At 50.5% G+C, this 283,549-nt stretch overlaps 7 protein-coding genes and 1 long non-coding RNA gene across 12 annotated transcripts; 3 read left to right on the top strand and 5 right to left on the bottom strand.

Moving 5' to 3' along the window:
- Positions 1–22,845: 22,845 nt before the first annotated feature.
- RPN1 (ribophorin I) lies at positions 22,846–36,224 on the bottom strand. Its single transcript, XM_067544265.1, has 10 exons — positions 35,975–36,224; positions 33,463–33,527; positions 31,246–31,552; positions 29,632–29,841; positions 27,294–27,486; positions 26,856–26,955; positions 26,422–26,560; positions 25,855–25,974; positions 25,088–25,333; positions 22,846–23,722 (listed from the first exon to the last, which is right to left on the bottom strand). Exons 1-10 carry the CDS (start codon positions 36,200–36,202, stop codon positions 23,540–23,542), a joined length of 1,791 nt encoding a protein of 596 aa, XP_067400366.1. The 5' UTR covers positions 36,203–36,224; the 3' UTR covers positions 22,846–23,539.
- On the top strand, positions 32,027–33,311 carry LOC137150368 (uncharacterized). The gene is made up of 3 exons (XR_010918958.1): positions 32,027–32,115; positions 32,236–32,545; positions 33,263–33,311. It is a non-coding gene; the product is annotated as an uncharacterized lncRNA (long non-coding RNA).
- Positions 36,225–62,995: 26,771 nt separating the features above from the next.
- On the top strand, positions 62,996–92,583 carry RAB7A (RAB7A, member RAS oncogene family). Its single transcript, XM_067544264.1, has 6 exons — positions 62,996–63,148; positions 84,443–84,503; positions 86,328–86,454; positions 89,294–89,512; positions 90,425–90,553; positions 90,951–92,583. Exons 2-6 carry the CDS (start codon positions 84,451–84,453, stop codon positions 91,044–91,046), a joined length of 624 nt encoding a protein of 207 aa, XP_067400365.1. The 5' UTR covers positions 62,996–63,148; positions 84,443–84,450; the 3' UTR covers positions 91,047–92,583.
- A 12,687-nt stretch (positions 92,584–105,270) lies between these two features.
- On the top strand, positions 105,271–107,041 carry H1-10 (H1.10 linker histone). The gene has a single exon (XM_067544260.1). It carries the CDS (start codon positions 105,480–105,482, stop codon positions 106,140–106,142), a length of 663 nt encoding a protein of 220 aa, XP_067400361.1. The 5' UTR covers positions 105,271–105,479; the 3' UTR covers positions 106,143–107,041.
- A 5,595-nt stretch (positions 107,042–112,636) lies between these two features.
- Positions 112,637–122,215, bottom strand: LOC137150365 (histone H2A type 2-B). 4 transcript variants are annotated; one of them, XM_067544263.1, is made up of 4 exons: positions 121,182–122,215; positions 120,622–120,706; positions 118,898–119,063; positions 114,700–117,585 (listed from the first exon to the last, which is right to left on the bottom strand). In XM_067544263.1, exon 4 carries the CDS (start codon positions 117,493–117,495, stop codon positions 117,115–117,117), a length of 381 nt encoding a protein of 126 aa, XP_067400364.1. In that variant the 5' UTR covers positions 117,496–117,585; positions 118,898–119,063; positions 120,622–120,706; positions 121,182–122,215; the 3' UTR covers positions 114,700–117,114. The 4 variants fall into 4 exon arrangements, 3 of the variants coding, with proteins under 3 accessions (XP_067400364.1, XP_067400363.1, XP_067400362.1); XR_010918957.1 differs by lacking the exons at positions 118,898–119,063; positions 120,622–120,706; positions 121,182–122,215 and adding exons at positions 112,637–112,813; positions 117,911–117,995 and having other exon boundaries at positions 116,916–117,585; XM_067544262.1 differs by lacking the exons at positions 118,898–119,063; positions 120,622–120,706; positions 121,182–122,215 and adding an exon at positions 117,870–118,012.
- A 52-nt stretch (positions 122,216–122,267) lies between these two features.
- On the bottom strand, positions 122,268–133,163 carry HMCES (5-hydroxymethylcytosine binding, ES cell specific). Of its 2 annotated transcripts, none has more exons than XM_067544257.1 (7): positions 132,655–133,163; positions 131,343–131,539; positions 128,328–128,471; positions 125,918–126,037; positions 124,825–124,985; positions 123,989–124,181; positions 122,268–123,234 (listed from the first exon to the last, which is right to left on the bottom strand). In XM_067544257.1, the coding sequence occupies exons 2-7, from the start codon at positions 131,523–131,525 to the stop codon at positions 123,031–123,033; spliced, it is 1,005 nt and encodes a 334-aa protein (XP_067400358.1). In that variant the 5' UTR covers positions 131,526–131,539; positions 132,655–133,163; the 3' UTR covers positions 122,268–123,030. The 2 variants fall into 2 exon arrangements, with proteins under 2 accessions (XP_067400358.1, XP_067400359.1); XM_067544258.1 differs by having other exon boundaries at positions 132,664–133,163.
- Positions 133,164–134,042: 879 nt separating this feature from the next.
- COPG1 (COPI coat complex subunit gamma 1) lies at positions 134,043–166,106 on the bottom strand. The gene is made up of 24 exons (XM_067544256.1): positions 165,914–166,106; positions 161,858–161,910; positions 160,866–160,946; positions 159,878–159,949; positions 158,111–158,190; positions 157,003–157,078; positions 156,704–156,796; positions 154,680–154,766; positions 154,366–154,523; positions 153,489–153,622; positions 152,498–152,565; positions 151,401–151,589; positions 150,805–150,900; positions 148,948–149,191; positions 145,144–145,219; positions 144,687–144,790; positions 143,995–144,120; positions 143,461–143,529; positions 142,418–142,560; positions 140,876–141,047; positions 139,365–139,462; positions 137,555–137,693; positions 135,900–135,998; positions 134,043–135,274 (listed from the first exon to the last, which is right to left on the bottom strand). Exons 1-24 carry the CDS (start codon positions 165,948–165,950, stop codon positions 135,144–135,146), a joined length of 2,625 nt encoding a protein of 874 aa, XP_067400357.1. The 5' UTR covers positions 165,951–166,106; the 3' UTR covers positions 134,043–135,143.
- An 18,612-nt stretch (positions 166,107–184,718) lies between these two features.
- Positions 184,719–277,209, bottom strand: COL7A1 (collagen type VII alpha 1 chain). Its single transcript, XM_067544413.1, has 122 exons — positions 277,047–277,209; positions 273,703–273,784; positions 270,627–270,807; positions 269,732–269,891; positions 269,160–269,253; positions 268,453–268,608; positions 267,668–267,831; positions 267,207–267,336; positions 266,255–266,374; positions 264,488–264,637; positions 263,358–263,477; positions 261,847–261,993; positions 258,853–258,969; positions 258,421–258,570; positions 257,707–257,835; positions 256,160–256,306; positions 255,497–255,619; positions 254,814–254,960; positions 254,433–254,558; positions 253,567–253,710; positions 253,194–253,462; positions 252,619–252,904; positions 252,041–252,172; positions 251,805–251,951; positions 251,296–251,415; positions 250,569–250,715; positions 250,023–250,159; positions 249,773–249,899; positions 249,216–249,359; positions 247,858–248,024; positions 247,532–247,561; positions 246,964–246,990; positions 246,714–246,758; positions 246,078–246,170; positions 245,377–245,439; positions 244,930–244,965; positions 244,796–244,849; positions 244,024–244,092; positions 243,246–243,350; positions 242,126–242,152; positions 241,727–241,780; positions 241,356–241,427; positions 240,618–240,677; positions 239,890–239,925; positions 239,141–239,185; positions 238,503–238,538; positions 237,932–237,976; positions 237,411–237,446; positions 235,974–236,009; positions 235,508–235,540; positions 234,336–234,407; positions 233,634–233,693; positions 233,037–233,072; positions 232,597–232,677; positions 231,969–232,004; positions 231,824–231,868; positions 231,202–231,273; positions 231,073–231,117; positions 230,084–230,110; positions 229,949–229,993; positions 229,588–229,668; positions 229,083–229,118; positions 228,143–228,178; positions 227,040–227,120; positions 226,147–226,182; positions 225,594–225,665; positions 224,943–224,987; positions 224,310–224,345; positions 223,844–223,879; positions 222,892–222,996; positions 222,240–222,275; positions 221,501–221,536; positions 220,320–220,367; positions 220,036–220,071; positions 219,113–219,244; positions 218,053–218,262; positions 217,595–217,630; positions 216,754–216,798; positions 215,604–215,666; positions 214,589–214,633; positions 213,706–213,768; positions 213,367–213,411; positions 212,310–212,345; positions 211,544–211,579; positions 208,506–208,550; positions 207,277–207,309; positions 206,956–207,018; positions 206,779–206,814; positions 206,368–206,448; positions 205,759–205,827; positions 205,030–205,065; positions 204,466–204,507; positions 204,334–204,378; positions 204,147–204,191; positions 203,708–203,743; positions 202,870–202,929; positions 201,473–201,598; positions 200,183–200,254; positions 199,222–199,257; positions 198,295–198,354; positions 197,712–197,756; positions 197,583–197,618; positions 197,013–197,048; positions 196,354–196,410; positions 195,869–195,940; positions 195,110–195,181; positions 194,874–194,909; positions 194,708–194,788; positions 194,206–194,259; positions 193,649–193,702; positions 193,501–193,563; positions 192,641–192,703; positions 191,961–192,077; positions 190,729–190,806; positions 190,468–190,521; positions 190,079–190,127; positions 189,648–189,680; positions 188,400–188,489; positions 187,346–187,441; positions 185,833–185,949; positions 185,340–185,519; positions 184,719–185,132 (listed from the first exon to the last, which is right to left on the bottom strand). Exons 2-122 carry the CDS (start codon positions 273,773–273,775, stop codon positions 185,083–185,085), a joined length of 9,624 nt encoding a protein of 3,207 aa, XP_067400514.1. The 5' UTR covers positions 273,776–273,784; positions 277,047–277,209; the 3' UTR covers positions 184,719–185,082.
- Positions 277,210–283,549: the final 6,340 nt, after the last annotated feature.

The following is a 283,549-nucleotide window of genomic DNA, read 5'->3' as shown; positions in this document are numbered from 1 at the left end:
TCTCATAAACCACGTCCTCCAACCCTCCAATTCAGCAGTCCCTCTCTGGTCTGAGGCTGCACTGAAGACAGTACATCAGAGCTGTCAGAGAGAGGATCTCAGTTCCCTGCTCCATTGACAGCAGCTCTACCAAATAAGGGGCATGGGAGTCTCTCCCCTGGTCAAGCCACGAGCTTCACACAGCTGAGAGCCGTTTGTTGATCTCACTTGGGGGTGCAGAGGCCAACATTTGAGGGACAGAGAACTGAACAAATAGGACACAGTGGAATTTGGACAGGAGGATTTTAGTATTCACCGAATGGAGTATGGGGGTCACACATGAACTCCCGCCTTAGACTCTGCATTCTACCAAGTTCTGTTTAGTTAAAGCACCATCACTCCTGTAACCCCAAGTGGGCAGGTGCAGGCTGGGAAATGTAGTCCTGAGAAAAATGTGCTCCAGGAAAGTGGTTAAAGGTGTGGAAGGTGGAATGATCCTAATCTCCCACTGCCCTTGTAAGAGAAAGGAGAACTCCCTGGCTCAGGGCAACAGCTCTTCCCCTAGAGGACATAGATCCCCAAGAGGAACTGGCTGTGCCTTCTTCATTGCAATAAAGTTTATCCTCCTGAACTCCCAATGATTCCCCGTCCCTCCGTGGACTAAAACCTGTTCATTATTACAGGGATCTCAGTCACTCACCAGGCAGTGAACCAGACCAGAGCCCTCCTGGCCCCTCGTGCTTCAGGGTACCAACAGCTGGTTGTTAGCTTGGGAGGTGAGTGGAAGGGGGGAGGAGGGGTCATTTTCCCGTTGTGGAATAGTAATGCAGATTTAGGGACATGATGAGTGTTGGGGAGATGTGGGAGTCATAGCTTCCTCTGAAGCACCTGGAATTGGCCCCTCTCAAAGATACACACTCCAGAAAGAGATCTTGGAGTCACTGTGGATAGTTCTCTGAAAACATTCACTCAATGTGCAACAGCAGCCCAAAAAGCTAACAGAACGTTGGGAATCATTAGGAAAAGGGGTAGATAAGAAGACAGAAAATACTGTATTGCCTCTTTATAAATCCATGCTACGCCCACATCTTGTCAAAATACATCTTGAATACTTCATGTCAAAAAAGATATATCAGAAGTGGAAAAGGTACAGAGAAGGGCAACTAAAATGATTATGGGTATGGAAAAGCTTCCATATGAGGAGAGATTAATTAGACTGGGACTTTTCAGCTTGGAAAAGAGACAACTAAGTGGGGATATGATAAGAGGTCTATAAAATCATGACTGGTGTGGAGAAGGTAAATAAGAAGGTCTTCTTTGCTCCTTCTCATAACACAAAAACTAGGGGTTGCCAGATTAAATTAATAGGCAGCAGATTTAAAATAAATGAAAGGAAGTATTTCTTCACACAATGCACAGTCAACCTGTGGAACTCCTTGCCAGAGGATGTTGTGAAGGCCAAGACTATAACCAGGTTCAAAAAAGAACTAGATAAGTTCATGGAGAATAGGCCCATCAATGGCTATTAGCCAGGACGGGCAGGAATTGCTGTTTGCCAGAGGCTGGGAATGGCTGACAGGATGGATCACTTGATGATTATCTGTTCTGTTCATTTCCTCCGAAGCACCTGGCATTGGCCACTGTCGGAAGACAGGACACTGGGTTAGATGGACCATCAGTCTGACCCAGTGTGGCCGTTCTTATGTTCTTATACAATGTGATCACTCACCTTCTCAAGGTACAGTGACTCCAGTGCTCCATTCTCCGTATGGAAACACAGCCTGAGCTGGCCCCACCGGCTGACCCTGAACCCAGCCACCTGCCACTTTATTTCCTCCTGATCCCAGCCAGTTACCCCTGCAAACTGCTAAATTTTTCCAGTCCCAGGGAAATGCCCCCCCTCAGCACTGTGCTGTGTCTGGGAGGTGGTGACAGCTCTGTTCCCAGGTCTCTGTCAGGTCACTGAGCTCAATCCAGAAGGAGTGGAGGTGGATCGGGGAGACAGGGGTCACTGTACAGATTCAGGTCCCACATGAGCACCTGGGTTCCTGCCCGGCATTAACGCTGCCTGGCACTACTACAGAGTGCTGCCCTCTAGATGAGCCATTAAAGAGGGATGTCTCCAGCCAGCCACCCCAGGGAATAGTGAACGGGCAGGGAATAGCCCAGGTGTTGTGGCCAGCAGCCCCTCTCTCAGTGAGATGTGCCAGGCTGGATGAGAGCTAATCCTGAGTGCAGAATGACACCTGTAATGGACCACTGGTCTTCTGGAAAGCCGTGGGGTTCACTGCGGTTGAAATGCACTATAGGAAAGCAAATGCTATTCTTGGGTTATTCTTTTGTCTGTTGATTTTTCTCCCTCCCACTGCTGCATGGATGAGGCAGCCACGGCCCCTGCCAGGGCCTGTCGTGAACAGTGCAGAAACATCCCACAGAGGTCTGCTGCGTGGGCAATTCAGTGCCATCATTCAGTGCTCTGCTGCCCGGGCGATGCAGACGTCCCAGGGAGCGTTGCTGCATGGGTGACTGAGCTGGGGGACAAGCGGGGCCAGATGGCCTCTTAGGGAAATGACATTTTCTAATGCGATCTGTTTCATCAAAGGTCCCACTGATGTGTCCATTCTCCACGACCTCTAACAGCTCCACAGCTGGCCTGGCCTGCCGTTCGAAGCCAGGCCTGGAACGTCACAATGCAGGGGTAACGTTTTGGCCAAACTAAAAGGCCTCTTTGTATAGGCTGATTCCTAGGCACTCAGGGGAAGGGACATTTATTATTCAAAGCATCACAAGTGCCTCTGAGTTACCGCAATGTCTCGAGTGCTATGCAGGCCCCCGCTGATGGGGGCCTAATACAAAATGGCAGCCATGCCTTGAAGAAGGTCACTGGCTGAAAGCCCCGGAGCCATATGGGCTACTGGTGCCCTGCGTGCCTGCCCCTCTCTGCAGTGACAGGGCCAGGAGCCCAGGGAACTCTCAGAGCCTCCAGGAAGTTTCCTGTCTGACATCCTAGCAGAAGCATTGGGTCTCCAACCGCTGCCAGTCCTAGGCTTCCGGCAGGGGCTCCTGCCCGGAGCCCCCCTCCGCTATCAGCTCACCAGATGCTTTTGCAGGATACTGTGGTAAAACTGTGCAGGGCACGAGCAGCAATTTGGGGTTTTCTCTGGTGTCAGCCTTGAAGACAAATTGGATGGGAAAAAAATGATGCCCCTGTCAATGCCCATTAGTCACTCTTGTTTTCCTCCTGTTTGTGCAGAGAAGAAGCAATGGGTCCCCCAAGCGGCCGAAAGCGAGTGGACTGTGGGAGGTTGAAGTTCGGCAGGAGCTTGGCCAACTGTTGCCCTGGCCTGAAAGGGGTAAGATGTTCCCAACCTGTTCTAATCATTCGCTTCTTGAGTCAGATCAATTGTGTTGCCCCCTAGTGGTAAAACAGGGTGCACTGCGCCTTCCGACTCCCATCTCAGACACATTTCAAGAGTATGGGAGAAAGAGGGTATGAGTCCCAACCGTCAGCAGGAGTCGGCCATGGTGTGCGTCACAGAGTGACTCCAGGGGGAGATGCACAGCACATCTCCCTGACCCCAGGTGAGAAAGTACCCCTACGCCAGTCCCTGGAGTGTGCCAGCGTCCACGGTAACAGAGTGGAGATGGGTAGGGCCCAGGCAGGAATTCAGTGCTCATTCAGTGTTAATGGCCACTTGTTGCAAAGAGCACGTGTGTTATTGGGAAGGCAGCGTTCGCCAGTAAACCTGCGTGTTTCTATAGCGCCTTCCATTGGGGAGCATCTTAAAAAGACAGGCCATGTCTACGCTGTGAGCGAGGGGTGTGATTCCCTGGTCGCACAGACACGCTCGCACTGGACAGGCGGTGATGAGAGGAGGCGTGAGCTAGGCACCTCGAGTGCAAACCCAGCAGGCCCCAGCGGTACGTAGTGGGGTACCTAGCCCGTGCTACCACTGCCTGCGCTACCCCGGCTGCCCTGCTATTTTTAGTGCACCAGCTCAATGAGCGCTAACGCCAGGATGTCTGTGAGAGCTGGGACTCGCGCACCCACCTCCAACCCTAGACGTAGCCTAAGATGTGTGGGTCATGTGACCTGTCCCTGCAATGCAGCCCCTCTGGGGCGGGATGTGGCCATACAGCAGTGTGAGGCAAGAAGGGAGAAAGAACCCAGTATCCATCTGCACTGGAGGGGCATGCAGGGCTGTGGAACAGGACTGCCCTGCTGGGAATGTCTGGCTGCTCTGAAGGCAGTCTCAGAGCAGCCGGCCCACCTCAGCCAATGAATGACACTGAATGCCCGGAGGCTGCTAAGCTGCTTGGGTTCCTTCCCATTCCTCACAGCTGGCCCAGGCAGTGGAGACATGGACAGGTCTATTGTCCTGCCCATATGCTGAGTCCCATTCCCATCCGTGGGAGCGCTGTGCCAGCTCCTGTGGATGGAGCTTGAGCCCTGTGAGTGCCGAATCCTGTCCACTGAGGAGCCAGAGGGAGCTGCTAACAAGTAGAAGCTGCGCCTTCACCCAGTGTCAACACATGCTGGGCTCGCCTGCCACCCAAGGAATACAAGCTCTCAGCTCACGGGCTGGCTGTTTCTCCTGTGGGTGGGACCGGTTTGGGAGGCAATTCGTGGCTCAGTTCTTTCTCTCTGCAACTTCAGCAGCTGGGGCCCTACAAATCACAAGGCTGGCCCTGAGGTCATGGAAGGTGCAGAATGACCGTTTGGGTAGAAAAGCTACTATCTTGGGTTCAGTGAGGAAGGGTGGGGGGGAGGAGAGCAGAGAGAGCTGGGGACCTACCCCAGACCTCAACACCCAGCTAACGATGTCCAAAATACAAACAGGAGAAAGTCTGAATGGCAGGAAACCCGAGCAGAGCTGAGGGCCCCAGCGTAGGGGCTGTTTTGCTCCATGTTGGGGCTTTCTGCAGGCACGGAGCTAGTTTGTGTTTGCTGTTTAACTCCTTGTTAGTCTGCGGGGGAGGAGGGGGGACACTCAGAGGAGTTCATGGTGACCTTTGAAAGAGGAGAGGAACTGACTTGGCGAGGAAGAGACCTAAATGTGCTGTAAGTGCAGTGGGGCAAAAGCAACTCAACAATGCCCTGTGCCTTCATCTGGCGAAGGTCTCTGGGTTACCTCTGGACCATCTGCATGTACAGCAGTGTGCTGCAAGCAGCATTCACCCGAGGGAGGAATGAACCCAGCCTGCCCCAGGGGTCTGGCTTGTGCACCCTGTGGACAGGGCATCTCCTTCAGCCGATGTCTCTCTCAAAACCAGTTGCTTGGAGGAAGGTCAGGGCGAGCGACAGGATGAGATGGCACTGGCAGGACTTTCTAAAATACTCCCTGAAACCTCTCCCACTCTCTCCCTGCCCAGCCATTCCGCCTTGTACTGGGAACCTGTCAAATCTGACAAACTGAGCTGGGTAGGCTTGAGTCAGCATGTAGATGAGAGACCACCCAGGAACCCCTACAGACGGTGCTGCAGTAAGTGATGCTGATAGTCAGCAGGCAGTAGTCTGAGACACTAGTTGTGCACTGGGAGGCTTTGTCATCTTTCAGAGATGTGAGACTGGGGCCCTAACCATTTGTGGTCATTAAAGATCCCCTGGGAATAGTAATCCTGCTATCCTGGCCAAACTCCAGCTTCAGTAACTCCTGCACATGCTAAGCAACTGAATTCCCCCTTGCAATTCCTAGTGGAAAATAGTGTTTTTCATTTTCTCTTCAGAACTGTTGTCCTAATGTTCCTGTGTGGTGTTAGACAGCTGCTGTGTTTGGCCCTAGAGATGGCTGCATGGGTTGGGTGAGTGATCCCTGTGCCTCGTTTGTGTGTCAAGTGAAGTTGGGGATGAAATGGCTCTACAAGGGTGAAATATTATGTGACGAAAGTTAGACTGTCTCACCAGCTCTGGAAAGGGAGTCGCAGGGACTACTGCTCCCCTATCTTCTAACAGCTAGCACTATCATGCCATGGACCAGCTCAGCTTCTAAAAGCCATCGACTCTGTGAAGTTGGAAACTGGAGCTGCTCTCCATCTCACTGCTATGGCTGCATTTGCTTGCTTTATGTTGAGAGCGGCACTAATTAATTATACTAAAAAAATTTTCTCTGCATCCATGTTACATGCAAGAGTCCCCTTAGTCCTGGTGAATAACGTAAAGGGAACCCACAGAATTATCCACCACCCAGCGTATTTTACTAATCAGTCATTTTCTGGCCACTAGATGGTGCCGTACAACTGTTCTTTACAGTTCCTGGCTGGAAAGGGAATTCAGTGGGAGGAACTGGTTAGTCTCAAACCACAAAGGTACCAGGACTCTGCACATCCATCACACACATGCTAAGTATCTGACACCAGAGGGTGGGAGAAAGTTATGCTGGCATCAGGGCTGACCAGATCTGGAATGTTGCCGATGATCTCTGGACAGACAATCTTTCTAACACCTAAATATTCTTTACCAGAGGTGTCTGCCTCATAGGGATACGAGAAGTGATCTTTATATCTAAATAGATACTACCAGAAAGGCATTAGAAGAACATTAATAAAGTTGCAAAATGTGGGTCCCCAATTTGAGACTTGATTTTTCAGAGAACTTAGCATTAGATAGCCCTTTATATGTTCAAAGCACCGCTACCATTGGCTTCAGAAAGTGACCAGCACTTCTGAACCCAGGATATCAAGTCAAGCACTCAGAAAATACGGCACACCAAAATTAGTGGCCACCTGTGAAAAGTTTGGTTTAAGTGACTTGCCCAGTATCACATAGGAACTCTGTGGCAGAGGCAAAGATAGAATCCAGTTCTCCAGGATGGCATTCAACTGCCTTAGGCATAAGGCCCTTCCTTCTCTTCCTGCTATCCCCTGCCTCATTCACTGCACACCTTCCAACTTCTGCAACAAATGAGTCAGGGGTCCTACAGACAACGGCCTCCTTCACTACATACACAGTCCTGACTCATCCCCAGAGCACTGTCCATCCTGTAGACTGACTGAGGCAGCGGTCTTGTGGGAAAGATAGTAGGTGTTCATGCAATTCAAGACTGTCTCATAAAGTATACACACAAAGGGTCCACATCCATTTTCCCTTTTCTCCCCGCCCTTAAATTTGCAACCTTAATACTGTTCTTTTCATAGAATCATAGAAGATTAGGGTTGGAAGGGACCTCAGGAGGTATCTAGTCCAACCTCCTGCTCAAAGCAGGATCAGCCCCAACTAAACCAATTTCCCATTGTTTTTGTGTAATTTGCTAGGTTCTTAAAAAAGCAAACTGGAAAACAGAAATTTTAGCATAAGCCTCACAGGAGATTTCAGAAACCTGTCCCTAGCATGGATTTAAAAATAAAAACAGGGAGAAAGCACTGAGCAGACTTTGCAAACAAATAGAAGAAGGCGGGGGGGAGAAAGCAGTCAAACTCTGAGCATCATCCAAGCGGTACAAGTAATGAAAGCTTTGCATGGATACGTATTTGTGTGTGTGCATGGCTCCCATCTCCATAGCATCTGAGTGCCTAGCCCTAGGTTTTGTGGTGCTTGTATAGCATTCTGTGTGTGCACATGCATGTGTGTTAGTGTTTCATCCCAGAAAAGCTATACAAAACGCTGGGGAGAGCTCTCAATTACTTCAGTAATTGGAGGGCTCTGTAAGGCCCTCGTTTAGTTTGTGTATCAGTGTTTAAAGGTTTTTCGGCTTGCCTTCAGAGTTGTCTGCACAACTTGCTCTAGGCAAACCCGTCATATTTTTATTTGCATTTTATCCTGAAATGCAGTAAATGGAATCCTGGGCATTGCCACGTCTAATCTAATCTAGCCGGGTATTTCCAATGTGCCTAGCACAGTATCTAGGCCCAGCACAGCCAGAACATCTTTCAGCGTGAGAAATTGGGCTTAAGCAAAGCCCTGTTTTGTTCACTTCCACAGGAGGCGTGCCAGGAAGAAGCCATGTCGGGGGGATAAGCGCATCCTTCCTAAAAGGCTGCTGGCACTGAGTTCCTTGGGAGCTGAGACCTGGGAGTCAGGAAGAGGGGAGAGGGGGTGGGTAGGGGTTGGCGTTTATGGTAGAATTATTTTGATATGGGTATTTGGCTTTATCAACCACCTTCCTCTCTCTGTCAGGGCCGCCAGGTCACCATCTTGTTGACTCTGAGCCATCAGCAATGTCAGCACATGTCCCTCATTTTAAAAGTAGCCAATGGTTTAAAGAGTCTGAGATCACGGAAAGGTCAAGATAGCTGGTGGAATCTGTGTTCCCATCCCCCCCAGACTCCTCTTAACCTCACCCTTTGCAGTCAGCTTGGGGCCAGAAGCTGAGTTCAGTGGAGGGAAGGAGGTTGCCTTCAGCATGTAGGATAAAGGGCAAGAAGCCACAATTATCACAGTGGTTGGCACAGGAATGGCAGCTGTGCTCTACATGGGATGGAAGCAGTGTCTGGCATGGGGATATCCATGCTACGCACTAAGCAGAAGCAGCGGCTGGCGCAGAAGCAACAGCTGTGCTCCACGCGGGATGGAAGCAGCGGCTGACACGGGAATGGCGGCTGTGCTCCATGTGGGAGGGAAGCAGCGGCTGACACGGGAATGGTGGTTGTAGTGGGAATGATGGCTGCACTGCTGGTGGGATGGAAGTCTTGCTCCTTGTGGTGTGGGTGGCCGTGCTGAGCCTGGGGTCAGAGTTGACTGTGGGAGATCACAGCTCCTCGTACTCAGGCAGCTGCTCTTGCATTTGAGTGCTTTCCTTTTTTCTTTACCATTGAGGCAAATTACAGCCCTTTCAAGTCAAGCCCTTGTGGTAGCGAAGTCTGGACTAGAGAAACACTAATCATGGAGTCCCACTGGGGTATGCGTTTAATTGCCCATGAGATGCTAATCTGCTGGAGGGTCTCTAGTGCTCCTTTATCTAAGACTTTCCTATCCCTCCCACTTTCCTACTGTCACTCTGCAATTCCCCCGGTGGATGCCTCCCAACTCCTCTTCATGCAATTTCTTTGAACCAGTCTGTAAATGGAATTGCCAGCCCACAACAGCTTGTGTTCAGAGAAGCAGAGGCAGAGGAACTCTGTTGCAGCTCCCCCGTCTCCTCCCTTGCAGGTGGTGCGTTTCTGGAGGCAACAACAGAAGCAGCAGGATGGAAATCTCTTTCCCCTCCAGCAAGTGCATACAGCTGGGCTTTCTCCTGCTGCTGTTGCTAGCACCAGGAAGATTGAGCTCAGACAGCCCCGGAGTGCAGCCGGAGGAAAGAAGGCCCCTCATTCTTGGAATCTCTGGTGGCCATGCCTCCTCCTCCCCCAGAAGTTGGCTGTGATGGACAGGGGAGCTGTCGGCTCTACTACCTTGTGAGCAGTTAGCCCTGGAAGAGGTTCATATGTCCCAGAGGAGCAGCAGATGGAGTTCTGACAGATCCTGAAGCAAACCAGAGACAGTCACAGGAAACCAAGCTCGTCCAGAGCTAGGAACCTGATAGACCGGCTTCACTTAGTGGAAAGCAGCGTGGTGTCCATTCAAGGCTGCAGGAGAAGAGCAGTTCAAACTGAGCCACATGGAGGAGAGACTCAATTCTTTGGCCATCCTGCTACTGGGCAGTCTGTCTGGCTGCAAGCTGCCTTGCAGTGGCTCTGTCCTGAAGATGTCCATCCAAGATGAGAACATTTGGGCTTTCCACTTCCCCATTAGCGAGCTGCTCTTGTGCAAATAAGAACGAGTTCCATCTTCAGTGGAATGATCAAGGAGCAAAGATATGGGCACTTTTGGGTCTAGTTCTACAAAGGCTCATTGGGTTGGTTTTGGTTTTGCAAAATCCAAACCAGGAGTGATTCAAATCTGAGTCCCATTTTTCCAAACCCACGAAAAGATCAGGGAAACGAAAAGCTGGAGAATTGATTCCAGCTTTGGTCCATCTCTCCCCAAAGCATCTCCAAGAAATTCTCACTCCAGCTGAAAAGGACATGAGGCCTCCTTCCCAGCCTTCCACTCACAAATAGATTGATTGGTAATGAGCGGTCCTCATGGTATCCCAACACAGAGCTCAGCTGCCAGGAGGTGCCCTCACAAAGGGGATTTGTAGGGGACAGGAAAGGGAAGGAAGCATGTGACTGGCCTGAGGAGGCAGGAATATTGGCATCAACCCCAAACGTGTCAGTAGCGTGTAACATTTTGGCCCTAGGTGCGGTGGGGCTGCACAGGGTCACTTGTGAGGAAAGATGAGAAGAGCTGACTATGACGGGTTTGGCTAAGTGACAACCAAGGCATGGGGGCATGGAACGTAACCGACAATGCGTATTTGAAAGAGTTAAATCCCAGGATGAAGAGGAATTGTTTAGGATGAGCCACAAAGCTATAACGAGCAGGAAATGGGATGAAACTCAGCAAAGGAAAATGTAAGTTGAATATGGGGGAAACGACCTACCCACAAAGTTTACTAGATTGTGTAATAGTCTCCCAAGGGAAGTGGTGGAAGCTGCTTCCCTGGAGACATTTACAGCTAGACTGCTTGTGGGACTGAAAAATGTACCACAGAGGATTGACTCTGCATTGGCCCCTGGGACTTAGTAGGGCTCTTCCACTATGAGTCATTTCTCAGTTTCTTTGTGGAGGCAGATGTGTGTGTCTCTCTCTAGACACAGATTTGCAGTCGCTCTCTATGTACATTACACAGACACCTCTTCCTTCACCACATACATGATGATGCTAAGTCATCAGGCTGGTTTGGTGCCATGGGATTGCTTTTGTTGTGACACACGATTAAAGTGCACAAATCAAAAATATGAGCAACTTAAAGTCCTGAGGTTCTTCATCCAACAAACGCTGTCCACTTCCCTCAGCTCAAGATGGGACACAGCATGCTGAGACGTGTCATCTCTGCGGACTGCACCTTTTACTAAAGAAGAGCAGTTGCAATTTGCCCATGCTAAGCCAGTTAAGTGTGGCCAGCCTGTGGGCATAGTTTGGTTACATCTTCTCTTGGGTATGGAAAATGAGCCTCTCACGAGGTATTTATACCATCCCAAGTTCTCAGATTCCCACCAGTGGCTGGTTTTAAATGGCAAGCAGCTCATCATCCTTGGACAGCAGGATGTTTACAAAAGCAGGATAAGGCTCTGAGCTGGGAAGCAGCGGGATGAGATCAGCGATCATGGGGAGCTGGATGGCATGGAGACCTGGAGATAAAATATGGAGCTTTTCAGCTCTAGGTCACGGGCGTGGATAGATTCCAGTTCAGGCCCAGCGGGGTAGTGACACGCGGCAACTCACTGGTGTGTAGCGTTTAACCGGTGAAGTTAACCACTGGCCTCAGCAACTAGGGGGAACTAAGAAGTGCCGCAAGGCTGGGCAGGCTTATCAAAAGCAGGGCGTCTGCATCCTGCATGAAGGAGCTCGCAGCACACTTGTAGCCAAAAGTGCTCATCCCCCCCGCCCCATCCCCAGGGAGCACAATGGAGATTTCCCCCAACCATCACCTCCCACTTCATCAGCCCCCTGGCAAATAAAGGGAGCGGACTGGTGCTGAGCACTTCTGTAAATCTGGTCACTTCATTAGGTGCCTAAATGGGAGCAGAGTTCTTGAAAATCTGGCCCTTGATGGTTCATGTGAAGCAAGTTAGAGGGCGAGCGTAGTCCAGTAATGGGCAAGAGTCCATACCCCCCTAACCACCATCCCAGCTGACATTAATTGGCAGTCCTAGGGGAGGCCAACAGTGGCATGGATCAAGGTCAGAGATGCTCTAGGCTAGGTCCCCATTGCAGGGGCCCATCCACCCCAGGGTACCCAGCTGGAAAGAATACAGCTGCTGCTGCTTCCCCTGCCACAATTCTGCAAGAGCCTCCAGCACCTGCCAACCCAGCCCCCTGAGGTAGCACGCCATTGGCTTTAGTGGGGAAAAACAGTGTCACAAACCAGCTTGGCTGGTGGCTGTTCAAAGCCCAGCCTGGCGGTGAGCTGCACTTGGACATATTCCCTCTGCCAGTGCAGCTCAGCCGGTGCTTCAGTCCTCTTTTGCTGAGGTTGAGGGATTTCTCCCTCCTCAGCCCTCACTCAGTGGCTCTTTGTTTCAGAAAGTAGACACTGCAAGACAGTGGAGACGAAGGAGAGCCACAGTTGGCACTAAAAGGGATGGGGCAGGTGGGAGCTCAAGGTAAGGAGATGATGTACAAAGTAAGTCCTACTGGGACGCTGCCAGTGAATACCTAAACTCCCCACCCCACCTCCGCATAACACCAGTTAGCTATGACATCCTCTGCTTCCTGCCTTAAATCACTGTGTAGTCTCCTGGGTGCTGTTAATCAGCTGCTTCATTCCACTCCAGAGGTGGCTGCATTTCAGTGGTGGATTAAATGATGCCTGTGAGTGCACAGCCCTTTGGGATAAAGTGGATCCTATTAATTAGCATTACAGAAAACTTTCTTTCCTGTGCAACCTGGAGAGATACACCCAGAGATGTTGCTGTCACACTGTGTAAACCTTCCCTTTTATCCCCCATAAGATACAGTACTTCAACTCCCCATTACTAAACCAGTGGGTTCAACATTTCATGAAGACTTCAGTCTGGGCATAGCAGACAATCCCCCTTCTTGGATACTCCATGCACCCCATCCAGTCAGGGTGGGAGGTGAATGAATGGGTGTAGTGACTCCAGTGCAAATACTAGTTCAGCCCATAAATTAAACTGAGTTTGGGGAGGCTTGTCCACAATACAAAGCCAGGGTGGCCCAACTCTTAGTGTCTCTGCAGGAGAGGGCCATGGGCTGGGAGAGCTGGGGCTACTGCAGACTGGAATCCAGGTGCATTGGTGGAGCTGTGTGAGGTCCCAGGATCAGAACAGCAAGGAGGGCTGCAGTTCAGGAGCAAGGTGCATCGGCAGGCCTGGAATAGCTCCTTCACTAAAGGGGGCAGGAGGGAACTTAGGAGCTTTCACAAGCTGGGAGAGGGGAGAAAGAACCCAGGGGAGTTTTACAGTAAGTCAATGAGTGCAATTGTTTCTGCTTTTGCAGATTTAGGAAGAGAACGCCAGGCTGAGGAGACACCAACCCCTCTCAGTAAATGTAGGGCCAGCCATTTTGTCCCTCCACCTTGTGTTGAGTGGGGTGGGGGACCCCCTCGCAGCACATGAGATTCATGTGTCTGTCAGAACTGGGAGCACTTAAACCCAGAAACTCTCTCCTATGGCTTCAGTCTGAATTGAGCTGAGCAGAGGCCAGGTCTGATGATCTGAGCACAGAACTGAAACCAGGAACTAATGGGTTCTAGTCTCAGCTTTGACACAGCCTCCCTTTGCAACATTAGGCAAGTCACTGCTCCACTCTGTGCTTCAGTTTCCCATGTATAAAGTGGGCGTGATAATGTTTTTGTGCCTCTCAGGGTGTGTGAAGGTAAATTAGTTAATATTTGCAGACCCCTGTGGGCCTGACCACCCTTTGCTGCAGAACTCACAAAGGGGAGGGGCAGTAGGGAGGAAATTTCCATAAGGTTTCTCTTGTGGTGTTACTGCTACATCATTCAGTCCGGTGAGTCTGCCCCCAGCCCCTGCAGAGTGGCTCCAGCTGTGCCCCTATGCCAGCTCTGGGGACTCTGTGTCCCTTTCTGCTCCCTGGCACCATGACTCTAACAGAACCATGTTTCCAGCCCTCCCTTGGCCCCACTTACTCAAAGGACCCCATAAAAACGCTCTGCCAAAAATGTAACACAGCCAGGTCCTTTAGCCTTTTCCCTGCCAGGCCTCTGAGTTATTGCTCTTTATGTTGGCTCCTCCTAGTGGAATCCACTAAGAAGCCAGAGCAGATGTTCCCCCGGGACTGTGTGAGATCCACAAGCAAGGGATCTAGGACAATGGGATCTACACCATTCAACCCATCCCACTCCAACATCCCTTCAAGGTAAGAGGCCAGTGGCTGGGCTGGGTCTCACTGGGTTATTGCAGTAGTGCCACACACCCAGGCCATGCCAGCTGTCCAAAAGCACCAGGCTCAGAGGACACAGGATGGATCCTATACACAGGGATGCTCCGTACTCACAGCTCTTCCTGCCTCTGCTCTTCAGGTGGGAGCATTTGGTTGTTTGCCCTGAGCTGGAATCCTGCACCCTCTGATTGATCTTTGTGGCCTCTCACACTTTGTGTTCAATCGTATTTCATTAAATGAGGCCTGCCCTGGAACCCCTTGCAGCTTGGCCCTCCAGAGAGCTGGGCTCCCCACATGGGGAGCAGCCCTACGGCTGCGGTGAGGGCCGTTCCTGGGGGAGAGTTTGGGGGTGCAGCATGCTGTGTGGAGAGAGTGAACCCACTTTAGGAGCAGCACCCAGGGAAGCGAGCTGCCTCCTGCCAGCCTTAGCCTCAAAGGGATTTCACGGTGTCCTGGGGCCGCTGTTCGGGGATAGAGATCCTAGAGGAAGTGCTTCCCTGTCTGCCTGTCATAGAAGGGCATTGGACTCCTGCTGCATAACCTGCTATCCCCTCCCCCTGCAGGCATACTGTGACATGATGACCAATGGAGGTGGCTGGACTGGATGGCTTCCTCCCTAGACTTTAACTGCACCTGGCAAGAGCATGGGCTGGGATTCAGTAGCCTACAGGGTTACTGGTACAGGGCTCAGTAGTCTGGCTGGGCAACGAGCAATTGCACAGCTGGACTCGGCTGGGTCAGCGTGTCCTGCGTATGCAGCTGGAGGACGTGACCTATCGTAAGCTCAGGATGGCCAGTGAGGGGAATACCAAGGCAACGCTCTGAGATACAACCATGACCACAAGTGTTTCACCACCTGGGATAGCGACAATGGCAACTACCCCATGGGCAACTGCAGCACCAACCTAGCAGCCAACCTCAATGGGAAGTACCTCTGGGGATGGTGCAGTGGGGTGACTAGCGGCATCTTTTGGGGCATATGGTATATTCTGACCAATAAGAGGACCCATCAGAAGTATTCATTCATGAAAGCAGAGATGAAAACGAGGCCAGTCAGCTTTTAAATGGCACCTACAGCTGGGACTTCTAGGGGAAGAGGAACTTTTAAATGGCACCTACAGAGTGAACTCCTGGGGGGAAGAGAGGAATTGCTGAGTTGGGATAGGCAGGAAACTAGGTGAATGGGATCAAACTGGCCAAAGGGAAATGTCAGAGATATCAGGGAATGTGGCTACTGCTGAAAACTATTGGATTCCATGGACAAGGGAAATGGTGGAAACCCTGTTGCTTACCTGATTTCAAGGAGGAGATGCCTTGGAGAATACATTTCTGGGAACTTTCCCATCCTAAGGCCAGGGCTTTTTCAGTTCTGAGAGACACTGATATACCCAACCCTTCTGCAAGCTTCCTTAGTGCCTATCCTGTCTTTGCTACCCTTCCCCCAGGCCAGGGCTGCCCTCTTATACAAACTTTTCCCCAGAATTCCTTTTTGGGGCTGGCCCTTTAAATTTGACAGCAACAGATGGCTGCAACCCTAAAGGAGCCATTTTGCAACAGAGGCTGTTTGCTGCATCTCTGTCTTCCAGCTAGTGAGGATCCTGAACTCCAGGTAGGTTTGTTTTCCTCTCCTCATTCCTGGCCAATTCTTACAAATAGATTTGGTGGGAGCCAGGAGCTGTATTGGACTCTGGAGGGTAAAGGGTTCCTTTGATGTATTGTGAAGCCTTTATTGCCATGCACTATTGTCAAAGGTCCAAGGAACCCAGTCACTGTCTTTCCTTGGGGCTTAGCAGAAAGGGCATTGAGTGTTGGGGTCATTCAAGACTCCTGCTTCTTTGAGAGTCACAGGCCTAGGGTGTCCAGCTGTGTCTACCCTGAGCCTGGATGAGACACTCTCTGTGAGGGTATGGCTTTATCGTCTATTTTATACCTGAATTAAAGATGTATTTTATATTAATAGCAGTGCTTGCATTAGCAGTGATTCAGCCTGACTCCTCCGAGAGCCAGGGCCAGGAGTGCCAGATGGAGCTGTAATGGGGTTCTTGTCTGCTCTGAGTGGGCATTAGAGGGCCCCAGGACTCTTTTCCTAAGAGTTGGGATTGCCCTGACCTGCCTCACCAAAGTTTTCTCCTCTCCCCACTCATGTGCTGTCCTCCACTCCTCAGGTGGCTGCACTTTGGGTGGGTGATGTGACTCGAAGGTGCTTAGATTGTAAAGTGCATTGGGGTTACAACCCGACTGGGGAGTGATTCTGGGTTGTAGGAAGGCAAAGAGGATACTGCTGTAGTTGCTTTAATCACCAGCCTGTGGAAATGGGTCTGCTCCTCCCAGGGGACTCTTAGTTATGTCCCATCCCCCTGCAGTCAGCTTGATACTCTGCAGCAGCAGCAGCCACCTGGCTGCCTGCAGTTCTGCTCCTATTTATAGCTGCCTGTTTGCAGCCAAGTTCTCCATTAAGGAGCAGGCTCTGCGAGCTGCCTACCAGCGAGTGTTGAGTGGTGGCACCAATTAAATGGTAACCCTGTGGGATGAGGAGAGAGAGACACAGCATGCACTGTCCCTACTGCACAGCTTTGGTCTCTTGGATACCGAGCATTCCACTGTACAAAAACAGTTGCCTCCTGAGAGGGATCCGAGACAGCTGGGGGGAAACAGCCCAGGGCACAGTCAGGGGGGCCATGGATTCCTTTAGGGATAGTCACTGCACAGGCAGCACAAAGCTGACCTCCCAGAAGCCCAAGAGACTGGGGGACCTCTCCAGGGAGCAGCATTACAAACCCTGTGCCTGAGGGGGGAAGTTTTCTCCATCTCAACATCTGCCTGCATTATATTATAGGGGAGAGTTCAGATCCCACACCCTGGCATTGGATGTCCCTCAGATCCAGTCCCTTTCCTTCTGCTACCCAGTGCCACTCAAAATCTGGTGCCCAATGTATCCTGAACCCTGGCACTAGATATGTCCTATCACCCTGCTTTCCTTCAAACCCCCCCTTGCCTGGGCGTGTTGGATACAGAATTCTATGCTGGAAATTTTGTAACTGTCTTGTACTTACTGTCTGTAACAGTCCTGTGTAGAATTCTCAGCAGAGGCTCCTAATAACATCTAACCTTGGCTAACTGGGGCCAGGTGCTCATATGGGTGCAGGGGGAGGGTTGGTCTCTCTCCCACTCAAGGTCTGGGCTTAGCAGGTATAGAAAGGAAGTCAGTCCTTGTGAGATGAGATAATGTGAATGAATGTTTTTTGTACTGGCCTGGGAGCCAAGCATCTCCTGGGTTACAGACCCAGCTCCCCCTCCCTGGATCTGTCCCCTCTCTGCAAAAGAAGAAGAGCTACCAGCCTGTGAGCAGTTTTTTTTAAAGACCAAGGTGGTGCTGTGTCATTTTGCACAGGCAAAGTAATAAGAGGCCATCACATTCAATTTACCGGGTCTCCTGCAACTTGTTATGATGGAAACAGCTGCTTGATTGAGTATGAAATCTTGTTTCCTTCCCCTGAGGGATTTTACATTCTCAGGACATAGCTGGAACATAAGGGCTCTTCTATTTCTCAGACCAGAGTCCAGCTAACAGCGGGAGTAGGAGCTTTTCATGGGCATCTTTCCTTCAGACACGGAGCTCTGTGTTAGCTGGCCTGATTCCCTCGGCCGGAGCCAGAAATACCACCTCCCCACACACATTGTGTTGCAGGCAGTCTGCCTGGCAGGAGATCTGACTCAGAGCAGGCTGCTGTATTTCACATCCTTGCCTGGTGTTTGAACTGACTGGGAGGGGGGTGATGCACTGCAGATCCTTCTGATAGATGGTGGTAGGTCTGGGAGATGGCCTAAATTGGCAGCCATTCCTCCTCTCCCCCACTCCAGTACTCTGGCTATGAGGAGGGGCTGAGCTGTGATTCTCTCTATTTTCCCCCTCTCTTATGCCTTCCCCGCCCCCCTCCACTCAGAAACTCCTTAATGAGAGAAAGAGATACCCTTCCTACAGCCAGTCCCCCTTCACGCCCAGGCCATTCCCCTGAGCTCTAGGACCCATGTCTGGGAGATGGTAACCTTATGGGGCCACAACTTCCTGGCCATGGGATGGAGTCACTGACTAGACACAGCCCCCAGGCACTGGCAGCTATGTGTGTGCCATGTTACAGCGTCATGCATGTGTGATGCTGCAGCCCCCTGCTGTGGAGTCTTTCTCCTGGCTGCGAGGAGGGAGAGGATTTCCCTCCCCTTCCTGGAGGGACAGCGTTTGCACACCACTCGGCTTGCCATGCATCCTGAAGAGGACTTCTGCAACTGGCATCACGCAGAGTGAGTGGAGCCCTGACCAGAATCAAGGAATCTGAGGAGAGGGGCTTTTGCATTGGGTCCCGGGACTGGAATAGCAGGTGGGCGGCTGTAGGTCAGGACTGAGATGCACTGACACAGCTGTGTGGGAAGGTGAGGACTGCAATAGCACTGCAGGTGTGGGAGCAGGGGTGCTGCTGGTCAGGACTGAGGGGTGTTCGTAGATGTGTGTGGAGTCATAGGATTGGAGTAGCAGATGGTTTGGCCCATCAGTGTTAATATGCCCTGATGGTGAGCGCTACAGCAAACCTTGAGAGAAGCTGATCATAAACCAGCCTGCCCCTTAGAGGAAAGGAGATAGCTATGGAGAAAGCTAGTGACAGGCTCTCCAGGGGGTAATAAACAACAGAGACTGAAGTGATTCAGATCCCTTGCCAACGCCCTGTTTAGACTAAGACAAGGGGTCTCGTACAGCACAGGGACTGCAGCTCCCGTCTGTGCAGGTGGGGAGTCAAGCTTCAGAGAAGAGATCTGACAATCTGCTGTGCAGTCTGCTTGTCCAGGGGTTTTTGGATACAGTTCCAGTTTGGGAAGCTGACAGGCTGAGGCAACACAAAGAGGTTTATTTGTGAGATTAGGCTCCTTGAGATGTGAATATATTGTAATTACGGAGATGATGAACAAGGACTTCAAAGGGAGGGGCAGTGGGGCTGGGCATGGGCTCTGGATAGTACATGCTGCAGGGCTGGCTTTCTTCAGGATGAGCTGTGGCCTTCCCTTGCCTGCCCAGCCCTACAGACCTCTCCCCCTTGATGAGGGCAATAGCTCTGTGCTGTCTAATTAGCACCTTGAGAAGCCGGCTGGCTGCACTGAAGTATAACCTGATAGGGTGGAGGAGCCAGGGCCCTAGCACCACACCTTCTGTTCCTGGTGCAGGTAGGAGAGAATCCTTGAGGAAGAACAAGCTATTGAAGTCCCAGCCTAAGGGGAGGAGCTATTGAACCCAGGGCTCAAGCAATTCCAGCGGACAACTAATGAAAACACAAGGAGGGGAGTGAGAGTTGCAGGTTCAAAACCTGAGGGAGAATGGCGAGCATAGCGTGGTGAGGCCTACAGCGTGACATGGAGGAGAGGGACAGAAGAGGACAAAGAGTTGCCTCCTCTGTCATACTAAATCCAGAAACTCTTGCCCAGTTTTAAAGCAGCCACCCCACTCTCCTTCCAAATGCTCTCTCTTCCACCTTCAGGAGACTGGGATACATTAGGGCTGATTTCAGGGAAGGGTGTAGGTGCAAGAATGTCTCCCTGCCTCAGCAGAATGTTCCTGGCCCAAGTCAGCCTTTCCCTGATCCAAAGTTGCAACATTACCTGTTTCCAAAGCAGCAGAAGGGGAGGGATTTTAGGGATGGTAGAGGGGTGAATAATACATTTTCTATGCAAATACTAGCCCTCTGTCCTTGTTAGACCCCTTTTATCTCAGGATCTCAGTGTTTTATTTAAAAAAAATTAAGCCTCACCCTATGTCTGTAAAGTAGGTAAGGGATATATAGGGTTTGCTGCAGCCACTTCTAGGGTGCAACACAGCAGCTATGTAACAGCACACTTACAACAGTTGAGGACCAGAAGTGCAGAAAAATCTCCCAACTGCAACTGCCAAGGAATTCTAGGTCGGTTGAATAGATTGTCATTGGGCACTTACTATAATGCCATGGGATCTTTATTGACTAGGACCTTAGTTTTATGTCTCACTTTTCAGTACCAACTCAGACAGAAGAATTCCAGCTGCGTCAAAACCATCCTTATCCACAGGGTTTTCTTTAAAATTCTCCTGTCCAGGTATTGACTGACACACCCTTCACCTACTTAGCTTGGGATTGCCGCACACAGCTGGGGACCACTTCAGAACTCCTGTAAGAATATAATGTACTCTGTGCTTCTAGGGCAGACATCTTGAAGATCCATTGGCAGTTGATTACTCCTTTGCATTTGGTGGAGGGGGATGTCAGACTAAATGATCAATGGTTCCTTCTGGCTTTATAATCTATGAATCAATAAACTCAAACTTGACATGGCTCATTTCCCCAATCTGTTGTCACTCATTAACCCCTTTCCACCCTACTAGGGAGCCTGTTTAAAAGCTAATTTCTGTATGATGCAGTATTAAATCTTCAGATACCTTTAAGTATTTATCACTCTTAAAGTTGGATTTGGATTCTCTCTTGTGTACAACAGTCCCTGGCCCAGGAAAACGGGGAGTAGGGTGGAGGGCAAAGACCCAACTTTTGGGGCAGCAGGGGCTGGGAATGCTACACAATGATAACCCACAGTCTCTGGAGGGACACAGGTTTTCTCTTTGCACAGTGCTGTCTATCTCCCCTCATGGTGACAGGCTCCAGAGGGAACTGGAGGAAAGAGGGCCTAGGGGAACAATGCAGAATACCAGACCTGAGAAGATTATTGCAGCATCCTTAATTTGCAACAAGGGAGATTTAGGCTAGACATTAGGAAAAACTTCCGAACTGTAAGGGTAGTTAAGCACTGGAACAAATTACTTTACCTGAAGAGTTTATTAAGAACAGTTTAGGGGATGGTCTGTAGATAATACTTAGTCCTGCCTCACTGCAGGAGAGTGGACTAAATTATCTTGCTCTATCAAGGCCCCTTCCAATTCTACAGTTCTGTGATGGATCATTGCTGATCTGCAATGACCACTGATGGGTTGGCAGAGAGAGGAAAGGTGTAGTTGTCAGTCCCGTTGCTTTATAAATCTGTAGAAAGTTTCTATCTCCTTCACTTTAATAAGTGGACAAATGATTGCACAGAAACACATATCCAGTTACTCAGTATTGTAAATGAATAGAGCTCTCTGGCTTCTGGGGCTTTCAGTACGTGTGCAGACAGGCGGACAGTGTGGCACCAGCAACCTTGAGCGCATTTTGTTATGGCACTGGCCCAGCAAATTGTCTGCAGACCACACTTAAGTGGCTTCCACTGCTGGCTTGTTGTCTGGAACAAAAGAAAATGCACACAAAATAGGGTCTCAGTGCAACTTATGAGCCATGTCTGGAGAAAGGATGAGACCTAGACTTGGTCTACACTGCCAGAGAAATTCAGCGGCAGTCGACAGGAGAGACGCAAGCTACAGAGTAGCTTGCGTTTCTCCCATTGACTTCCTAACTTCTACCTACTTCCATGTCCCCACTACACTATGCTGATGGGAAACATCCTCCCGTTGACGTGGCGTTCCTCTTTTTGCAGGGGTGGATTAATGGTGTTGACTTCCAGATCGATTGAGCGGGTCTCCACTGCTCCTCAATCGATCCTGCAGAATCAATCCAGCAGTGCCAAGAGTGTTGCCGTCAATATAGACATACCCCTAGGAACCAGGACAGGAGCTGGAGTAAGTGCAAGGTGCACAGAGCACGTTTTTCATCTACAGAAGCTGGCCAGCATGGGGAGGGAGAGTATGTTTAAGGGGGACACTCAGGCAATTTACATCTCCCCCACCTGTATTCCTTTCTTAAGGGAAAGCACATGACTGGTGGGGAAATTTAAAAGCAGACAGGAGCCAACATGCTTTCATAGATTCTATCTTTGCTGGGTGCTAGGTGAGAGTCAACATGGAAATGAACCAACTGGACAGAGGCTCTGGAAGACAGGAACCTGTCTTTGGGTGCTAGAGTATTAGAATTAACTGGATGGGCAACTAGCCTCCCTGAGCCCATCTCCCTGTTCCAACTGAAACAGGCTCAGTGGTGATAGGCATGGCCACAATTTCTATAGTGGGGCTGCTGAGAGCCATTGAACTGAGCTGTAAACTTATATAATGGAAACCATTTCAAGCCAGGGAGTGCAGTAGCACCCCCATTTCTCATGCCTCTGAATGTTGATTTTGGGCAGGGTGAGAGCCTGGGGACCTCCTGAACCCTGGCCTTGGGTTCTAGGCAAGCTGAGTTAGTGTTTGAACCAAAACAATGGCTCCCCAAGAGTAGCTCAAACCATGGTCTGCCCCATCCCTTTGCATCCCAACCTCCCAGCGCCCCCCAACCCAGAGCCCTGCATACGCACGTTGGCCCTAAGGAGGCTCCGCAGACAGGTGGAATAATAGCACCTAGCTCCTCCCCCAACCGGGGCAGGGGGCCAATGGACCCCCTACCACTCCCTTGAAACTCCCCTGCAGAGAATGACTGGGTTAGTCTGCTCTCATACTGTTCCCCCGCAAACAGAGGCCATTGCAGACCGGTTCCAGGTGAGGTAGGCAGGACAGACTATAGCCCGCTCTTTACAGCTGGTGCAGCATCTCCCAGCAGCAGTGAGCCAAGTCTGACAGGGGAAGCAGAACAGTTTAGGGGCATCAGGGCTGGAGCTGGAACCTGGCCTGGATGGGGGGCTATGCTAGGACTGAGTTTGGTCTCCTACTATGGGGGAGAAAGTGCTGGCCAATCAGGGGGCATTGCTCCTGAGGGCTCCTCCTTCCGCAGAGAGCAGGGCTACATTTACTTCCACCTCCTGACCTGCCGTTGCCCCAGTTAACTTCTCCCCTGCACAACGGCTCTTCCTCTTGAGTCTATCTCACTGAGTCGCCCCTAGTGCTCCGAGGGTGGGGCATGAGAAAAAACCTCTTTGTATATTAGCTGTGCAGTCCCATAGGTTACTGCAGGAGCCAGCAAGCTCCCTCAGAAATAAAGAGAAAGCGCTTAACATCCATTCTCCCTTGTTTATTTCAATTGGGTCTTGTCTACACATTTAAAAAAAAACAAACACATAACTCATGAACAAGCACAGCCTTCCAGGGGCTGAAACCCTCTCAGCTGTACTGGGCTCCAGCCACTACTTTATTTTAAACAGGCTCAGAACATTGCCAGTTTGAAAAACCTTACTTTGTGTGACAAAAAACAGTACAAAACCACTTTGCTCGACTTCCTTATTCCCAAAAATATAAAAGTATAAATTCAAGGGGGAATTTAGTGAATTTATTTTAAAGCTTTAGAAGAACAAAGATGCCTTTATTCTCTTGCCACAATATTCAAGTCTGCCATGAGATGTCTGCACCCAGGCTGTCTGGCTAAATTGTACAGGGACAGTAAGAGCCATTCTAGAGTCAGAGACTATTTTTATAACCTGGTCTTGCCTTGCCAATGGTGTGGAAGGAATCCTGTTACAACCAAGTCCAAATCTTGTTATACCATGGTCCCTTCCACAGCAGATGCTGATAGGCCAGCAAACCCTAAAAAAGACTCAGCCAAAAAAATTTGCAGGCATTTCCATTTCAAATTTTCTCCCTTCCCTGATTTTGCTGCCCAAAGAGCATCACTGGTTTGGCTCAGTGCATGTCCACTCAATGACCTTTAATCACAACTCACTCCTCTCCCCCCTCCTGCCACTTTAACTCTGAAGTTATAGTGCATCGAGGATGTTGTCAATTTTGGTGACCAGCTCCTGGCGTTTGTTGGAATGCAGCTTCTCATTCTCAATGTACGTGTCCTTCTTAAGTTTGCCGGCCACCAGCCGCTCTGCCTCAACAGATGATTTCAGAACCAGCTCCTTGACCTGGCTGTCGAGCTTCTGAATCTCACTCACCTGGTGGGAGTTTAGAATAAAGGATTATTAAAGAGGACTGAACACAAATGGCCCTATGACACGGCTAAGCAGAAAAGTTGGTAGAGCTGGGACCAAGGAAGGCAAAGCACAGAATATAGAACAGCCTCTCTGGCTGGCATGGCTATACTGTAAGTGAACATGGCATTTGGAGGATCCCTCTCGGAATGGGGGGAGGCATAATTAACAGAGCAGGTTTAAAGGGAGCCTCAGAAGCCAAATACTAGCATTGAGATAGGTGTAATTTTTGTTTTCAGTAATAAGGTTTAATGATAAATTAGAGACTTTCAATCTAGGTCACCAGAATAAATCCAACTCAGGGCCATGGTGGCCAAAAGTAGTAGTTTTCCGATAACTATTGTGGTTGCCTATGTGAAGTGAGTTTGGTGGGTCTCAGTCCAGTTCACAGTGGGATCAGTACTCACAGCACAAAAACGATTACTATAATTGGTACTAATTAGGCCCCTTTCTCAGCAGGCCAAGTGCTGAAAGGGCCATGGACTCAACTGATCTCTCCCCACCTCAAGGTGGATGGCTGCTTCAGGACAGAGTTGAGGCACAAAGGTTGGGAACGGTGTTGTGTGCATCCTGTGCTGCCATGTTGTTGCAGAGAAAGGAATTTACACATGCACAGAAATAAGATTAACAAGTAAATATTTTCAACTTTCTTGGTTTCATTTTAAATGAAAAAAAATGAAGCAATGTAATGAGGCACCTTCTAGGCAAAAATCAAGAGTCCCAGACATGTTCAGCCAAGACAGCAGCTGGATTAGCAGAACAGCTGTAAGTGCTGTTCTCTGGTTATCCTGAAGAAGCCATGTAATGTGAAGCAACACTTCCCAGCTGGGTTCTGGCAACAAACCCAGAAAAAGCCCAGAACTCCAAAAATAACTTGTGTTACTGGCATGGATAGTTTGATAACATACAATGTGTTGGTATGTTTCAATTTAGAACATCCAAGTTTTCATTCCATTTGTCATTACTAGGAGTGTAATGATAAGATAGAAGTAGGACTGTATGTTATGAATGCATTAATAATGTATGCCCATTCAGCTGGTCTAGGGGATCTTTCAGAGACGGTGAGTGCTAGTGGACCAAGCAGCTTTTCACCGCCACACATTTTATAAAGCTATAAAAGCAAGGGTAAAAATACAGCAGAACAAAAATATGAAACAATGAGCTCTATCTCCTACACCTTTTTGACAAGCAGCAAGTAATTTTGGAGTGGGATGAAAGAGAAAACAGGAGGCAGCAGTAAAGCTAAGCACCAGAGGATATCTAGAATGGAGGCAGAGTAGCTTACAAGGCCAGCAAAACAGTACAGCTAAGATAGGAGAGAGTTCTTACCTTATCACACAGGTCAGAGCCTTCTGTCTTCAACTTGGACTGCAGAGAGGCTACTTCATTGGTTAGGGCCTTGTGCTCCGTCTCTAAGGTCTTCTTGCCACTGTTCAGGGTGGAGATGTCCCGTGACTGCTTGTACTTATTCACTGCTTCATCAAAGTGGCGGTACAGGCCCAGTCTCTTGTTCACCAAGGTGAGAACCTGCTCTGTTATGCAGGCAACCTTCATCCTAGCTTCAGCAGCTGGATCCTGCAAGGGGTGATAAGATACGTAGAAAAAAGCATATACAAAAAACCTAGACTGAGCCAATGCCTTTCTAGCCACATGTGCTATACAAAAGCATCACACATCTCACACTTTACAATTTAAAACTGGCAGCTGTCAAAAGAATGCCAAAATTAATGTGGTCCAAGCATAGAAACCTCTGGCTGCCTCTAATCAGCCAGCCTTGCGTCTGGTTAATAAAAACCAAGGGAAAACATGAAGAAAGGGATTCCCACAAGAGAGTCACAAACCAATTAGATTCAGATAGGCTGAAATATTGTACATGGAGGCTAAAGTATGGAGTATCCATCGCATACTAAGTCAAAACCAATAGGGTATTAGATGCTTAGATGCTATGGTAATAAGGGACCATGTAAGTACCTAACTAGGAATATTCCAATGGAAAGAACATTTAGTGAGGGCAGCTATTTCTACAGGCAATTTCCAATTATCGGGGGAAATAAAATCTCCCCTCAGTCACATGGCTGCATCTTGCCATATAGTACCTTGGTGATAGAAAAGTCAAGCCTCACATAGAAGATCACTGTGAAGAACAAGATGTAAAAGGCGCCAACCACTAACAGCGGCTCCTGCAGCATCAGGATCTTGTTGAAGGTGTAGTGCACCTGAAAAACAGGATTCAGAGAATGAGCAATGACTTGCCATTAGTCAAGGGAGAAACCTCAAACACCTGCATGTTCCTAAAAACCCACGAAGAATAGTTATGGCACACACACAACGGATCCAGCTCAGATAATGCAAACTGTATTGTCAAGAACATGGCCCCACACCTGATTTTCTACATCTCTTGAGCAACAATTGCCTCAGGCTTCCCCAAGAGGACTTTCCATGGCTTTCCTTAAGGGCTGCAACCCTGTGTCTGCATTACAGATTCTCACATCTTCCAGCAGAGAGAACTTCACATAGTAACAGAAAAGCAAAGCCACACAATTTGCATGTCATTTTTCAGGAACTCCTCAGCCCTAGACCACACATTGTTATGACTACAAATATGAGTGTGGAGGAGGCATGGCTGCTCATTTAAGCTATCCAAACAAAGGGGCCAAGCCTACCACAATGTCCTGGATGTGCTGCTCTACCAGATTGTTCTTGTGCGCCACAATAACCGGACGTCCAAACGTGTCCAAGTAGGTGTAGTGGAGCTCATCAGTGGCTCGGTTGATTTCATATGGGCTGTCCACATGAATATTCCTGCAGAAATAAACAGACACTCCCACAATTCTAATCTGTCTGAGATAGCATGATTTAAGATTTTGTTGGCCAGTTGTGGCCCCATGAACATTACTCAATTACACACAAAACAAGTTCATTGCAGTTTAAGAAGCAATTTATAATATGTGAGGTTGTGTTCCCAGGTGTTTTCTGTGCTCGTGTCAGCCATTGTGTTTTCATGGTGCTCAGACCTCAAGAGCAGACAGGAGACTTGGCCGTCAATGCATAGGCGCAGCATTTTCAGCAGTAACAGCACAAGAGCCACATCACTTACTTGGCACCTTCTGGCAGGATTATCTTTATAGTCAGAGCGTCTGCAACTTGCTCATCAAACACATGGTCAATGAACCTCATCTTCAGGGCATATTGGTCACCTGAGAGAAGGAAGAAAGGACAGAAAATTTTCCAGGTAGTTTAACAAGACAGGCTTCCCTGGAAAGGTTTCTCCCATGTCTTTGAATCTCAGCATGCTGAAGGACTGGAGCTATATGCACTCCTCAGCAGGGTATCATTTGGCTCCGCTGAAAAATGACAATTTTTAACAAGAGGTCCAAAGATACAGGAGGAGGCATATGCAACCAGGAGACTTAAGTTATAGAAGTAACAGCTAGCAATAAATGCTAAAAAGTTACAAGGGTCCTGTATTGTAAAAATGTCAGATTTTCAATACAGTAAACCTGGTCTTTTGCTTCCCTAACATTGCGACACCCACCAAGGTTATAGAGGTATTCATAGCTCGGCAGGTTGTAGCCTATGATGTAATGGGTCTTCCAACCCCCAAAGAGCGGGAAGCGGGGGCGGATCTCCATCTCCACAGAGTCATCCAGGATGAGAAGGTGGCTGGTAGAGATGTTTCCAATTTCATCTCGGTAATATACATCCTGAGCCGCAGCAGGAAGAATGGTCTGCATGGGAGAGGGAAGCAGAACTCAGTGCATTTGCTAGATACACAATTTCCAGTAGAATAGGCAAAGCAGCCACTGATGACACTTGGTTAAGCTTCAGTCCGGAATAGCACTACATCTTGCAGAAGCAACAAAATGACTGCCATGCTGCACTATGTGACAAAATGGCATTAATATTAAGTGATCAACCACAATGTGCTCAGTAGAAGCTATTGTCTCTGAATATAGGCGTTATAGATGAGGAAGCCCTATAGGATCATCCAGTCTACAGTCTTGAAGTCAATGTAGCGTTGTTCCCCACAGAATAGTCAGTAGTACTTTATCCAGTCCAGTTTTACATGTCCCAAGCAATGAGGGACATGCCTACCACAATGTCCTGGATGTGCTGCTCCACCACTTCCTTCAGGATACTATTTCACATCGTATCTGATCAGCCTAAATTCCCATTTCTTCCCATCTCATTGCGCCTAGTGGGCTGAGTTTGCACGTTCGTACACTCAACTCAATAACATTTCTCTGCCTGTCTTGATGTAACGTGAATTTTTTAACACTGCATTTAATCAATTCCAAAATTTCAGGGAACATTCTAGGCATCAATGGGCAGAACTCCACTGCTTCTGGTAAAAAAATCTGAAAATCAGAAAAGGAAATGAGGTACAGAGCTCCTGGCATCTGATTAAAAAAGCTAACAGCTTCAACCAAATCTGTAATTGTCTACAGATCAAAGAACCAGTTGATGGCAGTCATTAACACCTTGCAGCATAACAATAGGGACAACAACTTGGGGGTGATGCATGGAGCCCTTGCCATGGTGGTGGTGGTGGTGAAAATGTGTGGCAGGGCAGCACAGAGAACCCCTTTCATGAAAAGGGGGTGAGGTGAGTTATCGGGAATCCCTGAAATAGGAGGAGGTGGGAGGGTCGTTTGATGATTTGGGAAATCGGTCTGTATAATTTGAGTTCTGGTTGATGATGTGCAGTTTTTACTATAAAAACTGCTGTACCACTGAATGCCTCTTTGTAAATGTGGAATTCGCCATTTCTGACAGGGCTGAAAGCATGTCTCCAGACAATGGTTGGTCACTAGTTCTTCAGTGGTCACCTATTCAGATGGAAAAGCCTGAAGGACAAGGGGTTGGCTGAGGCTAGGAGAATCAATTTTCTCCAACCCCTCAACAAGGTGTTTGGAGAGTGGAAAATTCCCATTCAAGTCAAAGAGACAAAGGTGGCAAAGCAGGAGTCTAAAAGGACTCAAAGTGGGGAAGGGGTGGGCCAGTTTGGCAGTGGGATCAATCAAAGTCAGAGAAAGGAAGTTGACCCTGGGGGAAAGGGGCTCCATGTTCAGAAATCAAGCCATAAGCTGTAGCAGAGGATCCTGGACACCCCAAGATGACCTTGACCCCAGTCCAAAGAATGCTCCAGAGTTGTGAGGAAACTGAGGCAAAGAAGTGCATGTAATGTTTATTTTTTTTTATACCTCTGCATATTTCTTGTGCTATCAAGTAAAGAGCAATGGTGTTTTACAAATCTGTGCAAAGTCTGTGTATGTTATGTGACATACCTATGATGTGTCCCTGAAGAGTTAACCTGTGAAGCCAGAACATCCACATGGTAGGAGTTCTGGGAGAGGGTGTGTTCAAGCTACAGGGGAGTCTGGGAGGTTAGCACTAGTCCTAGGGGCTGGGTAGTTGGACCATAGGATTACAGCTCTCAGGAGGGGTACTAGACAGAGACTCTGCACCCCAAAAGTGTGCCTAGGGACCCCAAGCTACAGGCACTTAATGGACTGTTCAGACTCTGGAGGCTTAAGCCACACAGGGATTTGAATTTGGATCCCTTCACAGCAGTCTGGTGTGTGCCCAAGAGGAGGCATTCAACTGGATCTGACAGGTAGCACAAAGACAGCTTGTGGGAAGAACACAGGATGCAAGGAGCCTACAGAAGCTACCAAGTGTGTGACCCTCTAGTTATACCCCTCTGTGCCATCCTGAGTAACTCCTCTTTGGTAATGACATCTTGTAAATATTTGAAAGCTTTTTATGTTTCCCTCTTATCACTTGTGTACTGTTGCCAAATAAGGGGCAAAGGAAAGGGCAACAGGATTTTCTATAGGGAGGGGGTAAGAAAGAGAGCACAAAATGCAAACCTTAAAAGATTTGACAGAAGATATTCCACTGTCCGGCTGCCTTTGGTAGTCGTATCTGGAGAAAGGCCCTCTGAGTACAGCTCCTGTGTGCTTTAAGTCTACAGTCTCTTCTACAGCGATATTCCCCCAGTGAGACACTTCAATGACCCGTATCATACTGGTGATGGTCAGGAACGGGCTGTTATTTTCATAGTGTACCTTAAGGATGTCCTGACAAGGTAAGAAAATAAGATATAAACCTCAGACAAGGAAGTAACTGAAGGCCAGAGGGAGGAGGGGGAAAAAACGGATTGCCCCTCCAGCAAATCTGAGAGAAAATCATTCCATTATAGTGAAGCCCATTAGTAATTGCCATCCACACACCCCCTTTTTGGTTTATAACAGTTGGTCTCACAATACTGCTCAAAATGCACACACCTAAGCTAAAGCTCAGCTCTGGAACTTCGGAGACATCAATTAAAGCACTTTAGCACAGTTTCAGCATCTGTTCTGGCTGTTTTAACTGACTAAATGGAAGCAGCTGAATGGATATGCTAGGTTTTAAAAGTGACTGCTCACAACAAGGCAAGTTAGCATGGGCAGATAGGAAGCCCCATAGATATTGAGATTTCTCCTGCCATTAATACAACTGACTGCAGATAGCAGGATTCACTGAGCTAATTTGGATGCTTCGTTTAGATTGGAAAGAATCAGGGTCCCAGAGCAAAGGAGTTATCATACAGACCAGTAACAATTATATCCCCTCCCATCCAAGTTGTTTATCTCCTGCTATCAATACCCCAAGACCATCTGACCCATATGTTCCAGGTGCCAGTCCCTTTGAGCCCACACCTGCACTATCATGATAGTTCCTGATATAAATCCCACTGGAACAACTGGTAATGGGTGGGTGAAAAGAGGAAAAGCAGCCAGATGTTCAGGTGCTTGGCTGAACACTTTAGTGGTGCTAAGTTAAACTGGGAAACTTGCAGCAAGAATGCTGATATTGCATATTAAGGACAATATGTACAAAATAATTAAATTGTGGATCAACAGAAAGTCTCTTGTCCATATTATCCCACAAGCTTCCTTAAATATTATAGACTCAGAGCAGCAGGTGTTTGTCCCTTAGCATATTACCATAACTATTTCTTTTTAAAATTTTTTGAGTGAATTTAGTGTTGCTGAATTGACAGCCTCAGACTGAAGTCCTTTCGGTGTACTCAGAGCAGGTATAGCAAAGGCAGCTGCAATTCAAGCTTTCCTCATACCATCCCATGACATCCGTGCCCTGGAGGGAGACCCCTCCCTCCAAGGGTTTCTCAATGGCAGTCTCAGCAGAGAGGCCAAGTCCAGAGGTAATTAATGCCAGCGGAGGTGGCTTTATGCTACAGACACTTACCCATTAGGAACTGGATTGAGAAATACCAACTCAAGTCACATCGGGCACCAATTTTCAGACAGTTGCCACCATCCTAATTCAGAGTGAATCTGTGACTGAAAGGCAAATGCCTCTATATCCCATTCTCAACTTCTTGAAACAAATTTATGTGGTGTACTTTACCGGAAAACAAGAGGCTACAATTTATTTTCAAGAGCATTTCAGCCAGTGTTTCACTAGCCACAAGAGTTTACCTGGCTGTATGGTGGGATGTCCTTGAAGGGTCCATATTCAATCACGTCCTCAGACCGGGTGGGATTGCCCAGCTTGGTGTAGCTCTCTACATTCCTGGAGGCCAATTTCACACGAGTAGTTTGGGTCTTGGTTGGGTATGGCGAGTAGAAATAATGATTCCCCTCAAAGACCACAAACTGTTTCTCTGCCTGTGTGATGTGCGTGGGATACGGCTGCAGGACATGCGTGAAAACCGTTTCTATGGATAAACGGATCTTGGCACCTGGCGCCAGAGGAGATGGCAACTTCACAGTGAAGAATTTGCCACTGAAAGGGAGAATAGCAGGAAAGCTATAAACACCAAGATCTCCATTGGCCTAACACACACACGCAAGTCCCTGAAACACTGGTGAAGAGGGGAACCTGGAAGTTTTCTATTTGTTCTTAAAGGGCTCTCTCCTTGCAGGATCAAGCCCAAAGTAGATTTTCCCAGTGGCCAGGTACTTGTTCCTCAGGAGATTTCTGTTCCACTGAGTGAGTACATTTACATTTAAATGGTAACAGGCAGCCTATAATTAGGGATCATTTGGCACCAGCTTGAATGGATGCTCAAAGGGATTCAAGCCATCAAGTTTAAAATACCATCTGTGTGATGTTTTTGGGGTGGAGATACTGGTGCGTTCCTTTCACCATTTCTATACTTCAGACATCATGAGACAGGTGAATTTCACTGTGGATTTTCCATTATTCTCTAGGTGGAGAGAATAAATTAAAATAGAGGGAGCATGGGCAATCGTCTGACAGGAAAACAAACACCCTAAACTCCTGCTCCCAACAGTCAGTCACCTCTCAGGTTGGCACTTCTTGATCTCCCATTGGACTGAAGCTGAGTAAGTATGTCCATGGGTGGGCCGGGGCCTAGTGGGAGTACCCTACAGAAAGTGGATTTTGGAGCTGTGGTACTACAGAAAACAACTTTTCACTTAATACACAGCACATTTCTCTTGTAGCTTTCAAAGAAACAGATACTTCCACAGCAACCATGCTCCACTAGCAAGAGCTGCTGCCCAGACAGTGGAAGGAGAACAGCTAACAGCCCCGTTGAATGAACCAGGACAGTTGGAAGAAGGGAGCAGTCTCTAACTCACTGGTGATGCAGTCCACCACCTGGATCAGTTGGGGCACCTTCAGCCAGTAACAGCTATGAAGGGGGCACGGTTCTGCCTTGATAATTCAGTGTTTCACTCCACAGCTACCATCCTCTTGAGATCACCAACAATTAGTGCTGAACCAGTTTAAAAAAGATCATCTCATTAATAGGTAACATGCAAGAGCCTTGCACTAAAAATTTCTGCTCACCCAAGCATGCTGCAAATATGAGATACTTCCCCAAGTGTGGCAGACGTGGAGCCTATGGCTAGAGAGAGTGCTTTCTCTCTGGATTAGGGGCTACATACCCATTTTATGCTGCAGAATCTAACAACGTGGTACTCCTTGCAGCAAAAATATAGCTAAATATTGCAGCGTAAACGGATCCAAATCAAATTTTTACCTGTATGTGATGGGCAGTACAGACCCTTAAGGGGCCTGTGTGGTTCTAGTGCATCTCCACCCCAGTCTGCCTAATACAGGGAGGTGACAGCAGATGTTGTCACAAGAGGGTTCCATAAGATGCTAGGACCCAGCAGTTCCCCACATAGTGCAGGGGAGCTGAGGAAAACACCTCTACTGCATCCCTAATAGAGCAACTTATAAAGAGAGAGCAGTCTCTAGCGGAAGAGGCTGCCAGACAGAATTCTCCATTTTCCCAGGAAACTCAGGGCATCTACTTGTGCTGAACTGGGAATAAGGCCCACTGTAAGATATCTGGTTCATTTGAGTAGCCAGCACGGAGACTTAGAACTACAAGCAGGGCCTCCCAAATGAGGAGGGATTTTTTGTTTTGTTTAAGCAGAGGAGCTTCTGGGGCCTGTGGGGGAGGATTGGAACTGGGGCTCTGCCACTATGTGTTAACAATGTTCTCAAATTATGTTACAGCTGTGGTGTGAAACATATGCTGAGTCTCTGTAAGAATAAAGGACACCAGACCACCATCAAGTTTGTTATAGGGGCTGCATGATGAAATATTTAAGTCTGCTTTTGCTCTACTGGGGAGATCCAATCTGAATGGGTAAGTTACAAGTATTGGTCCCTAACAGAATTGCTCCCTGGTATTTGACATTACAGGTAAGACTCACCTTTTACCTTTCACCTTAGTCTCCCGCACCTCCAAGGTGTTCTCCTCCTCTTCCTCACCTTTCACCTGTTCCAAAACAAAACATTACAGCCCGATCAACATGGCTTCCCAGGTGAAGTAGCATAATTTATCAGGTCAAATACTACATAATTCCTATTCATTTCTTATTGGAGGACAACACATACTAGTTGACACCCCAAAAAATTATTAAAAAACCCAATATCTATTAGTTTCACAATCATTAATACTGGCCAATTCAACAAATTGTGGTCTATATCCAAGAACAGAAACCAGAGGCTCCTGTTAAACTTTTTGAAGCTTTTACCAGTGTCCTAAGTCTATTTATTCCCAAGCTAGCAAAGGTGTGGAACTGAGTCTCTCTGTCAACAGCTGACCCTACTCTTCCAGCAGGTCCTTTTACAGGAGCTCCAATGAGAAAAGCTCTAAGAGAGTGGCTATGATGTGAAAAAGCAAAGATTAGCACAACAGTCTCATTCTGTTGTCATCAGAACGCACCCCCTGGAGAGCTACATTCTCAAACCTCTTGAGGAAAAGAGTTCTGGATTGATAGCCCTAGAATTAGAGACTCAAGTCTTCTAAGCATCCACAGGACAAGTGCAGCATGGAAGATGTAAGCTTTCCCCATGCATCTCTGGGTCCTGCTCCAACATGCATCCATACTGCTGTGGAAGGACCACATCTAGATGTGGTAAATGACACACACTGCTTAGAATCATTCTCCATGTCTCATTCCCTTTTGAGACACTGCAAGCAAGGTTACCCAGTCTCTTTGTTTCACAGTCATAATAATGGCATTTTAGGGTTAGTAGCCTAATTTTTTGTAGAGCACCAACAGCATGCTAGGAACTTTATGGACATCTGACCATGAAAACCCTCAGTCACTACCAACCTGAGCTGGCTTTGAATAGGGGACCTAGAAGTGAAAATGTCTGTATCCTACCAAAGAAGCACACAGAATACATGTGCAAAAGCCTTTGTTTCAGTACCACATTAACACACTGTGGAGCAGTCTGTTCTGTTACCCCAATGTAAGCTTGGAGTAATCCTTCTTAAGTTAATGGCATTGATCTAGATTTACACTGGCATAGGATAATGATTTATTCTTAGTATTGCTGTGGTGCTTAAAGTGTGCTAAGCATTAGTCACAGAAGCACAATTGCTGTCCAAGTGTGTACAATCAAGAAACTAAAAGCAAAATTTATATCAAAGCAGCACTTGGCCATTTTTCATTCATGATCTCTATTACTTTAAATCCCAAATGCATTTTTAAAACAGTAAACTATTCTAATATTTTGCATTTTTATAATATACAGCAGGGAATTTCAAAGGCTTGAGACTTACATCTCAAGCTCTGAGGTAGCGCAGCATTATTTATCTGTTGGGGGGGGGGAATGAGGCACAGGGTGGTTAAGTGACTTTGCCCATGGTCATGCAGTAAGTCAGTTGAAGAGTTGGAATCAAAACCCAAGACTCCTGACTCCCAGCTCCTTGCACTAATAGCTGCTTTTCAGAATAATTCACCACTAAATAGTGTAAGGGTTCAAGTGCTTCCAGAAAGTTATAATTGGATGAAAGGAGTAGGCAGCCATCTGACAGCTGCCCATTCAGACTCGGGGCCCAGCTCCTATATACACCTTTCACTCTCTCGTGGAGATGCAGCAAGCCAGGCAGAGCTGAATTCAAACAACTGCAGTAACAGGCATATTACCTGTCCAATCACTAACAGCGCTACCCCCAGCCTAACACCACCACCCTCTGCCCAGACCAACAACAACAACTGAACTCTACGGTGTAAGAGCAGGCAGGGCTCCTGCTAGTAAAGGCGGGGGAAGTTCAGCGAGCTGACGGGTGAAGATGTTGGTGGGCTCTCAAGCCCGTGGCCGGGAGCTGCAGCATGCCTTGGGGAGCCTCTGGGCTAACGTCTGCGCGCACCCGCCCCGCAGCACGGCGTGGTTAGTGGTTGCACTGCCAGGACTGACGGAGACACTTGACTTCTGCTTACGTGTCAGTATCCGCCCGGCAGGGAAGCGGCGGCGGCTGCTGCCACAAGCAGGGGAAGCAACGGCCGCCAGAGGGAAAGAGAGAGAGAAAGAAAGCAAGCAGCGCGCTGGGGAGGGGAGGGATGCCCAGGCACTGGCAGGCCGGGCAGCGAGCTCGACCCGCAGGGCCGCCGGCCCGCCACGGAAGCCTCCATTCCCGCGATGACCTTTAGGCTGCGCCCCATCCGCCGCCGCTCCCCAGTACCCAGCCGCCCACCGGGAGGGAGGGGGAGGGGTTCAACTCGCCCCCAGCCGCAGGGGCAGCAGCTCGCGGGAGCGCGCGCGCGCGCCGCAGGGGCTCGAATCGGTGCCGTGCGGAGGGGGGAAAGTCATCGCCAGGCAGAGGCCGCGCGCCGCCGAGCGGGCCAGGCAGCGGGTCACTGGTGGGAGAGCCGCGTCAAGGGGGGGAGTCATACGGCGGGAAGGAGCTGGGGGCGCGCGCCACACACTCACCTGCACCCCCAGGTAGGCCAGGTGGCTCTCCAGGCCGGGGTCCAGCGCCAGCAGGAAGGAGCTGGCGCCCCCGGAGCTCCCCGCTGGGTTGGCCAGGCTCAGCTCGGCCGTCACCTTGGCCAGGTGGGTGCTGAGATCCACCGTCCTCTTCACCTCCTCATTGAGCAGCTCCGGGGCCGCCAGGGCGCAGCCCAGGCAGAGAAGCAGGCGCCAGGCGAGGCCCTCCATGGCCGGCCAGTCAGCGGATGAAACCAACCGGATGGACTCAGTCAGTCAGCGGCGGGGGCCCGTCATCCATCGGGAGGGCACAAGATGGCGGCGCCCAGATCGAGGGAGGGACAAGATGGCGGCGCCCAAATGGAGCAGAGCACAAGATGGCCGCGCATAAGGCAGGACCCCGTCAGCCTCCGCGACCAAGGCGGCTACGCGGATGCCTAACTAAAAATGCTATGGCCAAGGGCAGCCCTGTTGGATCAGCCAGTTAATTAGTGAGAGAGCTCAGTGAGACTCAGGCACCATTGCAGAGATCCAATTGTCCCGGTATTAGGCAAGGAGTGCAGGGCCCCCCACCCACCAACAAACCACAATCCCTCATCCCATACAGACAATCTCTTGAGCCATGAAACAAGTTGGAATTCTGAAATGGGGGTTGCAGCCTGGACTGGGCCCCCCAGGACCTCTGGGCCCTGGTAAAATGTCCTCTTTCCCGCGCCCACCCCCCATGTGGGGGCCTTGTGGGGGTGGATCGATACTGAATTCTTCACAGCCTTCCGCCTCCATAAATCTGGGCAGAGCTGACACTAGCAGTGTGACACCAACCTTGCTCAGAAACCGTGGGATAAGCTGCAGAGTCTCATGAGATTTCATTAAAACAATAAATTTGGGTATTTCCTCCTTTACTGTCTAGTTTCTCAGCCATTAAGGTGCACTGGAGTCATGTTTTCAAGCTTTTCTTTTCAACTGTGAGGTCTAGAAAAAAATTAAAATGGAAAGATGAGCTTCTCATGACTCCAAGAGCTGGGGTTTTAAGAAAACCTCTAAATATCATAGGAATCATGATAAAATCACGAGACCTGGCAACCTATCGCCAACACTTAGCTTCAAATTAATGAGTTGGGCCCAAAAATCGTAAGATTGGCTTAAAAGTAATGAGATTTTTAATAATTTCAGGTTCTTTATATTTGCCTTCTGGTTTCTGAGCTTTTTTTGGGTGCAATTGGATCACGTTTTCAAGCTTTTTTCTCTGTGATCATGGGAGCTAGAAACTTAGAAGAACAAGAAGAAAAAGAAAGCTGAGGATGTAATGACAGGATTCCAGGAGCTGGGGCTTTAAGAAAAACACTAAATAATGCAGGCCTTGTAATAATACCGTGAAAGCTGGCAACATAATAAACACTATAGAAAAAGCTAAAATAGATAGAGCACCTCAGCACAAACTGATGAGCCCATCTGGAGAGCTGAGACAACTCAAGGGCAGGCCTTAGCAAGATTTTGGGTGGAAACCATCCACATAGAGTTAACCCTAAACCAGCCATAAAGCAGTAAGTATTATGTTTGGGGGCTGAAGAGGGAGATGGGCTATTATGTTTTCCAGGAGTCAAGGAAAATGTGTTTTGGGACTGCTGCAGGAAATAATGTGTTGAATTTTGTGGTTATCAGGGAGGGCAGGGAATGGAGGAGGGGTGTTGTTTTGAGGTGTATTAGGTTTTATTTGTTGGGTATGGATATGATTATGATGCTTTTTCTGCGGGGTTCTGGTGCTTGTTTCATTGTCTCTTCTGTTATGAATTTCTGAGAGGTACATGTTGAGAGTTGCCTCATTTGTTTGGCATCTGACATTTTGTTTATCCAGAAGAAGGAGTGTTGCATAAGGAAAGTTTAAACGGAATCAAAATATGATGTTCTTTAAAAGGAGTGAAATCACCTAGTGCTAGTGCTTAAAAAACAACAGACAATAACTCAATTAATGGTGAAACGAAGCCAGAGTTTGAAACATCTAAGACAGTCAAAGACACAATAACCACAACTGAACTAACCTGGGCAAAGCTAACAAGAAAAGTTTACTGCTTTAACAGATGACAGTGCACTCAAATGACTGGCATCCACATAATTAGCACCTAAAAGAGGTAATAGCAAAAGACTGAGTTTTTTTACTGTGTTTGCGGGATTGGGCCTTCAGACTGTAAACTCTTTGGAGGAACAATCATCTTTTTTGTTCCGTGTATGTACAGCACCTGACACAGTGGGGCCCTACATGCTACTATAATACAAATAATAAAATCATAACTTCTCTGAGCTGAGACTTCAAAATATGAGAAGGGCATTAGCTAAAGATGGCCCTAACTTGCAATGTTTGGCTCTGGAGGCAAACTTTCCCAAAATCTGGGGGAGATTAGATCAGCTCCAGGATTCCAGGTAATTATTACCTCTACAGAATATTTCCTATGAATATCTACTAGTATTACCTCTACAGAATATGAGGGAGAGCCTTTTCAAATTATTCTCCTTTCCCTCTCCTATCCTTTTGACCCCTGAAAAATATTTTTTCTTGCCAAACAAGCTACTTCAATATTTTAATTTTATTTTGATTATATTAGTGCTGTTGAAACTTGTAAGATTGACAGTCTTGGATGTTGAACACATTGAACATCAGAACAAGTATAGGATGGGCCAGCTTTCCTCAGCCAGCGCTGCCAATGTGCTTCAGACATTGCAGCCTGGACAGACTGCCCCTGCTGCCTCACTGTGTCTGTGGTGGCATTTCTGGACAATCCACCAGCAACAAAACCATGTGACATGGTTTACGATGGTCCCTTGTGCAGAAGTCAGGCTCCCTCTCTTGTGCTCTGGGAAGCAGGCAAGATAAGAAAATACACAAGGTTCCCAAAATAATTCAAATGAGTTATGTTTACCATGCCCCTGTTCTTCAGAGCCATCCAAGAGCAGTAATTTTGTAAATGGGAACATCCTTCCTGCTCTGAGAAAGAGAACAGAGCAGGTGGATGAGGGAGTATAGAAATGTGATGTATGGATCCAAAACAAAGTTGATGGGTTTAATTTAAGGTCTGCCAGCCTTGCTGATGTTCTTGGGAGTTGTGACTGATTTATGCTGGTATTGGATGCATGCAGTTTATTTTCCTTGCAAAGTTAATCTGCTCAAGATGCTGGTTTAACCTTTCTGTCCCTCAGCCTGGATCTCTGTTTTGCCTCCATTTCAACTGCAATAAATCAGCTTTTAACTGATGCTTCAGTGACTACTCAGACACCCAGCTCCAATCACTGTCCCATCCAGCTTCCCAGGAACAATTCATCTTTCCAGCATAGGACCTTAACTATTACAAAAGCAAATGAAATTTCTGTTTATATTAGACATGGTCCAAACAAAACCCCATATTTGATCTTCTGATCCAGAGCCAAAGTTCTCTCTCTTAAATGGGCACAATCCAAACCCCAAATCTACTCTACTGAATTTGGAGATTCAAATTCTGAATCCAAATTTAAACTGCCCCGAAGTCTGGTGTGTTCAGAATCAGATTAAGTACCATAGCTTCAAGATGCAACTCAGATCTGACTCCATAGCTGAGATATATGCCTTTGGCCCATCTCTAATTTAAATCACTGACTCACACTTAATATTAGTATTAATGTTGCCTCTGATGCAAGTTAAAAAAATTTAAATCCTGCCATATGGGCCTAATTCATTCTTGGTGTGACTCTCTTGTTTTCAGGGACCTTGCCCTCTAAGCCCAATTCACCATTGTCCTGCACTTTGTGTAGTCATTTACACCTGTGCAAAGTGGACTTAAAATGCCACCATTCTGGCATTGCATGCCTTTTGCACATATGTAAATTAATACCCAAGGTGCCGGGCATCAGAGAAAGCAGCCCTCCATGTTTACTCACGGTGTCTGTGAGTAGACAGGAAGGAAGAGGCTGGTTTTTAAAAATGAAAAAAATTACAGGTCATGTGCCAGACAGTGCTTGATATAATCCTTCCTTATTCTCGCATGTTTACCTTACTATCCCTGACCAGACACTGCCCTGCCCTGCCTCTCCTTCTTTCTTTCTTGTACTATGGGAGTCACCTTAAAACCATCTGTTTTGGATTAATATTTATGAAATAAAGCCAAGGAGCAAAGAAAGGCATCCCAGCAGCTGTGCTGATAATGCACGGAGTAGGAGGTTAGTTGCTTGTTAAAGTGCTTTGAAAATCAGATGTCTGATGTCAAAGCATTATAGAAAGGCCAGACGCAGGCCAGCATCATCAGTGCTGCCCTCTTGCTTGAGTGATTTTAGATTTATAAGGGGGTTTTGGCTGTGCTTCTGCATGGTCTTAGGCCCCAAGTCTTCCCCCAAGGGACTTGAATGGAAGCAGGATTAATCCCTGGGAGTACATCTCCTATGTGTTACCATAGCAAAAATTCCAAGTATATTCATGGACTAGCGACAGCAGCTGTACCAGGGGGTCACGAGGGAGCCTTTCTGAAGCCTGTGTGCTACACGCGGCCCATGGCCAGAATTACAAATCCTGCATACAGCAGAAGAGCTCCAGAGTTTAGCAAACAACCCCAGAGTCCACACATCAGAATCAGGAGGATGAGACGCTACCTCCTTGTTGTGGGTGTCACATCATAATCCCCTTTGAGCTCCTCACTGGCCTCTCTGTGGCCAGACCAATGCCCAGTGGCAAGGCATCACTACCCTTTAAATGCTGAATGTGCTCTGTCCCTCTCATCTCCTCAGATGTGGCAACTGTATGCGTAGCCTGGATCATTCTGGACTTCCCACCTGTCCTGGAATGATTTCAGTTAATTGTTTTTTAAGCTCTTGTTTCATTCAAAATAGGAGCTGGATTTTGTAAAAACAATGCGGCACATAAGAAGTGTCTTTTCCAAAATCCCCAAAACTGATGACAATGTAGTGATGCTAATACTCTGCCCTTCTCTGACATCTTTTAGCCTAGGCTCTCAAACTGCTTTGCAATAACTAAGCTTAGCAATACCACCTAGGTGATCCAATTGATCTCCACATGCTATTGAAATAAAGGCAAGCCTAGGGTTGAATAAGGCTCTTGTTTAACAGCCACCTAAGAGTGCTACAAAGGTTTTGGACAGGAAGTGAAGAAAAATGCTGTATCCTGAGGAAACTGCAGGGGGAATTTTGGTCAGCCAATAATTACCTGAGATGGACTATGATTAGAATGCATAATAGTACAACTACTCCTTAGCACTTCTAGATCAGTAACATTTTACAACTGCATAAATGAATTCTCACAATGCTCTTCTGAGGTAGGTAGGGATCCCTTCTTTTACAGAATTTGGTTTGAAGCAATGCAGTGACTCGGTCAAAGTCATAGAGGAAGGGAGTGGCAGCCAGATTAGACCCTGGATATCCAGAGTTATAACAGTTAATACTAACAAAGTTGTGGCAGGCAGATAAAACTTCCTATTTCAGGACTTCAATCAGACTGTTAGAGATTAGGAAGAGACCTTGTGAGGGTCAGAAACCCCACAGCTGCCTATGGTGGGTTTCTTGCAACTTCCTTTGAAGACTCTGATGCTGCCCATTATCAGAGACAGGTCACGGGATGGACTATGCGTCTGATTGAGCATGGCAGTTCCTGTGTTCAGGTAGCTTCTTTATAGTTAACATCCAGATTTTGGTGCAAAATGACACGAGAGCTTTAGTGACCAATAAGACTTGTCATTTCTAAGCTTCAAAAGTCAGTACAAACATTATCTTATTAATCCTCCCAATGCCACTGTGAGAGAGAGAAGGCTTAGAGAATAAGTGGTCAGGCTTCTCTTTCATATTGTATTTGAATAGATTGCCAATCTTGCAACACAGCCATCCCTTACACCTTGCTGGGGCATCAGTTCCTTGCAGAGATGGAAGAGCACCACCTACTGTGTTACGCATATTACTTCACAATGCACCTAGGCTATCCTTGGAAACCTCCAATCTCAGTGATAAAATTTCTTAGATTGTGGCATGTGGGTTCTGGGGCACAGGTGCTGTGATATACTGAGAAAAAAATGTATTGATAGACTTAGCACCATTACGAGCCTCATTCTTTCCATTTGAGACAAATAATCCTGCTGGTGATAAAATTGGACTAAGTACTACCCCATCCAGAATATTAAAGCACCAAAATCTTACTGCATTTCCAGAGTAACTGTGCCCTTTACCCTTTTAAGAGAAATTACTGAAAAACTGGAGGACTGTGTTAAATTCTGCCAACATTAAACATACAGGACCAAATTTGTCCCTGGCGTAATCCCACTGACTGCAGTGAAGTTACACCAGAAATACACGTGGCTCATTGCATACTGTTTTGTTCTTTGAAGAGTCTAGGTAAGGAGGACACTCTAAATAGTAGCAGAGCATATTGGATCAGTGGTGATAAACATTTTAAAACTGGGCCCAATCCTGCACCTAGTAAGTCATTGGGAATGTTGCTGTTCGTTTGCTACTTGTGAATGTCGCTTTGAAATATGTTTTACTCTGTGATGTTGGCAGTACTAGCAAACATGTTGCTCTCAGAGTTAATAATATAGTCATCTTTAGTTTACTGTATATTCAGTGTTATACTGTAATAATCTAAGCAGCCTTTGGGCTCTGTTAGTAGCAGTTAGCAAGGAACACCTCCCTGCTTCTAGCCTATATTAGAGCCTGCTGAGGTTTTGAATATCCACCAATGAGAATGTAGGTAAGACTTGGTCAACCAATGGCAAAGTTTGTTTGGTAACTCACTAAAAATCAACAGGAAGATAAGGCCCTTGAAAAGCTGCTGAAAATCTCAGTCTCTGAGTTTCATTATTTTCACAGCCTGAGTTTTTCAGCCAGTCAGCAAAACCAGTTGTTGAGCCTTAGCCAATCAAAACATCATGTGGTATTTTTTGATTTTTTTTTTGGTTTGGTTTGGCTTAGTCACTGATTTTCATGAGAAATGCACAGGAGTGGCAGGCTTGGAGTGTGATTGTCAGGATTTCATACAATGCTTTCTAAAAATTCATGCTGCTGTCATACAAGGATATTGTTAAAGGGATAGCATCAGCTTGAGATCTAGTCAGTTTCAAGGGGAGAAAAGGTAAAGTTGCTTCATGTACCAACTCCTGGGTCTCCCTGACAATTTTTGTAGTTTTAAAAGCACATTTTCCTGGAGTGTTTAAAAATGTTTTTCCCTCCCCTGTTGCTATGTGAAAGATCCAAACACACAAAAAAACCCAGAGATATTATTTTTCTCTAATCTTTTTCAGTCACAGTAATATTACTAGGCACAAGCAGTATTTTACAGGGACTATAACAATAGAGGGTAAAAACTTACAAGAAGTGTGGGTTTTATGTTGACGATATCCTTCTAACTCACTGAATAGACTAGAGCTCAGGGAACTGACGTTAATGCAGTGGAAAGCAGCATTATATATATTATACACACACACACAGTTAAAACACTGGCCCCAATCCTGCAGTTTGATCTGCATAGCATTGCACGTGCAAGGAGCCCCCCTTAAGTTAAAACTAGGATGGATCCAATTGTAGAATCTGGCCAAAGTTTATTTTTGCTGGGTGGAGGGGACTGAACTGAGTTCTGATTGTGTCAGGGGATTACAAAGGCTGTAGAGCTGAGGGGAAGGGACCTGGACCATGGTAGGACCACTTTTTGGCCAGGCCATACCAGAGTAGTGCAGCAACCCTGTGCACCAGGTTGCAACACCACTCACTCAAATTTGGAAGGGATGTGTATAGGGGCTCATGGGCTGGGGGGGGGGGTTAGACTGCTACTATGTGGGTGTTGGGGGAGATGCCTGAGAAAGGAAGAGTAGGGTCAGGTGTGTGTGTGTGTGGGGGGGGTCAAATCTTTGGCCACCTCACTCTATAGCGCTCCACAGCCCCTGCTCATGTAGTGTGAATAGAGAGGGTACAGAAAGGAGACAGTAATCATTACTGGCACTTACATACCTGAAAATACTTTACCAACAGTAACTCACATCACACCTGTGTGGTGGTGAAGTATTTATTCCATTTTTACAGAAGAGGAAACTGAAGCAGAGAGAGATGCAGAGCAGGGTCATCGGATGGGTCTGGGTGGGTCAAATTAGCACCCAGGCCCACCTAAATCCAAGCCTGAGAGTATGGCAGAGAGATACTTGCACTAGTCACTAAAGATAGAATGTGGCTTTGGCAGTGCCAGTGGTGGGAGGGGTTAGCTGCCCAAAGTGCATGCCCAGCAGAGACGCTAGGTGTGTACTCAGGGCAGCTAGTCCCTCCTGCTCCTCGTGCTGCCACATCTACAATTCTGACTTCAGGCACTAGCTTGAGCAGAACTAGCATGGGTATGTTTACACAAGCTGGGAATCACATCCTTGCAGCTCAAATGTGAACACACCTAAAGGTATGTCTACACTGCACCAAGGAGTGTGCTTCCCAAGCTTAGGTAGACAGACATAGCTTTGTTGGAGCTAGCCTGCCTGGGGTTGGCATGGGCAGCGGTTCTGGGCTAGCCACCTGAGTACATACCCAGAGGTACTCAGAAGGCTGCCCAAGCCACCATCAGTGCTAGCTGGAGCAGAGCTAGTGTGTCCGTTTACTCACACGGGGAAGCAGAAGCACACTCCCAGCTACAGTGTAAACGTACCCAAGGGCTCCCATCCCATCCCAGTGCCCAGACTTTCCCTTGGCAGATGTGCCTGCCCAGCTCTGGAGTGTGGCTGGCAGGGAAGATGTGCAAGGACAGGAAGGAGAGTCTGTTCGACTCCTGGGACCTGGCAGGATCCTAAGACCAGCTCCCGGGTGAGTCCTGCCCATGAGTGTGGGAGTGGAAGGAAGAGAGCAACATCTGCTTAGCAGCAAAGTGCAGCCTGGCCAGGGCTTCAGTCTGCAACTCCCCAGACTTGTTCTGGGGACAGGGCAGGGATTTACCCTAGCATAGATGCTTCCCAGCCATCTTCAGAAACAGCAATGCAGCCCAGAACATATCCCTTCCCCATCCCCATCCAAAACACCCTCCACTTCCCACCAAGACCCACCCCCTCTTGCAGGAGTGGTTCGGCCTCCATGCTCTCTGCGGACACGTCATTGCCCCTTCACCATAAGTTGGGGCCCACCCACAGTTCCACCTCTCTGCCCCTGCTGCAGAGTCTTGCCAAAGGCCCACAGGGCTAGGGCTGGAGCAGGAGTGTGCCTGGCTCCCCTGAGTGCTCAGTGCTCCCCCTCCAGCACAGCAGACACAGTCCTGCATCCCCTGCCCATGGGGCTGTGTGCCACGTGCCTTTGCCCCACAGACCATGGGGCTGCTGAGCTGCCGAGTGTTGCTACGAGGGGGAGCCAGGCTCCCTCATAGCCAGAATGGCAGCTGCCGCCTGGCCCAGCCCCTTGCCCAGGAGGACAGAGAGAAGCTGTGGTACCTGACCCCGACATACACCCGCCCCAAGCTAGCCTCTTGGGCCCCCTCCCTGCCAGGAGTTGGGTGGCCCCAGGCTGGCTCCCCTGCCCTGGGTAGTGACACTCAGGTTGCCCTTGGCATTGTACCACCCTCCGGGTCATGCTAAGTAGTAACTCACCCCCACTCCTGTGAGATAACAAGCCCTGGAGGCCAGGGCACCAGCCCCATCTCTGCTGGAGGCCAGGCTCCAATTTGCCAGGAGACTAAACTTAAACTGTGGGTCCAAGTTGGCCTGGCAAACTCACCTCTGTGATGAGCCCAGCCCAAACCCTGTGCGCTCCAGGTTGGGGCTGGTTTTGGAGCCAGTTCCAATGATCCCAGTTCAGTGCCAAGTTTCAGTTTGGGCTTCTCTGCAGCTCAGATCCTCACTAAAGCTGTAAGTGAAAATGTGTCAGGGATGCATTGCTAAAGCACTGCACGGGTAGCCCAGTACTGGTAGCTGGGGGGCTGCAAGTCAGGATTGTGGGGCATCCACAGAACTGACTGAGGGTCCCTCCCAAGACTGGCACAGCAGGGAGCGCTGCAGGTCTGGCCAAAGGTGCATTGGCTGAGCTGGGGTCTTGGAGTGGAATAATCAGAGATGATGCAGATCAGGATTGTGTTGAAGGTAGGAAAGCTTGCTCATTACCAGGCCAGTCCACTGCTATTTAGTCCTTCATTTTTATAAATTCTAAATTCATGCATAAAAAAGAAATTTTCCAGCATGGTTCACTTCTAATATCGGGCTACAGTCTCATCCTCTTTTTGTCAGATCTATAAATATCAGGAGCTGAAGATTGACTAGGTGGACGAGGGAAAACCTTTTATTGGACCAACTTCTGTTGGTGAAAGAGACAAGCTTTAGTGTAGACACTACTTGTGCCAACGGGAGGGGTTCTCCCATTGGCGTAGGTAACCCACCGTCCCAAGAGGCAGTAGGTAGGTCGACGGAAGAATTCTTTCCCTGACCTAGCACTTTCTACACCCAGGGTTAGGTCTACATAGCTGTCTTTTTCAGGGATGGGGTTTTTCACACCTCTGATGGATTTAGCTCTGCTGATATAAATTCTCGGTATAGACCAGCCATTAGTTTCCTAAAGTTGATTCCCCTCCCAATCCTAATGGTTTGCAAATGTCAGTATAATTTAACCCTCAATTGCCCACTTAATTTTAAGTGGTCTCCTACAACATGTCTGAACGCTTTTATGCTTAACAATCTATCCCAATATGTAGTCATCTAAAGCCTTGTCTACACTAGAACTTATGCCGGCAAAACTTTTGTCGCTCAGCGGTGTGAAAAAAACCACCTGCACGACATAAATTTTGCCGGCATAAGCACTTGTGTGGATAGCACTATGTCAGCAGGAGAGCTCTCTCCCACCAACATTATGCGGCTACCCAAACACTCTTACAGCAGCACAGCTGTACTGATACAGCTGTGCCGCTGTAAATTTTAAGTGTAGACTAGCTCTCAGACACTCTGGTTAGTGGTTATCTACCTCCCCCAGACCTAAAGAAGAGGTCTGTGAAGCTTGAAAGTTTCTCCCTTCCACTAACAGAAGTTGGTCCAATAAAAGACATTGCCTCACCCACCTTGTCTTTTTCATGTCCTGGGACCAACATGGCTACAATACTGCAAACACTAATTACTACTATGCTTTTGAAAAGTTGAGGTGAACTGCATTTATTTTGTTCTAAACAGGTGTGTTATGTGAATTAAGTTTTCACTGAACTCACTCATAAATTATAATATGTAAATATACACACAACTTCCCACTACACATACAAAACAGGAGCAGGAAATCGGGCTGGGCAAGGGGGCTCCCTAATTACACAGCCATTACTCATTAAATGGTTCAAATTTTGTGTCTTATACCTTTCTGAAGTTTGCAAGGCAGTTCTGGTCTGTCAGAGCAGCCAGACTTTCAGGATGGTTGGAGAGCCCAGTGTTACTTCAGGTTAGATTTAAAGTCGTCATGTTACGTTGCAAAGAAAAGATTTTGGCTCAGATCCTTAAAGGTATTTAGGCTCCTAACTTCCACTGAAACCAATCACAGTTAGATGGCCAAATACCTGTGAGGATTTGGGCCCTTGTCTGTGAGAGAAAGGTCAGAGCAAAAATGCCTGGAATGTACTAAGGGGAGAAGTAAGGAAGGTTGCCACCTTTCCCTGCTTGATGGAGACAAATTCCTGTATATCAACATGGCAACTTAGTGTCAGAATGTGATGCAACAAAACATTGCTGTGCTTATGTTGCTTATGGCTCAAATTGGTTATTTTTTATCCTTTAACATCCTGCAATTTAGGATGCCAGATCACCATTCAGAGCTGGTGCAGTCACAGAAATCCTTGTTATTAGTAAAGCCTGTGGAACAATTACTACACACTATTCTGCTTTTGTGTGGAATATGTGAGTTTCCATCTTTTGATGGCATCTTTTTCATTGAGAGAACAACTCATCTTTCATAGTTTTACATTTGTGGAAGGAAAAGAGATTACTGTTGTATTTACCTCGGAACACAGCCTATACAAAGAGTGTGGCAAACCTGTGCTATTAATGAACAATAGTAGGCTGTAGTTGTTGGCAGGGTCTGTGCTTAGCTAGGATGTTATCAAGGATGCTCAAGCTATACTATTGCAAAACCTACTCTGTACTGCATAGAAAGTTGTGGGTTTCTTTCCAGAAGGAAAGCGAGGGTGTAGTTAACTGGCTTACAGTTATTGACTTGCTTTGGGTCTCATTAAGGAAAGTTGTGGCTGTGCAGTTTTCAGTATGAGATAGTGTGAAATTCATGCCAGATTATTAAATAGTGTGTTGTTCATTATTTGGAAGCAACAAACAGTGGATTTGATTGGATAATACGATTCAAATGATTTATTTTTCTCTAGGAAAGGAAGGCCTAGTCCCTATGAAGGTATGCAATTAAAATCTCTGGGCTGAGCTTGGCAATTTGCCAGTAACACCTCTTCATGGTCCTGTCAATATATTTGTCCTTCCTGATCTGAAACAACCCTTCTCCTGGGGTACACCTGGCTGTGTCATGTCAAATGTCTGATAAGGATTCCATAGAGACTATCAAACCGGGAAAGCATTAACTCTCTGTGTACGCAAGCCATCCTTCAACGTTGTCTGGCACTTGTATACCATTTCCTCATAACAGAAGCTGCTGCACATCTGTGAAAATCAAAACTGAGTGCCAGAAAAAAGTCATTTTTTTCTGTGCAGGTGTGGAGATTCTCATGGGCAACTCACGTACACCACTGCCAAATTGATGACAGATGTACTTTGTGAAGTGTGTGTTGCCCTTTTCTGAAGTATTTGGTATTGGTCAGTGGACTGATCCAATGTAGCAGAAGGGCTGTTAGGTTAACCCTGCTGTTTGCAGCAATGTGACAGAAGGCAGGACTCCAGAGCAGACGGTCCAGTGTGACATGTCCCCCATATTCTGCATTCTGAACCCCTATCTCTGGCCTTTGGGCTGATGTGGGCTGGATGTGACATTTTTCAGAGTCTAATTGCTCTTGGATTGACAGCAGGAAGGGAAAAGAAAACAAGAAGAAAATCCCAGGGGACATCTCTCCACCCAAACAAACAGGGAGAACAAAGAAGTATAATTTTCAATGAACACATTGATTTTGTCAGCAATTTGGAACCATAAATGAGTTTTGACATGTAATAACTGAAGCTTTACAGTTCACCGTTAACAGATTTGTTTTAATAAGTCAGCAGCTTTTCGAAAAGCATCACTTCAGCTTGGTAGATCGGTGTTTCTGAAGCAGGGGGTCATGATCCCGGGGATGGACACAAAAAGGAGGAAGAAGGCACTGGAAAATGTATCACAAACTAAAGCAAAGACAATCTCTCTCAGACCCCCAGTTCCCGCACTCTCTTACCTTTCAAGGTCAAGTAATCTCTTTCAACCTTTTGAAACACACACACACACACAAATAAATGGCACAAGCTTATCATTATTACCACTGATACATTATTTGCTCTTACTTTTACAGTAAATGTAAGGGGGTTGGGAACATTTCTGACTTTGAATAAGTGGTCACCCACTTGAAAAGGTGTTGAGAAATCCTGGAGTATATCAATGGCAGATAGGTCTTGGGCAGGGATGCATGGCCAAATGGCATGTAACTGCAGCCTCTCTCTCCTTGCTGAACCTGTTGGAAAGGCAGCTTGAGTAAGGGAGGTTAAATTGTGCCTTTAGATATGCTAGCAATTCCCATTGACTTCTACAGAAATTGCATGAGCGTATCTAAGGACGGAGTTTGTTCCTAAGTGTAATGATTTAAAAACTGGGACCAATGGATCTTGGAAAATATGACTGTTAGTCCCTGCTGACAGTTGGTATCATACACCCATATAGTCCACCTCTGGGAATCTTCAAAGTACCTTCTTTCAACTAGTAGCCCCTAAAAAGATGCCTTTCAGCTCTGAGACTGTGATCTCACGCTACTCTGCAAAACCAATACTGTTATTAAGAAATAAGCAACATGACACAATCCACCTGTCCCATGAAACATTCCAATTACAATGGTCACATGACTAATCCACCAGCCACACAAAACATTTTGGGTGTAATAGCAACATGACACAATCTACCCACCACGCACAGCATTTCAGTTACAATGGCCACATGCCTTTCTGTTTTCCAGTATTGTACCCACTTGAGCTGTTGGATTGCAAGTTCTTCGGGAGCAAGGATTTGGCACATTCTCTCTGTGTTATCTATCTACTTATCTGGCCCCCATCATGTAGAATCTGAACAACTATGTGCACTCATACCTAGTAAAGATCATGTCTGCTCACAGTGCTATATAAATAATAGCAGGCAGAGTCTACTGCATAGGTTACCTGCTGCAATAGCAAACACTTTACTGTAAAAGAATGCCCTTTACTATGTTTATAAAAGCATCACCTACTTAAATGTTTATTGCATACACATTTTGTAATAATCTCTACAAATACACCATATCAAATACCTCCTTGTGTACTTATCTGGATGACTTCCTGTATTCATGTACAGTTTTTCAAAGTGTCTATATTTAGATAGATGTGGCTTAATGTAGTGAGGTGGTGTGACTTCCCTCTAAGCCACCTTCATGCCCAGGAGGAGGAGCCACCCTTCATGCCCAGGTGGGAGGAGCTGTACCAACCTCACCCCTCCCCCTGGAAGTGGGTAGGCGGGACAGGAAGTTTAAAAGACACAGCCTCCAGCTCAGTTATGGCCATCTGGATGAGGCAGCGAGGAAGAGAGATGCATCGTGCTTGCTCCAGGTTGCTGACTCTGCTACCAAACCCAGAGACACCCTGCCTGCCAGAGAACCTGTGCCCACAAGGTAACCACCAGGACTGCCATTGACCATTTACGTTGGGGAGACTGAAGATACCCCGTGGACCCAGGTACACCCCGAGTGGTGGGTAGGAAGTAGCCCAGGGGTAGCTGACTGCAGTCAGGCTATAGTGCTGCCGGAGGCACAGTCAGCGCGTTGCAGCTGGATTCCCCGCTGACCCAGTGGCAGAACACTCCACCACTGGTAGGGCCCTGGGCTGGGAAGTGGTGGAGTTGGGTAGGCCCACATCTCCCTTGGAGTGGCAGCTCCCCCTCTACCTACAGCTCTAGACTGCTGAGGTGCTCAGCCCCTACCTGAGCTCCTACGCTGCTTTGGTGCTCAGCTCTATAGACTACAGTTTGGCTCTGCTACTGCCTGTGGGCCCAGAGGTTATATACTGCATACTTGCCCTGCTCTGCCTGAGGACCAGGGGTGATTGACTGTTTATTGGCTAAGTCCCCCTGTCAGTAGATGGTGATTGAGTGAGGTGATGTGGCCTCCCGCCAACCCAGAGGAGGAGTGACTGGCACCCCTCTACACTTGGTGGAGAATGCGGGTAGCGGCCCGACCACTGCAGTGAGGGGCCCAGCACAAGCACTGCTCAAGTATCCCTGATGGGAGTGATGGAACCAGATAAGTGTGTTAGATTTCTGGCCGAGAACCAGCAGTAGCAGCAACAGCTGGCCTGGGAGCTGCGGGTCTAGCTATGCAAACAGCAGAAACAGCATGCCCAGCAGGTTGCTGCCTTGCTGTTCTGTAGCCCTGCTCCCTGCCACTGGTGACACAGCAATGTAGATGGACCCCACTGAGACTGGACCCAGTTTGCAGATGCCCTATTTGGAGGACTCCAGTGCCAGAGCCCGATCCTGGACAGTTCCCTCTGCCAGGCCTACATGGGTGAGTCCCGGGCCTGCCATCTGGCTTCCACAAAGTTTACAATCTCCATGGAGCTGGAGCAGACTCAGGATGCGGACAGACCCCCGTCCATAGGGAGCTCATCTCTGGCACCGAACCAGTGCTTGGGGAAATAAGGATCCCGTGCATCCACAAGGACATGAAACCATACCCCATCACCCGTGTCCCCTAACTGTGAGTGGGGTGACCCACATGATGACAGTGGGACTAGTCCCTAGGCTTGTCTACCCATGGTCCTGGTGTTGGAGAAAATAAAAGGGATTCTATGGGAGACACCTAACCCTCCCGCCAACAATTAAAAAAGGAAGTGTCTAGGTCCCCCTTCTGTGTCTATCGTTGGAGTAGTCAGGTGGGTAAATACCAAAACTCAGACTAAAGCAGAACAAGGAACAATTTATTCGGGGGCAAATAACAAATGAGGGGTCACTCGGGGATTTAACAAGGTGGCGCTTAACTCCAGATTCTTTCCCAACTTAAACCTAAACTACCCAGGCCCAAGTTAATAAGAACTACTTAAGGTCTTTTTTCACCCTCCTGGAGCACTGTTCATGACTCCCAGGATGATGAGCCAGGAACTCAGGATCTGATGGTGGACTCAGGAACCACTGCAGGTAGGCATGCTGATCTTCTTGTGTGGGGGCTATCCGTGATGTTCTTCCTAGAGGCTTCTCTTCTTCTCTAAGCGACTCCTGCGCATGATGACACCTGGCTGCCTCTAAGGCGGACAGCCCCGAGTGACTGGCTCACTACAATTTATAGAGTCCTGTTGCCAGGCGGATCACACTCCTTTCCACCTTACCTTTTCTGCCTTTTTCCCAGAAAGGGCGGGAAATACTGGGGAAGAAAACCTCCAAGATGGAGTCCTAGTTGTTCTTTCGCCATTTCAAAATGGCAATCAGCTTAAACATTTCATTTAATTAACATAATAAATCCCCATAAGGAATAGGGAACATAACATGAGGATATTCTCAACCCAACACTGGGATGGGACTGGCCAGAGTTTGTGGAGGTCTTGGACACTGCAAACCTGGGGGCCCCCTGGTCCCGATGATCCTTGAAGCAGAGAGTCCTGAAGATGGATCGGACTTGGAGGAATACACAGACAGTGGCAGCTCTGGGGAAGAGCTAGGGATCCCCCAGCAGAGCACACAGAGGACTCCACCTCAACAGTTGACTTAGCCAGGGTCAGAGAGCGGATCCCACACTTAGCTGAGCGTATGAGCAGCTGGCAGCAGTCGATAGAGAAATAATGGATCCTCAATGTGCAAACCAGTAGATCCATTTTGAATTAACTAACAGACCAAACCCCCCGGAACCAAAGAACCTCGGACCCAGCTGGAAGTGCCCAGGAGTCATCATCGGGCTGTGGTGAAACTGGTCCATGATATGCCTGCTGCTGGCCACTTGGGGCACAAGAAGACCCTAGCACAAATCTTGATATGATTCTTTTGGCCCAGAGTACACATCAGGAGGTCAGGAATTACTGCAACTCCTGCCTGGAGTGCCAACTGGTAGCCTTATAACGAGTACCCTAGCTGGTGATGGAAGTTCCTTTTGAGCAGGTCGCAATGGATCTTGTGGGATCTCCCAAAAAGTACCACTGGATTCCAGTACATACTCATGATCATAGACTATGCTACCAGGTTCCCGAGGTGGTCCCGTTGCAGAGCATCACGGCCTGGACAATCGCAGGGGAACTCCTAAAGGTCTTTACCCAGGTTGGTCTGCCACGAGAAATACTCACTGACCAGGGCACCAACTTTACCCCCTGGCTGCTCCGGCAGGTATGTGGACTCCTGGCAAACAATTGCACGTTTGCCCCAGACTGATGGAGAAGTCGAATGCTATAACCGGACTCTGAAGGTGATGCGGCGCAAATTCTCCCTGGGGGAGATGCACCAATGGGGCCAACTAATTCTGCCCCTGTTGCTGGAAATCAGAGAGGTGCCCCAGTACTCCATGAAATTCTCCCCATTTGAATTACTGTATGGGCACTGGCCGTGAGGGTTGCTGGACCTGATGCAGGAGACCTGGAACACTGGCTATCACCAGGCCTGTGACTCATAAAGTATGTGTTATAACTCCAGGAGCGGTTGACCCAGGCAGGAACCTTAGCAAGGAAGAACCTGAATGCTGACCCGGAGGTTCAAGAGCAGAGCTATAACCAGGAAACACAGTCCTGAACCTTTGAACCAGGCGACCGGGTCCTACTCCTGTTACCCTCCACTGAGTCCAAACTACTGACCTTCAGGCAAAGGCCATACAAGGTCATTCAGAGAGTGGGACCGCTAACGTACAAGATTCACCAGCCAGACCAGCGGAAGAAAAAGCAACGGTACCATGTCAACTTTCTGAAGCTATGGTGAGAAAGGGAGGGTCTACTGATCACCCTTTGCCCCCCTGAACCAGATCTGGGATCCTGGATCTCAGTGGCCAAGAACCCTGAGGAACCAAAGCTCGGAAACACCCTCAGTGAGGAACAGCTGACACAGACCTGTGCCTACTGCAGGCCTTCTCAAAGACCTTCATGGCCCGGCTAGGCCAAACCACTTTGGTCCACCACACCATCCAAACTGACCCAGAGGTGATAGTCAGGGAGACGACATGGCCCCTACCACGGCAGAAGCAGGACGTCATCAAGGAGAAGGTGCAGGCCATGCTGGAATTGGGAGTCATTGAGCCATCACAAAGCAAGTGGCTCAGCCCCGTGGTAGTAGTACCTAAACCCGACGGGACACGGTGTTTTTGCATCGACTTCCAATGGGTAAACGCAATCTCCAAGTTCAAAGCCTACCCAATGCCCCACGTCGATGAGCTGCTCGACTGCTTGGGGGAAGCCTGCTTTATCACCATCCTCAAACTCATCAAGGGGTTTTGGCAAATCCCCCTCCAGCCAGCCTTGAGGGAAAAGATGGCCTTTGCCACTCACACCAGGCTCTCAGTTCACCCAGATGCCTTTTGGCCTACATGGGGCCCCCGTGACGTTCCAGAGGCTGATGGACCACATCCTGCTGGATCACACCACATATGCTGCTGCATACTTTGATGATGTGGTGATATACAGCCAGCACTGGGAAGACTATCTCAACTGGATGGCCGCTGTGTTGTGGACCTTGTGAGGGACTGGCCTAACCGCCAACCCCAAGGAGTGTCGGGTAGGTCGTCTCTTGCCATCCTATCTGAGGTACACATTGGGTTGGTGGCAGGTACACTTGCTTATTGGGAAAGTTCAGGCCTTGAAAGCCTTGACCATCACCCCATGAAACAATGGGTATGCCAGTTTTTGGGTCTAGCCGGCTACTAGTAGGGTGGTTCACCCTGCTGTTGCTGCTGTTTTGGCCTCCCTAACTGACCTCCTAATTAAAGACTGTCCACAATGTATACACTGGACCACAGAGTGCGAGGAGGCCTTCCAGACCCTTAAGACTTGCCTCTGCCAGGAGCCAGTGCTGTACAGTCTGGACTTCACATGGGACTTTGTCCTTCAGACCAATACCTCAGAGACAGGACTCAGGGCTGTCCTTTCTCAGCAAACTGATAGGGAAGACCATCCCATCTTCAATATCAGCAGGAAGCTATTCCCTTGCCAGTGACATTACTCTGTCATCGAGAAAGAGGCCCTCGCTGTCAAATGGGCCTCCGATGCTCTCAGATATTTCCTCCTCAGTGTCCCCTTCCTGCTGGTTACGACCATGCCCCTCTGATATGACTAAACTCAATGAAGAATACCAACACCTGATTCGTGCGTTGGTACCTGGCCTTACAATTCTACGCCATCACCTTCTGTCACCAAGCAGGCAAAGACCACACCAATGCAGACTTTCTGCTTTCTGTCTCACTTAGGAGAACTGGAAGATGCCCACCTCCAGGACTGGGGGCCGGACTTGAGGGGTGCGTGTGTGTAGTGAGGCGGTGTGGCCGCCCTCTGAGTCAGAGGGGGAGGAGCCACCCTTCATGCCCAGGTAAGAGGAGCCAGACCAACCTTGCCCCTCTCTCTGGAAGTGGGTAGGCAGGACAAGTATAAAAGACAGGGCCTCTAGTGGAACATTACCCCACTGGTTGGGCCCTGGGTTGGGACGCAGTGGAGTTGGGAGGGCCCACATCCCCCTGCCACCCCACCCCTGTGGTGGCAGCTCCCCCTCTACCTGAGTCCCTAGACTGCTTTGATGTGTAGCCTATACATTACTGTTTGGCTCTCCCTAAAGGCCTAGCACTCACAGACTGCGTACTTGCCCTGCCCTGCCTGAGGGCCAGGGGCAATTGACTGTTTATTGGCTAATTCCCCCTGTCAGTAGATGGTGATTGAGTGAGGCGGTGTGGCTTCCCTCTGACCCAGAGGAGGAGGTAGAGTAACTGGCACCCACCTACACTTAGGAACGTCAAAGTTCTAATTCTGACTTTGCCACTGAGTCACTGTGTGACCTCAGGCAAGTTACTTCACCTCTCTGTGTCTCTTTTTCCCCTTTTGTAAAGTAGCTCCTAGGCAGCTGTAAAGATTAATTATCTAATATTCAGTATGACGTGTAAGGGAAGGGTGTAATTCTTTCACCCTAATTTGCTTTATTACTAAAACCTGTAGCACACAAGATAGTGTAAGACAGGAAATCATCATAGAATGTGTTGCACTGTGAAATATAAATCACATAATTTCCTTATATGTTGATGACAGATTCTTATATGTTAAATGCTCTCTCTTAGGGCTAGTCTACACTTAAAACTTACAGCAGCACAGCTGTATCAGTACAATTGTACCACTGTAAGAGCTCTCCCACAGCCATAATAAAACCACCTAAATGAGCAACAGTAGCTGTGTTGGCAAGAGAGCATCTCCTGCCAACAAGCGCTTAAGCCAGCAAAATTTATATCGTTCAGGGGTGTGTTTTCACATCTCTGAGCAACAAGATTTTTGCCAGCGTAAGTGTTCATGTTCAAGTGTTCAAGGCCTTACATACTATGCAGATTCCTTAAAACCAATTATTCCAGCCACTGGGGACTCTTCTGTGTAAATGTGTCTCAAAAACGTTTGGAGAGACTTCCACTGAGATGGATGTCAGATAAGTATAAATGTTTGGCTGTTTAGTTGGCTCAAAGAAATTTAGATTTGACGGGCAAGATCTTCAGAAACAGGAGCCTAAATGTAGGTTTCTAAATCCATATTTAGGCACCTGAATAAGTGGCCTGATTTTGATATACTGAGCAGCCAGCAGCTCCCACTAGGAAAGTATACCCTTTCCTCTATCAGTTAATAATCCCTTCCTCATCCTATCATACTCCCTCTACATTGACAGAAACATGAATCCAAGATCTGACATGAGATAAGGTGATTGTTACTGCTTCCAGTATTTGGTGTCAAGTGCTCAAGCACTATACATTATTAATAATATAATCAGATTTTCCAGGGACTCTTTTTTTAGCCAATGGAAAGATCTTAGGATTCAAACTTTGTCAAATGTAATGCCATTTGGAGTAGATACTATCCAGAGTAATCATCACCCAGACAGTAAATCATTTCTTATACCGAAACATTAAGGATTAGGATGAAAAATATTAAGTGACTGGAGAACAGAATATACTTATGACAAGTGGTCAGATACCCGTGGACAAGTCCCGAGAGTTTACATGAATAAAGGATAAGTGTATTAACAGAACATATGACACGAGCAATGAAGACCACAGTAAGAAATGTAACAAGTGTCAAACTGAGTCCAGAATGCTTGGTATATACAGCACAGAGGGGTTTCAGTATGGAGGATATGCTGTTATTATTAGTATCCCTGCAGATAGATGGTCATGACTTTTACAGAAAAATCAAGAAGACAGGAGCTGAGGAGTACAGGTTATAAGCACCTCCTCTGAGGTACTCAGAACTCTCACTGCCACAGAAGTCAGTGGGAGTTGTGAGCGTTGTGCACCTTGCAATAAGTATCAAAACCACACTAGTTCAGCCCCTAAAGCCTTGGTTACCCAGGCATTTCACTTAAATCTGCCATTGTTGCTGTAGCACCAGTGTAGATCCACTGATGGTAGCCACAGTGGAAGCACTAGTGCTGACCATTAGCTCAGTATTCATTCTGCAAGCAGGGGTTAGACAATAAGGTGGTCAGCCTGCAGTAGCTCCCACAAGTGGAATTGCATAAGTGGTAATGCAACAGTGGAAGATTTTTAAGAAAAATGGTAGTGAAGTCACAACCTCGGTTAGACAAAGTGAATCAAAGGATGACAAATAAAGGGTTGTGTCGAGAGAAAACTAGACTACTCTAGAGTTACAAAAGTAAGAGATCTTGAGTTCATGTCTTGTTGGTTCCTCTTCTTATTTTAGTGAGTTAAAATATTATAATGATAGTTTGAGGAAGTCTGTCAAGCGGGTAGAGGTGGTGGAGTTGAGATAAGCATTGGAAAGCTAGGCAAGAGAAGTGAGTCTTAAGGAGGGATTTGAAGGAGGGGAGTGAGATTGCAATGAGAAAAGTTAAATCTTTTTATAGCTGGTGCTGAATATTCCCAGTATTCACAATCCACAAGTCTGCCTCTTCCTTCTCAGTGGGTCAAGCTAAGCATCAAGGGAAGTTCTTGAGGGAGCTGTTCAATTGCTGGAGCAAAGGACTGCAACCAAAAGGGGATGGATTAGAGGGCTCTGGAGAAACAAAATGAAAATGAGCAGAATCACCCCTGTCTTTTGATAAAATATGTAGAATGTGCCCAGACATGGGCTAACTGAAGGCCAGCATTTTTGTAATTCTCTAAACTTTGACTATTCAGACTGCATTATAGAACTAGGGTCCAGTGCTGCTTCTGTTGAAGGCGATAGGTGTTTTATGATTGACTTCAATGAGAGCAGAATTAGTCCCTTAACACGCACTCACTGTTTAGGGCCAGATCTTAACTGTGGAATGCACCTGAACTATAGCGTCATGCTGTCCAGCATTGTCTGAGTGTCTTCTTCTAGCTTTTTTTAGAGATCTGTTTTAAAGTTAATAGACAATTTATACAAATAATAATTAGTTAATATTTCTAAAGTGCATATGAAGATGAAAAGTGCATTATAAATGCAGGCATCATTGAGAATGTAAGACATTTACAGCCAAAAGCACCAATTGAAGGTTCAATACCATGTCATGAGTTGGAATTCAAGATACTACAGGGACTGGATCCATTATATCCAGATTAGATTAGATCAAATGGACTTTTCTGCTGATTCTTCTATTAAAACGTTTCATATGTTCTAACACGCTGTGACATTCCAGGGTGCAATCCAGATCCGTGAGGGCTGTCACCACCTGCCCTGCAACCCGGGGCACTCACAAATAGCCTGCTAGCATGCAGGTAACACCCTGAATGTCTGTGTATAACCACAGTCTACCAGCACACTTCAGTCACACTCTGACTTCCACCAGTTTTGGTTACCACCTGTAGGGTGACCCGAACACACTCCCAGTCCTGGATTTCCCCCCAAAAAGCATGTGTTCTGCACCTTCCAGACCTATCCTGAACATTCCAGATATATTTGGTCTGTTACCCCTCTAAGGGGATCAAGATACAACAACTTGCTCCTTTTAAATGGAGTTACCCCTCAGTTCACAACACTGGCTTTGTTTTGATTAAAAATAAAATACGTTTATTTAACAAAAGAAGATAGGATTGTGAGTGCAAGTAATGAGGTATTAAAGTCAGAAATGGTTAAAAAAAAAAAAGTGCTTCCTAGTACTAGACTTGGTTCAAGGTGAAATTCTTACCATAGTTTTTCAGTAGCATTGCTGACCAAGTTTTAGGTCCGGATCTGCTCCCAAGGTCCAATGGCTGTTTCTTTTATCTTCTTAGGTACAAAAAGAGAGATGGACAGAGAGGGAGAACTCAGAATGTTTTTGCCCCTCACTTTTATAGTTCATTGACCCTTTGAAATGCATTTTTCCTGAGAGTGACCCCTAGATAAAATTCTTTCCAGCTGAGAGCAAGAAGACATGGAATCTGATGGGGAAGAGGTGTTATGCAATTGCTGTTCACCTCTGTTTGCTAAGATGCAGATCTGTTTGTCTCTTGCCTTTCTCCCTCTTCCATGCCAAAGAATGGCCACTTAATAGTGACAGCCGATCAACTTTGATGACACCTGAGTCGGAAATCTTTAGATAAGTGGGCAGAGCAGCATCATATAGCATGTCAGTAATGTCTGTTCTTTGTCCACTTAGAATTTGATGGTCTTTTTTCAGGAAATAAACAGGTGGAAAAGTTGAATGCTGTGCCCCAGTTTGATGCTATAGCCACTGCATGTCTGGATTCTGTAGTAAATAGGCTGCACAGAGAGGATGTCACAAGCACCACATCCAAAGCAGTGATGCACCTTCACGAGTTCTGTCCTTTGGTTTTTCCCTCAGTCTTTCTTCTTTTGTTCAGTGAAGCATCAGCATAATAATTAACACCTTGTCCTCCACTTTCCAGCCAATAATCTCAAAGCATTTTATAACCATTAATAAATTAAACAACCCCTATGAGATGGGTCAGTATAATTAACACCATTCAATAGATGGGGAAGTTGAAGCACAGAGGAGGTAAAGATCTTGCCCAGTGTCACACGGATCAGGAATAGAACCCAGCAGTCCTGACTCCCCATCCTCTGCTCTAAAAATCTGATCCAGCTCCTACTGCAATCAACATTAAGACTCGTATGAACTGCGTTGGGCTAGATCAGGCTGTAAGATCCCATTCTCACATAAACCTTTGTTGTTTGATTCTCTCTAAAGTAATATAATATAAATATTATGTGATGTATTGTCTGCAATGGACTGTATTCTAGACAGGAATATAATATACAGTAGGTCTCAACAGATTGTAACAATTTTAATAGTAACTTCTATCTACCACACTCTAAATGCTTTACAAACATTAAGGAATAAACCTTACAAAACCACTGTGAAGCAGGCATTATTATCTCCAAGTGACACATGGAGAAACTGAGTTACGCTGCAGAGATGGCAAGCGTCTTGCCCAAAGTTACAAGGAAAATCTGTGTAGGCGCAGGGAAAAGAATCCAGGTCTGCTCATTTCTGCACATTCCACAAGCCACTCCCCTTCTTTCCCTGATCTGAAAATTCAAGTTTGGGCTAACACTAGGGTTTTGGTTTTTTAATGTGTTTGTAAACAACTTCATTAATCCTATCTCCTTAATGATCTAAAAAAATCCCATTTTTCTGTGGTCATTTTTTTTTCCAGGCCCACAAGCTAGCTAGACCTGCACTGATGATGTGATTTGCATGTCTGCAACAATATATTAAAGTAAATGCAGAATAATAAAGCTGCCAAGATGCAGAGCAGCATACAGCTTAAGTCTCTAATACATAACCTGAATGCCAGAGATCTTACAGAACCCCCATTCCAGCTGCTCCAATGGTTGGCTTTTACATAGACATTCTTTAACAAATGTATCTGGATATGATTCTTAAATTGCCATTTTTAATGCATGAACAAATTTTTTTGTATAACATATTCTTGTTTCCAAAGTGTTATGGTCACAATAGCAATTAAAGGGAACCTGAAGAGAAATAAGAATTAGGTTTGTGCTTTTTTGTCCTAGTCTTTAAATCTGAAAGTTTGCAAGAGGAAATTTTGTTTAATCATTTCAGTTCCTTCATTTCCTTATAAATTTTAGGAATGGCAAGTTGTTGATCCATGACTAGGTCTTCCAGGCACTATACAATAAAAATAATAATTTATATATAAATATTGTGTACTATTAGTGATTATTTAAAATATATAGTAATTATATACACTACTTATATATAATATATATACTATTATGTTACTTAGTATTAGTAGTACCCAGGTTCTCTTAAATCACAGAGCTGACTCTCAGATGGATTAGTGTATCCTGTCATTCTTACCAAATAGATAATTATCTTTAAATTTTATGTCCTCATCAGTGTTCTAGACGTTTTACACACTGGTCTGGAGATCAGTTCTCTGCCCTGATGAGTCTGCAAACACTTATGCATGTACTGAACTTTAAACATGAGTAATTCCATTGATTTGTGAATATTCACATGCTTAAAAGTAAGTGCATGTAAGAGTTTACAGGATCCAAGCCATACAACCACATACAAATGATGAAAGATAGGATGTAATGAAAAGCAAGTGATCAAACAATGACATTTTGCACCTATCTTGTTGTTAGGTTTATGATTTTTGTTTGGATGAGATTTTGAGGGAGATGATTCTCAATCACCCAACTTGTTCACACTTCACTGAGGAGAGGACTAGGAATTTTAGACTTTTTGAAAAAAGTGAGATTTAGGACAGGATGGAATGTGGCTGCATGCATGCCTGGAGAAGTTTCAGTAGGAGGGGGCCTGGTGGAAGAAAGCCTAGAGCAGAGAGGGGAAGACAGTCCCGTGGCTTGGATGGAATGATACGGGTAAAAAGGGAGCAAAAAGAGCAAGCAGTGAGTGCCATGCAACATATTATTGGAGAATATATGTAATTAATATTGCTAATGCATACATGACACTTTCAAAGTGCTGTATAAACATCAGCTAATTAACACAGGTGTGGATTTATCTATTTTATTCATCATAATATGTCCTTGCCCATCCTTCTTTTCTAGACGGCTTATCTGCCAGGCCACCCATCTACCCATGGCATTTCTGTCCTCACCCATCTACCCATGATATTTCTAATGTGCCCTTAACCACAATGACCAAATGATTGTCTACATGGGGAAGTTCACCAGCATGCTGATACTGCCCTAGTTCTGCTGGTGTAGGTTACTCCCCGTGGAGGAGGGACGCACTCACACCTTGCAGAGTAAGTCCACAGGGGCAGGGATACCGCTGTAGTATGGTGGTGTGACTGCCCCCTCCCCCACTGTGCTGCACCCGAAATTTCCCCCAGGCCCTAAGCCCTGACAAACACTCCAGTGTCCCGGCTCTGTCTGCTCTTCCTACAGAGCTAAAATCCATCCCGGCCGCCCCAGGAGAGCCCAGAACTGGAGCCCTGTGCATAGCTGCCCCGCAGCGGGCAAACTGTAGCCACTGGGCCGGAGCCATCCTCTCACGGGCGGGCGGCCACAGGGCACCGGGGGGGGGGGGGGGGGCTGCACGTGCCCCGCACCAGAGGCTCTGGGGAGAGGGCGTGGCTGGAGCCTGTAGAGTGAGGGAGATGCTTGGTGACTCGAACGGGACGCCCAGCCCAGTCCAGCACAAGGCCGGGAATCCAAAATGGCTGCCCAGACGCAGGCATTGGACACGCCACCGACTGGCCAAGGCGAGCGTGCTTGGACACGTGACGCGGGCCCGGCCCCGCTGGCGCCCGCCCCACGCCCCCGGCCGCCTATCCAGTGCGTGCTGACGTCGAAATGCCGGAAGGTCCCGTGACCGGAAGCTGGCGAGGGAGAGGCGGAAGTGAAAGCGGGGAGGCTGTTGTTTGGCCCTATTAAAGCGGAGCCGAGGCTGCCGAAGGGCGCAGAGAAGGCAGCGCGGCTTGGAGTGGGTGTCGTAGGGCTGTCGAGTGCGGTGAGTGGGCGCGGCGCGGCGCGGCGCGGCTCTCGCCTTTCTCGGGTAGGGGGGGCCGTGGCCTGTTCCCCCTCCCTCGCGCTCCTACTGGGCCCTTGTGGGGGGATGGGGCTGTGGAGTCTCCGGGAAGGGTTGTGGGGGGTACCCAGCTTGGGTGGCTGTGACAGGCCGGAGGCAGCGGGCTCTTGCCGGGGTGTCCGTTGGGGGCAGCTCTTTGCTGGGGCCGGGAGCATGGGCTCGCGGCTGGGAAGGAGGCAGCGGCGTTCGCTATCCCTAGTTGGAGCCTGGTGCGGGGGCAGCTGCTCCCGCAAGTCTCCAGAGCCTGGCGGGAGGCAGTGGTCCCGGTCCCTAGGGCTAAAGCGAGAGGAGGGGTTCCGCCTCTGAGGAGGCGGCGGCGGGGCTCCTCCCTTGATGGAGTGGGGTGGGGGGGGCTTCTCTTCCCAGCTGCAGGGACTAAATGGAGGTGGAGTTTATTCCTTTGTTTCTCCCCTTGTTTGTGGCAGAGACCGGGACTGATGGTGGGATTCTCCTGATTGAGATCTCCTTGACCTAGGTGTTATGGGGCTGACAGAGGGGAAGCGTATAAGGACTGGGACAGGCTTAGGAATCTTTCTTTTTCTCTGCCCTCTTGTGTAACAGTGAAGCTTTCTTAATGCTTCAGAATAACTAGTAAGATGTTTTTGATCAGGCAAGGTTTTTGTCCATGTGGGTGCTGTAGCTAAATAACTCCTTTCTTTCCTGGGGAAGAAGCCTCCAGCTATCTGTATTGTGAAGGTGCGTTGTGGTCTATGAAAATAAGTAAGCTCAAGTAGGAGTGAGGATGAAATTTCTGATGGGAAAGAATTGTTTTTGTGGGGGGGGGGGGGTGTCACATGTAGCTGCCATCTTTTGTGCTCTGATTCTTTGCAAGAATCTGTGGGGGGGGGAGCTAGAGGCTAGAGATATCCCTAAGTATTCTTGTTCAGAAATAAATACTATAATTATCTGCTTGAAATACCATTCAATGTAATCAGTGGACATAATTATCTTACTAGCAGACTGCCCTTAGTACAATTAATAACAGGACAGCATAAGCTGCTGAAAAGACTGGCAGTTATTGTGCAAGTAACTTCTTTGCATGTGTAAGGGCTGAGTCAGTGATGGAAAGAATTAAAGTAGGTGTTAAAGTGCTGAATGAAGGTTGTGATTGTATCTTATGGGGTAAATTAAGTATGTTGGCAATATTTGCTAACTTTAAAACATACAGCAGGCCCTCATTAGCTTAGCTTCTATTTGATATTCATATTTAACTACTTGCATGGATGGTGTTTTGGTTTAGCTATATCTTAAAACAGTTCTGATCATACTGACTTGTAACAAGCCTAGTTGGGGGGGGGAGGGTGTTTGTGTACCTAAGGTCTTAAAGAGTCTTAGAGTTAAAGTGGCTAGGTAAGATCCAAAAACTTGAGTCAAACAAGCCAGCATGTTTAACTTTATCCCTTGCATAATTCATCTAAAACTTGCTCTAGTGGAACAGAGCTGTTTATGACATAAGGAACTCTGCCTGCAAACACACAAACTGAAAATACAAGGTGGCACAAACTCCTCCCAAATGAGAAGTTGACTTTTTTAACCCTTCTTCTTTTAGAAGACTTAAATATATTTGTAATGGCATCAGTTTTTCATGTCACTAACCACTTTACTGCAATAACATGTCTAGTAGTAACCTGCTACCAAACACCACCCAAATCTTCTGTGCTATGTGAATTGCAAGTCAGTCTTGCACCTAGTAAAGAAAAACAAATGGATTATAAAAATTAAGTACATAACCCACTCAGCTCTGTTAGAATGCCTGAATTCATCTGTCAAACTATGACATTAAATAACTCAGAACTCTTATTTATGGCCAGTATGTCATAAAATTGCTCTACACCTGAGCTTGGCCTCTGCACTTTTAATAAGTGTGGCTGTTTGGAGTGTACTAATGGCTGTTCATAATCTGTTGGAGTGAGATTTGATTAAAGTTAAGTAAACTACTGTGTATTCACTGTTTAAATCAGTAGTTCTATGCCATGCCCTCCTAGTCAGGAAGAAGGCACATTCTGTGTCTTTCCCTTGTGATTTCAGCAGCTGACTAAACACATGACTTGCTACCCAGAAACTAATACTTTGTCTAGATTTGGTGGATGAAGTTCAGAATGCAGAGTATTAACTGTTTTCCTAATGTTAAAGTATTATGCTTAGGAACTTTAAAATGTAATCCCAAACTTCTCCATGCGCTGTTATACTGTAATGCTATTCCAGACTTCTGGTGAAGGAAAGTATAGTATGGGTTTAAGCTATAACCACTGCTTTCAAGAAGCCATACAACAGTCTAGCTTTCTCAACAAGTAATCTGTAGCAATTGCAGAATCTAATAAGAAGATCTTCAGAAATTGTAATTGATTAGTAAGGTCAAGAAACACTTCTCAGAGTCTTAAAGTACAATATAACTTAAGTAGCTTAAGGCAGAACACTGCATATTGTGAAGCATAGCTTAAAATACTCAGACTCTAGTGTAATTGCTCACACCTGAGGCAGCTCTAAAGTAGTAATGTAACAAGCTTCTCCATAGCTGTCTTTTTTGGTAAGTCAAACTGGCTTTCTGTAGCTTAATGCTTATTTGCTTTTGGACCATACTCAAATGTCCAAGGACGAGTGTTTTTGGACTCTGAACTTCAGTAGCAGTATTACAAGTTTCAGGCTGTAAGATCACATCTTATGTGACTTACTGTCAGGGGAACAAATTCAAGGACAAGTTTGCCCATAGGGAAATAGTAAAACCCATTGCTGTGCAAAACTGTAGATAGCTTTCAGTTTCTAACTTGTATTAAACTGTCTTTGGGTAAGAGGAGAATGGCTTTTCCTAGAAAATTGAACAGTTGCTTCAGAATATTTGCAAGTGGTTTTAATATCATGCTGTAAAACTTTACTTTGTCCTACCTCCGGACTGGTATAAAATGCCATCAAATAAGACTTGCATAATAAGACTGTTGGAGGCAGTTGATCTGACAACCCTAACTTTTGAAGTCTGTGGCCTACAAATCCTGGCCTAAAGGTTAAGGAATAGTAGTATGGTGGCATTCTTTGCTCTAAGATGCATCAAGGAGCTACTGATCTTCTAAACTGGTAGTGGATCACTGCGTAGCAGCATGCCAAAAAATGTTAGTCAGATAATGCCCAATCAATACAAAAATTGCACCAATTTAACTGTTTCAAAATCCATTTTGTTAAACTGGTGCAGTTTTTGTTGAGAGAACCTAAAAGAACACAGGCCTGGTCTTAAGTCCACATAGCTATGTCGGCCAAGGTTGGTTGGGGATAGGAGAGAATAAACCCCTGGCTGATATAGCTATGCTGACCTAACCTCCAGGATAAATACACCTAAGTATGCTTCCACCGACCTAGCTACTTTCACTCAGGGATGGGGTCTTGCATCAACTGGGGTGGGGGACCCCTTCCATCAGCATAGATTGTGGCTATACTATGGTGTAGTTATGATGGCATAGACTCAGTAGGGCAGACACACCTTTATACTAGAACACATAATATAGCCCATGTTTTAGCTGTCAGTCTACTTCAAGCTTTTTTGCCAAAACTTGTCCTCTTATCACTGGGTCACAGTTTCCCCGGTAGGATTGCCTTTCCTAGGGTCCAAAATCTCAGGGCTGTGACTTGTAGAAGTAACTCTTCCCACCCCTCCCTAAAAAGCTTGCTTTCATTATGCATCCAAAGTAGGAAACTTCAAGTGCAGTTTAACTTCAGTATTCTATTCTCTGTGAAAGCAGGGTGCAGAGACACACTGGGGCTACTGCAGTTTGGGTACAAGACTCTGAATTGACATGACTGTCAGAAGCCATAGAGCATTAATGGCTGTGCACAATAGACAACATAGCACTGAAATGCATGCTAGTATTGACATCTTCAAACACTGGCTTTACAGTTTTTAAACTGCCCCAATCTAGCTCTCTGAAAGCTGTTTCATGAGGAACAGGCACTTAGAATGTTTTTACATCTAGCATATGAAGATTATGCCGATTTCTATTTTAACACAACATTGTATTGGTAACCACTATTGTCAGCTTGCTCTACCATCTGCAGTTTTCTAAAACAATGATCTCAACGATCTGCCTCTATTCTCTTAAAAAAAGGAGGGGAAATTAAATTTAGCCTTGAGAATATGCTCACTAATATTTTGTTAGCCTGGTCAACTTAAAGACCATGTCTCTAGCTCATTTTGTTAATTGCCATAGTTAAAACTGACACTTGGTGATAAAACACTACTTTCCTGCAGCTAAATGCTGGAATAGGTCATCTTTAATCAGCTGGAAGCATGACTTGGAAGCACAGAAAAACAAGTCAGTTCTAAATAATGTCTAAGAGAACCTGGTCAAGACAATGTACAAGCACAGTAACTCGTTGCTTCTTAGAAAATAGACAGTATAGCGATCTTTTTATCACACGTTGGATTCTCTTCCCTGATGTTCCCTAATTCAGACATCTTTGCTGATCTTGTACTCCTTTCTTGAGCAAACAGCTCTCAAGGTTCAGTTTGCTGCTGCATTTTCTGCTCAGTACAGATCTGCTGTGGTGATGTCATTGTTGCTGTTAGCTCAGTGTTCCTGTGAGACTGCTCTATTGCTTCTACTGCCAGGAATGAGAAGTTCCATGCATGAGGCAAGCTGTTTCTCAAACAGGGCTTTTGCTAATGTATACTTGCAGTGATGGTGAGGAAAGCAAGATTTGTCAGGGCTACAGAAATGTGTCAATTTATAGCTCATCTCATGACCTTGGATTTTGTCGCTGGGGAACCTGTTTTTGGGGAGCACTAGCTATTGGTGTAATAAACTTCATAAATGCAGTTGTCATTGAGACAGTTAAAGTAAATCTTGTACAAAACTACAACATGAATCCCTCCTATAGGCTACTTGGGATGGTAAATGAGTGACTTTTTTGCCTGTACACTTACAAGAGCGATTTGTATATTGATCACCTTTTTATGGCAACAGTTTGCTTCCAAGACAATGGTGTAAGCATCAAAGTAGTTGAGTTACTGTCTCAACCCACTGGCAATTCTGTGGTGTAAGTCACTTCTCAAGTAAATCCTCCCCACGGATAATGGAGGCAGAAGGCACGATGCCAGAAGATGAAACTGGCACACTACTAGCACTTGATGCCTGCTGCACTTGGTGCAGCACAGCCCTCCGTTTAGCCCATTAGTGGCATTTTACCAGATTATGGTACTGATGTTTGTTTGAGGGTTTGAGTCATTCTTGCAAATGTTGTTTGTTTGAACCAGAGCCAAGTCAGCCCAGTGACCTTGGAGCATCCACAGGTCTCCATGCAGAAGATCCTTTGGAGTGACTAACTCAACATGCTATGTAATGACACTTGTAGCTCTCTAGGATTTAGATTATATGCCCTATATTTCTTTGGGTATTAATAGTAAAAGCTGAAATACTACTTTTGCATCACTGACACATGGTGGCCGTGCTTTCCCAGGAGAATATTACCAACTCCTAATGGTACCAGATTCAAGTGAATAAACTTAAGGAGGTGGGGGAGCAGATTTGGACCTGCAAATATAAGTGGTAAGAAACTAAACAGATTGCAACATTGAGGTTTAATTTGGCTGATTTAAAATTCTATTCCTTCTATTCTGTAATAGAAGCTTCGTTAAACACAGGCTGCATGTTGCCACACAGCAGAAGATCTTAGAATTTTAAAGCAGCACACTTTGTATTGTGTACTAGGCTCTAGACAGGTTTACTTATTTGGCTTTGGAGGGGACCAGATAACAGTGTCTTCATTCTTATCAGTGTTATCTATTGTAAAAGTTCTCAGATGCAGTTAATAAACAATAGGATATCTCTGTACTGCTTAAGAGTTTGACTTGTAAGAGAACAAATCGCATATGAAGAGAAATGAGTAGCTGCTAGTTCTTATTGAAGAACAAGATGCCTTGTGTTATGGCTGTCAGTCATTCTCATGTAGCTGAATATAATGTTTGGCTTAGGATTTTTGCCAGAAGGTGTCTTGCATTGGAGCATACTACTACTGTAGCTGAGCTAGTAGGGTGAGACTAGTAAAGCTATATAGAATTGTACTCTGATGTACCAAGTAAATGACTCTGAAGCTGAAGATGTCTCTTCAGTAAGAAGTTACAATCCATCCTTGTTTTGAGCTATTTAACATGAAATGGTCAAGTGGCATAAGATTGTCTTGGCTTGCTCCAAACTTGAAAGTTTTTGGGACAAATAAGTAGGACACAACCTCAAACTGTCAGCATAGTAACTGGTCCTGAAACAATGTTATGCTCCATGAATTTGTTTCTCATGCAACTGCAGGTTCAGTTTTATGCAGTTGGCCTCCAAATCCCTTGAAGAATACAAGATTATTCTTCTGGAACAACTGTAGTGTCCTAGCCTTCCTCTGTGGCTTCATACTCCTGGGTCACTTGAACCAGGGGAGTTCCTGAACAGGGCTTCCCTAGAATATATACACACACTGCAGTGAGGAGACACAAAATTGAATATCAGTGTGGTACCTACTTCTGATTCTACCATTCTGTGGAGTAAGATACCGAAGTAGAGGACACAGCAGGAAAAGAATCACTACTGCTTAATTATACATTTGATATCTAGACAAACTCCTTCCTCCTGTAATTAAGAGGGGTTAGAGCAGTGGTTTGTGGCCCAATCAGCATACAACTGCTGCCCATGTGAGATCCTTAGGGCCACTCAGGGGGTCTGTTCAGCTATCCCCCCCATAACACTTACAACCACATGTGGCCCACAAAATAGATTGAAAACCAGTGGATTAGAGGGAGAAGAAGAACAGTGAGTAACTTAAAGGTAACAGAAAGAGGAGAGGAGGCAGTGCCCTCACTTCTGTTTAGGTGTACGATGTTCATCACTGGATCTGGGCACCTTATTTTCTTTGGAAACCATGTTCAGTCCTTCCTGATTTCACACTTCTGCTTCTAGTTTCTACCATTAGAAACAGATTGTAATATGGTTTTTGAGGCTTTCTTGGAAAAGCCAGATGTTTGGCACTGTCTCAGCCCTTGAAGACGCCATGGGTCTGCCTTTACTAACCATAGCTTGCTTAATGCAAGGGCCTGAGTCATAAACTGAAAGAATAACTCCTCCTCCCCCACCAATCAGATTTCATCCATAGTTGGATACTAGTCTTTAGAGAGGTAGACAACCCATGTATGCATGTCATTGGTAGGCAAGCAGAGTTTGCTGGGTCTACTCTCCAAAGCATAGAAATTAAACAGAACTTTCCTCTGTCATGCTTCTGTTCTTAAGGTACTGTGCTATGCTAGAAACCCAGGAAATTCAGAGGCTAAACTTGAAAGAAATCCAAGCCCTTTGCAGTAGATAGACACACATTAAACATCTAGACAACTATAATTGTCTCTGTAGAGTCAGCCTTCAACTCATAAAATTTTCCCAATATTGCAACCAGTTAATATCTACTAGTGGGGAAACTAGTATTGATATGGCTTAAAAATGGCAGCTGGTGTTGTGCTTTCTATTGTCTAACTCACCTCTGTTTAGGTAGAGGGTTAAAACCTGGTGTCCTCCTGCAGCCTTCCTTAATCTAGAAAGGGATATGGGGATAGTCCATTTTCAGTGGTAGCCATTACTAAAAGTATGGCAAGATCCTAGTGATGCTCTGAGACCAACTCTGATCCAGCCTTAAAGATGGGTAAGGTCTCAGTCTTGGAGAAGTCATTTTAATTTGTGATCCTGATTAAGCCTTCTCTAGGGCTCACCCATCTGGACAAGTGATACTAGTATAAGCTAAGGTGTGAATGTAAACCAATATAGCTTTACCAGCATAACACCCAAGTGGGCACTTACTCCAGTCTGAATGACATTTTGTTTCTCTGGGGAAGGAGCTTAAGCTGAACCAAAAAGCACCACTCTTACACTGGCATACATGTCCACACAGGAGTTTGGTTGGTAAACCTCTGCTTAGAGAACACCTTTAACAGTAAACTTGGCTCACTGCTTGAAGTCTCCCAGGATCTAGAAATGCTTTCAGGAAACATTTTTCTCCCACATCTTGTAAGACTTGACTTGTCCAGGGCAAAACAAAGGGAAGTTGTCCCCTCAGGTACTAAGGGTATTGTATAATATCTGTTGAAGCAAAAAGCCGGTATTGGGTGCATGGTGACTGGAAGATTCCACTAGTACCTGATTTCTTTAAGCCTTTGGGGGAGAAGGGAGGAGGAAAATAGAGAATGCCACCTACTGGTGGTATGGCAGGGTACGGGACAAGAACATTGTCAGTGAGGATGCCACTGACACTTAAACCTATAACTTCCCACCAGTTTATTTTGAGAAACAATTTCCAATAAGTCTCCAACCCTATTCTTATCTCCCCACTAGTTTGGAATCTACAGAGTGGGTAAGGTAACTCCTTCTCCTAGCAACTTAAGGGTGTTTGCGATTGCTTCTCACTAGAGGTTATCCAGGAGAAGGAGTTGCAAGCAAGGACTAGGGAGAACCTCTAGGGGACAGGGCATCCCAGAACCTCAGCCCTTAGCTGCTTTGAAGGAAGAGGTTCTCATTGGGTGTTCCTCATGGGGGAAGATAGGTGTAGCAGCCCTTATCTAATACCTGAGTAGTATGGGTGTAGCATGCTCTTAATGCCTTGCTTAAATTGCTCATTCTATGCTCCTAAAATGGCAATGGACTTCCCTTCTCCCTAATGGGAGGAAATTTATAGGGTATGTCTACACTGCAATAGAAAACCCACAGCACTAAGTCTGAGCCCAGGTGAACTGGCTCAGGCTGCAGGGCTAAAAATTGCAGTGTAGACATTTGGGCTCAAGCTGGAACCTCCCCTTTGCAGGGTCTCAGTCTGGGCTTCAGCCCAAGTCCAAACCTCTACACTTCATTGCTTAGCCCCAGGAGCATGAGCCAGCTGCATCTGGGCCCTGGGTCTCTTATTGCAGTGTAGATGTATGTATCTTTTGTCTGCGCCATACTCCATCTTGTGGTCTCTGAGATCTTTGAAATCTTGCCTGAACACTGCCTGTGACAGCTGTGCTGAAGATCTTGTATTGTAGTTCTCTTCAAAAGGAGTAGCTTTTGTTCGGTATTAAAAACAAACTTAAGAATGGTAGTTGTAAATCTTTTGGCTATCAGGTAAGGCTGACTTACAGATTTTTGCTTCCACAGTTGAGGGACTTTAGGTAACTAAACATGCTGAGCCCTCATATGATGCGGTCCTCTCAGGCTTTGCAACAAAGTACTGTTCCTATGGACACCGAAGGGATGGAGCAATGGGAGTAGGGGAAACAAGGCCAGGAGGAAATAAAAACATAGTTAGCAATCTGACTCCACTTGTGCAGAAACAAATCTCTTCCTGACAAAGGGATGCCAACCTACATTATGCTGTAAAGAAGTTTGCCCATTTACATGTTTAACTCAGTTTTTAATCTCACTATTTAGTTTCTTGGGGTGGACAAATATATCTAGTCAGGTTCAATGTTGCAGTGTTGATGATATCTGCAATCCAGAAGGACAGGAAAATCTTGACTGGAAACACTTATTCGACTTGAACTTTGGGCTTAACTTCGGCTGTTTGAGAGACATTCATCTAAATGCTTAATTCAAGCTTTCACTCCCACGCTTGTCCATAATCCACAATTTTAACAAACTAGCTCTATAGTGCAGTTTTATCTGACTTAAAATAACTTAGATGTGTTTATACACCGCTAATGTTGACCCACTCAAGCTGTATTTGAAGGGTAGCAGAAGGTATAATTGAGCCATGGTACAATTTAGAATGTAAGTCTTCTTTCATGGCTTTGAAACTGACTAATCACATGCACTGGGTCCTCAGGAATTCTGTAAACTTCAAATCCTAGGTGTCAGTTATTGGGCTAACTGCACCTCTGATCCCCCTTAGGCCTCACACCAGTGCTTCTCTTGGTATAGGATCTCCTCATTCCCTCACCAGGACGCAGCTGCTGTCCCCTGTGCATCAATGATTTTATCTTGGCAGGTCTGACTGGTGTCTAGTACCTGGGATTCTAGTTGCCCTTTAACAGTGATATCTAGTAATCAAACAGCCTTCTTAAAGCGTATAGTATTTAGAAGCAAAGCATTTTGGAGAAAGTGGATCTTAAAGTAGCTCTGCATACAGACTGGCTTACTGCTTACCTTCTCCTTGATGTTAGGCTGAAGTCAGGTCTATCAGCCTATCTGGCTATCTCTGGACAGCCTCTGACAAGTGATGCTCTTCTCCTGAGATGTCTGTCTTGCAGCTTTGTCCTCTTGATCTCTAGTCTCCCAGCTTGGCAAAACAGTCTTGCAACTTCAGACTGGAACCTGGAAGCAAGTCATTGTCTTGTAGTTCCTCCAGTGTGTAGATGCAACACAATAGTGATAGAAAAGCTTTCCTGCTTGTTTTTTCTCAGTTCCTCCCCTTTGCTCCACTCCCACCCACATTAAACTAGTTTAATGTTGGTACAGGAAAGTCTTAACAATATACAAATAGTATTCATAACAGTTCCAGCTATGTAACAGTTTTATCTGATTTAGCAATGACTTAAATGTTTGTGTACAATCTGCTGTGTACCAGATAACTATTGAGTCACTACTGTGAATTAATCTTTCTGGTAAAGCAGGAAACTAAACTTTAAATATGATCAGCTTTGTAGATAAGGCTCCCTGCCACAAGGAGTCTACTAGATACTTGCAAGTGAGTCTCTTGGGACCCTTGAAAATGCTAAGCTTTAGCATGTCTCATCCATGACATACAGACAAAGGTGTCCAACATTTAAATTGTAGTCCTGGCTCCCAATCCAATCCTCCTAACTACTGGACTACATGCCCTCTTCAGCATTTAATGTACTGAGAAAATATCTTAAAGGAATGTTGTAGTCATGTTGAAAACTTGTCCCTTCTGTCTACAGAAGTTGGCCCAATAAAAGATACTTGCTTAGTCAGCTTGTCTATCATAAAGGAATGTCCCCTTAATGTCTACAAGAAATTGGCCACTGGACTGAATTCAGCCAGACTCCTCTTAAATGATGCCTAAATCATAGGTTACAATAGCAATTGTCTTGTTGCATCTTTTCTGAGTGTTAGCTTCTGAAACCTGGCTAGTGGAACACTGCAGGATGCAGTTCCATTTGTAAAAAGAGAGCACTGCAACAGCATGTCTTGCCACCAGCATTTCAAAAGCTGATTGGGAACTGGGAGGCTCTAGACTCGACAATGTTTTCAGTTAAAGTAGTTTTAACATCTCATTCCCAGAAAGTCCACAGATTTGCTTGTTGACCCATGAGGGGCTGACTAGTCACATGGCACTTGCTGCTCATTTGCAGCTGGATCTATGGGTGTCTAATCTCAAATGGAAACAAGGAGAAGCCAGCCTAGCAATGCCTCTGGGTGCCTGCTATTTCCTCTCTTGGGACTGGAGCTGCCAGCTACCAATGGGGTGAAGGGACAGAATGTTAAAGGGGACAAGACAGGTGGGTGGTAAAAGGTATTCAGTGAAACACTCAGTTAAAATGTGGCCCATATGGAATCTTAAATCCAACTTGGTGAAGCTCCTCAAATTATCTCATATGCTTCTCAAAATATGCTTGATTCATACTTAGGCCTCCTGATAGGAAGTAGCACAATCTTTGAAGTCTTAATTGGCAAGAGGGCATTGAATTCCACAGGATCACAGTCTACTTAAAATGCTATACGCTTCCTGCAATTGGGGAGAGTTAATTACTTGCTCATGCATATGAATGTACCACTAACAGACTGGCAAGATGGCAGTTTCCTGTCCCATGTATTTATATAGTAGAAGCACCATGCGAACTGCTGTACAAACCTAGTGAGTGCCTCAAGGATGGTAATAGGTACTCTAAATTTGTGTGTGTTGGGGGGGAGGGTGTTGACAAGAAGCTTAAACTAGCAGGTCTCATATAGGCACCTGGAGGATGTTTCTCGTATCTTGGTTGACCCCAGGGAGGTGGTGGCTGTGTAACCATAACACAACACGAATGGTACAGTAGTAATGACAGGCAAATTGTATGAGTTTAAGGATCACTTCAGCATCTCAACAGTAACTCTTGTTAATTGACTTCAATGTAAAGAACTCAGAAGCCTCCTAAAGTGAGAAGTCTCCATCTTTTGGCTCTTTAGTTAAATTACTCGTCTTTCTTATGGTGCCGTTGCACTTATGGAAAGTTAAATCTAACTGTAAGTGGTGCCTGAAGGGTACTTACAGATGAACTAGGAAGTGTGTCCTTAACATGCCAGCAAGAAGTGTCTTTGCTCTGTGGACCTCTGAACACAGTTCTCAAGGTAGCTTATAATCCATTTAAAAGGATTCAGTATCCGCAGTAACACTATAGGGTCAAGGAATGTTTGCCTGACCAGATATCTCTAATGTCTGAGTCATAACAGAATAAGCAAGGCTGTACCTAATGCTTAACTGGCATGCCATTCTGAGCTGCCACTCAACTGCATCACTTACTGCATCAGATCATATCACATGGATCTGCTCATTCACTTAGACTTGTATTGGGCTCTCTACTTAATGGCATCAAAACCAGATTGGTCACTTAAGGATCACATCCTTGCCAACCTCTAAATGCATGGGTCAGACTAAACTGCTTTAACAGTTAATGAGCAACTAGTTAATGTGTTCAACCACTAAACTTGCTTCATCTCTAAAGTACCTCTGGTTTAGATGGTTAGTGTGACCTAACATGGCTGAATCCTGCTGGGACAATGTGTGGTGTCCAAGATTGTCCTTTGGCTGAACAGCTACCATCAAATCTAGTTCAATCTCTAGTGTCAAATGAGCAGCTAACCTTCAGATGTGAACAAAATTACAATTTGCAAAGGGCAGTATATATTTAACCCATGGGGGACTTTACTTCTGACCAAGTCAGACTAGAGAAAAGCACTTCAGTTAAGCCATCTGTTTTGAAGTATTAAATTCCTGAGAAATTACTTTCTCAGCTGCCCAATTAGCAGCATAATGTTGCTGCTATCTGGTTAAGTACTATAAATATTCATCCTTCATGGGAGATGACAAGGCCTCTGGATAACATGCCACTTCCAGGAAGGAGTGGTGGGCAATTAGTCATATTGGAAGCTGGAAGAAAGATTCAAGATCATGGGTGTCTGCTTAACTTAAACAATAATATAGATTAAAAGATGCAATAGTTTTTTGAAGAAAAATCCACTCTTCCACTCTAATGTCTCAAACTACCTCCCCTCATGCAGAATGTCTTGAGAATAGTAAGCAATAGAAATCTCTTGTAGAGGGGCCCAATCCTCTGAAGTTTAACTCCATTTGAGATTTAGCATGTATAGGGAAACTTTAGTTTTCCCTACATTAGTCTTGTAGTGGAGGAGTTGCAGCATAAGCCTTGACAATAAGCAAACAGTTGCATGTTGAGCTTCATTGTAATGCTTCCTGAAATAAAAACTTCCAATAACCTGGTATGATTTTCACTTCCTTTGCTACGGAGACATCCACTTGGTCAAAGATCTCATAGTACTCCTCTGCAAAAGCAGAGAGGCTTGCCCTTCTGTCCTGGCCACATCAGCCAGGATGGATACCTGTACCACTGTGCTCTCTACATTTTTTAAGACTTAACAGTGCACTGATTAGTATAATTGACTGAAGAAATACTGCCTGTTTCCTTTTCCCATGCTGTGCCCATCCTTTTACCCACATGGGAGCAAGATAAGGATTCCCTCTGGTGCCTCCATCTCTTCCTCTGTTCCACACATTCAGTAATGGTCCTTTCTCTCTGCTGTTTAACACTTGCTTCCCCATTATTTTGTGTATCCTGGCTACTTGTATAGAACTTAAATTTTACCAGAAGATTAATGGTCAGATGGCTAAACGTTTTTTGTCAAATACAGGTGTGAAAGGGCATACTCCAATGAGAAGCAACTCCCTTTCTTCTTTCAGTTTGCTGGCAAAGGGAGGAGGTAAGGGTTCTAACTCTAGTATGGGCCTCTTACTAGTAAAGGCTATAAACCCAAGGCTACCTTACCCACACTCTGCAGAAGGGACAAACTCTGTTCTGGCTTCCTGGCTGTTGTAATGAGTATCTCTGCTCTCCATTTTAGCCTGTTCTTGGCAGTGTTTTCAGTTTCACCAAGCTTCTGCTGCTTGGAGTGGGAAAATTGACAAACTGGTAACTCTGAAGTTGGCAATGCTAAGAATGACGACAATCACTGGGACTCTTCAGACAAGAGCACTGCATTACTTACACAGGGCCCACTTGAAAACTTAGACTTTGCAGGAGCTGATGGCAGGACTTTGAGTGCTTATTCCCTTAGAGGTGAATTTTTCAAGCACCCTCCTCTTCTAGAGAAGCAGAGCCTCCTCACAATAGTAGAAGGCAGAATTATCAAACATCAGTGTGCAGTACACCTGTTAGCTTTACAGTAGCTTGCTGTCCAACTGATGAGGTGTTTTGGGCACTGGCTTGTCTCTGCTTGTGCATCCATCCAGTTGATCTATCCAATAACTTTCACAAGTGTTATGTGAGCATCTCAAGAGTCTTTTTTTAAACATGCATCTTTACATTGTTAACAGCTGTTCCTATCCCTGGGGACAGGATACAAGAGGGCACAATCACAATGGTATCCTCTCATGCTGCTGCTTGACAATTGCAGAGGAATTTCTAATGAGTTAAAATCTCCAGACTTGCACTTAAGTGTTTATGTTCCTCTAATGATCATGTCACCATTCTGTAGTATGCCGGTTGGGGGAAACAGAACTACACTTTCTTAGGTAACATCTGGCTCTCTTCTTTGGCACTGTCTGACAGTTTCAGCTATGAAGCTCATCAGACTTAACTGAAATCAGAACTAGTAGAGAGAGACAACTCTACTTCTAACCTACTACCCAGGCAAGAGCTATGGGTTTTTTGTGGATTTTTGGGGGGGGGGCTGAGGGAGAATTGAGCAGGGGAATGCCAAGACTGATTGATTGTAGAATGTAGCTGTGTGGATTAGTCTGCAGACTTCAGTATGGCTGTCAGCCTTGTCCTTCAAGGCTGCTAGAGCAACCTGTCCTCTTGGAAGAAGGGAGAATTTCCTAAGTCCTGAACAGGAAACAGGCCTTTCCAGCATTCAGAGACTACCTCATTCCCCTAGTACTGATAGCAGAAAAGAATGCTGCTTAGTGACTGACAGGAGTTTTCAGATGGTCTCCAAGAATGGCTGGCTAGAGTCGGTCTTGCAGGAAATATGAACATGTTCTCCTACAAGATAGTATCACTATTAGACTGCTCTAATGAGGAGTCATTCAGTACTAATTCCTCACTAGGAGGGTCCACTACACACTTGGTATAAAACAAAAATGATATTTCAGCTCAACTTTTCACAACTGAACACTTCTATTTCTAGTCTATGTAGACTGTGTGAATACTAGTCCTGTGATCAATGTAAGAATCTCTTCTTTAGGCCTGCATAGGTATGATGTGCTGATAACTTGATTATCCAGGTGAACCCAGTCTTTTCTGAAACTACATTAGCTCTTCCATTTCTACTATAAAGATATGGCAAACTGTCTTGTATGCTCTGCTTCTCTAACAGGTTCCAGAAACCCAATACCACTCACTAGTTTGATTGTAAATTTGATTAAAATTTAAACCAGTTCAGATTAGGTGTATTGGGTTTACTTCAGTAAAGAGCAGTTCATACCAGGCTAACTTCTTTTGTTTTGACTAAACTAACACTGATTCCATCTGACTAAACTGTGGCAAACAAAATGAAGCACAGACTGCAATAAGCTGGAGAGGAAGAGAATCATTAAGGATTTGCCAGTATAGCTGTACTGGCACTCCCTCCTTAAGCAGTTTATGCTGGCTTTTACTGGCATAGATATACCAGTTCCCCAAACAAAATAGGCTCATACCAGTATAAGCACTCTTGCTTGTATAACTGCACCTCCATCAGGGCTCTTCCCAGCATAGCTGTGTCAAGTAGGGGTGAGCCTTCACAAAGGAGAACACTCTCCTTCTCTTCCCCTACCTGTGCCACACATGCTGAACCAGCAAAACTAGCTTAGACCAGACCTAAACCAGAGCAGGTCTGAGAAATTGCTCTTCAAGTGGACATGCTCTTGTCATTACTCTAACCTCAGTTTTGGTCTTCAAAAATGCAGAAAAACAGTCTGGCTTAATGTGTGTGTTTGGGGAGCTGGGGGGGGGAGTTTTTTTTTTTTTTTTTTTTTTTTAAAGCTTTGTTTCTGGGGCTGTCTCCATGACTGACAGTGAAATATGTTTGAACAAAAGTGAGGTGGCTTTTGAAGTTGCAACTTCCTTTAACTAAAATACATTCACAAAATCATCCCCCACTAATTTAAGATGACACGGATAGCCTAAATCCATATGTAGATATTAAAGGCACAATATCAAACTTAGCTTGAAATAGCCTTTGTAAACTCTTTTTCAAATCTGTTGGAAGAGTAAAAGTCCTATGGAAAGCTTTCCATTACAGCACTGGTGTATAAGAACCTGCATAAGCATGTAACTCCTTCCATAGAAGGATCTGTTTTGTCTGCAATGGGACTGAAATCTGAAACAAGACCTGGAGAAGAGAACTGAGGTGATCAAGGCCTGGCTCACTCAATGTTGAGCTGTAGCCCAGACTACTGCTGTCTGTCTAGCCTGCTGGGAGAGTGGGGTGCCCCTCCAGCAACACCACAGGAAACACCACATTGTCACTAGTCAGCGTAATAGCAATCACCACTGCCACTCGAAATACAGAATTGTGGGAATGGAAGGGACCTTGAAGTCAACAAGTCCTTCCCCTGCACTCATGGCAGGACTAAATATGATCTAGACAACCCCTGAGAGGTTGATCTAACCTGCTCTTAAAAAAAATCTCCAATAACTGATTCTGCAACCTCACCAGGCAAATTACTTCAATGCTTAACTACACTGACTGGAAAAAACTTCCTAATGTCCAACCTAAACCACCCTTGCTATAATTCAAGTCTATTGCTGCTTGTTCTATCCTCAAAGGTCAATGAGAACAATTTACCTCCCTCCTCCTTGTAATGATCTTTGATGTACTTGAAAACTGCTATTGTCTACCCTAGTCTTCTCTTCTCCTAACTGGAAGAATTGGGTTTATTTCATCTTCCTTCAAGTCACTGTTTTCTAGACCTTTAATCACTTTTGTTGCTGTACTCTGGACTTTCTCCAGTTTGTCTACATATTTCCTGAAATATGGTACCCAAGACACACTATTCCAGTTGAGGCCTCATCAGCGCCGATTAGAGCAGAATTACATGAGTAGGTATGTGAGGAGGGGCCCTGCCCCTGTGGGGAATTAAGGTGGGGAGATGGATCCTGGTGGTCTTACCTTCCCAACTGATGCAGCAGTGTCTTCCTGGATGTGACCGGGGTGGGGGCAGCAACTTCTAGCAGTCATTGTCAGTGCTGCTGGATGGCACCATGTGGTGAGATGCCCCCCTGGCCTGCCATCTCTACTTCCCAGGATAGGACCAACACACCACTTGACCAGCCTACTAATCCATTCCTCTCCCCCTTCCCCACAAGTACCTGGGGCCTCAATGGGGAGGTGGGCAGGGATGCTAGCTTCAATCTCCTTGCCTCTGGGGAAAATCACTATTGAGCTAACATCACAATTTTCTTGTGGTCCCTAAAATTGTTACTTACACAGGGGTTAAGGCATAAAAATCTGACTTAGTATAGCACTGCTGAGTGGAGTCAGTGAGAGTAAATAGCCAACATGTCTCTTGCCAAGATAGTATTGAACAGCTGACACTGCTGGTCAATGGCAAATGGTATCAGTGACACTTACTAGAATGATTTGATGCAAGCAGTAGCCCTAGTAGAACATCCTTGCCCAGGAAAGGGCCCCATTGGAAAGGGGAGGAGAGGGGCGGAGTGCTAAAACTGGATGAAACAGCAAGATGAGTGTAACCAACTTTAAAGTTTGTTTAAATGCTACTGCTTTTAAATATTTAAAATATTCCTGAGTCTTTCTAGAAAACCTACTGAGATGTATAGGCCTCCGCAAACTGGTAAACTAGTGAATTATGGGGTGCCCTCTCTCTGTGGAACCAATAGATTATTCTGCAGTAGCTAAACTTTGTATAAGCACAAAGCAGTACTGAATCTACATAAACTGAAGTATTCCTACAGGGTTTTAAACTGGTTTAACCCTGACTTATCTCGATTGTGGAAGTGCCTAGGAGCACAAGCCTTGGTGTAGGACCACATTGTGCTAGGCACTGTACGAACAGAATAATAGTCCCATGCTCTACAAAGTACATAATCTAAGATGAGATGGCAGGTGGATATAGACAGATGGAGAGCATAAGGAAACTATTTATGCAGACAAGCTCAGAATGGCAATAGAGTATGAGAACTACCCATCTATGCTGTGCTGAGAGTAACACTTAAAATGCCATTATGGCTCCTAAACTAAATATATAGTAGAATCCCATCTATGCTGGCCAGCCAAATGCTTTAGAGAACAATATCTGAACTTGGGTCCTTCTGCTTCTAGCCTAGTGAAGAGGACCTCCAAAGTAGAAACTGTCAACTGTTCAGCCCAACAATCAGTGACTCCAAGTACCTACCAGTGTTTTCAAAAATCTGCTGATGGCACATCTGACTCTTTTTAGAAGCTTACAGTGCGGAAAGGTCCTGTCAAATAATTGACTGAAGACCCATACATCATACACTAATCTAAATATGACTTCCCTATTTACCTCCAAACTGCCTCAGTACAAGCTTGAGTCCTAATTCTTTGGGGGAAATAATGGTGTGACATCCAGGACAGTTTGGCATATTTTCATATACTTCTAGTTGCCTCAGTTTGCTAGCTGAGATACTCCTTCTAGTCAAGTGCATTCAAACTGGAATGAGGAGACCAACTTCTGACACTAGGCCTGACTGCTAAAATGGCACAGGATTTGCTAACAGGCTTATTCCAAATGTAACTTCCTGTATATATTGTGTACAAGAACTAGTGTAGCATTGCAATCTCTGTAAAGGGATCTTATTGACCCCTCTGGGGAGTGGAGGAGCCTTCCCCATCTCCTCTGACTGTATAGGACAAGGACTTTGTATCCCCTTTGAAGTGTGCCATGCTTCCTACAGCACATTAAGGTAAGCTGACAAATTGTGTGCATAACGGAACAAATCACTTGAAATGGTAGGAGAGAGAACAGGTAGTTTCTAGAGAACTCTAGATGGGCACACTATAGGTGATGCCTCTCTCAAGTAATGCTGAAGTAGTTTGTCCCTTAAACCCACAGTAGTAGGTTAGTTTTGGGGTTTTTTGGTTTTTCCTCTTGCAATACTCTGGAAAAGCAGCTTTCTCCATGTCTACTGGCTGCCATGCAAGCGATCCCTTGCAGCTGTTCCTAATTTTGTTTTTTTTATTTAGAGCATCAGCTAGGATAAACTGATTTGCAGCAGTTGAATGAACTGGAGTAGCACTGAAGTGATAGACCTTAGGAGGAGATGATAGTAGCACAAAGGCACTTAGACCTCATATGAGGTAAAGTGCAATTTACCAGTAAAAACCTCTCCACTTCTGCCCCCATAAAAGGTGTCAAGAACTCTTGTCCTCCTTACACTTCACTATCCAGAATTAATCTTGGAAGGGGCCAAATTCCTGCAGCACTCTGTGAAATCATGCCAAGACACACATTAAACAGCTGCTAGCCTGGTTCTGCTAGTGCAGATACTTTTTTCTAAACCCTGCTTGAGATTCGCCTTTAGATTAGCTCTTCGTTCTCCAATCCTTGTCTCCACAGTCAGTTTACTGGCATGGTTTTTGATCCACATGGAGTAATACAACACAACTGTCCATGGAAAAATAGAAAGCTCTTAACTGTTTTTCTGCATCTTGTGCAACACAAGAATTAAAACAAAACTCTTCCTGACTCGTAGAGCCTTGGCAACCATTTCTGCTAAAACTGTCTCTTCAAATTTAATGTGAAATTGGGACTTGCATGCAAGGATTCCAGTTTAATTCCATTGGATCCTCTTTGGAGGGGATGTGTTTGCAGAGCAGTCAGTAACCACTTTTTCTAGTCTGAGCAGCTATGCTAAGTTTCATGGCTTAGTGCCTCTGCACATACCATCGTGATCTAGACTCCAGTTGAAAACTAATGTGACAGATCCTTATAGGAATGGTACTAGTAAAGCTTCCTGTCATGATGGTTCTCTTGCTTTTGCATAGTGTCCTCCTCATTACTCTAGAGCAGTGGTTCTCAACCGGTGGTACGCGCACCACTGGTCGTACTTACGAGAAGGCTGGGTGGTACGTGAGCTGTACTGTGCTGCCGAATCTGCTGCCGGAAGTGCCTTCCCACCCGCCCTTGCGAAACCTTGCTGCTGAAAATGGGCAAATGGCAGAAGGGTTTCGGTGGCAGGCATCATTTCCCCCATGTAAGCAGCCACAAATCCCTCCCCGCCGCTGCTGCAAGTCCCCTCTTTTTCCCCAAGTGGTACAGGGGGGAGGGGGTGAGAACCGTTGCTCTAGAGCACCTAATACTTCCCTCTTAGCGTGACTAATTTACCTAGCAGTAGAACTCTAATCTGAGCTTCGTGCTCTCAAGGAGACTTGATAGGGACAAGAAGCCTTCCTCTAATGTAGTGTGGCTTATTGGTGTGATTTAGACTACACTAGCTAAGCTTAACATTAAACTTTCCTGTCCATCTGTGTGGCTCCCCATTGCTAGACATAGGACACCCAGAAAGTAGTGTGCTAACTCACTCTGTTCTAAGCATAGATAAACTGATTTCCTTTGTCCATCTGAGGTTGGGCTAAAAGTAGCTAAATGCCCCTTCAGTGGTCAGTTTGGGCCAACATGTCCAGAAAGCAGCCAGACAGACCAACCCTGTAGATAACTTTGTTTGTTCAGTGGGGGCTGTAGGTCAGCCTTCAGTAGCAGAGGTGGGCAAATTAAATCTATGCCATAAAGTTGGTATAAATAGTGTGAGGCACTCGAAGCATAAACCAATGAGCAACCATTAATTAGTAACTTGGTGAGTCAATACTAATTGCACTCTAAACCTCCTGAAATGTCTTTGATTGCATTTAAAACTTTCAGGTATACAGGATCAATCCCCTCTAATGTGTTGCTTTCTGAGCAAATGTGAGCGGCTGGATTTCTGTGAGCTGTTTCTATCCCAAATTAACTACTTTGTCTTGTAGATTCCTGACTTATTTTGATCATGTGCAGTCAATTCCTCATCAGTGATGGAACTAATTTCTTTCCTTTTAGTTTGAAAGATGACTTCTAGGAAGAAAGTGTTACTGAAAGTCATCATCCTTGGAGACTCTGGGTAAGTGCAGGAGCCTTTATTGACTTAACATAAACTCATGTGCAGCTGAAGTGGCCCTTAATGTGGCTTGCAAATGCTTGTGTCCTACTCTGGGTAGGACAAGAAGTATTGGAGTGAGATGGATATTTGGGTTGTGGAAGGCAGCTGACAACTCTGCTGCCTTTATGGGTTTAAAGACACTTGACTGCCCCTTGTTTCGTCCCCCAGGCCAGTATCTGGAAGTACTGATGAGGATTACAGTATTGCCAAATCTAAGGTATATAAATTTGGTAAAAATGGTTCTAAAGCTGCATGTAGCATTTAGCAGTCTGAAATCTTCTTCCTAGGATATCTCCTCATTCTCCACAGAGAAGATAAAGCTTTAGGTCCTAAAACAACTCTAATACTAAATATACCATGCTAGCCACACACTTGGTCTAGGTAAATGTGATCTGGTAATACTGAACACTACACTTGAGCAATACTACCTCGAGCAAAGCTGTGACACTTACAGTTCCTGTTAATCAATGAATCAGACACTTGGTTTTTGTTCCTAGATTTACTGCACAAAGCTGTAATTTCTGATTCTGATCCGATAAACAAATCTGTCATACCACAGCATCCAGCAAGCTTCTGATCAGAGAATACTTGGCAGCCTTGAGGGAGTGCATGTGACCTCTAAGCTAGTATCTAGGTGGAGAATCTCCACTCCCCAGGCTACTTCACTAAGCAAAGTATGTTTGGCTCTTAGGCCTCCACTGAACATGAAGGAGTTGTCTGGCTAATATTGCAATGCCCCTGAAACTGCTTTGTTAGTTGTTGGCTTTCATAGCTGTTTTCACTAGCTGTGGCAAGGGTCATTTCATAGCCTGAAGGGACTTGAGGTGTGAGCAGTATAGCGAACTTCTTTGGGAAGTCAGTCTCTTCCCTTGTCTGAAGGCCTACATAATGTTCAGGGTCCCTTTTGTGCTGAGTGCTATCTCAACACTAATATACTCCTGTCTGAGGACTAGAATCTTCTACAGCATTGTTCTCAAATGGTGCATGCATTCTTCCCACCCCCCCCAACCCACCACCCATCAGAGGGGGGGGGGAAGTGCAACAAGGCTATGGGGGGAAGGCATGGCGCTGTCTAGGCCAGGGCAGCAGTGAGGATCATGCTCAGGGAGACCCCAGTGCTCAGAGATGGGGAAAGAGCTGCCCTGCCCCAGCTGCAGTCTGCTGGCCTCTGCTCTCCCTGCTGCTGCCCTGGCCCAGTCTGACCAGAGCCCTGTATGTTTCCCTCCAGAACTTGCTGGAAGGACTGGCTGTAGGCAGGGGGAGGGAGGGCAAAGAACCCTGGTCAGCACCATAGGATTCTTTGGGGATGGGAGCCAGCCAAGTCTTGCTGCTGCTTCAGGCATGAGCCACCGACTCTGCCAGTGTCTCTGTCCCTTGTATGCCCTCCCCATGGAGGGGATGGTGCAGCCAAAGATTGGGAACCTGTCTTAAAGCAACACTTCCAAAAGTGCTTGCTAAAACTCCCTTTCCTGGCCATAACAAATGGGCTAGTTGAGCTTGCACAGCCCCCAAAACTGCAACTGTATTATGCAGCCTGAACACCTCTCTAACTCAGAGCTTTGTAGTCCCTTCTCCCCTTCAGGGGTAATGCAAGTATGTTCTAAGTGGCCAGCTTGCTGTGAGATCAGGTCTTGTCAACATACTACTTCAGAGTGAAGGTCCTGGTGCCTTCATGATATTAATCAGAGGGAAAATCATTCCAACTGGATCGGCCAGGGGTATCAAAATGCTGTCTGCTGAAACTACTTCCTGATCAGTTTTTGCTTTATTTGTCTCTTCATACAGAGTGGGGAAGACATCGCTCATGAATCAGTATGTAAACAAGAAATTCAGTAACCAGTACAAAGCTACAATAGGAGCTGACTTCCTGACAAAGGAGGTGATGGTGGATGACCGATTAGTCACAATGCAGGTAAGGGTAGCAACAGAGCTGCTAGCTCCTTGTCTCTTGTTTACTTGCCTACCTTGAGGTTTTCGTGGCTCAGAAGTGATGTGCTTGGCTGTGCAGCAGAACACATTCATGCCAAATGTATGCCTCTGAGATCATTTGTGCTCCACTCCATAGTAATGCAATTCCCTGCATGTTGGCTCAGGATTGGATTAACTGCAGGTGACCCTGAGCCATAATCCTACAAATATCTGTGCTGACTCCTTGGATCTTGCATTTCTTAGCTACTCTCCTCCATTTGGCAATCCAATTTCTAACCACCTCGGATATTAAATGCAGCTCCTCCAAATTCTGTCTTAAGGCAAGGGTCCCCAAACTATGACCCACAGGCTGGATGCAGTCCACTGACTCACTACCCTCTCCCAGCCCCAAGCAGCACCAGGTGGTGGCGGCTGCTCCCCCCTCCCAGCCCTGCCTCTCCCATGTGGGCCTAGCAGCACCCTGGCCAGAGCCACACCACTCCTGGCCCCACGCAGTGTCATGTGGCAGCTGCTCCCCCCTCCCAGCCTCGCCCCTTCCCCTGCCCTTCTCCCACATGATGTGGGCCCAGCAACTCTGGCCCACCATAAGCAAGACTGAGTGCTGTGGCCCTTGCAGCTAAAAGTTTGGGGACCCCTACCTGGCTTAAGGGAAGGAGGGTGAAGCCTTTCTCAAGGGGGCAAGAAGTAGAGAGCAGAAGAAGGCCTTTGAAGTTGAGGCTGTTGCATTGTGTGGAGTTCTGAAGGCTGGCTGTAACCTGTCAGAAGAGAGACTTATAGTGGCCAAACAGAGTATAAGGGTGGCACAAGGAAGATGGTATCCTGGGCTAAGATGCAAGAACTCTAGTTTATGCTACAGTTACCACTTCAAATGGGAAGAATCCTCAGCTTACCTAGGTATCAACTGAATAAATCTTCCTCTCATTGGAGGGAGGAGAAGGCTGAGTACTTGGTGGAATCAGGCACTGGTGAAAGGCCCTTTAAAGGAATTGCCTCTTTTGGTAGCAGACTGCAGATTAGTCATACACAAGTCTAACCTTCTGCTTGTAAAGCTGTCTTCAGTGGCCTAGAAAGTAAGTTGGGGAGCCTTGTTACCAACAGTTCCAGCCAAAATGGCTTCCCAGCCCTGTTTAGACTGCTCCTCCAAATAGGATATCTATGCAGCTTAACACCAGTGCTGAATTGCTTTTAGTGTTCTAACACTGCTTTGTGTATGTGGGACACTTATACAGCTGTGGGATAGTGTTCCAGCCTGGGACCTGGTGGTAATACTACTGGACTTGACTCCTTAAATGCACTGGTACACATGCCCCAAGAGTGTGACAGCATGTCTAGACTTCTAGTATATGCAGACTGTTAATGTTCTAGGTTAGAACCCTAGCCATGGCCAGAGTGGCTGGCCATAACACATTCAGTTTGCAGATTGCTTTTTCATATACACAACCTAGGCTGGGGGGGATCCTAGCAGGGCACATTGTGCCGGGTGGTAGGTGGACTCTCTAGAGAAAATAGAACACAACTGGCTTATGTCTTGTGTCCACTGATCAGGAATATTGACACTTGATAACAGAACTGCCAGACCTCTAATCCAGTATCTAGTACTGGCAAAAGAATTGGATCCTTTGTAGGAAGACACAAGAAACTCCCCCATTGAATAGACTGCTGAGGGAAACCCTTCCCTAGTGCCATCAGCAAGTGGCTGGCTAACCCTCAGACATGAAGATTTATATCCCTCAACTTCCCAATCTGATGCTCATTGGGTTTTTTTTTTGGATACTCTTAAATCCTAATATTTCAGATTATAAAATGCTATAGAAGAGAAATATCTACTAGAAACTCTTGTGTTCCATTGAAATACTCCAGGGTGTAGCCCTCTAGTATGGGCTGTCCAGCCCATCTTTAAATGGGCTCAAGCACAGAATTGCAGCCAGGCTTGACTTTTCCCAACTTTGCAGCATCTTGCTCTTTCTTAAACAAAAGGGATTGAGACTAGGCAGGGAGAAGTCTTCACAGGACTCATCTTAACCTGCTGTTGAACTTCCATCTTGCAATCAAACTCTAACCAGCCACAGGCACGTTTTCTAAACTATTAGAACTGCTAGCTGTCTTGAGGAAACAAGAAATCACTCTGGGAGTAGGGGGAAGGAATTGCAGAGCATTAGTGCATGTAATTGCTGACCAAGCCACACTGACTGGTAGAACAACTAGCTTGTAGAGTTCTTCGCTTGCTTCCAGTGGCTGCTTGGCTGTTAGTGGGGTTGGGACATGTATAGAACTGTGCCTGGTGAAACTTGTAAAATCTCCAGTTTATTAACAAATGTGTCAAAACTCAAGGGGAACTTGCCTTCTGAATATGACTCAATGTTGCTCAGATCTAGACTCCTGTGGCTGACCTCTCCTCCTGTATCTCTTAGAACAGTGCTATATAGACTGCTGCTGAAAACCAGCATGTGCAACTTCTGAACCATCAAATCCCAAGACGCTGCTTATTTAAAAACCTCTTTCTTGATACACGGTTGTAAATTGACACAACTGCAATAGTCTTGCCTCATCCAAGAAGCAGAGGCCTTTAGAAAAGGTCCCTTTAGCTCAGAAGCCTGTAATGACTTTCTGGACACCATATGTGTGTGGGAGACGTAGGAAAGTCCTTAACTTCAGTCAACACTGCCATGAGGCTGGTTGAGGGTTGCACAATTCCAAGGAGCCTTGAATGAACAAACATGCTAGATCCCTCAATTTAAACAATGGCATGATAGCTGGCCCAAGACCCACGTCTGAACTAGTAAGTAAATCTGTACTAACCTGTCCCTCTGCTTTCTCTACAGATATGGGATACAGCAGGACAAGAACGGTTTCAGTCTCTGGGTGTGGCCTTCTACAGAGGAGCAGACTGCTGCGTGCTGGTATTCGATGTGACTGCTCCAAATACATTTAAAACCCTAGACAGCTGGAGGGACGAGTTTCTCATTCAGGCCAGTCCAAGAGATCCTGAGAATTTTCCTTTTGTTGTGCTGGGAAACAAGATTGACCTAGAAAACAGACAAGTAAGTTGCACTATCCCTTCTAGAAAGCTACCAACTCCAAGAGCTTGTCAGGACAATTTCAAGAGGCTGCTTAGTCTTGCCCAAAACATCAAGGCAGTTTACAGGGCCACAGTTAAGCCAGTTCAACCTGAGTCCTTGTGGAGAGAGCTACCTACACGGCCTCTAAAGAGGCATACATTCCCTCAGAGAAGGGGCATAACATTAGAGGAAACATGAGGCGGGGTTCAGGACATGCAGCACAAATGTTAATTTAGTCTTTCTTGGCTGCTTCAAGCAAATCTAAGATTCTTATTCCATGAAGTTTCTGGCCACCCCTGACTTGAAGAAAATATTGCTGGTCTGTCTTGCACACTGGGTGGAGGAGAGGCATGTCCATTGTGACAGTAGGACTTGCAATATACATAAAGGGAAAGATTCCTGTCAGGAGTGGGATGGGTGAAAATCCTTCAGAATACCCTCGAGACTCAACCTTTGCTTAACACTAAAATCCCAACCATTTATCAAATGAGTGGGGGTTTTGCTAAAGTAGTTCTTTCACGTTGCCCGTACAGTGAAAGTTAGGAAATACAATTGGTATATCCAGCATGTACCTGATCCTTCACATCCACCAAGGGTTGGGAGTTTTGGTATCCACTCTCAAACTATTGTCATCTGCATGATCAAGAGGCTAGGCAGTGGAGTTTGCATTCTAGACAAAGAATCTGAGTTTGTCAACACTTGCACTGTAGCTAGGGTTTAAACCATACCATGCTGGCCCACTCAAGGCAGAAGCTTTGGCTGATCAAACTGGTTGCTAACTTTCTGCCCGTAGTCTTAAAAAACCCACACCTGATCCCCACTTGGCAATCAATACCAGCACTGAGTGCCCTTTGCGTCACTAAAGGTGGTGATTCTTCCCTGTTCCTCATACAGGTTACCACAAAACGAGCACAGGCCTGGTGCTACAGCAAAAACAACATCCCTTACTTCGAAACCAGTGCCAAGGAGGCTATTAACGTGGAACAAGCTTTCCAGACAATTGCACGAAATGCACTTAAACAGGTATGACCTGAAGAAATATCTAGTGCCCTCTAGTGGCTGTCCTGTCAATTCTTCATGCAGAATCTAAGCAATTCATGTTGCATTTAAACTAATGCCACTGGCAAGAGAAACGCTAAATTTGACTTCCATGTATCCATATCTGCCCCTTCCCAAAGATGGTGTCACGTGCTGACTTGGTACACTCTAAGTCTGGAAGACACCAAAGGTAACATTCCCTACTCCCTCTTCAGGCAAACTTCTGCCTAGGGAACACAATCCCCTTTCCAGCATTGAGCCTCCTTCCCCACACAACAGCCATCTGTAACAGTCCACACTACCTCCTTGCCTTCAGTGTTGCAGATCTAGCTGAGATCAAGGAGTACAATCTATAGTTGATGACTCTCTTCTCTCCTTTTAGGAAACAGAGGTGGAGCTTTACAACGAATTCCCTGAACCCATCAAACTAGACAAGAATGACCGAGCAAAGGCCACTGCAGAGACCTGCAGCTGCTGAGATGGAGATGGAGGGGTTGAGCACAGTCCTTCACAAACAGATCACACTTAGGCCTTCAAACACACAGCCCCTCTTCTGTGTAAAAACAAACAAAATAAACTCCCATCTCCAACTGCCAAAAGTAAGCCCATTTCTCTACCCAGAGCTCATCCATGTCCCTACATCCTTCCACATCACACCACTTCATGGTAACAGACCTTTTCTCTTAGTTTAAATGGAAACTCTTATGTATGTTTGGAACTTAAGCTAATTTCAGGTGTCCAATGGAAAAACTGTTTACAGGTAATCTGTGTAACAATTGACATACATTTTTAACTGTCTTGTGTTCCCCTGTGAAGGCTGCAACTGGAAAGGCTGATTACCCATAGTTCATTGCAAGCTCAGCACTCAGTCCAATTAGGTTTGAGTTTTGTATGTATCTCTGTTAATGCTTGTTACTTTTAACTAATCAGATCTTTTTACAGTATCCATGTATTATGTAATGCTTCTTTAGGAAAAAAAAATCTTATAGTACATGTTAATATATGCAACCAATTAAAAATGTATAAATTAGTGTAAAATTCTTGAATTACATGTTTAAATACTGAAACACAGATTCACTAGGAAGTGAGGAGGACACTGAAATGCAGTGTGCTAGCAATGAAGTCCAGATAGAGGCAGTATTCTGTATAGTAAAAGCAAGGATTATGTAAACCTTTTTATTGACTTTAAGAGCTGAAAAGCTTCATCTCCTGGAAAATGTCTGGCTTCTTTGTATCTAAATTTTCAAAAGCTGATTTGCGTAACAGTGATATGCACACTGGCTTATTGGATTCAAAAATTAAATACAGCTATCAAATGATCATCTTGTTTGTTCACCTTCCCCACCCACTTTTTTTTTTTAATATCCCACAAAGAATGCAAAAAGGAGTCTGATGTGAGGTGTTCCACTGACTTACCTGTGTAGAAGGAGCTCATCTTTCCCTTTGCTGGGTTGAGGTAGTCATCCCTTGACAAATGACTTGGACTATAAATCTTTCCTTCCCTCCTCCTGACCACTCATCTGGAATTTTTGGTAGCAAAAACTTGGTAGTCCCCTCCCTTTCCTCTTCTTTTCCCTGGTCCATGTTCTTGCATTTGTAGCTTGCTTAAATGGAGCACTTCTACCTGTTTTCCAGGGGTCTACAGTCTAGTACGTAGGCTGAGCTCTTCTGTAAAGAGACAAACATGATGCCAATAAACTTAACAAGAACAAAACTTCTGTTTTTTCTCCTTGTTTCTGATTGTCTTCTCTACTACTAAACTGTCCCCACCCTCTGTATGGTAACTCTGGTAACTAAGTTAAAATGAGCTCTTGCTAAATGGAGTGTGTAGTAGCTTCATAAATTCTTTGCTCTGTAGAAAACAGCACTGATCTTTGTGTAGCTTTAATTAAACTTGTGAATAATAGAAATGAGCAGGCCTTTTACCTGCTTGCTGAAACTCCTCAAGCTTTTTCCTTGGAGACTCCAGCAGAAGCTGGAACAGATTATGGGGAAGCTGGAGCACTAATAGTCCACTCACTCTATAACAGAGTTGGCTTTGGTGTACTTCTGGTCTCTGATCCTCTTGAGGAGCCCTAGGCTATGCCTGTAAGACCACCTTGTTAACATAATGTGGCTGATATATCCACCCTGCATGGTGGTCCTTGTGCTCTGCAGAACAGGTGGTCTCTAACCCATACAACCAGCTGCTCTTCTGTCTGTTGCAGAAGTATTGCATTAACACTTCAGTGCTGTGGAATCTTTCAGTCCCCTCTCCCTCTGTCTTTGCACAAACTTAACCCCAACCCTGCCTGCTGCTAAAGACAAATGCACCAAGTCAAGGAGGTGGGGCAGGGAAGGAAAAGGCAACCCAGCTCCAACTTTTCTTTTTGTTTGTTGCAGTACCTACAAAGACCTGAATTCTATCACTAGCTTTTTATACTAAACCTAGTACTGGTTTCCTTGTTAGACCATGCTCTTTGACTATGGTGTGGCAGCCAGTCACAGGACTCAAGCTGCAGGGGCAGAAAAAGTGCTTAATACAGCAAGCACATGTAGGGGGATGGAAGAACTCCTAGCTGCTGAGGGGGGGAAGGCTATCCCTGTTCCCCCTGCTTTACAGCTAAAGTCTGGACTAAGTAAAACTTAGGTTGTATTGTGGGAAGGGAGGTTGCTGCCTGGGCCCTATGCTCTATTATGAGCAGGCCCCTATCTCCTATAGCCCTCAGCCTTAAAGTCAAACTCCCACCTGGAACTCTGTTCTAGCACAGCAAGCCTCTCAACCCTACAATCAACTCATCCTCCAAGAGGAAACACTCCCAATCCTGCAAACTTTTGCCTGGAGGTGTGCTGAGTGACCTGCACTTACAGGCTGAAAGCATCCTCCCCTTCTTAATTTGGAGAGCGGGGGTTTCCTTCAGCACTCTAAGCATCTTCTTCGTGGGCTGGCTCTATGGTGCAGCAGGCCCCGTTACAAGTCCTGTGACTTCATTAAAGCTGTACTTATATTCCTGGGGAGGCTGTGATGGTGCACTGTTCTTTCTCCTGCTGTCCCTTCCCCTGGCGTTGAGTGCTGACCCTGCAGCACTGAGAGCCCCCTGCATGGCAGCATAGACGCCTAGCTATTTACTAGGATTGTTGGTTCTCTTTCCCCTATGGCAGGCAGCAATTAGACGTAACAGAGACTGCAAGATAGCTTGAGTAGCCTTCAGGTGGCCATAGACCAAGGTGTCCTGGGCTTAGGACACAACCTCTTGTTCAGCAAAGTCAAAAGGCATAAGAGTGACATTTTAGGCTGGTCTGATGGCTTTCAAAACACAGGCCCTGCCTGGCCAAGAGATGCTGCTGCTCATAAATAAAAGCAGTAACTATCACCTGTTCCTTTCTGAAATCTTCCCAATTCTCTTGCACAGTCTGCTGCCAGGCCCAGCCTTCGTGCATCTCTGCAAATCCCACTTCAAAACATGTCAATTTCTTTCCTCTCAGTTCTACTTTTGTTTTAATTTAATCTCTCAAATTAATCAGATAAATTGACAAGTAAGCCTGCGGGTAGAGCCAGGCTCCAGGGCTGGGCAAGCCCTGGGTTCTCTGCCTGGCTTTCTGGGAACCGGGCTTTGAGCCTGGGAGGGGAGCTGCCACCTGGGCAAGTTACAGGGGGCTGCTGCCTAGCTGCCAGCCCGGGAGGTGGGCGACTGCCACCCAATCCGAGCTGGGGCGGAGGAGGCTTCCAGGCAGGCTGGGCCCCGGGGATGTGGTCAGGCAGCTGCTGCTTATCTTCTTGGCTCAGAGCCAGGGCACGGGTGGCAGCTACCCAGCTGCGAGTCCAGCTCGCAGACACAGGAGGCTGCTGCCGCCGGGCTCCCACCTGGGAGCTGGGACTGGTTGGGATGTGGGCGGCTGCCACCTGGCTTCCTGAAAAGATGGCAGCTGCTGCCTGGTGTCCCAAGAAGCTGATGGCTGCCGCCTAGCTTCCCAGGACTGGGACGGCTGCTGTCTAGTTCCCAGCTAGGAGGTGGGACCAGGCGGGAAGCCAGTGCCTGCCTCTCCCAGAAGCTGGCGGCTGCTGTCTGCCTCCCCTCAATGGGTTTTTTGCTGCATGCCCTCTGCCTGTGTCTCGCATACCCCCAGGGGTATGTGTACCACAGGTTGAGAAACTATATTCTAAAGAAACAAAAACTGACCCTGCAGATTAGCCAAACGCAGCTGGAGCCTAATGAGTCTTCAGACATTGAGGTGGCTCAGTTTCTGGTCCCACAGTTGTTTTGAGGCACAGGAAGCGGGGCTGACACTGCTTGGCCTGACCTCACCTGCTTGTCTGCTGGCTAAGAATGAGATGTGAGACGGCAGGGGTGCTTGGCAAATAGCATTAGCAGGCTGATGTGCTGACTCACTTTTCCTGATCAGCATCTAGCATCAGCATCCAACCAGCATCTACCTGGCACAAAAGCAGATAAAGGAAAAGGCTCAGTCAGTACGGGGAGGGGGGGCAGACGAGTACATCACCCCTGGGCTCTCACATGCACCAATATGGCCTGTGCAGTGAAGTGGGAGCCAGGGCTGCAATTCCTAGCTTGGGTAAGTCTCTGTGCTTCAGTGACCGACATGGCACCCCCCCTCCACCCCCCAAGGGACCGGGGTGTGAGGCTGAATTCATCAATGGGTGAAGTGCTTTGAAGACGGTTGTGTTACACTAACCAGTGCTAGGAGCGCCCCGCCCCGCACCTCTCAAACACGCGGGTATGACTCCACCGGGCTGCGAGTCTGGGGATCTCAGCCCAGCACAGGGCTCCCGTCCCAGCATCCCTCACCGCTGTGCGGAGCGGCCTCAGCGGCCGGCAGGCGGCTCAGAAAACGACCCACAAGAAAAGCCTGGCTGCCGCCCGCCTGGCGGGGTGGTTAAAGCGCAGGGCTCACGCAGCAGCCTGGCTTGTGCACGGGTGGGAGAAGCTGTAGGGGGAGCGCAGGGCCGGGCCAGGGCAGGGCGGTAATGGCTGGGAGCGGGCAATGGGCGGGGTGAGAGGGGCAGGACGGAGCAAAAGGAGAAGCCAAAGGGCCCTGGCTGGGCGGAAGAGGCTACGGCGGCTCCTGTCCCTCTGGCTCCTCTCCACCGAGCAGGTCAGTGCAGCTCCGGGCCGGGGGAGCGGAACTGCTGCTGCGCCCGCTGCGCCCGGCCCGACCCGACCCTGTAACCCTAAAACTCCCGCCTCGGCTCAGCCCCGGGCGGCGCAGTCCCTCCCCTCAGGGCAAGGGGGGAGGGGCGTGAGGCCAGCCCCGAGCGGGGCGGGGGGCGCGGCGCTGCTCTGGAGGCAGGTGTGTGAGCCGAGGCCGGGCCGCAAGCAGCCGCCCTGGGTGGGCCTCGTCTGCTCCTCGCAGCTCCGGGGGCATCTCCCCAGTGCCCCCTGCTCCCTGCCGGCCTCTCGGCTGAGCCAGCGGGGCCCGGCGGCCGTGCAGGAGCACGGCGCCATGGGGGGGTTGGCATTCCGGCCCTCTAAGCGCCCGCAGCCTGCTGGGGGTGATCATCGCGCCAGCGCCCTCCTACCCCTGCCTCTGCGGCTTCCCGCCGCGAGCTGAGCTCAGCTGCTCCCGCGCCGCCTAGCAGCCGCCAGCCCCCCCATTCACCAATGAAGTGTTCTGCCGTCATGGAGACGGTGACGTCACAATGCCTGGGGCTCCGGGTGTATGTGTGTGGGGGGGCAGTGTGCAGAACGGTCCAGCCGCCGCATCTGTGGTCCGTGTCAGCGGAGGGGCATAGGGATAGCGGGATGGGTTGGGGCACGGGATATTCCCCAGCTCAGCCCTGGGTGTATCTGGAGAAGGGAGTTTTTAAGGGGCGCCCAAGGTGGGAGGGAGAATCCAGCCTATGACTGGCTTTTGCTGCTTATTTGGATCTGTAGGACGATCAATCCCTAGAATCTCCCTGCTCAGTATCTCAAAGAAAGGGCTTTTCAAACCGTTATTTAAGTCTCATGGGCTCCTGGGAGGTGGGTAAATATCAACCCCCCCATTTTCCAGATGGGGCTCTTGAGGCACAGAGAAGCGGAGTGATGTGCCCACAGAGAGTTAGTCAGTAACAGAGCTCAAAATATAACTAAGCACTCCTGGCTCTCAGGCCCTTGCTCTAACACCTGATGATGGCTGCACCATGATACTGTGAGTGAGTGAATCCCAAGAAGTTCACACAGTCAACTCAACCTGCATTACAACATCTGTGGTGCAGGGATTGGAAGCTAGTGTTCCTGAACTCCATCACCTGAGTAGCGGTAACAGGAAAGGGTCAGCTGTCTGGGGAAGTAGCTGGCTCAAAAGAGCCCTTTGCTCTGGGAACCCATTCCCAGAGTGCAGGGTGAAGAGAGACTCACATATTTCCATCCAGTGCTGCAGGCGTGCAGGCTTTTCCTGCAGACAATATCCTATTGCCACGGCTGTGGGATCAGACTCCATGTCTGAGTTCAGTCTGATGGAATCCAGTGTAACTACCTCTACCAGGCTGGGACTTTTTTGCAAAGCTTCCAGCCAGCCCCTCCCAAATTAGCTTTTCTCCTCTAGCCTTTTCTTTGGCATGGAGCTTGAGCTGGCTCCACACTGATCTTTTTAGGATATTGTCTCACCAGCCAGCCAATTATTATTTATGTTCCAGTAGAGTTTAGATGCTCCAGCTGAGAGCAGTTCCCCATGCGCACACGCACACACACAGAGCAAGGGCTTGTCTACATTGGCACTTATGCCGACAAAATTTTTGTCACTTTGGGGTGTGGAAAAAAACCACCCCGCTAAGTGACATAAGTTTTGCCAGCATAAACGCTAGTGTGGACAGTGCTATGTTGGTGGGCAAGCTCTCCCGCTGACATACTACAGCCCCTCGTTTAGGTGGTTTTATTATGGCGGTGGGAGAGCTCTCTCCCGCCAACATAACGCGGCTACACTGGTGCTTATGCAGGCAAAACTTTTGTCGCACACCCGTGAGCAACAAAAGTTTTGCCAGCATAAGCGCCAGTGTAGACAAGCCCTTGACAGTCCCTGCCCCAAAGAGCTAACTATCTCAGGAGACAAGGTGGAAAAAGGAAGGTTTATGATGGAGGGAAACTGAAGCATAGAGAAGCTAAGGTCCAGGTCCACAAAATGGCATACTTAGGCATCGCAACACTAGGCACTTTTAGGCACCTAGAAAATCACTGGAACAACAGTGGGATCCACAAACCCTGGTTAGGCACCTGGGCTCCCCATACAATGAATGGGGAGTGATAAGTGTCTTAGCATGTGATCCACACAGCCAGCACACTAGGCAGGGCTGCCTAAATTAGCCACTGCGAGATACTGACAAGAGGGGTGTGTCCTAAGCCCCTCACTGGTGCTTCTGTGCTTAAATCTGGGCTTCAGGGAGGTGCCCTGTGCTTGTGACTCACAGCCGGGAACCCCTCTCCTGCATCAGGAGGTTTACAAACCTTAGCCATTTGTTGCAAACATAAATGAGGGACCTCTCACTCCACACAAAGTGGCCAGGGGGAGGAAGACCTCCCTTATAATTTTTATCTCAGTGGTTAGGGGACTCAGATGAGATGTGGGAAACCTCCAGTTCAGATCCCCTTTCTGCCTAATGAGAAGGGATCCTCCACCTCTTGGGTGAATGCACTGGGCTATGAAGGATTCTCACTCTCTCTGGCCCAATAATATTTAATTATTTAATTTGACTAAAGAGGAATAACTCCAGTAGTAGAGAAGAGGGAGACCCACATCAAGACTATTCCATAGCCCAGTGGCTAGGTCACTCACCTGAAAGATGGCAGAGCCCTATTCAAATCCCTTCTCCTCAGCAGGCAGAGTGGGGGCTTCCCACACATTTGGGTGGTGCTCAAACCACTGGTGTTCAAGTTATAAGGGAGGTCATTGCCATTCACCTCCTCTCCCCACACCCAGGGCTGTTTTGTGTGGAGTTAGGTGGCTTCTGAACATGCCTACTGGCTCAGGCCCAACAGACAAGATAGGTGCTCCTCTGCCAATCTTCCCCTGTTTGTGGGCCTAAGGTAGGAGATAGGCACCCAGATGCCTAGAGGGAGGCAGCAGTGTGCATAGCCAAATGCAGAAAGGTAGATGCCTAGAGAACTTTTACAGTAGAAAGGTGCCTACAGGGTTAGGTGGCGGCCATGGGATGGCGGGCGGTTTGTAGTTTGCAGTAGTGTCTAAAACTGGGACTTAGGCCCAGATCCACAAAGGGACATAGGTGCCTAAGTAACTTGCATTCAGCAGGTCGGTAGCAGAGTCAGGAGCTGAACCCAAAGCTCTTGAGTCCTAGTCTAAAGCCTGAACTGCAAAAGCCATCATTCTTCTCTTGTGGCCTTTGATGATTTATTATTGTTGATGCAACCTGGATGGAGCAAGCTGAGGTGCTGCTAATCATTTCAGTACTGGCTCCCCTCTCAGGTTACCACTGTCCATGCAGAATGGCTGCAGAGCAAAACACAGCAGCATTGGATTGCTCCCTTTTTCTTCTCTGTCCCCACTGCTACTGCCATCAACAAGGGGCTGTGTTAGCATAGACCAGCCACTGGCATTTTTACCTCCATGTCTTCTAACCTGCACAGATATATCTAGACAACAGGATGATGCTGTTCAGACAAAGCCTAGCTGTCTACAGGTGCCTGGGGCTGTCTCTTGACTTGGATAACCCCATAATTACATAAATAATCTAAATATAAATTGACTTGCTAAGATTTCACCATAGTCAATTCCATTGTTACTGAGAGTCTGTGCTAACTGCTGTTTGGGGGCATTGAAGTGGGAGTTGGATTTACTGACTGATAGAGCATTTATTTCCTACTTTCTAGCTGGGCTCAAAGGGTAATTGAGAGGGCTGGTGTGGTGCCCGGTATAGAGGTCTTGGTGTGTGTGTGTACAGGATACAGCTATGCTGCCTTCAGCTGATAATGGTGGTTTTGGCACATGCCCATTTTTAAGTATCTCTGTGTGTGCTGGGCTGTGGAGGAAAAGAGCTCATTAATGTGCAGTTTCTCCATACATGAAGAAAATGGATAGACAGCTCAGGAGTTTGTCAGATGTAGCACTAGAATCTGGGAAGGAAAATTGAAGGGTCTTGATATCTCACAACCCATATTCCTGGCCTGTCTGAAAGAAATGGGTCTTTATACATGCAAAACATGCAGGCAGAAATGCTGCTCTCTGTAGAGCCCTGGTTTCTGCCATGATAACAGATGATGCTCCCAATCCTGCAAGATGCAGAGCCAATGTACTTCAATGCAAGTAGGATTGTGACAGTGACTTATGAGAGCTGAGTGCTCAGCATCACAGGATGAGATTGAAAACAGCCATGCCAAATGTTGGAACAATTTGCTGTGATCTCCCCCTGGATTGCCAGGAGTTGAAGGTTGGGTTGTAGGTCACTGGAAAAGGTATTTTCCACAGATTTGCAGTAAGGTCTGAGATTTGCTCTGTGATCCTAATGTAACAATATTCTGACAAGCTCCCAGGCAAACGTGATTTTTCTGTAGAATTCCTGAAATGTTAGTAATTGGAGCTCAGTTATTAGTAATATTTTGCTTTTCTCTAGTGGCCTCCACTAGAAACAGTCAAAGTATGTCACAAACATGTAATAATAATAATATTTAGCCTCTTACATAGCAGTTTTCATGAGTAGATCTCCAAGTGCTTTACATCCTTATCCTCACATTACAGATGGGGAAACTAAGGCAAAAGGAGGCAAAGGGACTTGCCCACGGTCACCAACAAATGAGTGGCAGAATCCCTGAATCTTGGGTTCATGTGCTATCCACACTGCCTCCCCTGTATGTATGATTTCAACCACCAATGAACTATTTTTAATCCCCTGTGTACAAACAGGGAAACTGAGGCACAGAGATTAAGGGTTACATTTTCAGAGCCACTGAGCACCACAGCTCCAAATGGAATCAATGGGAGCTGCAGCTTCTTAGATGCAAGTTGAGTACCTAGAAATCAAGGCACTCAAAATTAATGGCTGCTTTGAAGTGTTGGCCCCATATTTTCAGAGGGATATGACTCCGTTAAATAAACTCTGCTAGGGACCAGATGGAACTTGATGTACAAAAGTTTAACTGATGCTCACCAATTCCCAGGGATTCTGTGAGGTTTACTTGATTAGTGTCTGTAAAGGAAGAGATCCTGCACTGATTGGCTAGAGAATGTATTTAGCATTATTAGCCCAGCAACAGATATCTTAGGGACATTTCCCACTAGCTTACTTTTGCCTCATCTTCCCCATATTTCTTCAGCCATATCTGAGATGGGGTCTAAGAAGACCTAATGCCAAGGGGCACAGGTTGTAAGGTGGCCCTTCTCTAATGCCCCTGCCCATAGGGCTTACAGATCTCTGACATGGGGGAAGGGGAGAAGGACCTCAGCTCTCACACACAAACTCACAGGTTGTCCCCCACAAGCTGTGTCAGATTAAGCACAGATTCATTGATCCCTAAACTGTTGTGGGATGCAGAGCCCAACAAAACTTAGATTTATCTGGACACAAGCAAGGGTAGAAGGTAGGGAGACCAGCAGGGGCTGGGCCGCGTTGCTCTCCTACTTTTTGTGTTTCACTTTGGACCAGTACCATTCTGTGTATTATGGTGGCATCATTTGAGCCCTGATGCATCATACAGTAGTGTGCTAAATTCAGTCACGGAGAGGACAAAGGCAGAAGAGCAGCCCATACAGCAGACCAAGCCCTGAGATAGCTGAGTCCATCCGAGAACTACAACCCCCTTATCTGAGGAGAAAAGACATCCCCATCCACCTAGGCCCTAGAAGCAGTAGTGGATTGTAGACACAGTCGGCCTGATTCTTCATCCCCTTACATAGGATTGTCACCAGTGAACTCCTGATTTATAATGAGGGAAAAGTAGCAGCCACTAAGCACATGTGTGTGTGTGTGTGTGTGTGTAATGGAGGACAGCACAAGGCATCTCTGTAAGTGACTGTGTGAGTGGGATAGGAGGTGCGTGTGTGAACAGGTTGCAGTCATAACATTACTGGTTTGGGAGTCGTGAAGATGGCAAGCAGCATGTGTTGTATGAATGAGTGGTGGGGGCAAGGATGAATGAGACAGAGAGTGGAGGGACAGATTAAGGAAATGGAGTTAAGGAGCCTCTTGACTGTGGAAGTTAGAAGAAAGTTGGGTCAAGACCCTCCATCATCCAATCCATGATGCCCTTGGGGGGAGAGGGGGTTGCTTCTGGGGAAAGATGACTGTCATTTATTTATTTAAAAAAGTCTTACAGGTGCTTTGGAACCATCAAACTGCAATAATTTTGTATGGAATCTGTTTTTTGTGCCTGTCTCCTCCCCCCCCTCTGCCCCCGTTACACTGGCAAATACAACGTCTACCTGTGTCTTTACAGTGCCTATCACAACAGGGCCCCAGTCCACATAGTCTTTTTTAAGTGCTCCCACCTTACAAATGATAAACGCTAATAATCAGCAGAGAGCAAGCTGTGTTATGCGAACAACACTGAATATACTTATTCAAGGGCTGATCCCTAAAGAAAACAAGGATGTCCTTATGGTTGAGGCTTGGGACTAAGACTCAGGAGATCTAGATTCGGTTTCCTGACCTACTGCAGTCTTTGTGTGTGACTGGGCGAGTCATTTAATCTCCCTGTGCCTTAGCTCCCTGTCTGTAAAATGGGGATAATAGCACGGCCCATCTTAAATCTGTAATACTTGAGGAGAAGAACTCAAATGGGCCAAAAATACCTAGATATTACCTGCCTGCATGGAGAAAACAATAGTATCAACTTTAAACATCACCAAGACAATGGGAGCAGCTTCAGAGGCATGAAGCCTGAAATCTTGTGCCCTCCAGGTTTTCAGAACTTTCCATGGGCTTACTCCACTTGCTCCCCACATTCACGCACTGCTCCTCCACGCTGCCTCTCAGGCCTCCTCTGGGCTTGCTCTTTGACCTAGTTAACAACCCCATATGTACAGAAATGGAGTCCTGTCCCCATCTTTGCTGGCGTCTGGGATAGATCTGGGAAGGGTTATATGGCCCCCTTTCCTTTCCTTGTTTCCCCTTTGTCTGATGGGCAGTGACTGTGGAAAGCAGAGTTGGGGATGGAGGCATGGCATGAAGGGCTGGGACAGACTCCCAGCTTCTGAGACACCTTTTCTGGACCTAAGGCAACAAGATACAGTTTGTTGTGAGATACTCTAGAAAGGTTACAAAATTACCATAAGAGGGCATGCACTACTTCTAGAGTCAGTGGCAAGTAGCAAGGCATGTTGTGTGTGTGGGGGGAAGCTGGTGACCTAATCTGGGATCCCTTCTCCCCTCCCAGAGAGCATGGCACCTTCCAGGGAGCCATCTGAATCCCACTGTGCTATTCAAAGAGAGGAAAAGTGCAATGGGTGCAGGAGGAAAGAAGAGAAAATATGGAAGAGGGGGTGTTTCTATGCACAGAGGGGAGTAGAGCAGAGTGGAGGCCCGTGTTGGGGGGACAGATGAGGGAAGGAGAGAGAGGATGTGGGGGCAGATAGGAGCAGGGGCGCAAAAGGGAACAGAAGGAGTGGGGAGAGATGGAAGTGGAGGGAGGTGAGGGTAGATAGGAACAGAACTGGAGAAGGCAGAAGGGAACAGAAGGGGTGTGGGCAGATAGAGGCTGAAGGGAGCGGAGGAGTGGGGCAGGAATAGAAGGGGTGGGACGTGGGGGCAGAAACAAAGGTAGGGAAGGTGCAGGGCAGACAGATGAAGGCAGAAGGGAGCTGGGGAGTGGGGGGCAGACGAGTGGAGGGGACGGGGTAGACAGGAAGGGGGAGGGGAAGGAAGGCGGTGGGGAGAGGGGAGGGAGGATGTGGCGGGGCAGAGGGGAAGCGGAAGAGAGGTGGTGGGGCAGACGAGGCGGGAAAGAGGCAGTGGGGGGCAGACGGAAAGGGGGGGGTTGCTAAATTTCCCCCGGCGCCGGCGTGGCGGAATTTGGGGCGGGGGGGGGACGCTGCTCCTCACGCAGGCGGGGCCGGGGGGTGCAGTGGAGGGGCGAGCGAAGCTGCTTTCCTTTCGCCCCTGACTGCGGGGGAGGTTGCGGCGGGTCCCGCCCTCACCCCTTGTGGCGGGGAGTCGCCGCTTTCCCCGCTCAAGCTCTGTGCCGCGCGAGCCCCGCAGCGCCCCCGCCCCTCCCTGTCCGCGAGCAGCGCCCGACGCCCACCTGCAGGGGCCGCAGCAGCTCCCGCTGCGCCCCGCTCGTGGCGGTGGGGTGGGTGTGGGGCATGACCCAGCTCAGCGCGCGCCGGGTGACAGCTGGCAGGTCACCGCCGTATCCTCCCCTCCCAGGTGGCTCGAGGCAGAGCGGGGGCGGGCCGCCTCGCTGCACACCCCACACGCGCCTTCCTGGGGGGAGGGGCGGTGGAAGCGGCTGAGAAGGCTAGTGATTTTTCTGCCCGCACGGCCCATGCCCTCTGCATCACCCCGGCCCGGCCCCCTGCCTGGGCAGTGCCTGCCTTCCCCAGGCGGAGCGCGTCGGAGGGGACCGAGTCCCCCGGTCCCCTCAGGAGCTGCAGTGTGCCCCGCGCCCCACAAGCCGGGGGGAGGAGGGGGGCGCCGCCGACCCCTGCCAGCATCACGTGCGGGGAGATGGGGAAAGTGCCCGCCCGCCTGAAACAAAAGGCTCAGCTCCGCCGTGTCCCAAATTGTCCTAAATTCACCCGCCCCCCCCCCCCCCCAATGGGACGCGCCGGGGGGAGGTGGGACACGATCTTTCCCCTTCCCCCGGCAGCCCCATAGGGCAGCCCGCATCACTCTGTCCGTCCCTCACTGCCGATAGAGCAGGTAGCGCGCCCCGTCCCGTGGGCATGGCGCAGGAGTGCCCAGACACCCACGCGGGAGGGGGAGTAGCCCCGCTTTGCAGAGCGACGCACCAGACAGCTCTACCCCTCGCAGCATGGTCCCGGCCATACACCCCCCCGCCTCGCTCCCCCACAGATGCCCTGGGACTCCCCCAGTCTGCAGCCCGCAGCCCTGCACCCTCCCTCGACCGCGACGGTCCGGGGCTCCTGCCTCCCCAGACCCCTGTATTTTAATGTAGGCGCCAGCAGCGCCTCCGCAGGGGGAGAGGGCGGCTAACCATCCCCAGACACACATGGGGTGAGGCCGCTCAGCTGCCCGGTGGGGGGTCCCTATAGCAGCAGGGTCCTGGGCGCGGAGACCCCAATGGCTTCTGCGAACCTCGGCCCCTCCATATCGGGCGGGGACCCCCATGGAAGCGTCTCGCCCGCTCAGTGCTGCTGCTGTCGACCACGTGAGGGCGTCCAGTGTGTTAGTTACAACAAATTAACCCCGGGCCAGCGCAGCCGCCGGGGAACCCCGCCGCCCGCAGAGGGGACCCAGCCCAGGTCCCCCCTCTTCGCTACCCAGCACGTGGGGTGGTGGGGCCGGGTGCCTCCGCCTGGGCAGTCCAGACCCCCCTATTCGGGGCGCCCCCCTCCTCTCTCTCTCCCCAGCATAGGGTGCGCCCTTTAAATCGCCTCTGGGGGACCTTTTTCGGGCCCAGGGCGCCCCGGCTGCAGGACAGCGGGATCAAGCACCGTCAGGAGCAGAGTTCTGCGGGGCCGCCTCGGCTCTGGGCTGTCGGGCCTGGGCACTAGAGCCCCGCAAAGGGGCTCCAAAAAGCACAAGTTGGAGCTGGCCCTGGCCCAGGCTGTTGTTGTTCTCAACGTGGTCCGCTCATTGTGCATATAAAGAGCTGCCTCGGAGCCCGCCCGCCCAGGCAGCAGGCGGATCGCATCATCTCCGCGCGGGAGCGGAGCGAGCGGCTTCGGGTTCTCTGCTCGCAGCACCAGCCGCTCTCGTCTGCTCGAGCCCAAAGCAGGAACCGCGGCTCCGGCGCGTGTCCCTCGCTGCCCCGCTTTTGCCGCGGCCCCCTTTCCCTGCAGACGCTCCCCGCCCCTCCCAGCCAGCATGTCGGTGGAGCTGGAAGAAGCCGACCTGCCTCTGACCGAGGCGGAGGAAGCGCCCCTGGCCCCGGAGAAGAAAGGGGCCGCCAAAAAAGCCAAGAGCGGGGGCTCGTCCCTGTCGCCCTCCAAGAAGAAGAAGAACAACAAGAAGAAGAACCAGCCGGGCAAGTACAGCCAGCTGGTGGTGGAGACCATCCGCAAGCTGGGCGAGCGCAACGGCTCCTCGCTGGCCAAGATCTACAATGAGGCCAAGAAGGTGGCCTGGTTCGACCAGCAGAACGGGCGGACCTACCTGAAGTACTCCATCAAGGCGCTGGTGCAGAACGACACCCTGCTGCAGGTCAAGGGCACCGGCGCCAACGGCTCCTTCAAGCTGAATCGGAAGAAGCTGGAAGGGGGCGGCGAGGGGGCCGCCGGCAGCAGCGCCCCGAAGTCCCACAAGAAGGTGGCGGCCTCCACCTCCCGCCGGGCGGAGAAGAAGCCGGCCGCCAAGAGCAAGAAGCCCGAGAAGAAGTCGCACAAGAAAGGCGCCGGCAGCAGCAGCAGCGGCCCCGCCAGGAAAGACAAGGGCAAAGCCAAGAAGCCGACCAAGAAAGCCGCCTCGCCGGGGGGCAAGAAGGTGAAGAAGTCTGCAAAGCCCAAGGCGCTGAAGAGCAGGAAGGCGTGAGACAAGCGGGGGGAGCAGGGCGCCCCGCCACGTCGGTTGGGGCGGGGAGAGAGAGAGACCCTTTCCCGTCCCTTCCCCCCTCCCCAGCCGCCCAGGGCTTTGCGCCCCGAGACACGGACTCTGCTCTGCGGACAGCCCCGGGTTGTCCGCGTTGTGTGTGTATTGCTGGCCTCGCTCTGTAGCTGACGACGCGCGCAGGGACACGGGGTTTGCTGCCCCCCCCCCCAGCCGCGCAGCCCATCCCGGCGGTTTTCGGAGCTGGACGGAGCGAGCCACCCCCGCCCCGCCGCAGCCCCAGATGTGCCGGGCTGGGCCCCGCCCGTCTTGTTTCCATGGTAGCGGTGCCTGTTTTTCGAAGCCGCCTCTTCGCTTGTTTTTCTCCTGCTCCGCCCCCGGCAGGACGGGGGGGGGGCGTGCCCCCCACGTGGCCGCGCAGCGCCCGCCGCCGGTACCCCGACCGTGGCTGCTCTGCAGCGGGGTGGGGGGGAGCGGCGGGGTGTTTTTGTGTGTGGCTACTCCAGAATGTTTCGAACTGGGCGGACGCCCTCCATTGGGTCTCGCTCCGGCGTCATGGAAACGAGCAGTGAGGCGCCAGTTTGCTACAGTGGCGTCTGGGGCCACCCGGGGCGACTCCCCGGCTGCCTCCCCTCCCCCACCCCCGGTGAGCCCGTGCCGCGGAGCACGCAGACGGGCAGGGCTCGGCGTTCTGCGCGCGGGCCCACGCGACCCGAGCAGCAGTTCGACTGCCGCCGCCGTGCGAGTCCTGTCCCGCCGTTGCGGGGCTGACGCCGGTTGGGCTCGTGCCGGGGTTACCCGCCCCCGACGCGCTCGTACCACGTGTTCAGGATGCAGCGTTAATTGCCTTTTCTGTTGTTCAATAAATCGTTTAAACCTTTGAATTGAGATTGGCTCTTCCTTGGTGTGGGGGCGGGGGGAGGGGCTGAGCGCGCGCGGGCGGGTCCATATCGTCGGGGGGGGGGGGAATGTGCTTGGCGCGTGAACGGAGACGGTGGGCGGGGAGGGTAACAGTCCCGTTCCCCGCAGCGATGGGGGGGGGGGGGGGGGGGGGAGCGGCTCCTCCAGCCCGGCCCGAGGGAGGCGGGGCGTGTCTCCCCTCCAACCACTTGGATTTCGAGACCTTTCCCCCCTCGTCCCGCGCGTCTCTCGGGAGCGGAGCGCGTTGTCTCCCCGCCCCCTCCTGCGTGACCGTCCCTCTCTCCCCTTCCGTCCAGTAAAGCGGAGCCGCTGCGGGAGGAGAGCGAGCGCCAGAGCCGGGCCCGCCGCGGTTTCATCTCCCCCGCCGGGCCCCGTCCCAGCCTCTCCCCTCCCCCACCAGGCTCCAGCTTGTGAGGGGAACGAGCGAGCCCCCTCCCGCACCCTTCGCGGGGCTGTGGAGCCGCTGCCCGGGCCCGGCCCTGCTTGGACCGTTCTTGGCAGGCACGTTATCGGGCTGCGACTGCGGCGGTGATGGCGCCTGGACGCTGTTGGGGAAAGGCCCTGGGGCTACTGGCTGGGAGAGCCCCGCTGTGCAGCAGGAAGGCGCCCCGCCCCCTTAGGGGCATTAGTTCAATTTAATGACAGCAGGAGGGTAGAGCAGCATCACCCTCCCCGGGCAGTTCTCCCCCCCCCACTTGCTCTCCCGTCCCCCATACCTCTTCCAGGCATGCCCCTACGCCCCCTTTGTGGTACGTATCCCTGCCCCACCGGTTACCCCACCCCGCTGAAGCAGAGTCTCATGGTTATATTCACCTCTCCTTTAATTAGAGAAGTCAGAGGAGGGGTTGCTTTACCTCGCTAGTGGAGAATTCAGCAGCCCCCCTCCAGCCATCTTCACCTTACCCTGGGGGGCTGCTTCCTGGTGTGCACTAGTCAGAAGCTGGAGGCAACACTTTACTAATCACTGCTTCATCTTCACTTTAGGAAGGTAGTCACAGCCCCACTGCCTTTCCACCACAGCCTCAGAAGCGGATGTGACAGTAAGTGTAACTGCATAGTTTGAGCAGGATGCATGCTTTACCACAGCAGGTGTTCGAGTGAAGGCAGAATTGCACCACCATTCAGACTCCCCAGGGGTTGTGTCCACCCCCCTCCTACTTGAGGCTGCAGGGAGGGAGTTTACCACAGTAGTAGCACTAGGACTGATCAAATTTAGGCTTATCCTAGTAAAGAGCTGAGGCAGCCATGTCCCCCCCCCTCTGAAGGAGGCTCCAGTCACCAACATGGCCATGGAGATGGTTATTATCTTTTCCTGAAAGAAAAAGGCAGGAGGTCAGTGTTTTTTGACTATTCCCCCACCGGTGAACCTGATGCCTTTCCTCATTACTTTCAAGGAGGATTTTACAACTGTAACATTACCAGGGACTTGCTCTCCACTCTACCTTAAGCAAATACTGTGCCTAATCACATTGAATGGCATTGGTTGTACCTTGACTGTACTACTTCTATAGAATTGTGTCTTCCCAGGCTGTGCTTTAAAACTTAGCCCACAACTACCCACGCTTCTTAGGCCATGTCTCTATGTACGGCATTGCAGCGTGTAAAACAAAAATAAGACCAACACTTCCCTGAGCAGGAGAAGCTCTGTGCACACAAGCACTTACATGGTGTAACTCTGTCACTCGGGCTGGAATATTCACACCCCTTCCCAACCTAAATTTTGCCAATGTAGGCTGTAGTGTAGACCACCTTACTCTCAGCCCTCTTGCACTAAACCATTTATCAGTAACAGACTGTGCACATTATTCCTCACACAACATCAGGGACATGCATGCGCGGTTTTCCTTAGTTTGGCACCCAGGAATAATACAAAATGGTTTTACTATGCATTGTTTTTTGGTAAAGTACAGGCAACTTGACATTTATCTACAGCTGCCCATTTACAGCCTACATCAGTAAAGTTGCTTAAATGTGAAGTTCTCAGAAAGAAGCCAGTTGCTTCAACCTCAAAAATTAAGAGTGGGTGGGAGATGTCTACGAAATAGAAAAGAAGAGGAGTGCAGGACACCTACCTCTCAAATCCTATGTCCAATTCCCAGGCTTATGTGACCTCTGCCACCTGAAGACTATACTTCAACAAGCAACCACCCTCTATGCTGTATGATGGACAGCTATGGACTATTACAATAGAATACTACTTTACATACAAAAGTAAGCTCTAGTCAGAACAGGAAAGGAGTATGAGCAGAGGAAAAAAAAAAAAAAAAAAAAAAGAAACCTACTAAAGAGGATAGCAGAAGGAAAGTTTCTTTATACATATCAATGGTCTCTTGTAAATAAGTAAGTGTCACCCTACTATAGGCTCCAGGCAAAAAAAAAAAAAAAAAAAAAAGAGGCCAGTTGGTGAGCTAGGATAGTATTTCTTAAATAATCATTAAGTGAAGGGAAAAATCAGTGTTAGGAGTCAGAGCTAGTACTTTCAGTCCAGTTCATGGTTTATTATTTATATGACAGATATGGACAGCCACCAGGAAAGCAGAGCTCGCTAGATATACAGTATAATTCCTTCACATAATGACCGTGCCAATCTCCCTAGCGTCATAATGCCTATGATTAAAGCCACATAGAAATCAGCAGAAAGACATCCCGATCCCTCTGATTGGCATCAACAAGCTTTGGATCAAGACCTAGGAGCTTACTTCACAAGAGCAACCCCCAGTTAGCACCGTTGCTGTCATCTCAACAGAGACTGCACTCCCCCTCTCACCTGCAGGCAAGGACAGGCCCATTGATAGGACCGCACAGGGAAGACATTACTACAGCCATACATGGAAACCCAAGTCAGGGGCCAGGATATCACTGGGCTAGGCACTGTCCAACAGAACAAATCGATTATCCCTGCCTCAAAGAGACAGCAGCTGGAGAGAGAGGGAAAGCAAAAAGAAACAATGATAGAAGACTTGCGCTGTCACTGGCCATGGTGTATATAATCTGTGAACAGACAGGACTGTAATCTGCTAGACAATCCCACACAACAGCACAGATGCCAAGAAAGTGACTAGGTGAAATTGGTCCTTCCTTACTCGTCATAGCTTCTCCTGTTGTGGCCCTCTGCCACAACTTGTACTCTTTGTGGTACAACTACACGGAACGGAGGGTGAATTCTATTCTGCCTCATCAATGAAGTCATCAGCTAAATACTAATTACAGAATCTTTGTAACTGATACTCAGAAGAACATAGCTTGATTTTCCAGTCTCAGGTGGAGTTGTAGAGCTAGTGGATATAAACCTGCAATGATGGAGAGGACAAGACACAAAAGATTTACTAGTTTAAGTCAGTCACTTCAGTCCATTCTCCTAATGCAGCCTTCAGTTTTATCTACCAGCTACCAAGTTTTAGTATGGTGCTATAAAAGCACCAGTCTTAGAAGCAGATCTGGGTAGTTTCCTTAATAGGGCCCAAATCCTCAAAGGTGTTTGGGCACCCATCTCCCACTGAAATCAATGGGAGTTCAGCACCTAAATACCCTTGAGGATCTCAGCCTGACAATCAGCTGACCACCAGTCATTTGACCATGGTCAAATACAGTCAAGTATTCCAGCAAGAATGCCCTGATGTAGGGAGCAGCCTCCCTTTTTGATTGCATCATAGTGCTAATTCTTTCATTTTTAGAATGTAATTGTTTTGCATTTTTCTGAGTTAAAATAACTCACTTAACTTACTAGGCATAACTATTAAGGCTAAGTCTTCTGGAGACCATAGACGCTTACTCTTATTTGTTACCATTTTAATATATTAGTGCTTTAAAATATTTGACCAACATTTGACTTGTCAAATGCCCAACCCTAATCTGGCCCCAGATGACAATGCAAATTTTTGCAGTATTAAAAGGTCACCATTAATCTGAAATCTAATCAATTTTAGAAGTAGTTTCAGGTGTCAGACCTGTCCAATCTCTGCTTTTCCTGTTAATGGAACTTTTTTCCTCCCATGTTGCTCTGTGAGATCCCCACAAATAGGCAGGAAACTAACTGTGATCATAAAACACTGCCAACTGCACAAGACAGACTAGAGGAAATGGGGGGGAATTCTCTCTCCTCTTTGAATGATTAAAAATAAATCTTACCAGTTACTTATATGATTATGTAGAGTTCATAGATTCCAAGGCCAGAAGTGACCACTGCGATCATCTATTCCCACATCCTGTATCAAAAACTCAGAACTTCCCCACAATACTTCCTAGAGCAGATCTTTTACGGAAGGAGCCAATCTTAATTTAAAAATTTTAGTGATGGAGACTCCACCACAACCCATCTGCAAATTGTTCCAATGGATAAATTACTCTCACCTTTACAAATTACACCTTGTTTCCAGTCTGAATTTGTCTACCTTCAATTTCCAACTAATGGATTGTGTAATAGCTTTCTCTGTTACACTGAAGAGCCCATTATTAAATATTTGTGCCTTGTGTAGGTAATTTAGACTGTAATCAAGTCACCCCTTAACCTTCTTTTGTTAAACTAAATAGATTGAGCTCTTTGAATCTGTCACTATAAGGCATGTTTTTAATCCTTCACTCAATCTTGTAGCTCTTCTCTGAACCTTCTCCAATCTGTCAACATCCTTCTTCAGTTGTGGATACCAGAACTGGACATGGTATTACAGTAGCCGTCATAATATAGACATGTAAAATAACCTCTCCACTCCTACTCAAGATTCCCGTTTTTGCATCCCAGGACCGCATTAGCTGCTTTGGCCACAGCATCGCACTGGAAGGTCACATTCGGATGATTATGCACCAGGACCCCCAAATCTTTTTCAATCACTGTTTTCCTGGAGAGTGTCTGCTCCCCCATCCTGTGAGTATGGCCTACATTCTTTGTTTTTAGCAGTGTAAAAACATTGTTTGCTGCACCCAGTTTATAAAGTGATCTAAAGCCTTTTGTCCTTTGTTATTTACCACTTCCCCAATTTTTGGGTCCTCTGCAAACTTAATCAGTGAAGATGGTGTTTTTTTCCAGTTCATTGATAAAGATGTTAAGTAGCATAGGGCCAAGAACCAATCCCTGTGGGACCCCTCTCAAAACACCCCCCTAAAGTACAGAAAAGCAATTAAGTTGATGTGTTTTTAAGTGGTTATTGGCAAGCGAGGGAGATGGCTAGAAGGAAATCAGTCCCTTGCTGATAAGGTTTGCAGTATCAAACAGCATCCATCATGGAGATGATTGGAAGGGGAAGCAATTGGGCAAGACCAGCCTAAACTACTTCATCCAAGGAGAGAAAAATACTACTGTGCCCTATAATTGGCTGAGGCCCATAAAGAGATGGTGCCACAACTAACGTAGTCACAGATGCATTTAGTACCCTTGCCCTTTTGAAATCCTATTTTCATTAAAAGAATTTACATTTGGTCCAAGCTTTTATGTAGCACAGGCCCTAGAAGTGCTCTGGAGCACTTGAAACCCGCACACTGCAACACTAAGAAGGTCAAAGTGAAACCGACTCCCCTGATCTTCACTATCATTGCCCAATCTGAGAGAAATGCAGCAAGTCACTAGTCCCCCTCTGTAGAGTCTTCGCTTTTAATAATTTAAGGAGCCTACACAGACAGTTCAGTTTAGTGTTAGAAAGGTCTTCCTTTAAGTGCAGGCAGCATCTTGCTGCTTCAGCTCCTTTAATAAGAAGTTCCCTGATAAGAAGTGCTGGGTTGACAGTCCTGTAGCCTGAAGTCCACTGCACAGAAGAGAGAACAGTGGTTAGGTCTCTTTGTACCAGGGGGCTTCAACAGCCCCCCCCCCCCCCTCGAGGGACACTCTAAAAGAGCTAGATCTCTACAGCCTGCTTAGACCTTGGGAAGTTTACTGAGATCAACCACAAAGTTTGCATTAGCAAAAGGACAGAGACCAGCAATTTGGTTCACAGAAGCCATTAAAGAGATGTTGGTTACAAGCTTTCACCACCACCAGGCTTGCAATCCATAGGTTGAAGGTTCTGCTGTATTACTAATCCCCAGAACTACCTGTATCGAGTCCACCACTCTAGCTATTGTTTTTGGCTAGGAAGACAGGCTGGTGGGTTGTTGCAAATGAAACCTCAAAAGTTAGACTATCAAGACTGATTTGATACATTTCTTATACTCAGTGCATGAGTAAGCATTAGTTTTATAAGGGGGTGGTTTCCATTATAAAGATATTCATATGTGCCGTAAGATTTATACACTGCTCATAAAACGACATTTCACTACTGGTAAATTAATTAGCATTTGGTGCACCTTAGAGACTTCCTTGGCCAAGACTGAGTGGATTTCACTTGTTATTTTGTGATAGTCTTCCATGGTACTTGGACTACCAGTTGAAGTCACTCAACTATAAAAATCTGGCAGTTAAAAAAAAAAAAAAAGTTTTTTAAAGTAGATTTGGAATGATGTTTGTAATCCAAAATTGCATAGAAGTTACTGGACTAGTGAGGACTGGGATGGAGGGTTTAAATAGCCACAAGTGTACCTATACTAAAACCAAAACCCAGCTAATAAAATAAAAAAAACCAATCACCCGCTCTTATCAAACTCTAATATGTCTGTTAAGAACACATGAGCCTGCCTTCTACTGGACACAGGACACAAGAGAAACCAAGACTTCTCTAAAATGAAGCAGCTAAGTAGGTGGCTAGTAAGGCACTTCTGACATTTACCTAGAATTTAAGTGACTCAAGTTTTCATTATTGCCCCCCTCCCTCCATTCCCAGGTTTCCAATGCTCATTCCTTCAATTGTTTGTTACACACATTTGTGGCATCCTGTCCTAAACTGTCAGTTCTTTACAGCAGGGATTGTCTTATTTGTGTTTGTATAATGCCCAGAGCAATGGCACCCCATCCTGACTGATGCTAGTGGAATACAAATAAATAAGTTGCTTGATATCTGCTATTCACAGGCTCTTTAAAGACAGCCAGCATTTTTTCAAGCTTGCCTGTGTCATCCTCCCCCCACATCCCTTCCTTTGTTTTCAATTTCCACCCTTTCCCTGCCCAATGGAAGAGAGAGTCAGGGTTACAAGTTTTACCTTTCGTGGCTTTGCAAAATTACATCCTAGATGTCTCGGTATACATAGTCAGCTCTCCGTAGAAGTACAAGGGGAAAAGGTATATGAAACTTAAGTCTGCACAGGAGCTGAATTTCACTGGGGGGAATGGATCAAAATCAAAACCATATCAGGCCTCTTATCAAACAACCAATTACGCGTCCAGTCCAGCTTTGCTTTTCCTTTGCAGGTCACACCATCTGAGGGAAATTCAAGTTCTTTGTATTTGCCTAGCTGGCTGGGTCATCATGTTGTCAACAATGGGGAGAAAAATCTGGAAGACTATCATGTTCGTTCACACAGACAGGTGAGGGGATCAATCGGGGTGAAAGGGTAAATATAACTCCCATTGCAACTGAATGGGATTGCTGGACTAAGTCAGACATCTCCCCCAGTCCCTTCCCATCTCTTCCAGGAAGACAGAAGCCCAAATACAAAGTTACTGTAATAAGAAGAGATCCACATGTTTTCACAGATAAAACAATTCCAATGCAAGCAAGTTAATTGATGTGGTGATAACAGACAGCAAGTTTGACATGCATTCAATACTGAAGCAGTTTAATCAGATTTTGGGTTTGCATTGTTCTTTATCACAAGTTCTGCATTTTCTAAGAAATACAAAGCAATCTCCTTTAATTTGTACAGAATGCTGTTCCTAGAGAAACAAAAGAACACAAGACACTAAGATACAGAGACATTTTATAATCTCCACTCTTTAAACAGTGGTTTGTATGTAAAGAAAAACACCTAACTCCCTCCTCCATCCACCCCAGTATGGCTTAATGCTCAGTTTACAGAAGGAAAAAAATCCAAGTTGGTCCAGTGCAACCGCAGTAAGATACAGCTGCCCAGAAACAAGGTTTTTCCCCAGGCCTGCACCGAGGAGCCGTAAGGGAGGGGGGAGAGGAAGAAGGACCACAGAATTGCCAAGACAGTCAATGACATATCAAGTTCTACTTCTCCATTATCGCTAGTCTAGTAACACATCTTTTCCACATTCTACAATGGAGTGAAAAGACCCTTCATAAAACCACTTACAGGCATCCAAATTCATCTACTCTAGATAATAATATAACTGAGTCAGAGCCAGCAAGTTACTTCAGCCACAAAATTAAGAGCTGATTTGATAGGTGGACCACATGCTACTTACAGCACAGCACAGTTGCCCATTGTACTTTAATAAGATTATGAAGTTCTACTGTCCAACAGCCCAGACACTGCTGCATGCACATGATTCTATCAACCTTCCACATAAACAAGCTGCCCTCACAATAGGGAACAAGGTGGCTCTTTATACCAATTTCTATAAGATCACAGCTACTGTGTGTCACAGGGACTGCTAGGCTTACTTTCATGCTCATACATTATCCAAATAGCCATTTAACAAACACCACTATATATTAACTATATTTGCTTCATATAAATTAAAAAAAATAATAATCCATTAAGGAGGATTACAGTTAACAGATGTATAATTAGCACTTTATTTTAAGAACCAGAAGTAGTGAACAAAAACACTGCATGTTATTATAAAGTGCAATTAGGGTACAAGCTCTAAATCTCAATAAAATAAGAGGTTCTGCAACATAAAACTATTACTCTGACCAGAGGAGGAGGAGGGGGAGGGGGGGGAAAAAGGGAAAAGAAAACAATGGCAGCTTCCATTCCCTGTCAATGGTAAACTCCTGACCTTGTAATGCTCTTTTAGAGTATTTTCAAGTGCACTCTTTGCCCCAAACCATACAGGACCCACACTGATGAGAAAACTAAATCAGACTAGCCCACTGAGTGTGTGAGCTCAGCCAAATAGCTACAATAAGGTGACTTTGCACGATAATATTTAAAATGTAACAGGAGAACAAAGTTAGGGCTCTTTTACAGTTGATGACGTCTTAGCTTATACCACTGGAGAAAACAAGACTTAGTATCTGAAATACTAGTTTCTCCCAGAAACAGATACTTCTTTTTCACATTTGGAAAGTCTCCTGGCCTCTCCACCCTCTTTGCATTTAGTAACTCCATTTGTGATCACATTATGGGGATGTACAGCAACAGCAGGTAAAATTATCCTCCTCCTGAACTTCCCTAGCTCTTGCATGGAGCCAGGTGAGAAAGTAAGGTAGAGCATTCATGCAAAAAGTTAGGCAACAAGGAGAGATCACCCTCCATGACTCTTCCACCCCACCCCCAAATAGCCAAGTGCATTACAGAGGGTCCCTCCCAAAGAGGGGAGGCATGGGATCTTCAGTTATATCCACAAACACAACATAAATAAAAGGAGCACTGACTGAGGCCAGTCTCTTCCTGCTCCAGGCTGGAGCTTTCACTACGCAAAACGTTTTCCTTTGCAGTTAGTTGCATCTTCTGGGGGCGGGGAAAAGAAAAAGAAAAAAACCCAACCATTCTTCCTTCTCCAGAATGTTTCTTCCAAAGGAATGTGAGCAGGTCCACAAAACAATCCACTCCAATACCCAGATGCTGCTCTAAAAACAGAGTTGTTGGCCAGCAACCCTGGAAGGACAGCTTTGCAGCCAAACAGTCCAGAACGCAATCTAGGGGCACCAGGCAGGTGCTGGCAGCCAGGCAAGTGGCGCTTTTTTTTTTTTTTTTTTTTTTTTTTTTAATTATTAAAAATTCAAATTCAAATTGCACCCTTCCTTCTATGCCTCCCCCTCCTCACCCCTCCCCCCAATGGAGAGGAGAGGAAGGGAAAGAATCACAGGCTCAATCATTCTGAAGTAAGAGCTACAACCTCACCTTCTGCAGGACTGCAAAGCTGGCACGGGAGGGGAGGGGGGCAGGAGGGCAAAGGGGAACGCCCCCGGGGAGCAATGGAGGAAATGTGGGGGCCAGGGTAGCAGAGCGGGCACATGGAGAGGACAAGAGGGGAATGCCAATGTTGGCTGCACCGCATCGCCGATCAATTGAATTCCTGGGAATGCCAGTAGCTTGGGGCTCATTTCTTCGAGCTCTGGGTCTTCTTGGGCAGCAGCACGGCCTGGATGTTGGGCAAGACGCCGCCCTGGGCGATGGTCACCCCGCCCAGCAGCTTGTTGAGCTCCTCGTCATTGCGAATGGCGAGCTGCAGGTGCCGGGGGATGATCCGCGTCTTCTTGTTGTCCCGGGCGGCGTTGCCGGCCAGCTCCAGGATCTCAGCCGAGAGGTACTCGAGCACGGCGGCCAGGTAGACGGGAGCCCCGGCCCCAACCCGCTCCGCGTAGTTGCCCTTCCTCAAGAGCCGGTGCACCCGGCCCACCGGGAACTGCAGGCCGGCCCGGGAGGAGCGCGACTTGGCTTTGGCTCGCGCTTTGCCTCCGGATTTCCCTCGGCCGGACATCGCGGAGCCGAGCCGAGCCGGGTTACGCGGGGAGAAGGGGGCCGATCTCGGCAGAGGCCGGGAGGAGAGACGCTGAGCCGGTCCCGGGGCCTGCGGAGGACACAACAGCGTTATAACGCGCAGCCCTAGCGCTAGGGGCCCTCGCTGCGCCGTGCGGCGCGGCGCCACCAGCCCCGCTCCCTCGGAACCGCACACGAAGCCGCGCGCCAGGGCTACACCGTCCCCAGGCTGCAGCGCCAGGAGGCCCGGCAACGCCGGGACCTGCGCCCAGCCCAGCGGGTTAGGTGACCCACCCCACAGCAGCAGCCCCGCCCGGACGAAGAGCACGCGACCCGTGCAGAGAGGGATGCACATGCAATTACAATAGCTCCCACCGAAACTAAACCCCGAGATTTGGCTCAGTCCGGGCCCTCACCGCCGTACAGAGCCCAATCCGCCTTGCCCGCCAGACACCCGCAGCTGCAATGATGATAATGCTAGTCGCGCAGCAGCTAGCGGATATAAATCCACGCCCAGCCCGCCGGCCGCTCCCCATTGGCGGCGGTGTGAACAGACCAGGCTCCCATTGGCGAGTATTCCGATCCCTGATTTGCATAGGACTCGCAACGCCCTACGTTCAGGTTCGGATGGAGCTGGAGTGGCTGCCGAGACGCTGGCTGGGCCGCCTGCAAAGGGAGCTGCGGTGAAGCATATTAATGTGCAGCAACAGCAGCTGTAGGAGACTGGATCTTTGGCTGCCTCACAAAGCGACGAGGCACCAGGGAGGGATGTTTCTCTCCCTGCTTCGGCTGTACAGCTTTAAGCAGTCACGCCTAGGTATCTTTGATTTGGTTCTTTAGCCCATCACCTGTTCCGTACCAGGCTCAGGGAAAACCCTCCACGCTTGAGTTCACCTTTCATTCTCGCTGTACCCACCACTTCCTTGCACTGCACACCGCCCAAATGGCTCTGTGACTCACCTCCCTCTTTACATACAACATTCCCCTCTTGTCCATGTACACGAGCCAAGTCACTTTGCAATTGGAGCAGGTTGTGTATTTTTTTCATTGTTATGACAAAAGTGGGCAGGCAGATTTTTGTGCCAGGGCAAACTACTGCTCCTGATTTTCAGAACTGGGGCACCCTAGCTGTTTAAGCAGGGAACTAAGGAGGAGGAAGCCCCAAAGTCTCATTGCAAATCTGATACTGCCCCCCTCTAGCCTTTGGCACCATTTTACCTCTCTGAGCATCAGCTTCCGCAGCTTTAAGAGGCAGATAAGACTTTCCCCAGGGCTGCCCTAAAGGTTAATTATAGACATAAGGACCACATATACACATACAGACCACTTTTTAAAGGGTTATAAAACAGGTGGAAGAGCTGTATCAGTTTTAAGTGCTCTAGGAATAAACATCAGACCCAAACCTGGCTGTAGGATCCAGTGCTTGCCCCTCTTGTTCAACTTTGCTCTTTTGACCCACCATGACTTTTGGGTCACTCCAAACTTCAGGCTTGTGCTCATGAGCAATGTAAGTGCTAAAGTGAGTTGAAACACACCCAATGGAAGGTAAGGCAATCGGTCATCAGGCTCCTTTATTAAAGTAAAAAGAGGAATGCTTAATTACCAGTCTTAACAGCTTTAAGTACCACCACTGGTACCTGTCCTGTTCATACTGGGGGATGAAGAGCTTTTGCATGCAAATCTGCAGGATTCTTAAATTAAATGTGAAGTTTTTGGTTTTTTTTTAAAAGGTCTGCCAACATAGTGACCCTGCAGACCACAAGTAGAAGGGCAGCTAGTAGATCACCATCTGCTGACTTTCAGAAAGCTGTGAACAGGCTGTATTTCCCCCAGGGGTGGGCCAAGAAAGTCTCACTTTCTCAAGTATTCTCAATAAAATAAAGGACAATCAGCAAAATACAGGGGACCCCCCAGCTCTCTTGTGGGAGACCTCAATTTTGGTAGGGCAGATCTGCTATCCAATCATTCTTAGGCTGTGTTTACACTAGCCCTTTTTATGTAAATAAATCCCCCCATTTCTAACACTGGTGTAATTGCATCACTGGGAGCCTTAGTGTACAGCAGCTGTATCATCATATAAATCTACATGACAGTGGTTAGAACCCTGGTTGCTGCTGCTGCCTTTTTCTATATTAGGGCTCCCATGTTGCTACCACCAGTGGGGGGATGTCAAACTTTTCAGAAAAAAGGCTAGTGTAGACCTGGCCATACCGTCCATCTCTGATAAAACCCATAATGCCACTGGCTGCCCTTTTAGAAAAAAGCTTATTGTCTCACTGTGCAAACACCTAAAGAAAAATCTCATTTCATTTCAGTCTCCTGCTACCTTAACAAGGTGGTCTTTCTCCTTTCCCAAAACGAATAAACTTCCTTGGGTTGCAAGCTCCTAGTTTAGTGCTAGCTTTTTACTCACATATAAAAAAAAATCTCTGATTCCCAAGAGACCAAACACTAATAAAAACAGTACACTTGTTTTCTGAGATTACTGGCTCAGTTCTTGGCATAACGGGGAGTAGGGGACAGCAGAATTTAGGCCTGTAGAACTGGCACTCAACTTTCAACAGAAGGGCTTCATTTGAAGCAAGTACATGGGTTTCCAGATAAGATCATGGTACTAAGCACCATCATTTTCCAAAAAAAATTAGTTACAGTGTCTGAATGGAAACACACATTTGACGTGGAAACAGACTTATGTTTAAATGTGTTATTTAGAAATAACACTTAGTATATAAATCTAAAGATAGTTATTTAGTGTTAACACTTCCAATGCTTTCTGTTCTACATATAATCAGCCCTTATGAGTGTTAGCGGAAGGATTATTCCCCATTTTACAGATGTGAAAATTGAGGCAGAGAAGGATTATGACTGGCCAAGGCCATAAAAAGTAAGTATTAGGATGAGGATTATAGTTCAGGAACTCCTGATTGCCAGGTCTGTATTCACCTCATGCATCCATTAGTAGCAACAGTGAATTTTAAAACAATTATTAAATGCATGCTTGTGATCTTTTGTAGAGTCTGTTCTATAATGATTGCTGTTTACAACCAAAGCACTGAAGCGGGGGAGTGCAGCAAAGTCGTTCTGCCTAGAGAATAAATTACTTGGCGGGGGAGAATCTATTTCTCACCTTCTGCATGTTACTTGCTGAAGCCCATAGATGGTGCTGAGGCAACAGTTCCAGGGCTACAAATCAAGCCCTCTTCTGCCAGAGTCTGGAATGGGATTGAAATTAGACAATAAATTCTTTTGTTTTGAGAGATTAATGATGGAGGTGATAGGAAATAGGCTGCAAAACTGCTCTTGGCTAGTTTACATTAACCATAGACAAGGGGAAACCTTAAATCCACCTTTGCTCCTCAAAGTTGTCAGAAATGGGGCTCAATAGAGCATTTTCCCAATTGATGTAGCGTAATGGGTTACCATAAGATTCTGATACATCTTGGATCCAATGTGATACTTTTAACAGAACTCATTTCACTGCAGTATGGATTTGGTTCTCCCCCTTTTAATGGCATCTCACCAACACTCCTATTTGTCACTCCATGGGCTGCTCCTTAACCATCCGTCCCCACAGACTCTCCACAGCAGTTACGAAGCATCTGTAGAGCTCCCTTAGAACAAGGCAGTTCTGACTGAAGCCATCAAGCTGCCTTCTGAGAATATTTTAATTTGCAAATAAACTCCTACCTCTTAAGAAACTTTATCCAGCCAAAAGTCTTAGAGCTCACTATGCTCTATGAAGTCTCTTTTCCCCAGGGTAAGGAAGACACGCTATTCACATTGCTTGTGGAGTAGATGATTTTGGATTGACAACTGGCACAGGGAGACAGACACACACAAGGACACATCACAACAAGCCAAATGATTGCTTTTTATTTTCTACAAACTACAATTTCAAACACAAATAAATGATGCTCTCCAGAGAGGCTCTCACATGCCTTAGTCTTTGCTCTAACCTTTGACTCTCACTGTTTGTTCAAGTCCCAGACCAAAGACAAAAATTACTTTAGTACTTTAGAAACACGTTAGTGACACTCCAGTGATCTACCAACTCAAAAGAGTGATTCTCTGGATCAAGGATTTAGAAAACACTCTAAATCTTAAAATCCTATTAACAAAAAGATTGCACAAACATGATGGCCAAGACAAGTTTTCTCACACCACTCCCCACAAAAAATAATAAAGCTAGTAGTTATAGCTGCCATAGGAGACAGATTAAACCCAGTAATTCCCAGGAAACTGCTCTCTAAAGGTCATGCCAACACACTAAAGCTTGTTTTTCAGTGACACTGTGCACCTGCAGCTCTCATTGACTTCATCAGGACTACAGGCACTCAGCACTTCTGAACATCAGGACTTTTTCTCTTTAAATTTACCAGTGTTGCTCCGGTCAGTGAGAGCTCTAGTATAGACAATGTGCTGCCATTTTTACCACTGTGTCATCTAACCTCGCTCAGAGCAAGGTTAGATAACACTGGTTAAAATGCTGATTCATGCCTACATTAGAACTTCCATTGCTTTTACCAGTGGTAATAACAGTGGGAAATTTGAGAGGGGCACATCTAGTGGCTTCAACAATATTACAATACCACTGGGGAACAGTTTTCAAAGGCACCCTTGACAATAGCACACAGACTCCGTAAAGGCAGGTCCACCTGTCTGAAATGGGACAGTCAATAAGCATGCAAAAGGATTTAAAGGTAAGGCCACTCTTTTCTCTCTCTCTCTCTCTCTCTCTCTCACACACACACACACACACACACACCTCTCTCTCTCTCTCTCTCTCTCTCAGTAGATTGCTTCCTCAGTTTTAAAAGGCACCTGTTCTCATAGCATTTACTTCAAGAATTCTGAACATCTTTCCACATATGACATCAGGATCCCACTGTTCTGGAATCCTTATACAGAGGCCCATATATGTTGCAGTGCTGACACAAAGCAAGGCAGTGTTAGCATAGAATTTCCTGGCTTTGGGAAAAGGGGTTATGGCTGATTTAAATACTAGTTTAACACAGGTTCTTTTGTTCATTTTTCAGCTGCAGAAGTCCTCAAGCATCAAAAGTATCCAAAATAATCTGCACAGAACAGACACTATCTAGGAGAATTAACACAAAGGAGAACCAGCTGAATTCCACTGCAGGAAAGAATTCCATGCAGATTTTCTGTTCATCACTCAATGAGAAGAGCATGATTGGGTTTAAGTGCCTCTCTCATATGTATTTGGTCCATACATGTTCCCAAGGCAGGTCAGTGCCAACCACTGGGTGCAGTGAAAAAGCTGGTGGGAGGTGAGCAGCACATTAAATCCATGTCCCAGCTAGTAAAAGACAAGAATGGTTTTTAAAACCTAACACCACTCTTCTGAATCAGTAAACAATCAGCACAAGAAAGACAACAAGCTACAAAATAACATCAGTGCTAGAGATCAAATTTAAATGTTCAGTGCAGCAAGGTCACAGGAGTCTGAGTACCAATCTGCAGGATCTAACAAGCTAACACTGCATCTGCTTAGGAACTCAAAACTGAAACTATCGGTTCACTGAGTTTTGGGCCTCTTTGAACAAGGATCCCCCTCTTCTTTCTTCAGCCACTGATGCATTAAGCCTGCACTGGTTCTTTTTGGTGTAGCAATTTGGATGAACTGGCTGGACCATCTGGGCAAATCATCGTCTTCTTTCTTGGAAGACTTGTTTTTTAACCAGTCCAGCATTGTTTTGCTGCTAGTGTTGTCTTTGGTCTCCTGGGAGGACAAATTATAATAAGAGAAAAATAAGAACCACAGAAAGAGCTGTTCATATGCCAGGCACATCAGAAAATGCCCACATGGGTACCAATTCAATGAGCTGGGTCCAGATTCAGAATGGGAAAGGTGCAGCAGCATCACTACAGTAACACACAGCCTTGCAGAAGGTTCCCATGGAAGTTCCAGTCAAATTAATCCTAAATACCATTCAGTAGAGAATATACCTTATTAAGCAGAGTGCTCCTGACACTTTGCAACAAGGTTTATTTCTGGAAGAGTAGGAAAAGGAACTGGAATCCTTGAGAAGCCTTCACTCTAAAACATCAAACACTGTAGTGACCCTCTCTCCAATTGATGGCTGCCTGCAGCCCCTTTTGGAGCCTCTCAGAGCCATCCCAAATCAGCCAGAAGAGGTAGCTCAAGTATCTTGTAAGGCATAATCTCCCTCTCATCCTCAGGTGCTGAATGAACTGCCAACCCCAGATGAATAGCTAGACAAAACATGATTTATTCTCTTATTGTCTATGGCCTCTACTTTCTCCTCTGTAAAAGGTCCTTCTGCCCTGAACAATTTATGAAAATGGGGATAAGTTATCTACCTCACAGGCAGGCTTAATTCATTAATGTTTGGAAAGAGCAATGAAACCCTCATCTAGAAGGCTAGACAGAGGACAAAGTATTTTATTTATTTATTATTATTAAACAGTATTATGATAAGGAAGTCTGATTTGTGTCAGCCACCAGATCTCACCTTCTTCAGTCCCAACTGAATGGGAGCAAGGCATTCTGGTGTATTGTTTCTGGAGTTGTTTACTATGGTGGAAACTGGGTGGAAAGCAATGTTCTCTGTGGAGTGGATGAGTCTAAGAGCTTCCTGTGTTGATACCTCTGCAAAATCCAGCCATTTCCTGATGGCCTCATCCCCATCCAGGATAGCTGGCATTCTAAACATGGGAGAAGATGCAGAAATCTTAAGACCACAGAGACACACAACTTATCCACCATGTGGCAGGACTGAATGACTTGGGTGCAAGCCAAACTAAAATCCAGAATTAACATAATTCAGACTCCAGGTACCTGGGAATTAAATGTGTTGGCAATAACTATTAGCATGTTAAGAACTGGCTAGAAGGCACACAGACCTCATTTCTGAAGCCATGGGGAAAGGACTAAGCAATACAATTTTTCTGAGGCAAACAGTATGTTAACTTCATCAAAGCAGCCTGCTTCCCTGGGGAAGGCAAAGGGTTATAACTGTCAGTCACTCAGCAGGCCTATGAGCAGCTTAATACTTTTTGCTACCAGCAAGGGGGCAAATACAGTGATTTATGGCAAGGGCAAGATTCAGTGACCTGAAACAAGTCAGTACTGTTCTAATGTGTTTCTCTAGGGGTATCAGGTAGAAAGACAAGGGAAGAGTTACTGGCCTGTGTGTTGTTGGCCACCAGGGCTATGTATTTAGGGGAATACAGTCACACTACCTGCTCCACACAGCACAGGAGTAAAGGGAAGGTTTTCTGCTCAATACTGCCCACTAATCTCTGCCACCCTGAACTCTACAATCCACAGTCAGTCATTCTCACTTGCCTATTATGGATGGAACTTAAACTTTTAGAAGCATCCACTGTGATGATGGTGTAGGTGTACAATGCATCCCCTCCATCAGGGGGCTCCCAGCAATCAAAAATCCCAGCCATGGTGAGTAACTTCCAGCCTTTCCACTCTTCATCATCATCCTTCCCATCTGCCTGAAAAAGGAAGATACAGAATTATCACAGTGTTTACTAACCTCCTTCCCATGCTAGGTAATTTCAATAGAAAGATATTTAAAGGCTATCTGATGCCTCATAGAAAACACTGAAAACCAGCTTAGGTCAGATACCCATGCCTCATTTGCTATTTTAATTACTCTTCTATTTCTAGGAATGTTTACACAAAAACTTTATTAGAAGCTTCATCTGGTATTGCTACTTTTTCCCCTCTCAAAGTCAATATCCTCCACCTGTGCATTGTAAACTGTTACTTTGGAAATTATTGTGAGATCACTGGAGAGGTGAAAGGATAAGCAACAGTAGCAGATAAGATCTCCCACGTAACAGACTGCATTTCCATGCTAAAATAAATAACAGGGGAAAAGCACAACAGGCAGAACGTTCATGAGATTATTCAGAAGTGTTCTGTGAAATTTCAGCAAGGGCCATTGACTTCAATGGCAGCTTTGTGTGCTCAGCACTTCCCAGGATCAAGCCTTCCATTAGAAGAGTGATGGGAAACATATTGTAGATCAAAAGGCCATGCACAGACTGCAGCTTTGGGTGCACCATTACTCAATACAGTAACAGTTTGAAACATAAGACAGGCTAATCTTTCTGCATTTCATGACTTTAATATATAGAGGATGACTAGATGACAATGGGACATCCTCCATCACCTCCAAGGCCCTCCTTTCACCTGTCTAGAAGTTAGGCCTCAACACACATTCAAAAATCACTGTCTACAATATCCTATGCCTGAACCTCAAACATGAACACAGCTGGAGTGAGCAGGAATTCATAAAATAAATATGTTTTCCTTCAGGATAAGTAACAACTAGTTAATATTTTAAAAACCTTTTCAAGCCAAGAAGTACTATATTTCATTGCTGAGTATTAAAACAACATTGTTGCTGAGAATCCAGTACCATTTCTTGTTTGGGCTGTGGGAAGTAAATGAAATAGGGCTGCTTCTCTCCATTGTGCTGCTGCCATTCATAGAATCCATCCGCCAAAACTACACAGCGTCTGCCCTTTATCAGAGGTCCCTTTGGGGAGAGAAGATTTGACCATGTCACAAATAAAAGGAGATGGAAGGAATTAAAATAAAAGAAACATGTTTGTTGGGGTGGGAGCAGGAGGAGAGGACAAGGCCATGGTTGAAGTATAGGGAACACTTTTCTTTATAATGCTTTTTGCATTCTATAACTGATCCTCAAATGCATAGATATTAAAGCTGTATGACCACATTGGGCTTCTGTTCACATAAAATTATGCTCTGCTCTCAGGATTTATGCCATCATCAAATGCTCTTGATGAAGAAAGAGCCTTATTACCTAGTTAATTACTGTATATGTTGCATTTATACATAGTAATCTGATAGTTTCCCCTAACCACCTTAGAATTAAAATGCATTAATACATGGTGATAGCAGCCTGAGAGTTCTGCACTAGCACAAGATGGAAATCTGGTCATTCCATTCCATTCAGGAAATTTCATTTAGTTTAAAATGTGGCAACTGGCACTCTGTCTATTTCCTTTCATGAATATCTATGGGAGATAGGTACCTGAATCCCACACCACACCAGAATTAAGTTGGAGGTGTTCTGCAAGTAATATTCACAGGGTAATTCTGAGAGACTCTTTCATTGAAGGTTATGAGCAGTAAAACAAAATAATCCCTCAAGTTCTCACCTTCCATCCCTTGCATGCTCTAGACCAGTGTTTCTCAACCTTTTAAATAGCAAGTACCCCCTAACCTCTGAAAATTTTAATAGGTACCCCAACACTCAATATTCCACGGGATTTTATATTTACAGACTAATGGGAGCCATATGTTGGAAGAAGGACTGAGTATATAAGGCCGTGATATGATAGATAGATCTAGTATGGGTAGGGTTACCACCTTTACACCAGGGCTGCACAACTCAAGTATGTACCTAGGCTAGAGGTGATGTTGGCCAAATCTAGGAGGCTTTGAGTGGCATGTCAATGCTGGGTAATATAAAGTGCCACACCAAATTTTTTGCCATAGATTTGAGAGGAGGAAGGGGTGAGAGAGAGACAGGGAAGGAGAGCGAGAGAGAGATGAAGGAAAAGAGGGTAACTGGTAAAATCTGGGGCTGTCATAGTTGTCAATTTCACTGCTCAGCTAGAGCAGTGAAATTGACAATTTTTCTGGTCACTGAGCTTTGAGCCAGGGAGGGGGGCTGCCACCTGGGCAAGTTGCAGGCAGCTGCCACCCAATCCGAACTGGGGCAAAGGAGGCTTCCGCGCCAGTTGGGACCCAGGGATGTGAGCAGGGGGCTGCTGCCCGTCTTCAAGCTGGGGGTGCTAGAGGCTGTCCCTTGGCTCGGAGCTGGGGCACGGGTGGCTGTCACCCAGCTCGCGAGACTCAGGAGGCTGCCACTGGGCTCCCACCTGGGAGCTGGGACCTGGCGGGAAGCGGGGGGCTGCTGCCCGCCTCCCCCAGAAGCTAGTGTCTGCTGCCTGCCTCCCAGCTGGGAGCTGTGACTGGGTGGGAAGCAGGGGGCTGCAGCCCACCTTCCCCAGAAGCTGGGAGCTGCTGCCCGCCTCCTCCAAGAGCCTGCAGCTGCCGCTCACTTCCCAGCTGGGAGATGTGACAGGGCAGGAAGGGACCGGCTGCAGCCTGGCTTCCCGGGACTGTGGCAGCTGACGCCCTGCTCCTAGCTGGGACTGGGTGGGAAGCAGGCTGCTGCCGCCCAGCTTCCCCGGAAGTCGGCAGCTGCTGCCCACCTCCCCTTCACTCAGTTTTCCTCTGGGTACCCCCTGCCTGTGTCTCCCCAGGGGTATGCATACCACAGGTTGAGAAACTATGCTCTAGACCATGACAGAACCCCCATTCTCCTCTTATAGATCCCCTCTAAACAGTACGCCCATCTTCTGGCTGAGGGGGGCAAGACAAGTCTACCTACGGAGCTCTTTGCGCTGCTGCTCAATTGGCTTAACAGACAAGCTTTTATTCATTTCAAGTAGTATTTTATTCCCAAAGCTTTCTTTCTTTAGAACCAATGCAACCTTTGTTTTCTCCAACCTGAAACGTACTTGAACCAAACTGCAGGTTACCTTAAGACCATCTGGTCAAATACAGCATATGAAAAGCCATCACCTGTTGGGTTCTTCTATTTCAATGAAACTAAGATGTATAATGTGTCATTCAGAAGGATTTTATTTTCTGTGCAACGGGGCGCAGTGGTCAGTTCTTGTTAGGAAGAGGCTTAGATCTATGGTTCACAAGTCATTAGTAGCACTGTTAGGAGTTGATGATTATAAAAACTTCTCTCAGACTCATTAAATGCACGGATATTGTAAACTCACCTTGTAGGAGAGTTTCTCCATCATGGTATCGCTGCGACAGTTGGATGTTTTATACTGCATTTTGGAAGGATCAGCTTCTCTGAACCAGGCCGGGACCAGTCCCCAACGCATAGCCGCAAGGACACGCTCAGAAGAGTCAGCATCCTTTCACATAAAATAGAAAAGCACCTCATGCCAGTATACACAGGATAGGAGAAGACAGCAAATTACAGAGTAACCAATGCATCTTGTAGTTCTTTGCCTTCTCCATTATATAATGGACACTACAAACAGACCACAACAAACTCACTCATTACAACCACTGACAGAGAGCCTAACAAGAAAAAAGAAGCATACAGATAACTTTTAAAGTTAACACCTTACATTTTAAGAAGAAAGGTTACTTTCTTGTTTAAAAAAAAAAAAAAAAAGTAACTGTTGGTTACTGTTCTGCTAGTTATTTTTCTTGGAAATTCTTTCACTTCTGTTTTGCATGGGTGTGAGGATATACTACTCAGTACAGATTCGTGACTGTAACCCACAAATGATTCAAAAGTAATCAGTAATTACTATTCCTCTGAGAAAGTCATTGAAAATATGCAAGGAATTAATTTTCAGACCCAGCAATATGCAATAAGGCTATTTTAAAAAAAATAAATATAAACACCACTGGTTATAAGAAACATTCACTATATAATACAGTATTTGTATATAATAGTAAAGTTGACATTTTTACTTAGCTAATACTATTCAGGGATCTTCCACTTTAAGTATATTACACATGCTGTCCTACCATAAAAAGTCTCAGCATCATCATCATTTTAGGCTCTTCCCCAGTGCAGTGAATAATTATAAAAGGACACTGTTAAGTTTCTTAATTCTTTTATTTTTAAGAAAGTCCTTATAAATGTTACAAACAATAACTTTGTTTTAATAAGCTAAGCATTTTTATAATCTAATTTACTTTCACTGTTCACATTTTTGCATTTTTTCTCAGTTTGGACAATGGAAACAGACTGTGGGTTTCACTTCTGCTTCTTATCAGCTTCTAGTCAAATTCACTTTCTGATTCTCAGGTGCTAACCAAAAGCTGCAATATTTGGGTGGCTAACACCACAGGGAAATGATTTGTTAAAAAAAAAGTTCCTAATGAACAAAAATACACAGAAACATTTCTATTGGCCTTCAGTTTTGTAAAATCTTTCAGGCCTACAAGCAGAACAGAAAGTAGCAAAGAAAAGCACAAAGCCAATTGTTTCTGCTTCAACACTGTAAATAAAATTTGTCACACTGTCCCCAAATAATGAATAAGCATGGGAACTAGTAATAATAAAGATGACTGGATGATCAGATGTTTGCCTGTGTTCATAGTTAGGCTGCTGGTATCCTTGAAACCCCTACCTATCATACTGACCAAGACTGTCTTATTGTTTCTTGTACTCTTCCATTAGTCTTCCTATATCCATTTGTTGTTTCTGGTCTTATACATTGATTGTAAAGCACCTTGGAACAGAAACCACCATTTTTGCTCTATGTTTGTACGGCGCCAAACACAATGGGATCCTGATTCATAAATGGGGCTTATAGGCACTATAGTAATACGAATAATAAATATGTATGTTTCAAGCACCATCTTTTTCTGCTTTGTGATCTCACCAGCTATTGCAGGAGAACTGTGGAATTCTGAATAGGGTATTTAAGCAGGAAAATAAAGGAGGAAGTAGTTTTCAAATGCTGTGTTTTCAAATGCGAATAGGCTTGTAGTTTTTGAATTTGTGCAGATGCATTGGTTTAGGATGACAAAGTGTTAATATTTTTAAATTTCACCTTTAAACATTTCTGGTTCTACAAATCTAAGCACTTATAACAAATAACAAATTCCTGACATTTCAGCAGGAACTTAAAACACATTTTTACAGTAGAAACAGGAACACATCCAGTACTAGTCATATGGCATGTGTACTGAACAGCCTGAAGTGTCAGTATGAATTCCTGCAAAGCACACACTAATAGGAGTCTGAAGATACAGAACTAAAACTAAACTACTAACGCTCGGCGAGACTGCAAACTGTAATGCTCCAAAATGAATGTAAAGATGTTTATATCAGATTTGTCAAGAACAGTTGTGAAACATACAGTTATCCTCCTTCAAACTATTAGTTATTATATATGATACACCAGAAGAGCTAAAGAAAATAAATCAAGTATTTTATTTCCATGCTTTCAACATGGGTAGCCTCTTATACCGAAACTGAACAAGATGTATGCACAATTTTATTTAATATTCAAGTACATACACAGAAGATCAAGTGCAGGTAAAAGTAGCCAAGATAATGGTGATTACAAATGTAATTAATACTACTAAGCTTTAAAAATAAGATTTTTCTCTACACATCCTATACTGGAGGTGGCATAAATAGTAGCAAAAATATTACTAAAATGGAAAAGATACATTCCCAGGAAAAGCAAGGTTTTCACATATCCTGGGACCCCTAAGGATTTTCAAAATAAAATTGGACAAAAATAAGTATAGTCAAAAACTATATTAGTGAAGGATCACTTTGAAATGCATGGAAAATATCTTAAATATGAACCAAAATGCTGATGCTAGTGCATTATATTTTTCTATGGAAATTGCATCTTGATATAGATTTTACCCTTTTTATGTAATTTCTATATTCAGGTAAACAACATATGTGGATGTACTAGTGAAAGGTGATGGCTTGACAACCAAAGAGACTCAGTTGCCCTGCTTGCAATTGAACACCCAGCGGCAAGGCCAGCTTTCTAAACTCTTACCTGGAGAGACCACCTGCAGGAGGCGGCAGGACTCAGTTTCTATGACCCAGTCAATCCCAACTTTTTCCTGAGACTACCAACAAATCATACATTAAGTTTTGGGATAAGGCATTGAAAGATAAATACCAAGGTGTTACACACTGGCAGGAGCCATGAACCAAGGGAACTGTCCCTATCTTTAAACAAATAAAAAGACTCAAAATGTACGCTGAATATTTTGTTTTGCTTGAAAGTTACCTTCTCGAAGTGCTGTCTGGAAAGCAGCACAGGGCTGTTGGATTGGGGACTCTTGTTGTAGGAGGGGCTGTATTTACCAGCATCTTTCCATTCAGGGTGTCTTGTTCTGCCCTGGTTATCACGGTACACACAGGCCCGGCGGATGCCATCTGCTCCCAAAGCGCAGGCCGTGCGCCCACACATTCTTCACAAGTTTCCTAAAGGAAAAGGGCATTATATTCTGTAGAACAATAGCCTCAAATCTCACTTCAGGTAACAAAGCATGATCACATTTCTCCTTCGCATTGGATACAAAAAGAGCAATTTACTACATACATGTCTTCCTCTACAACTCAGCCCCTTGTCCACTCTATGGCAAAGTGTTGGGGCATTATTATTTACAGAGCCCAGAAGCCTGTTGGATATTGTATAGACAGAGCCCCTAAGGCTTTAATAATCTAAGTAAACATGCAATGAACAGATGATCGAACAAGAGACAAGTGACAAACATGTCATATTTAATGCACGCCACATGCTTCCATGGGCCTTTTTATGCTTGATTCCCCATACCTGTCCCCCTAGCTATTATGTTAACATGTCTTTCAGTGGGATGACTAAGGATTGCAGCTGAATGACATTTAGTGGAGCAAGGAGGACACATGCTCCATCATATCTTTAATTGTTACAGGGTGCTCAGATAGCAGGAACAGGTGCCCTGAAAAAAAACAAGATGGATTGGTAACGCTGCCCACTATTACCCACTGATATAGCCCCCTGGGGGGAGCCCTTTATTCCCGTTTTCACTTTAAGCATGCATTTAAATCTACAGGAATCAGTAAGTCCGTAGAGGCCTCAAGAAGCACAGCCGTGGGAAAGCATTGGGGAGTGGGGATTACTGGGTCACTGGACTGTTGAACTGGGGTCTCTCACTACAAGAGGGACTTGAGGGCCTGCCCGGTGGTGGATGGACAAGGGGACAGAGATGGGCTTAAGGGGTCCCTGGCCAAGGCAGGTCAGGGGGCTGGGAAGGGGTATTAGTGGGGCGGGGGGAGGGGAGAATGTGGGGGGTTCCTGGCAGGGAAGGGGGCTTAGGGGCTCCTTGCCCGGGAGCTGAGGGGTTCCTCCCAGGGGAAAGGGGCTGCGTGCAGAGCTCCCCGCCTGGGGGCTGTCGGGCTCCCCGCCCGACGGAGGGGGGATCCCGCTGGGCAGAGGAGAGCTGCCGGGCCCCGTCCCTGCCCCGGGACTGAGGCAGGCTGAGGAGAAGTTCCTGCCCGGGGCCCCCGGGGGGAGAAAAGGCTGGGGCGGGGGGGCTGCCCCCACGGTGGATTTCTACCGGGCTCGCCTCTGTCTCCCGCAGGCCGCTCCGCCGCCCAGGCGCGCTCGAGTCCCGCTCTCCTGTCACCGACCTCAGCCCTCAGCTCCTGCTGCCGCCAACGGCTCGGGGGGCGCGAGGCGCGGCCCAGCCCGCCGCCGCCTGTGAGTGGGCGGCGATGGGCACGTGACTGGAGGCTGCGGGCACGCGCGGCCCGGCCCGGCCCGGCCCGGCCCGCCCGTCGCTAGTCGCTCTCTGCCTGCCCCACGGAGACTGGCGGGGGGCGCGCGCCTCTGCGCCCGGCCGGGGGTGGGTGAGGGGCAGCCGCTCACAGTCTCTCTCTGTCCACCCGGAGTCAGACCCGCCAGGCTTCCCCGCGAGCCGCGCCGCAGAGGGGGCTGAGCCCGGGGCTTTGCCGGGCTGGCCCCGCTCCCTGCCCCTCAGCTCACCGCCGCCGGCCCCGCGCTGGGCTGTCACTGCCGGGGCAGGGGAGGGGAGGGGAGGGAAGGGAAGGGCCGCGTTTGGGAGCTGTCTAGCCCGGCGGTGGAGGGAGAGCCGGGCGCCTCCGCTCCCCGCCGTCTCTCGCTCGGGCTGCGCTGCTCGCCGCTGCGGGACGCAGCTCGGCTGCACACAGTAGCCATGAACCTGCCCGCGGAGTCACCCGTGCAGAGGACCTGGAAAATCCTGCCAGTCCTAGGGGGTGGGGCCGTATCGCCATCGCCCCGTAGCCCAGGCCCCCCTCCCCCCCCCGAGTTGCTGGCATGAGCGTTCCTGTCTCTCAGCCATGCTGCCGGCTACACACCTCTGGCAAAGACCTGCCCGCGCCCCTCCCCTGTGCGGCCAGGCTCTGTGCCCACAGGACGCGCGGCCAGCTGGCACAGCCCCTCAGCCTTGTGTTTTGCTACAATTCCCATAGCGCTGCTGCTGCAGGTGCAGCAAAGGGGGAAATAGGATCACTCTGGTAAAGCAAACCACGGAGTTCATTCTTCCAGCAGATAGACCGCCGCAGAAGCCTCCGGCTAGCACCAGTGATTGCACACATGCTTATGTTGCCTTACAGTGGCCAAAGTGTCAGGGCCAAGAGCCAACATTTGCTTTTTTTAAAAAACACAGGAAGACAACCGAAGTGGGAGGCTCATGCAGAAGGTGACGAGTAATGGGAACTCCTTGAGTAGTAGCAAGGGATACGGTGAGCCCTACTACAAAGTGCAAGATGTGACCAGAAGGGACAATGACAAAAACTGGTGCTGCCCTACATAATCCTTATGCTTCCTCTATAAACCATGCAAGACCTGCATGGTCTATGAATCTCCCCTCCAGTTGTACACATCTTGTCAGTCTTGCAGCAGTGAGTTGCTGCAATGTCTTTGGCTACACCTTTGGGCCAATAATAAATGATGTAAATTCAATCAGGATCTTAATATTTTGTTTAATGTTACATTACATGGTGACAAGTTGCATAAAAATACAGGCAGAATAGAACAAAGATCAATTACAGGTGCTAGAAGCAGACATCTCTCCAGGATTCCCCTCATCTGGCATACACTCACGTTAATCAAAATGATGGTTCCAACAGAGGAATGACAACAGCGCTGGTTGATATATTACACACTGTCTGATATTATACCAATCACTATATTGCTTCTTTCATACCCAAAAATCTAATTGGTCACTTTTCTCAGGAAACTACACCACACCAAAATTACATAATCCTCCACTGCTTACACAGTAGGCTTTCAATGCTGGATCTAAGTACAAGAGAGAAACCAGTTACCAGTAACAAGGGGAATGTGAACAGCCTGACCAATTATACAGACAGTATGTTCAACTGATCTGCACTTTCTAGAGACTATTTCCATCTGACATGGTTGTGCAAAGCTAGAGCTAGGCACTCATTTCCCGTTCTTTGACTGACTGAATATAACTGCAAGCCAGCCATTTCAAACCTACTGTGTTGAAGGATTAGTATTCTGGGAGAAGATCAGCCTCTCATTTTCATTCAAGATACCAGAGGAAGGCAGCCAAGTTCTGTAGCTTGCTGGAGAGGGAATTTTATTCTTTTATTTATTTACCATCTCCTGTTTTTAAGGGTCTTTTAAAGATATAAAAATACTAGCAAAATTAGTGTAATTAAAAACACACTAATTTCAGATTCCAAGTGACCATTTAGTGAGTTTGATACACTGTTACCATGATAGGAATTGTTAGAAAAGCCTTCATTGGAAACACAGGACCCCTATGCTGCAGAGTCCAGCAACTTGGTATTAAATGGGCTGATTCAGAGGGGTTCATAGATTTAAGTAAAACTGAATGCTTCCTAAAACCTCCTATCAGGGCTTAAAACACCATGATTTTATTTAGAAAAACCCATATAACTGCCCTAGTTTTACTAATGATAAAAAGCTGCTGTACTGACTGTGATTCCAATTCAGTGTCCAAAACAGAGGGGAGCAGACCACAAGAACATTCTCCCTGTATGGGCCTTATGTCAAAGTGCAGTCTCAGAAAGTTTAGCCCACTGAGGCCATGATTATGTCCACAGGAAGTTCTTCTCCACCGCGGGCTGTGACCTGCATTGTTACAGTGTCTGTCAGGACGAGACGAGCACGCACCAAGAGGTCATGGCCGCCCCGAAACACTCCTGGAACAGAGAAGGGAAGAGGGAAGAAAATACGGTGTTTGAATGCCACTAGCTCATGCATCAAATTCTAAGGATATTCATCTGGCTGAAACAAGATCCACTCTCTTATACTTGAGACTCAAATGGGGAGAAGATCAAGACATTGCTGATATCACCATCAGTTGTTCACCTAGCGTGCATCTTAGTTTAGAATTACATTTAGTTTGTTGCTCAAGGCCTCCTTACGTCTCCCATAGGATACCTCAGTTCACCTTATTCTCCAAATCCAGGGACTCCCACACAAGTTGGAGTGACAGCGCTCTGAAGATCATGCAGGACAGGTCTGAACTCAATTCAAACTATCCCAAAGGATTGGGCTTACCCCCGTCCCTACTCTCAAGTAATTCTTCTGATCCCAACAATATCAGCTGCCTGGAACGTGGAGGGATGGGGAGAAAAACGGGCAGGCCAATGAATCTTACATGTGGCTGTGGCAACTGAGCGATACGCTGTGCACTAGCTGGGCTAACATCCTGAGCATTACGGGTCAGTCTCAAAACAGAGAAATCCATGTGTATCTCAAGAGTGGCCAAGAATGACACACAAGGTAGGGCAGAGATCCCTACAGAGAATCCCAACAGCTTACCTGCCAAGTACAATGTGTGTGAGTTCTTGTTGTCTGGCACTTTATCCGATCGCTCACAGGGCTGCATCCCCAGGAACTTCACAATATTACTGACCGCCTCTGTTCAAAGAAATAACAGAGGGTCAGTTTCATGGGTTTAACAGTGTCCAAATGTATAGTAAGGCCCTCCCAATACAAAGAAGAGATGTGGTCTCTGCCCCAAGTGGCTTACAAAGTAGCTCTTCAGGGCAGAGACTGTGCCTCCATATGGGTTCAATGGGGCCCTAATCCAGAGAGAGATCTTTGGGACACTAATGCAATACAAATTATAAATAATAATTCTGGACATGACACAGCAAGGGTGCAGGGTAACATGAAGGAGGACATGGACAGCATCAAGATGACTGCACAGTAATTCAGCGAGGCTAGTTCACGCACAGTAGCACAACTTAACTATTTGAGGAGGTAAGTGGATAAAATGAAGAAGGAGACAATGAGCTTCTTTTAGGCCTTGCAGGAGACATAGGTCTTCAGGAGGGATTTAAAAGAAGAATGGGTTGTAGCTTTGATGACCAGCTCAGGAAGGGCATTCCACGCACCAGGTGACATGGAAGAAACCATGGAGACAGCCAAAGAGAAGAGATGAAGGACAGCAAACTAAGGACTAATCTCCATCAGACATTGACCATTAAAGGGAGCAACACAAAACTGTATGATGAGAGCCCAATATAAAAGTACCCAGACTTCAATGGGCTTTGGAAGAGGCCCAGATAGTGTCTTTAAAATAAATAAATAAATAGATGGTGAGAACAAGAGGGGTCACTTCACGATCCCTCCTCTCCAGCTTCGTATTACCTCTATGATTTACTCCTCCTTCCAACCTTGGGCCCCAGTACAGCCTCTCTCCTTCTGTATGAGGAGGGCTAAAGTTAAGGCTGAATCATGTTCCAGCTTCTTGAAAAGGATGTTGTTGAAGACCAGTGTGAGATGCTCCCTTTCTTCCTCACCACATGACACTCCCAGTCCCAAAAAGCTCAGGTTACTCAGAATTTAGGATTTGTTTCCACCCCTTTTTGTCATGAAAGCCCAATACTATGCATAATGGACCAAATCCTCCACTGGTATAAATCCAATTGCTTCTATGAAGTTACACCAGGGATGAATTTTGCCAATCATAATCTTACTCAGGAGGAGATCTGTATTGGACCTTAGATCTCAACTGAGACTCCAATTTCAAAGTGTAGAACTAGAGGTCCAAGGGAGCCTCCAGCAGACCAAAGGGAACCACAGCTCTAAGGGTATGTCTACACTGCAGCTGGGAGGTGTGATTCCCAGCGTGGATAGACAGACTCATGCTAGCTCAGCTCAAGCTAGTGCACACAAAATAGCAGTATGGATGTTGCCGTAGTGGCAGTGGCTTGGACTAGCCTCCCAAGCTCAGATCCATGGGGGCGGTGGGCCTGGACTTGGGCAGCTAGCCCAAGCCACTGCCAGTGCCAGTGCCCCATAATCCACACTGCTAGTTTTAGCATGCTAGCCTGAATCTGTTTACCCAGGCTGGAAATCACACCTCCCAGCTGTAGTGCAGGCATACTCTAAAAAAGCCAGAATTCAGACTCTGCCACTTGCAAACAGGGAAACACTAGGAGTTCTGTGCACGTCAGAGACTTCCTTACCTTCCAATGTTTTAATGGTGGATAAAGTGAAGGTCTCTTCCTTTTCAAACTCATCACCCACCTCATCCCAGGCTGCTCCAAAGTTTGGCTTCAGAACCCTCTGGATGTGATCAGCTACTGTTACCTCGATGTCTTCAAGCTGATAGGGAAAAGAAGTTTGACAGACATAGGATTGTTCTTGCTAGGGGAAGCATTAGACTTGACTCATTAAAATCAAGTAAAGATTCATGTTTGATCATGGATTTTCTCAGAATTAGCTCCCTGTCCCCTTTCTGATTTACTTGAGCAATGATATTTTGATACAATCTGTTTGGATTGGGTATTGCAGTTGGAAGAGCCATCATTTCTGTGGTCAATATTGTACAGTGAGAATGCCAGGTCCAAGAAGGACTGAAGTCGTTGGAGTCCATAATGGAGAAGGGTACATGCCTGCATTTGAGACTTTCTTGGGATATTTAATAGCCGACACCATCCACCACTGCATGTTAGGTCAGCTGAGCTGTTGCTGTGGCCACGTTTATGGGAGGTGGAACTTGTCTCACTGGATAAGCCCCTCTCTTTAGTGCATATACATCTGGAAACACTCCTCTACAGGGGTATAATCAAAATCTCCTCATAATTCTAGTTTAATTAATGGAGTGTGATTGTTATTTAAAATTGCTCAAGTGCCATAGCAGAGAGGGATAAGTGTCTCTTATAACCTGGCATAGAGGAGGGTCTGCTTGCAGTGTCCTTTGGAAACTCCTCTCTATTCCCTCTGCTTGGATACAGCTCCACCAGCTCTTTCTACAGCTCATGCTGACCTACTGACCAGTAGTTTCTACAATCAGACACTAAACTGTCTGGTGAGGAAGGGGCAGGGAAAGACAGGAGCCAGCAGAACAGGTCAAGATTGAGACACATCACATCTCCTCCTCCAAAGGACAAACTGCCACCCTGTGTAAAGTGACCAAAGCTTTTGGCTAAGCTCAAGGTAACTTTTCCCTCCCAAAGAGCAAGAGACACCCTCAGCACGAAGTTTGGTTTTGTGCACAAAAGCTCTGTCTGGCTATAGCAGCAGACTCCAACAGAAACCCTTACACAGAACGTTAATACAGGGCACCCTTCCAAAAGTTCAGGGACCAGCAATGGAATTTCCTTGGTACTAGAGTCAGGCTTTGGCCTATGAAGTGAAACCCATTCAGTGCAAGAGCTGGCCAAACACAGTGTCCTCCATTCATTATGCCAGCTCCTGTGTTGGTGGAGCCCACTGTCCTGTTTTGAGCACCGACAGGTTATTTTTAAAGTAAAAAACACTTGTTCAAGAACAGAAGGAGCTTTATTTACCCTCCAGCAGAGAGTTCTAGTGCACAGGAGGACTGCCCATGCTGCCCAAAGTGTAGGTAGGAATAGCTTTGCCAACATCCCTCATTCCTGACCTGTGACACACCCTGCTAACCCAGGGTGAACCAACCTGAGGGAGACACCACAGCCTCCATAAAGACAAATGTCCAATGTATCCAAGTATGTGCATGGAAAGTACTCACAGGAAGGAACTCCAGGTGAGGTAGAGTAAACCATCTGTCCATGCTGAGATTTTACAGCTTGTTAAGCTCAGAGCTTCTTTAAATTTGTGTCTTGGCCCCAGCAATCAGAAGAGCATATGCAGAGATGGGGAAACTCATTACAAGGAACCCCACATCCCTCTCCACAGACGGTGCCCAAACCATCTGTGGCCAGATTACGTTTAAGAGGAACAGGCCACTGGTACACAGAAAATAAAAGGGAAACAAAAGCCCCTTAACCTACTGATGCTCTATCAGATCCTTACCACATACTCATCCTCATAGCCCTCATCGTCCGCTTCGCCAGTGTTTGGGTCACAATCCTTGACGGTGAATTTCATCATGCAGCTGAATGTACAGGCCACTGGGGAGGAGGGTGGCAAAGGAAAGGTTCACATTACGATCTGACAAGCCTTTCTTTTCATGAGCAGGAGCCTCATTTAGTGTTTAAAATAGGGGACTGGAAGAGTCCTAGGTTCTATCCCCAATTCTGCCACTGACTTGCTGTGTGAACTTGGGCAAATCACTTGGCCTCTTTGTGCTTCCGTCTCCCAAATATGAAATGTATACATTCTATTTATTTAGATTTACTAAATGATTATCGATTCAGGGGTTGTGAGAATTTGTTAAACACTGAGACTTTCATATTAAATTATATTATTCTTCATGGCAGGATCTCAAATAACTTTAGAAATGCTCATTAAATAAGCCTCACCAGCCCCCTGTGAAATATTGAAGATATTATCTAGGAGACACTTCACCTGCCACTGAAGTCAGCCACCTCTGCATTGCAACACAGCAGCCAATTAATACTTCACTACAAATTAAGATAGGCAGTAACGAACCACCCCAGATGACAAAGAAAAGAGGTACAGTAGTTGTCACTTGAGTTACTATAAAGAAAACCAAATGAGACTGAATCATGGAGAGAAGCCATTTCGCTGTCTGCTTGGTGAGGGCATAAGTGAGCTGTACCCATGCTAGTAGGCACACTGAGTTCTATCTACCTACTGTAGGGACTTATATGACCCCTCATTACCACAGTATCTGGGTGCATCACAAACATCTCAAAGCATCGTGAGGTAGAGCAGGGTTATTATCCCTGTTTCACACTTGAAGAACTGAAACACAGGGTCACTAAGTGATTTGCCAAGGTCACATTAGAAGTCTGTGGCACAACAGGGAACTAGATCTGTCGTCTGAGTCCAGGGCTAGTGCCCTCACCACCAGACCATCCTTCCTCTCTTTATAAGTTACCCAAGCTCTCCCATCTTTCATTCATAAAATTCAGTAGGGTAGTGGTAAGGGCATTTCCAGTGCAACAGGTGACCCAGGCCTATGCTGGCAGGGGAAAGATGGCCACTTTTAAGAGGTTAGATTAGACGAGAAAGGAATTTAAGATCTGTTCATTGACGTGAGAACCTCCAAATGCAGTTCCCACCCCATAGACTTTGTCAGTAGCCAGCATCACGTTAACTGTTACATTCACGCCAAGGAGTCTTTCTAGCATCTGAGAAGAAGGAAGACAAAGAGCTGTGCACAGCCTTGCTCTGAACTGCTCTGGAGAAAGTTAACTTAGGAGACAAAGCGGGAAGAATCATTCAGGAGGGGAGCCTTGAGAGCTATATTGCACAGAGTAGTGAAGAGCAATCGTACTTGGTGCTGTTGGATGGTGCAGTCACTTACCAGCTATAGCAAATGGCTTGGACACGGGGCAGAGTGAATACATTATGGTTTATTTGAGGGGAATGGGAATCTATGAGGACAAGCCGCTTACCTGCCGTCGGGTCCTCTTCAGACAGTGCCACCAGTGTGTAGCAGATACCAGGCTGGTTATACAGTAGGCTTTTGGCAGGTATGTAGCCAATGACCTCATACCCCTCTGTCGGCTCCATCTGCACCGTGACGTTCTCCAGGATCTGATCATTCAGTGTATTTGTACAATCAAACTACACAGGGAAGGAAAGAGAAGCAACAGCTTGAAGCCATTAACAATGGACATAACAGAAGATTGTGTTTCAGGCAGAGCACTTACTCAATCTGAGTTTTAACCCTGACCCCTTTTGCAATATCTGCTGCCTAAATACAAACTCTGTTCTGCTGGATGTTGACTTGTGTAGTTAAAGGCCCTTCCCGTGAAGGTTTAGTTAGAGACATGTGCCACAGAGAAGCTGGCATTTTTAGATTTTCAGCTGAGGTTAAAAACCCCAATGGTTTACAGAGCCCTCTGTGTCATTTCATAGGAAAAGAAATTTAAAATAAGTAAGACACAAGGGCCCAGAGGTTCAGTCTTAGCCTCCCACCTGAGACATCAAAAATGGAAGAGACTCATTAGGTCACATTTAGATCATTTCTTTCATGTAGTATTGTGTCTTAGTGCTTTGTGCAGTGCGGTTTTAAGTGTCTCCAGAAAGACAGCTTTCCACCAATTCCCCTGGGAAAGTGTTTGAAGATCTTCACTATAAAGTTAAATTGATATATATAGCCTACATTTTCCTTCCTCAATTTCATACAAGTGCAGTATCCCAGAGCTGAGTTGGAGGTGGCCCTTCTGATGGCTAGAGTAGAGGACGGGGAATCAGGACACCTGGCTTCTATTTAGGCTCTGCCACTGACTCATTATGTGACCTCAGGCAAGTCACTTCACCTGGGTGTAAAATGGATGAAGATAATGCATGTATGTCTCTGTAAAGAGTTTTGACAGCCTCTGTAAAAGGAGTTAGGTAAGCATAAAATATTCCTACTCTTCATAAACTAGCTGCAAAACTCCTCATGCATTGGGCTGATGGACACTGGGAGTCTCAGATGAAAAGTTGCACATGCATTTTAAAAAATGCATCCTAGATATAGCAGGAGTGTGTTGGGGGCATGACCAAGCAATACAGAAGGGTGTATATAAAGGAGTATAAGTAGATGAAAAGTCTTCTCTCCTCTTGGCCTGTCTTTCTAGTGTAACCTTCTCACACTGTCAAATTAAGGAAGCTCCACCCTTTTCTGACCCTGACACTGAGACCTCTGGTTGAGGAACCTTTCCCTCCCACCCCATAAACAAAGAAGCCCTCCCCCACCCACCCACACTACGAATAAGAACAGCACCACCTAGTAATTGTGTATACGTTTGTCACTTTAGCTGTACAATGCGCACATGCTTAGATTAAATTCAGATTACTTGGGTCCAGATTTGTGGAAGAAGTGGTCTCAAAAACCATTCACCTCTGCTGCATATTGTGAACTAAGCAAGATTCACCACTGGGAAGAAACAGCCCTAATTAACAATTAGGAGATTATTTTTACAACCCTGTAGCAGCAGCCTACGCACCTGGAACACCATGTGGTTGACAAACATATGCTTGGTGCAACGGATCACATACTCCGTCTCAGATTCTGTAAGAGCCACAGGCTCTGGAGAGGACTTGAAGAGCGGTCCCAGCCCTCGGAACTCTGGGATAGCTGCCAGTTGCTCTAAAACAGAGGTAACAGAAAGAAACATTTCTTTTTCAGAACTCACAGGTGTCAGGTAGCAGGTCTCATTCAGAGGCTATCTGAAGCACTTGTTAAGTAACCAGAAAGTGTGAGCTACCAGCAATTTAATATGTTTTTTCAATTACGGCTTTAAAAACTAGCACCAAATTCTCTCTTTGGACATGTCTGCCATTTACCTAAGCAGGAATCACACACGAGCATGCCCTGAAGGTAGAACTGAGCCCCAAATATCATATAAATGAAAGTACCCAGACCAGAGAGAGATTTCAAAGCTCAATTAACTCCTGCTCATCTCTGTAATAAATCACTGTGCACAGGGATAGATTCAGGGTAAATGTGGCCAAACTGACATGAGCAGTGTGGGGCACCAGACCTGGTCCCATGGTGTGCATGAGCAGGGGGAACATGAAAGAAAGCAAAACACCACACATGCAGGAATTAGGGGACTAGATCAGCCAATCTCCCGGGCCTGGCACTGATCGGTCACAGTGAATTCACCATTCCTGAGGCATTTATAATCTGCAAAATCAGAAAGAGCATTGTTGGCCCTTCAAGTTTTGAATCCCCTCCAGATGAGGAACATAGGAATTGCCATATTGGTTAAATCTAGTGGTACAACTAGTCCTGTATCCAATCAGTGGCTAGTACAAGAAAATTCAGCGGATATGAAAGAAAACCTGCTTTGGGCACTTATTCCTGCCCTCAGGAGAAGATCCCCTAACCATAACTCCACTAGTTAGAAGCTGGCTTGAACCACAATGGTCTATCTCCTTTCCTTGAGGGTCAGAATTTAGGCAGGCCCAACAAATCACATGACCACTACATCCGCACTCTTCCCCCTACACCGGGTTAATGGGAAAGACCCCACATTCTGCTTACCTTGGAATATTTCTTGCCTTGTCGCTGCCACTTTCTCTGGCTGTTTGACCACAGTGATAGGAGTACTTTCTGCAGGGGCAGAAGCAAAACAGGGCAGAAAAATTAACAGAGAAGATCACTAGTTCACATGCATAAGACAGCATCTTGATAGGGACTCCTTTACAATATGAAGAAAGCCCAATTTTTGTCTATGGACTCCATTACTCTCACCCCAAGTACTACATCATATTGTACTCAAAATCCTAACCTTCACTTCCAAACCAGTAGTTCCAGTGATGATTATGAGTGATTACTATTATTAGCAGGAGGATTACAACAAAATCCTAACCTGTGAGCAACTGAATTTACCAGCATGGACTTTACAGAAAATAAACCCACAAAATTCAAACAAGATAGAGCTTAACAATTCATAGCATCACACAAGCTGGAGATAAAGAGGCCCATGAGATCTCATCAAGTTCATCTTCTGAGGGGATGTTACAAGCAAAAAGGCTTAACCCTGGAGGGGAGTGTCCCCCATTATTCCATGGGTACCTATTCTTTGTTCTGTGATGGGAGCAGTTGCCAAAGGAACAGATTTCAAATCAAAGGGTTTCTCAGAGGGCTCCAGGGTATACTGTTGCAGCGCCCTCTCCAGGCCAGGGATGGATACAGTCAAGCCTGAGGAAAGAAAGGAGTTATCACTGAAGTCACAGCAAACACCAACTCTCTGTTAGCTATTGAGTCTGAGTACAACTAAAATCTCCAACGCTGCTCTTCTTTATTGGCTTGTACAGTACAAAACACAAGTACCCAGTCTCCACGCAGTGGACACACTGAATATAGTATTTTCAGAAATGCAGGCCTATGAGGACATTTATGCAAATGATCATCATCCCAGAGCAAAACAGTAAGTTGCAAACATCTGGAATGCATTTGGCGGCTCTATTGTAGGGCTTGAACATGGGTCTCTGATGCACAGCCATCACTGCACTATAGCCTAAGAAGTTGGCCACTTTACTGCATACATGTGAGCGTACTTGGAAAGGATGTCTGAAATGCATGTGTCCTTCACATCAAGAGGTAACCTACAAAACATCTTTACCTGCCCTTACCATTCATGCAATTACAGGCCAATTGACAGATTTATGACAGTCTGAAGGATGTTCAAGCTCTCTAGAACCAGTCTGTTCCCTAGAGACATTGAGTAATAAATGCAGTTTTGTTCCAAAAAGCTTCTACATTACCATTCAGAATGTAGCCAGCATTGAGAGCTTTCTGCTTCTGCTCCAAGACACTTAGGTAGAATGTGGCTCTGTCTCTCACTTCATTATCATCATCCATCACACACCTGAAGGCAAGCAAAACCCAGCTGAGAGATGTGAACATATGCAGATGGCTGATCTACCATGGTGGCCTAAAGAAACTGAAAACATGAACTGTAGAATGGGGTTAGTTGTGGCACTTGTGATCATACTAATAGGGCAATAAATAAATCAATAGTTCATCTTCCTCCGACAGCTATTCTGGGCCTCTAAGATTAATTCTGTGGAACTGAATGCAACAGCAATATTAGAATATGTAATGGCAGGCAGTGTTCTTTCTATATACTCACTACTGGCTCTAGATTTGTCCAAACATTTAAAGTTCTTTGGAAGAATCTCTAAATGTCTGTTGGGACAGAGACTAGAATATGTAGCTCACCTTTTCAATAACACTAAGATGCTGGGTAACACATCCTCGTTCTGGGCTCCAAATTTAGCCAGAGCACTTACTGCACCTGTAGCAACAGCAAGGAAAACAGGATCAGCTGGCAAAGAAAACAACTGAAAGTTCCCTCTGTTTTGTGATCTTATTTTACAGTTTTAGAGACAAAAGACAAAACTAACTGCAAAACTTTTTTTAAGTTAATCAGAAGCAGGAAGCCTGACAAACAATTAGTGGGGCCACTGAATGATTGAGGTGCTAAAGGAGCACTCAAGGAAGACAAAGCTGTTGTGGAAAAGCTAAATAAATTATCTGCATTGATCTTCACTGCAGAGGATGTGAGGGAGATTCCCACATCTGAGCCATTCCTTTTAGCTGACAAATCTAAGGAACTGTCCCAGATTGAGGTGGCAACAGAGATTTTGGAATAAACTGATAAATTTAACAGTAATAAGTCCCCAGGACCAGATGGTATTCACCCAAGAATTCTGAAGGAACTCATATATGAAATTGCAGACCTACTATGTAACCTATCATTTAAATCAGCCTCTGTACCAGATGACTGGAGGATCGCTAATGTGATGCTGTGACACACTGTACCCCAAAGCAGCACTCTGTAAACACCATATTCATCATTTCTGTACGATAGTAATAATTCATATTAAGCATGCCACATAAGATACCTAATGAAAGGTCATAATCTGCTAAAACCCATAGCTCTGTCAAAATATGTATGTCACTAATATGTACCATGTTATAAGATTTTGCTGTTATTACAATATGTTATAAGTTTGCTAGTAACAGCAAAGGAGGCACCCACACCCAGAAGGGGCTCAGCAGCCATCAGCCTGCAAAGGAGTTATAAACAAAGGATTTACAATAAAATGACAGTTGCACAAGACTACACAATAGAGATTGCTCAACTCTGATTCACTTGTGAGGCGGGGGGGCGGGATTGAGCAACCCTGTCACTCAGCAGAGCCCATCTGGACATGCCTGTACTACTGTCTACTGGCCAAATGGTCAAAAGTTATAAAATAAGGAACAAAGGCTACATGCCTTTGTCCTTTCTCCTCCCCCTACCTACGCTGAAAGCAACAGGAACCCTGGAAAACCTGGCTCTGTGGATGTGGGGAAGGCGGTGGATGTGATATACCTTGACTTTAGCAAAGCTTTTGATACGGTTTCTCACAGTATTCTTATCAGCAAGTTAAAGAAGTATGGGTTGGATGAATGGACTATAAAATGGATAGTGAACTGGCTAGAGCATAGGGCTCAACGAGTAGTGATCAATGGCTCCATGTCTAGCTGGCAACCGGTCACAAGCGGAGTTCCCCAGGGGTCGGTCCTGGGGCCGGTTTTGTTCAACATCTTTATTAATGATCTGGAGGATGGGGTAGATTGCACCCTCAGCAAGTTTGCGGACGACACTAAGCTGGGGGGAGTGGTAGATACCCTGCAAGGTAGGGATAGGATACAGAGTGACCTAAACAAACTGGAGGATTGGGCCAAAAGAAATCTAATGAGGTTCAACAAGGACAAGTGCAGAGTCCTCCACTTAGGAAGGAAGAATCCCATGCACAGCTATAGACTGGGGACCGACGAGCTGGGCAGCAGCTCTGCAGAAAAGGACCTGGGGGTAATGGTGGATAAAAAGCTGGATATGAGTCAGCAGTGTGCCCTGGTTGTCAAGAAGGCTAATGGAATATTGGGCTGCATTAGGAGGGGCATTGCCAGCAGGTCACGGGAAGTGATTATTCCCCTCTATTCGGCATTGGTGAGGCCGCATTTAGAATACTGTGTCCAGTTTTGGGCCCCCCACTACAAAAAAGATGTGGACAATTTGGAGAGAGTGCAGCGGAGGGCAACCAAAATGATTAGGGGGCTGGAGCACAGGACTTATGAGGAGAGGCTGAGGGAACTGGGCTTGTTTAGTCTGCAAAAGAGAAGAGTGAGGGGGGATTTGATAGCGGCTTTTAACTACCTGAAAGGGGGTTCTAGGGAGGATGGGGCTAGGCTGTTCTCGGTGGTGGCAGATGACAGAACAAGGAGCAACGGTCTCAAGTTGCAGGGGGGAGGTCTAGGTTGGACATTAGGAAAAAGTTTTTTACTAGGAGGGTGGTGAAGCATTGGAATGGGTTACCTAGGGAGGTGGTGGAATCTCCATCCTTACAGGTTTTTAAGCTGAGGCTTGACAAAGCCCTGGTTGGGATGATATAGCTGAGGTTAGTCCTGCTTTGAGCAGGGGGTTGGACTAGATGACCTCCTGAGGTCCCTTCCAACTCTAATATTCTATGATTCTATGATTCTATGAAAACTAAGAGACTGGATCCAAGCTTGGGAGAGAAGCCTGTATATTGAGAACTGGAACATCCAAATTTGGCGAGAAAACGGCCTAATCTAGATACTGCCTAGTGTTAGAGGTTTTTAACTGTCCCCCAGGGATCTGTATTGGGAGCAATGCTGTTCAACATATTTATAAATGATCTGCAAAAAGGGGTAAACCGCAAGGTGGTAAAGTTTGCAAATGATACAAAATTACTCAAGATAGTTAAGTCCAAAACAGACTGAAGAGTTACAAAGGGATCTCACAAAACTGGGCAAGGGCAACAAAATTCAGTGTTGATAAATGCAAAGTAATGCACGTTGGAAAACATAATCCCAACTATACATACAAAATTATGGGATCTAAGTTAGCTGTTTCATTCAAGAAAGATCTTGGAGTCATCATGGATAGTTCTCTGAAAACATCTGCTCAGTGTGCAGCAGTAGTAAAAAAAGCTAACAGAATGTTATAAACCATTAGGAAAGAGATAGATAATAACAGAGAAAATATCATAATGCCACTATATAAAGCTATGGTATGCCCACACCTTGAATACTGCATGCAGTTCTGGTCTCCCCATCTCAAAAAAGATATATTAGAATTGGAAAAAGTACAGAGAAGGGCAACAAAAATGATTATATGAGGAGAAATTAAAAAAAGGAGGGACTCTTCAGCTTGCAGAAGAGCTGACTGAGGGGTGATATGATAAAGGTCTATACAGTCATGAATGGTGTGGAGAAAGTGAATAGGGAAATGTTATTTACCCCTTCATGTAACACAAGAACCAGTTGTCACCCAGTGAAATTAAAAGACAGGAGGTTTAATAAACATAAGGAAGTACTTCCTCACACAATGCACAGTCAACCTTTGCCAGAGGATGTTGTATAAGCCAAAAATATAACTGGCTAAAAAAAAATTTAAGTAAGTTCATGGAGGACAGGTCTATCAATGGCTATTAGCCAAGATGCTCAAGGATGTAACCCCAGGCTCTGGGTGTCCCTAAACCCCCGAAACTAGGACTGGACAACAGGGGATGGATCACTCGATAAACTGCCCTGTTCTGCTCATGCCCTCTGAAGCATCTGGCACCAGCCATTTTCGGAAGACAGGATACTGGGCCAGATGGACCATTGATCTGACCCACTGTGGCCATTCTTATGTAGAACACAGAGCCAGGCATAGTGCTGCAAAGCGCTGACGAACCTTCCTCCACCCACCTTCACCAAAACGTCACAACCTGTCCCCTGTGTATTCCTCTACGTGGAGACTAGCACTCCTGCCAAGGGATGTTGGATTTTTCTTACTATGGATACGGGGTTGTTAGGGGCCAAGCAGACTGCTAAATCATATTTGAACACCATCCACAGAAGGTAAAAAGCAAGTGCATTAGCCCACTGAGACCCCTTTACTTGAAGCTCAGTCACAGGAATTTACTTAACCTTGAAGGAATGTAGCTTCCTAAGCCTGCACCTTACCTGCCCTGACTTCCTCGTGCTCCAAGACGACTCTGTTGTAAATGAAGCGAATGTATTTTGAGGGGTTATTGGTCTTGGGCCCCTCCTGCCCCAGCAGGTGGAGGATACGGGTGGCCAGGACAGTGAACTCGCAGTCCTCAATGAACTCGCACAGGTGAGACAGGCCAGTCTCTTTGCTCTCAGAGTTCTCCTCAATGATGCTGATGATGCAGTCCACGATGGCTCGTTTGTACTCAAAACCGCCCTATGCAGCAAAGGCCAGTGAGAAAATTCAAAGGAGGCCAGAAGTTCTAACTGGGAATGTTAACCAGCCAGGGAGGGATTTAGTTAGAAAGAGACACCCACTACTACTGACTTTTAACCTGTGTTTGAAAGGAACTGGGTAGCAATACTGCCCACTCTGTCAGGTCTGTGCAGGGCACTGGGCCACTGCCAGCTACTTCCATATGTGTACTGCACCTTGAAAAAATTGCACTGACAGAACCATACTGGGTCCAGCTCTTATAAACATGATGGGGATTGCTGGCACACCACAACCCTTAGTTTTTCAGTGGGACTTTGGAGTTACTTCTGTGCTTACTTAGGAGCTGCTAATATTCAAGGTCTCTGTACTGCTCACTTCAAACAGAGTACAATTAAAAACACACCAATTAAAAAGCAAGCCTTAAAGAAGGGGCTGCAGACATTAGCCTGAAGGGTTTAAATCTCTTAAGAGAGGCTCCATTTTGAGCTACTCTGCTATTAGAATCATTACATGAAACAACCATATGGGAGAAAAAAACACTTCCTCCTCCCACACCAGATATCCAAATATGAATCACAAAAGCAATACATTAGGTATGAAATCAACCACTGCAAGGCCAATCAAATACAGTACGTTAAGGTGGGAAAATGAAAGATCAATATCTCCCCAGCGTACTCTGCAATTGGCTACACTAAATGCACATCAGATTATCTTCAGATGTTATTTACTCATGTTCATGCTGAATTCCAGTGCCTTAAACAGAGCAATGCCCTCTTCTAATTTATGTGCACAATTGTCAGTGCTCTGAATATCTTAGGAGCTATGTTGGATGAAAGAGCCATAAAACGGAGTGGTCTGAATGCAGATAACATATTTCAAAATCATACCACCCACCCATACAGAATCTGTGAAAATGGAACATTCTATTTTCAAGGTACAAGATAAGAGGTCTTGGTATGATCCAAAATGAGAAGCTTTAATAGGCGGATTGTGATGTCATAACTGAGAATGTTAATGCCAGCTGGGTAGCAGGCATATGTGGAGTCCTGAATGTTATAGGAGATCTTTTAGAAAGGGTTTTAGCAAGTCTTTGTAACAGTGCCTTTATGATATTCTACATCTGAAGGTACACAGATAATGGCTTCAGCTATTGATAATCCCTCATTGGCAGCAACAGGGGGAGCCAAATGAAAATAGTTTTAGGTCATCTGATGATGGATTTTTGGCATAAGACTGGGCTTAGAATTTAATGTCAAAATATAATGGGCAGCAACGGAAGCTGGTTCAATGTTATGCAGACATATAATGCTAGTGGATCTCCGGTTACGTGTATTTGCTTTGAAAGTTAATAAAGCTCAGCAGCAGAATCCCACACTCGTGCTGCAAATCACATCATGGAAACACATTTATAAATACTTTTGATGTCACTTTGCAGACAATTGTCACATATCAAGCTTGTCATTTCTACTAACCATGCTTGCATTTGGATTGCAAGCTTTTCACTTGCTATACAGTACTTAGCACTACTGGGCCTCATTCTGACTGAAGCCTCTAAGTGCTACTGCAATACAAATAAACAATAATAATACAAAGTAACTGGCCAGTAGCCTTACCTCTTCCCGAAGCATAGTGAAGAGGAAATTCATGAGGACTGCATGCTTACGTGGGTACTTCTGACACAAGGCACTGATAGCCTGCACCACCACAACCTGAATATGTTTAGAAACAGTGCATTTAACAAGGAGAATTCAGTCTTATTTCAATTTGTTTTTTTCTCCCCTCCACATGAATTTTAAACTGGTGAAAGACGCTGAATTGAGAATCCCAGGAGACCATAGTTCTCCCTTCAACTACAAGGCTGGTAGCATGCACTGGAGAAGCAGCCATAGGGATAAGAGGAGACTCCTATCTCCATGCAATAGTTAGTCCATGGAGAAGGTCAGTGATCGGGCCACCTGTAATAGGGATTTAATTACAAAGGGTAGTCTCCAGAACAGAGTCTATTAGTGGTGGCAAGTTATAAAGACTGTGGGATAGTTTGGTGACAGGTCAATACCATCATCCCCTTTCAGATCTGCTGGAGACATGAGTGAAGTCCAGTCTCCAGAAGTGAAAGAGTGATACAACCTGACCCTGACTTCAGAAGGCAAGTGTACACAGAGAAAGACAAAGGCCCAGTATAGTCCTCACCAGGGAACTCACTCCATACCTTGAACTCATCTGAGATTTCTGACATGAAGGAGGAGATCTGCTTCATGAGCCGGTCAATGCTGCTCTCACTGCCGGTTTTCAGCAGCGTGGTGATAGCCAGCGTAGCGATGCTGCGGTTGGAATCAGTCACTAAGTTCTCCAGGTCCAGGTTACAGGCAGTCACAGCAGATGGGTGCTTCATGGCAACCTAGTGAGGAGAAATAGTGGAATTCACTGAGTACGTGGAAAGGGCCCAACTGACAGAACCAAATGTTATACAGACCCTACACAGCACTCAACCCTGTCTACCAAACCAAATACAACAGGTTCTAAGAGGCCATCCCAGATAAATAATTCAACTGAGGGTAAAAATAACTGTTCTGTTCTCCTGAAGAAATATACACCCACTCCCACCCCCACTGAAAGAAAGACATCAGTAACATGGCCTTTAAATGTTGCATGTCTGTTTTCCCACCATCCATTTATTAATGCTCAGACCCTACACCCATTTGCCACATAAGAAACCAGAAGTCCATGCAGGGGGTCTGAACTCCAGTTCTCCATGGACCTCGGCTCTGCAGAGCCTTAGGAGGTAGGCCCAGACCAGTCTATAGCTCTTCCCTTTGGAACTGAAGGGAGCAAGGTAAGGCTATGAAAGGCTGTGCCTGCCTTGCACTGGAGCAAAAGTTGCTACAGGTATGGGGTGAGGAGCATAAGGATTTGGTCCCACTGCTTAATAGGAAGCTGCTTCATCATAAAAAGAGGGAGGCTTTGAGGGAAACACAGTACTACACAACCCCCGAGATTTATTGTCACTAGAGACCCACGAGTCAGTGTGAATTGTTTTCCTCTTCTGATGTGTTTCTGGATGTTTTATTCTGCACAGAAAGCAATGAAATAGAAACTCTAGTTTTCTGATTTCAAAATACACAGGAACTGTGAGGGGGGCAGGGAGGTAGGAGGGGAAGAGTGATAGAAATCAAATCTTTAAACAGCCTTGTCCCCTTTTTATTGTCTGGATCCTGGATCTGGGGGAGGAGGGGTGGTTTGGACCTCACTATCCGGGTCAAGGTGGGAAGCAAAAGCTATTCAAACTCCTAGAACACTGAGTCTTACCTTGTTGAGAGTGCGGACAGCTGCATATCTAAGAGCCGCTTTTGGGGAGCTGCAGAACAACTGTAACACTGGAAGACAGCACCAGATGCAGACATTTAGCAATCAATGAAAAAGGAGTGCCCCACAACCCAAGTACAAGATTCTGGTTCACTGTAAGAGTAACAGTGAGCAGGCAATAATTGGAAGGTATGTAAGAGGGAGTTCTCTGGATTTACCCTCTCAGAATCATAGGAACCCATGGAAGGTTAGCTAGTCCAATGGTTTTCAACCTGTGGTCAGTGGGGGTCAACAGACTGTGTCAAAGATTTCCTCCTTTTAAAATTTTTAAGGGGTCCACAAATGAAAAAAGGTTGAAAACCACTAAGCTAGTCCATCTGCCTCCTTCCCTAACATCACTAAAATGTGATTTGGAAATTTCTATCTTTTGCTTATTTTGGAAGTTATCTCCACCCCCTAGTCAATCTTACCATTGAAGCTTTATTTCCACTGCTACTTAAACCAATTTTTATCTGTTTCAATTTAAATCCCATACTATTCCATGTGTTGGCTAACAGAGGGCACTCTTATTGCAGATGGAGGTCACCTACACACACTAATGTTCAAATGCACCACCTCAGTGAGCATCTGAACTCCACAGGCTGGGGAGCTAAAGCCCCCAGGTTGCTTCAGAATCCTGGTCTGTCACAGATCTACTGGCATGTCACAAAGCAAAAGGATTTTTGCTGTTATTGTTAATTAAATGAGACTGCATTACACAGACACAGACCATACGACAATCCACACTGAACACAGCAGGCAAATACCTTCTACCATCAGCCAAGACATATATATATGCAATAATGACATCTCATCAGTAGGGCAAACCAACAGGTGACATGTCAGCATCACAAGCCTGAGTACTGATAAGGGCCCTGCATCACAGGGCAGTAAGCAAATGCAATTGTCAGAGGCCCACAATCCCAGTTACACCCTTAAATAGCACTAGAATTACCAGACACGGCAGGTGCCAGCTCCTTGGCAGTGCAGCTAGGCAGGTTAACAATGGCAGAAGCAGCTTCATAGACCACCATCTCGTGTTTGTTTCTTAAGCAGCTCTCAATGAAATCGAACAAGGGGCTGTCACGGCTAGGAGACAAAGTCAAGTGATTAAAAGGAGCTTTAGGCACTGGGAGGACAGACTGGTCTGGCAGAGAAGGAATGGTTCTTAGAGCTACTGGAAGTCACACTTTATGAAAAAGATTTATGATTGTTCAGCTTTCAGATTTCAGATTTATGTGTTCAGATTTTCTGTGTTTATGTGTTTATGTGTTCAGCTTTCAGATTTATGGTTGTCATTAGGCTGCACTTATTTCCACTTATTTCCACTGCAGGGATAGAACTGAGACACTCCTGCTCCAAAAGCATAGACCCCCTTCCTGATGAACTAAAGAGAAATTTCCATTAGTTGTTAGACAGAGGGCTCATGACGATCAATAGTGCAGTTCTGGTGCTATCCAGCAGAAGGCAATGGTATACATACTCTAGACACTTAATTACAATAGGATATGGAAAATCAAATGAAAGATTTCAATGAAGTGTGAAAACCGTATACAAGAGGACAGCATAAACATGGAAGCAAAGTGCCGTGCCAGATCACCAAATACCTGGATAAGACACACAGATTGTCCAGTTACAAAATAGAAGTGTCAGGGAAATCACCTCCCACTCCTTTTTCTGTGCTATGTTTTAACTATTAATAAAAGGAAAGGGGTTTTATCACGTTACATGTTATTTCTTAAAGGTTTAAACAAAAACAGATGACAGGACAAGCCTATAAGAGGAGAATCCTCAGATTACAGTCTTCCAATGTGACAAAACAACTTTCTCACCTTCCAGCCTCTTCCTCAAGCAATTTGCTAGCCACTCGGATCATCATGCAGTAGGCAAAGGGCGACTTCAGGCCATGACGCATGAACTTGCTGAGCATCTTGTTGACTGCCAGACGGTCATTCTTACGCACGTGGTATAGTAAGCCAAGGGCATGATACTGCACAGAAGAGGAAAGAATGGAATTCACAAACCACACGCTATGTTATTTATGCATTTACTCATCTATGGCCCAGAGATGTACAACTGAGCTTGGAGAATGCCGAAAACCCTGACATGCTCTTTGATCTGCTGCATGCACTTGGGGATTTCTTACCTGCACCATAATATTGTCACTGGAAGCTGCCTCCTGAGCCTCATTCACCCAGCGTTTTACCACGTCGAAACTGGTCTTCAGCAGGTGCTGTGGGTACAACATAAATCATGGAATAACCCATAAGAAAAGAGCCCATCAAGGTCCAGGATAAACTTTGGGTCTCACTGATTCATACTAAACAGCAACAACCCCCATCTTCCCCAGCCTAGTTTCTGGGCAAGAACACCCTATGAAACAGCTAAGTAGAGGTGCAAGGTCTAGTGGGGTGAGTGTGGAATCATGAGCCAGGAGATCAAAGTTCTTGTTGTGGTTCTGGCTCAGAGCTGTTAAATGACTTTCCTAAGATTGGTGCTAATGTTTCTCAAGTTATGAAAATGGGGACAAAGTTTTGGACCTCTCTTGTACAGGTGGTGTGAGGATTATTCGTTAACATTAGTAGATGGAGGAGCAAGGAAGAATCTTGATAATGATGGATTTATATTCCAGTAAACCCTGAGACACTAATCAGGATTGAAACCCCACTGTGCTGAATGACTGTGACATGCTGTACCTCAAAGGAACACCTTAGAACCCCCATATTCATCACTGTCACATAATTTCGATATGTTTTGTGCAAAGTATACCTTGTGAGGTATCATTTTAAAAGTCTTAATCTGCTGAACATTAATATCCTGTTGGACTGTGCGTGCTATCATTATATGCGGCGTTATGAAGTATTGCTCTATGTGTTACTGAAATATGTTGTGAGGTTGGGAAAACCCACAACCAACTTTTCAGTTACAAAGAAGTAGCCTCAGCCTGTGTATTGAAGAACTGTAACCTGCTTGTATCATTTGTCAGGGTGAGACATTGCTTGATTTAAATCTTGCTTAGTGTGTTAAATTAGAATTAGACTGTGAATTTATTTTTGTTTCTTAGGTACCCAAATTTGATCTCTATGCCTGCTATTTACAATCATTTAAAATCTATCTTTCTGTAGTTAATAAATCTGTTTTATATTTTACCTAAAACTGTGTTCTAGCTAAAGTGCTTGGGGAATCTCAGTTCAGGTTAACAAGGGCTATGGTACGTCTACTATCCTTTTGTCAGAGTGGCAAACAAGGTAATGAGCTTACACTAGCCAGGCTTCTGAACAGTGCAAGACGGTACAGTTCTGGGGTGCAAAACTGGGGAGCTGCGGCAAATTGGCACTGCACTTACATAGACATCCGCAGGCAGGGACACACCCAACTGATCTGCATGAATGATCTCCCAACCTCTCATGAACCACCAACAGAGAGGCTCCAGCCAACTTCTCCCTGCTCCCCAGTCCACAGATTCAGTCCCTGCCCAGAAGAGCTTGCAATCTAATTCCAACAGTGTCTGAGTTAAGCAATTTCAAATTTACTTGTACAGAAACACCAATCACCAGACCAGAAGGGGTTTCTGGTTTACCCTGGCTCCAGTTTCATAGCACTCATTAATGAGAGGAGGAAGCATACATACACCACTATGGGAGAAAGGCCCTGTGTCTGATGTCATGACACCTCCACAAAGCACTATGTAAATTTCCTGCCAGAGTGATCACAAATGGGAGATTTTCCGGCAGCCAGGCTGTTCCTGCACAAATGCTACTTCTCTTCAGGTTCTGATCGAAGTCCAGTTTTAAATCCAAGACTAAATTCTGCAGCCTGACATTCAGGGTAAATGCAGTCCATCGGAAATGTAAGCATTACAAAGAAACATGGGTCAAAAAGCTAGTCCAGCACGGGTAGGCCCTGTAAGCCCCCTCCTCATATCATGCCTATTTCCCAAATGGACCAGTGTAGGCTAACAAAGGATGCGACTTCCCCCAGTGTTGTCAAGCGTGTCCTAGTCAATTATACTTCATATTTAAAGAAAAATTTTCTCTACCGAAAAGACAGCTCATACTTTAATATGTGAAAATACTGGAGAGTGGAGAATGTGTTGCTCAGCTCCCAACACAGATATTTGCTTCCTGGTTTAATTGGCCCTCACACAAATCCCTGCAGGTACATACATACCAATGACGAAACCAGGGCAGAGCTGGATACACTGGGCACCTTGTCCACAATCGCCTGCTTCATGTAGCGCTCAATGGCCTGCAGCATGGTACTCTGCAGAGAGAGGGGAAAACGAAAATCAACTCCTTTAAGGGGATACAGGGAAAGTTGACAAGATTGCAAGAGAAGCAGAGAGAAGGGGAGAAACAGGAAAAGCAGGGCCAGAGATGGGATACAAGGGCAGGGGAGGTGCAAATAGACAAGGCAAGAAGACAAGGGCCCAGCAACAAGCAATCTCCTGAGAGGAAGGTGGCACTTACATCAGTGATTTGGCAGAGTGCTCTCACGGCTGGGCCTCGGTAATTGTCATCCTTCCCAGTCATGTCTTTGGTTAAACTGGATAAATGTGAAGGACGTTTTTAGTATTGCATATTTTACCCATCAGCACTATAAAAAGCACATGTACAGTGTGACCATATCAACACATGGGCACTGGATTTCACAGCCAAAAACCACAATAGGAGAGCAAGAGGATACAACAATGCTGCCTTCAGCCTAGTCCTGCTTCGGTAGGGAAAGCTTGGTCACAGAAAGAATGACAGGAGCCCTTATGCCATTCAGAGCACCCCAAGAGACCAAAAAGGAAATACAGCTACTTAGAGTTACAGACTAGAGTAATGAAGCATCTGGATTCCTTCCCTGGACATCCTGCCCTTGCCCAAGGTAACAGGCTGTGTTTGGTGCAAGACTACCCGTGGGGGGGTGTGTGTGGGGGTGTGTGTGTGACTGACACTGTCACCATATCAACACATGGGGGCTGATTTCTAAATGCTGCCTGGGGGATGTACCTTTGCAATTCCCAACAATCCTGTCATTGCCGTCTCCCACTGCAGCAGCCTCCTTTTAGGTCAGGACTTTCCATTAGAAGATCAGTGATCCAGAGATGATGTGTTAGAGAAGGCTTGTCCCCCAGTAGTGGGGTATGTTAAGCAGCACCCAGTGAGATTAAAACAATAGAAGTCACATGGCTAAATTCCTGCCTACTTCCTTGGCAATGTACACCTCACAAAACACTTCAAGAACCCTGTGAAACCTCAACATGCTCAGACAGAAGAGCAAGAGTTAAAAAATAGCCTTTTACAAAAGATGGTGGCCAGATACCATGGTGCTGGGCACAGCATGGGAATCCAGACAGACAAACCAAACACACAGGGGTCAGGCATATGGCATGTGCTGCACTGTACAGCTCACATATATTGTTAGGATTTCAGTGCCTGTATTTCACTGGCCCCCTTTAAACAAGAGCATTTCCTCAGCATCATACCTCCCTGCAGGGGTCACTGTTATCTCTAGGTGGCCGGAGAAGACTTGTTGGAAGGAATGTACAAATGGCAGTGAAAGGGAAGGGACACCCCTGCTAGGACTTACCTACTGGTCACAATGATGACATCCTCAGCGATGCAGGACATCTCCTTGATGGTTAGGTAACACATCCTGCGAAGAGTGGGCTGGCAGGGAAAAGAGGCAACACAAGCATTAGCTGGCAGCACACCAATCCTGGCAGGGTGTTGCCAACTCTCATGATTTTATTGCAAAGCTGATGATATTTGTCGTTTTCCTCTAAGTCCCAGCTCCTGGAGCCAAGTAATTATGTGAGAATCTCAGCTTTCATCTAAAAAAATAAAAGGAAGGGTGAAATCCTAGCCGCAGTGAAATCAATGGAAATTTTGACATTGACTTCAATGGCCAGGATTTCACTCTGTGTTTTGTAGTGCTCCTGGTTACATAGAAAAGCTTGAAAGCATGACCTGAGGGAACTCTCAAGGCTCAGAAACCAGAAGATGCATAACAAGAACCGAACATTTTTTTTTAATCATCATATTTTTAAGCCGATTTCATGATTTTGAGGCCTGACTCATGATTTTTGAACACACGGGGCTGACAACACTATAATCTGCTGCTGAATATATTCTTTGGGGGAGGCATCAATAGTGTTTGCTGCTGGACTGCTTGGAACTGCAGCACCACTTGTCTAGTTGGCGAAGAACTAGCATCACACCAATAGCCTTCTTCAGATACTGCTATGGGCTGACTTTCCTTAGCAGGGAGGAAGGTCGCTTTATCACAGGGTGCACAGCAAGGCATACCATAATCTGTTACATATTTGTAGAGCCCTGTGCAGATACAAAATTTGTATCCTCATCCGATCTGCAATAATAATCCATCGATACAAAGTTGGTATCCGTGGATTTGCAGGGCTTTAGATATAAAATTTGGATCCGCATCCACCTGCGATCTGCAAAAATGGTCTGCGGATGCAGATCTCCGTGGATTTGCAGGGCTCTACGTATTCGTACAGTGCTTAGCACAATGGCGCCCAAGCTGGTCAAAACTTTTAGGTGCTCCCATACTATAAATGTTAAATAATAAAGGCAGTTAAAACGGAAGAACCCAGATGGATGGTGAAATCTGATGAGTCTGTCTTATCAGACCGTTTGGTTATGCAGATAGCACGTATTTCATAAGGAAGCATTGGGAATGAAGGGATGGTCCAGAAAGCCATCTGCACATGGTGACTCTCTGAATACTTTATGTGATAGCACCAACCATTATAAATTTAATTTGCTTTTTTTTTTTTTTTTTTAAATGGGAAGCTTCCCTGCCAGGAAATAAAGTCACCCTTCCCTTCAATATATTTTTCTATAGATTAAATCAGCATTAGCTGAAGTGCTATCTACCTTCATCTGCAGTCTCAAAACCTTTGTGCAGGTTCCCTCCCTGTGTAGGAATCTCCCAAAGAAGTGTTTGTCTAAACATACACTTTGTGCACATCAAAGCGCACGACAGAACTTTTAATACACAGGAGCAGGGGCCACAGGGCAGTTAGTGCATTGGAAGCTAGTATGCTCTAGATTCACACCCCATTTTGCCATGCACAAAGTTTTCATGTAACCAACCTCCAAGTCACCAAAGAGCAACAGGGAAAAACAAGACAGCGCTGAGATGTCAGTAACTAGGAATAGATGCACTTCATAGTAATCATGTGCATGTGCGGGGCATGGATCAGGTAGTTCTACCCTGGGGAGAGCAGCTTGCTGCATAAAGAGATAGCTCAGGGCTGAATGTGAGGCTCTCACCACCAGCACATTCCTGCTAGACAGATGTACACACAAAATGCATAAGTACAGGACTTACATCATTGGACTGGAACAGCTTGGTCATGGCAAAGAAGGATTCTGTAGCTTCCATCACACCCAAATGCTCCCCCTGGAATGGGCAAAAGGGGACAGAAATTCTTATTTACAAATAAGCAGGTTTTGTGCAGGTCAAAAGTGCCAGGACAACAGACTATTTATCCATAAAACAGGTACAGCTTGAGTCATGACAGAGGTTCCCCCCACCCAGTGTGCCTCAACACTGACAGGGAGGGACCACCACCATTGACACTAGAAATTGGCCTGCACAGCTTCCTGATGTGGCTGTGAAAGTGGTTTAACTGCTGGCGTAGGAGAAAGAAAACCTTACTCAGCACTGTTTCAGAGGCATGACAACTATCAGCATCAAGCCAATTTCCTGACGAGTGAGAGGGGAATTCAGATTCCATAGCCCATTCCATACTCCACCTCAGCTGAGATGGCTAATAAGGGGCCAGTTAGATCCAGATTTTTAAGACTAGGTAGGCACCTAAAGATGCAGATAAGACACTTAGTACCTACCTTCTTCTTTAAGTGCCTAAATACCTTTAAAAGTCCAGTCATTAGTAACCACTGCTATATTGATACTTGACCATTAGGAATTGGATTTAGAACCAAGATAGTCATCAAACAGCTATAAGACAGTAACTTCCAGTAGCTACCAATCTGTGCATTTGTTTTTTTTATATTGCCCATTCTATCACTCCAGAACTCTTTGGGCATGGAAAAAGTGGTAATTTACTGGAACAGCTGTTTAAGAGGTTTTTAAGCTGAGGCTTGACAAAGCCCTGGTTGGGATGATATAGTTGAGGTTAGTCCTGCTTTGAGCAGGGGGTTGGACTAGATGACCTCCTGAGGTCCCTTCCAACTCTAATATTCTATGATTCTATAATTCATAAGGCATTAGTTAAAATTAGCAGGCCAGACTAGTTTATAAAAGAAAAACATTTAAATTCTAAAGAACTCCTAGCTCATGTTCTCTCCATTACCTGGTTTATGAGATACAGGATCTTAGTGAGGATGTGAGCACATTTCCGAGGGTTTATGGGGGTCTCATTAAACATCCGAGCCTAGAAACAAACCAAAGCATTAATAAGAGCGTAGGCAGACATTCTCTGTGGTTTACCTATCACGTAACACATTGTGTGAACTGAGCCACTGATACAAGTTACAGACTGGATATTTTAGAATTCTCTCAATGACTTCAGATCAGATTTTCTCACTTTACAACAAAAGAGATGCCACCACCTTCCCAACAACCATCCCTACTAACTCACCCTGGAATCTGAAACCCAAGCTGTGATAAAGTTTCTATAGGCCAAATTTACATCTCAGTTACTCTCATGCAACACCATTGTAAGAGGAACAACAACAATTCTGTTGATTCACAAGCCAGAATAGAATCCAGCTCCCTCTCCCAGAGCGGAGCTGATTTTGCAAGGCTAACGAGCAAACAGTAGTCAAAATGTTATTTTTGTCACAGAAGTGAACAGATATAACTCTGAATATTCAAGGAGCAGGTCTGCAGACTAAGAGGAGGCTTTTTAAAAAAAAAAAAAAAGAAAACAAACAGTTCTTTTTCAGAACAGAACCACACTTTAAAGGCAAAGATTGTCCGATAGCCAACCATATCCTGTTTTTTAATTTCCCTATCCTACCAGAATTTTAGGCACCCAAGGCAGATTCCACCTTAGTAAGAAGAGCTAGGAAAAACTGGGAAAATGTATTCTTCCCACAGACAAAAATACATCCATTTACGGACATTTATAGTTTATTAACTCTTTTCATTGTTATACAAACAGTATCCAATTGTTCTTCCCCCACAAAAAAATATTCAATGGGAGCTTTACCATTGATTTCAATGCAAGTAGGACTGGGACACAAGTGTAGTTATTTTCTAAAGATCTCTAACTTCCTATCCCAGAGAGGAGACTGTACCACTGAGGATATCCATAAAAGACACAGGATTTTAATGATTTACCTCTTGCAGCACTGCACTCTTCTCCAGGTGCTGGAATGGATTGGAACCCCCACCTGTAAAATAAGATAATCAACAATGGTGATCCCAGGAATTGTGCTATGTGGAAAGACACTGGAAAACCTCCCTTTCAATTATACCTTTCATGCATACAGCTTAAAACATGAACTCACTTTTCGAATAATTTTCCAAAAACATCAAGTGATTGTTGTTGTTCTTAGCATTACTAATTGGTAAACCTTATCCCCACACCTCCTCATTGGGGGCTTCTTATAGCTTCTCCCCACCCTGCAGCAATTGTCCATCAGTTGAGGAAGACTGTATGCGACTTTCTTCAGAGCTAATCAATGTTACTCCTAGATGGGCCAGAAGGGGTTCTTGAATATAAAGAGCTCCCTCTTTTAACCCCCGGGTCTGAGGGCACTGCCAGCTATGGGAGCAAATGATAAGGCCCAGACAGTCAATCCAGTGTAGCAACTGCCATAGAAAACACTAAACACCAGACTGGGAGAATCTGGAATACTTTATACTTTGCATTATAAAACGGTGACACTGTCTGAAATATGAGTGACCATTTATAATATTATTAATAGCAATATGACAAAATTGCAATGATTCTTACAAGATATGCCATGTAAGGTATCGTTGGAAAAGTTATAATTTGCTAAGTATGATAATATTGTTTGTGTGTTTGTATCATCTTTGTATTGTGAGTTATATCTCAAACTGGTGCTGTGTTTCTGGGTGACGCCCCCAGACAAATTGGAAGCAGCCACTACCCATCCAGTGTGATGACTCATCAAGGGCAATCAGCTAAACAATGGCCCAGGGAGAGAAGCCAGGGGCTATGCCTAGTCATCAAGATATGTAGGGACATGCCCACAGTCAAGGGAACTGCAAGTGCTTTTCCTTGCCCATGTGCTATGAGCTTGTGTATGAAACACAGGATGTACAAGACACATGGCAGAGACTATAAAATGCAGCTGCACCATCTCTATCCCATCTTGTCTTCATACCTGCTTCTTTCCTCTGGATCAACTTCTCTACATCTGAAGCTTTGCACAAAGGACTGACAGATCCATTCAGGTACTGGATGTGATCCAGAGAAACTGTACAAGCCAGCAAACACACCAATATTGCTAAGAACCAGATATATAGACTTTAAAGTCTTATGTATATATCTGATTGTTTTGATCATTTAACATCTTGTTTGTTTGTTTGTTTCGTTTCTTTTATAATAAACCTTTAGTTTTAGATACTAAAGGATTGGCTAGCAGCGTGGTATTTTTGGATAAGATACAAACCAATATTGATCTGGTAATGTGTCTGACCCTTTGGAGGATCAGGAGAATATTTTATACAGAGAGCAGAGTTTTAAATAACTTCTCACTTTATTGGACCTAGTTGCCGACTGGGAGCCAGAGACTGAAATGCAATAAAGAAGGCTGTGTATTTCTTTTTGGGAGCTTCTTGATAACCAGTGTGGGGAATCAGAAGCATTGCTTGTGACTGGTTGTTGAATCTAACTTCAGTGTTAGCCACCAGTTAAGGGATACATTTTCAAACATGGCCTCTGTTTTTGGGTGACCAACTTGATATGCCTTGGGTTTGATTTTCAGATGTGCTCTCATTTACTTCAATTTGTGTTGTAGGTACTCAGAACCTTTACCTGTCTAAAGTTGGGCACCCAAAATTAGAGGCCACTTTTGAAAATATGTGCTTAAATCACTTAACCCAGGGATCCCAAGTACCCTGAATCCCAGCCCCAGGCCTGAATCATAAGAACATCTTTTTTTGTGGTTTCAGGATTCCACATAAAAGATTAATCTACTGGGTCAGTAAATCAAGGGATGAGCAATTGAATTTAAGATTGAAAATGGCAAGAGTACAGGATAGAAAAATGTGCTCAGTAGAGTGTCACAATGATTAGCTTTTGGACTGTCCCTTTGTGCATATGTACATAACCTGGATGCAGGAAGAAATGTGCAGGGATGCTACGAATGTGCATTCAACACAGAAAAAGGGGAGGGGAAATGACCACAGAGGAGAAGAACAAAATAATTCAGAAGGCCTTGGAAACTTTCCAAGCAGTGAAGACGGGTGGGTAAATGAGGGCTTCTATAAATCAGTGGGGAGCAAGGTGAGATGATAGAGCCAAGAAAATAAAGGACCACATCTTTGACTGACTTCCTCAACTGTGTTTGCAAAGTTTGCATGGGCAACCAGATACACTGACAAATGTTGCAGATGCAGTTAAGGAGACCCCCTGAAAACATGACCAAAAAGAGATTCCCTCCTAAATGGTCATACCTTACAAAGTAGTGAGCTCAAGAAAAGATGCAGAGGAAGCCTGGGATAAGGCCAAAACCTGAGCAAAAGGTTTAACATACATTAAAATAAAAAGCAAAGACAATCCAGGGAGCCACAGATATGCAGAGATACATCGCTGAGACCAATTACTGAGATTATTTTATAATTAAATTACTGAAATTACTAGAGGAGCAACTTATTACATGAACCGCTCAGAAAAAAAAAGGTTCATATGAACCATGAGGTACAAGTGAAAACTCAAACACCTCTCTGGATAGACCTCCTGTCCACCACTTTCATACCCAGCACTGATTCTGTGTGGATCATGCAGCCAAGATGATATAGCCCTCTCCCTTTATCCAGACACTGCTCCTCTGTTGAAGAGCAGCAGAGGGAGAAGCAAGGAAATGATTTGGCAAAGCTACCCCAAAATACCTAGAAGCTGCACCTGTGCTGCTCAGTACAATGTTTTGAAAGGTCCTGCAGCATATCCATGAAGAGAATATTTTTAAGCACTTTGGGCATTTCAGAGCCATTACTTGCTAAAAAGAGACAACACATGTGACACAAATACCACAGGAGCCTAATGTAAGAGACTATAAGACAGTTTCTAGGGTGCTTTAACATCTGGTTTGACAATCAGGAGGAGAATTTCTCTCATATATATGTTATATATTCTGACTGTAAGTCCTGTATTAATGCGCAGAACAACTCAGGTTGCTGTGTTGAGTGCAGTTTGCGCAGCTCCCTGGACTACTTCACCATCCTGTACTGGCACGAGATGAGAACTTAACAGAGCTTTTCCATTTCCAGAGTCTATGCTACAGTCCCCTAGGCTGTGTGGCACTCAAACACTGTGTAAATGATATAGATCAGGTTTGCCCAATATTCATCTCCACAATGCTTACCAGCCCCACCTTTCTTTTTATATTGTGCTCATCTCTATGCCATCTGAGTCCCAACCCCAATTTTTGTATCAGTGTATCAATATTTTACTCTATAGCAAATATCAGGACATCAATATTTTACACTGCAGCAAACACTGTCTCCTGAAATAATCATCTGCTTCACATTTATAGAAAACAGCTTAACGGCAACTCACACACGCATAAAGCAAACGTAGCTCTAGGCAAAGATACTGCCACAAAAAAGAGACCGAGGTTGCTTTACAAACTTGCAATTGGCTACATCAGAATATCAGCCAAATACTTTTTAAAGCTCTCCATCCATATGCCAGGTGGGCCAGTGACTGGTGTGGGGAACACAGAGCCAGGAGACGGGAGGGAGGAAGGCAGAGCCTGAAGGGGCAGGAACCAGGGCAGTCAGGGTTTTTTCAGGGGCAGCGCTGTGCCGCCGGCTTTGGGGCACAGCTGGCTTTGGGGCATCACTGCACTGCGATGAAGCCGGGGGTGGGTAAATAACGGTCTCTAGACATCCGGGGGAGCAGGGGGAGGGGATCAGGCCAGCGGACAAAGGACCACAACTTCAGCTGGGCTCCTGAACCATCCTGCGCAACCAGCTCCGCGGGGCAGGGGCAGGCTCAGGCAAGGGGACCCCCCCCAGGAATGTGACCCCACAGGGAGGCCACCCAGCGAACGGCGGGGAGGCTCCCGCACAGCTCGGCCCGGGCCGGGGGTGGGGGCCCCGCCGGGGGGAGGCAGGCAGGGCTCTCCAGACGGGGGGAGCAGGGTCCCCGCTCTGCCCTGCCCCCGCAGGAGGGTCCCCGCGGGAAGGGCCCGTCGCACTCACCGGGCTCCTCATCCTTCTTATCGAACTTCTTCAGCATCCTGCCCTGCCCGGCTGGGGGCGCGCGGGGCCTGGCGGGCGGAGCGGGGCCGGGCGGGGACGGAGCTGTCCCGTCTCTCGCTAGCCCACCCTGCACCTCCTCACAGCCACTTCCGGGCCCGCGCCCGCCGCTTCCTGCCAGCCTGTCACTGGGACAGCTCAGCAGCCGGCCAGCGCCGCGCACGCGCACTGGCGCTTGGAAGGGGAGGGGGGCCCTGGTCTGGCTGACGTCAGTGACGTGACGTGGAGGGCTGCCGCCTGGCCCGGGAAGGGGGGGAGGCCGTGGCGCCATGCGTGGGGGGTGGGGCAGTGACTTAGGGGGGTACGGAGACTGTGAGGCGGTGACGGGGCAGTGACTTAGGGGGGTACGGAGCCTGTGGGGCAGTGATTGAGCGGGGTACAGAGCCTGTGGGGGGCACAGCCTGTGGGGCAGTGACAGGGGCGGAGCAGTGACTGAGCGGGGTACAGCACCTGTGGGGCAGTGACTGAGCGGGGTACAAAGCCTGTGGGGGGCACAGCCTGTGGGGCAGTGACAGGGGCGGGGCAGTGACTGAGGGGTACAGCCCCTGTGGGGAGCACAGCCTGTGGGGCAGTGACAGGGGTGGAGCAGTGACTGAGGGGTACAGCCCCTGTGGGGAGCACAGCCTGTGGGGCAGTGACAGGGGCGGAGCAGTGACTGAGTGGGGTACAGCACCTGTGGGGCAGTGACTGAGCGTGGTACAGAGCCTGTGGGGCAGTGACCTGGGTAGTTAAGGATTCTCTGGCCATAGGTTATTTCAGATGCTCTCTTTGTTAATCCCCAGCTCCTCTCTGAGTGGTGGGTTTCCCCCACTATTTCCTGGGGAAGCTCAGTGCTATTAGAAGGAGAATAACTCCTGCCAAATGTGAGACCTGGCAACAATATACTTGATCGGGTTGGGCCAAAGTATCTCCTTTATCCTACTGCACAGTGGTGTGCCCCACGTTCCCTGAGGCCTTCCATTGGAAGCAGGGCTCAAAGCAGGGTGATATTTCCACCCGATAGCAAAGAATGTGAAAGACCTTTAAGGTGTATGTTGAACCTAAGGCTTTTGTGAAATGTTAAACCAAAGCCTTTCTGCCCATATCTGGAAGGGGTCTGTTGGAGGAGAGTATTAAAAATCACAGGATGCTCTTTGTAAATCTGATGGGGTTAACACAGATGTCTTGAATATGTCTCCTTCTGTAGTAATAAACCGTGGGCTGTCTGCTGTCAGGTGAGCTATCACTGAGGACAGGGTGGCTGTTGGGGTCATTTCTGCACTCCCATTGTGGCCATTTCCTATTTTCTTTATAGGCCACTGGGACACCGTGGGTGGTCTTTACAATCATACTCTGTTCTGTTACTCCAAGCTTAAAAGCCAGCTGCTGATTCACAGGGTTTGTTTATGTTTAAAGGCATCGTGGCAGGGCATGCAGTTCCCCTCTGAATAGAGTTTGCATTCCCAATCTACACTTAAAGGAGGAAAAATAAATGTTTCCCAGTATTGATGTGTATTTTTTTTAAATTAATTACTTCCCTCGTATTGAAAGTTGTAGCCCAGTGCATGAGCCACACCAAAGCAGTAAAGGGTTCCTGCCCTGTAGAGCTCACAGTAACAGTGTGAGTGAATATAATATGGAATACCCACCAAATTGGAGCTCATAGCTGGAATATTTTAGTTAGACACTCCAAACTGGAAATAAAGTGCAAATTTTTAAAAGAGAGGGTAACTAGCTACTGGAAGAGTATATCATGGGATGTGGTGAATTCTCCATCATTTGAAATCTTTTAATCAGATCTGGATGTCTTTCTAAAATCTATGCTCTAGTTCAGCCCCAACTAAGAGCTTTTCCGTTCCCGTCTTGCCAACAGAAATACCACTACTAGTCCCTGGTATCATGAACCCATATACTGTCCACCCCCCAAAACAGCGGTAATGCACTTCCTAGAAGGCTTTGCTCCTCTTATCTACTTCCCGAAGAGCTCTTACAGTCTTCTGGGCTGTGGCAAACAAGCAAGGAATAACTAGTAATATCTCACAGTTCGTTATATAGCTCCTTTCCCCCAAAGCAGTTTACTAGGTCATATACTTGGATTAACTATCTCATCCACCACTAGGGTGTAACATGGCAGCTGTTGAAGAGAGCACAGTAGCACTAAACAACAATTTAGGACTATGAGAAAGCATACTCTATTCAACATAAACTACAGGGGAAATTAAGGAAAGCAGAATGGAATTAATCAAGTGCAGTTTGGACAGGACAATGGGGTTAGCACACTGATTTGTAAAAAAACATCAGGGGATCTTTAATGACCAAATGAAATCAGGCCTTAAATTGTACATCTCATTCTAACAGTTGGCACTGCCAGCCACAAAGAACAGCACAGCACCCCCTAACAGCATGATGGCACATTTGTTCAGTACTGATTCATAGAGAAGGGCATTACTTACCAAACAACTGAAACACTACACTACCTTCCGCAGGTGAGCCGTCAAGGACAAGTTCTGATCTAGCCCAGCTCTGTTTAAACTGTGAGATTCAAGATTTGACTGGGTCACAACACTCGCTGGTATGGCTGTAAGTCAGACAGTGCTGTGTAGGATCATTTAGTCCTTTTAACAAATGGGGTGGTCAGACTGTACTGAGACTCAGCTGTGGATTGCTTCCTCATCTGCAGTTATCCAAACTTGGATTCAAAGTGCTTGCAAAAAGAAACCTGATACATTATAACAACGAGAGTCCTGTAGCACTTTACAGACTAACAAATTTTTGCAGGCATAAGCTTTCATGGGCTGCAACCCACTTCGTCAGATGAATGAAATAGAAATCAGATAGGAGGTGTGTGTGTATATATATATATATATATATATATATATATATATACACACACACACACATCCAAGGGTAAGAACCAACAATGGGGAGGGTAAGCGTAAATAAAGTCCATTCAGTTAGAGTAGGTGAGGCCTATTCACAACCATTGATTAGACGGTGAGAATGTGTGAACAGTGACAATTACTTCTTGTAGGACTCTCGTTGTTTTTGCTGTATACAGACTAATTCGGCTACCCCTCTGGAACTGATATGGTATGAGTTTCCCTACAGATCTTTTTATTGTCTAGGTTAGGGTGTGCTACCTAAAGTTGCCTGCTAGTGGTGTACTGTTTTGTTCACCTGCCCACTCCCCTAAATCAAGAAGTGCATACAGGTCTATTCAAAGGTATGTAGCCTGACAGTGTAGCTCTGCTTTAATGCTGGCTGGGAAAATATGTAATAAGAAATGTACTTACTGTAGAGTAAGTAGTCCTCAGAGAACATGGTAACATCTGGGCTAAACTCCAGCTACTTTGAGAACGGCTTCTCTTTCCGATCTGTCCTTTACTTGTTCTATGTAAATGGCGAGTGTACTTTGTACTAGTGTATCAGCCCCTGCTCTCTGCTGTTATCTCAAAACCTCACTGAAGACGTTGGAATCAGAGTCCAGCAGGGAAACCTGACACTTCACACTCACACACAACTGCATTCATGCTTGTAAAAGCCAGCAGTCTGCTAGGTCCCCACTTGCTGAGGGGAACCAGTCAAGATCCTAGAGGCAGAGAGTCAGATCCATTGCTGATGTAAACTAGTGCAACATCATTCCTTTAAGTCGACCAGTGTTTAGTTGTATCATTTTTGAGATGATCCCCCTCTGTGAATTACCCTGCCTTTCGTTTTTATTTCCCTACACAGAACCCTGAATCGGGTCAAGGAAGGCTGGGCATAGCTGCTTCTAAAGCCCATCAGTGCTGTCCCTGGGTTAGGGTTTAGCACATTTTATCCATCTGATGGGGAAACAAATTCCTGGCCCTCTTCCTTTCTCACCTCATCCCTGGTCCAGCAGTAAAACACAAGGGCCATTTTCCCTCTCCAGGTGGTTGACTTCAGGGGTGACGTTGGGTCAACTTTATTTTTTTAGGGTCCTATAAATGGTAAGGTGTTCTGTGTTTAGAAGGGTCAACTTCCTTGTACCCCTGACTCTAGAGATGCATGGCCCCTTAAGGGATAAGGGTCTTCCAGCATATTAAAGATGTTGTGAGATGTGCTGTAACAGGATAGTCCAAATTGTTGTAAAGAAATCAGAGTGTATTTGAAAATGCCACTTTTTATTTTACATATCATATGTCTTTCTGCACATTCGCTGCAGGATTGTTCAGGGTGGTAAATAAAACTTTATTTAAAGAAAAATGATTGTATTTAACAGACACACAAATCGCGAGGGAAAGGGAAATACATTCATGAAGTTTCATTTCAAATTTCTTGAAGATGTTACCTTTAAAACTTAGCAGCAGTTTGCTGTACTGGCCTTTTCTAGACAGATGTAGTTGTCACATGAAACCATGCTATTGCTGGAGCATAAAGGTTCACTGTAAAGAAAAAACTCTATGGACCTGTTTCTGATATAACACTGATGAAATCAGGAGTAATTCCACTCAAGTCCACTCAAGTCAAGAGACACACCAATATAAAATGAGACAAATCAGGCCCCCTCTATTTAAAACCAAATACTTCTTTTCCCATGGTCCTAATAACATCAAAGATTATTAAAACAAATAATTCCATTGTTTCTGTTCACTAACATTTCACCTTTCACTTAGACTGGCACAGTAAAACTCACCTGAGCAGTTTCACTTTCTGGTTCTCCAATCCCCTGCACTAGCCTGGATGGCTGGAGTTTGTCTTTCCAAAACCATGGGGGAGAATATTTAAATATAAATATAATTTGTTCTAATTGAAATGAAGAAATCAGGACATTTCTGTGCATACTAGGTTGTGTGAAATTCATAATTTTTTTGGTAGGGAGACCAAACTACCTTCCGGTGATCTTTATACACATAAAACTATTGTTTTGTTGACTGGAAGAGACAGAGGGGTACTATTTATTTAATTTTACCTCTTTGGCTGTTCTGCATCATCCAGTAACACTGATGCATCCCACGTGTCAAGTTCTAACAAAAGCCAAAATAATCATACGGAAGAGACACCTGCTAGAGGTTTCAGATTTGAAAAATGCTCTGTAAGGCACCAACAAAAACTACTCCAGAGACCCAGTTCCTCTTTTCACTCTTTTATTTCTAGGCTTTTCTTTGGCCCTCCTCACTGTAGTACAGGGGTTCTCAAACTTTTTTTGCTGTGACCACCTTTGAAGATTTTTCAGGCTGTGATGACCCCCCCCATGCCATTCCACCCCCCTCCTATATCATGCCACCCTTACTTCTGCGCTGCTGCTGGGGGCAGTGCTGCCTTTAGAGCACCCAGTCAGCAGCTGCTGCTCTCCAGCCATCCAGCTCTGATGGGCTCTGGCTATCAGCCATGCACGGGGCTGACAGCCAGAGCCACGACATGTCCAGGGTGACAGCTCACAACCACCCCATAATAACCTCACAACCCTTTCAGGGGTCCCGACCCCCAGTTTGAGAACCCCTGCTGTAGTATGTGAACGCATCAAACATTAATAATGTTATCCTCACAACAACCTTGTGAGGTAGGGAAGTATTATTAGCCCCATTTTACAGGTGGGGGTTGAGATGCAAAGAAAGGGATTTAGAGTCTTTCCCAAGGTTGGTAGGGAAGCTGTAGAACAGCTGGAAAGAGACACCAGGTCTCCTGAATTCCAGTGCAGAGCCTCAATTACAAGACCATTCTGCCTCTGGATACAGAGAACTCAGATGCCAACTCGCTCAGCACAATAAAATGCCATCACTAGTATATAGTAAAATAATAATAAAAAAGTCAAATTCTGAGACCCTTACACAGTTTTTACTGGCTTTTCCTGAACAAGGACTGAATAAAAGCCTCAGGATTTGGCACGTTAATAATATGGAATTACAGACAGGATTTCATCCATATACCAGCAGAGCACTTTATAAAGGTGGGTCAGCAGCATTATCCCCATATTACAGATGTAGAACTGAGGCACAGAGGGGACCTGACTTGACCAAGATCACACCGTGAGTCAATGGCAATTACTTGCATGGACAAGTAAAATTAGGAAAGTATTTATATATTTTTAAGAGTTCTGCTTGTGGCTTCAGTTCTTGAAAATGACTCCCATTTCCTTGTATCTTCCTCCTCCTCCTCCTCTATAGTAGTGGCTGCAGGTAGCGGTAACTAACCAAGTTCCTCTTGGGTTCCAGCTGTGCTTACAGGCAGGCAGGCTCTTTTGTGCACTAAAGAGCCTGAGCATCTGTAGAAGTGGCTGAACTCAAAGAGGTGGAGCTGGTTCCATATGGAGAGTCAGCTTTCCGTGGACCACAGACCACAACTAGAGACCCAGCACACTAGACCACATCTGCTCCATTGTGCTACAGAAATTTCCAAAGTTCAGATGAATTTGACTGCGATAACTTTTCTGAATTGAAATTAGATTTATTTTCTGCGTCCAATTTGTGCCATGAGCTCTGCATTGGCTGCTGCTTTGGCCTGCATCTGCTTTGCTTTGGCCATGTCGATCAGGATTTTCAGGATATGGATGGGCACGTCAAGTGATAGGAAGAACTTGGTCCCATGGCTGCTCTTTTTGACAACAGTGGCTTTCTTTTGGCTGAGTGAAGGCAGCAAGGGAAGTGTCCTCTTTGCTGACTCCTCCAGTAATGACCAGCGTGTTTCTTTGTGGCTAGACCCAGCCTCATCACCACTGCTATGGCGACTCCCATTTGGTGCTGAGAGACCCTTAGCAGCCAGCAGGTTCAGGATCTTGCTGTTTTCCAGGGTTTCTCTGCTCACTGGGTTGTTTCTCTCCTCATGGTCAGTTTGGTGAAAGTATGCTTCAGCATCATAGATATTCTGAAGCCTCTGACTCATTTCGTTAGAGGGTCTTGCTGGAGTCCAGGACAGAATCAGGAAGTTCAATAACACTAAGATTCTGTGGCAGGGCATCATGTAGGAAATCTGCAAATGAACATGCAGTGCACTTTCAGGAATGAGCAGGGGCCATTCCATGGAAAATCAACAGGCTGTTTACCGACAGAAAAGAGTCTTTACACATGTTATAGCCCCAAAGGTCCCATATCAGCCACATAACATTTTTTAAAAATGGAGGATTTTCTTTTAACCGCATTAACTTGTGTTGATGCCAACTATGGAAATCCTGGGATGCACAGCAGTCACGTTCTACCTGCATGCAACTGGCAGGTTCAACAGCATCGCAGGCGCATACTGTCTGGATGTACCTCACGGATGCCTACGTGTTAGTGGTGCGTGAAGTGATGTCTATGTGTTTTGTAGCGTGCGTTGGGAACTTTGGAATAAAGGCACTAAAGCAATGGAAGATACCATGTACGTATGTAAGATATAGATAGCTAAGGATCTGGTGGAGCATCACACACCCCGTCCCTTCCCCACTCCTTCCCATCCCTCATGAGCCCGCTGCTCCCCCGCTATACATGGGGATTCCTCTCAGTTATGGAGGAAATCTTGGGGGGCACTTTAAGGCAGCTTTATAGCTATTTTGTGCTGCCTCACCAGTGCAAGGCAGCTGGAGCCAAGGGTCTGGCCCATTACCTACAAATTACATAGCTTCTTTTATAGTATGGAGAAAGGGACGGCAAGCACCTTAGATAAATAGAGGGCCAGAAACTCATTTTTTTGGGAATGACACTGCCCGCATGCTTAGGGCTGCAAATGAGACCTTTGAGCCAGTGAGGAGTGCCAGGTGCCCTGCAGCAGGAGGTGCAAAATCCTCAGAGTTTGAGGGACACCTTTGGCTAAGTGGCTGGGGTTTTAAAAATAGATTATTTCAAGTCTTTCTTCAAAATAAAGATTTGCCCTTTTTGTGTCAAGGAGTTTGATTGAGCTCATCTTTGTAGAAAGCTTGCCAAGCATTTAAGGGAGTTTGAGGGACATTGATGGGGTGGAGGCAAATCCCTTTCAGTTTGCTGCCTTCTAGGAGGCAGGAATTAGCCTGTCTGCTTTAATTTATGTCACTGGGAGTGCACTGATCTTCCTTCCCAGGTGGAAATGTTAGCAATGCCTAGGTCTGTCTGCATGGGCGTTGCCCACCACTGTTCTGGGTCTATCCAGGCAAAATACCCCTGCTTTGCTACAAGTCATGTTAGGTACGTTCCAGGTAGAACACATATACTATGCTGCCCAATGTACCAGGAACATCCAAGTAAAAGACGTCTGCTGTGCTGGCAAACATACCAGGGACACATACAGCTGGGATTTAGTCTGTTCATGGACTAGGTCAAAAGTGAAATAACCTGGGACTATCCTCTTAAACACAAATCTTATGGGTGACTATTCCATCACCTACCCCAGGCCCAAAGGACAAGCATTTTGCCCATTTAACACTATTCTTTTACCACTTGTATATTTTCACCACAATCTTTTTAAAGGTTATTGGCTTGTTAATGAAAGAGACGGTTTCCTATTGTTTTTGTCCAGGTCATTTAGGCAGTTAGTTCCTTTACCCACTACAGATGCTTCCTCTTCTGACAGAGAACACTCTCCTTCCCCAAACAGCCCTTTGGGACGTTGTTTTCTAGGCAGCTTCAGAGAATTTGCCTGAAGTTATTTGCAAGGATTTATTTCTAGGGGGAAAGGCAGAAAAACCCCTCACCACTTCCAAACTGCCGCCTCATTCTAAATGTTCTGTAGCCACCTCCCCCCACCAGGGAACGTCCTCTTCCCTTCCCTGCAGTTGACATTTGACTTTGTAATTATTGTACAAGATGCTATTTAGCCCAGTCTGCCTCCAGCCCTTTATGACCGCCTCCCATCAGCAATTTCACAGAGACCCTCCTTGGTATTTCTAGCCAAAAAGGGTTAGAAAATTGATTTTAGGGGGGACATTAGAGGGGAGAGCATTGGAAGGTTCGTTGGTGAGGCATAGGCCAGAACTTTACCTTTGGGCCCTAAATTCTGAGGAGTGTAATTAGTTTGGGCAGGACTTCTGGCACGAATGGGGATTTGGGAGGCAATGGGTAGTAAGGTAACATGTGCATAGACTGAGACATTCTGGTGACCTTGACTTTTCTTTGTGATGTTGTTAGCTGATCTTCATACTTTTAGCATTTCTTTTTCTGGTTAAAATGTTGATTTTCTCTTCCTTTCATGTCTTTTATCTATTTTGTTACCCAAGGAGATAAGCTCAAAAAACTTTTTCAGATTGGATCATGTTAGTTTAGGGAATTTATTTCATGCTGAATGAACTATTAGATCTTTCCCATGACTAAAAACTTACCATCTTTCCTTTGAACATTAAATTGGAAATTAAAAATGTAAAACTAAAGCTTTTATTAGGCCCCCCTCATGCAATCCATTCTTGATACACATTTCCCTAAGATGCCGTAACATTTTACTTTATTCTTCTATGTTTTCTGGGGCAAAAGCTAGCAGATTAGTAAACTAAGGCACCAAGAGATTAAGTAACTTGCCTAAACTCATACAAGTCAGGGGCAGAGGTGGGAATAGAACTCAAGTGCTGACTTCTAGGTACCTGCTGTAACCCCTAGACCTCAGTGTTTCCTATAGCCAAGTGCTTTAACCACCAAATTCCACTCCCTACATATAGCCACTTGTGTCTCACACGAAGGAGCTTAAGTTGATCCTCCACAAACGACAACCCTCACCCTGAGCTTCTTAGCCTTAGCCCAGAACTACTCGTGGCAGCTGCCACACATCCCCAAACTCATGTGTCAGCCCCCCAAGTCTGAAGAATCAAAGAGACTTTGCACTATTGCTGCAGCCCTGGACACAGATATCATTGCATAAGTGATGGGATCAGGAAAGATTCCAGAAAAGGTGTTTGCCTTGGAAGCACCTCATTAGGGAAAGGTCCCCTCTCAGACTGGCCTTCCCATCAAGACCTTTCCCTAATATCCAGGTTGCATTTTTTCTTCTTTTAACTCTAGCTCCTGATTCTTCATTTTAGCACCAGGGTCCCGAGGGATTAAATATCCCTTGTGCTAAGATTCTCTGCCTGCAGGCATTTTTGTAGCACATTTTGCATCACTGGTTGTGCAGATTGAGTTCCCTCAATGTCTCCTTCTCAGTCAGAGACTCAAGACCCAGCACTGTTTTACTGAAGCTAAATGACTTGCTCACCTGATAATTACAATAATTCCTAGAGGCCGATCTCCAGGACAGGTTTGAACAAGTGGTTAGATTTCTGATTTCCATTTTCTTTATGGTCTCACGGGTATTTGCCCAAGACAGAGGGGAAGGAGCTAAAATCATATTTGCAGATTGCATAAAGCCAATTTCTTATAATTGCTCTCTCTCAATTCAATCTTAAGCATTTTAAATGCACTGGAGGAGCTAGGTGCCATAGACACAAATTAAAAGCATAGATTATGATCCTCTGGGAAAGAATGTATCACTTAAATTAGACCCTTAGTTATTAGTTATTGTAAAGTTTGAAATCTCACCTTTCCCAGTAGAACCAGAACTGTCTCCTGCCAGCCGTCTCCCCTTCAAATACAACTTTGTATAACTTCAAAGCACTAGTCAAACTCCTCTGAAGTTAGCAGAGAGAATGGATGAGTTAGGAGCCTCTTGCAACGGCTGCCTCTGTTGTGTCCTGGGTAAGGGTGGCACTCTCTCTTCATTCAGCCCAAGGCTCCTGGCTTCTTAGTGTCACCCCAGTGCCTCCTCCTCCACCCGCCCTGAGGCTGGGTGTGACACAGGGTGAAGAGCGTGTTAATGAAAATTTTGCCTCAGCACAGATGAGCTCATCTCAGGAGGGGGTTGCTTGCCCCCCAGCAGCATAATTAGAGTGTTTCAGGGTATTCGGGGAATGTGATGCAGCAGAGTATTAATTATTTCACGTTTGACTATCAAGATGATTTTTCCATTTAACTGAGCATTCCTGCTCCTGTCACCCTTGTTTAACCATCTAAGGAGGGGGAAAAACACATTCTAAAGCTGCAGGGAAGTATCAGTGACACTTCTGGATGAGTGTCAGTCTCAGACATCTAATATATCATGCTGTAAAAGGTTTTTCTAACTTTTAAACATGCTGCTTTGGAGTCAGCAGCCTGGATCCTTCTGGCTGGGGTGATGTTACTATGATAATACATCACTTCCCAGTATATCACATCTCTGGGTGCTTATCCCTTCTAAGTAACAGTACTTCGCATGGCTAGAGCCCCTTTCATCACAGCATCTCAAAGCACTGTACAAATATGAATTCCATTTAATCACACAACCTTCCCCACCCCTATTAAATGTGTATCTTCTTCATTTGCTGATGGGGAAACGGAGGCTCAGAGAGGTGAAGTGGCTTGTTGAGTGGGGCATAAAGACTCAGGATTTTTGAGTCCCAGTTCCCTGGATTAATAATTATCAAGTCAAATCATTACCGCATTGGGCTGGACCTGGACTGGATAACCCAATGGGATTTTTCTAGCTCTTCTATGGTTATTTGCACATTTCTAAGACACCTCTCACTCTAATATCTCAGCACCGTGATGTACATTTAGAACAACAACAGAGCCTTTGAGGAAGGTAATCAAATTCCTGTCCCCCGGCCCCAGATTGCATCTGCTGGCTCCTGCGATGTTCAGCTGGTGGTTAATTGCACCAGCGATATTGCTTGGGCCCGTCCACAGCTCATTTGTCAGGCTGAGGCCTTCAGAAAGAGATGAGTCTCCATGATAGTTGGAAGACTCATGCTTAGGTTGATCACCGGTGATGCAGCATTTCATAGATGAGGGCCTCTATTAAAAACGCCGAGCTCCCATGAGGTGAGGCTTGCACTTGGTCATCCCCAGAGACTGAAGCTGTCATGGTTGGCTAGGCAGCGAGAGGTGGTCTCTGAGTCAGGGAACAGCCCTTCAGGGCTTCATAGAGAAGGACCAGGAGCTTGGAGCAGACAGAATTGACTTGGAAGCCAACACAGAGCCTGGGTCTCATATACCCTCATCTAGGCCTTACACCTAGTAGGAGGATGCTGTGTGCCCCAGGCAGCCTTCTGGGTCAGCCCAAATTCAAGTTGAGTTCTTCAGCCCCTAAACAGCCCTCTCTTCTTCAGCTTTAGTGAGGAGGAAGGCTCAGACCAGCCTCTTTCACTGCTGACCTTTGGCTGGGGGGAATACCTGGGATCTCCCCACTAGTCACTGGATGAGCTTTAGGAGGGTAGTTTACAAAAAATACCACCACAGTCTGGCAGTGAGAGAAAGTGGCTGGATGCCAGTCCGTGGCTGCTTATGTGAAAGGTGGGGGTGGGTCTTCAGACCAGTGTGGACTGATGTCACAGAACCACCATCACCAGCTTGGCATTAATTGGTATCTCCATTAGCAGTCTCAGCCACCATCACACCCCAAAAGCCACTGTGACTGACCTCCCCTCTCACCACTAGACATGGCCTGTTACGGTTAGGGCTGAAACCTACAGACAGTGGTGGCAGATGTGGGAAGCTTGCCCTGCTGCTGCCCAGGCATGTAAGCTGTTCTTTTGATACACGGGACCAAGTCTCTATCTCCATCAAGCCAGCACCTTCCACCAGCAGAAATTCACATTTTACCAAAACAAAAATTAACCAAATTCCCCAGCCCCCAACCAGTTTCAGCCTCCAGCCCTGGTTCCGCTGGAGTCAGACTGTGCACCCCAAGCACATCAGTAGCCCACCCGTGGGTGGATCCAGCTCCAGGGCATCAGTTATGGGATGAGGCTGGTGACAGCAGGCACAGTCAGACCCAGGCACAGTGGAACAAAGCCAGTTTGAGTGAATGGCTCAGCTTTGCCTGACCAGTTATTCCTGCCGCGCTCACACTGGGGGATCTTTGTCTGATGCTATTAATACCCATGTTCTGAGGTTTAGGCCTGGAGGGCTTCTGCATGCATTAAGGAAGCATTGAATGCCCCCTTAGCTCCCCACTCAGAGCCTGATTGAAAGTTGAGTTGACATGGTTGCAATGACGCATGCATTAAGATACCCTGTGCCATGCCAACTCTCCTCCAGGACAGGCTGGAACTGGGCTGGGCTCCGATTTCCAGGAGCCAAAGTGACACACTAGGCCACACTGGGCAGAGATGGGTTATTTTTAAACATTTTTGGTTGAGCTCCTGCTTTGTTGAGTGGGAGCTGCGCCCGGCACTGGAGTGGATCAGGGAGATGGCAGCTGCTACAATGAGCACAGTGCAGCTAGCAGCTGGAGGCTGTATAGGACAGACAGGCCCTTGGGCTCAACGGGTGCTAAAGCAGCAGGATCTGAATCTCTATTCCTGTGGAGTCACCCTTTACTGGTAAACAAGCACAAAGTGCTCTGAGCACAGGACAGGGAGCAAGGGACTCCTGTGTTGTACTGCCAGCTCTGACATTACCTCCTTCTGTGGCTTTGGCCAAGTCACTTTCCCTGTGTATGTCTGTTTCCTCTTCTGTAGCAAGGGGACCGCAGATACCTGCGGATGCCTCACAGATGCGCGTTAGGAGCAATTTGTTCATGTCTGTAAAGTGCTCTGAAGATGAATTCTATTGTTAGACTCAACCATTTGGTTACAGAGTAAGCACTGCACAGAGGCCAAGGAGCGGCTGGGCTGGGCAGGGGGAATTGTAGGGGTAAGAGGCCAGAACCTCACTCTGCTCCCATCTGGGTTAAAGGTTCTGCTGGAAGTACAGGACAATGGATGGATTCTTCTTTGTTTTATTCCAGGATCTGTTCGGGACCCTGCTCCATCCTTGGCTTAGGAGGAGCTGAGTGTACAGTCTGCCTTCCACCAGAAACCTGCCCAGTTGATGCCTCTCATCTCTGCAGATAATAGAGAATCTTGCATTGCTGCTTCCAGGGTCTGTCATGGTCCCGTCACTTCCATTGTTGGAAACACGGCCTTCCGCAGAGGCTGGGTTCATTTATTTGCCAGCAACTGTCTGTCCTGCTTTACTAACTGAAGCCACAAAGAGGACAGGAGAAAGAGAATGCAGGGAACAGAGGCCTTCCTTATTGACTGAAATTTGCCTGCCAGCTTGTCAGAGCAGCTGAAATTAGACTGAAGGCGCTGATTCACATAAGGCATCGGAACTGTTATACAGAGCCAGAATCATAGTGACTCAGGGTGTGCTGAACTCATTAGCATTATAGCTCTCATGGCCTCGCCCTTGCTGATGACTAAGTCACTGATGTGGGCAGAGTGTCACCCAAGAAGTCACACGTGAGGTGGTCAGCACTGATGAGTGGGGCCAGACTGCAATACTAACCTTAGTGGGCTAGTTTCTGTCATTAGCTGGCAGCTACTGTAAAGATACTCCCAATGTGCAGAAATGACTGCCATGCACTCTACAGGGTGCTGGGTGAATTTCAGCTGGGGTGGCACCTGCTTGGGATTTCTCAGCAAGAAACCCCAAATGACAAGGGTCGTGTCCTTCCAGCCAAAGTGCGTGCCCCAGGGGAGGAGGCTACCAAGTGCAGGCTTTTTGGAGGGGCAAGGGAGGTCCCTGCTTTTGCTCAGAAGAGAAGACTGCTCCAGGCTGACTACGGACTGCATCTTGAGCACCAGGAGATGAGAAGTGGGAGCTGGCACATTTCTTTGTTATTAGAGGGTGGCTCCCAAATGCTAGACTGCATTTACTGGCTACTTACTGAAGGGCAAATTACTATGATGATCCAACATGTGCAGAGTTGCATGTGAGGACCAGGCACTCCCATCAGTTTGCTAGCATAAGGTCACTCACGAGCCAAAGTTTTTTATATGATAAAGAAAAAAACAAAATTTAAGTTTGTGTTTTTCAAAGAAATAAAAACAGAACAAGAAAGATTTCGATGAACGTTGTAAGCAGACTTAAGAAAAAAGATTAGTTGTATTTTGGGCCAACAACCTTCAACGGTTGCCTTTTCAAAAGTCATTATTGCAACCTAGTTGAAAAGCCTTGAATGAAAGCAGATCCTCTCCCATTTAGTTAGCTTAAAATGGGGCTGCTCACCAGCGAAAGTGGCAACTGGCATTTGATTTTGCTGCTGTAATGCCCACGCCCTGGCCTAGGCACACACCATTGAACGCTGAGGGATGTCAGGCCATGTCAGTCATTTCACTGCAGCTGACTGAGGTCAAGTCTATGTCCCTGACCTCCGACAGCTGCTTTGGCTACTTTTCAGCCAGTGGCAGAAGCAAGTTTAGGTCTGTGCATTCAAGTGGGAACATTCCTCCTGAACTCTCGGGGAGGGCGGGGGGCTCTTTAATGGCAGCTGTGTTGGCACCAGCTTGCTCCTATCTATTACAGGCCAAAAAACAAAGGGGCTGGGTAAAGTGACAGCGACACGCACACATTTCTGACAACCCCAGCATTTCAGCAAGTGAAGACCGAGGGTGCATGGTGGCATAGCGAGGAGCAAGGGGACTTGCGGAGGGCAGGGAGAGGCATGGCATTAACAGACAGACCGGTAAGCCCAACAGAAATGAGATACCACAAAAACTTTTATTTGCCAGATTATGAGGTTTTGCACCGTACGCCATGAGAGGTGCTTGACAGAAAAAAGGAACAACACGACTTACACCTAGATTCTGCAGGAGCAGTTCAACATCTGGAGCAGTAACAAGCCTCCTACCTAAGCAACCGGACTGACACAAAGTCACACACTCTGGAGGGTGCTGCCCAACTGCAGGCTTTGCTTTCCTTGAAAGCAGATTGAGCAGCTACAAAAGCAACAGAGGGCAAGAAGGCTGGGAGTGTAGTGACCCTTCTCTACATCTATCCAGACAGCCAGGTGATGTTGAAGTGAAACTCACCCTTGGGTGCTGACAAACACTTCCCCCAAAAGATGCAGGGGACATGCTGATGAGTCAGGTTTATTTTTAGTAATGATCTACAGCAAGGTTACATGGGCCCAGAGGTAAGGAGGATGGTGTTCTCCATTTCTAGGGAACTTTTACAGAAAAGCTGAAAGATTGTGCAAGAATGACAATGGAAACTTCCCACAATGCTGGATACATGAGAAAGGACTGGACATTAACCCAGGCATCCCACGGGAGCAATCCATGTAAGCTAGGAGATGGTCTGTCCTCAACTGAGTCAGATGGGGAGGGAAGAAGGTCTGTTTCACGAGGTTTTTGTATTTTGTCCATCACTGTAACAGGGGGCATCTCACTCATAGCCATTCTTTGAAGATCTAAGCCTGACAAAATCAGAGGAGGCTGCTGAAAGCCTCAAAACACAATTCAGGCCAGCTGGGCATGTGACATGTCAGCAACTCTAAGATATTGCTGGTTACTTAGAGCTGTGTTAGGAGCAAAGACCTCAGAATTGTGCTTTCTAATTAAAAGAATATCACAGTAATGCCCTCACAAACCCACTTGGCATTAGCGTTTAGAGAGTACATGGGCCATTACCAGACACACAGCAGCAGTAGTCTTTAGTAAAGGTCTGAATTGTAATCAAAATGGAGATCCAGAAGTAAATGCAGTGAGATCACAACAGTGCTGCGTATGCAGGTCACTTTCCAGGCATAGTTCTGACTTTGTACTGTTCAGCCAGGTGGTCTTCTAAGAGCAAGTCTGCCCAGCCACACGAAGCCAGACACTTTGTACCTGGACTGGAAACACCAGTCACATTTCCCTCAGTTACACCTGTTGCAAGCTACCCCACAGGAGCGTGACCAGGTAATTACAGAAACAATCTTTTAGAGTCACACCGTGTCTTGTTAATTTCTGTCCAGCCAGTGAAATCTGTCTGTGCCTGTGTCTTAGCACAGGGTATTCCCTCATTAATGATCATTACAGTAACTGCAGCTTTAAATGACACCCCCCTCACATTCAGACACATACACACATGTTGTACACACACACACACACACACACACACACACACACACACACAGTGCAACAGTACATAGATATCATATATACACCCCCCCACTGGCATGGTTTCAGATGTGACTGTTACCTTGTTTCCCTGTTCAGAACAGCTGTGTAAAGGAGATAGGGGTGGTTGTATTAACACTTTACAGAACTGAAAGAGACAATGAACACATCCAACAGTGGGCACAGTGAGTTGGATGGGAAAAGGGTGATGGTATAAACTGCGATTGCAAACAAACAGTCTTTATAAAGCTTTTTAAAATGCCGTACAATGGCAGGAACTTACAATAGCATAGCACCATCCTCATTGTTTCCCTGATTATTCTTATAACATGATTCAGCACCACTAGGTTAAAGAAAAGCATGGTTAAAAGGGGTGTGGATCAATGTGCATCATAGACAAATCCACACGCACGCACACAGGCGCACACATACACACGTGCACTTAAACATGCTCTGGCCTTTGTTTGGGTTTCTTCCAATGCTATCACTCTTGCTTGAGAATATTGGTTACTGTTCAGGATCAAGGTGAAACTTCTTCAAATGACATTTATTTTGGGGGCAAGTGGGGAATGTTTCCCTTAACAGATTTGTTGCTCTTTCACAGTTGCGCATGGCTCACCTAGTGGCATAACAAGCACAGCTGGTACAGCCGTACCTCAGTGAAGCTCCCGGCCTGGAATTTGAGAGGTTAATTCAATTAGTAATTAAATGGAAATCATGGTTTTCCAGATTCCAAGGCTCTAACTGATGTGACATTTACAAATGGTCCTGACTAGAGTTTGTCTGGAATCCAAAATTATTTTTTACAACACCCTGATTTCTTTTCTTTAACTGGAGATCCTGGATATTCTTAGAGATCTCGGTAAAATCACCTTTCCCTGGGCACAAAATTGCACTGGGGATCCAGGGGCTGGGTGTGAATTGAGTTTCCCGGCTGTTTTGTACCAACTGAATGTTTGCAGACGTCAAGCAGCACATGGGAGATGTAGCTAACACCCAGGATTTAGTGCAGGCCAGTGGAAAAGTGCCTTTAACAAGCTCCACCCACCACCCTTAGTTCTATAAAATGGTTTGTTTGAAAAGAGGCAGAGATGATGGTGCATGGAGTGTGCAAACAGTCTGATCCGACTGGAGCTTGGCGTTTTAAGATACTAACCAGGTCTTTTCATATGGTAAATGCTGTTTTGGAGCAGAACAGATTTCCTGGGGATCCAGAGGGAGAGGGCTTGTGCATGGACCCTGAGAGAGACAGACTGATCTCCGCTGCCAAGCAGTAAACCATATTTTGCTGTTTGCCACGTGCTTGTCTATGAGGGCTTCCGAGCATGAAGCTAAGAGAAGAGTTAGGCTGAGAATGGTGGAATTTCTTAAAGAGAACAGAGGGTCTCTTCTGGCTCTGGCTCTCACGTCGGCTTGAGGAGAACCGACACCTGGCCAGTCTCTTCCAAGCTGTGAGATCGCCTCTCTAAGATTCAAGAACTGACCAAGTGGGCCTGTGTTTCCTCATCTCTGATACAGTCCAAAAGCCTGAGGTATGCAAGGAGAGGAGGGCAGCTTGTATGTTCTATTCCTTTGGCAGCCCCTAGGGCAGAACTGCCAACAGCCTAATGAGTACCCCCAAAAGACCAGAAAGCACAGTGTTACAAGCCACGAAGGAACATTTCCAATGCCTGGGGGCGGGCAGCTTCCACACAGGAGCCAAGATTTTCCCCTTTGGAGAATTAACATCGTGCAAGCTTTGGCATTGAATCCATGGTCTCTGTGCATGCATGCTGCCATTCCCAGCTCTGCTCACTGAGTGAGTGAGTTGCCAATTCCACAGAAGCAGTTTGGTTAGGAGACATTCAGGCTGGCTAGTCCATTTCACAGGCAGTGGCCCACAGGCCTGTGAACCAGAAACAAAGCGAGTGGCAATCAGAATTGGTCTGGTCCGGCTAATACATTCTGTGTGTTACTAGTCAGCGTCAAATAAGTTAAAGAGCTCAAATTCAAAACTGTTGGCTTTTTAAAGAGGTTACAGATATTTTTTTCCCATTTGATAAAAATTTCACCTTAATTTAAAAATAATAATAAAAAATAAAAAAACCCAAGAGCAACAAAAATAGTCATTACAAAATAGCACCATGTCTCTGTTCCGGGCAAGCTGGCACGTGAGGCAGCGCTGCAGGAAGCAGAGATGGCAATGAGCAGAGCCTCAGACCAAACACACCATGTGTGGCCGGGACCTGGGGCAGGCCTAGGATAGGTTTCCCTGTAGGAGCCTGTAAGGGTCTTTCACTCAAAGGGCATGTGTGGTCTTCTCTCCCTTTGGTCAATTCCGCCTCCGCCGGGGGAAACCCCACTAAAATAGGGCAGTTTACGCATTTTTCTTCCCATCTGATGTGTTGCCAGCTGCAATTTGGACATCTGCAGAGGGAGAGAGGACAGAGTGGTGAAAGAAGAAGACTGGGAGTCAGGATCCTTGTATCCCAGCATCTAACTACACTGGGGTGTGCAGCCTGCCCCTGTTTTCACCTACATTCTGGGCTGAATCAGCACAAAGGGACATTTACTGTCCTATGTCTATTGGCCATGGAGCAGCAACAGCCTGGAGTTGCACTGCTGGTCCCCTACCTGAATCTGGCTGGTGCCTGCATTGGAGATCACAGTCCTCCTTGGTGTAGAAACGGTTGAGGTTTCCTCGACAGCCACTGTAGATGAAAGGCCGGCACTCTGCCACTTTCTGGTTATAATACCACCTAAGTGTGTACCTGCTGCAGTCTCCTTCGTCCAAGGGTGAGCTGCAGGGGTCAGCTGGGAGAAAAAAAGTGAACAGACTTGCTGGTTAGCTTCCCTGAGCCCGAGAGAGAAAAGAGATCAATGCTTTGAAATCTGCTCTGACCTCATACCTAGCAACACATCAGCAGAGACATTAGGATGCCTCTTGCCGTTCAGAAGCCAAGGAAAACCCCCCGTAAGGTAGAGCTAGAGAGAGATGGAAAGGAGCCAGGCGGGGATGGTAGTTTATATGTGAATGGAAGACATTTACGAACATTTGACATTGGTCATACCTATGTAGAAGGGGAAACTGAGGCATGTCAGCTGTCAGAAGGTTACGGAAACTCACCATCTCTTAGCATGATGCTCTCTGTCCCATCAACTTCCAGGCCCTCTTCGTAGTCCTCCGCTGTGTAGACGTGCTCATACTCAGGGTCATTGGTATTCACAACTTGCATCTCATGCCCTGGAAAATAACCCAGCCACATGAGAAGGGCCACAGGAAAGGCCAGTGCAGGGTAATAAGAGCAGGTGGATGGGCTCACGGGGCTTTCAGGCAGAACAGTGGGATCTGTCCCTCATCATTTCTAGGATGACGACAATGGACTTCAGCTTTGACTCGGAAAGCGGCTGATGAAAATGGCAGATTCCATAACAGGCCTGGCAAACATGCCGCCGAGCTGCCCGGCTGGCACATTGGCTTGTTTGCACAAAGGAAGCCAGGGGGGAGAGGATTTGGCTGCACCACCCAGTGTCTCTCTGTACCACAGGAGTCACTTGCCAGAAGGTGCAGTGCCACAGCACAGGGACCTGGGTGGCTGTAGCCACACTAGAACCTGCTGTGGTCATTTTGCTGGAATGGATATTGTTGCTGGAGAACAGATACAAAATGTTCTAAAGCAGACAAAGGGAGTATGGCGGCAGGGCAGAGGAGAGGCAAAGGAGCTGTCACCAAAAATGCTAACAATTAAATAAATGGGGAACGAACATATTCTCTTGAGACTTCTCTCTACAAATCTCTCTGTGCCCTACCTTATTGGGACAACAGAGAAGCCGGAAAAGGAGCAAGAGGGAGGGTTTGAGCCACCTTCACTTACTATTGGATGCAATTCAAGTTTAGATGTTTATCCACCAACCTATGCTGCTTTACAGTTTACTTTAAACCAGCCATCCTGTAGCATCCAGCCAATCAATGCTTCCACTCATTCTACACATTCCCATCATTCTTCAGACACAAATGCCCTCTTCTCGTACCTTTCAATCCATCCCTTCATTTACTCTCTATCCACAGTCACTCACCCATGCACTGGTCATCCTGGACATTCACACATCCAATACATTCACGTACCCTTCCATAAACCATTTGACCATCCTGTAGTATCTATCCAAGCCACACACTTACTCATCCAATTATCCACTCAGTCACAGTTTATCTTTCCGTATACCTACCCACACATCGTGAACACCTTGCCCACTCCACCTGTTAGATAAACATCACTTTCACACACCTGTCCCTCTCTAATCAGTCTGATCAAAAGTGTTTGGGGTTTGACAACATAGCAAAGACATCCCCATCTTTTCTGTGTCATTGCAAGAATGCAGATGATTTTTATTAACTCATAATACAATGGTCCATACCTAGGTGCATCTTAGCATTACGACAGTAATAAACAGCTAGAACTCTACTTTTAAATGGGCGGCAGCTTCCATAAGTTCTCTGAGTTACTGTTACAGAGGGCGGGCATTGCAATTGTTTGGTACCCTCAAGCGAAGGACACTGATGGCAGAGCTTCCATGCAGGACTCACAAAGACAGTGCTGGAGAATGACTATTATGACAAGGCACAAAGAGACAAGACTCACCCTCCTCTTCTTCAGTGTGTGACAACTTAAGCACAGGGACTAGATGAGCATTAACAGATGGGAACGGTTGGGTGGATGGATAGTTGGGGAGAAGACCTAAGAGGCAAGGACACAGCACAGACATCAAACAACATGAGAATGACTGACATGGCTCCTCTCTGACAAGTCACAGGCTAATGTTCAAGAGCAGCATCCGCACTGTCCCCTTACAAGGCTGCTAACAGCCAGCCAGAGATGGTGCAAAACTAGCATTGCAGACCTAAGGGAGGAAACAGCCATGAAGGAGAGAAGCACCATATATGGACAGGTCTGGACCTCCTCTTGGTGCCCACCATTGGACACTGAACAACAGCACTTTGTCTGCATCAGCCCTATCCTGTGGCATAATCAATGTAGTTGTAGCCTCCAGCCTCTGGTGGGATAAGGACCTCCCAGGACACAGGCTATACAGAAAAATTCACCTTACCTACTCCACTGCAAAGGGATGGCAATATAGTTGCTGGAAATACCAGCAGAGAGAGACCCCCAGGCAGGGTGTGTGCACAAAGGGAGACATATTCTCTTCAGATTCCCTTCATCCTAATCCACCCCATTCCCTCAGTAGATCTGGGCTTCTTGCAGTGCACAGATATGCTCTTGAATACAGCCTGTGGTTGGCACGCTTCGGTGGGTTAGAGTTTGAGCACTATACAGAATCAATGAGGCAGCTGCTAGTCAAACACCAATGGAGGACAAGACAGGACACAGACGTGCACAGCACGGGTCTTCCCAGATATGAGGCAGGCTCACTCTCAGCTCTGGATGAGTTCACAGATTCTACACAAACAGGAAGGCACTACACGAATGTTGAGAAGCCTCTGAACACTGTGCTGTATGAAACGATGCCTCTGATACTAAACTCAGCCTTTTCCTGCTGGGTCTGGCTGGAAACTGTGGAATTATCTACTAGAAGATAATCTCTCTCTCTCGCCACTCAGGGACAGTGCCTGCCTGGCTCTGCTCTGGGTGGGTTTAGTGTGGGTGGTTTTGAAAGATGCTTTGCTTTCTCGATCACCTGTTCTGCCGTGATCCTGATTTCCTCTGGTATTTCTTCCTCCTCTCCTGGAAGATCTATGTCTGTTCCTTGCATGTGTCTCCCATCCTCCTTTGAGAACAATCAGGCAAATAATTCATTTCATGTTTGCTCCAGCACTACCTATCTCCCCCTTGTCAGGCTTACACTGCTGGCTGTTCTGCTGGTCTCCTCTTCCCTACAAATGTCAGCTCTTTCTGGGAACCTGCCATGCTTCTTCCCCTTTGCTTTCCTTACCAGCCCTCTCTTCCCTTCCCCTCAGATTCACACCAGTCTTAGCCCTTGTGCAGGAATGGGTCTCACCCTGGATGAGTTTGTCAGCTTCCTTGTGCCATTTTATTCTCCTTCCTCCAGAGTATTTCCGACAGTAATTCCTGAGCCCTGGGCTGCATGGTCATCCATCTTTTGTATTTGGTGCCTCGGTATCACAAGTATTGGCTTCTCTGGGCACGACTTCCCACTGGGCAGGCTGTTTGAAGTGAGTAGGGGAGAGCCGCACTGGACCCTGGCTCCAGGGAAGGGATGGTGGCTGTGGCTCTGTTTGCTAATCTTGGCCTATCATGTCAGATGCCCTTAGGCTTAGGCTGCGGACGCCCAGTGCAGCACTCTCCTTTTGCTGTCAAATGCCTGGCCATACATTCCTGCTTTGAGACTGCACTATTGGCACATCTAGGTCTGGAGTCTGCTGAGTTCTCCTTCCCTGCAGGGATTCGCTCCATGGTGCTACCCGCTCAGACTGCCCACTGCACTCACAGACTGCCAGATGAGTGCTGCCAGACGCAAGACTTTGCTGGGAATCTGACTGCATGGAATGTTTCAAACTGCACCACGTCACTCATCACCTCTTCTGCCCAGCTCCCACTGTGCATCAAACCCCCTGCTCCTGGCCTAGTCAGTCACCTGCAGCGACCGCTCCCCTACCAACACAGCCACTCTTGCCAAGTCTCCTAGGGCTCATTGCTAAGCCAGCATCACCACAGGGCTGCCTCTTCTGTTCTGGAGAGGACAGGGGGAATGGCAATCTGTTAATCCAGCCAGCGTTGCAGGGCTGAGTTAGCTGCGTGTGACCTTCCAGCAGGGGCCGTGCCCCTTCTCTGTGAAACCTGCTACACATCTGGGAGAGCGGACCTGCTCGTGAATGACAGGGCTGCTGCTGCTGCTCAGCACAGCAAACTGGGGTTACAGGGCTGCATGAGGGGGTTACAAGAGCCAAAAAAAATCAGTGCTCACCTGATTCAGAAGAGGAGAACTGCCCTCCGCAAGCTGTGTGGAGAGAAAAAGAGAAAAGAAGAGGTTAATCCGTGGGGAAAGCCTTCTCCAGCACCCTGGCACTTGGTACCCGGTGACAGGGCAGGCCTATGCCAAGAAAGGGATGTCACAGAGAGCCAGACTAGACTGACAGGTCCCTAACACCTGCACAGGGCTGGCATATAGGTACCCTGAACACCTCCAGATGCGGGAGTCACGGCACATGCAACTTCACCAAAAGAAGGGGAGGGGAAGGGGCAAAAGGACAGAAGGCTAAGGAGGAGACAGCGAAGGGGATGAGTCTGTTTCCCAGTTTCTGCCCAATGGATTCCCCGGTAGTGATCAGAGATCAGAGCTGCGGTGCTGCTCAGAAGTTGGAATCAGTTCCAAGTGGAAGGTGAAGCCTCACTTACCGCAGTGCTCGCTCATTTCCTGCCTGACAAAGGCGCGGATCGCTTGTTCCTGCAGAGAAAACCAAGGGAATGAGGGTAGAGGGAAGAGTCGCCTTCCACCCACCCCCCCACAATGAGCCAGCCACAGCTGATCGAGGGATCACAGGGAAAAGAGCAGTCTCCTCCCACGCCAGCAGTCCAACATTTGAGCCAGATCAGGAGGGAAACTGTAAAGGGGAAAAGGCCTCAAGCCTACGTTGCAGGAAGCCAGGATTTGAGTGTCAGCGCCAACCTCTGGCTCCCACAGCCAGCCCCTGGGAGAGGGAAGCATCCCACTGCTCTGGTTGGGATGGGGGTTGCTATTGCGGGTCACAGCTTTGCTTCAAGACCGCAGGGAGCTCTTTTCTCACCGTCATGCCGGGCTCCCCCTTCTCTCCTCTTGAGCCTTCGAGTCCTGGATTCCCCTGAAAACAAGCCAAATAGGAAATCAAGAGGCGTGCTACGTGGTCAGCAGCTCCCTGAGCCAGGAGACACCCACCCTCTGCAGAATCCTCTCAGCCCTCAGGAAGCTCTCCTCTTCCCCTGAGGGTGGTGGGGTTCAAAGCACAGCCAGCAGGTCAGGGCAGAGCCAAGCAATGCACAGCCAGCAGGTCAGAAACATGCTTACAAACCTGATCTCCTCTCTCTCCTGGAATCCCAGGGACTCCTCGGGCCCCTATAGCCGACTCCCCTGGAGGACCTCTTTCACCCTGCAGCAAGAACAATCACACTGACACCCTGGCCAGCAAGGGGAGTTCTAGGATTGGGCCGCCTGAAGAAGGGCAGTATCCCAAAACATGATCAACCTTCCCCCCCATGTCCCAGAGACTCCCTCGTGTAGGGAATGGGGCTGTTCCCAAGAAGTGGCTGTAAACAAGCTGGTACGTGTGACAGCCTAATTTATTTCAAGAGTTTTCTCAGCTGATTCCAAAACATAAGATTCTTCTGCTTTCATCTCCCTTTCCCCAGTGAGAAGTCCTTGAGCACGGGTCCCCATGCCCTTGTAGGTGAGTTCTGTTCCCCTAAGGAAGCAATCCGACCCGATGCCAAGATGCAGCACGGGGGGTAGACACCACACACGGTGCCCTGGAGCTGGGTTCAGGGCAGCCCTGAAGCTGTTCTTATGGGTAACTGGGAGCTCATGAACAGCAGTGCTCCAGGACACTGTCAGAAGGAACACACTGCACCCTGCTCAGGATCAGAGGCGCCCTGGCAAGCATTCGTTCAGGATCCCCACAGCTCCTGGGGGGAAAGGAAATAGTTCCAGAGACAGAGAGAGAGGTTATGAGACTGACCCGAGTCAAAGAGTGAGTCAGTGATGGAGCTGGGAATTGAATTCAGGAGTCTGACTCCCAGCCCCCCTGCTCTAACCAGTGGGCAACACTGCTTGTCACTCCCATAACCTCTGCACAGTTCATAGATCCTTCCTGAACAGTCTAACTACCCTCTCCTCACTGCCTGCTAACTACAGCCTGGTCTGGGGCCCTCCGCGTGACCCTGGGATGGGGATACGCCCAAGCCGAACTGAAACAGATGGAGAAAAGAGGGCAGGGAAAGGGGAACTGCTTCTGCCACCCTGTGCCTGCCAAGGGACCCCAGCGAGCTCACTCTCGCCTTTCAAGTGGTCTCTTGCTCCTGAATGCTGCACAGAAAAGGGGCTGCTCCCCCTCAGACACTGGTCCCTTTGCTGCCAGGGCAGGGAGTGCACTGGGTCTTGGGTCCAATTTTTGTTACATTAAGTTCCAGAGGCAGAAGGAGACAGGAGCTCGCCACCTGTTGGCCATTCAGAGGGCAGCACTATCCTGGTGGGGAGAGGTGGGCAGACGCAGGACATGGCCATGCACAGTGGGGAAGAGATTCTTACCTTCTGTCCTTGAATCCCCTCCGGGCCCTTAGGGCCAACACTGCCTGGTGGGCCAGGTGGACCAGCTGCTCCATCATTGCCCCTAAGGCCTGGGGAGCCAATAATACCTGGAGCACCCTGAGAAAAGAGGAGGGGTTAGAAGGGCACTACCTACTCAGGGCAGCACAAACTGCGGGAGTACGACAGACTGACACCTTGGCTCACTCTCAGTCAATCTCCCACAGAACTGTCCTGTCCTGTGCCATTCGAGAGAGTGTGATGCCAACTCTCACAATTTCATCACAAGACCCACTGTATCTGAGGGTTTTTTGTTTTTTTTTTTGGAGAGGATGGTGAGTAGTTTCAAGGCAGGGCTGGAAGTCTTGTCTCGGTTATAAAATCGCCACAGTTCCCCAGTTGGCTGGGGATATCCTTACACCCAATAGGACACATCAGCATCTGGTTCTGGTTAACAGGCTTCCAATGGTCAGCCTCTGAAAACTGTCCAGCAACTAGCAAGCCGGGGCCCCAGAGCATTGCCATCATCCTGGGGGGTTGCCGTAGCAGCAGAAGAGGGCTCCTGCTGGGAAGCTACCAAGCTCTTAAGCGCTTAGGGACAGGTCCTGATCCTATTAACAACGATAAAACTCTCATAAGCTTCCAGGGGACTGGAGTCTGACCTTTAGTGCAGCATAACTCACCCGGTCTCCTTTCTCTCCCTGGTCTCCTTTGGCTCCCTGCTGACCGTCAAATCCCCTGTCACCCTGGGAAGGTAAAGAACAAGGTGGTTTTTCTAGGCAGGTGTGGGGTCAGCTTTGGGCCCAAATTTCAGGTTTGCAGATTGCTGCTCAGAGTCTAACAGCAGTTCGACCAGAAACGTTACCGGTCAGTTCAGTGGGGAATTTCAATGCAGTTGAATTTCAAAGGCCCAGCGCTCGTCACAGCAGCCTGCTGGCGAGGGAGAGCCAGAAAGCCAGTCCCATTTGCAACACGAGGGCCAGTGAGCAGATGTCCATTGGCCCAGGCCAGCCAACAGCACTGCTGGTGGGGAAGAGATTCACACAAACCCCATCCAGCTGGAGTCCTGACAAGCTAACATCTCCACAACTGCGCTTCACTGGCCCTGAGGTTTGCAGGAGAACTCCCCTTCCACTTTTGGCAGAGGACTGGCGGGGGGAGGGTTTAGGAGAAGGGAGAGAAGAGACCTGAGAGAACCCCCCAGCAAACTTGAGGGGAGTGTCCTAATGGGTTTGCTGGGGGATGTCCCAGCATCTAATTGCTTCCCCAGGCTCCGGACCCAGTGCACTGGAAAGAGCTGTAGGGTCAGCTTAACGGGGAACTTCTGGCAGCTTTGGTGCCTCTATCAGCAGCACTGGAGAAATCCCACTGTCTGCACATAACGTGGGCACGTGCTGTGGTGAGCTATGTAACCAACAGACAGCAGGGCAGCTCCAGTCACGGAAGCCCAGGATATGAAGAGGGCGACCAGCCAGTCCCTCGGCAGCCCATCATCCTCAGTCCTCGCTCCACTTCCCAAACATTATTGCTCCTTAATTCCTACCTTGGGTCCCATGAGACCTTCTTTCCCGGGGATTCCTGGGGTTCCAGGCATGCCCAGCTCTCCCTAGGAAAACAAACCAGATGTTCATTCTGGCCACTCCAGATGTGCTCATGTCACACTGCCCTGGGGCCAGCTGGGGTGCACTTACCAGCTCGCCCTTCCTTCCCGGAAGTCCCATCCGGCCTGGAATCCCCGGCTCCCCCTAGAGCAGGCAGAAGGAGACACAGCTCAGTGGGAGGCTGGACGATAATGGAGAGCCAGGGCGGACATTGCCCTGGCCCCTCCATGCTAGGCTCATGCCCTGGAGCACAGACTGCTTTCTTATGGAGTTATATCTAGCCTGTGGCTTCACAGCCCTGCTCCACTCCAAAGGAAGCCAAGTCACTGAAGCCACACAGCTCTGCCCCGCCGTGGACCAGATGGGGATCGAACTGTCCCCACTTCCCATAAGCCTCTTGGCCCCACCGGGCAGCCGTTATTCCCTCTGAAGCCCTTAAGCATCATTTCCTCAGGGATCCATTCAGCTCTGCGGGGAGCACAGGGCTCCTCCCTTGAAGGCATCTCCCCAGCATACCCTGACTCACTGCAGTCCCACCTGCTGTTAGCGTGATGGCACTGCCACCTCCGGACCCAAGTTGTGATCACCTCTGCTGACTGGCTGGAGGGGTGGGGGCGGGTCACCTGTGCAGACACATGAACACTCACCTTCTCCCCCTTATCTCCATCCTGGCCACAGGCGCCTTTTGTTCCCCGATCCCCCTGCAGTGAAGAGAGGAGAGTCACAACACAGCTCTGTGACCAGGGAGACTGCACTCGCATTGCTTCGGCACTCGCCCCGGGGAGGAGGCTGGCTTTGCGGACGGGGTTTATGCTGGGTATCGGGCGTCAAGGTGGAGAGATTCCGGCCACCGAGACAATGTCTTGCAGCTGATACCACCAAACCCATTCCTGGGAGGCTATACAGCCCCCTAGGAAAGACCCCACTGTGTCTGAGCCCATTGCCGGGGCCAGTCTGTGGCCTGGGGTTTCCCTAGGACTGATCCTGAATGCAGGTTCCTCTCACAAACCAGTGCTTGGCCCCATGACATGGCTGTGAGTGGGCTCAGCTTCCCTCTGATCTGCCCTAGATCGATGTCTGGCCCAGGCAGGCAGGCTCTCTCCGGGTCACAGGAGGGCGGGCAGACAGACAGACAGAGGAAATCCCCACCTTAGGGCCTCGCATTCCCAGTGGCCCTATGTTCCCTTTCTCCCCTTTTGCTCCTGGGATTCCATCCTTTCCTGGCAGGCCCTGGAGAAAGAGGGAACACAGAATGACTCTCAGGCTTTGCTCCTGGCCAGTGGGGGAGAAACAGCAGCTAGGGACATGTCCTCACCGACTCTCCAGGGTCTCCTGCTTCACCAACCTCACCCTGTAAAGACAAACACACCCGGTTAGGGCCGGAGGGGCTGGGTGTGGGAGTGACGCATGCATGTACATGTCAGGATGGGGACTTGCGGGCAGATAGGCCTGCAGATGTTCTGGCAGGCCTGTGTGTACGCACTGGCAGGCACACCCACCTCTGCACACGAGTGGCACATGCAGGGCTGTGCGCTGCGTGGCTGTTCTTACCTTCTGCCCCCCAGGGCCGCGTGCCCCTGGGAAGCCTGTGGAGCCCTTGTCCCCTTGCTCGCCCTTTCCTCCCTGCGGGTGAAAGCACACAATCACTGCACAGCCTGAGGCAAGCTCCCCTTGCCCCCAGCAGGCGGCTGGAGGGACAGAACCAGCCTCTGAAATTATATTAGATTCAAACAAGAATTCCCCAAATGAGAGTAACAAAACATCCCTGATTTGCTTCCCCCACGGCAGTGACTCACTAGCTAACTCTCCTGCAGGCCAGGCTGATGCACCCCAGGGAAAACAGGTGTGTCTCTGTGCTGAGCACCACCACCCACCGCCCGAGAGAAGGGGGGCTGGGGCTGGGCAGGACAGGCCATCAGCAGAGTATAACACAGTCTGGGACTGAGCCTGTTCGGTCACATCTTGGCCCGTTCCCTTGCAGTTTCCAGTGACCCTCCCCTCACAGGAGCCCCCCGTCCTCCTCGTTGCTGGTCTCCATTCCATAACTGGACCCTGCAGCTCCCACAGATGCCAGCCTGAAGCCCCACCTCTCTCCAAGGCTGCCCTCACAGCAAGCGAAGAAGGGCACAGAGTGTCCAGCTCCTGGCCCCTCTGGCCGCCCGTGCTCCACAGCACCCAGTCATCACAGCACCTGCTCTCGGTCCTGCCAGGCTCCTGGGCGCTGTGGCTTCCCCCAAGCCTGTGGGACAGCTTCCAGACCAGCGCACCCCCATGCCCCCCTGCCTGTCCTCCAGCTGTTCGCTCACGTACCTTCTCTCCTAGGAGGCCTGGGTCCCCCTTGTCGCCTTTCTCCCCTTCCATCCCCTTCAGGCCGCGGTCTCCCTGGGCAGGGGGAAGAGCAGAGGGTGCAGGGAGTCAGTCCCCTGGTGGGCAGGAGGACGACTCCCGGGCTGGGATTCAGAGTAGAGCAAGGCACGAATTGGGGCTGGAGGGGAGATTCCTGGGGTGGTGACTTGTCTGTTTGGCTAAAGGGACGTGGGGACTAGGGGGAGGAGGTATGGGGGAGAACTAGCTGCCAAGATCTGGGCTGTGAACCCCAAGGCGGGAGAGGGTTGCATGGGGTGTGGACCAAACCCCCAGGGGTCCCCACCAGGCTGAAACTGGCAGCCACAGGCTCAATATCAGGAAATGCCTCCAGGCTAATGAATCTTCTCAAAGAGTCCTGGGAACAGCCCATAGGGAACACTCCGCACTGGCCCCTGGGCAACGGGCTCTCTAGGGGGTAGGGCTCTTACCGGCTCCCCCTTGTTCCCCCGGACTCCAGCTGGCCCCTCCACAACGACAGTATCACCCTGCACACGGGGGAAAAAAACCGCACAGCAGCTAATGAGAGTGCAAAATAAACCAGCCACCCACCGACCCCTGCTGCAGTTCACAATCCCACTGGCTTAAGCAGGGTCATGTGCCCAAGGACCATCTGCTGCTGCTCACAAGCCGGTCAAGAGTCTAGCTCACAGGCACCACTGCGGTGCAGGGCAGACCACTTCCCCATGCCAGCGGGGAGCAGGGCCTCACCGCAGCAAGGGCAGGTCCAAGGACCCTCTCACCCAGCAGCGAGAACCCCTGGGGCTGCCACCCAGGGACGCAGGCAGGGATTCCTGGAGCAGCCCCAGGGTTAGGGAGTGTCCGGTCTGGGCAAAGCCAACACTGGCCACTAGCACTGAAAGGGCTCGTGTGGGGTGGACTTGCTGTGGCAGGATTTGGGGAGGTTGCAATCGGGCACGAGTGCCTGGCACACAGGTGGCAGGTGGAAAGGCTCCATGCACTACAGCTTTGCCAGTGCAAATCTACTTTTCCACCTTCCTCTGGGGACTTTGGTCCAGACAGTCCCAGGTATGGAGGCAAACGGGGCTTTCTGGTGTGGCAGTCGGGGCTAGCGGTCAGCGGGACTCACCTTGTCTCCTTTGGGCCCCATAGCTCCAACGTCTCCCTAGAAGAGAAGAGAGCGTGGGTCAGAAACATGCCTCGCACCGGGGCACATGGGTCTCACGACTGTCAGGCCCATTCCCACGATAGGCCAGCCTGGCCACTGCCAGTCCCAAGGGCCTCCCTCAGAGCAGCAAGGAGACCTGATACCCGGAGGAGAGGCCCAAGAGCCCAAGGGACCGCAAACTAGGGAAGATCATGGGGTCCTGAGAGGCATGAATTGGGGGCTCAGGATGAGAGAGAAACAAGTTCACACCTGACTTCATTTGAACTAGGAACTGGGAGAAATGAGAGCAAGAGGGAGAATCGGCCCTGAGATCCCCTAGAGAGGAGACGGGGTCTCCTGAGAGGGTCAGGCAGCTGCCCAAGCAGGGTGGCATCCAGGGGCAGCTCTGGGCAATACCCTGCCTGATCCCACTCCCTGGTCAGAGCGGGATTGTACCCAGTCGGCAGGTGCCTGCATTTCAAGAGAGGCCTGATGGAGAGGGAGGAGGGAGAAGACTCCCCTCCCCCAGACCGCCACCAATAGTTTGCTTACTTTGTCACCTCGCTCCCCTCGGTTTCCAGGAGGCCCCTAAAGAGAAAAGAGAAGGGGAGTCACTGGTGAGTGGGAGCCAATCCCAGCCCTGGTTAAAGGGCAAGGTGAGGGGAGGAGGAAGGTATTTACCGCTGGCCCACGATCTCCCTCCAGCCCCGGGCGCCCGTCTTCACCCTGCCGAGAAGGAAACGGACACTGAAACTGAGCACGGGGACAGGCCAGGGAGAGCTGGGACCCAAGGGCCACAGGGGGTCGATTCCATATCCTGCCATCCTGACCCCCTGGCGAGGGGAGTGAGAGGCAGTGACGGCGGTCTTTGGGAGGGTCCTGGGCATGGGATGCCCCCAGGGTACCCAGTTGTGGGCTTTCCTCAGACCCAGCCAGGGTGTGTGTCAAGACAGGGGTGGGGGGGGGCTCTCCTCAGGGAGATGGGCTCGAAAAGCTCCATCTTCCACCTCCGAGACAGCTCCACGTACCCCCTGCCCACGCCGAGCCGGGCCAGCCGCCCAAAACCGCAAGGCCTAGCAGAGTCCCCAGCGCCACTGGGGGGCACTTGGCCACGCTCCCCAATGCCACGCTGTGGGCTGAAAAGCCTTTCTGGCCCTGCTAGATTAAGATGCGCGTCCCCTCACACACAGCAGTGCAGGGGGGAGGGGTGGGTCAGCGGGGTCTGCACTCCACAGCTGGGGGAGGCAATAGGGGAGATACGTACCCGTGCCCCTGGGTCTCCTCGCTCGCCTCTTGGGCCCGGCTGTCCAACCCCCACGTCTCCCTACAGAGCAGAGAGGCAAAGGCCATTAGTGACCCTGCAGTTAATGGCAGCATTCTCCGAATGAGCCACAGGGAGCGGCAATCCTGCACACCTTGCCCAGGCTGCACGAGTGGGGCACTACCTTGGCCCTGCTGGATCGAGCCCCTTTCCATGCCCTCTGCCTGCTCACTTGGTCCCATCTCTGGGAATCTCTAGCATCATGCTCCATTTAACACTGCCCCACACATCATATGACACTGCATAGCCTGACATCCAGACATGTGGAGAAGGAAAGACTTGGTTTCTCCTCGCTGTTCCCTTGGTGGTCAGCGGTTTCCATGTAGGGGGCAGGATCCTTCTCAGGGGTGCTGCTGGATGACTGGAGGGGATCTGGCTCGGCTTGCATATGCATGAGCTGACTGCCCAGTTTGAAGGCAACAGCTCCCTTGCTCCTCTGGACCTGTACTGGGTGCACTGCATTGCCACCCCATGGCTCAGCCCACAGGACTTGGCTCCATGGTCATTCCCCACAACAGGCTTCTTCAGAGGTAAGTGACTGCACCAGAGGCAAGAGGAAGGGAGAAGCGCAGCCTTTGCAAATGGGTCAGATACACTTGATCCCAAGGGCTCCCCCTAGGTAGTTCTGAGCTGCTCCTGTAGCTGTCTATCAACATCACTAGCCCTGAAGCCGTACTGGTGGAGAAGAGTCTGGACTCCTCCAAAGACCCATCTCCCAAGGGGGGAACAGGTGTTATTCAAAGGCAACTGGGAACACGCACCAAGCGAGAAGAAAATACTCTAGCTGAGGACCTTGGAGAATACATGTCCTTCCCCCACACTGCAGGAGCAGCAGGAGGCTGGTGGAGCAAGGGTCAAGCCAAAGCCTACCTTGTCACCCTTCAGTCCTGGGATGCCTTGTGCCCCCTAAAACAAGAGAGACAGATCAGTGTGCCAGCCTGGGGGCCTTGGAAGAGAGCCCCAGGGGTCTGCTACATCACTGGATTCAAAGATCAGTGCTGCCCTGGTCCAGATGCCAATCACAGTTACACCAGGGAGGGGGGTCAGACCTGGGCCACATTGCCTGTGCTACTCACCTCGCTTCCCTTTCCCTGGGCAGACTAGTGGCAGCAGGGGTTAGCAGGAGGGAACAAGCAGGCTGAGGGAGTTTTAGTTGAAGGAATGCAGCTATCCACCTGTCCACCCCTCCCTCTCCCACCCCAACACACACAAGGGACTCGTTCAAAGGTACGCCAAGTCAGCCTCTCTGAATCTGGATGCAAAGCTGCCCAGGCTCCCGTCCACAGGGAGACTCCTACGGGCCCCTGCATTGGAATAAGCAAGGGGGTTTTCTATCACCCAAAGGCCAGGAGATGGGGGCTGGAAGATCTCACACAATCCTTGTGACTGTGCGCAAGTGTCACAGTTGCGTGCACAATCAGCCAATGTGCTCCTGCTGTGGCAGTGGCACAGGTGCCTTAGATACCCAGCCCACCTGCTTTTGGGCATCTGACCTTTTAAAGCCCTCCCTTTGGGACTGTTCAAAGTGGCATTGGCTTGGGTTTTAATGGACTCTTTCCTGGCCCAGGGCAGCTACCCAACACCCCCTGCACCGTTCATTTTCTCCCCAGAGAGCCTGGCAGTTCAACTTCTCTTGCCTACTCCACCGCCAGGCTCTTTCCAGCACCGTGCTCAGCTCTCCCTTCCCAAGGCTCTGCAGGGCACCTACTGAGAGACGCTGAATGAGGGGGAGCTATAGCATCCTGGAAACCATCTCCTCCTCCTCCCACCAGGCCGCAACTACCCTGGGCTACACACCCAGCACTCTAGGCACCAGATGTCCAACACTCACCGCTGGCCCTGGGGGCCCCGGCGGCCCTGGCGATCCAGAGGTGCCGTCTCTGCCAGGGAAGCCAATCAAACCCTAGCAGGAAAAAGAGCAGTCAGTGAAGAGAGGCTTTGGTGAGGCCTCACTTCACAGCTAGCAAAGGCCTAGAAGCAGTCTTGGCTGTAAAGAGAACACAGTTAAGGCCTCACACTCAGGGCACCAGAGGAGGCAATAGCAGGTGCTCTCAGTGGGTAATGCAGCTTGAGGGGGAACTCCTGGGTCCTGCCAGGAAGAAGAGCCCCGTTCAGTGAGGGCAGGCACTGCCACACGTGACCAGGGAGATGGATGGAGGAATGAGTGGAGAAAGAGCATTTAATCCTTCGAGGCAGTGGTTACCATGGGTTTCCGGTGCCCAAACCTGCATTTGCCTCCCCCCCTCCCCCTTGCAGGCCTCACCCCCCGCCACGCAGGGAGTCCCCAGCTCCCACAAGACAACGCCACCCCCTCGCTGCCCCGAGGAGGGGAGGGGGTCTGTATCTGTGAGGGGGAGGGAACACACCACACCACTGTGCGGGGCGGCGGAGCCGGTCTCCACCGCTGCCCCCCCACACTTACCCGCCACGCGGCGCCTGCCTAGGCCAGCCCCGCAGCCTGGCACCAGGTTGGACCGGGCGACCTCACCCCCTGCCTGGGGGGGAAGGGACACTGGGCTGGCCCTTCACTACGTGCAGGGGGCACAGGACGCTCTCCTCCAATCCCCACTGTGCTTTGTGAAGGGCCGGCCTGGCGCCCCCCACTCAGGCTGGTGCCCGGGGGGCTGGCCCCCCACTTTGGTACGCTACTGCTTCAAGGGGGAGCTGCTGCAGACTCTGTGTGTGTCCCAGGATGGGGGCTGATGGAAGCTGCTTTGCTGGAGGGTCTCTCAGATGGGTTTGAGAACACACTGCAGGGAAAAGCCTGGTCTGTGGGCAGCCAGGAAGGTGCGACTGGTCTTTTCCCTTGCTCCTTTCATCGACCCTTTGCTCTGCCAGCACCAAGGAGTCCATGGGTGCAAAGCCTCAGGGCTCTGGGACACTGGGAAGCCCCCCGTGGCCTCCCTTTGTAATCTGGCTCCCCTGCATGCACCTCCAGGGCCAGGCCCAGGGCAGCAGCTGGGGGATCCCTGCAGTTGTGCTGCTGAGCTGGCCCTGGGTGGTGAGGAGTATGTGCTGCTGGGGTGCGTGAGGACAGTTCGACAGTTCCCCTCATAGCCGTGCTTTGGCAGGGGGTGAGTTGGACCAGAGCTCAGGACCTGATGGTAACTGCACCTCTTACCCGCTCTCCTGGAGGTCCTGCTGGGCCAGGCTGTCCATTTTCTCCCCGCAGACCCGCTTGTCCAGGGCTCCCCGCAACACCTGGCAAGCCCCGGGGTCCTGGTGGGCCAGGTAAGCCAGTGTCACCCTGGAGGGGGAGACAGAAGGAGCCAATGCTGCTGAGGAAGGACTCCCCTCAGCTGGCCCCGATGCCAGACTGCTGAGAGAGGAGCAGTGGGATGGGTGCTGCACACTCCTCAAGGGACTTCGATTTTGTCTGGAGGGAACCGCCTTTCACCAGCGGGGCAGAGCACTCGGGCCCCAGGGGGAGGGAGCCCCGATGCTGGTGGAAGGAGTGAAAGGAGGCAGGCTCAGCCAAAGACCCACACACTGAGGGTGGGCAGAAGCGGGGCAGAGGCTCTCAGGCCTGGACAAAGAGGCAGCACAGAGGAGTGGGTCTCAGGCCTGTATATGGAGGATGGCAGGTGTGGCAGGGTTACGGCTGGCCATGGAGTGGAGATAGCCTGGTCCCAGCACTTGCCCTCTCGGGGCAGGTAGCTTTCCCTGGGTGTGCACGGAGGAAGCGGAGGGGGTAATTTTCAGTGCTAATTAGGCGCTAAAAATCTCTGCTGGGGGATTGGTTTGGAACCAAGGGACGGGGTGTCCCAGCTCTCCAGGGCCTCCAGCAGGAGCTGTCCAGCACTCGTGGTGCTGATGTCACATGAGCTCTCTAGGCACTCTCTCTCTCACCACCAAAGATGTGCGGGGCAGGGTAGGCAGGGTGTGGTGAGGGGGGCATCCAGCCCTTCCTGTCCTGCTTCTGGAGAGGCTCCCACCCCCTCCCCATCTAGATACAGGGTTTAAACTGGGAAACTGTTCCTTAGCGCCCCACCCCACCACGCAAACCCAACCTGACTCCCTGACAGCCTTGTCAATGGGGAGCCCCGCACAGCGCTCTCGGGTGCACCACTGCCTGTAACTCACTCCAGGGGCTCGGGGGAGAGAATCTACCAAATAATCAGTTTCCAATGAAGGGGGAGATTATGGGCGTCACAGTATTTTCTTGCTGTGGCAGTGAGCCCCCGGGCTGGACAGGTAACATACAGCAGGAGGCAGAACAGGGAACAACGTCAAGGCCAGGACATGGCATTTCAACTCCATGTTTTAAGTTGATAACAGTGATTATATGCATCTTCCAAGCAAGTGTTTAACAACAGTGGGCAAGTGTCATTAACCCCATCATTCAGAGAAGGAGACAGGCACAGAGCTGGGAAGGGGCTTGGCCCAAGTTCCTCAGCAAGCCAGAGACAGAGGTGGGAAGAGAACCCAGGAGTTCAGATTCCCAGACTCCCCGTATGACTAAGGAGAGGTCCTCTGTGCAGGAGAGCCCTGCGCTACTGAAGTCTTAGGAGGCATTACCTTCAAACCTTGAGGCCCATCCTGTCCAGGGGGTCCCTGCATGCCAACCCCAACCGAACCCTGCAAGGTGCAGATGGAACAGAAATGGTAAGTCATGCCGCAGGGAGGGGCAGAGGGTCTGGCTACACAGGGATACACAGGGGTTAGGAGTGGATGGGAAGGGACAGACACCCTCCTGTTGACCTGAGTTAGCTATCCCCCAGGTAGTGACCGAGCGCGGTTGCAATCTATGGCTGTTCACAGGCAGGCTGCAGTCAGGCCCAAGTGGGAAAGTGGCCACATCACAAGAGCCCACCCTTTTGCTGGCCCTGCTTGTTGACAGACTGAATGGACCCTGGAGAATAAACTCCCCTCTCAGGCCTGGGGGTTTCCGCCAGGGCCGGAGTGAGGCACAGTAGGGGACACTGTGACAGCTTCAGTCCCCAGCTGTGCCATTTCCACAGCCATGAGCACCACGTTCACTGTTACCAATGCAAGCAGGGCCCAGATTAGCTCATTCAGACCAGCCTTCCACCCAGCCTTCCACCCATCAGAGCAGGCCAGCTCATCCCAGGAACCCTGCACACACAGCTGGCGGCTGCTCCGGCTCCCAAGGGCTCTCTCGTCTTATGCTGACTCAGAGGCCTTCCCTCCTCCCCACTCCTCAGCCACCAGCACATGCCAATCAAACTGCAACTGAGAAACCTCAGGGACATGAACCGGAGTGCTACATAGAAGTGACAGGTGGGTATCTGAGCCACCCAGTGCCGCTAACCACCCTGCTCTGTGACTGACAGGGTGGGCCGCTGCGGATCCAGGCTCCACACACTGGCGCCTAAGTACAGGGGCTGTGACGTACCTTTTCCCCTTTGACTCCAGGCGATCCTTTGGCTCCCTGTTAAAATACAAGCACAGGAAACAATGAAGCAAAACCAGGCTGTACATGCTGTGCACAGTCACATGCACACATACACATTTGAGGGCACACATATGCTCTAGATACCATTTTTCAGAACTAGGTTACAGCGCACCAAGTTAGCCTTCCCCGGGAGCTAGATGTATGCCAAAGGCCGGGGGTTCTCATTCAGGTGGGGCAATGAACCAATTCAAAACCACCCACAGACTCCAGGGCTGGGCCCAGAAGAAGAACCTGAACAGTACCAAGGGGGGCTGAACCAGTGCGTGGGGAAGGAGCCTCACTCAAGCCTTTAGCGCTGGGCCTGGACCGCGCATTCCTACAGTGGGGACCCCAGCCATTCCCAGCACGGACAGCATCCACCCATCTTTGTGATACTTACATCTTCCCCAGGGTCTCCAGGCTCCCCCTGTCTTCCAGACTCCCCCTGGCAGGAAGAAAGAGCGAGACTCACTGATGGGGAGTGAAAGGGGTCAGGTCACAAAGGCACCGTGAGCCAACATAGGGAGGTAGCTAAGAGCAGAGAATGGAAGCCCCTCCCTGCACTGGGGGGTGGGGAAGTTCCTCACCTTCTCGCCCCTGGGGCCTGGTAAGCCTCGCTCGCCCTTGGCACCCTGCAGATGGAGAGCAGAGTTAGCACTTGGCTTTGGGCGCAGTGTCTGAGACATAACAGTGAAAAGGGACATGAAAGGCCAACTTACAGGTTCACCCAGCAGGTTCCCTTCAACCCCTCCAGGGGTGCCCTAGACAGCAACACACAAAGGGTCAGCACGTCAGACATTGCCCTCGTGCCCCCTGCACCCCCAGAGTTTAAGCACCAGGCCTCCCCACCCTCCTCCCATCCCGAGCTGTCATCTGAGCTGCCATCTTCCACGGATCTTGGTCACCACAAACGATCACTCCTTGTGCAGCCTGGGACCCCTGTGCTCCAGCTCAGACACTGGAGTGGCTGAAAAGACACCAGGGAAGCTGGCACTGGGCAAGCCAGAGCAGATGCAGCTCATGGCATCAGAGTGGATGCAGGCATGTGGGCAGTGTGGCACTGAGAAAGCCCCACACCAAAGGGCTGGTCACTCACTCCAGGCTGTTCCAGCACCACCCCCTCTGTCTCTGGCTTTTAATGGGCTCTAACAACATTGTTAATAATACATTTTCAGGGCCAGAGTTGGAAAAGAGAACCTAGGAGTCCTGGCTCCCAGTCCCCACACTCCCCGTCTGAAGCTTTCTGTGTAGATTTCTACTGAGCTAATCTCCACGCCTCTCACCTTCTCGCCTTTCACGCCAGGAGGGCCGACAATCGCCTGCAGACAGGGAGGAGGAAATATGGATGTTTAACAGACAAGTGACACCAGGGACTGGGGGAGGTTTCTTACTTCAGGGGCCGGGGATAGGAAGTGAGTGAGTCCCACTGAGAGGGCAGCAAGGGAGCACAACGCTAAGTGCCCTTGCTTGGTCCATGGCTTAGGGAGGGGGATACCTACTCCCCTCCCCCACCTGGAAGGGCTGTCCAGCCCCCCTGAATCCCTCAGCTGCTATCACCAGCTGGACGAGCGATAAAGTGATTAAAGGGCCCAACACTATCCCCGTATGGGACCTGCATTCAGAATTCCTGCAGCAGAGAAAGTTGGGGTGGGGGAGGGAGGGGGGTGTAATGACTCCCTCCTCCAATCCACAGGTAAATCCTAGCTCGCCCCGAACACCTTGAGTTGGGAGGAGAGCAACCCCACAGTGCAGGCTGAAGGGTCCCGCTTCCATCAGAGCTGGGCCCAGGTGGCAGGGAGAGAGTATTATTACCAGGAGGCAGGGGGGCCACAAGGAAGACACTCCACAGCCCAGGATAGGGGCCAGCTCGGCCCACCCCACCCCACCCAGCAGGGCTGGCTTTTGCATGAGTTACTCCCACCTTCAAAAGGAAAATCCACTGAAGGAGCTGGTAACCTATCAGAGCTGGCTCAGAAAATGAGCCTCGGGAGATAGGAAAATGTCTCACACACCTGTCCTGGTAGCCCAGCGTCCCCTGGCTCTCCTTTGGGGCCAGCAAGGCCTATGGATCCTGGCACACCCTGTCATGCAACCAACACAACTGTTAGCCTTGGACTGCAGTGGACCAACTCCATGCTCCCATCCCAGCACCCTTGGCTGCTCTGCCTCCATCAGCTCCCTCTCAGGAGGTGGGGCCGCCACAGAGGTAACTTGGCAAACCGTACACGGCTGCTGACTTCATTTGCATACCACACTGCCAGTGGTTGAATTCAACGGACTTTTCCACGTACCACACTGCCCTGGAAAATCTAAACCACGCTGAATTAAAAGCCAAGCTTTCGGTGCCAATTTTAACTGGAGGCGCTGCATCCCCTGCAATCTGTGGTTTGCATGAGACCTCCTGTGTCATCCAAACTGGGCTAGAGCCACAGGGGCAGACAGATGCACAGACAGACGTAGAACTCCGGATCCACATGGTTTTCAGTGCCAGACACACAATGGGAGTGAAAGTCAGAGACTCATCCGTCACCCGAGTATTTGGGGAATGCTGCCATGCCCCTTCCTGCTGGAGCTCACTGTAGCAGAAGCATATGCCCTGCCAGCTCCTGTGTGGGACATACCATTTTCCCAGGCAGGCCTGGTTCTCCCTCCTTTCCTGGCACTCCATCTCTCCCCGGCACGCCAGGCTTTCCAGTCTCGCCCTAGAAAACAGACAGCGCTGCTGATATTCCACTCACAGCTAGCATCTCCACCCGACTCCTCCCACCACTTCCAAGCCTCAGGGAAGGGAAACAAGAGCATCAGCTGCACAACGGGCCACATGGATCTTGCTCTCTCAGCCCAGGAAGGCCCCGCTTTGCCGAATGGACTTGTACACAAAGGAAAAGGTTGCCAAGAGAAGAGCTGCCAGTGGCGAGACTTTGGAAGGGCCATCAGCGAAGCCAGGCCCGTTGGGACAGGCAATTCCTACTCCCCATGGCAGCCGTGGGGGGTGGAGGGGATACTGGGCGCTGTGCACAAGGAATGCTCACCACTTGTCCTGGCAATCCTGGGGTGCCCTGCGGACCCTGGTGGAAAGCAAACACAACCAGGAATCAAAGGCAACGAAGAAGGAACCGGAAATCTCCCAGCCTGGCAGCAGCACAGAGACCATTCAACTTCCGCTCCCTAACGGCTCCCAAATCACAGAGAACAAACCAACTACCTACCACAAGGCCAGGGAGGCCTGGGGGGCCTGGGAGGCCAACGGTCCCCTGGGGCCCGGGCAAGCCCTGCAACAGAACAGAGACATGTGTTAGAGAGCAGAGGAAGCCTCTCTCTAAGACGGTGGGTCCCCCACTGAAAGCATCTCCCCACAGGCAGAGTCATTCTGCAGGGCTCCCAAGCCTTGGCCTGCCACAGAATCAGCACCCCCATTAGAGCAGGTGTGTACACACTGGGTAAGGTCCCAGCAGTGCCTAGGATCAGGCTGGAGCCAGCCTGAGTGGGGATGGGGCATGGAGGGCAGGGGATGGGGCAGAGCTACTCACTCGGATACTGGAGCCAGGCTCACCCGGATCTCCCTGCAACAAGAGAGTCAGTGTCACAAACCCACACCAGGCAGGGACAACGAGCCCAGATCCAGCCGCTGGTGCCTCAAGCCGCCCTCTCCAGACCTCATCAGGAACCAGAGCCCCTGCTCAGACAGCCATGCCAGCCCGTGGCAGCTCAGGAACCTACACAGGACTTCAGCAGAGACAGAACCCCCCATACCAGCTTCTACAGGGACTGATCACAGCCCATACTCATGGGTCTCTCAGGACTATACACGCCAGGGATCGTTCCTGCCGGACAGGTGCCAGGGCACAGGGCTGGTGCCAGATTAAGGAATAGCCAGAGCTCTTCAGTTAACCCTTTGTAGCCCAGTGTTCTCACCTGATGCTCCAGCTGCCTGGCTATGAAGGAAGGAAGGGTGGATTTGGGAGCAGTGCATGAAGGGGTTAAATGGGGTGCATGCGCTACTCTCTCTCTCTCTCAATTCCCATTTCAGCCCCTGGCAGCTCCAGCTGTTCAGACCTGCAGGAGGGACCTGGCAGCCGCACAAGGGGAACTGCAGCTGTGACTGGGAACTCCCCACCCCAGTGAACAGGCTAAGCTCAGCCCTGGGCTCACCATGCTGACTCCAAGGACATGTCCCATGGTCCATTACTGTGACTCACACGCCTCTCCCCGCATCCCTTCCACTGTGGGGCGCCCCAAGGTCCAGCCAGTCTCTTCCAGCAAGCCACCCCCCTCACATTCTCTGTAATGTGGGACAATGGCACGCCAGCCTTCCAAACAGCTGGTGCCCCTTTAAGGCCACAGCCTGCATCTCATGCACTGTGTAACCCTAGGCGTGCAGAACTTGACCGGCAATCAGACCCTTGCAATCCTGGGTCTAAGTGGGGCAGCAGAGCACTCCAGTGAGCATAGGGTTCTGTGTGCTCTGCAGCCCCACACCCTCTGGCTTGCTCAGGGATGTCACCCATGCCTCCTGCATGGCCCTCCCTCAGCCCACATGCAGCTCTGCCTGGCCCTCCCTCGAGCTGGAGGCCATCCCCAGTGGATCCATGCGCCACGCCGGCAGGTTCTGCATGGATTCAGCGAGCTGCAGTGCTGCCTCTGGCTATCGCAGCCTCCTGGAATCCCTCAGCGCAGCACAGGCAGCAGGACTCCAGCTTCCTCTGTCCAGAGGTTCCAGCCGCCAGCTGGTTGGAAGAAGCTGCTGTCTCGGACATACCTTTATTCCAGATGGGCCCTGAGCGCCTGGCGGTCCAACAGGCCCCTGCAAGGAAAAAAAGAGACTGTCATGCCCAGGTACAGCACAACTGAGCCGGCTCTGGAGCACAGCATGGACTGCACTGATGTGCTTCCTGTGCGGCTGCTGCCCTGGGAACTGCCACACGCACAAAACCCCTGTTTAACGTACTGGGCTCGGGGCTCTGCACTGACCTGGTCCAGCTAGTAACGCAGAGGGCAGTGCCCCCAACCCTGCAGGGCATCATCTCTCGCAGGCAGGGCTGGCCTTAAGGAAAATGGCACCTGGGGCAAACTTGTATTTTGGCGCCCTGGGGGCACAGCACCCACCCATTACTCCTGGCCCCACGGATGCACCCCCTCTTTGCCCCTGGCCCTCATGGGCTCCACAGGGCCCCGCTGGCTCCCCCTGATGCTTAATTTGCATTGAAAGAGGTGCGAGGGCTCAGCGCTGGGAAAAATGTATCACCGGCTGGGTGGCCGGAGAGCGGTGGCTGCTGGCCAGGCTCTGAAGGCAGGGCCGTTGCCCGCAGCAGCGGAGTTATGAGGGTGGCATGGTATACAGTGTGTTGCTAGCTCTACTTCTGCACTTCTTCTGGCGGCAGTGCTGCATTCAGAGCTGGGCACCAGCCAGCAGCCGCTGTTCTCTGGCCACTCAAGGCAAAAACCGCAAAGTTACAAGAAAGAACCGCAAAGTTACAAGAAATGCGTCACACTAGTCACATCACGTGATTTGGGAGGAAAAATTTCAACTTCAAAATGCTACACAGAACAACAGATCTCTCTGTACACCTCGCAAAAGATGCCACCTCATGGAGCTTGTCTCTCATATCTGCTCTGGCGGGCTGGTTTAATACAATGCCATGAGAAAGGATCATTTATAGATCGGCTTTCCTTCTTGCTGGTCTCTTATTGCAGAGTTAATATTTTAAAACAAACAAACAGAGCAAAGACTTATTTTACCCGTTTTGTTTTTGTATTTGTAATTAAAAAAAAGTAGGAGGTAAGTAATCTAAAACGGATACACACTCTTTCACACATTCCAGTCAAATAGGATGGACACTGCATCATCTACTATAGGAATTTCCGCTTCCATAGCTGTGGAATTGCAGTCTTAAGAGATTAAGTCTTAAAAAACATATTCATAATAACCAGTCAAAAGAATACAGAACCCAGGGCTTACTTTGCCAGGGTTCTGTTGTTATAATTGTATAACATAACAACCACTTAGCAACTACTATGTTGGCTAAAAAATAAAAAGCAATCATAAAAATATATAAACAAGTGCAAAAACGATGGCCTAAGGGGTATACATTTTGGACTCGGACATAAGTTGTCTGCTATTAAACAGTCTTTACAAAAATAATAATTTGATTTGGCTAATCAATATTGCAAAAGTTGATTCCAGTGATTATTCTGAAGAAATTATCTTTATTAGGAATTAATTTGTAGGGAAATTCCTTCTGTGCAAACCCGTACATTCCAGCTTTAACGACATTACACATCTGCAGTGTGTGCCTCAGAATCGACAAGAAACCATGCTTTATCTCTCACAATACATGCTATAGATAGCCAACAGGAGTCTGGCACGTGATTTTACTTCCGGATACAAAGACTGAATGGCAGAACATAGAATTGTTCTTTATTCTCCAGGGGAGCAGCAAAATAGTTAAAATGTTTGCAGACAAATCAACACAAATGTGGTGCTGCTCCAAAACTCTGCACTGCTGAGCTACAGCAGGAGCCGGGGACAAGTCCTACAACCTTCCTCAGCTCGAGTAAGATTAAGTGCATGAGGAAGGACTCCTTGCAGAGTAAAGGGTCCAGGATGAAATCTTTGGCTCCTGCTGATAGGTTTCTGCATGCTCCCAAGAATAGAGTAAGGGAAGGAGAGAGCCTAGGCAGACAGAGAGGGAGATGGACCCATCTTGTGCTAGTGCAGAGAAGCTGAGAGATGGTTGTCACTGATAAAACTGAGCATGATTTCAGGCATGTAATCTGAGATGTATGTCTGAAATTATTTGTAAAATACACAGTAACAACGATCCTGAATAACCCCTTCTCCCCTAACCCCTCCTACGCCCCTTCTCCCCAACTCCCTTCTGCGCCCCCTTCTCTCCTAACCTCTGCACTCCTCCCTCCTGCACCCCTAACACCTCTGCAATCCTCCCCACCTGTGCCCATGTGGGGAAACTCACCTGGAGGCACGGAGCACCCAGCATTGCTGCTCATTTCACCTCGAACGCTGCTTTGCGCCCCCCAGGAGGCTGTGAGGGGGGAGTCAGGAGCAACGTCAGGCGCTCCCTGCATCACGGTCACTTTCCCCAGCTGGGCTGTGTAAGGGTAGTGCAGAGAGCAGCAGCTCTTGATGCTCGCCTCACAGCGCAGGTGGGGAAAGTGACTGGGATGCAGGGAGCTCCTGGGTGTTGCTCCTCGTTCCCCCCACCACAACCTCTGGGGGGCGTGGAGGAACTTTGGGGGATGGGGGCAAGCAGTATCTGTGAATCAGCGCTGGGCCCCTCCCACGTTCCTCCAGTGGGAGAAATCTGGACACCACCCACACATCATCTCTGCGAGTTTGCGGAGCTCCCCTGCCACTGGCAGCGAGCACTTCTGCACTGCTCAGGGTGCCCCCCGATAACGGTGCCCTGGGCAGATGCCCACATGGCCCACCCCTAATGCCAGCCCTGCTTGCAGGCCACATGGGGAGGGCTGGAAGGGAGGTGAACGCTGAATGGAAATGCTGTGTGTGGATTTCCCAGCATGTGCACACCCTGCCCTGCCTTTGGCAGCTCCAATGGCGGTCACTGGGATCCTATTTCCTCTTCCCCTTTCCCACTATAAGCTCTGTGCTGGGCTGACATCTCGTGCCAGCCGGCTTCAGCCTCCTGGAACCAAGTGGACACTACTGTGAATGTTGGGATTCAGGCACTGGCAGATTCCCCCATGCCACCGGAGATGTGGCTCTGATACACACACAGACATATACAGCAGGAGGCACAGGAGGTTGGTGCTACTTACAGCTGAGCCTGGTGGCCCTGGATCTCCCTGGTTGCCCTGTGAGAATGGAGAGAGACTGTCAGCGCTGGATGGGGGCTCCAGGAAACTGATCACCCTTTGCCACTGCAGAGGCCAGATGGGCCGACTGGCTTCTGGGTTTAACTGAGTTTTGGTTGGATCAATATTCCTGAAAAAGGATTGGGCCCTGGACTCTGAGTTAGCCTCATGTGCAATGTCCCTGCCACTGTCCCCATAGTCCCCTCTCACTGCACTGCAGAGGAAGGAAGTTGCACCCACGGTCACCACTTGCTGCTGGGCATGTCACAGAATATCTGGGTGGTGCAAACCCAGCCTGCTTTAGGGGGTTCACAACAGGGGCCAGGCCCAGACAGACAGGATTTTATCCTCTCGCTTTATGCGCCGGCAGCACTTCTTAATTAGCTGTGCACTACACAGAGTCAGTCATTCTGGGCTATCCAAGGATCTCTGAGCACTTTACAAATAGTCAGTTACACCTGTGAGGAGCCTCAGTGTCATTAGCCCCATTTTACAAATGGGAAAACTGAGGCCCAGGAGAGCGTACGTGATTTGACCAAAGTTGTGAGTCAGAACCAGGATTAGAACCCAGATCCCTAGAATCCTAGTCCATGTTCTAACCTCCAGATGCACGATACCTGCCTCCCTGTGAAAAGTATACAATGCAAACTGCTCCTGGAAAGAGAAATGCCCCAGACTCTGCGCTACATGCAGGAGGGGTGCAAGAGCGGAGGGGAAGGCAATCACCTACCGGTCGGCCCAGAACTCCGGGAAAGCCTGGCATACCCTGCAAAGAGGCAATTCAAAGCCGGAGAATTAGCGAAACCACAGCAGCCCCTGAAGCAGTGCCCGTTTGGGCCTGGCCTCCCACACAACATGATGCCAAGGCAGAGCTGCTGCACAGGACAGACAGAGAGCTGGGGAAGCCAACCTCATCCAGTTCCCAGAACCAAGGCCTACCACGGAGGGTTACTTACAGCTGGGCCGGGAGGCCCCCTAAACCCCTGCGGGCCCTGGATGGAAGGGAAGGACACAAATGACAACACGTGAGCTGGCAGCACAACGTCGCAGTGGGGAATGCTGCTCACTGAGGTGCAAAGGGGCAGGAACAGGGATGCTGGCACCTCGTGCGGGAGCGTTTGCAGCATAGCTAGTGTCCCCTGCTGATTAACACAGGCGTACGTGTGCCCAAGAACCAACTGGGGATCTCCCACTAGGTCGATCACAGTCAGCATGGGTCACCTGTTCCATCCCTCCCGGCGCGAAGAGCACAAAGACCCGGCATGGCAAAAAGAACAAAGGCAGTTGTTTGGGGGTCCTTAGCCGCATGCTGGGCCCTGAACTCTCCTCCCTGTCTGGATCACATCCTGTCTCCCTGTGCTGGAGAAGGTCACCTCACCTCCCTGCACATGGGCCAGAGATGGTCACAGCAACACCTGCTATGGGCTCAGTGTCCCAAATCCTTGCTGGCCCAGGGTCTTGTCCCACAAACATTCCAGGGAGCCCAGCTGTGGTGCTGGGGAACAGGCGGTGTGCTGATCTCCAGGCATGCCGGGCAGGAGGAGAGCTACCCGGTTCTCTGCAGCTGGGGAACCAGGTACAATTCTGTGTGCTGGGGAATGAGAACCTCAGCTAAACGCTGGGACATAAGGGGACTCTGGCTCCTGAGAAAATCCCAAGTGACCAACTCACTCCTCCCCGAGCAGCCTTCCAGCCAGTCCGTCACACACTCCTCTGGCCACCCCATTTCCATGCGCTCCCCGCCCACACCCTGCACTCCAAGGCTGATGCTCCCCTCCTTTACTCACCGGTTTCCCTTCCGGCCCAGCAAGGCCTCTTTCTCCTGGGAGGCCCTAAAGCAAACAAGGCAAGGAACACAGTAAAAATAATGGGCATCAGGGGATTAACGGCTCTTTCAAAGCACCGGAGAGTGCACGCAGGCACCCAGTAGGCGGAAATGATGTGCCTCACTCCTGACCTGCAGCAGCCCCTCGTAGCCCAGCCTTGCCTCCCCCGCCCCAGCCCTGCCAACACACCCCAGCGCCCCATGCTAGCCAGTTTTGCTCCCCAGGCCTGCCAATGCACCTCAATCCCAACCCACACCCCACTGCTGTTCCAGCGGTTCCGGTCCTGCCAGCAGTACTCACCGGGCTGCCATCCCTGCCTTTCTCACCGGCTTCGCCTCTCTCTCCCTTCTGCCCAGGGTCACCCTGCAATTGGGACATGCAGCACGTCACAAAATCGCTGTGACCTATCCCCACCTAAGACCCTCCCCCAGTCCAGGGTGGGGAACGGGGAGGCTCGCCCACTGGGATATCAGTCTGTCTGCCCCAGAGGAGGGGAGGCCAGAGACCCCCCATCTCCCTAGTGCTGCCCAGCTCTTTGGGGAGAGAGACATCATGTGGGGAACACGAGGTCTCAGCACGGCCCAGCCTTGGGGGTTGATTGGAAAACTGACCGGGGGAGCGCTTTGTTGTACATAGGACCTACAGTACAACGTGGACTTTTCCTTCTTTTTTAAAGACTAAATCCAGAGTGATGTGTGTGGAAGCTGTTGGCTTGACAGTCCCAGGGCTGAGGTCCCCTCTTCATATGCTGAATAGGTAGTGGCCAGGCAAACGTCCCTCACACCATCACCTGCTGACATGCTTCACACTTGCCCTGGAGGGCCCCTCCCCCTCCCGCTCAGGGGATGTGAGTTCTCTCTCCATGGACCACTCAGACCTTAGCCTGAGCAATGCTAGCTCTGGACACTGCCAGGAAAGAAGCACTGCAGCGGGTGTCGAGCCAGCAGCAGGGCCTTGGCAGGACACCGGAGCTGGGTTCCAACACTGGAGAGCCAGCCCCAGAGACCTGGGCAGTGGCCTGTCGAGCAGTGGTGCAGCCAGACAGAAGGACAGCGAGAGAGAGGCTGAGAGATCAAAGGCAGAGTCAAGTGCCCCAGGCAGAGGAGAACCCCCTCCGTGTGAGGGGGACAGAGAGAGGGAAGCTGGTGAAGGGCAGGTGCCAGAAGACTTACTACACTCAGACCTTATCTCCTTTGGGTCCCCTCTCGCCATCCACAGCGGGCTCTCCCTGCACAGGAGGAGATGGAAGAGTTGGCGTCAGAAAGCCCTGGCTCAAACCACAGCCAGCCGGCCAGCTTGCTCTAACTCCCTCCTAGAACCAGGAGTCCTGGCTATAACCTTCAGACCACGGTCTGCCTACATCACTCCTGAGTGGCAGGCAGCTCACACCACCTTCCCCAATCCAGAAGTAGACAGCCTTGCTGCCTCTTCCCCAAGTCCCACCACCGTTCCCACTTCATGTTTCATTCACATTTCGTCCCATTTCCAGTCTCCGCCTGCTTTTACCCCTTGAAAGTACAGTATGTACTGTGGCAACAATGTCACCAGCCTGGGCTGAGCTTACAGTACGACGGTATCAGTTTCCAAACTGGGCTGAACAGACACCCTGGTTTGGAAAATAAGGCGCTTACAGGATGATCCCTGTAACATTACGAACAGGAATCATTTCACCCACCACTGAAAGGCAGCCACCTCTGGGCTGGGGGGCTGCTGACTATCACACAGCAAGTTAACAAGAGTCTACGTAGGAGAATCTCTTAGCCAACTGGAAGTACAGGGGGAATCGAGGCATGTCCTTCCCCAGCACGAGTCTGGCCAGGACTCAAGGGTTAACACCCAGACTCGTGCAGTGAGCGCCATTAGCTCTCTGATGACTACAAAGGCCCTTGTACGTCCCATCCGAAATGCAGCAACTGCAGCAGCCCAGCACCTCCGAGCACCACCTTGGGGCACTGGGACACATTCGGAGAGAGGAAGGCGTTCCCAGCTCCATTTCCGGCAGCACCCTGGGTTTGCCCGAGACCTCCCAGGCTGGCAGACCCGGCGAGATGGGCGTCCTGTGCGGTGCTGCGGGGGGCTGGTGGCTGTGATAACAGACTGGAGCTCAGACTGGATGATCCAAGGTCCCTTTGGGCCTTCAACTCTGACTCTGAGACATGGGGAACAGGCAGGGCTCCTCTCTTCTCCTCGACACTAACCTTGGCTCCCTTGGGTCCACGCTCCCCCGGCAGCCCCGAGAGGCTCCCTTCCACCACATCTGCCTGGAGACACAAGAGCGCAGTGAGAGACAGCAGCTCTGCTGCCAACAGCATCGGGAACCCTCCATGGGAATCGGGTCTCATGCTGACCCCTCTCCCCACATGCCCTGGGTGAGATGCCTGTTTGTCCCCACAGAGCCATAGCTACTGCCAGGCCAGATCAGACTGATGAGTCTGTCTTGCCCAGCAGCCAATGGCCAGACCCAGCTGCTTCAGAGGAAGGTTACGAGAAACCCTAGAATGGGCAGCCCTGAAACAACGTGTCCAGCCTCTCCCCCCTGCCCCGGGCATGAGATGGCTGGTGCCAGGAAACAGCAGGGCTCGTACCTCCTCTGAGTTCTGTACCAGAGCCAATGGAGCTGGGCGCCCTGGGGCTCTGGAACGTCCCTGTTGGGGTCACACCCAGAGGTTAGGAGCTGAGCATCGCTGGTGGCAGTGACTGGCCCAGGGAAGAGGTACCGCCCCCGGGACAAGCAGAGCTGCACTGATCCTGATAGCTAGGACTGAGCAGGACCAACCCTGCCAGGCCGCAGGGGCCTTCCCATGGCACCTGCTAGCTAAAAAGACAGGTCCTGGGACAAGCTGTCCCAGCTGCTGTCTCCCGGTTCAACTGGGGCTGCACACCTGTGAGGCCCTGCTCCCCAGAGTGGTGTTAGTCACCTGCTCACTGCCCGCAGCAGCTTCTCGCCAGCCATGTCCAAGCTGCCTGCAGAGCAGGGCCCCACGATAACACAGGGCAGTAAGGACTCAAAGGCCAATACCATGGAGAGGTGTACGGCATCTGTCCCGTGTCATGAGGCTCTTCCTCAGCCCTGGCCAAGGAGCGATGGACAAGGCTGTCTAGATGCAAGCATCTCGGAGAGGCAGGAGGCTGTGGGGAAGCACGGGGCGCTCCCTCCCCCACCAGTTCAGTACGCGACTTCACGGCTCTCCCATCCCTGTCAAGGAGCAGGGGACTCGGCTCCTCCACAGATGGCCCAGAGCCAAACAAGTCAAGAGCTCCATGTGTCACAACACCCTCCCCAGCCAAACCCCTCTGGTTCCAGCAGGCAGACGTGGGCAACACTGCCAGGTGAGGGGACTCACTTACCTTGGGCCCCGGGGGCCCTGGAGGACCCTGCACGCCATCTCTGCCCTGAGACAAGACAAATGGGACATGGGTCAAAGACCCAGATGATCCCCCCCGAGGGCAGAGCAGAAGCCATCCCCAGGGGATACATAGCTCCACACCCACAGCTCCAGAAGGCAGGCCCTGTACACTGACCCTGCAGCAGCACCCCAAGGGGGCAAGATTGGGAGGGGGCGAGGGACTGTCCTTTATGCATCTCTTGGCCCTGTACTCCCCACCGTAGTCCAGGCCCCATACCCCAAAGAGCTTCCATTCTGTGCCCCACTGTAAATGCTGGGGCCTCCTTCCTTCAGGGCTATGGGCGCTGTCTCTGATCCCAGCCCTTTCACCTGCTGGCCCAAAGCACAGCATGGGTGGACAATGGTACCGCTAGCACCAGCAAATACCTTCCCCCACTGGTGCACGTGCCAGCCTCCCGGGGACTTCTCCGTGTGCCCTGCGGATTCCTGCTGGATTTAGGGTGGGGCTACACAAGGAGCTGCTGGACCCTAAATCATCAGTGACATGTGTGGGGGGCACAGGAGACAGCACCCCCACCCCTGGTGTTTGGAATCTAGCCCCATGGCCGGAGGCTACATGGAACTGACAGCCCCTGCACCCCCATGGAATAACCCTGACGCCCCCCAGTCAGGGGATCCGTGTCCCCTACTGGCAATCTCGGATGCACACACACACTTGGGCAATAACAGCTGCCTCAGATCCCACTGAGATCCAGATCATGGCGCATTTGCCAGTTACGGAGAGTGCATGATATGGAAAGGTACAGTGGGCTACATGCTTGGTGGGGCCAGGCCTCACTCACCGGTTCTCCCCGATCTCCCTTCTCGCCCCGATCGCCCTGCAAAGCAAAGGGGGGGGCAGGTCAGCAGAGCTGTCTCCGGGTATTGGCTCTGTTCCCTCTTTCCCTCCCCGTCTCACTGGGATCCAGAGACGGGGATGAGGGGACCCAAGCAGCTCAAGTCCTCGCCTGGGAACCAAGAATCTGGTCACCATGAAGCACAGAGTCTTCCCAAGAGGACCCTTTCCCCCTGCACAGACTCTTCCAAAAGGCCTCCAAGTCCCTGGGCTGCTCCCACTCACGGGCACTGGCTGAGCCAGAGATAGCAGCCATGGCAGGCTGGAGTCACCACATCCTTAGGTGGGAGGCAAGCCCCTGCATCCCCATCCCATCCCCCAGCAGCTTCATGTACTGGGCCAGCTGCACAACTGGCCACCCCTGACCTTCCAGTCCTTGTTTCCTCTTCTCTAGGTCGCACTCACCTTCTCACCAGGCCTGCCAGCCTCTCCGAGCTCCCCGGCCCGGCCCGGCACCCCGGGGATTCCTGGCTTGCCAGGTTCTCCTGCCTGGCCCGGCAGCCCTTCCGGACCTCGCTCTCCGACAGCACGTCCCATGGGGCCTTGGGGCCCAGCAGGGCCTTGGTCTCCTTTGTCACCCTTGGGCCCTCTCTCTCCAGGGAAGCCCATCACGCCCTGCAGGAAACACACCACCACTCGGCTAGTCCCAGGCTGGCTCTGGCAGGTGAGGGGAAGTGATGGGGAAGCTCATGCTTTGGGGCTGGATGGGCGGTGCTGGAGACCGAGTGCTGCTAGCCACACACCAGCCTGCTACTGGATGGGCAAGCCTCCTTCATGCGTTGCCCCTGCCAACGGGTTTCAGCCCTGGCTTGGAGGGAGCCCTTTAGGGCCAAGCAGGGAGTTCAGTCTCTGGCCAGCAAGAGGCCAGGTCAGTGCTGGTTGCCAGGGGAGCACCAGGCGCGTGAGGCAGGAACGTCTCATTTGGCGTTGGGCAGCACTGACAGACTAGGGCTGCAGGTGCTACAGGAATGTGATGGCAGCACACGCCCTGCCTCAGGGCCAGGGGGATAGCCCAGTCAGAAAGCCCCAGTGAGGGAAGGCAGCTCCCCAGTGGAGACGCTGCTGAGTTTCACTGCATCTCTGAGCTCCGAGATAGAGAGAACCAGGAAGCCCATTTGTTTAAAGCCACCGGGATTTCCCCCCCATCTTCTCCTGGAGACAGGGGCCTCCAAAGCCATGGGGTGTGAGTCCTGAGGAGAAGGGGCTGGGGATTCAACGCGCCTCCTCTCCCGAGGAAAGAAGGAACCTGAGGTGCTGTTTGCTTGGCCCTGAGCACCGAGGGACTCAGAGATGCTTGGTTTAACCCAGGCCTGAAGTGGGGCCCATTGGGACCAGGTTCAGGACAACCCCTAAGAAGGGCAGTGTTTAATTTTCCTGGGTGCTGACCCCTCGCCCACAAGGGGCAGCAGAAAGGCCCCAGGGGAACCTGCCCCAACCCAAGCCCCAGTTGATGGCTCAACCTCACCTCTTTGCCTGGAGGTCCCCTCTCCCCTGAGTCCCCCCTATCACCCTTTGGGCCTCTCCTGCGGTCAGGGTAAGGCAGGAACGGATCGGTGCTCCCATCATAGGCTCCAGTGATCTCTCTGAGCGAGGCAATCTGAGAGAGACAGAACGTGTTCATCACAACAGTGGGGAAATGATGGAAGTTTCAGATCCTGGATTGTGGGAGGGTGAATCTATCCAGGCCCTGAGCACCCTGACAGAGAGACGACTGGAAAAGTCCACGCAGCCCCGGGCAAGCGCTTCTCAATCCCACCACTCTGTCATCACACTAGAATAGGGTCCCCTGATGAAAGCAGACAGATGTGCTGGGAACCCATGATTTGATGGGTAGTAACTTGTGATGGGGAAAGGTCAGTAGCAGGGACAGAGGGAATGGTAGGTCTGACCATCACACAGAGACTTCTCCCCCAGGCACATACGGGAACGACCCCATCGTAACACCCTGCGGCCATTGCCTACCGCTGCCTAAAGCCTGCCAGCAACAGAGCTGGGATCCCAGGGAGCAGCCAACCAGAGCCCCTGGCCTCCCCTCACTGCCCCATGGCTTAGTGGCTGGAAACCCTCAGCCTTCACTCCTTCACCAGGCGCACCAGCCAGGATCCCAACCTTCCCCCCAACTCAGGCTCGATGGCTCTGCCTTCCCTCTCAGTTGTCTGCCCACTTGGGCCCTGGCCTCCCCCACTCAAGAACCTGTTAGCCAGGGCTCTGGCATCCCCCCTATATCCCAATCTCCCCTTGCACCTCACCCACCCCAACCAGTGCCCAAGCCTCCCTCCTGTTGGTTACCCAATGGCCAGGGACAGTGCCCCTACGCCAAGTCTAATGTTTCTCCTCCCCCTTCACAGATGCCCAGTGCACAGAACTGGCCGTTGCTTTGCTTTGTACCTTAATCCCATAGGCTTCCAGGGCACGTTCAACGTTCTACGAACAGCAAAGGAAAGACAATGAGAACAACAAAAATAGGGGCAGAAAACGGAAAACTCCCACCCCCTCCAGGGTTGTCCAGGCTTTACCCCAACCCCCATCACTGCCAGCTTTGAGACCCCAGGACCGTAACCCTCTCCCCCATTGCTGCCAGGATGGAACTGGTTGCAGAGGCAGATTCCCAGGTTATTTTGGGGGTGTAAGTGGCTCTGAGATGGATGGGACTGACCCCCACAGTGACTTACCGAGACCGTCCCAGGATCACCACGCACTCCAGGCTCCCCAGGTCTGCCCTAGTCACCATGAGAAGAAGCAGAGCGACACCAGGTTAGACCAGCTCTGCTCACTGCCCACCTGGCCACGTCACATGGAAAGCCCAGGGAGGACGCAGCAGGAGCTAGCGGGGCTGATGTGGTGAATTTGGGGGAGAGAGAATTCTGCATCATCTGGGATGACGGGGCTGAGATCTCACCCCTCCGTTAGTGTGAGGATGCTGCTCACAGGTCACTACTGCGCCCTCCCTGGGACTGTAGGTCACACACAGACCCAGGACAACTGCCTTTGTAACACGGCCAGTCACTTTCTTTAACCTTTCATCTTCTGCAGCAAGCAGGGCCAAAAATCTGCAGCCAGAGTCTGCTAATTCTGCAGCAGTGTCACTGATGCTCAGAAAGGGCACGAGCGCTTGACTGAACCACCCAGGGGACTTGAGTTAGCCCATCAGCCACAGGGAAGGCACACCAGTGACTTCTCCCCCAGGGACACCCGGGAGCACACAGCACACTGGGTTAGCTATCTGGACAGGAAAGTCCATTTTACACTGCCCCGGTTTTCACGGGGCTGCAGGCTTTCGTATTAACACGGAGCCACCCCAGCAAAGCCATTGGGCAAGCTGGAGAATCGGACAGCTGAGGCGGTCAGCTCCAGGGCAGGTGGCTTGGAACGGTGAGATAGTAAAAGTCTCAGATGGGTTTTTCTGCAAAAATGATTAGCAGGGGAAGAAACACTAAACTGAGAGTTATTAAATCGGCCTCATTAAGTGCCAGAGTTAACCCAGGACTGAGATGAGTGGGGCAGAGCTCTGTCAGGCCGGCATTGCTGCATTGGCTACACTCAGGTCACACTCCCAAGCATTTCTTCACCGCCACCAGGGCTAGGAGCAGGCTCCCTTGGCAATGAGAAAAGAAGGTTGCAGGGCACCATTCTGCAGCAGAGGGGACTCGGCCGGCACAGAACCACAGAGCACACGGGAAGTGGCAGTGACTAGCCAGGGTCTGTTTACCTCCGCTTGTGGAGCTGCATTCAGAGAGGATACAATGGGGCTGACCAAGCTCTGGGTTCCCCGCCCACCCCAAAGGGCACTGCAGTTGGGAGGGGAGCAGGATTCAGTGCTGGCAGATCATGCCAGGCAGTGCTGGGTACTCACCTGTTCTCCTTTGGATCCAGGATCTCCTCGGTCGCCCTGAAACAGAACAAGAGGCATCAGGGCCCCCTGCAGCACTGCAATGGGAGAGCAACACACTGGAGGAAGAGTTCAGCCCTGACTTTTCTGGAGGAGCCCCCACTTACGCCCAGGCTGAAGTGATACCCTGGGGAGGAACAGTGCCAAGGTGCAGGGGGAACGGCAGATATCCCAGTTCCTTCCCCAGACAGAAGGGTGAACAGACGAACCCGAGCGTCACGCCCAGCTAGCCCAGCACATGGGCTCTGCAGCCCCAGAGAATTTCTCCCTGGAACCAAGTCTGGGTCAGACATGGATCAGAGCTGGGAACCCTCCACTGGCTGACTGCAAAGCCTATGGCCCCCATAGAACATGGGCAGAGCTCCCCTGCCATCCACACGTGGGCCCCACTGCTCTCCAGATAGGTCACTGAGGTAGCACCTTAGTCTCTCCTAGCCCCTAGCTCCCCCAAAGATCACAGACACAAACCAACACCCACCAGCTTGGCCCAGTGGGTAGCAGGGCTCAGGGAACTCACAGCCCTTCCAACCAGGATTAATCCTCGAGGGCCCAGAGCTCGGTGATCTGGGACTGCAAGCCAGCCCCTCTCCGAGTGGGGGTCTGCCAGGAGAGGCCGTGATGCTCTGTTGGTTCAGTGATAACAGGACTTGCCAATGAGTTCCAATGGACTGACATGGGCAAGGAAAGACAGACAGACACTCACCTTTTGTCCAGCAGCCCCGGCAAGGCCTGGAGCACCCTGAAAGGTACAGAGGGAATGTCAGCAGACCCTGGACCTGTGAGCTGAGGGAGAGAGTGGCTTCGCTGCCAATGGGTGGGGTCTGCAGGCACTGGGACTGGGAGGAGGAGCCAGCTCAAGATGGGATACGTCCCTTGCCCTGGGCATCTGGCCCCTGAAGCAGGGAGCAGGTCGTATGATCAGGAGTCCAGTCCCAAGGGTTCTGGCAGGGCTGGAAGGAGCTTGTAGCTGCAGGTGGAGAGGAACAGGATTTCCCCAGGGATTCAGAGAGGGACCCAGGGTATCAATGCCCTGGCACAATGAGCCATTACTCTGCTGTCCAGATCCTGTAGGCTGGACATGGCCAGGTCTGTATTCCCAGCTCAGCCATGGGCATGTCACCTAATGGCTAGAGCAGGAACTGGGAGACAGGAGTCCCAGATTCTGATCTCAGTGTGATTTTGGGCCAGTCTCCTCTTCTTTCTGTCTCGCCGCTTCTCCATCAGTAAACAGCACCAGTGCTCTCCCTGCCCCCAGCTCCCGGGCTGGCTATGGGGCTCCATTCCCCAGTGGCAGTGGGCATGGTGAGCCATGCCAAGCAGCTGGTATTAGGAGCATTACACTGGAAGTTACACACCTGGCCTGGGGGTCCAACCTGCCCAGGTACACCAGGGACGCCAGGAGGTCCCAAGGGGCCTGGCACCCCACGGTCCCCTCGCTCGCCCTTGGGGCCTTCAGGACCCTGCCAAAGAAGAACAGACGCATCACCGCCTGGTGCTGTTTCCTCTTGGGATCGCCCCCAAACCCACCCAGCTGGACGGCCCCACCGACAGGTCCATAAAGCCAGACGACTGCTGAGAGGCCCGTCACTGGCAACGGGTGACCATGCCCTGGGGTGCCAGCAGAAGGCATGTACCTCCCCAGCACTATCACCACTGCCGTGGGTGGGAGCACCGGCTGGGAGCAGGTCAGCATTGCTAAGTGACGCTTTAATGGAGGTGCCAAAAATGGAATCCACAAAACAACTAGGGCCTGTCAGCTATGGAGTTACTGAGGTCCCAGTCCCACCATTAGCCAGAGCTGGGACCGCTCAGTTATTGCCTTTCCAGCAAAGCAGATCCTGCCATCTAAACGCTAGCCTCCCTGGTGAAGGGAGCACAGGCCAGAGAGTGCAGCACCCTCACACAGGGTGTCGGGGGGGCGGGGGGGGTGGCCTGAGGATGCAGCCTGCACTTCCATCCCCAGCCAGAGGGTAAAGGCCACGATGCCCTGAAAAGCAATGATGCACTGGGTCATTAACGACAAAGCCCTGCCTGCCAATCCGGGGAGACACACCAGAGTCGACCCCAGCTTCGCTAGACGGGGTCTCTGCCACTGGCACCATCCAGACGGTGTGGCCTCCAGTGGGACGGATTATCGGAGCAGAGAGAAGGGCCCTCAGTGACATGCATAGGCAGGACATGGAGGAGTCACATGTGGAGCCACCAAACACAGACAGTCCCTGAGCCGAGCCCCTAGACTGGGGGGCAATTTGTGACTGAGACAAATCCAGGGCGGGGGGGAAAAGGGGATGAATCGCAGGTACTTACATCTCTGCCAGGGGTTCCAGCTTCTCCTTTATCCCCCTAATCAGGAAAAGCCGAGAGAAAATGGCTACATTACAGCCTCATTCCATTTCAAAATGAGACAGCCAGGTGACTCGGGCAAGACCCAGCCACTGGGGTAGGAACCCTCACCCATAGCCTGGGTCTGTCTTCCCAATGGTCCTTCCCTTGCAGCCAGCAAGGTCTGGGACCGCTACTTAGTGGGGAGGAAGTAAAATCAGGCCCACCCCTCCTGCTGGCTGAGCAGAGCTGGCGCAGCACGGAGCTGCATTCAGGGCAGCAGTTGCTGGCACTGGAGGCAGCTCCCGCTCCCGCAGGAAGTGCATGGTGAGAGGTGCCTGGCAGGAGGGGATTTTGTCCCCCCGGGTTCCCCGCCTGTTAGGCTGCTCACAGGCCTGGTTAGCAAAGGGGGCTGGCTAGCCCAAGACAGAGAAGGCCTTTAGCTCATTACCTTCCTCCCATCTTCTCCTGGGGTCCCATCTTCTCCCTAGGGGATAGAAACCAACAGTCAATGCCCCATTCCAGATGGAGCCTAAGCACTAGCGGGAGAGATCCCAGATCAGACAGACAGCTCCACGCTGGGGAGCTTAGTGCGTCCCCTCGGGTCACCCAGCCCTCCTGACATCTCCCACACAGTGTTGCATCAGGAGGGGCTCCCTCAGGGCTAGTGGAGCTGAGGAACAGTGGGCAGCAGGGAGATGGCGGGCACTGGGGTGCCCCGCATGGGGAGCCCACACTCGGGGTTCGGGAAGCCCTTTGTTGTGCTCCTTTGACAGTCCATCAGTGGCAGCTCCTGGCAAGCTGAGGACCTGTTACAGGGGTTGCCAATATTTGGTTTGTTGGAGGTGGAGGGGGGCACCAGAGCTGGTAAAGGATGCCCCCTTCCCTGTCCCATGCCCAGGGACCCCCTTGCCTGCGTTCTGTACAGTGTTGGAGACCCTACATCTTCATCTTCCTCCATCTCCACCCCATCGCCAGGGCTGCTCCCTCTGGCCAGGCAGGTCCTTGCACGTCAGGCCTAGAGACCCGGCCTGCCACAGCCGGGAGCTGCCCTCTGCCAGCGGGGGCTGGCTCCCCTACTCACATTCTTCCCATTCAGGCCGGGTTTGCCGTCGTCTCCGGGTTTGCCCTGGAAGGAAGCATGAGCCGTTAGCAGAGCCGGGGGCCTTCCATGTGCCTGAGGAAGTAGCAGGTCCCCTCTGGGCTCATCCTGACCAGCAGGGCGGCTGGAGTCCAACGCTGCCTCTTAGGGGAGGCTGGGTCAGGATACCTGCCCCTGCTGGGAGCCCTGCCCAGAGAGTGACAGCCAAGAGGACCAGGCAGCCGACCGGAGCAGAGCTAGACCCAGGGTTACAGCATGGGCCGAGCTGACAGAGCAATGAGCCAAATGGAGCCGCTGGAAGCTAAGGGCTGCCCCGAACCTGCCTGGGAGATCAGGAAGGGCTGGGCAAGCAGACCTCACATCAGACTTGGGTATGAGTCCTGGGAACAGCCTCCCAGAGCACGTGGGGAAGTGTTACAGCCCCACATGACAGGCATCTAAGGGTGCGTGGGGCCCATTGATGGGAGGCAGCCAGAGAGCAGGAGTGGCCTTATAAGGAAACCGCTGAGAGAGAAGCAAGGCAGGGGGTGGGTTAGCTGGGCCCTGCCAGTGCAGGGAGACATTGCCAGGGAACAGCTGGGTGCTGGGAACAGCTGATGAGGATGGCCAGCAAAAGCCAACCAAGCTACTTACAGTCAAGCCTGGTGGTCCCAGGGGGCCCATGGCTCCTGGGGGACCTTGCTCCCCCCGCAGGCCTGGCAGCCCCTGTAACAATAGAAGATCAGGTGAGAGGCAGATCCCGGCTGGGTCACAGGCAGCCCCCAGCCCTCCTCACAGCAGACACAAGGGGCAGCAGGTCAGCAAAGCAGGGAGAGACGGACTGGTGACTCTGCAGGGGCAGGCAATACCCTTGGGCCAGGGACTCGACAAAGTCTCCAGGGCAGCTCTGGCACGAGCAGGATTTCAACAAACAGCTCAAGGCCTTGGGCCCTAGGGGCAAAATGAAGCCTCAGTTGCTGGTCAGAGAAAGGCTACTGGAATGGATGGACCCCTGTGACAGGGAGGTGGGGCACAGAGCTAGCTGAACCCGTGCTTTGCTCTGGCGATCCCTGGGGCACTGCTGGCAGCATTATTCAGATACTGGCCCCGTGCATGAGATTTGGGGGGGCCCAGGGAAAGGGGGGATGGGTAAGCCCCCTGCCTCATGTGACCTGACACCCCTCAGGATCAGGGACTCCATACTTACATCTCGGCCGGGGTCCCCCTGCTTGCCTGGGTCACCCTAGAAAAACAAGAGAACATGGCCATGATGAGCGAGGCTGGGCTCAGGCCTGACTCTAGGGCCTGGCCACCCCCATGTCAGGGTGCTGCCCTGGGGGCTCCGGAGAGGCCTAGCTCACCTTACGGCATGAAAGCAGGAGTGGTCACCACCAGCACAGGCACCTCGGCTACCAGGGGCCCTTGACTCACTGGAAGAGGGCAAGCCAGCAGCACCCGAGCCAGGCTGGGAGTGAGCGCTCATGGGGCATGGACATGAAGCAGCCCAGGGCCCTGCACGGCCTCTAGGCACTGACTCAGCTCCAGCTCAGGCTCCATCCGATGGGCTCTGTGGTTGACGTGACACGAGCTGATGGTCTCCAACCATGTCCTAAGGGGCAGGTGCCCACACTGCTGAGCCACCATCGCAACTGGCTCTAACTGGTGCCCTTCTTGACATCTCAGCAGAGAGGCCAAGGACTGGGTGGGTCTCCATGGAGGCTGCACCTTCCCCTCACCCTGGGGGGTAACTCCAGGGTGCGATCGCATGGCTGGGGCCGCTGTAGGTCTGTATGCGGAGAGCCCCCCATGGCCCTGCTAGGCAGCGCCTTCTCCTCCCTTCCTTCCGCACCCCTCAACAATGAGCCAGCTCCTTCAGCTACAGCTGGGGTCCTGGAGCCTGGGGAAGGAGTGTCGCAGGCACCTGACAGGCTGCTGTCGGATGACGGTGCTATCGGGGCGTGTTAGATGGCTAGCAGGGCCTGGCAATACACGATACTGCGGTTAGCGGTTCTCCTTTCAGGGAGCAGAGCCTCACCCAGGCCCTTCAGAGGGCAGCCTCACTGCAGAGGGACTGGAGTCCCCCAACCAGGCCACACTTACCCTTTGCCCTGCAGGGCCCATTTGTCCAAGTTTGCCGTCCATCCCGTTCCGGCCATCCAGCCCTGGTGGACCTCGGTCTCCCTGAAAGAGAGCCAGGGAGTGAAGGTTTCCTACCGAGGCTCCCCCATTCCTACCTCCCCCTCTCTCCTGAGAGTCCACCGAGGGGCAGTCAGGAGCATTAGCTGGGAGCCCAGATGGTGCAGCGCAGAAATAAGGACCCTGTCAGTGACGGATCGGTGCACTGGGGATGGGGAGATGGGAGGGAGGAATGGGGCATCTCGGGGTGGCAGGAGCCCAGGCAGTGTCCCCCGAGCACAGCCCCTCTGGCTTTCCCTCCCATCTCAACCCAGCTCCTCCCCTTGGTATTTTCAGTCCCATGGAAAGAGACCCATGCTGCTGGGTGGGCACAGACATGGTCATGTCTGTGACAGACAAGGTGCTAGTGCTGCATTCAAGTGGCCCATTTGCATGGGACTCCTCCCCAAGCAAGCATGGCAGCTGGGCTGCTGCCTAGGAATGGGACAATTCCCCTCTCCCCACCTGCTCTGGCTCTCTGGCCACTTCATCACCCAGCCCAAAAGTCTCTGGCCCCCAGGGAACCTTCTTGGGCCTGTCCCCGTCACTGTTTGAATGGCAGTGCTTTCTCCCAGCCCCTGGCTGGGCTCTGCTCCCTCCAGGCTGCTCCTGATCAGAAGTCGTGACCTCTCCACGCCAACCTGAGTCCCCAATTCTCATGCTCTGGCTTCCAGACCCACGTCTTCTCCCCGGCCTGGGGCTCCCTCTCCTTCTGCAACAGTGATGCAGGCCAGTCCCTTGGCACTCAGATTGTATGCCCCTGTCCTGCCCTATGCAGATGGGCACACTTCACTCTGCACCCTCACTTGGGATTGCGGGCACAGGCTAAGCAGCAGGGATGCATCTCTCCACCCCCACAAACGAGGCAAGGAGGCCCTGCCCGCTGCATGTCCTAGTGAGAGCTCCATTTATAGACATGGCACAACCCAATGGGCCCCCGACCCCGATTCACCCCAGCGAAACCCTCCCACCTGCCCCATGCTGCATATAAGCAAACCTGGCACATCACATAGAAGTGAGGCTCTTACCTTCTCTCCCGAAGGGCCTCGGTCTCCAGGGTCTCCCTGTAGGTTATGAAACAGAAGAGAACACGGCTGGCCTGTGATGGGACGTTTGATGGGGTAGGTTCTGAGTTATTACAGGGAATTCTTTCTTGGGTGTCTGGCTGGTGAGTCTTGGCCACATGCTCAGGATTTAACTGATCGCCATATTTGGGGTCAGGAAGGAAAAAACGGTTACTTACCTTCTGTAACTGTTGGGAAGGGAGTCCCAGAGACAGGGGAACTCCTTAACTAATACTTAAACACTTATCTATAGAACTACGTAACTAGAAAAAACGGTGACTAACTCTAACTATCTAACTATTTACAGGAACCGCAAAGAGCTACACGTGGAATGCTTGCAGAAGCAAGAAGACCGAAGCTCCAATGACCGTCACGGGCAGTAAGAAGGAACTGGAGAGGCGGCGGGTCGGCAGGCCCCTATATACAGTGCCATGGAGGCGCCACTCCAGGGGGTGCCTACACTGATCCGATGGGTACTGCTGGGGAAAAATCCGATGACTGTGCACATCGTGTGCGCACGCCTGCTTGGAACTGACATGAGCAAGCACTTGAAGAAGGATTTTTCCTGAGGGCAGACTGGCAAAGGCTTTGGGGTTTTTTCACCTTCCTCTGTAGCATGGGGCAGGGCTCACTTGCTGGTGGATTCTCTGTACCTTGACATCTTTAAACCATGATTTGAGGACTTTAATAAGTCATTCATAGGTTAGATGTCTATTACAGGAGTGGTTAGTGATGTTCTGTGGCCTGTGTTGTGCAGGTCAGACTAGATGGTCATATTGGTCCCTTCTGACCTTAGAGTCTATGGTCACAAGGTGAGGGGCGGAGCTGGCCAAAGCTCCCCAGCACTTGTGGGGGAAGTGGGATGCACTGCATCACTCCAGAAAGAAAGGGAACGGCGACTCACCCGAGCTCCAGGGGGGCCTCGGGGGCCTTCGATCCCCTGCAAAAGGAAAAAGATGGTTCTGCTCAAGGGGCGTCAGGAGAAGATGGCTAGGGCCCACTTCCCCCCGTACACACATCACCCTGCCCCACACCACATGAATACCTGAGAAACGAACCAGTTCCCTGTGCAGATTCTCCCCACATGTGCACCAGCCCCCAGCACGCTCCCAGCCACGGGACACCCTTCTTATGTGCACCAAATCCAGACCCACAAACTCCCCAACCCTGCAATATACCCTCCTCCCAATGCAGCCTCCCCACATTCACTGCTCCCCTGGCAGACACCCCCCCTCTGCCAGACAGCTGCCCTTATTATATGCTCCCAAGAGCTACACCCACACCCCCAGCTCCTTTTGCCACGCCCCCCGTCCCTCCCTTAGTGTTCAGCTTGCAGAGGTTTTCAATCCAAGGGCACTGCAGTTCCAAGTGGCACATCCTGAGACATACTCTTGGTCACTGGCACCTACCCTCTCTCCAGGCAGGCCAGGTAACCCTGCCTCACCCTTCGCACCCTTCATCCCATCCTCTCCGGGGTCCCCTGGCTCCCCCTGAAATGGAAACAGCCAATCAGAGCAGGTTAGATGTAGGATCGCAGATGTTCAGTGCTTTCCAGTGGATGGACCTGCTCTGCCACTCCCCGGGGACCAGATTGTCCTGTATCCTTCCCCAGGTGCTCCCCTGTACCCCTGCCAGGCAGGGAGGGAGCGGTTCCACTTCGGGACAGACTCTCTGCAGGGCAGGCATGGTCCATGCTGCCGAGTCCTGAGTGGTACCAGAGCATGGCAGTCCCCAGGAGGTAGGAAAGAGCCCTGAGTGCAGCAGCGTTACCTTCTCGCCTCTCTCTCCTGCTACTCCTCCTGCTCCTGAATCAACCTGTGGGGCAGAGAGAGTGGTCAGATGCTATGGGGCCCAGGGCACAAACCCAACACAACCAGGGCAGGGGCAAAGAAATGCTGAGCTTACAATTCGTCCTGGGGGTCCAGCCGGCCCCTGCGGAGAAGAAGAGAGAACCCAGCATTAATGGAGGCCCCTAGGACATCTGCACAGACACATCCTGTGGCACATGGGCAGGAGAGACACAGCAGCACCCCATGGAGAGGATGGGGGGGAGAAGCCCCCTAAATAAGCTCTGCAGGGCTCCAAACCACCTTGTTGCAGAACAAAGCTTTGCCCACCCCCCACTGGCATGGAGACAAAGCGGGGTCTGAGCTCCACACCCCTTCCTGAGTCAAGAAGCTGTACTGGGGGGTTCCCATAGCCAGAACCAGCTGCTCAGGGATGGTCACTGGTGTAAGCTTCCCCATGCTGCCTCTGTTCCCTGACCTGGCCCATGTCTGGGGACCACCTAGCCTTTGGGCACCGTGCTGAGACTGCCAGCTAGAGAGGAGGCGAGACCTCAGGCACGGCACATGGACACCCAGCTCCCAACTCCGCTTGCCTGGGCTGGCTCCAAACTGGAGACCTGGAGGGGAAAGATCATCAAACCCAGCTGCCATTGCTTGAGCCCCAGCATACTTGTGCAGGGTCAGAGCGAGCTGGAAGGAGAACAAGCACAGGCCAGTGCTGGCCAGTCACCTGCAGCACCACACAGGCCAGGGCAGACCAGCACACGTGCGAGAAAGCCTATGTTTACGTGGGGTGAGTGTGCAACAGGAGCAGAGGCGTGTGCACGGATCGTACAATGGACACCCAAGCCAGCAGCGGCTCCTCTCAGAGGATGGCGATCCCCCTACAGGCCTCAGAGCACTCATGCCTGGATTTCCGTAATGGGTGGGTCAGGGTGGGGCCCATGTGCTCTGCCTGCAGCCCTGCTGGCATGACAGTGGGGACTCCAGCCTCACCCTAGTGCAGTGCCCCTAGGAGATGGGTCTGTGTGGGGCTGGAGCAGCCCCAGGTTGGGCACAAAACGCTTCATTCCAAGCGTGGCAGGAGAAGGGGGTGCAGCTACTCACCGGTTCCCCACGGTCGCCCTTGGCCCCTGGTGTTCCAGGGCTGCCCTGCAAGGAGAGACAGGACACGATGAGGGGGAAGGAAGGTCAGGCAGCCGGCTGCTGGGGGAGGAGGAGGTGTCTGGCACTTACATTTCTGCCATCGTTGCCTGGGTCTCCCTGGTCACCCTTCTCCCCGGGGAGGCCACGGTTTCCTGGCAGGCCCTGGTGGAGAAACAGCCGGTGAGAGAGCGGGTCCACAGCACCCACGGTGACCCCCACACTGGAGTGTGAGGCTGGGGAGCCCAGACCCACAGAACAGGGCTGGGGAGGAGCGGGGGCCAGACAAAGGTCCCTCCAAGAGGCTCATGTACACGCAGCGATGGTGCTGCTGCCTCTACTGAGGCTGGAATTCGCCAGGCTCCAATGAATGGAGGGTACCCAGCTGCCAGGGATGGGGGCAAAGGACAGCTGCCTTTCCAAACCCCACTGTAACAGCATTCCCCCAGGTTACGCCTTCTGGAGATCACCACAGTCAGCCTCTCTGCTGCTGTGACCTACCCCCAGGCAGCACACAGGGCTCCGCTGGGCCCGTTCTGCAGCTCCCCATCCGTGAGCTCAGGGGATCACGACTGCACGGAGTCCCGTGGAGTGGCAGCACTTTGTCCTTTCCCACATCCAGCAACCCCGACTCCCTGGGCATCCCCCGTGCAGCCCCTCCCACGTTCTCCCCACTCCCCCCCATGTGATACACCCCTCACACCCCCTCACTTACCCGGGGACCCCTGTCTCCAGATTTGCCAGGCTGACCTGGCTCACCCTGAGGGGGAAAGAGAGGGAAGTAAGAGAACGGCGGGAGAAGCCAATGGTGGCCAAGCAGGTGAGGGGCATTGCCACAAAGTGACAGATCCATCACTTACCGGGGTCCCCTCTTCACCCTTCTCACCACGTTCACCCTGCAGCACACAGGAGAGAAAAGAGTCACCAGTTACCTTCTCAGACAAACAAAACACAGAGCCACCCCATTCAGTGCACCATGTGCAAACTCAGCACCCTAAATGCCTCCATCTCCACAAGCCCCCGCGTCCCTCCAGGAGCACACCTCCACTCGATACACCCCCAGGAACACCCCTCCACTCCACACAGCCCCCGCCAACACCCTGAACACACCACCTCTTGATACACCCCCAGGAACTCCACTCCACGCAGTCCCCTCCCCAGACATATGCTTCTACCACACACAACCCCACCCGCCCCTCAAACAAACCTCCAACACTGCACCTCCACTCCACACAGCCCCCCGAAGTACCCCTGCGGTCCCCTATCAAAAATAGCCTGTTGGTATTGTCATGACGATCTGGCACAGGATTTCCATGGAAACTCCATGATGCTGTAACATCAATGTGGCCAGAAACAGGCTCTCCACCAACAGGAACTGTCTAAGACAACAGCCAGAATGGTAGCCCCAAGAGCCCCTTCTGCCTGCCTATGGGCACCCTGCCATGCACCCCGGTCATGCCCTCCTCATCCAGAGCACCTCTACATTACCTCCTTTCCTCGCAGGCCCGTCTGCCCCGGGACCCCTGGTCTCCCCAGCTCCCCCTTCTCACCGGGTTCCCCTGGATCACCCTAGGCAAGAGAAAAAATCACAGCACCGAGAGAGGAGAGGGTGAGTCAATGTAATGTACAGCCAGCTGGTTACAACAGCGCTCAGCCAAGACAGCCCCCCCCATAGCACCCACAGAAACAGTGTATGCCAGACACAGCACCCACACGTGCAGGGCAGGGAGAGAGCCCCCCTCTCCTCTCACAAAATAGAGCATCCATGCACATGGTGCAAGAAGAAAGGAACCCCTCCCCACACAGGACAGAGTCTGCGGAGGGGAGCCCCGGGCACACACACACACCACAGCCCCCAGCCCCCCGGGCAGGCAGACAGACAGGGGAGCCCCTCCCTGCACACCCCCCTCACCCCACAGAGCCATTACCTTTGGGCCACTCTTGCCGGTGAGGCCGACAATCCCCTTGATGTCCGGAAAGAGAGAGGCGGTTATTGGTGAACTGGCTCCCTGCAGGGTCTGTGCCACCCCCACTGGATGTGGCCTTGGGGGAGGCCGCGGACATAGAGCAGCCCGCCCGTGGCCTTGGGAACTGCTCCTGGGCCTTCCCGTCAGCAAGGGCAACAGGAGCAGACCCAGGGCCCCTCCAGGCAGACGCCGGATGGGGCCCTTCTTGCACAAGGTGGTGGGAGTGCAAGTCCCCAAATCCCCACTCCAGTACAGGTGCGCCAGGGCCCCCCCACCCGTGCAGAGATGGGGGGCTTCTTCCATATTTATCAGTGGCTCTCTAGCCCTTCACTCACCCCTATGAACAGGCACATCCCCGGCCTGATCAGTGAAACCCCAGCAACTCCAGCCCAAAGGGCGGAGACTGAGCAACTCCCTCCTCAGACAGAGTTCAGAGCCAGACCCAATCCCCGGGACAGAGACAAGTGGGACATGGTCCCGATAGCACCTGCTCCGGGATCCTGGGCACGGCCAGCTGGGGGCTGCCAGCCACAGGGCAGGCAGGCAGGCAAGACTCACCCTGTCGCCCTGTTCTCCTTTGGGGCCAGGTGGGCCAGGGACGCTGAATCCAGGGGGGCCCTACGACAAAAAGAAAGCTAGGTCAGAGCAAGGAGGGGAGGACAAGCCCTTTCCCGGCTCCTCGCCTGGCCAGTCTGCGGTTCTCACTGCCTCCCCCCTAGTGATGTTATGCTGGGACAGGGAGGAGTGGGTTGGTGGAGCCTGGCCTCCACTCAGGGAGGGATTCAAACGCCCAGAGCAGAGAGCTATACAGGCACGTCAGGGAGAGGGAAGCCCCAAGCCCAGGCCCAGATTTCAGACTAACTTCTGAAGAGCCCCAAAGCCATTGCGCACTGGGGAGCCACCGTGCTCAGAGCAGCTGCTGAGCCGAAAACTGTCAAGGATCCCACAGCACCAGAGGCAGAGACTCCCTTTCCTAGCCAGCCATGAGAGCCGCACCCTCTGTCCCAGAGCGGCCACCCGCTCCAGCATCAAGAGCTATTCTGGTCTCCACTCCCAGCAGCATCCCTGCCCCTCCAGAGCAGGCTGCTGGCTGGGAGAGTTGGGGTCCCATGCACTAAGTGGGGGAGCTGAGCCCGGGTCTCAGAGGGGACAGGAGATGGCTTTACCCCCTGCACCCCTACTGAGCTGCCTGCCTCTGCCAGAGCTCCTGGCTGTGTTGGATGCAGGTGCGATGCCTTTGACAGCCCAGATGATACTCACACGTTCTCCTTTATCTCCTGCGTCTCCCCTGGGACCCGGGGTCCCCTCTGTTCCTGCAGGGCCTCTGTCACCCTGAAACAGAGAAAACTGCACCATCAGCCACACAGCGCTGATCGCAACACTGACCCTCCCCCCACGGGTGAGACAGAGCTGCTCACCTGCTTCCCAGGGCCCACAGGCAGCAGAGACAAGCCCGCTGACAGACACAGCCACAAAGCCAGGAGATAAGTTGGGATGGGCAGGCAGGGCTCAGGATGGGATGGCACTGAAAGGAACCGGCTGGACTGACCACAAGTGACATGGGCCAGGCGTTGGGGGGTGGTGGAAGGAACGTGCCTGGGGTTCTAGAGAAAGCAGCACCAAAGCTGCCTCTGTGCAGGTGAAGTTCCCACACTGCTCCCAGCAAAGCCAAACAAATCTCCAAGTGTGGGGATCCAGCCTGCTTGGCCTCAGATTTCATTACAATAAACTTTCCAGCCCTCCCGACTGCAGAGAACCTTCCAATCAGGAGCTGAGCGATGGCTGCCTGTGTCTGCGGAGAGCCGGACACCATGGCCCAGTGGGGTGAGCTCTCCTGCCAATCCCACTGGAGCCGCAACTCTCAAGCCCAACGACATCATTTGAGTGTCAACTTTAACTCTTTCGTTACTGATAATTTTAGCAGAGTGGGAGTGAAGCCTCAGGTCCCAGGAGTTGCCACAGGGAAGAAGAGACACATAGCCAGGCAGGGGGAGGCACAGAATGGAGGGGAAGGGAAAGGAGGGGGACACAGGGCAGGAATATGGTGGCCTAGAGGAGATGTGTTCTCTCACCCAGGGCTGAACGCAGCAAATAAGGTACTGAGCAAAAACAAACCCACCCTAAGCTACTACACAGAGGCTGGCCTCTCCCCTCGACCTCTGTGGGCATCCCTTGTGCACCATGGGAGTGCGCCATCCTGAACACAATGGTGGGCATCCTGGCCCATGGAGCAGAATCTGCATGCAGCAGGGCCCTCTCCTCCAATACAGCTCGCCAGCCCAGCTGGGTATCTGACCCCCACGGCTGCATTGTGCCCTACCCTAACACACTGTGTCCTGGGAGTGCATTTCACAGACTGGACATTTGCAAACCAAGAGAGGCCCCTCCCATACCAGCACCCCACCGCTAGGGACAGGGTCGTTTTCAATTACCTTCTCTCCTTTGACACTTGAAACGCTGGAAGCCTGGAGGAGAAACATAAGGAGAGAAACTGCTGAAACCTGGGCACTGCTCCCTGCTCGCAAGGTCACCTGGAGAGACCATTGCTTCCTCTGCAGCCTCCAGGGCGAGCACTTCCCCTCAGCCCCCAGTACCCGTGGAAGCAGCCTTCTGCCTATCCCCTGGCTGAGGTCCGCACTCAGGAGAAGGGCGATGGGGTACAGAGGAAGAGCCAACTGCTAGGGGTGCAGTTGGACCCTGTAGGCAATGCCCCATTCCCTGCAATGACTCATCTCTGCACTGCCCTTCCCACCAGCACCAATGCTTGGGGTCCCTGTCCTGGCAGAATGTAGTCCCTGGTGCCTTTCCCACCTCACTGAGCTTCAGCTCCCATCATGGTGCTGGGAGCCCAGTAACACCCTCCCTGGCCCTCGGGAATGCAGAGAAGAGGTCACTTACCGGCTTTCCAGGTTCCCCAGGAATGCCTTGATCCCCCTAAGGGAGAGAACGACAAAGCACAGGAGTCAGCCACCCCGCCCAGGTGGCAGAGCCGTCCCCAGAGGGGCAGCAGCCCACCTCTCCCTGGCGGCGTGAGGAATCCATCAAGGAGCCCCACATGCCGAGGGTCTCTCAGGATTAGTTTGATTTCCTTTGACAGCTGCTGCACTTGGAGGTTTGTGTCATTGCTCTCTCTACTCCCCAAGGCCATAAAGACTTTAAACACACAGATCCACAGAGCGCAAGGATTCCCCTTCCCCTGCGGCACTGGCGACCCAAACCCAAGGGCACTGGGATTGGTGTCAGAGGCCCAGACAGTGACGCCAGCCAGCAGAGTGCCACTGCCCCAGCTGAGTGACAGAGAGTATCAGAGGTCCCATTCTCTGTGCCTAGTGAGCACAGGTGGCAGTCCAGTGGTCCCCAAACTTTTGGGGTCCTGCCCCCCCCCACTGGTCTGTACCCCCCTATGAGCCGCAATCGGGAGCTGGGGCTGGGAACAGGACCTAAGCTGTGGTCAGGGGCCCTGAGCATGGCTGGGGCCCAGAACGGGGCTGCAGAGCCCAGGGCCATGAGTCGGGGCCGGCCAGGAGTGGGATGTGGAGCCGCAGTCGGGAGCCGAGGCTGGGGCTGCAGCTGGGGGGGCGGAGCTGGAGCAGAAATGGGGGCAGAGGGGGGCTGGATGGCACTTCCTTCTGCCTCTGTGGTTCCTCCAAGCCCCCTAAGGGAGTGCGCCCCACAGTTTGGGGAGCTCTGCACTAGTGACACAGGGAGGAAACTTGCTTTCCGCCCTACCAGCACCCCTGGCTGGAGGGACGACAGGCTGGCATTGATGCGGTAAGCCAAGCAGCCTGCACGCCATGCCACCTCTCTTTGCAGGGAATCCCAGCATAGGAGAGACACCTCCTCTCTAGAAAGAGCTACCCGGGGAAAATGATTTCTTCTAGGAGCTTCTCCCAGATCCAGCAGCCCAACCCACCAATCTCACCTACGGGGATTCCCAACACTTCTCTCCCCAGAGGCCTAGTGCCCTGCCCTTCCTACCTGGTCTCCCTCCACTCCTCTCTTCTCACTTATCTCTAGGCACCCATCCTACGTCAGGGATGAATGCAAAGGGACAGCAGGATGGTAGCTGACCACCTTGTCTGTTGCATTAAGGGACAATCACAATATTTTCTGCATGTGGGCCCAGGGTTCCTGGCCCCTGAGGCCCCGACTGTAGGAGGTACATCGATTCAGGTTAGGAGCAACGTTCGGGGTGGGGGGGAATCAGCGCAGCTCAGGGGCGGGTGCTGTGACCTCTCACTCCATGGATGCCCCACAAATGCTCTGCTCACCCCAAGTGCTGGCTCAGGGGCCCAGCAAGCTGGTAGGATGCAGGCTGTACCGAAGAGTCCCTACCTTTTCCCCTCGCGGGCCGGATGGTCCTGGCAATCCCTGTTCCAAAGATTAGAGAGACAAGAGAAGCCCATGAGAGAACTGGCGGTGCCCTCCTCTAGCCCTGCAGGGAGTGCCAGTCACCCAGAGACTCACCACCCAGGCCAGAGTAAGACTGCCCAGGAGCCAGGGATGGGGACTCCAGCCCAATTCGTGCTGGGGCTCATTGCTTAGGAGCTGGAGGGAGGACCCCCACCCGCCCAACTCTCCTCCTGACTCAGTGAACTAAGCCAAGGCCTAGGCGGGGTGGCTACATGAGTTTCCAATAGTCACTTCTGCTCCTTCTCTGTCCCCTCCACGCACCCTCTGGGCCTGTCGTGCTCAGCAGAGGTGTAGGGGAGAGAACGCTGGGCCAGGTGAGCAGGGGGCGCTGCAGCAGACACATCTCAGCACAGCAGCACGCCTGCCCAGGCTCTCTCGCAGTGCGGGGCTGGCACGGGCACGCACACGTTCCACCTAGGTGAAGCAGGGTCCCCCATACTCACCTCTCTGCCTGCTGGACCCAGGCGGCCTGGGACTCCCGGCTCCCCCTGAAACAGGAGAGAAGGGGTGAGTGGGATCAGGGCAGGCTCTCGTGGCCCTAGGAACTCTGCACACTTTGCATTTAGGGGTGAGGAAGGACGATCCCACCCCCCCAGCCCAGCAGGAGCCATCCTGCCCCCATAGCATTCCCCTTGCTCAGTCTCCCCAGCTCTCTGCCCCTGCCCCTACTCCTCCCCCAGCCATTCCCAGGCTGGGATCACACAGCACTGCTTGATGTTAGCCTCCGGCCAGCGTGGGTGAGTTGGGGGAAGGGGATCCTTCTGGCTCCGTGTGGAAGCTCCCAGCATTGTGAGGGAAGCACAGAGAGCAGGTGCACTGATCCGCTGCATTGGCGCAACGCAGGAGCCATGCCACCCTCCCCAGCCAGCCGCTGTCCCTCATGTGCTGATCAGGGCCCAAGGCTGAACAGAATGAGCCACGGCCATGGGCGGGGCTGACCCGCCCTGCCCACGACCCAGCCCCCCAACGACCACAGGTCCTTGGCTGCGAAAGGTTAGCCCGGAGCGAACCTACCTTCTGCCCTCCCAGCCCAGGGGGTCCGCGATCGCCCTGCCGAGGAAACGGAAACGAGAAAGGGCATTTTACCTCAGATATCTCTGCCCCAGCTCCCCAACAGCCGATGGGCGCCCTCTTTAGAGAGCCTGTCGAAACAGACTGGAGCAGAGCATCCACCAGCTATAGAGTCCCCTGATTCCATGCTACGCTGGCCACAGCGCTAAGCACGGTCCTGCCCATCCCCCGGGGCCCAGCAATCCACATCCAGCTGGCCCGCGTCTCTGGCGCACCTGCAGACCGCAAGCCAGCCTGGCACTGGGGAGACAGCTGGCAGCCAGGGATGGTCGTGGGGAAATCCCAACCTGGGTTTCTCGCCCCACCTGAGGACAAGCTGCTGTCCCCTGTTCAGGGCTCTGGTTTTCTCCATCACTTCTGGGGCAGAGCTTTGGCTTGTCGCAGCAGTAATGGGCCGAGGGCAGGCGAGTCCCAGGTGGATGTTAACTGCAGACCCCAGAAGCCAACTCCCTGTGCAAAGGGTCTCCTCTGGATCAGTCGGGATGTCGTGGCTCAACAACACTGTCTTAATGGCACCGGTGAACCACAGCCCGATGCCCCCGGTCCCCACAGCGTATCCCTGTGCTCCAGCAAGCTCTCACCTTCTCCCCTGCCTCTCCGAGCTCTCCCGGCTGCCCGCGGTCTCCCTGTCACAAGAGGGACAATTGCGTCAGTGTTGGAGGGCACGGGGACCACGCCCGGGGATGGGACCCAGCTGGGAGGAGCCCCTGGGGCAGCAGAGGAGGCCTTTAGCCCATTTCATCCTGGAGAGCGTTTCCAAGAGGCAGGATCCATTGGGTGAGCAGCCAGCAGATGCCTGCAGGGGGTGAGGGCCGCGGCAACTCCCCCGCTGCATGGCCCTGCCTTTGCTACCCAGCACAGGAAGACAGAAGAGGTCCATGGCCTCAGCAGCTCTTTGGAGGCTGCAGTGCTCCATCTTAGGAGTGTCCCTTGGCCACCTGCCACATCGCAGGCAGAGGGTTTATGGCCAGGAGCCCACACACCAAAGAGCAGGGCATGGCAGAGGTGCCCCCTCACATCCAGCTTCCCCAGAGAGAGAGGCCGGTGAGGAAAGGCTCACACAGTCGGCCTGCCTATCTCCCTGTCTAATAACAACTCACACTCAGTGCCCTTCCGCTTGGATCTCAGAGCATGTTATCCCCACAGCCCCAGGGGCACAGATAGCCTCCCGCCCTTACAGATGGGGAACCAGTGCAGAGGGGAGGAGAAGGGACTGGCCCAAGGTCGTAGACCCCAGGGAATGGCAGAACTGGGCACACAACCCACGAAATCCTGCCTCCCAGTCTCCACCTGAAACAGCCCACCGGCAGGGAGGTCTCCCGAGACCCACCTTGCTTCCTGATTCACCTGGAGGTCCTCGCGGGCCCTAGGAAAGCAAAGCAAGAATGTTCCATCTCTCCGCCAGTGAGTCCTCAGCAAAAGTCTGCTGAGATTTCGTCTCAGGGAAGCCTGGGCCTCATCTCCCTGACTGAACTGAGTGAGGTGTGAGCAGGGTTGTCCAGGGGGCATCCCAGTGGGCCCGTGGCTGTGAGGAGGATGGAATCCAGGAGCCCCCGACTCCTGCAGTCCCGGTCCCCAATCTCCTCTACAAGCCTGTGCACACAGGGCTATTTCTTGCCTCTGCTCAGGCCCCATTTCCCGTGGTCTGAGCCTGGGTGTGAGCAGCTCCCCATGGCTGCCCCAGCTGGCAGGCTGCTTTACCGGAGCTGAGAATGGGGAGGCTCCCAGCTGAGCTGGTTTTAGGACTGACCTCTGACTGCCCCAAGAGCAGCCAGCCAAGTACATGAACTCCTACCCTCCAGGGGCAGGGCTTGCCAAGGGGCCATCCAGTTGGAGAGAGGCAGGGCTGGCCCATTGTGTCTCATGCAGTCCCTGATCCGTGGCTCTCCCTGCCCTGCTTTGGGCATGGACTCAGGGGTCTACTAGGCCTTTCCCAGCTTTGACCACAGAGCCCTACAGCTGTTCCCCGCTCAGAGGGCCTGCTGTTCGAGGCTGCACAGGCCTGCAGGGTGCTCCATGCCAGTTGGGGACGTTCTTACCTCCTCTTAAGGGACTCACCCGATCTCCTGGGTCCCCTGGGCGACCAGGTGGCCCTGGAAAACCTTCTTCTCCATCACCCTGAGGACAAAGAGCAAAGTAAGTGCCCAGAAGAGACCAAGGCATTATCTCAGGAGAACTCAAGGAAGAGGAGCTAGTGAGGATGGCTCTTTGAGCCTTCGCTGCCCAAATGCCCCTGCTCCTCCAGGTTTGCAGGGAAGGCTCCAAGGGGAACGAGGCCACGATGAGCCACAGCACAGGCCTCCTACCATGTGTGCATTGCCCTAGCTCATGGCATCAGGTGCCTCTGTGCAGAAGGGAGACCAGAGCACGATCCCACAGTGGATGTGGGGGGAGGGCACAGATCCTACACCAGTGATTCTCAACCTTTCCAGATTACTGCACCCCTTTCAGGGGTCTGATTTGTCTTGCATACCCATTTCACCTCACTTAAAAATTACTTGCTTCCAAAAATCAGACATAAAAAGACACGGAAGCAGCACAGCACACTATTCCTGACACATGGCTTACTTTCTCATTTTGTCTGTAAGAATGTTTAGTTTGTACTGACTTCGCTGATGCTTTTTATGTAGCCTGTTATAAAACTAGGCCAATATCTAGATGAGTTGAGGTACCCCCTGGAAGACCTCTGCGTACCCCCATGCGTACGAGTACCCCTGGTTGAGAACCACTGCCCTACACTAACACAGCCTGGGCTCTCCTGCGGGCCCTGCCTCTCCCCTCAGCCCCTGCTCTTACCTTGTCTCCTTTCTGTCCTGGGGGTCCGGCCGGTCCCCGGGGCCCAGGGGAACCGGGATCACCAGGCAAGCCCTGAGGAACGAGAGAGAAGGAAATAGCTCAGACCAGCCCTGAGCGACAGACACAGCGTTCATGGGTGACCCACCTCAGCGCAAGGTTAACACTTCCCACATCTAGCAAGGGGGAATTCCCTTTCCATGGAGCCTTATTCTGCCCCATCCCTAACTCAGACCCCCCACCCCATCTGTGGTCCCAGTCCTCCTCACCCCACATGCCCTCACCCCACCCGCCATGCTCCCCAACCACCAGGCCTACCCATGAGCCTCCAGCCCCGCACCCACGGGCCTGGCATGGCAGGGGTAGGTACTCACCGGGGTGCCTGGCTCTCCTCTGGGAGGTACCCCGTCAATCAGCCCAGGGGGGCCCTAGAGAGACAGTCACAGGGAGCTTGGATGTCACACCCCACTTCTCCCACCGCTCTCACCTGTGCACGGAGCGCCCGGTTCCGGACGACCCCACAAGCTGGCTATGCACCCAAACACTTCCCACCCACCCAGGGGAGTGTGTCTGGGCTCAGCCCTGTGGATGGGGCGAACTGGCTGCAGCTGCCACAGGCCAGCTCTACGCCGCATACCCCACACGCTGGCGTAAAGCGGCAGGTGCTGCTGAGCGACATGGCCTGTCAGCGCTGCATGCCCCAGTGCCAGGGCCTCTCCCAGACCAGAAAACAGCAAGAGGGGAAGAGCCAGGAAAGGAAGAAGGTCACTTACTCGCTCACCCCGCTCGCCTTTCGCCCCCTACGAGAGGAAACACACCTGGTTAAAGGGAGGGCTCCCTGCACCTGGCCTCCTAGCACCCCTGCTGCCCCAACCCCCAAGGGCAGCACTGGGCACACAATGCTCGGTGCACACCCAGCCCAGGGCACCTGGCAGGGAAACCACAGGCAAAGATACAGCGCAGCACGATGCCCACCCGCCAGGAGCAGCCTCAGAGTAGCCGGCTCATGTGCACACACCTGGCTGGGGCCACGGCGGGGCCCTGTGTGCGTGGGTGAGAGATACATGGGGACGCACAGTGTGCACAGATGGGGGGGATGCACAGGGGGGCCACAGGGGCTAATTTCCATTGCAGGGGCTGATCTATGTTGCCACCCCTGCAATACTCCCATTGTAGCTGGGGAGGGCGCTAGATGGAGCAGCCTGGGGAGAGGGAATGCCTCATCCGGAGGCTGGGGCTGGAGCAGAGCTGGGTGGGGAAAAGATGGCTGGGCAGAGCCACATCCTTTAGGGGAGCAGGGGGCTGTTTCCTCTCTGGGACAGGACCTGGAGTGGCAGGCAGGGAGGGAAGCAAGGAGCCCGGCAGGTGGCTGCTCTGGGTGCCCGGGGCATGGGTGCGGGGATTCCATGCCACCGCAGATGCCCTCACCGTGCCACTTCCTCAGCCTGCCGTGTGCCTCCGAAGCCAAGATGAGGGCCTGCCCTGCTAACCTCCTCCAGGCTGCCCTGCTGCTGCCAGAGCCCCCAGGTGCTGTCTATGGTTCTTCTGCAGCCCAGGCTCCTCAGTACACACTCCTAGCCGCAAACCTCAGCCCCACCAGGCAAGGCGAGCTTCCCAGAGGCCAGGCACAGGAGGGCCATGGCTGTGTGGAAGGTGCTGGGGCAGGCTGCTGTGTGCACTGGGAGTACCTGGATGGGGAGGGAGAGCATGGTAGGGCCTGCATGCATGGAAGGAGGGGTGCATGGGGGCTGCCAGGCGGGTGCATGAGGTCATGTAGCAGTGTTGATGTTGTTTGTATGCATGCACAGGGCAGGGGGCACTATGCACCTGTCAATCTAGCTGCCCTGGGCAGGGTCCCTGAACAACTCCGCCCAAGCCGGAATGGGAACGTACCTTGACAAACGGTCCTGATGGCCCTGGAGGTCCAATGGGCCCAGGAGGTCCTGGATCACCAAGTGCTCCTCTAGGTCCAGGGTTTCCAATGGGCCCAGGGCTTCCCTAGGGAACCAAAATGGCTCCATCAGTGCTCTGTGTTGGGCAGCAAGGGCACCATGGACTGGGGACCCTGGATTCCAGGATGAGCCCCTGCATCCAGTCATGCAGGCCCATATACTGCCCATACTGCCCAGCATGCCTGCACACAGGCTCCACTGTAGCCTGGCACATTTAGCCCTATTCGCAGGGCCCCCCAGTCACTGTGGAACCGGGTTGTGCTGGCAGCCCCAGAGTTGGTGGGCCAGCCGCAAGGAGTCCAAGAACCTCAGTGTGAGGCCTAGAGGGTGGAGGACCCTGGCCAGGGCTGCTAAGAGGGTGGATCCCTGCTCATCTGGCACTGGACAAGTCTGTGAGTCCTTCAAACCTCCAGCCCAAGGGTGGGGGACAGCACTGAGGAGGCCTGAGAAGGCGGGGTCCCTAGGATGAAAGCTGAACACAGATCTACTCACAGCAGGAGTGCCCTGGGGGCAGCCATCCTTGTGCAACCGGAGATTCATCTGAATGCTCTTAGCCAGTGAATGGATCCCAGAGACTCACGCCACATGGGGCAGAGAGATGCAAAGCCCCCCCTGCAGTCCCACAGTGGGTGCCAGCCAGAGCCCTGGGATACAGGACTTCTCCTTTCATTCCCGTACCCCGATGACTGCAGAGTCCAAACCTGCGTTCCACTACGTACCGGACTCCCAGGCTCCCCTTTCCGGCCGGGCAGCCCCCCTCCTCCGTTCACAATCACCCCTGGCTCTCCCTAAACAAAAGAGAAGGCCAAAACTCAGCGCACCAGCCCAGCCCCGTATACAAGTGCCTCGGTTTCTCTGGGAGAGGACAGGGCAACTGTCACAGCGACATTGCCCCAGAGTTCAGGACAGGCAGTGAAGAAGGAATCTGGGAAGGCTGTGCAGAGTCACCGGAGCTGGACTCTGACCAGCACATGGGGGTGAATGCCGGACTCTCGAGCAATGAGCCAGGGGACCGTTAATGATCACAAGTGGCCAGGGACTCAGTTTTATGCCATATCGAGCAGCACAGCCCCCTAGCACCAGGAGGGGGTGCTGAGATCAAAGGAGAGCAATCCCTATTGAGTTGGGCACAGCACTCCCTAGAGCCAATGGAGTCTCCACTCCAGGTGCTGAGCTGTTCCCACCCTGCTTCGCTTGGGACCGCTGCTGTGATCCCGGGATGAAGGGTGTGTAATTTACAGGGAGGTGTCTAACTGGATCGAAGGTGGAGGGCCTCCCTCTTGCCAACGCCAGCACCTGGCAGGGCTGAAGGACACAGTGCATGGAGGGATCAAGGGTTGCACAAGGTGAGGGGGGCTGTGACCCCCACACGCTTTCCATGCAGAGCTCGCTCTCTCTTTCCGACACAGCCTTTGGGATTGCCCTGCTTAGGGGGGAATCCAAGATGGTGGCTGCTTTAGGCAGCCCTGGGCGGGATGCCCTGCCACCTACCGGCTCGCCTTTCTCTCCCCGCAGCCCAGGAGGCCCCACTGGGCCTTGCTCCCCCTGGAAGGCAAAGGCAACAGTGAGTAGGGGAGCTCCAGAGCAAGGAGCAAGGCTGAGAGGAAAGCAGGAGCTCTACGTACCGGAGCCCCTCGGAGGCCAGGAATGCCTTGTCTGCCCTGAAAAAAATCCAACAACAAGATGAGGCCGTGTCCTTCGGCCAAGGGAGCAGGGGGTGGGATGAGAGGGGACTCGGGAGCCGAAGCCAAGCAGGGAGGTACGCACATGGTCTGCACGCCATGCACAGAGCACGACACAGACACAGGAGCAATGGAGAAGGGTCCCATGGCACTGAAGTGACGGGCACTGCAGGTGGGGGGCAGGGCACGGGAAAGGGATCCGCACGGGGGACGATCGGGGCAATGCGGGTCTCAGAACTGCAGAGACCCATTTAATCTGGGCCTCTGGGTGCTGCAGCCCTCGTTACATGGGATGAAGCCAAGTAATAGCTCCATGCTGCAGGGGGATGCAAATCACCCAGGGGGTCAAAGAACAAGAGTAAATATGGCCGAAGAGGGGGAGTTACTTACAGCCTGGCCGGGAGAGCCAGCGTTGCCAGGGCGACCAGGGATCCCATCCGCCCCTGGGAATCCCTGTGAAAGGAGAGGGGAATAAACCAGCAGGCCCTAGCTCCGCTCTGGCCACAGCCCCCACCATTCCCAGCCAGGTTCACACCACAGAGGTGCAAACCCGTTTATGTGCAAAGACACCCCAGAGTGCTGAGCCATGCTGGGGCAGCCACAGGGGCCACTGATGGGACAAGGCCCCTCCAGCCCAGGGGCCTGGGAGCTTGGCTTAGGGGCCCCCTTAGCTGGGTTTTGGCCGAAGCTCTCAGCGCAGAGCCGCCTCTGGACTTGCTTTTCGTTCCCCAAGGGATTCCATGGGGCCAGGATCCCGCCCGGTACACTGCCCAGCCAAGGGGCCTGGTGCTGAGTGCCTGGTACTCAGCACCATCGATGGGCCTAGTGTCTGGTATCCACTGCTGTCCGTGCCCCAGTGCCCAGCTCTGCCAATGGGCTACAAGGGCATGTGTGCCACGAAGAGGGACAGCCAGGTGCTCCAGAGTGGACAGAGGCACATGGGGCTGGGGGATGCACCCAGAGGGACCCTCAGGACACCTGCTCTGAAGGAAATCAGAGTTGAACAAAGCAGCCATCCAGCACGCCCAGTGCCCTGGCCCTTGCCCCACACTGCATGACCCCAGTGCAGGGCGTGGAGGGTACTCGCTCACCCTGTCCCCCTTCTCGCCTGGCCGCTCGATGATCTGCCCTGGGGCACCCCGTGGCCCTGTTGCTCCTGGGGCCCCCGGGAGCCCATTGCGCCCCTAGACAGAAGAGAGAAGACAGCTATGGAGAAATGATACGGGGTTGTTATGTGGGGATGCGCCCCCTGTGGTTAGGACAGGCTGGGCACCCTGGGGACCCTTCTGTGCCCATCACCCCATAGCCCCTTCTCCTGCTTCCTGCCCATCTGTTGCACCTCTGCAAGGAAAAGGGAGGACGACCAGCTGCCATGAGCAGCTTTCCCAGAGGAGGCTGGTCAGGGCTTAGGGAGCTCAGCACCGCACGAGGCCCAGGGAGGGGTCCCTTGATTTCCTGCTGCCTGGCTATTGGGGTGACACAGGGAATTTGTAATAAGGCCCCGTAAAACCCCCTGTGCTGCTCCTCACAGCACCCCGCCTGCACAGAGGCCCTGGAGCTGCTGGCAGCGCCCCCTCGCTGAGCTCTCCAATCCCAGCCTATTTCCCCGCATGCCCTGTGCCTTGCTAACACGGGCCCGCACCCCCAGAGTGCGAGGGATAGCTCAGCACCACAACCACCCCCGCCCCTGGGACCCACACTCGGAGGGAGGAGGAGGGGGGTGTTACCGGATCTCCGGCGGGACCAGGCTGCCCCGTACGTCCTTTCTGCCCCTGCACAGAGAGACAAAGACAGGAATGAATGGCCGTGCCTGCTCCCAGGATGGCGGGAATGCAGCTGATTAGCAGTCAGTCAGAGCTGCCAAGTCCATCAGCTGAGCCACTAAAGCAAAGCGGCCTCGCAGCCCCTGGCGGGGAGCAGGGCCCTCGCCCGCCCCGCAGCCCAGCCCCCCCCTGCAGCAAACCCCATAATACTCACAATCTGGCCAGGCTCCCCCTTCTCACCCTGCAGCAAAACAGCAAAGAGTCCAGTCAGGGGGCAGCACAGCCCTTGGCATCTCTGCCTCCTCCCGCAGCCCCGCCATTCCCCAGGGCAGCAGAGGCAGCGATGGGGCGAGTCAGTGCTGAGCGGGCAGGGAAAGGCCATCACCCAACCCGCCTCTCCCCACGTTCCTGGGCAGGGGCCTTGCGCACTCACCCCCACCCCCACGGCCCAGGAATCTGGGCTGGAAGCAGCCCACTCCCTCTGCAGTTACACCTCGACTCCCCACTCTAGTGGACCCTCAAGTCCTCCTTGCTACCCCCCGCCAAGGGCTCTCCCCCCACCGCCCAAACAGCCCAGCTCTTCCATGCTGCCATCCCTCCCCCTGCCCACCAAGCCAGTCCCAGCTGCTCCCTGCACTGATCCAGGTGCGGGCTCTTCTCCCACTCCAGCCCATCCCCCCAGCTCCGGGGGTCCGGCTATCTGCAGTCACTCTCCGGCAGCCCCTCCTGCGCCGGCTCTCATGGAAGGAATCTGCGTAGGTGCTGGCTGGCGTGGGACTCACCTTGGGACACTGCACCCTGCAGGGCTCCAGCTGAGGGGGAAATGTTCCACATTAGAGAGTCCCTGGGCAGCCGAGTCAGCTGAGCCCCAAGCCGACCCCCCTGGGGCAGGGAGCAACACCCCCCACCTGCAGCGGGACATTATACACGTGGGTCAGAGAGATGCTGCATGTGCAGGGGGAGGGGAGAGCTGCCCCCAGCCCACAGCTTCAGGTCCCTGCAGCTCCCTATCCCCCACCCCACAGCAGCTCCCACTTGGATAGCTCCCGGGCCTGCAGTTGGGGGCAGTGCCAGGCGATCAGGGAGCCGGTGGACAGAATCCCCTTACCCTGTCCGGGACGCTGCAGAGGGCGCTGGCGAGCCTGCCCTCCAGCTCAGCCAGGCCAGTGCGCAAGTCCTGGGCGTAGAAAACAAGGTGCGGGTCTTCACTGGTGACAATGCGGCGCAGCTGCTCACGATCCGCCCCATCCATGCCCACCGCCAGCACCTGGATCCCTGCACAAAGCAGACAGGAGACTCAGGGGGCAGCCTGGCACTAACCACCTCCGGGACCCAGCGCCCAGCGTGTGAAGGGAAAGGGGCTAGAATCTCTGGCACCCTGGTGATCTGCACTGAGCAGAGGCTTTGACCAGCCCAGCAGTAGAGGAGAAGGGGAGAGGAGAGGGTGCCCCACAATCCCCTCCCCCTATGTGTCCCTGCCTTCCCATCATCGTCCATCCCTTCCCTACCAGCCTGGCCTCTCCCTCCTTCCACATTAGTGCCCACACCTCCTCCTGGCCCCCTGCTATTGCCTGATGTGACAAAGTGGGGATATTTAGTAATATTTTTACAAGTCCTGTTCGTGCCTCAGTTTCCCCCATATGCTACGTTGTTACTGGTGGTGGAAAAGGACTGTTTGCTCTCAGTGCAGGCCGAGACAGAGGTGGGAATGGTGCCTACCGGCTGTCTGGGCCTTAGGCCCCATATCAATGAGGCATCTGAGAAGACAATGGCAAGTCCAATTGCCCAGACATTGGCACTTAGCAACCAATGACCAGAGATGGATTTCCCCGCCTCTCTTCAGGGAGGCTAACCAGCATTCCCCCAGCTTGAGGAGAAAAGGACTGGGAAGGAGCGTGGGAGGGATAAGAGCTGGCTGCTGGAAAGAGTCAGGGCTCTCACCTGGAGCCTGTTGGAGACGGTCAGACGAAGGGAGACAGCCAGAAAGCTCGAAGGAAGGGGGTTCATCACAGCTTGGCTGGGCTCTGGGCTAACCAGAACGGACTATGCTTTAACGGTCATTTCTCTAGGCTGCCCTAAGGCCGTCCTATGCTGTGTTCCAGTTCACAACAAACCCTACTCCTTTGACAATGCGCGGTGCCACTGCAAAATGCTCGGCGAGGTGCATTAAGCCCCAAAGAGTGGACAAGTCTCCATCCGGGGTCTGTCTCAGCCGGGCTCCCTGAACAGAGCTGCCGGTGTGAAGCAGGAGCGCTGTGGTCCAGTCAAAGGAGGTGGCGGAGCCGATGGCTTACCATGGAGAAGAAGCGAGACCACTGGGGGGACTGGCACACAGAAGGGCTCCCTCCTAGAGACTGTTCCAAAGCTGGAGCCATAGCACCGCTCCTGTGGAGCTGTGACACCCATCCCACCCTCTCTCTGCCTGGCTCAAACGCTTCGTCCCAGCTCCAGGGACCCAGCTCTCACCTGCCGCCTTGATCTCCCTGGCCGGCCCAATGGCATCGTCCCCTGAGGGGCTGTCTGCCAGCACCACCAGCACCCCTGGCACACCAGGCCGGCGCCCTGCACTGGGGCTCAGCATGTAGGTCCTGGCAAAGTTGATGGCAGCTCCTGCAGAAAGAAAGGGTACTACTACCTAGCAGGTTTGATGTCACCTCCATCACACCTCCCATTGAGCCCCACGACCTCTGTCTCCCTCCCATCCCTACTTCCTTCCCCATCTGCACCCCCCACCACCCAAGGTGGTCTCCAGCCAGCTGGGAAGGCGTTTTGGGGGTGCAGAGTCCCACCCACCACTGCACAGGACTCTCGGCGTGCAGGGCCATCTCCCTTCCCCCACGCAGCGTTCTGTCCTCATCCCTTGGCACCCATTGGGGCAGGCAGCAATTCACCTGCCCAGGTACCTCCCTACAGCGGGAGTCATGGCTTCCTCTAAGGAGCACGCCATCCAAAGCTGGCACCACCCCCACCCCACAGCAGGCACACTCTGGGGAAGCCCAGGCTGCAGGCCTAGTGCCCCTTACCCAGGGCGTTGCCGCTGGGCTCCTCGTAGCGCATGGTGCGGATCTGCTCCAGGACGGTGCCCAGGTCACTGGAGCGATTCAGCAGGATCCACGGGAGGCTGCGGTAGCTGTAAATCACCAGGCCCACCTGGGGAAGAAGGCAAGAGGTCAGCCAGGCCACTGGGATCAGAGCCATGATGCAAGGCGTATTTGTGCGGGGCGCACGTCTCCCCCCCATCAGTGGGGAGAATCAGAGCCCAGCCCCCAGTACCTGAGTGGCGTCCGGGCCCAGCTGGCCCAGCGTGGACACGGTGTTGGAGAGCAGGGTGCGGACGGCCTCGGCACTGTAAGCGCTGTCCCGGGTCCCATGCACCAGGAAGACGATGTCTCTGCGAGCGTCCCTGCAAACTGCACAGGAGAAGGCCGTGAGTGAGCCCCCGAGAGGCGGTGGGACAGGAAGCAAAGCCCAACTCAGCTCCTCGGGGCGGGCCTGACAGAAGAGCTGCTCCCAGCACCTCTGCTCTGGAGGGGACTATTTGCCTGTGCACAGACTCCCACCCGCTGTCCCTGATCCTCAGCTGCGGGGCAGTGAGTGCTGGGGAAACCTCCACAGCCACCAAACAGACCCAGGCTGGGCAGCGGCAGACGCGTTTCCCTGCACCCTGCCCTGTCAGGCTCCAGGTCAGGCCTCACTGCTCTGCTGAGCCCCAAACCGCCAGGTGCCCCAAGTGGCAGGGCCCCACAGCCCAGTCTCCACCCGCTCCCCCATCCAACCTGGGGCTGGATTGGCCTGGGAGCCAGCCATGCTGTCCCCTACCTGCGTGGCTGGTGAGGGAGGACTCCGCGCCCCGGACGCTCCCGAACAACGGCTGGATGGTGAAGATGTAGCTGTGCCCCAGCCGCAGCCCCGACACCTGGTGGGAAGTCGCTGACCCGGGCAGCGTCCTCTGCATCTCGCCTCCCTCTGACCCAAACAGGGACAAGGGGCGTCAGCACAGACAGGGTCCGAGGGAGACGGCCCAAATGCGGGCCCCGCTGCTCATCCCCTCCTGCAGGAGCGCCACTGCCCTCCACTGGCTCCCTCCACCTCTGTGCCTAGCTCTGTCTCCCTTTGAAGGGGTATTTGAACGGGGAATGGTCAAGGATCCCACAGCAACGGAGACAGAGAGCCCCTCTTTCCAGAGCCCCAGGCTGGGCTCAGCCCTGAGCGCCACCCCGGGCAGGTCTCCAGTCCCAGGAGTGTCCTGGTCCCTTCTGAGCAGGCTGCCAGCTGGGGGAGTTGTGCTCTTGCCCACTAAGGTGGGAGCTGAGCCCCACCTCAATTCAGTGAGCTGGCCCCGAGTCTAGGCTCCACGGGCTTTGCCAGGACTTTGTGGAGCTGGCTCTGGGCGAGCAAGGGGGTCCCAGGGCTGGGCTTTGCTGCGGCCCAGCATAGAAGGGGGGGTTGCGAACTCGTCAGGCAGCCATGGGGCACGGCTCCAAGCAGGCTCTAGGGATCCCTGCTGCAGGCCCAGAGGCAGCAGCACTGAAAAGCTGTTTGTTACCTCGAGGCAGTTTCCAGGTGAGGATGTAGCCGGTGGCCCCGGGAGCTGGAGTCCAGGTCAGGGTCACAGAATCTTCTCGGCTCTCCGTCGCCCGGAAATTGGTGATTCGGCCCAGAGGTGCTGGAAGGGCCGGAGTGGAGAAGGAGGTGTAGCGTGTGCCTCCCACCCCAGCCCAAGGGACTGGTGCTGCCCCGATCCCCAGGAGTGAGGCTGGGGGCTGCAGGGCGCGAACCCAACTGCTGCCTTCAACAAACCGGGCAAGGGAGGGATGGGGACGCGCAGTTCCGCATGTCCCCACAGGGAGGTCCCTGGCTCCAGGCCCGGCTCAGCCAGAGTGGGGTGCTAGGGAGCAGGACGGGGCTCCCTAACAGCCAGGAGCCGGCTTCTAAGCCTGCTAGGTTGACTCAGACCCCAGAGAGAGGGCAAAGCCCGTCCCATCCCCCACTCCGATGGCCAGAGGGTCCCTTCCAGGCCCTCAGAGCCTGGGCTGGGGCCAGGCTGCCCATTACCGGTGTTGGCAGCGATGCCCACGGACTCGCTCTCCCGGGACCCCACCAGGCTGGTGATCCGGATCTCGTAGCGCTCTCCCACCTCCAGGCCCTCGACATCGTAGGAGTTGATGTAAGGGGCGAGCAGCTTGCTCCTCTCCGGCCCCCCTGTCCCGGGCGAGAGACAGGGTTACACAGGGCAGGGTGTGCAGGAGAGCTGCAGCGGGAGGGAGGGAGGGAGGGAGGGAGGAGCTCACCAGCTGCTGGCCTCCAGCTCAGGCGGTATCCAGTGCTGCCCGGCACCGGGCTCCAGGCGAGGCGAATGCGCTGCTCCGAGGAGTCGATCACCCGCAGGTTCCCCACAGGCTGGACTGGGGCCACCTCGGCTGCTGCAGGGTGGCAGCAACAAGGAGGGACGGAGTCAGGGGAGTAGAGGCTTGGCTGCAGCTGCCAGGCCGGCGTGCAGAGAGGCCGCACACCTGGACCCAGGTGTCCTGACCCATGTGGGCAGACTGGGGAGCACTGGGCTAGGTTCCTTAGCTTCCTCTCAGGGCTCGGAGAGCTCCCACAGGGCTAGGGAAGAGCTCCCTGGACACTTGCAGGGGCAGACTTGCTGCTAAGCCCCTGGCACGGGCATCACCACCTCCAGCTCCCACAGGAACCGCCCGCCAGCTCAGGCCACACATCTGGGAGCCCCACTTCCCTGCCCACACCCCGCTGGGGGGGCACCACCGTGGGACAGGAAGCCCTGGGCAATGGTGGTCACCAACTCCACCCACCCACAGTCAAGGCCAGCAGGGATCCAGGCCTCCCATGGCAAGGCATTAGCACCTACGTGTGGTGACGGTGATTGAGACAGGGTCACCCTCCCGGTTCCCAATCAGTGCTGCGACCTTCACCGTGTAGCTGACCCCACCCTCCAGGTTGAGGATGTCGAAGGAGCTGGTGTTACCAGGAACCAGTTTGCTCATCTCGGAGCCCCCTGCAAAGGTACAGAGGGTTAACACGGCGCCCAGAGCGGGACAGGGCCAGCTGCCGCGCAGGGATGCCAGCCTCGCTCCCAGTGCCCCGCGAGGAGACAAGGCCGACTGCCAGCAGGGATCCAGGCCCGCCATGGCAAGGCATTAGCACCCCCATGTGGTGACGGTGATGGAGACAGCGTCACCCTCGCAGTTCCATCGGTGCTGCAACCTTCACCGTCTAGCTAACCCCAGCCTCCAGGATGAGAATGTCAAAGGAGCTCCGGGTGCCAGGAAGCCTTCTGCGAGCTGGTGATGGCAAGTGATCCCATCTCGTTAGGGGAGGGAGAGATTCGGGGCATGATGCCCAGCTCCCAGGTTTGTGCCACTCAGATCACGGCGAAGAGAGGAGACTCCAGGGCTGGAGGCAAAGGCCCTCGGTCCTTCCCGCATGAGAGCAGTGGGGCGATGGGAGCTGTAGGCCAGGGCAACCATGGGGCTCCCAGAGCTCCCTGCACAGCGAGGGCAGACCTGGGCAGAGGTTTGAGGACATGGGCACCACAGGCAGTGTGGGGACCTGGCTGGGTACTTTACCATCCTGCGGGCTCCACGTCACCCTGTAGGCTGTCGCCCCGGGCACTCCAACCCAGGCTACCCGGACAACGTTGCTCCTGGACGAGAGGGCCTTGAGGCTGGAGACCATCCCCACCTGCTCAGAAGCTGTGAGAGAGGGCGGACGGGATGCCTGGGTTACTAAGAGATCAGTATTGCACAGTGTCATAAGGGGCAGGGAGAAGCTGCGCCCTGGGCCAGGCCAGCCTCACCTGTTCTAGCCGTGATGGTGACGGGGCTGCCTTCCCTGCTGCCGACCAGGGCCGAGACCCCAATGACATAGACAGCCCCGGCCTGCAGCTCCTCGATACTGAAGGAGGTTCTGTCGGCTGGCAGGACCCGGGAGATTTCCTGGCCTGGGGGAGAAGCACAAGCTGCAGGGGTTGGATTTCACAGGCAGGGGCGCACTGAGCTGCTGCGACAGACACTCCCCAGGCCAAGCCGCTGGGGGCAACTAGGGAGCAGCAGCTGTGTCAGCCTCGCAGCAGGAGCACTGCCTGCATTTCATGGCCCCACCCCATCCAGTGGAGAGGGAATGGCACCAGGAGCTGCCATTTTGATGTGACCCACCAATCTGGGAGCAGCAGGGGCCAGACTTCCAGTCTGTGCTCTCACCCTCCCGCTGCTCCCTGGGGTCTCCTCAAACAGGGCCTGGTGAGTCAGCCAAACACAGGCCATTGAGCATGGAAAGGCCAGACCAGGCCCCACCCTGCCTGCAGCTGGCACTGGGCTGCAAACCTCCCGCAGTAGGATCTGCTCTGTGGTGCTGCAGCCTATTCCCAGCTTGGGCACAGCCAGCCCGGCTGGCTCTAGAATGGGACAGGGCAGCAACATACCCCAGGCCAAAGGCACTGCAAGCTCTGGGCTGCCAGCGAGCAACGGGGATCCTGTCACTGGCTCGAAGCAAGAAGCCAGGCACAGACACCAGTCCCCTGCTCTACCCACTAGACCATGTGGCAGCTGGATGCCTCCTAGCAGAGGCAGATGGGTAATGGGGGCATCCCCCAAGGCAAGGAGCCAGTCTGGATAGTCTCACCCCAATGGCCCACCTGAGCCCACACACATTCAGTACACCTACCATCACTCGTCCGCCACGTCAGCTTGTAGCCAGTCACCCCAGCAAGCCCACTCCATGTGATCCTCAGCTGGTCGGGTCTGATTTCAGCCACTCGCAGGTTGGTGATGCTGCCCACAGATGGGGTATCTGCAGGGCCAGAGAGAGCATCAGCCCAGCCCCCAGAGACTCGTCTGTCATGCCTGGTTCCCCCCGTCAGAGGCCAGGAATAGACCAAGGGCTGCACACCCAGAGCCTTCACTGGGAGAGCTGGACGCCCTGCCGTGGTGACACCAGCCCCGCATGTTTGCTGGGAGAGCTGGCCTGTTCAGGCAAAGTGCTGAGCCAGCTTGGTGACCCCTGAGTGCTAGCCATGCCCCCCCAGGGCTCCCCACGCAGACGTACCCAGCTGAATGGTGATGGTGGCAGGATCACTCTCCTGGTTGCCCACCAGCGTTGTCACCCGTACCAGGTACATGACTCCCTCCTTCAAATCCTGCAGCTCAAAGAAATTCCGGTCGCCCGGGATGCGCCTTGTCTCCTCCGAGCCGTCTGCAGCAGGGGAGAGCACAGGGGAGTCGGCCTCCGTGCCCCAGCAGGGAGCGAGGCTCCCACAGCATGGCTACCGTAGGGTGGGGTGGCCGGGGGAAGGGCTCTCAGACACTCCGACGTTCCCAGGGGAGAAGGCCCTAGTGTACTGATGCACGCCAGCCCAGTACAAGAGCCCGTGTCACAGCCGTCTGCAGCCACACCCTGCCCCTCCCTAGTCCCAGCCCCTCCACCTGCTCCATCACAGCAGCTCACAAGCCCCACCCTGCACCATCCCACAGGATCCAGCCCCTCCACCCAGCCCCATGTCACTGCAAGACCCGGCCCCTCCACCCTGCTCCCCCCACAGCCTCCCACAGACCCTGCCCCATTCTCCCCCGCTTTTATCCATGTTCCACGAGGTGACTCAGCAGCAGAGCTCTGCTGGGCTAAGAAAATGTCTGGGCATTGTCCTGCTGTTAAGTGGATAGCAGCAGGCACGGCCCCCATGCCACAACCTATCCAACGCCCATGCCAACACTCTGCCACCCAGCTCTTACCCTGCCTGTTGGTGATCACCAGCTTGTATTCAGTGGCCCTGGGTACGGCACTCCACAGGAGCCGCACGCGGCCCGTGCCCACGGGCACCACTTGCAGGTTGGACACGCTGTCTGCTGTTGGTTCTGCCATTGAAACACAAGGGAATCCCCCCAGTCAGACAGAGCGAGACCAAGGGGCCTGGCCCAACGCCTGCTGGGGTGCAGGAATGACTGCCCCAGGGGAAAGGTGGCGTTCCCAGCCCTGGGGCAAGGGAGGCCTCACCCCTCTGGAGTGGGGGTGAGGCCAGGTGCAGCACGCACTGCTCATTGAGTGAGGGTGGGCTGGGTGCAGCACGCACGGCTCATGAGCACCCTGGGTGCCTGTTCTAGAGAGGCACCGCCAGCGGTTAATGACTGCTGGGCCTGCTGCTGAGGGGAGGGAGCCTGGGAAAGGAGCTAGGAGAAGAGGAACCCACCCCTGTGTGAAGGAACAAGGGCCCACCTCCCACCCCCCACCCATGCCCCAGTCAGAGCCCCCAGGGGTGCTGGAAGGAAATCCCATCTGCCTGCACCCAGGCCCAGCTGCACGGGACGGGCACAGTCAGTCCAGCCCGGCCTAGCTAAGGCTGACGCAGACCGATCTCAGCACCCGCCTACCCACCCACGGAGCTAGCCGGCACTCACCGATGAGGACGCTGAGGGAGGCGGCGCTGCCCTCGCGCCCACCAATCAGCGCAGACACACGCACTACATAGGTGACCTCCGCTCTCAGGTCCTCGAGCTCCAGCGTGGTCTGGGTGCCTGGGATCTGCAAGGTCCTGTCGGTGTCGTCTGTGGGGGTGACAGGAATGGTGGGGGGGCCCAGGACTCCCTTGGGATCTGATGTCACAGAGGGACCCTGAGGTGGCTGATGCGATGTCCCTGCTATCCTCAGACCTGGGTACAGAGCGCTGAACCCCCACCCACTGGCCAAGCCATGCTGACCCCAGGGCCGCCTGGGCCTTGGGGCCCAGATCTCCTGGCTGGGGAGCGGGTACCACTCCTTCCCCACCACATACACACACCTGGTCCGATCAGCAGGGGAGCACACTTCAATCAGAGCCCACTCGCATGGCCCGAGAATCACACATGCCATTCCATAGCTCCCAGCAGGGGGTGGCCACGCTAGTAGATGCCCAGCCAATGGTGCTCTGGAGGAATGTCAGGCCGGGGTGGCTAGAGCAGCTGGGGCTGCTGGACTGGGGACAGGTAACTCTCCCACTACTGAGCATGGGCTTGTGAACACGTGCTCCCAGTCCATGGCATCAGTTCTGTGTCACACAATTCAGACCTAACAAGTGCAAGGGAAACCTTCTGAATGTGACCCCAGTGAAGTAGACCCAACAATGCCTGCCTGAGTCTGCCAGCAGCCTGAAACAATATCTCAGAGGTGGGAACTGCTCTGTTCACATCAGCGTGGAATGTTGACTCTGAAACCTAATGATTACAGTGCAAATGCTAACACTTAACTATTTCAGTGCTGTTGCCTGTTTTAGTGGAAGCATCCAGCTAATGGGTTTATGCCAAGAATCCAAGCTGCCTCCTGCAACTATCCAAGGGCCAAAAGCCCCAGCTGTCCCCTACCCTACTTCCCTATAACAGCTTCCTTACAAGGCTGGGCAGAGAATTTAATGTAGGAACAGCATGGAACTCATAGCAGTGAATAGCCAAATACGCAGCACAAATGAGGGCAAGGGAAGACGGGGCATTGTACTGCGGGCTTTAGTCACGCGCAGAGTTAATGCCATCAAAACCTGCAGTCTCAGATTTAGCATCTACCTCAGAATCTCAGCCAGCTACCCACCTGCCCCCAAGCACTCAGCCACAGGGCCAGTGCCAGCCAACTACTACACAGTTCACAAGCCCCTGTCCATCCTCCCAGAAGGATCGGAAGATGAAAGTGGAGAGGACTGAAGCGCTGCTTTGCAGAAGCACTGGTGTGGTGTGGATCGCTGACAGGACGGTCACTACCACAACTGCAGATAACCCATGACGTGTTCTCCAGGGCGGTGGCCAGTCCCAGTCCCCCCATCAGCACCCTGAGGAGACTGAGCCTCAAATGCCAGTCAGGAGGCAGGTGGCACTCGAGAGTCAACTCTGGATGAGTCTGGAGCTCCAGCCTGCAGCCCCAACTCCGCCGCGACCCCAAAGCTCTGCCCCTCCCCCCCGCCACCTCCCCCCCCAAGACTCACCCTGGGAGCTGCGCAGCACAATCTTGTACTCGGTGGCACCTGGGACCCCAGTCCAGGCTAGCCGGATCCTCTTCCCCAGGGTATCAATGACCCGCAGGTCAGAAATGCTGCCTACGGGGGGCTCCACTCCTGGAAGACAAGACAGCGCTAGGGCCAGGGCTCGGAGCTGGGGGGACAGAGCCTGAAACACCATGCAGCACTGGGAGGGGAGAGTGGGGCACCACAGGCCCATGGCCCAGGCAGAACAGCACTGGCAGGGCCAGGAGATCCTGCCCTCACCCAACCCATGGGGTTCCTGGCACCCCAGCTGCTGCAGGGACAGAGGCCCCAGCGCAGGGCATGGATCTGTTTGATCACTATTTGCCCAGCACTGAAGTCACTTCCTTTGAAAATCCGCAGCTTAGGAGCGGCACTCAAATAGCACAGGGGAAGGAGGCGGGTCTCTCAGCCCCACACAGTCCAGGCACGGAAGGGAGCCTCAGCATTGACCCCATCCATGCTGCCAGGCCAGAGCCCAGAGGGGTGAGCCAGGAGCAGTGCAGGGTCCCCTGTGCTGGGGAAGTCACTCACTTGGAGGGCCACCCACCCCAAAATGGGGCAGGTAGGATGAAACAGAGCCACTTGCATTGTGAACTGGGCACCTCCAGGCTCTGGTGTCCCTCCTCCAGTCCTTTCCCCTCTCCACCTGTGTGGGCCCCAGGGGCATTCACTCACCTGTCTGGGAGATGGTTACAGGCGTGGCCACCTCCCTCCCATCATACAGCGTGTAGAGGGTGATGCGATACTCCGTGGCTGGCTGCAAGCCGGTGAGCTGGTAGCTGTTGATGTTGGTGGGCAGGGACACAGTCTGTGGCGGCTCAGCACCTGAGAAGTAGAATGACGGGGGCAGTCACATGCCGCTTCCCAGCCCTGAATCTCAGCACACCCCTCTCCCCTTCTCCATAGTCCTCCCAGGTGGACCCCTGCCTGCACCGGCAGCTGGATTCCCCTAAATTGCCTGCTCTGACTGTGAGCCAGACCCAGAGCCCAGCTGAGCCCGTGGAGATCAGGATCTAACATCCTACCTCCACCCAGTCGCGAGGCATCTCAGCTTCCCCGGTAGCCTTCCCTTCCCCTCCCCATGCCATGGGGATCTGCTCAGCCCACCTGTTGCTCTTCTCCATTCCAACCGGTAGCCCCGGGCTTCGGGGATGATGTTCCAGGCCACCTGGATGGATGTTGGACCCAGAATGATGGTCCTCAAGGACTGGACTATGCCCATTTCTAGAGGAAGGACAGACAGACGGCCAGGCTGAGCTCAGCATCATGAAGGCTCTCGACAGAGCCCAGCCCCCATGGGGGAGAAACACTTCGGCTTCCAAATCCACCTCCCAAGCTGAGCCTAATGGCTAGGGTCCCCTCCAGAGCAGCCCCTCGGGAAGTGAGGTGGTGAGTCACACCCCAGTGCCCACCAGCACAGCTGTTGCTATTTACCCCTCAGGCTGGGCTGCGTGCCCCTAAGGGAGGGTCCTTCCCTGGCAGCTCCCGGAGGAAGCCAGCTTTGGGTAGGGATTCAGTCTGCAGGGCTGGGGAACTGGAGGCTGCACTGGCAAGAGAGCCACTACGCCAAGAAAGGGGATGAGGAGGGAGGGACAGAAGGCTGGGGAGACGGCCACTCCACTCCCTCCCGCAGGCTGCGCTGGGGGTGACATTGGTACATGCATGCTGGCCTCCTGCCTGGGTGGGGAGTGGTGACCCTTCGCACTGGGCCAGCTGCCTCCTGCCCCCCTTCCCCTCGTGCTGCCTCCTGCCCCCCCTCCTTCCCCTCGAGCTGCCTCCTGCCCAGTCCTAGCATCCCTGCCTGTGGGGTTCCCAGCCTCATGGGGCCGTTCATGAGCTTGAATCGAACACAAACGGCCTGTATCCAAAATCATTAGTAACGTCCCGGGCTCACAAGCCCAGTGGCCTGGAAAGGCCCAGGAGCCCTGGCAGGGCTCTCCTGAGCTCCCTACAGAGGGCTTCTTCTTGCCCAGCCTACCCCATGGTGGGTACCAGACCCAGAGCAGCCCCAGAGGCCAGGCCTGGAGCAGCTGATGCTCCCAGCCAGAAAAAGACACAGCAAAAAATAACTCCCCATCTCCCTCAGAACATGTCCAGAAACATCTGTGCCATGGGGTCACTCCCAGGGCTGAGCACCACCTTACAATAAGGGCCTCCCTCCTTCCCCAGGGACCTGCAGGAAAGGCATGGCTACTGTGCCCTGGCCAGGCCAATGGCATTAATCCCCCAGAGACCCAGCCAAGGACACTACGGGCAACCAGCAGAGGTACCATCAGGGCTGCTTCTGCAGGAGCTACCCAACTCTCCTCCCCACTCCACTGTGGGTACCACCTCATCCCCCTCCCTGGCCACAACAAAGTGATCTCTCAGCCAGAATCCTCCCAGCCAGAGTTGCTACCTCCCCCTGTGCATCGCTCTCCCATGAGAGGAACACCAGCCAAGCCTGGAGCCATGTGCTACTTTGTGCTGCCCCAGCTGCTTGCTCTGTTGGTCTTCCTGATATACCCAAAGTGTAATCTTTGGGGGGCCAGACCTCTCTCTTCATTACATAGGCATGTGTGTTTATGCCAACTGGCGAGGGGCACAGATGGTTTGCATAAGGGCTACAGGGGCCTCCTGGGTCTGGTACGTACATGCTAGCTCACCAAAGAGTGCCACACAAGGTCACAAACAAAAGCCGCTCATCAGAAATATCATCAGAAAACGCAGGGGTGGTGTAAGGAGTTGTGTACATACACTGAAAATTATGTTATCTAAGGACTGTGTCTAAGGGATGGGCCACCAGCAAAGGTGAAAAACGGGTTTTCAGTCAGATGAAAAACGTTTCTCTATTTTCATGGAAATCGAGTATTGTCTGGTTCACAAGGGGTCTCCTCTCACCAGGCCGAACTGAATATTAACGAAGGATTGTAACGTCTTCAAAGGAGGAAAAAGTAAAAAGAGGATGAAGCAAACAGTAGGTAGGGAGAACAATACTTGAGGCGCACATCAAAGACTTGCGCTAATATATCTGGGGGCATCTTTCACCTAGGAAGCCACTGGGCAGTGAGTTTACTTCATGAAAGAGGGGTCTCCCCCAGAGTTGGCTGAAAAAACTAGTAAGAACAGTGGGTGAGATCAGCTTCTTCAGACAGGAGGAGAAGTTCTTAGTGAAGTTATCTAGAAAGCTTGTCATGATTTTGTTTTCTGTGTAACCATTTATTTCCAGCAGTCTTACTTGCTATCACAGGAATCTCTGTTCTTTAATAGTAACAACGAGAGTCCTGTAGCACCTTAAAACCTAACAAATTTCTGCAGGCATAAGCTTTCATGGGCTGCAACCTACTTCATGCATCTGATGAAGTGGAAATCACAGATAGGAGGTATATACATATATGCACATCTAAGGGTAAGAAACAACAATGGGGAGGGCAAGTGCTAACGTTGTTTCTTACCCTCGGATATATATATATATATATATACCTCCTATCTGTGATTTCCACTTCATGCATCTGACAAAGTGGGTTGCAGCCCACGAAAGCTTATGCCCCCAGAAATGTGTTAGTCTTTAAGGTGCTACAGGACTCTCGTTGTTTTTGCTGTATACAGACTAAGCTGCCCCTCTGGAACTTTTGATAGTAACGCGACTCCTGTTTTCACTATCAATATATCTCAGTGCTGTGTGTCACACAAAGTGCTGGTCCTGAACTGACTCTGACAAGCTGGTGCATACAGTTCCTTGGGAACAACAAGCCTGGTAATTCTGGGGGTGCTCAGTGGGTCGGGGCTGGACACTGCAGGGCATGCTCTGAGGACTTGGGGATTGGCATGTGCCTATCGGTATCTGCGCAGAGAGAGGGAGGCTTGAGGGGGCCTGGAAGGCAGTGCTTGGGCTGCTGGTGGCTCATGGTTTCTGGGAGCTGATCCAAGACTGGCACTAAGGGCAGTGGTGGCAAAATGCCTCAGCCCTGGGGGGTGTCATAATCTATACAGGGCTTGGCACAATGGAAGCCTGACTGGGGCCCCTGGCTGCTGCCACAGTATAAATATGACAGTTATCCCAAAGAGCCACCAGCTGCTTGGCACAGACCCTGCCCCTCACCTCTATGCCCAGGCACACACCTGTTCTTCTCCTAATGGAGGCTGTGGGCCCCTCCACTTGCCCATAAAGCGGAGCGACTGTCAGCAGGTAATCTGTGTCGGGCTGCAGCCCTGTCAGCAGGTAGGAATTCTTGCTGGCATCCACATCAAATTTCTGAATGTCCTGGCCTAAAATAATCCAGAGCAAAAAGGGTTAGGGGACAGTTCCGGGCCATCTGTTCAAACGAGAGCTCCATGCAACACCAGACCAGACCAGACCAGACCAACAGCCCTTCTAGGCCGTTATCCCACCTCCTGACTGCACGGGGCCAGAGCTATGTAGCTGATCCAGTACCCCTGCCTCCATGACACGGCTGATCAAGTCTGGCAGCCAGCCTCCCCCATACACCAGGTCAGACCACAGCCCATCTCATCAGGACTTGGATTCTGAGCTGCCAAAGGGCAGCACCCCGCACCCAGCCACATGTAGCTTTGTCAGTACAAGAATTGTTCATGTTAATAGAGAAGCCGGAGGATGATTGACTAAAACAGCTCCTCCCACCCCCACCCCACCCCAGACACAGGTGACGAACACGCAGGGCCTGATCCGACCCATCCTACACAAGCAGGACTTCCAGAGTTCTATGCCCAGAGGTTTGCAGGACTGGGCCCTGCACCTGTGACCCAGGTGTGTGGGCCTTCCAGGAGGGTTTCAGCAATGGGCTCTGTACAGATGATGTGGCTGACCCGGACAGGAAGCCGCACAAACCCCAAAACGCTGGGAGAGGTCGTTTCTAGGGGCACACTAACACCTTTCTGGATTTACTGGGCCTGGTTAATCAAGCGGGGACGATTCGGTGTGTCTTGGTGGAAGGAGAAACCCCCAGAGCAGGGGCTTGCAGAGAATGGGCAGGCAGCCTGGCGCAGGGCCCCTTCCCACCCATTCCCCAAGGCGGTAATGCCCCTGGGGCTGGCAGAAGGCCCAGCAAGAGAGCATGCATGGATCTGCGTTGCCTTCAGTGTGATAAGAATTCTCTTAAAGAAGTTCATTGCCCCAGCCCCATTGCTCATTCCAGTCTTCCTCTCCCCCCGCCCCCCCGCTTTCTTCCTCTCACTCAACCCACTGCTCAAGCTGCGCTGCCACCCGCCCTCCTCCTCTTCTCCCCCTGCACGTGCTGTCCTGCCACTCGATTCCCTTCTGCCTTGGGCATCCTGGTCCCCTTCTCCCCTCAGCATGCTGCCTCACTCACCTCCCCTCCATCCACTCCGGAAGCTCCAATCTCTTCACACTTCACCAGCAGGTGCTCCAGTTTGGGACCCTCTAGCTCATAACGCACTGACTACAGAAGAGTCCTGTCCCATGGAAGGGGTGTATCTGATGTGCTGGAAGAAAGGCATGCCAGCCCCTCCCCCCACTCCTTAGAGCCTGCAACCCCCCCCCCCCCACCATCCAGCCAGGAGGTCTAGAGAACTGGGTCTATTGTTCAGTCTACAGCATCTTCCCACTGGTTTTTGGGAAAGGGAGAGAGCCCTAGTGAGTCAGGCAGACCTACCTGAGAGGAGTCCCCAGGAGACCCGGTATCCAGTAGCTCCACCCACACCGCGCCAGGTCACCAGCATGCTCTGCAGGGAGATGTCCTGAGCAGACAGCTGCTGCACCCCTTCCAAACGCACTGCAGGGAGAGGGAACCAAACAAAACATCACCATTGCACAAACATGAGACCCAGAAAGATCCTCCGCGCAACCTGCAAGGCAACCAAAGGATACTGTGGAGTCCAGCCCAGCCCAGCCCAGCTGCACTTCTGCCTTCCAGCCCCCACAAGAGACAAGAATAACTTTAACTCTGCTCCTAAATGAGCTCTATTCCTTCGCCACTAATCTCAAAATAGAAACACAGCACCAAAGTCTTCAGAAAAGTGCACTCCGAAATGATGTATATGCACTTCAAGGACACGCACCGATCAGCTTCAAATGCAAGTCCACACTCGTGCATTATTTTAAACGTGATTGTGTTATATACATCAGATATGCCATACTAGTCTGAAAAGACACCAGAGATACTTTACCAAAAAATTCTATGCTCAGGTGACAATGTTATATATATTTAGATACCAAAATCAAAACAACAAAAATACCACAATACGTTATTTAAAAATCCCCAGGTCAGAGCAAAGGTTGTTACGCTGCATCTGAAATACACACTTTTTGTACTGGACATGATATATGCATGGTTGAAAAAAACACGGGATAACAATTTCACAACATTTTGAAGTGGTTCTCATTTCACAGGATTCGAAGAGGACCCGTTTTCCTGTTTGTCCAACACTTTTCACACAGGTTTATTGACATTTTGATCAAAATCATTTTAGAAATGTTTTGCCTATTGAAAACCATGTTTCTTTCCTGGAAAGCAGGATTTTGGGAACATCTTGATGATGTTTTTGAGAAATAGGTCAATAGAATTTGTATAAAAATATGGAGAAAAGATTTATGAAAAACAGAAAATTTCAATAATTTGACAATGATTTTGCAAAAAAAAAAAAAAAAAAAGTTGAGTTTTGGGGGTTTTTTGGTTGTTTTTTTTTTTTAAACAGTCACTTTTGGCAGGAAAAAAATAAACCAGCTATAAGACACCCTCTGTGCAGCCCCCAAACTCTGTCTGTCTGAGCAGATGGTACTTACGGGTTCGTCCGGTTAGCTGGGTGGGTGCTGCCGTCTGCCGCTGGGAGATAGGCTGAAGTGTGACCATATAGTCAGTGTTGGGGCGCAAGTTGCTGAGCATGACGGACACGGCACTGGCCCCCAGGCTCATCTCCTCTGCCTGAGCTTCACCTGGGAAGGGCACAGACAGCGATGCATGGAGGGACTATCCATTAGGGCTCTGGAGCTGCAGGACACCACCCCTGACCTAAAGCAGGCTGCAGCACACAAGCTACGTGGGGCTTCAGACAGGCCTTTCCCTCATGCAGCTGGGTCGGCGAGGGGCACATAACACACAGGACACACTTGCCTTCCCACACACGTGGCTGGCAGCACGAGCACACACACGTTATGTGCTCTCAGTACATTCAGCCTCGCTCTGCGCCCTCACTCCCAGCAGCAGGGCTCAGCCAACGCGAGAAGCTAAACAAAGATCAGGGGCTCGACCCAACAGGACAGGGCTGGGAAAAGGGAGCGAGGGCACAGCTGGCACTCCCTGGCAGGGAGCTGGCGGCAATTGGCAGCCCCATTGCAGAGGCTGTGAAAGGAGAGGAAGACGGCAGGGAAATAGCCACACACCCCTAAGCTGGCCCCCTCCGCCTGGCACTGGGTCTGGGCAGCACACACCGGTGGTTCTGATGAGCTCAGCTGTGTTTTTGTGCCCTCAGGGCCAGCATTCTCTCTGGGGGAGATGCACTGCCATGGCAGCCGGGTGGGGCAGCGTGCAGGGCGAGGCCCCCTGGGAGAGCTGCCAGGGTCACATGCACTGGGATGGCTGCAGGCTGGGGTGGGGTAACTCCAGGTGCAGCGTCTTGCAGACAACAGCACTAGGGAGCGGGGAGGGCTCGAAACCATCTACATCCCTGCTCGAACCCCAGCATGCACCCAGAGCCCCTGTACACACCCCACACACAAACCCCCAGCCCCACACACTGAACCCCTGTACACACTATCTCCTCTGAGCACACGGATACCCCCTTACACACTGAACCCTGACTGCACAGACCTCCACACGTGCACCCCCAGCACACAACTGACCACACCCACGCCCCTTCTAGACACCCCCACCCCCACACACAGGATTCGCTTGGCTCGCACATTAATCCCCCTTTCCAGAACTGGTGGGAGCTCCCCCAACACGGACAGCCGCAGCGAGGAGCGCTGGGGCAGGAACCCCTCACACACTGGCGGGGTGCCTGGGCTTCTCCACTCTGGCACATGTGAACACCACACGCTGTATCACGCAGATCCTGGCAGCACACCCCCCATTTTGGGCACAGCCAGGCACAGAGGGGGCCCCACACTGACCCCAACCCAGCACTGCCTCCCAAGGGAGCAAGAAGCCATGCAACTGGCTCTGCGTCTGCCTGCCTCAGAGTCCACACGTCTGTCTGCTTCTTCAGGTTTGTGGCTAGTGAGGTTGCTGGACAGACAGGGTGGGGAGGAGGAGGTGGCGCAGCCAAAGAGCAAAGGGAGCAGATACCCTTCCTAGTTGCTTCTCCTCCAATCCTCCCACCCAGCCCAGTCCTAGGGCAGTGGAGAAATGCATGCCCAGGCAAGGATTCATTTGTCCTCCTGGAATGGGTCCAGGCTCCACACCCTTCACGTGAAGGAGGAGGGCCTGCAGCCCGGCTGGCAGTTCTCCTGTGGCAGAGAACGCAGCCCTGGGGTGGACATTCTCACGTGGAATTGCAGAGCCATAGGAGAGGCGGTGCCTCCCCAGCCCCGTCACCCGCACCCCGAGCTCACCTCGAGCCACGTAGGTGACCCGGTAGCCCTGCAGCTGCTCCAAGGCAGCTCCCCAGGCCAGTCTGAGGAAGGACGGTCCAGCCTCCACCACTCGGAAATTCGACACTCCAGACAGGGCCTCTGAAAGAGAATAATGCAGGTGTGGAGAAGACAGAGGCAAGGCCAGTACCCTGACACACTCCTGCCCCGGAGAGCACCATGTCTGGGTGCCAGGAGGAAAGGAAGCTTCTGCCTCTGCCCATGAGCTTCCCAAGAGGCACCCTGGGGTAATGGGGGGGAGGGTCATTGCTATGTGACCACATTAGCCAGTCCGGGGCCAAGACCCAGCACGTGGCGGAGCAGCCCTAAGACTGTTGGGCTCCACTGGGCAGGGTCTTCGGGATTCGACATTGACTCAAAGACTCCCCGTATAAAGGCCGTCTCTCCACTGCCAAGCCCACCAACACCCCAGGGCTAAGTAACAGCATCGTGGGACCCACCAGCGCCCAGCTCGGTAGCAGCACTCACACCCCATCAATCCCATCCCAGCGCGGTCAGCTAGCCACAGAATGCAAGACGGTGGCTAAGACGGAGTGAGCACATGGGGGGGGCCACAGGGAGTCACCCATTCCCATGGGAGTCGCCTGCCAGGGTGATGGGCACAAGGGGTCTCGCTCGCCCCAAACTGAGCTGGAAGCGAATCCAGCAGCCCTGTCCCACCCTTGGACGGGCTCGCAGCCAGCCCGTTCTCTAGCCACCACCCTGAGAAACCAGGCCCCGCCCCTGTGCCTGTAACAGGGCCCAACCCCAGACGATGGCGCCCGGACCAGTTAGCAAACATCACCAGGCTCTTCCAACAGGAGTCCCCCTGGCTCAGAGAGCACCGGGAGCCTGGGTGTGCAAGCTGGTTCCTGTCTGGGCCAGGCGCGTGCGCGGCACACGTGCTGCCTGGGCAGGTGGGTGGGTGACTCACCAGTGCGCCCTTTGCCAGAGACCGACTCGCCAATGCTGTTGGCGTACTGGGCAATGACAGTGACCAAGTAGTCCGTCCCTGCCTGCAGCTGGCGCAGCACGGTGCTCGTCTCCCTGGGGCCCAGGCTGACCTGTCCAACGGCAGAAGAAGCCATTACCCTCCTCAACCAGAGAGATCCAACAGCCCGCCTGCTCGCCACCCCACTCCTGCTGTGCAGATGGCCCGGCCCACTGAGCCAGCCCCCTGAGAGGAGGTGGACGCCATATGGGATTTTGCACCATTCATTTCCCGAAGGGGTTTGGTGCTGGAGCAGCTGCCACGAGAGGCCAACAGGTTCCATTCACCCACTGCACACACCCCCTTCCCAGTGTGCCTCAGCCGGAGCCGGAGAACGGCTGAGGACGGGAGCTCGGTCCAGCAAGCGGCCCATCTTGGGACATGGCTGGAAAGGGAACTCTCACCTCTTGCATCTGTGCTGTAAGTTGCTGCCCCAAGCCCGTGAGCGGCACGTACTGGACTTTGTAGCCTGTGACAGGGCCGCCTGCTGCAGTCCAGCGGATCCTCAGCATGTCGACTGTCTGCTCCAAGAAGACCAGGTTGGTTGGGCCGCTGTACACCCGCGGACCTGAGGGGAAGGGAAGCAGCAGTCAGGCTCCCTGCTGGCGCCACGCCTTCCCCGGGGCTGACACAGGCATGGAGCCGCGGTGCGGACTCCAGCTCCCTGCTGCCCAAGGCAGGGAGCCGCTCAGGGACAGATGGCCTCTGCCACCACGAAGCATGTTATTAGAAGAGAATCATGTAAATGTTCTCACTCAAACTTCCTGGGTGGGGGGAATCGTCCAGTTACCAGGGCAGCACCGCGGGGCCAAAGTGAACCCACACAGAGCCCCAGTCAGCGTCGCATCACCACGAAACAATGCCGCAGTGTGACACTGGCACTGAGCCTAGACACGAAGTCATAGCTCCAGGATCGGGTTCGTGTCCAGGAACGCGGGAGGGTGGAGTTTAACCCTTCCATTGCAGCACTGGAAACAGCTGCGACAGCCGGCGCCAAAGAAGCAGAAAGTGAAGCATCTTGCCAGGCAGAACCAAGTGCAGACAGGGCCCAAACCACCACGCTTGGGCTGTAACGGTCTCCTGGGGGGAGGAGAGCATTGCAAACAGGAGAGACAGCGTTCCAAAGCCAGCCCAGGGCTGAGCCATCGCAGGGGGAGGCAGAGAGCACCAGCTGCAGCTCGGCCCTCACCCATCTGCAGAACCCCTCCGGTGCTGGCGCACACCCTCCGAGACGCCAGCGGGAGCAGAGTGCCCAGGATCTTAAAGTCGTTGACGTAGAAGAAGTAGTCCTCTGAGGGAGTGGAGGCCACACGCATGAGCTCCGCGCGGTCTGCGTTCTTGATCCCTGTAGGGGGTGGAGAGCAGGTGAGGGGACACTGGAGTCTCTCTCCTAGGAATAATCCCCTGGGCTATGGCCTGAGCCACACACCTCTCCCCCCTCTCCTCCTCCCAGCATCCTCCATCCTTACTCTCCCTAGCCTGCTGTTACAGTGCCAGACGTTCAGGGCTAGCAGCAGCACGTTATAGGGGTGCTGGGCTCCCAGGGCCCTTGGCCCGTCCCCTCGGACTCCCCCATTAGGCTCCTGTATCTCCCACCTCCTCGCTGGCCACTACAAGACGTTACAGGGCACTGGAATTCAGAGCTCCCTAGCCTGACACCCCCTGCGCCATCCACTTCTCTCCCTCACGCTAGAGGATCAGGCTCCTTCCAGGCCGTGCCAGGTGCTTCCACTCCCATTCAGCAGCTGCACTGGCCAAGATCACAGGGTCCGGCTCTGCCTTCCTCTTAGAGCCCCCCGGGACCAAAGGGACACCATGGCCTGCGGTGGGAGTCCTGAGCTGCCTGGTGAAGGCAGAGAGACCCTGGTGCTCCCAGCAGGTGCTGGAGTCACTTACCCACAGCAAAGACCTTAATGCCCTGCGCCTTCAGCTTCAAGGACGGCTGCTCAGTGTCATCCTGGGACTTGCCATCTGTGATGAGAATGCAGACCTGCCAGGGAGAGGCAAGGGCGTGTCAGGAGAGCGCCAGCCAACTCCACACCAGCCACCAGGCTCAACACGAGCCGCAGGGCCCACCTCATGCGGGAGGGGTCCCCAAAGCCAGTGCCCCCAGGCGGCTCAGCCAAAGCACAGCAGAGATGAGATAGGGACCCCCAGATGCTGAGTCTAAAGGAGCCCGTGCGGGGAAGAATGGGAGCAGCAGTCAGACGGTCCCATTGGGCTGGACGCTGGAGCATGTTGCCTCTCCACTGTCCCCCCTGTTATGGGGAAAGAGTTGGAGCTGGGTAGATGTTACCAGGGGTTCGAAGGAGGGGGGCTGTATCGACCCATGCACCAGCAGTACCCAGCTCTGCTTCCCCAGCCAGGGCCATCAGCAGGTTCTGGCCCCACTCGCTGTGAGCCACCAGGCCAGCGTTTCACATCCACGGGCCCTGGCCATGGTATAAGCAGGGTCTCTCGAGAGGTACCTTTGGGACGACGGGCCGGATCTGATTAGGCCCAAAGAAGTTGTTGGCGATGTACTGGAGGCCGGCGCCTGTGCGTGTGTTCCCACCTTTGTAGCTCAGCTGCTGGATGGCCCTCTTCACCTCCGTCCCATTGGGATGCTGGGAGAACGTGAACTCCACCCTGGGGACAAACACAGTTCCAGGGGGCTGGGGGCAAACCACAACACAGACCGCTCACAGCCGAGCGGGATCCCTGTGCAGTAACCACACGCCCACATGCTTCCTTAGGGGAAGCTTCCAGGGCACCCACAGGATTTCTATAGGGGATGGGATGCACCCCTAGGGTGCAGCTCTACAGAAGTGAGGTGATGACACCACAGAGCTGGTCAGTGGGTTATTTATAATGGAGCTCCATAGAAAATATGTGCAAGGAGCTGCAGGGACATGGGGGGTAATTAGACATTTTATAGTCAAGGCCAGGACTATAACGGAGTTCAAAAAAGAACAAGTAAGTTCATGGAGGATAGGTCCATGAATGGCTATTAGCCAGGACAGGCAGGGATTGCTGTTTGCCAGAGGCTGGGAATGGTTGACGGCGTGGATCACTCGATGATGACTTGTTCTGTTCATTCCCTCTGAAGCACCTGGCATTGGCCACTGTCAAAAGACAGGATTCTGGCCTAGCTGGACCAGTGATCTGACCCAGACTGGCCAGCACAGGGGGCTGAGCACAGCCACCATGAGCAGAGGCAGCACCCCCTCCCCAGCAAATAGCTCTCCCACAGAGCGCCCCGCGCTTCCTCGGCGATGGAAACCCTGAGAGCCCCCCTCGGAGCACAGAGAGGTGACCCCACAGAGGCGGTGGGAGCCTTCCCACACATGCCTGGCAGGTGGGGACAGGACCATCAGGACTCACCTGGGGTCATCACTGTACTGCACTGCCCCGAATCGCACTGCGCTCTCACCGACCACATGGACAAAGGGCCTGACCAGGTCCTCCATGAAGGCCCGGATCATCCGGAAGTTGGCCCGCCCGATGCTAGAAGATCCATCCACCAGGAACACAATGTCGGCCTTATAGACATTGATGCACATCCCTGCAAAGCAACCATCAGCAGCTCAAAGCTGGCTCCCTTTGATTCAGCATGTCAGCGTATGGGGAGATTTTGATAGACCAGGAAAAGGGCCAGGGACCGCTTGATAGCCACAAGTGTGACAATCAATATTACACTAACAGGAGCCAAAATCTGTAGGGCTTTCTGCAGGCCTGTGCAGCTTTAGCATGACTAAGCCAGGAGGGGAAGGGAGCCTTTTTCTCAACCATATTTGACTCTGCACTCCCCACCCCCCATGAAGTCTCCGGTGGACGTGCTGGGATCTGTGTTTTAGGTGAAAAGCAGGAGACTGATCTCTGCATGCCCTCTGGGAGATGTTCATCAGGGCCTCAAGCCATGTGGATTCTGCAGAAACACATCTGACTAAGAAGTGATCTGAGGAAAACCTCTTGTTTAGCTTTTGAAACTGCTCGCCCAACAAGTTTTTTTCTTGATGTGTTATTGTCTATTAACAGGGATAAATGGAGGGGGGACAGGGGGAGAGATTTGGACTCTTCAGGGATCTCTTCCTAGACACAGTTTTGGGGTCTCCACCAGGGCAGCTGGAAGACAGGCCAATCAGAAAGCTGCCGCTGTACTGCTCGAGAGACACACCAAACCTTGGTAATTATTGAGGGTTGGGGTGTTTTACTAACCTGTGTGCAAATGCTCGAGACTAAGTAAAGTATAGCTTCTAAGTGAGAGCACTTTTATACTGTTTCTACCAGTCCATCTATCGGCTGGACGGCCATGTCTCCATCTGATTTATTTCCTGACACCACCTCGCACAGAGCTTTGGGTTGATAGACCCCCAGGTAACCACAGGGCCAGAGGGGACTGCCCCAGCCCTGCAGCGGAGGCTCCCTCCACTGGCTTAGCCCTTCCAGCCTTTTAGGCCTGGAGCCTGCACTCCACCCACAGAGAGCTCAAAGACAGCCAAAGTCCGTGAATCAGGGGCAAGGAACCCCAGACCTCAGGGCCCATGTTCTCCAACAAGGAGACAGATTCAGTGCCAGGGGCCATGATAGCCTGTCCCTCTAATGCAAGGAGTTCCAGGGCCCAGCGGGGGTGGTGCAGACAGGGCCAGCCCCAGGCTGGGGTGGGGATGCCCCATGAATAGACAGCGGGTGAGCACTGCCAGCAGCCAGTGCTTGTGGGCTGACAGCTCCCCCAGGGTCCATTGACCAAGAGCCCCCTTAGCAGAGAACATGATGGATTTTGTCAGGCTAGTGCCACATTCCTGCCAGCCAACCGCAAGTCTTTGCAAAGGGGTCGGGGCGAGGCGACAGCTGCCCCTCCCCTGGGAATCACTCCAGCCCCTCACACACCCCACATTCCTTCAGGGATAAGTCACTGGCCAAGGGGCAGCTGGGGCTCCAGGTCCTACTTGGGCTGAGAGAGGCAGCTGCACCACACAGGCCCATGAATCCTTCCTCCTCCTCCCCTCACCCCACAAGCCACCTCTGAATGTCAGCACAGGGCAACTCCCAACCTCTCGTAGGATGAAATCCCTGGGCTCCTCCATGCCCCCAGCCCAGGGAGGGGGCAGTCCTCAGACCTGGGGGAGGAGGGGGGGAGGGAGACAGCAACTCCCAGGCTGAGCATCAGGGAAGCGCAGTCCACATTCTGGAGCAGAACAAGCCTGCAGGGAGCCCCCTGGCCCATCCCAGGAAGACAGGGCCAGCAGAAAGTCAGCAAGGGAGACGCCTCACTCCCCCCACTCACAGTCCTTGTTTCAGAGACAGGATCAGGGCCGGGGGCTCTCAGTCTGGGGACCTAGCCCTTATCCCCTGCAGCAACAGGACCACCAGGGTAGAGTGACCAGATAGCAACTGTGAAGAATCGGGACGCGGGTCAGGGTAGCGGGGTTATAGGCACCTATATAAGAAAGAGCCCCAAATAACAGGACTGTCCCTATAAAATCAGTCACCCTACTCCAGAGTGGCACTGAGAGAGGGATCCCAACCTCACCTTCCAGAGGGAGGAAGCAAGAGCCTGACATCTCACAGGTGGGGCCAGGAGCTGGGTCCCCCCATGGGGGCTAATGGAGCACACTGGACTCCCGGGACATGCCCCACTTCACCTTACACATCAGCAGGCAGGGTGGGCTGGGCTGGGGACAGGGACAGGGTCAATTGGGATACCAGAGAGACAAGAGCCGGAAAATTGCAGAGAGCAACAGATTTGTGACACTAACTCTACACGGTAACGTGCCAGGCTCCAGACAGACATCCAGCCAGGCTCCAGACAGACATCTAGCCCACAGATGCGGAGACCCAGAGGCCAGCTTCAAGGCGGCAGGGGAGCAGAGTACCCCTCCCCTAGATCATTTCCGTGCCCAGTCCAGTCCTGTGTCAGGCACATGGGGACTTGGGGAACCATTCAACAAACTGTGTCCCATCCATGTGCATAGATGGGGGATGGTCAGGGAGTCATAGCCCCCCCAAAACTGCAAGCCTTGGGCAGGCATGGCATTTGCCCACCCCCAGCCTCATTAGCCTGACTGGAGCTGCCCCCCACCTCCCCCTGCAATACAGAAGTCAAACTACACCTATTGTCCCATCCCTTCCCCGGCATACACCCCACCATCCAGTTCCCATACAATACAGCAGGGCCACAGCTCAGAACTGCCTGGGAAGCCTGCCAGCGAGTCTGTGCTGGGAGGAGACACCAGGTATCAGACTGCAGGGCACAGGCTGGTTTGAGGGGAGGAGGTGGGACCAGCCTGAATTCACCCACCCAGCTGACTACGTGGGACAAATGCCCTCGTCTTCCCTCCCCCAGTCTCTCTGGGGCCAAGTGGTGTCTCCAGCAAACCCAGCGAAGGTGCCACAAGTGGGCCCATCCCCCCAGCCCCTGCCTCCCATACCCCCCTTGGAGAGCCCAGGCAGCACCAACCTTGGTTTCGTTTTTGTGCCGTAACAGGCGCCGGGGCTAGGAGCACAGCGAGAAGCAGGATCCACCCCCTCATCGTGGGAGCCTGCAAGACACAAGAGGGAGGTGCTGATGCCAGCCAGGGAACAGGAAAACCAAGAGGGGCTCATGTTTCAGCAAAGCAATGGGGCGGAGGGGGCAGAGACACAGCTAAGCTGCTTGGAGAAAGCCCAGGTGCTTCACCCCACAGCAGGAATTGCCACTTTTGGCCAGTGGCCAGTCTCTGACCAGTGGTCAGATGCAAGAAACCCCCTAGTGGACACTTATGGGCTACCTCCCTCAAGGGAAGTGCCTCCCTAGCCCCCCATGGTTGGTTCATGGCCTGAAGCAGGCATTTTTATGCTGGTCTGTGTAACCGTGGATGCTCTTACTGGCTATATAAAGGTCTGACCCAGATCTGAAATGTGCTACGCTCTGGGTTGCAGCGATCCCTCATGGCAGTAAGTTCTATGGGTTCATTGGTTTGAAGGCTTTCCTTCGGTCAGTTCTAAATGAGCTGGCGTTCAGTTTCCAGTTTCTTGTGCCAGGAGGCAGGGTGTATAGATGAGCCCCATCCGCCTTCTCTAAACCACTCACTATTTTGCATAAATCTAGAGCTGTGATTTTCAACCCGAGGGTCATGACCCCCGTGGGGAAGGGGGGTCACACGGCACTGACAATTTCGTTACAGTCTGAAGCACTCCGCCACCCCCGGCACATCCTGACCTTCCACAGTCAAATTTTCTCAGTCAGCCTCTGACCACATGCAGAGATACTGAGGCAGGCTCAGGACCACCACCGTTGCTACATGGGCTATAGAAGTAAGAGTAAGTGATGGAAGGGGACCACCAACATTTTTTACCTCAGATATGGGGCCACCAATCTCAATAGGCTGAGAAACACCAGGGGAGAGTGTCCCTTCTCTCTGAACTACAATGTCCCAGGCATTTCACCTCTCAGTGGGCAGCCTCTCTCCATCGCTGGATCCTTTCTGGGGTGACCAGAACTGAAAACACAATCCAGCTGAGGGGTCAGCACTGATTTACACTGAGTCACCCTAGTCCTTTCAGCACTATTATTATTCAATATTGTTTCCTAGTCCAGTTCTTATGCACCTTGCCAATCGGTTTGCTTTTTCTGACAGCCAGACATCTCAGAGCTGTTCACAGTGATGTGCATGGCTTTTCCCTGAACAGTTACAGTTCATTTAAAACCCAGCAACGGGTGTGATTCATTCACATGATTCCCTCCAATGTGCATTCATTCAAGATCACAAGGTCACTCAAGCTGAAGGACAACAAATTTAACTGCTTAAAAAAGACACTGTTAATCTGTGGAACTTGCTGTTGCTGGATATTACCAAGGAAAATATCTTAGGAAGATTCCACTAATGGTTAGCCATTTATCTGACTAAGAACAGCATCTGCAGTGATGACAGCTGGGACAAAGTCTCTCCAAGGGCCACTGATCCTGCTGCTTCAGGAAGTAGAGTGATCACCTGCTGGAGTAGGTGAGTGAAGAAATCTCCCCTTTAGATCTTACTTCTCTTTGCTCCCTGTTAACCATTTGGTAACAGCTGCCCAGCTGCCATCCCCTCTTGCCTCTCACCCTGCATGGACTGGGGCAAGGCAAACCCAGAGCCTGAGATGCTCCGAAGAGCTCTGTATCCTGCTGCGGAGGGCCTAGCCTTGGGGGGGAAGGGTGTGCACAGAAACCACCTCCTCTGCCACCCAACCTCTGCCAACCTCTGCCACCCAACCCTTCCCCCTGCTCTGGCTGCACTCCTGCCCTTGCCTTTCTCCCCTGCAGCGGGTGCCAGGGCTAGCTGACTGTTTTGCTTTCCCTCCCTCATGCCTGCACTCGGCTGTGCTCCTGCCTCCTCCACTCTTGCATATGTAAATAGCTCTAAGGCTTGTGCCAGGTGGTGTTGCCCCACCTGGATTCTCGTCTCCAGCATCTGATACTCGCCTGCACCTGAAAGGTGACTCTACCAGCGTGCAAAGGGGGAGTGTGGCGGGGCTGGGGGAATTCCTCTGGACCAGATGCTGAGCTTCTCCCTGGCAACAGCAAGACAGAATGCCACCAACAGAGGTCCTCGCTGAGCTCCCTGCCCCCATAAGCCTTGGGTACAAATAGCAGGGTGCCAAGCTGTGAGCATTCACTGATATGCCACCTTCAGCAGGACCCCAAAGGAGACAGTTCCACAGGGTCTTCATAGCTAGGTTGACACTACACAGGGTGCAGGCAGGACGAACCCAATGGGGTAAACATAAAGGAGGAGCCTGCAGTCCTAAGCCAGGCTGGGTGGTTGCTCACTGTGATGAGCGTGCAGGGTCTCAGCTCAGCAAGAATATGAACCATACATTGCCCACAACAGATCGAGGACTGAGCAGGAGGGCAGCTGCCCAGGTGAGTGCAGGCAGAGAAAAGTACCTAATGAGCTACCCATGCCCCACAGCCAGACAGTGACACCATCTGCCCTCTTCCCTCAAACCCGGGCGAGCCACAGAGTGGGGAGTCAGTTCAGCTGCTCCAGGATGCATTGACCCTCCCTGTCTCCCCAGCTCCATCTTTTGGCCCCTGTCCCAGGTAAGCAATTCCCCTGACATACCCTGGGACAAGCTTTATACAGGGCGCTCCAACAGGATGGGGACCTCAGCACCGGTGCACACTGGCTAAGCCTCCCCCCGAACTGATCTCCTGCCTAGGCTGCCTTGTCCCAGGGACTCTGAACAACACTGAACACACATGGAAAAGTCCTGGCAGCAAAAGGGGTCTCACACAGCACAGGGCTGCTCCGGGCACAGGGCAAAGCCATCCGGGGACAGTTAGGGGGCATCAGTGACTTACCACTAAATACCTATCCCCAGCTGCTCAGATTTGGTGGGGAAGGGCCAGTCACCAGGACGCCTGTCCGGACCCAAGGCCATCCCTGGGCTGGGTGGGTGCAAAGCCGCTGTGCATCCAAAGAGCTGACAGACCACGGCGTGCGTGGGAGGGGACCGGGAGCTAAGGATTAAACTGACCGGGGGGCTCCCTTCGCCCTGGAAAGTTCCCAGCGCCGGTGAAGAGGGAAAGGTGCATCCACCGCGCTCCGGGGCTGGGCAGGCTCCTGCCGGGGCTGTTCCCTGCCCGGAGCGGGGCGGAGGGTGACATGGTTATTGGCGCACCAGAGGCCAGCCCGGTTACACCGAGAGGCTCAAGGATTACCCGGGAGCCCCCTGCTTCCAAGCGCAGCCCCGCAGCTGCTGCTGCTGCCGCCCCGGCCGGCCTCCGGTGCTCGCGGGGCCCGGCCAGGCTCACCCCCCCGCAGCGGCGCGCCGGGTTACCTGCTGCCCGCCCGCATGCTCCGCAAGTGCCGGGAAGTGGGGCTGGGAACCGGCGGGCTCTCCTCCGGCCCCTCAGCCAGATCGCCGCGCTGGGCGGGGAGCCCCGTCCCGGAGAAGCTGCTGCCAAGGGGGGGAGCCGGTCCCTGCCTCCTTCCGGCTCCGCGTCCGTGCCGGGCCCCCGGAGCACAGTCCCTGCAACTCCCCAGCCAGCCTCAGTCCCAGCTTTTGGGCAAAGCGCTGCAGGCTGCACCCCCGGCCCAGCCCCTGCTCCCGCGGCAGCCAATGGCCACCCGGCCCTCCCAGGTGCAAGGGGCTGCTCCCCTTCTCGCATGTCAGAGCTGGGCGTGGAGCGGAGCCCGCCACACCCGGGACACCGGGCCTCCCCCGCCAAGGAAAACGAGACAGCCCCGGGGAGTCTGCAGCCCCGGCCTGCGCCTTTCATCTCGCAGCGCATCCGGCCCGGCTGAGCCGCTGCCAGGGAGGTGGACGGGACAGATGGTGGCCACTGGAAGCTGGGGCCTGACCCACGTGGGCGCAGACTGAGGGTCACGGCCGGATCCTCCTTTGGCCAGACCATGAAAGTCAGCCCACAGCTGGGCTCCTTATGGGTCGCGGGGGCTGCAGGGACAACCCGCCTCGGCCCCCGACAGGGGCTGGTCACCCTGGACTCAGCGCTCTCACCCACCCCCCAAAAAGGCGGCTGGGCAAAATGTAACATTTGTCCAGAAAACTGGCCCTTGGCTGGAAATGTTCTGCGTTTTCAATGGAAAAAAAGTCAGCATCCAACTCTTGTAGCCAAACTCTGGAGGCTCGGGTAACTCGGGGGGGGGGTTGGTTTTTCATAGCTGAGCAGCTTTCCCTGGAAAAGTTTTGAAAATTGAAAAATGGAGGTGTTTGGGTTCAGTTTTTGTTGAAAAACTGAAAAATTTTCACTGGAAATTCGGGGGGGGGGGGAGGTGTTTCAAATGTCCTACCCAAAATTGGCCTTTGGGGCCAACTTTATCTAGAGGGTCCCCCAGGGCAGGGTGTACTGGCCATTCCCCAACTCCATTCATCTGGACGGTGTGAGAGCCGGCAGTGCTGTCCCCATCCCAGAGCAAGGACCAGGAGTCCGTAGGAGAGTTCTCAGGGCTGTCATCCCATTGCACCCACCCCACCCTGCCATATCACCTCGCAAAGGATAACAGGACAGTTCTGTCCGGCCAGAGAAACCAGCCCATTTGGTCACACAAACAGGGCTAACCAACTGACACTGGTCACATGTGAAACATGAGCCAGAGGAACCAGAGGCCACTGACTCCATCAGCCCCATGCCCTGCCTGGAAGAAGCCAGTAGCTGTTGCTCCTGAAGAATGTGTAACCTGCCCATTATGCAGCTGGCCAATTGTGTAATGGTCTACATGCTGGAGGGGGGTGTCTTCCTGACCCCTGCTATCAGCAGTTTATGCCTTGTGTCTCCTCTCATTTTAGTTACAAATCTTATTTATGGTCATAAGATTATCCAGCCGCATTTTCAATCCAGGCATAGGAAAGCCACTCAGTGAGACACACTGAGCATCTTTTCTAAGGCAGACCCCAACAAGGGAGACTGGATCCATTCTGCTCCTGGAGTAAATCCCTGGATCTCACCAGTTAACCCAGCCTGGGGCCTCTTTGTCTAATGCTAAAATAAAATGTAACCAAAGTTACCCCACCAGTACAATCCTGTCTCTCCCCTACCCAGTCAGACCAATGGTCCATCCAGACCAATGTCTGCTTAACTAGGTACTTCCATGGTGCTCCCATCCGTGCAGTATCTGAGTGCTTCAAGTTCTCACAAGTAAGAGCATCAAGTGTTCTGTATCCCTGCCATGTAAGATCAGTCTGATGAACCCACCCAGCCTGGAGTCCTGTCTCCAGCAAAAGCCAGTACAGATGCTTCAGAGGACGTTGCAAGAATCCCTACAGTGCCACTGTATGTACTACCCTTGCCTAGAGGGAGACGTGAGAGTGTGGTCAGCTAATGCTCTGAGCCAGGGACTCAGCGCCGTCTCAGGAACGTGCTTTGTCTGCTTTTAAATCCATTTCACTTTACAGCCCTGCTGATTTTGCACTGGTTGGTCTGTCTGTAGCAGTACCATGTGACCCGGCCAATAAGGAATAAGGCACCTTTTGAAACGATCGCTGGAGGGAATGATCCAGACAGACACAGACTGGAACCCCAGCCTCAGTCCCTGGGATAAAGCAATGCCAGCTCCCCCCACCCTTGACTCTCTAGGGCAGCAGGCACACTCCGTGCACACCCCATGAACTAAAGGGGCAGCTCAGCTGGGGGAGAGGGACTGGTCCACACAGGCAGGTTTGAGGCAGACTAACCAGCAGAGGGCGGTGAGACTCGCAGACACCGGTGTAGGACACCTCACTGCAGCATGAGGTGACCCTGGTATCATCCCGCTCCCCGCACAAACAGAGAATTATCAGTCATCTGCCCCATGGCCCCCAGTCAGCTAGCACTCTGCATCCCCACCCACAGCCACCTCACATGGAGAATTAGCAGCCCTCCATCCCGGGGCCCTACCAACAGGAGATTAGCACTCAGCTCCACACCCACCCTCCTAGCCTGCATTATGTAGAAGCACCTCGGTCCTAGAGGCTCCAACTGAGACTGGGAGATCACTTTGCTAGAAGTAACCTCCTTGAGGAGAGGCCAGTCCCTGCCCCCCGGGGCTCCCGCAGGGGCTCTGTGTCCAGTTCACGAGAAGGCTAGAAAGGCCCTGCTTGGTCTCAAAGCAATTCCCAGGGTCCCTTTAAAATCATCTCTGCCTTGGGAGTTCCCACAAAGGCCGCTGAAGGGCCCAGGACCCCACCAGATTGAACAGGCTACTTCCATCACTCCAGCAGGCATTGAAGGTTAATTCTCCATTGAACTTTCACTGGACCATTTGATCAACCCCTGGCTACTCCCATTCCATGGCAGCCCTCTCTTGAACCTGGTGTTGTGCTCCAGCGGGCAGGCTGGGCAAGGCTAAACCAGGCTACAAGGGGGGAATGGAGCTATGGAAGGGCTGGACTGGGTAAGTCCCATCCTCCTGCCATTTGCTCTGGTCCTAGCTGGGACTTTGCGAGCCGGGTGAAGCCCAGCAGGAACTAGAGACATCAGCCATGCTGAGCTGAGTGGCATTGGCCCAAGTGGCTTTGCTGTTCCCAGCCCTTCAGGGTGTCCGGGGAGTTCTGGGAGCCACATGTTGGAATATTTTCAGCCACCGGAGAGACCGAGTCACCAGAGAAATGTCTTCAACAAACAAACAGCCAGAAGAACGGTTCCAGCATTTAATTAGATTATCCAGGGTCACCACTGGAAACAAAACAGGAGGGGCTGGGGAATGGGGGCTCCCAGGCTGCTCAGTTCCCAGCAGAGTGCACACTGGCCAGGAAAACAGGGGCCTCTCTTCCCCACATCCCTGGAACAAAGGGTCACACACTGAGACCCGATCAAAGGAACAGCTTCTTATGTAATGTACAGTTAACACATGGAACTCACTGCTGCAGGATATTACAGAACACCACAGAGTACATTTCAAAAAAGGATTAAATGCTATCAAAGCTAGGCTACCCTTGGTTCTGCATGGCAGGGTGGAGAAAGCTAGACTAGATGGTTCCCATATGGGCACTCCTATGGGGAATGGAGCTGGGTTACTCTGCAACCAGCCCTAGACATATGAGTCCTGGAATTTTAGCTTTTGGAAAGGCAAGGTGCAGAGGGAGACCAATGATCGAGATTAGCCCATGATGAGGGGCATTGTGGAGATGCCCTGGGAAACGTAGAATCATAGAACTGGAAGGGGCCCCGAGAGGTCATCTGGTCCAGTCCCATGCACTTACCACTGACCTTGGGATTCCAGAGGGTATGCTCAATTTTCCTGGCTGTTGGGCTTGTGTTATTCTCATAGGGAGCCAAACTAAGAGGGCAAGGGCTATGGAATTCCCATACTGGGCTGGGCCAGTGATCCAGCAAGCACATATCCCGCCTCGTACAGGGCCAGGACTGGCTGCTCCTGAAACAGGTGCAAGGCCTCTGCAGCAGGCAGCACTGAGATACTCTACCCACAGGGAAGTCTCTTCCCAGCACCAGGCAGTGGCTGGCCTGTGCCCTGGGGCAGGAGGGCTTGCATCTCTTCTCTAGCAGAACTGGGAACGTTCTCATCACCCGATAAACATCAGCTCCTTTTGGGGATCTGCCTCCCTCCACGCCCCAAAGGGTATCCCTCTCGCTCAATCCCCCTCCTCTTGCAGTGGGTTTCAGGGCACCCTCAACTGCCACATCATGCTCCCCATCTGGTTACCTCCCCATGGCTTCTCTCTGTCCTGGGTGCTCTTCTCCTCTATCCTGGGTCCCACCCCAGCATGGCAAGAACTCAGTGGCTCCTCCCCCCACAACAATTGCTCAGGGTAGGTTGCACCTCAGGAGCAACCCCATTGGTGCCACACTTTCCCAGCAGGTACCGAGCCACCTCCAGTCCCTCCCTCCTCCTCCAGGTGTCTGGTTTACCTGTGTCCTGGGGGCCCCGCTTGGAGACACAGGGATCCTGCAGGTTCAGGAGCTCCCCCTTCCACTCCTACAAGAGTGACAAGCAGGTCCGGGTGCATCTTCCAGCAGGGAGCGGAGGCCCCTGCCCCTAGGCAGCACCAGGCAACCCCACATCCAATGCACCTTCAAAGCTGGGTCCATGGATCAGTGCCACCAGCTTGGGGCCTTCTGCCCACATCCATCCCTAGCAGAGATGCTCCTGAAGCACTTTTCCAAGTGCACAGTTTCAAAGGCAGGGGAGGGGCTGCTATCACCCAGCTCCCTCTTAAAGGCACAGCATCAAGAGCCTCCCCCCACTTAGCACTTGTCTGCGTAGTGGTGGGCCCGGCTCTGGGGGAGCTGAGGTGGCACATGCACATACACATACATTGCACCATGCTCCGTAATCAAGGCAACCCCCCTTTCCCTCCCCCCATGCCCTCCTCCCATCTGTCATCCAAATGGCAGCAGCCGCTTGCTCAGAAGCCTGCCTAATGAAGACAGGGCAGCCTGGCCCAATTAGCAGAAGGGCTTCATTAAACAAGGAGCAGAGGTGGTTGCCAAGAGCTCTGTGGCTGGCCTCAGGCCTGGAGCAGGGGGAGCAGATTCTTCGAGAGGAGGATTGTCTGGATGCAAAGGCCGAAACAGCTTAGAATTCGCCCCCCTCGTCCCCGACATCAATGGGGTGGCCACAGCAAAGAGTTCAGCGCCTGGCAGCAGAGCGCATCCATGGCGTCTGCCTGCAGGGAAGCATGGCTGGGAAATCTGTAGGGCTGCGGCTGGGGGAAGGTGGGTGCAAAGAGATGGGCCTTATGCTCTTCTCAGAAGCTGGCAGAATCCAAGGGCATTCCAGCTCCCAGTGGAAGGGAGCCCCCTGGCCGAGGGCCTGCTGCTGTGACAGCACTGTGCCTGGCGGCTCTGCGAGCCACCCTGGGCTCTGTCAACTGCCACGGGCTCTAAGGAAGCAGCTGTCATGGCAGGGTATGGGCCGGTGCCCAGACACAGCAGGGGCTTTCTGGAGAGGGAAGAGGCCTGACAGCATTTGGATGGCCTCATGGCAGAGTGCAGCGCCAGAGCGAAAGGGCGTGGGCCTGCACGGGCAAACCTCATGCCCTCAGCCCAGAAGGACTATGCCATTGCCACACCAGCAGCATCCCAGTTTCAGCAGTGCCGGAGCAGCGCAGCTGCCACTCCAGGCTGGTGTCAGACAGTGCTAGGACAGACTGGGGAACAGTCTACGCTGGCAGCAGTGGCTGGTGACACAAAGTCAGAAGGGGCATAGCAGTAGTTCTGAGATGAGGCAAACCCCAGAGAGCTGAGTGCCCCTCCCCATCCTGCCCCGTGAGGGGAGGCTGCAGCAGGCAGGTGCCTCTTGGAGCCTGTGCTGCTTTCCTTGCCAGCAGATCAGACAGTTCACGTCCCCCCACAGTGGTGCCAGGAAAGGAATCCTGCATGTGGCCTCCGGCCCCATGGCTCCCTGCTGCGGAAGGAGAGCTTCAGATGTGAATGACTCACCAGGCCCCTCCTTCCTCTGCCCCCTCCCATGCCTAACACGTTGGCAAAGCCGTGAAGGAAAGGGTCTGCATCATCATCATCACCCTGCCCCTTCTTTCCCCTTGCCCCCCATCTTCCCCTCCTGCCAGGAGTATCAGTTGAGGTGCAGTCGCTCTGGGGCTGGGATACTTCCCCGGGAGAGGAACTCAAGGAACCTGCCTGCAGGCAGCTTGCACTCCTCCCTTCTCCACAGGCGCTCAGCAGCCGGCCTGTGGATCGAGAGCAGCACACTGGGAGCAGAGCAACTACTGGGCAGGTGGTGCTGGCATCACACCATTCCTTCACCGGGCCCTTGGGGCTCTCCGAGGCTCCTCCATGGGCTGGGTTAGGCTGCAGGGTGTTGAAAAGCACCTGCTTATGGAAGGCCTGCCACCCTCCAATAGAGCCAGCGTGCCTCCTGCCC

This window comes from Emydura macquarii, unplaced genomic scaffold (assembly GCF_026122565.2).
Source record: "Emydura macquarii macquarii isolate MOO-44397 ecotype Brisbane River unplaced genomic scaffold, CSIRO-AGI_Emac_v2 contig_968, whole genome shotgun sequence".
Classification (NCBI taxonomy): domain Eukaryota; kingdom Metazoa; phylum Chordata; order Testudines; family Chelidae; genus Emydura; species Emydura macquarii.
Note: the sequence above shows the minus strand (reverse complement) of the source record. Positions and strands in the feature narration are given on the sequence as shown.

What these genes read in the sequence shown, in the direction of transcription:
- RPN1 (XM_067544265.1), bottom strand. Translation starts at nt 36,202, where the DNA reads ATGGAGGGCCTCGCCTGGCGCCTGCTTCTCTGCCTGGGCTGCGCCCTG. An exon ending in CTTCTGTCAAATCTTTTAAG is followed by an intron (nt 27,487 to 29,631) that starts GTTTGCATTTTG and finishes TCTCCCATGCAG; the next exon opens with ACCATTCTTCCTGCTGCGGC. An exon ending in ATCCTGCCAGAAGGTGCCAA is followed by an intron (nt 26,561 to 26,855) that starts GTAAGTGATGTG and finishes TTATTTCTGCAG; the next exon opens with GAATATTCATGTGGACAGCC.
- RAB7A (XM_067544264.1), top strand. Translation starts at nt 84,451, where the DNA reads ATGACTTCTAGGAAGAAAGTGTTACTGAAAGTCATCATCCTTGGAGAC. An exon ending in ATCATCCTTGGAGACTCTGG is followed by an intron (nt 84,504 to 86,327) that starts GTAAGTGCAGGA and finishes CTCTTCATACAG; the next exon opens with AGTGGGGAAGACATCGCTCA. An exon ending in CACGAAATGCACTTAAACAG is followed by an intron (nt 90,554 to 90,950) that starts GTATGACCTGAA and finishes CTCTCCTTTTAG; the next exon opens with GAAACAGAGGTGGAGCTTTA.
- H1-10 (XM_067544260.1), top strand. Translation starts at nt 105,480, where the DNA reads ATGTCGGTGGAGCTGGAAGAAGCCGACCTGCCTCTGACCGAGGCGGAG.
- LOC137150365 (XM_067544263.1), bottom strand. Translation starts at nt 117,495, where the DNA reads ATGTCCGGCCGAGGGAAATCCGGAGGCAAAGCGCGAGCCAAAGCCAAG.
- HMCES (XM_067544257.1), bottom strand. Translation starts at nt 131,525, where the DNA reads ATGTGTGGGCGCACGGCCTGCGCTTTGGGAGCAGATGGCATCCGCCGG. An exon ending in CACAGCCCAAACAAGAAATG is followed by an intron (nt 124,986 to 125,917) that starts GTACTGGATTCT and finishes TTCCTTTTTCAG; the next exon opens with GCAGATGGGAAGGATGATGA. An exon ending in TTCAGTTGGGACTGAAGAAG is followed by an intron (nt 123,235 to 123,988) that starts GTGAGATCTGGT and finishes TTGTCCTCCCAG; the next exon opens with GAGACCAAAGACAACACTAG.
- COPG1 (XM_067544256.1), bottom strand. Translation starts at nt 165,950, where the DNA reads ATGCTGAAGAAGTTCGATAAGAAGGATGAGGAGCCCG. An exon ending in CACCATTAAAACATTGGAAG is followed by an intron (nt 135,999 to 137,554) that starts GTAAGGAAGTCT and finishes TTCTTTGAACAG; the next exon opens with AGGCGGTCAGTAATATTGTG. An exon ending in ACACACATTGTACTTGGCAG is followed by an intron (nt 135,275 to 135,899) that starts GTAAGCTGTTGG and finishes TCTCTGTTCCAG; the next exon opens with GAGTGTTTCGGGGCGGCCAT.
- COL7A1 (XM_067544413.1), bottom strand. Translation starts at nt 273,775, where the DNA reads ATGAGGGGGTGGATCCTGCTTCTCGCTGTGCTCCTAGCCCCGGCGCCT. An exon ending in CTGGGGAACCTGGAAAGCCG is followed by an intron (nt 235,541 to 235,973) that starts GTAAGTGACCTC and finishes TTTCTCCTCCAG; the next exon opens with GCTTCCAGCGTTTCAAGTGT. An exon ending in TGGGGCCCAAAGGAGACAAG is followed by an intron (nt 196,411 to 197,012) that starts GTGAGTCCCGCT and finishes CCCCGTGTGCAG; the next exon opens with GGTGATACTGTCGTTGTGGA.